Source organism: Dendrobates tinctorius, unplaced genomic scaffold, assembly GCF_039654945.1.
Source record: "Dendrobates tinctorius isolate UK_male_01 unplaced genomic scaffold, ASM3965494v1 ptg000160l, whole genome shotgun sequence".
NCBI classification, from domain to species: domain Eukaryota; kingdom Metazoa; phylum Chordata; class Amphibia; order Anura; family Dendrobatidae; genus Dendrobates; species Dendrobates tinctorius.
The window spans coordinates 18,672,257-18,960,614 of record NW_027361827.1 but is presented as its reverse complement, the minus strand read 5'-3'; the positions used below and the strand labels follow the sequence as shown (position 1 = coordinate 18,960,614).

The 288,358-nt window shown below is 45.6% G+C and overlaps 1 protein-coding gene and 1 long non-coding RNA gene across 2 annotated transcripts; one reads left to right on the top strand and one right to left on the bottom strand.

Moving 5' to 3' along the window:
- The first annotated feature begins 141,604 nt into the window (after window positions 1-141,604).
- Window positions 141,605-286,696, top strand: HSDL2 (hydroxysteroid dehydrogenase like 2). The gene is made up of 12 exons (XM_073549694.1): window positions 141,605-141,933; window positions 142,118-142,180; window positions 157,890-158,053; window positions 174,814-174,912; window positions 178,439-178,553; window positions 220,375-220,478; window positions 222,832-222,930; window positions 229,279-229,473; window positions 242,842-242,901; window positions 243,698-243,841; window positions 280,420-280,548; window positions 286,281-286,696. The coding sequence occupies exons 2-12, from the start codon at window positions 142,164-142,166 to the stop codon at window positions 286,391-286,393; spliced, it is 1,239 nt and encodes a 412-aa protein (XP_073405795.1). The 5' UTR covers window positions 141,605-141,933; window positions 142,118-142,163; the 3' UTR covers window positions 286,394-286,696.
- Window positions 222,941-227,668, bottom strand: LOC141052460 (uncharacterized). Its single transcript, XR_012220815.1, has 2 exons — window positions 225,218-227,668; window positions 222,941-224,244 (listed from the first exon to the last, which is right to left on the bottom strand). It is a non-coding gene; the product is annotated as an uncharacterized lncRNA (long non-coding RNA).
- Window positions 286,697-288,358: the final 1,662 nt, after the last annotated feature.

Here is a 288,358-nt window from a genome sequence, read left to right as displayed (position 1 = left end):
ACTTAACAGAGTTTGCAAACAAGGGTAATCTCTTCGCCGGTGTGCGGCCCATCTGACGAGCCATGGACGTGACGTTTCCTTTCCCCAAAAAAATCCTCCACGTGGATGTAGTATAGATGAAAAGATTTTTCTAAGGCGCTTATAACAATAAAAACCGTTAAAACACAATGCGTTTCAGCTCTATTTACCTTTGTCGGGTGTCTAATAAAGTGAGTGTTTTGGACACTATTTCTATTCTATCCCATTAATAGTGGTTTAGTGGGTTCGGCTACACTGGCTAGGGAACCAATCACTGTAAGAGTTGCCGTTTCACAAATTTAAATGCATACACTGTTATCTTTATCATTACAAACTATGTATATACATTATTATTATTATTATTATTATTATTATTATTATGCATTTATATAGCGCCATTTATTCCATGGCGCTTTACATGTGAAAAGGGGAAATATAGACAAGTGTAATATATACAAGAGTAATAAACAAGTGTAAGACAAGTTTCTACAGGGATGGGTGAGGATACAGTAGGAGGGGATAGGGCAGGTCGTGCGGTGGTTCAGTAGACTGAGGATCATTGCAGGCTGTAGGCTTGTCGGAACAGGTGGGTCTTCAAGTTCTTCTTGAAGGTTTCCGTTGATGGTGAGAGTCTGATGTGTTGCTGTAGGGAGTTCCAGAGTATCGGGGAAGCACAGGAGAAGTCTTGTATGCGGTTGTGGGAAGAAGAGATAAGGGGGGAGTAGAGAAGGTGATCTTGGGATGATCGAAGGTTGCGTGCGGGTAGGTACCTAGAGACCATGTCACAGATGTATGGAGGAGACAGGTTGTGGATGGCTTTGTATGTCATGGTTAGGGTTTTGAATTGGATCCTCTGGGCATTAGGAAGCCAGTGAAGGGCCTGGGGAGGCTGGGGAATAGCGGGGAGACAGGTGGATTAGTCGGGCAGCAGAGTGTAGGATGGACTGGAGCTGTGCTAGAGTGCTAGAGGGGAGGCCAGAGAGTAGGAGGTTGCAGTAGTCGAGGCGGGAGATGATAAGAGCGTGCACTAGTGTTTTGTGGTTTCGTGGTGGAGGAATGAGCGGATCCGGGAAATATTTTTGAGTTTGAAGCGGCAGGAGGAGGCGAGGGCTTGGATATGTGGTTTGAAAGAGAGCGCAGAGTCGAGGATCACCCCAAGGCACCGGGCATGCGGGACTGGGGAAAGAGAGCAGCCATTGACATTGATGGATAGGTCTGGTGGAGCGGTAGAGTGAGATGGGGGAAAGATGATGAATTCTGTTTTGCCCATGTTCAGTTTGAGAAAGCGAGCAGAGAAGAAGGCTGAGATAGCAGACAGACATTGTGGGATGTCAGTCAGTAAGGAGGCGAGGTCGGGTCCAGATAGGTAGATCTGAGTGTCATTGGCATAGAGGTGATACTGCAAACCTTGGGATTCTATGAGCTGTCCCAAGCCAAAGGTATAGATGGAGAATAGTAGGGGTCCTAGGACAGAGCCTTGGGGAACACCGACAGACAGGGGGCGAGATGAGGAGGTGGTGTGTGAGAGGGAGACAGTGAATGTACGGTCCGTTGGGTATGATGAGATCCAGGATAGGGCCAAGTCTGTGATGCCAAGAGATGAGAGAATCTGTAGCAGGAGGGAATGGTCTACGGTGTCGAAGGCAGAGGACAGGTCCAGGAGAAGGAGGACAGAGTAGTGTCGCTTGCTCTTGGCGGTTAGTAAGTCGTTAGTGACTTTAGTTAGGGCAGTTTCAGTTGAGTGATAAAAAAAAATATATATATATATATATATATATATCTTTCTACTCCCCTTGACACAAATAGTAGATTAATGTATCTATGAGATCCAAAATGTATACAGTATATTGTCTCAATTTTGTTATAATAAATGGACATAGGGGAGAAAAGAAAAAGTTCATATTTGTTTTTCTGAGTTAGGTGTCCACAAGCTGAAGTACATGTATGCTCACACATGAATCGACGGTAAAATGGATATAGAAATTCACTTATTCCCCCTGTGCTTTAAACTGTTTGAAATACTTACCTCTCCCTGTTTCTATGCAGCTCCAGTCTCCACGACTCTCTGATGTCTCAGGGCAGAGGGCGCAATGACGTCCGTAAAGCGCGCCCTCTGCTGAACACTTCAGAGAGTCGTAAGACACTGAGGACAGAGGCATATCCGGGGGGACAGCCGGGGCATGTGCCCTGGGCGCAGCCGTCAGGGGGCGCAGTCGGGGCGCCTAATGCGACGGTACACACTGTCTCCCCCAATAGCTGCATTCTGCAGCCCCCTGGCCGGGGAGTCGGCGGTTCTCTGTGTCGGCTGTTAAGCTGACAGCTGGTGCAGAGAAGCTGCGCGCGCCTGCTCCCGGGGAGCAATTGTACTGGCATCTATACAGACGCCAGTACAATTGAAGCTCTGACTGCCGGGTCAGAGCGACGTCAACAGCATGATCAGCTGATGTCACTCGCCGGCACCCAGGACACTGGTGGTAAGTGTGCTCCACTCTCTCTGGACCCGAAGAACCACCGAAGGGGGGGCACTTTGTGTGTGAGGGGAATTGGCGTGGGGATGGAGGGGTTATTTAATGGATGGGGCACTTTATGTGTGTGGGGGATTTAGAGTGGGGTGGGGGGTTATTTAATGTGTGAGGGGAATTGGAGTGGGGATGGGGGGTTACTTAATGGATGGGGCACTTTATGTGTGTGGGGGATTTAGAGTGGGGTGGGGGGTTATTTAATGTATGAGGGGAATTGACGTGGGGATGGGGGGTTACTTAATGGATGGGGCACTTTATGTGTGTGGGGGATTTAGAGTGGGGTGGGGGGTTATTTAATGTATGAGGGGAATTGACGTGGGGATGGGGGTTATTTAATGTATGAGGGGATTTAGAGTGGGGATGGGGGGTACTTAATGTGTGGGGGGAATAGGCATGGGGATGGGGGTTCTTAATATGTGGGGAGATTTGGAGTGGGGATATGGGGATTTAATGTGTGGGGGGATTTAATGTGTGAGGGGATTTGGAGTGGGGATGCGGGGATTTAATGTGTTTATGGGGGATTTGGAGTGTGGGATGGGGAGATTTAATGTGTGTGGGGAGATTTGAGGACACAAAATGAAGAGTATGTATGAGGAAACAGTGTGAGGGGGATGGGTGCAGACAGTATGAGGAGCGAACGGGTAAATGTATGTGGACACAGTATGAGTAGCGATGGGAAAAATGTATGTGGACACAGTATGGGGAGTGAGGGTGATGGGATGTGTGCAAACAGTAAGGGGAGTCGGGTATGTGTGAGAAGACAGTATAGAGAGTGAGGGGGTAAATATATGAGGAGATGTATGGTGATACTGACTACAGTGCCTTGCGAAAGTATTCGGCCCCCTGGAACTTTTCAACCTTTTCCCACATATCATGCTTCAAACATAAAGATACCCAATGTAAATTTTTTGTGAAGAATCAACAACAAGTGGAAGACAATTGTCAAGTTGAACGAAATGTATTGGTTATTTTAAATTTTTTGGAAAATCAAAAACTGAAAAGTGGGGAGTACAATATTATTCGGCCCCTTTAACTTAATACTTTGTTGCACCACCTTTTGCAGGTGGCAAGGGAGATCAGGTTGTCAAAGGTAGTTAGTAGGTCTCGACCGGCTAGCTCATCCTTAATACCTCTGGAAAGCCCCTTTCAGAATGTTGCCAACAAAGCTTCATTATTACATCCAAATTCGGACGCCAAAGTGCAAAAGTGTACCAAATATTGCCCCACAAAAGAATTGGACTGACATAAATGGAAAAGAGCGGACACTTTGCGAAGTGCTTCTGTCACGTGCCCCATCCTGTGTGACACGGCCAGCAGGCCGGTAACTGATACAACAGGACATGGCACGTGTAATTGTCAAGTGTGACGCGGCCCGCAGGCCGGTAACTAATACAACAAGACAAAGGGGATAGGGGAAACCTGGGTAACAATAACAATGATGGCCCTGCGATAGGGAACGGGGAAGTGGAGACCTCCTGCACTCCCCTGAGTCAGTGTCAATACACTCCTAACGTTCCTTAGGCCGGTTCAACACCGGGCGCCGATCAGGAACCTAAAAACCCTGAGTCGCCCTGCAACAAAACCCTCACTAGGGAAATGGTCGGTGTGGAAACTAATCCCACCACTGCACTAAACACACATAAGGAAAAGTGACAAAACAGGGGAACACCACTTAGCTTTGCTCTGTTTGCTCCCAGTAACAGAGCCCACCACCTGCGTGCATCTTTTCCTCCGACCAGATCCAACACCATAGTGCAGCCATGGAGCAAACAGAGTCCACCACCTGCGTGCAGCTGTCCAGAAACAGAGTCCAGCAAATGAGTCCAGCTTTTCTGCCAAAGAGTCCAACATTTTGAGTCCAGCATTCCAGCAACCGAGTCCAGTATCCTGAGTGCAGCTCTACACCATAGCCGCCACTCCACCAAGTAATGCCAGCCCTACTTGCAGACAACACAGCTGACACTCCACCAAGCCATGCCAGCCCTCCTTGCAGACACCATAGCTGCTACTCCAGGTCTCTCACTGAGCTGCCCGTGACTCTCCTTCAGCTCCATTCTTCACCCAGGCTTGCTTGCCAATGAGGAACTATCACCAACAGTGATTGACACACCTGACACTCTTTTTAAGAGCAACCACACCTGTTACATAATCACGTGCACAAGCTAAGGTAACCAGAGTGCAATGACCCTAATGGCCACCGGGGGGAAAACTACAACTGAAACCACCACAGTGCAATGACCCTAATGGCCACCAGGGGCAAAACCACCTTTGGCACACAGCCAAAGGAAAAAAATAGGCTACTTTGTGCATTTAATCTGTCAGATCCAACCTGTATCATGACAGCTTCCAAGAATGCCGTCAATTTGGAGATGATCGGATGCTCTCTCTCTCATAATGGATTCAACCATACCAGGGCCTCGCCTCCAAGGTGCAATATAAGGAACGTCGCTTTTGCGCGATCCAACGGGAAGTGGTGTGAAAGAAGTTCAAAATGTAGCCGACACTGATTAATGAACCCGAGGCAGAGTTTCGGATTGCCGTAGAAACAAAGCGTAGCTGCAGGTCCGGGACCTGGATCTCAAAATAATCAAACTGTCTAGGAAGTCTCTGGAGAAGACAAGGCTGCATCAACATGCCAAAATGCTGGAACTCTGGAGGGTTGTTTAAGGCCTCCTACTTAGTGGTGAAAGACTGCAACTGTATGGACAGCTCTTCCTGTGCCTCTTTCTGTCAGCAAAGCTCCTGGTACATGGTCCGAACGGGCATGATCCGGGGTCCAGTGGGAACCATGGCCTGAGCAAACTGTCACGGCCGTGGTTTGTGGAACCACTGGACGACGGACCGTGGAGAGTCTGCCGGAGCGTGACAAAGCGAACACCTGACTGTTTACTAAAGCCTCTGATGGTGAGGTTAGACTTGGCTCCCGATGAACGTCAGGTGCCACTCCAAGCCAGACCAAAGGATGTGCAGCAGCTGGACCCAGAGGACAGACTGGAGGGAGCAGCTGGCAGAGTTTGTATTAGAATGCAGCAACCAGAATTTGCATCAGAGTGCAGCAGACAGAGTTCGCACCAGAGTGCAGCAGAGTTTGTATCAGAGTGCAGCAGGCAGTGTTTGTATAAGAGTGAAGAAGGCAGTATTTGTATCATGGTGCAGCAGGCAGGATTTGTATCAGAGTGCAGCAGGCAGGATCTGCATCAAAGTGCAGCAGGCAGGATCTGCATCAGAGTGCAGCAGGCAGGATTTGTATCAGAGTGCAGCAGGGAGTGTTTGTATGAGAATGCAGCAGGCAGGATTTGTACCAGAGTGCAGCAGGCAGGATTTGCACCAGAGTGCAGCAGGCAGGATCTGCACCAGAATGCAGCAGGCAGGATCTGCACCAGAATGCAGCAGGCAGGATCTGCACCAGAGTGCAGCAGGCAGGATCTGCACCAGTGTACAGCAGGCAGGAGTTGCACCAGAGTTTAGCTGGCAGGAGTTGCACCAAAGTGCAGCAAAGACAGGTATGTGACCTTGCAAAACATAGACTGCAAAGAGGAAGGTTGATCAGCCAGCAGAGTGGGGAGGAAGCAATATATACATAATGTCCCAGAGTCAACATTGATGGGGAAGAAGTAGCAAGTGCATGCTCTGACCCTTTAAGAGGGGGGAGTGCATGTGCACGTGCCCTAAAGACAAGGCTAGAGGACCGGCTGGAAGCATACAGAGCATGGGGAAGGGAAGAACTGTCCGCAGCACGGGTGAGTGAAGTGACACGCCGGAGACCCTGCTTGTCACAGCAGGGATCCGGTGTGGTGCTAACAATGGGGTCCAATCTGTATGGAGCAGTAGATGATGCTCATTCTATATGGAGCCTTATATGGGGCCCATTATTCTGTATAGAGCATTATATGAGGCCCATTAATACTGTATGGAGCACTATGTGGTGCCCATAATAATGCATGGAGCTCTATGTGGTGCCCATAATACTGCATGGAGCACTATGTGGTGCCCATAATACTGCATGGAGCATTATGTGGTGCCGATAATACTTTATGGAGCACTATATGGTGCCCATATTACTGTATGGAGCACTTTGTGGTGCCCATAATACTGTATGGAGCACTATGTGGTGCCCATAATACTGTATGGAGCACTTTGTGGTACCCATAATACTGTGTGGAGCATTATGTGGTGCCCATATTACTATTTGGAGAACTATGGGATGCCCATAATACTGTATGGAGTACTATGTGGTGCCCATAATACTGTATGTAGCACTATGTGCAGCCCATAATACTGTATGGAGCATTATGTGGTACCTATAATAATGTATGAAGCACTATGCTGTACCTATAATACTGTATGGAGCACTATGTAGTACCTGTAATACTGTATGGAGCACTTTGTGATGCCCATAAGACTGTATGGAGCACTTTGTGGTACCCATAATACTGTATGGTGCACTATGTGGTGCCCATAATAGTGTGTGGAGCATAATGTGGTGCCCATAATACTATTTGGAGGACTATGGGGTGCCCATAATACTGTATGGAGCACTATGTGGTGCCCATAATACTGTATGGAGCACTATGTGGTACCTATAATACTGTATGGAGCACTTTGTGGTACCCATAATAGTGTATGGTGCACTATGTGGTGCCCATAATAATACTGTGTGGAGCACTATGTGGTGCCCATAATACTATTTGGAGGACTATGTGGTGCCCATAATACTGAATGGAGCATTATGTGATGCCCATAGTACTGTATGGAGCACTATGTGGCGCCCATAATACTGTATGGAGCACTATGTGATGCCCATAATACTGAATGGAGCACTATCTGGTGCCCATAATACTGAATGGAGCACTATGTGGTGCCCATAATATTGCATGGAGCATTATGTGGTGCCCATAATACTGTATGGAGCACTATGTGGTACCTATAATACTGTATGGATCACTATGTGGTACCTATAATACTGTATGGAGCACTTAGTGGTACCCATAATACTGTATGGTGCACTATGTGGTGCCCATAAAAATACTCTGTCGAGCACTATGTGGTGCCCAAAATACTATTTGGAGGACTATGGGGTGCCCATAATACTGTATGGAGCACTATGTGGTACCTATAATACTGTATGGATCACTATGTGGTGCCAATAATACTGTATGAAACACTATGTGGTGCCCATAATACTGTATGGAGCACTATATGGTGCCCATAATACTGTATAGAGCACTATGTGGTGCCCATAATACTGTATAGAGCACTATGTGGTGCCCATAATACTGTATAGAGCACTATGCAGTGCCCATAATACTGTATAGAGCACTATGCAGTGCCCATAATACTGTATAGAGCACTATGCAGTGCCCATAATACTGTATAGAGCACTATGCACTATGTGGTGCCCATAATACTGCATAGAGCACTATGTGGTGCCCATAATACTGTATAGAGCACTATGTGGTGCCCATAATACTGTTTGGAGCACTATGTGGTGCCCATAATACTGTATGGAGCACTATATGGTGCCCATAATACTGTATAGAGGACTATACAGGAGGAAATTTAATTTTGTGGATGATACACTGCTGAGGACAGTTTCAACTGGTACCCTACATTTATCAATTTCCCACGCAGCAATGGCATAAAGTGAGACTAGGGACTTTTTTTTTTTTAAGTGGCGGAGGAATACAGTGCGGAAGGATACCTACCTTCCGTCATTGGATTCCTGCAGCCCGTAGAGAACGGCAGCAACAGCTGATGCTGCAGTTCTCTACCCAAGATCGTCGTGGGACACACTCGTGGACTGCTTCGGATCGTGGGTGAGTATTTTTGTGGTTTGTTATGTTAATATTTATTCCGTAAAAGACAATGGCTTCGGGGAACAATGTGACAAGTATTGGTAAGTATGTTACTCTATGTTATATGTACTGTATGTCTATGTATGTATTGTATGAATGTATTGTATGTAGTATATATGTGGTATGTATGTAGTATGTATGTAGTATGTATGTAGTATGTATGTAGCATGCAGTATGTATGTAGCATGTATGTAGCATGTATGTAGTATGTATGTAGTATATATGTAGTATGTATGTAGCATGTAGTATGTATGTAGCATGCATGTAGTATATATGTAGTATGTATGTAGCATGTAGTATGTATGTAGCATGCATGTAGTATATATGTAGTATGTATGTAGCATGTAGTATGTATGTAGCATGCATGTAGTATATATGTAGTATGTATGTAGCATGTAGTATGTATGTAGCATGCATGTAGTATGTATGTAGTATGTATGTATGTAGTATGTATGTAGCATGCATGTAGTATATATGTAGTATGTATGTAGCATGTAGTATGTATGTAGCATGCATGTAGTATATATGTAGTATGTATGTAGCATGCATGTAGTATGTATGTAGTATGTATGTAGCATGCATGTAGTATATATGTAGTATGTATGTAGTATGTAGTATGTATGTAGCATGCATGTAGTATGTATGTAGTATGTATGTAGTATTTTTTTTTTTTTAACATTTAACACATTAGCCGGATGATGGGACTACTACTGTCCCATCATTGGCTAATGTGTCAATCACTGTCATGGTAGCAGGCATCGCCAGATGGGACTTATAGTCCCATCGGACGATGCTTGCACAGACCCCCGGACATCAGCACAGCCCCCCGGCAGGCCGGCACAGCCCCCCGGCAGGCCGGTACAGACCCCCACAGGGTGCACAGACCACCGGCAGGCCGGCACAGCCCCCCGGCAGGCCGGTACAGACCCCCACAGGGTGCACAGACCACCGGCAGGCCGGCACAGCCCCCCGGCAGGCCGGTACAGACCCCGGGCAGTCCACACAGCCCCCCGGCAGGCCGGCAGAGACCCCCGGAAGGCCCGAAATGACGGCGCATCATGATGCGCACACACCGCGCATCATGATGACGTCAGGCTGTCAATCAACTTTGAACTTCCGATTCCGATGCCGACTTCCGATATTGAAAAAATATCGGAAGTCGGTATCGGAATTCCGATACAGCAAGTATCGGCCGATACCCGATACTTGCGGTATCGGAATGCTCAACACTAATCATGAATTGTTGTGCGTGTTAAAAGGGCCCACTGAGACTCTTTCACCCAAGGCCTACGAAAACCTGTAGCCATCCCTTTTTGGTCTGTCTGTGCATGTGTGTGTGTGAATGTATGTGATTATGCATGTGTGTGTGTATGTAAGTGTTTATGAATGTGTGTGTGTGTATGTATGTGTGTATGTGTGTATGTATATGTGTGTGTTTATGCATGTGTATGTATGTATGTACATGTGTACAGTATGTGTGTAACTGTGTATATGAGTGTATGTGTGTGTGTGCGTGAGTGTGTGAACATACTTGTGTTTTGTTCATGGTACTGTAATTGTAAAGAATAGGATAATCAGCCAGGCTCTTTAAAGGATTATTCACCAAATAATCAAGCAATCTCTGATCCATAGGATCCAACCACTGCCACCCTCCTCCCCCACGGAGATTCTGAGAACAGGGCTCTGCAGATTCCTCATTGATGGAGCAGAGTTGTACATACTTGGCCTCTGCTCTATTCATTATCTATAGAGCTGCTGAGCGCTGCGCTCAGCTGTTTCCATCAGCTCCATAGACAATGAGTAGAGCAGAAGGCAAGCATGTGCCCCTCCAATCCATTCATGACTCAGCTGCAGAGTCCTGTTCTCAGGATTGCTGGGGCTCCCATTGGTCAGTCCCCCAAAAGTCAGTATGCTATCCCTTTCCATGGGGATTGGGGATAACTTGATTTATATGGAGAATAATCCTTTGTCAGATACCAGATAGTATAGATATCAGACATATAAATTAATATAATATATATATATGGTGTATACGTCCAAAGAGAAAGGTCGCACTCAACGAGCTGATGACATAATAACAGATTTATTGGCACATGAATAACATGCCGGCCGGGAAAGTGATATCGGGAGTGGAGAAAGAGCTGACACTGACCTATCACTAGGTTGGTTTTGTTTTTTGTAATATACTATTAATTTATGTCGTCTTTGTAGCCCTCTATTGCAATAGGACTACTTTTATATATTTTTGTGAAATAAAAATATTCTTTTTATTGGTATTCAAGAGAGCTTATATCTGATATTCCCCTCGTTTCTGAGATTATCTGTATCGTTTTTTTCAAAACCTCCCTTGTTCTAGGTGCTGTCAGTTATATTTCTCTACATATATTTACTCTATTGTATCAAAAAAAAAAAACATTTTTAAAAACGGCCTTGGGTTTTCTTTATGGTGGTTCACCTGAGTATACCCATATATTAGCAAATGCTTTAGGTGTTCGAGCTGTAATACAGAGCTGCGAAACACTGACTCTACTTGGAAAAATCTCCCCTTTTTTTACTACCCAATGTACCATAGTTAGGCATAATTACCCTTTGGAAGCTCTTGATATTTTGGTTATTTGCACAAGATATGATCACAATTACTTTTTCTTAGACCTTCTGCAGTAGAATTATGTGTTTTTAGTAAAATTAGCAGAAATATTTTTTTTTACTTATTTTTAGTATACTTCCCTTTAAATTTTACACAAAAGAACTAAAACATTTATATAATCACTGCCCTATGCAAAATAACCTAACAGATAATAACCTAATACTCCATTATAGTCAATGGTGACTAAGCCCCGCCCCTTCCCAACACTTTCAGCAGTGATAGAACACCTGCCTATATCTGCTGATATCACAGTATTCTCTTGACATCACATTAAGTGTGATGTCACCTGCATAGTGACATCACAATCCACAAGAGTTCCATGAATCACTGACTGCAGCCATTGAGCTTCAGTTGTGGTTGATTTGGACTACGATATACTTGTGGATTGCGCTTTTTGATAATCTTACATATATTTTTTGGATAATTGCCCAGTTGTTGCCTGACACAACATGGGATTCAGAGAAAAAAGAAAAAAGATAAAACGTCTGGCAAGGACACAGACAGCACCAGATGGACAAGACATGGCAAATAACCAGGAACGTCCACCAAAGGTTATAAAGAAGAACCCCAAGAAATTTGGGCAGGTTGGTGAAATATTACCTGACAATGAGGGACCTGACAATAATTCCTTCTTAAGATCTGTAAAGAACAAATGTGGCAGGATTGTGATATGCATCAGAAATGGAGCTGATAACATACTGAAGAAAATGAGTACAAGAGAGAGGAAAAGCGTGACTGTGGGTCCGACCAGGATCACTAACATGAGAGGCAATGACAGTGTAGCCGAAGAGGAAGGAACTGGGAAAAAGAGGAAACAACAGCAAGATCCAGCCGCCATCCAAGATGACATCTCAGGGGAATGTAGCGGCCCCAGGAGCAAACAAATTAAGACCACTGTCCCTCTCACCAGGGATAAGTTTACCTTCCACAGTATACTTGGAAAAGGGAGTTATGGAAAGGTTATGCTGGCTACAGATAAGATACATAAAGAAAGGGTGGCCCTGAAAATCATACAGAAGGAAAGTCTAATCTCTGACCCTGAAAGCCTCGTAGAACACCATGTCCTGAGGATTTCCCACAGCAGCAGATTCCTTACTCATTGCCATGCAGCATTCCATACTGAGCACCATGCCTATTTTGTCACCGAGCTGGCCAGTGGAGGGGATCTGTATAACTATATATATAGCACCATTCCCCTGAAGGAGCCTGTAACATTTATTGCAGCGGAAATCATTTGTGGCCTACAATTCCTGCACACCAATGGCATCATTCACCGCGACCTGAAGCCAAATAACATCCTGCTGACTGGCGACGGACACACGAAAATTACAGATTTTGGATTATCTCTATATGAGTATGATGAGAGATTTAATGGCAGAAATTTTGGTGGAACACCTGGTTATGGCGCCCCAGAAATGATCATGGGAGACTTTTATGATGCAGGTGTAGACTGGTTCGCCTTCGGAGTTATATTATACAACATGATTCTCCAGGACTCACCATTTCCAGGAGGCACCACGGCAGAGATTGAGAGTAATGTACTGTACTCTGACCCATCATATGAAGCCATCACTGACCACGATGCTGTAGACATTATGTCCAGACTCCTCTGCAGAGACCAATCTGTCCGGCTAGGGGTAAATGGGAACATTCAAAAACACCCCTTCTTTTCAAATCTAAACTGGTCAGACCTAAAAACAGGAAACGCACCATCTCCAGTAAGAATAAGAAAGAACATGGATGTCAGCCTGAGAAAGTGGATCCGAGCTCCGTGCAGTGAACACCTGAACGAGCCAATTCCTGCTGAAGAACAGGGGATATTTACTGGCTTTCCATTTGTGTCTCCAGCATGGAGCACAACTTACCATTAAGTGGTGAAATAGCAAAATACATCATACCATCTAATCCTCCTGTTCAATTTAAAGAGGACCTGTCGCCTTTACACATACTATGGTATATTAGAGTAAGGAGACTATTGGAATAAATAAGCATGAAATAAATTACTTTTGAATGAATAATGACTCATTATGTGAATTATGTTATGAGAAAATCAGTTTATGGGAGCCGAGAGAGAAAGCGAGATATATACACACACACAGATATATACACACACATATACACACACATACTGTATATAGACTGAAACAGTAATCAGAAAACACAATATATGTGATATGGCCAAGAGAATATTGTTATTAAGCTCTCCCAAACTATAATCAAAATCTTAATAAATAGGTGGAGTACTCCAAATATGATCTACAACAACAAAAAGAATAACAACAAACCACACAAAAAAAATATACACATAATATTTATAAAACAAATCACCATAAAATCAGATTAGACATAATATGTATAGAGATTATATATGAAAATGCAGGAGACATGAAGGTAGGCAAGGAATAGCTTCGGTGTCAAAATTATAACTTGAGAAAGCTGGGTTAGTGAGTGTCACAAGTACATGCATTAAGTGAAGCCCTAAGCAGCTATATGACAAAATATACCTATTTGTAAGTGTCATCACAAGTCATAATACACATCCAGCTGCTTACTCATTATAGGTCCTGACCACTTCAGCCACCCTTGCGGCCCCTATACACACTCATACACATATACTATATAAACACACACAAACATACACATACATATATGGAGCACCCGCCATGGCCGTGGGGTACTCGGTATGGGCCGTTCCTTAAAGGGACAGTGACCCGGTCCGTGGCCTTGGGCGTCCAATAGAAGGGGAATATTTACAAGGGATGAAAAATAAAAGAGTTTTTGTATAAAGTGTTCGTGACGCCACCTGTGGTATCCAGTCAAAGGCGACCAGCGCTGCAGTGCAGATCCTCTGGGACAGATAGTGTGATGCAGCAGAGATGGAATAGCCCTCCACAGGCAGAGCTGAGTCCCAGGGCAGATGAGAGATGTTGAGAGATGGTGATGTAGTGTGAAGCAAGAGATGTAGCAGTGCTGAGTAGGTGACGCAAGAAGAAGGCAGAAGACACAGCTGAATGCAGTTCCAAAGCTTTACTCACAGTTCTCAAAAGCCGGCGATGCCCAGTTGGTGCTGCGTCCTCCAGGTCAAGGATCCAGCCAACCTCCAGGCAGATAGAGAACACATTTCCAGAACTCCCTGTCAATATATGCCTTCCCTGGCCATCTCACTGTACTGATTTCCACTCCTTTTCTTCCCAGCATCTCACAGTCAGTGTCCCAGGCCAGCAGCTTCGGATGCTGGCGGATAACATGCCCACTACATTTCCTTCATCCTTTCTGGCTGCCTTTCCGGAGAAGATAACTGTGCTTGTTGGATGTGGCCCCTAAAGTTGCCACAGCTGTCGGCTTGCTAGCTGAGCCTTGTTGTACATTCCACTAGGCTAAGGGGCCGAGACCCTTCTGCCACCTGGATTTCTCCCACCTGACGTCTGTCAGTGTGGAACGAGCCCCACGGGTAGCACTTGCTCATCCCGTGCCTCTGGAAATCCGTTTCCCCTTCAGGCAGCTTCCTTTAGTCCTTCTGTCCATACTAGTACTTCTTCCAGGAGCCCCTGTTAACAGGGAGCTTCTGCACACGTCCCCTCACTTCCTCCCCTAAGGGGAGACTGTCCTAACTTCCCTCTTTTCTCCTGCTCTGAACCCAAGCTCCACCCACCTTCTAACACTTTTTCCTAGCCTGCAGGAATAAAGGAGAACCTGCAGCTATAGTGTGTGGTGGATGCAGTGTTGTGTAAGAGCTAGGTTAGGTGTCTCCATCTTACCTGCAAGGTGGGATACCACACCTCTGGTTGAGGTGCAGTACCTCTGTGGCGACTGGACCTTCAGGCGTGCCACATATACATACACACACACATATATACACACACACACATATTTATATACACACAGGGGCGGACATATTGCTGGTGCAGCCACTGCAGCTGCATCGGGGCCAGAATGTGCAGGGGGACTCTTGCATAGTGGCTAATACTGCGGGCAATCTGGCATGTTTCTCGGATCCCGAGTCTCCGGAAGGCCCGTGGTCAGATTGCTCTCATGTGTATTGGGCAGGGAGCGATCCTTTGATCCATTGCCTATAGACATGAGCGACGTTGCCTTTTTGCAGGTCGAGTCGGATTATCGTGAAAAGTCGAAGGCCGACTGAAACACGAAACCCAATGCAAGTCAATGAGGAAGAAAAGTCGGCAGTGAGTGGAGGACAGGAAACACACCTACAGTGCCTATTTTAATGCCAAAAACATCAATTCTTGTTACTTAAGCTTGTCAACCTTAATTTACTTTATAATAATAGTTAGGCATTGAAAACTGGGGTTTATTTGGCTAAAGTTGTGGGGGGGGGTAGGGCTGGCTCCAGATTTTCGTGGGCCCAGGGCAGAAGAGTGTTAATGGGCTCCTTTAACACATGCCACAATTCATGATCCTCTCATATGGCAGAGAAATAGCGGTATAGTACAATGAAAAATACTTCACTTCTTACATCACATGACTGATATCCATTTTAAAATCTCCAATAGCTCCAAAAATGGACAGTATATTACTCCATACAGTATTATGGCCACCGCATAGTGCGCTATACAGAGTAATGAGGCCCATATATTTCTCCATACAGAATCATTGGTCGATACAGTATATGATGAGCTCCACATAATGCTACAGTATATGTTGGTCCCCATTGATGAAGCTCCACTGTCTTATGGGCACAAATAATGCTCCATATATAATGGGCCCGATTTCTAATGCTCCAGTGTATAATGGGCCCTGTAAATGCTGCTCCAGTGTCTGATGTCCACCTTTGGAATGCTCCAGTGTATGGTGGGCCCCATTTATTTTTCTCCAGAGTATAGTGCTCCCCAAAAATTTGCACCCAACCTTTAAAACAATTAAATAAGTCTCCTCGCTAGGGAATCCCTGTACTAGTCTGGACTCCTCATCGTCCACATCTTCCATCTCTCTGCACTTAGACTGTTTAGGCAGAGGGCGTACAGACGTGATGTCATCACGCTCTCTGACCAGAATGTCACTGTTAGGAAACGCGGAAGACGTCACAGCGGTGGAGCAGGGAGAGGTAAGTATTTCAGCTTTGCATGTGCTGTGATCCTGAGCAAGCAGGGGGGGCCCACTCGTTGGCGACGGCACTGGCACAGGGCCCCTCATAGTACGGCGGTGTGTCTGACGGCGGGCACTATGCGTACTATGAGGGGCCCTATGCCAGTGCCGTCGCCCATGAGTGTGCCCACCCACCTGCTCAAGGAACCTGCACTTTCATCTGCACCTTCCTCTTTGTCACCGTGTAAGGTGGTATAGTATGTGGGAAGGGGAACCTGAGTTTCATTTGGGTCAGATTCTGGCTGTGTAGAGTGCGAGGGGAATGTAGTGGTCTGGGTCAATGTACCAGCAGAATCATCTAGCAGTGGCTGGGCATCAGTGCACTTGTGGCGCCCCCAGGAGTACGGTCGCCACAGTGCCATTACTTTCCTCCTAGGGAGTGTGATGTCATGCTTGCGAGCAACGAAGGATCTCTCTAGCAGTTAAACCAACACACAACACAGTTCCCACTCCAGACCAGCAGGGAGAGCTCTGAACCTGACTGCTGAGGAGCTGCTCTCTGTGGTCGGGAGGAGGGAAGTTAGGGCAGTCTGTGAAGGGAAGGGGAAGTGTATGGACGTGAGTAGGAGAGATGGAGGATGTGCAGAGTTAAGGCTCACTCCTAGCTGGAGCGCATGGTCCGGATTCCGGTCTCCGAGATTGTAGGAACACTGACAGTCTTGCAGCAGAAACCGGAGGAAGTAGCAGCTGTAAATGCTCTGTTCCCAACTAAGGCTCGGAGGCCCCAGCAGCGACTTGTGTGAGCCAGAAGGAAAAGGCTACGGCTGCCTGCCATACGAGAAAGTTTCAAAAGAAAGTCAACAGGGGGAACTTCAGTGAACTCAGTACTGCGAGTATCTCAGATAAGCGCTAGAACGGAGGCCACACTACCTATCTGCAGAGAGAGAATTCCTAATTTGCTTCCAGGCTGACCAACTCCTTCTCCATCTGTACTCTGGGTCCTGGACGGCACTTACCAAGTACAGGTAAAGGAGCTGCACGACTGTGTCTGTCATCTTTCTCCTGCGCCTGGCACACGGCTCAGCTACATCCTGCACTGCACACCATCTACCAACTCTTTCATCTGCCCTGCGACTACGACCCTACCTGTGCAGGGCTTCTACATCTTAGCTGCACCACAACATCTGTCCCAGAAAAGCGACACTGCAGCGCTGGTCAATCTGATCAGAAACCACAGGTGGTGTCACGTATTATTCACCAATAAACGTTATTCACCCCTTTGCATGGACGCCCAGGCCCACGGACCGGGTCACCACCACCGTGACAAGTCCCTCTGAGACACCGGCCCAGTACCGATTAACCCCACTGCCCTGGCTGACCACCCGCAGTCCATGTAAGATTCATCTTGGACTGGGGAATTCACGATTTGACTTGATAACCCAGGCATGGTTTGTGAGAAAGAGCTACATGGACTAATGTGAAGTGTGGCCTGCTGCATCATTCACTTTTGGTGGGGGTAAAGGACACAAGGAAAGGGGTTCTTCCTGACCAGGAGCCAGCACTTGACGACTCAGTACTTGCATTTTATGAAACTTCAGAAGAGGAGGGCATATTGCTGGAGTCTGTTTCAGCAATGTAAGCCAAAACCAGTTCCTGATGCTCCGACTTTAAAAGCGGTTAACCTACTCCCAGAAAAGGTAGCCTTCCAGGCGTTCCGGAGTCAGACCATGACGCAGGCTCAACACCTCCTGCCTTAGCTGCTATTGTGCTTTTGCCACTACCAGCAGATGCACCACCACCATCAGTATCAGCTGGCCCCCCCACGTCCGCGGCCTCTTCCACCATACTTCCAAATTTTGGAGATAAATATACCCAAAATAACATCAGATATATTGTACTGTATCAGAAGCATACAGCTCTATACAGTCAAAGGATAATTGTCAATCTCCCTACATATTTCATGAGTCACACAGAGACGCTCACAGGCTCAGTATGGATAAGACAAGAATATAAAAAGTAGAAAAAGGGTACAGTATCATCAGATACCAGGTATATATAGTACTAGCTGAAGAGCCCGGCGCTGCCCGGGCATAGTAACTAACTGTGGTTAGTTATAGCAAATTATAATTATCCTCCATCCCATAGTCACGTGCCCATATACCCATCATACATATCCTCCATCCCATAGTCCTGTGCCCATATACCCATCATACATATTCTCCATCCCATAGTCCCATGCCCGTAAACCCATCATACATATCTGCCATCCCATAGTCCCGTGCCCATATACCCGTCATACATATCCTCCATCCCACAGTCCAGTGCCCATATACCCATCACACATCCTCCACCCCATAGTCCCATGCCCATATACCCATCATACATATCCTCCATCCCATAGTCCCGTGCCCATATACCCATCATACATATCCGCCATCCCATAGTCCCGTGCCCATATACCCGTCATACATATCCTCCATCCCACAGTCCAGTGCCCACATACCCATCACACATCCTCCACCCCATAGTCCCATGCCCATATACATATCCGCCATCCCATAGTCCCGTGCCCATATACCCATGACACATCCTCCATCCCATAGGCCCGTGCCCATATACCCATCATACATATCCTCCATCCCAAAGTCCCATGCCCATATACCCATCATACATATCCTCCATCCCATAGTCCTGTGCCCATATACCCATCATACATATCCACCATCCCATAGTCGAGTGCCCATATACCCATCACACGTCCATCATCTCATAGTCCCATGCCCATATACCCATTATACATATCCTCCATCCCATAGTCTCGTGCCCATATACCCATCATACATATCCGCCATCCCATAGTCCCATGCCCATATACCAATCATACATATCCTCCATCCCATAGTCCAGTGCCCATATACCCATCACACATCCTCCATCCCATAGTTCCGTGCCCATATACATATCCGCCATCCCATAGCCCCGTGCCCATATACTCATCACACATCCTCCATCCCATAGGCCCGTGCCCATATACCCATCATACATATCCTCCATCCCATAGTCCCATGCCCATATACCCATCACACATCCTCCATCCCATAGTCCCGTGCCATATACATATCCGCCATCCCATAGGCCCGTGCCCATTTAACCATCACAAATCCTCCTTCCCATAGGCCCGTGCCCATATACCCATCATACATATCCTCCATCCCATAGTCGAGTGCCCATATACCCATCACACATCCTTCATCTCATAGTCCCATGCCCATATACCCATCATACATATCCTCCATCCCGAAGTCCCGTGCCCATATACCCATCATACATATCCGCCATCCCATAGTCCCGTGCCCATATACCCATCATACATATCCTCGATCCCATAGTCCACTGCCCATATACCCATCACACATCCTCCATCCCATAGTCCCGTGCCATATACATATCCGCCATCCCATAGGCCCGTGCCCATATACCCATCACAAATCCTCCTTCCCATAGGCCCGTGCCCATATACCCATCATACATATCCTCCATCCCATAGTCCCATGCCCACATACCCATCATACATATCCTCCATCCCATAGTCCCGTGCCCATATACCCATCATACATATCCGCCATCCCATAGTCCAGTGCCCATATACCCATCACACATCCTCCATCCCATAGTCAACCATTATGACATCATAATGAGCGGCAGGGCTTGCAATCTATGATGACATCAGCGTCGCCATGGCTACCATTATGACATCATAATGAGGGGTGGGGCTTGATACGCACACACTGTTTCCCGATTATGCAAATAGGGGCATTATGATATCATAATGAGGGGCGGGGCTTGACACGCACACACTTTTTCCCCAGTATGTAGATAGGGGCAAAATTGTTTGGTAAATTGGAACGTGCGGGGTTAAAATTTCACCTCACAACATAGCTTAGGACGCTCTCGGGGTCCAGACGTGCGACTGTGCCAAATTTTGTGGCTGTAGCTGCGACGGTGCGGATGCCTATCCCGGACATGCACACATACACACATACATACACGCATGCATACATACATACACACTTTGAGCTTTATATATTAGATAGTTTAAACATTCTAAATCTCCGTATATACTGTATTTCAGGAGGCAGACACAGACGCTCTCAGGCTCAGTATGGATTACAACACAATATAAAAAGCTGTAAAGCGGTAATGGATCTGAAGCGTACAGCTGTACACAGTGTAGGGGTCATTGTAAATCTCAGTATTTATTTCCACAGTCAGAAACAGACTCTCACTTGGTCAGTTTGGATTAGACCAGAATATAAAAAGCAGTAAATGGGTAATGTATCACAAACGTAGAGCTGTATATAGTGTTGGGGTCATTTTTAAATCTACATATAAATTGCAGGAGCAACCCACAGACTCTCACATGCTCAGGATGGATCACACCACAATATAAAAAGAAGATCCGCAAGAAATAATCACACATGTGGGCCAATGTTCTAGGTGTCAATGATACACTTAGAGTGGTGGGTGGAGGAGGACTTCATGTCAGAAAGGGTACAGTATCACCAGATACCAGGTATATATAGCATAGTTTAAACATTTAAAATGTATGTCTATATATCAGGAGTAGTGTTGAGCCACCCTGCTAGTGTTCGAGTTCGGTTCGGTTCGTCGAACAGAAGGCAAGTTCGTCGAATGTTAGTCGAACGTTCGACGAACACCGTCGAACCCCATTGAAAACAATGGCAGGCAAACACAAACACGTACAAACACATAGAAAACAATTACAAAACACCTTAAAAGGTGTCCCAAAGCAGACAAAATGCTCAGAAGACAAAAATAACATATGGAAAAGGTCAACTACTTACAGAAAAGAGGTGGAGGAGTAAAAGGAGGAGGAGGAGACACAGATATAGGCATGTCATGCCCTTATAAAGTCAAGAAAGGCTGGAATAAAAATCTAAAATAAAAAAAATCTAAAATTCTAAAATCGAAGACGATCATATACTGTCGGACTTCCCACCATAAATTATGCCAACTGCCGATCGATCTGCGTTATTCCCATGACCCTCCGAACAGCGTCCATGAAGGCAAGGTGTTTGGTTTCCGGGGGCAGTATGATTGCAAAGCTGAACCTTAAAGGAATGTCCAGAAGGGCACCACCAGGAGTGGAGCCTGCAGCTTAATTGGACTCCACATGGGCAACCTCAACCATGCCAGCCACGGAAAAGATGGACAGATTGCAAGCTTTGTCGATTCTGTGGTTGGTGGTGCATGGCCATTTTTAGCTGTGCTAGCGATTTGTCAGCTTTATTCCGTTAACGAACGAGACTCCGGCATGCCTCTGCGGTCCGCGTCCAGCTTACTAGAAGGACACGCGAGGCTCTGGCACGCAAGATTGAGCAATAACAGGTCTGTCATGCCCTTACATGTCCGGGGCTGCATGCGCGCTACACTGAAAGGACCAGCGTGTGTCACTTACAGGTGCGGATAACACGCTGAACCCCGTTAGTGATGGGGATCTGGGATTCCAATTCTTCCCCGCGAACGAGGATTTCCCAGTAAGTGCAGGTGAACCGGAATTCCGGAATTAGGCCTAACCGGCATTCCAGAAAGGATGTGAAAAAATTAAGTGTCCAAACCACAGGTGCCGTAACTTGCTTAACAGCTGGGCTCCTCTGCTGAGTAGCACGCAGTTCTCACATAAACAGGCGGCATAGCTTGGTTCATGGGTGGACAACTCTGCTGAGTAGCAGACAGTGCTTACATAAACAGGTGGCATAGCTAGGTTCACGGGTGGGCTCCTCTGCTGAACAGTAGACACAGGTACTAGGCCCAAAGTATTCACTGGGCTAAATGGAGTTAAAAAATGGTTCTTACATAAACAGGCGGCACAGCTTGGTTCACGGGTGGGCTCCTCTGCTGAGTAGCAGACACAGTTACTAGGCCAAAAGGATTTTCTGTACAAGATGCGGTAAAAAATTATTAGAAGCACACACGGTGTAGCTCCTTGACAGGTGTACTACACCGCTGGCTACCAGACACCGCTACTATGCCATGAAACTGTCTATTAACTTTGAAAACCATTATTAATGTGAAAATAAAGTTACACTTTTGGTGAACGAACCGTTCTCGAACTGAACCTCGAACAGCTGAATTTTAAGCAAAATGTTCGAGTTCTACGAATGGCTCGAACACCGTCCAAAACAGCTTGAATTTGAACTTGGCGAACAGGTCGACTTGAACACTGCTCATCTCTAATCAGGAGGCAGACTCAGACGGTCTCAGGCCCAGTATGGATTCGACAAGATTGTAGAAAGTTGAGAAAGGGTACAGTATCACCGGATACCAGGTATATATGTAGCATAGTTTTCACATTAAAAATCTATGTCTATATATCAGGAGGCAGACTCAGACGTTCTCAGGCCCAGTATGGATTCGACAAGATTGTAGAAAGTTGAGAAAGGGTACAGTAACCCCGGATACCAGGTATATATGTAGCATAGTTTACACATTAAAAATCTATGTCTATATATCAGGAGGCAGACTCAGACGGTCTCAGGCCCAGTATGGTTTCGACAAGATTGTAGAAAGTTGAGAAAGGGTACAGTATCACCGGATAACAGGTATATATGTAGCACGGGTGCATGCGCCAGGTGGTGACCCCGGCCCTGGGGGGGAGGCAGCCCAGTTAGGGAGGTTGAAAAAATGGCATGGACATTCAGCAGCTGCAAATGGAGGAATTGGAGAAGTTCGAGGAAAAGGAGGACAAAGGCGAGCCATTTTTCTGGCAACCTATGTGTCAGCAGGGGAAGGTGGGACAAAATCCTTTGAAACCCATGCATGGTGTTACGGTGGCGGAACACGCTTAAAAAAAATATAAATAAATGTGTTCGCCGCCCGGGGTCCACCGTGCGGCAGATGGAAAAAACGCAGCTAGAAGACACAGAGCACTGTGGCGGTAATGTGCACGGGGTTCTATATCACCCAGGTTCAATCAAGCAGTCTCTGTTAAGTGCACAGAGCTGCTCCAGGAAAAACTAGAAAAGTAACGCTGAGCCTGTTAGCAACACAGGGACTCAGCGGCACACATGCGGTAGGCAAAAACCGGAGTAGTTAGGATGACACTACGTCCGACACCTACCGTGGTAACAGGTGTGCTGGCATCGCAACTGCGGACGCAGAAATAAGCTGCAACTGCAGCGCGGCATGAACAGAGCCGCAAACAAGGCGCTGCAAAAACGCTGAAGCAATGCAGGACGCTTAGCTGCTGCAAAAAGTATGGCTGGAGCGCGCTGGCGCTAGCGCTGCTACTGGCGGCTGCCCAATCACTCACACAAACGTAATATCAGAGGAAAGGGGTTTCATAATAAGTCATCCACCAGTCCAAGCATCCATCACCATACATACAGCAGCAGTATGAAAATACTAGCGCATGGCATAGCGGCCATGCGCACTTTTTATAGCGTACGGGACCTGCCGGAAATCTCCAGAGCCCTGAGCATAACCAATCAAATCAGGAGCAGGACCTGAGCACCTGACTCCTGAACTCCAATGAGAGCTAGTCCCATGAGCATGCTCAGAAGCTGGGACAAAGGACTTAGCCTCTGGAGACAAATATGTGAATCTGGATTCCCGCATAGGCATTATAGAACCCAGATTCCTAACATTACCCCCCCTCCTAGGTCCCCCTCCTCCCTGAACCCTCCGGTCCACCAACCTGTGCCCGACAGAGGTACAGGTCTCAGACTCGTCAAAAGGCGAGCCTGATGTCCCGGTAGGTGAAACCGAAAAGCGGGACACACGGACGGTATCAGGAGAGGCCAGATCGCCAGGTCTCAGGAGGGATACCCGGGAGACAATGGGAGTTTTAGGAGATGTCCGCCGTGTAGCGACGGGTGTAGCCACACTCCGTTCGGGAAGACTATCCCGAGCACATAGGGTGCATGCCCGAATAAATTTCTTTACGTCCCGAGCCCTGTGGGGCCACCAATACGATCCGGCCAGAGACTTCGTGGTCTGCATATATCCACGGTGGCCGACCGCATTGGGCGCGTGTGCCCACGCGAGAATTTTAGGCCGCTGGCGAGGGGGAACAAAAGTCTCGCCTACCAACTCACAGTCAGACCATTGCGGGGGGCTGTCCTCCTGGGAAACAGCGTGTAGGTGGTGGCAATCGCATATGGACCCGTGAGCCGGAGATGTCTCTGAAATGGCGCGAGACACTTCCATGGGCTCGGGAGGTAGAACCTCTGGCTCGGGCAGCTCCAGAGGCTCAAAAAGGTCGGGAGCCGGGGTACCTCTCCGCTTGGAGTGAGCTCGCTCCATACCGCGCTCCGAAAAACGGAGATCGATACGGGAGGAGATAGAAATTAGCTCCTCCAGAGAGGTAGGGATCTCTCTAGTGGAAAGAGCATCCTTAACATGCCCCGCTAATCCTCTCCAAAAAACAGGGATCAGTGCCTTGTCGGACCACTCCAACTCGGTAGCGCCAGTGTCCGAAAACGAACGGCGTACTGGCTAACCGAGAGAGACCCCTGAGACAAGGCAAGCAACTGTAGAGAGGTGTCATGGGTGACCCGGGGACCGAGAAAAACTTGCCTGATGGCTGTCAGCAAGTGGGCAGCGGTCCGAATCTCGGGATCACCCCGCTCCCATAAAGGCGTAGCCCATTCCAGCGCCTTGCCCGACAGTAGGGATATAATAAAGGCCACCTTGGCCCGTTCTGTAGGGAATTGCACAGCCAGCAGCTCCAGGTGAATCGAGCACTGGCTGATAAACCCCCTGCAGGAGGCGCCATCCCCAGAATATTTATCGGGCAACGGGAGGCGGGTAACTGTTGGCGCAAGGGTGGACATGGACATCCGCCCAACCGCATCAGTAAGTGCCTTTACAGCAGCATCCGTGGCCTGCAAAGCTGCGAGAGCTCTCTCAAGGGTGGTCAAGCGTGTCTCGAGCTGTCGCACACACTGGAGGAGTTGCTGCTGTTCTGTCACCTCTAGCCAGACCCTGGCGCTAGTATTATGTTACGGCGGCGGAACACGCTTAAAAAAATATAAATAAACGTGTTCGCCGCCCGGGGTCCACCGTGCGGCAGATGGAAAAACCGCAGCTAGAAGACACAGAGCACTGTGGCGGTAATGTGCATGGGGTTCTATATCACCCAGGTGCAATCAAGCAGTCTCTGTTAAGTGCACAGAGCTGCTCCAGGAAAAAATAGAAAAGTAACGCTGAGCCTGTTAGCAACACAGGGACTCAGCGGCACACATGCGGTAGGCAAAAACCGGAGTAGTTAGGATGACACTACGTCCGACACCTACCGTGGTAACAGGTGTGCTGGCGTCGCAACTGCGGATGCAGAAATAAGCTGCAACTGCAGCGCGGCATGAACAGAGCCGCAAACAAGGCGCTGCAAAAACGCTGAAGCAATGCAGGACGCTTAGCTGCTGCAAAAAGTATGGCTGGAGCGCGCTGGCGCTAGCGCTGCTACTGGCGGCTGCCCAATCACTCACACAAATGTAATATCAGAGGAAAGGGGTTTCATAATAAGTCATCCACCAGTCCAAGCATCCATCACCATACATACAGCAGCAGTATGAAAATACTAGCGCATGGCATAGCGGCCATGCGCACTTTTTATAGCGTACGGGACCTGCCAGAAATCTCCAGAGCCCTGAGCATAACCAATCAAATCAGGAGCAGGACCTGAGCACCTGACTCCTGAACTCCAATGAGAGCTAGTCCCGTGAGCATGCTCAGAAGCTGGGACAAAGGACTTAGCCTCTGGAGACAAATATGTGAATCTGGATTCCCGCATAGGCATTATAGAACCCAGATTCCTAACACATGGTTCATTTTAATGAAGGTTAGATCATCAACATTTTGAGTCGACAGACGGGTCCTTTTTTGTCAGGATTGATCCAGCAGCACTGAAGACTCTTTCGGATAGCACACTAGCAGCAGGGCAAGTGAGCTCCTGTAAGGCATATTGTGCCAATTCAGGCAAGGTGTCCAGTTTACAGGCCCAATAGTCAAAGGGGAATGACCTGTGAGGGAGAACATCGATATGGGAGGAGAAGTAGTTTGTAACCATCGTTGACAACTGCTGTCTCCTGTCACTTTCAATCGATGCAGTATTACCAGTCGTGTGAGCGGTACTTGAAAAATCAGCCCACAACATGGTCATGAAACCCCTGTGTCCAACGCCACTTCGGCTGTGTGCACCACGAACACCTCTTCCATGTTGCCCCCTACGGCTCGTGGAAGAACCATCACCACCGCTGTGTGCTGGGAATGCCTCAAACAAACAGTTTACTAGAGTTGCTTGTTTGTTAGCCAATATTAGCTCTAGGTTCTCCTGTGGCATGATGTTTTGGAATATGCCTTTATAGCGTGGATCCAAGATGCTGGCCAACCAGTAGTCATCATCGTTCATCATTTTGGCAATGCGGGGGTCCTTTTTAGGATCTGCAAGGCATAATCACACATGTGGGCCAATGTTCCAGGTGTCGATGATGCACTGCGAGTGCTGGGTGGAAGAGCACTTTCTGGCAAATCAACATCCTTCCAGTCACGCACAAACCCTGTACATGACCTTGCCACGCCAACATTTTCTCTTTCCCCTGAGAAGCATCCTCCTCCCCTAATCATCCCCATCATCCTCCTCCTCCTCTTCTTCCTCCACCTCGTCCAGGAGAGTTCCCTGAGCAGACAATGGCTGACTGTCATCAAGACTTCCCTCCTCCTCTTCCTCCTCGGCTGCAGACACCTGCTCCTTAATGTGCGTCAAAATTTGCATGAGCAGACGAATAAGTGGGATGCTCATGCTTATGATGGCGTTGTCTGCGCTTACCAGCCGTGTGCATTCGTCAAAACACTGAAGGACTTTACAGAGGTCTTTCAGCTTCGACCACTGCACACCAGACAGCTCCATGTCTGCCCTCAAAGTGCCTGCCCGTGTATCCTCCCACAAATGCATTACAGGCTGCCTCTGTTCGCACAGCCTCTGAACCATGTGCAGGGTGGAGTTCCACGTTGTTGCAACGTCGATAATTAGGCGGTGCTTGGGAAGGTGGAGCAATCGCTGCAGCTTCTGCATACGACTGGAGTGTACGGGCGACCGGCGGCTGTGCGAGCTCAGTATTCGCACCTTATGGAGCAGGGCTGTTAACTCCGGATAATTATTGAGGAAGCACTGCATCACCAGGTTCAAGGTGTGAGCCAGGCAAGGTATGTGTCTGAGTTTTGAAAGGGCTATGGCTGCCACAAAATTACGGCCGTTATCACTAACTACCTTGCCTGCCTCAAGATGTAGACTGCCCAGCCATGACTCAGTTTGTTGCTGCAAGTAGTTGGCCAGTACCTCCGCAGTGTGTCTGTTGTCGCCCAAACACATCATCTTCATCACAGCCTGCTGATGTTTAACAGTAGCTGTTCGATAGTGGGACACCTCGTGTGCAACACTGGCAGCTGCGGATGGAGTGCTCGTGCGACTGCGCTCTGTGGACGGGCTTTCGCTTATGGAGGAGGAGGAGGGTCGAACGCCTACAGCCAACTGTTTCCTATACCGTGGGCTAGGTAGCACTGTCCCACCGTTGCTGTCCCCTGTGGACCCTGCATCCACCACATTAACCCAATGCGCAGTGATGAACACGTAACGGTCCTGGCCATGCCTACTGGACCATGCATCTGTTGTGAGGTGCACCTTTCCACTCACTGATTGCTTGAGTGCATGGACAATGCGGTCTTTCACATGCAGGTGGAGGCCTGGGATTGCTTTTCGAGAAAAGAAGAGCCGACTGGGTAGGTCATATCTTGGTACTGCGTAGGCCATGAGCTCGCGGAAAGCTTCGCTTTCAACCAACCGGTAGGGCATCATCTCTAACGAGATTAGTTTAGCAATATGGGCGTTCAAACACTGTGTACGCGGATGAAAGGATGAGTACTTTCTTGTCCTACTGAGAGTCTCTGGAAGGGTGAGCTGGACTTGAGAGCTGTATATGGTGGAACTAGCGGTGGACATGGCGGACTGAGAGAGGGTTGGTGATGGTGTTGGTGGTCTTGCTGATGGCCTAGATTCAGTCTTTCGTAGCAATAACATTGTGATTCCCTGACTGCTTTGGCCTTGTGACGACACCTCAACATTTGCTGCTGGTGGTGTGCTAACCGGTGGGCTTACAGTGGGGGAAGCGATGTAGCGTTGCTGACTACCTTCATTCCTAGCAGGTGCACATGTGGTACGTGAGGTTTGGTAGTCCGTCCACGCTTGCAAGTGCATGGTGGTTAAATGTCTAAGCATGCAACTGGTATTCAAATTTCTCAGATTTTTCCCACGGCTAAAGGTCTTTGCGCACTTCTTACAGATAACCTTTGCCTGATCATTAGGATTTTGTTCAAAAAAGTGCCACACTGCACTCTTCCTACTATGGAAGACATTTTGAGGCCTTGCACGCCGTGCTAATTTGACCGTCTGGTCAAGCTGTCCTGCAACTCTTTGGGTATTTATAAACCGTTTTTGGACTGCTCCGGGCCTGCCAGATAACCGCTGTTGCGATGTCGATGCCTGCTGCGGATCCTCCTCCTCCTCTTCTGAGCTATTGGCAGCGGCACCCTCTTCCCCCAATGGATGCCAATCTGGGTCAACAACTGGGCCATCCATCACCTCCTCTTCAATTTCATGTGCACCTTCCTCTGTGTCACCATGTAAGGTGGTATAGAATGCAGGAAGGGGCACCAGAGTTTCATCAGGGTCAGATTCTGGCTCAGTACACTGCGAGGACAATGTAGTGCTCTGAGTGAAAGTACCAGCAGGAAAATCTAGCAGTGGCTGTGCATCAATGCACTCCATGTCCGATTCATGTTGCACTGGGGAATTCATGATTTGACTTGATAACCCAGGCATGGTACAGTTGTGGTCAAAAGTATTGACACCCCTGCAATTCAGTCAGATAATACTCAGTTTCTTCCTGAAAATGATTGCAAACACAAATTCTTTGGTATTATTATCTTCATTTAATCTAATATATAAAGCTCAAAGTGTGTATGTATGTGTGTATATGTGTGTGTGTGTGTGTGTGTGTGTGTGTGTGTGTATGTATGTTTGTATGTCCGGGATTGGCATCCGCACCGTCGCAGCTACAGCCACAAAATTTGGCACAGTCAAACGTCTGGACCCCGAGAGCGTCCTAAGCTACGTTGTGAGGCGAAATTTTAACCCCGCGCGTTCCAATTCACCAAACAATTTTGCCCCTATCTATATACTGGGGGAAAAAGTGTGTGTGCGTCAAGCCCCGCCCCTCATTATGATGTCATAATGCCCCTATTTGCATACTGGGGAAGCAGTGTGTGCGTATCAAGCCCCGCCCCTCATTATGATGTCACAATGGTTGCCATGGCGACGCTGATGTCATCATAGGTTGCAAGCCCTGCCGCCGCTCATTATGATGTCATAATGGTTGACTATGGGATGGAGGATGTGTGATGGGTATATGGGCACTGGACTATGGGATGGAGGATATGTATGACGGGTATTTGGCCACGGGACTATGAGATGGTGTATATGTATGATGGGTATATGGGCACGGGACTATGGGATGGAAGATATGTATGATGGGTATATGGGCACGGGACTATGGGATGGAGGATATGTATGATGGGTATATGGGCATGGGACTATGAGATGAAGGATGTGTGATGGGTATATGGGCACTCGACTATGGGATGACGAATATGTATGATGGGTATATGGGCATTGGACTATGGGATGTAGAATATGTATGATGGGTATATTGGCACTTGACTATGGGATGGAGGATATGTTTGACGGGTATATGGGCACGGGACTATGGGATGGCAGATATGTATATGGGCACGGGACTATGGGATGGAGGATGTGTTATGGGTATATGGACACTGGACTATGGGATGGAGGATATGTATGACGGGTATATGGGCATGGGACTATGAGATGGAGAATATGTATGATGGGTATATGGGCATGGGACTATGTGATGGAGAATATGTATGATGGGTATATGGGGATTGGACTATGGGATGGAGAATATGTATGATGGGTATATGGGCATGGGACTATGGGATGGAGGATGTGTGATGGGTATATGAGCACTCGACTATGGGATGGAGGATATGTATGATGGGTATATGGGCACGGGCCTATGGGATCGTGGATATGTATGATGGGTATATGGGCACGGGACTATGGGATGGAGGATAATTATAATTTGCTATAACTAACCACAGTTAGTTACTATGCCCGGGCAGCGCCAGGCTCTTCAGCTAGTCTAATATATAAAGCTCAATGTGTGTGTGTGTATATGTATGTATGTATGTATGTATGTATGTATGTGTACCCGGGATTGGCATCCGCACCGTCGCAGCCACAGCCACAAAATTTGGCACAGTCACACGTCTGGACCCCGAGAGTGTCCTAGGCTATGTTGTGAGGCGAAATTTTAACCCTGTGTGTTCCAATTCACCAAACAATTTTGCCCCTATCTACATAAAGGGGAAAAAGTGTGTGTGAATCAAGCCCTGCCCCTCATTATGATGTCATAATGGTTGCCATGGCGACGTTGATGTCATCATAGGTTGCAAGCCCCGCCGCTCATTATGATGTCATAATGGTTGACTATGGGATGGAGGATGTGTGATGGGTATATGGGCACTGGACTATTGGATGGAGGATATGTATGACGGGTATATGGGCACGGGACTATGGGATGGAGGATGTGTGATGGGTATATGGGAACTGGTCTATGGATGGAGGATATGTATGATGGGTATATGGGCACGGGACTATGGGATGGAGGATGTGTGATGGGTATATGGGCACTGGACTATGGATGGAGGATATGTATGACGGGTATATGGGCACGGGACTATGGGTTGGCGGATATGTATGATGGGTATATGGGCACGGGACTATGGGATGGAGGATGTGTGATGGTATATGGGCACTGGACTATGGATGGAGGATATGTATGACGGGTATATGGGCACGGGACTATGGGATGGAGGATGTGTGATGGGTATATGGGCACTGGACTATGGATGGAGGATATGTATGATGGGTATATGGGCACGGGACTATGGGATGGAGGATGTGTGATGGGTATATGGGCACTGGACTATGGATGGAGGATATGTATGACGGGTATATGGGCACGGGACTATGGGTTGGCGGATATGTATGATGGGTATATGGGCACGGGACTATGGGATGGAGGATATGTATGATGGGTATATGGGCATGGGTCTATGAGATGAAGGATATGTGATGGGTATATGGGCACTCGACTATGGGATGGCGAATATGTATGATGGGATATGGGCATGGGACTATGGGATGGAGGATGTGTGATGGGTATATGGGCATGGGACTATCAGATGAAGGATATGTGATGGGTATATGGGCACTCGACTATGGGATGGCGAATATGTATGATGGGTATATGGGTATGGGACTATGGGATGGAGGATGTGTGATGGGTATATGGGCATGGGACTATGGGATGGAGGATGTGTGATGGGTATATGGGCACTCGACTATGGGATGGAGGATATGTATGATGGGTATATGGGCACGGGCCTATGGGATCGTGGATATGTATGATGGGTATATGGGCACGGGACTATGGGATGGGGGATAATTATAATTTGCTATAACTAACCACAGTTAGTTACTATGCCCGGGCAGCGCCGGGCTCTTCAGCTAGTTATATTCTATAATTCTATATAGTCTTCTATACAGTTTTATGGGCAACACATAATGTTCCATACAGTATAATGGCCCCATATATTGCTCCATACAGTACAATGGACCCCACATATTCCTCCATATGGTACAATGAGCCCATATAATGCTCCATACACTATTATGGGCCCCATACATTACTGCATACAGTTTTATGGGCCCCATATAATGGTCCATACAGTACAATAGGCCCTCATACTGTATATTACTTCAAACAGTATAATGGGCCCCATATATTACTTTATACAGTATAATGGGCCCCATATATTACTTCATACAGTACAATGGGCCCCACATAATATTTCTCCCTGTCCCCACTGCTCTAGTCTCCTCAGTGTATTCTGATCCTCTGCACTGCTTGGCACAGACGATTCGCTGTAGTGATGTCATTGCACCATCTGCACTAAGACGTCACAGAGCTCAGACACAGAGGGGGAATGATGAGAGAGGGAGCATCAGCAGATGGCTCCCTCACTCATCATTGTTTTCAACTGTTTCGGCGCTGGCAGCGGAGCCCCTACTTATGAGCTCCATAGCATGCCAAGTCCCCGACGGCACTTGCCCGCTTTTGCCGGGTGGTGATGTCAGCCTTGATATGTGTCATAATTGAGCACCACTCAATATTAAGTAGTGGGTGAAATGCTTTTAGGACACACACCCTTAAATCAAAGGCATTTATAAAAAGAAAATAATCAGCACACCGATTAAAATGATTAAAAAAGAGAAAAGTGGAGAACTCTTTATTAGCCCATGGGGTAATATTTCAATTCCATAGCAGAGAAATGATCTGTTATAGATCCAAAACTTTGTCACATGGGCTAATAAAGAGTCCACCACTTTGCACAATTCATCGGAGCGCTTTTTATTTTCATAGATACACACTAGGGTGACCGAATCTCATATGGGGGGGAAAAAATGTCAGAATCTTGTTCGTCTGGACCCCACAAAACGATTCCCCTTTCCAGATATTGAGAGAGCCAAAATTTGAGCTCGATCAAACGACGTTAACCTGTGCCGCTCGTCGCTCAAAGTTTGAAAAAATCCAAATTGAGGTATTTTAAGATTTAGGTATTTTGCATAGTCTGTTAGACTATAAAGAATGTGACAACAACATTGCAGAAATAGCCCTGACCAAATTTTCGAACCATTTGTGGTATTTGAATGCAGAGTTGGTGGGATTATCGTTTTTTGATCCCACCATTACAGACAATGAAAAGTTGTTAATGGCTAATAAATTGCTCAGTAGCACAGATGAACCATCAGAGCACGCTAACCTACATGAGTTGATAATTTTACATAGTTATCTAATCTATTCTAGAGCTTTTGTTAAAGTAGTTTTTGAAACGTCAGAATATAATGCTCGGCATTTGCTTACAACTTGCAGGACATATTGCTTTTGTTCTTCATCTTTTATCAGAAGGTCGTTAAAGTCGGTTACTTCCTACCTCTTTTAATTTTTCTTTCCTAACTTTTGGATTTACAACCCTAGCGTGCTCTGATGGTTCATCTGTGCTACTGAGCAATTTATTAGACATTAACAACTTTTCATTGTCTGTAATGGTGGGATCAAAAAACGATAATCCCACCAACTCTGCATTCAAATACCACAAATGGTTCGAAAATTTGGTCAGGGCTATTTCTGCAATGTTGTTGTCACATTCTTTATAGTCTAACAGACTATGCAAAATACCTAAATCTTAAAATACCTCAATTTGGATTTTTTCAAACTTTGAGCGACGAGCGGCACGGGTTAACGTCGTTTGATCGAGCTCAAATTTTGGCTATCTCAATATCTGGAAAGGGGAATCGTTTTGTGGGGTCCAGACGGACAAAATTCCGACATCGATTTTTTGCGGTCACCCTAATACACACACTTAGAGCAGATACTTATATTTACACCATGTATACAGGACAGGAGGAGTATACACAATGTATACAGCTCCACAATATATACTGTGGTAAGGAATATAGAGTGGAGCTGTGTATATACTGCATAGTGTAAAGATGGGCTAGTGTATATAGTGTGGATTCCACACTATATACACAGCAACATACTATATGAACAGCTCTACACTATATACACACAACTCTACATTATAATTGACAGTATTTTACTATATTATGTTACATACTGCTGAATATATATCACATTGAGACTACTGTATATACATATGTATATACGGGTGCTGGGGCTGATGTATATATGGGTGCTGGGGCTGATGTATATACAGGTGCTGGGGCTGGTGTATATACGGGTGCTGGGGCTGATGTACATACGGGTGCTGGGGCTGGTGTATATACGGGTGCTGGGGCTGATGTATATATAGGTGCTGGTGTATATACGGGTGCTAGGGCTGATGTATATACAGGTGCTGGGACTGATATATATATGGTGTGGGGGGCTGATGTATTTACAGGTGCTGGGGCTGGTGTATATATAGGTGCTGACTAGAGGCTGATCAGTGATGTATATACATACAGCCCATATATACATCAGCCTCAAGTCAGCACCAGTATATACATCACCCCTGCCAGCACCTGTATATACATCATCCCTAGCACCTGTGTATTATACAGGTGCTGGTGTAGATACTGGTGCTGAAGTTTATGTATATACTGTTGCTGAGGCTTACGTATAGATAGGTGCTGACTCGAGGCTGATGTATATACAGTGTATATACATCAGCCATTTTGGTCAGAGAAAACAGAGAGAGAGAGATAGAACAGAGAGAGAGAGAAAGAAATAACAGAGAGAGAAAGAAAGAGGGGACATAAAAAAAGAACAGAGAGAGAGAAAAAAAAAGAAAGAGGGAAAAGAAAGAACATAGAGAGAAAGAAAAAAAAGAACAGAGAGAGAGAAAGAAGGAGAAAGAAAGAACAGAGAGAGGGAGAACAGCGAGAGCGAGAAAGAAAGTGGGAAAGAAAGAACAGGGAGAAAGAAAGAACAGAGAGAGAAAGAAAGAAAGATTAGAGAGAGAAAGAAAGATTAGCGAGAGAAAGAAAGAATAGAGAGAAAGAAAGAATGAAAGAAAGAAAGAGGGGAAAGAAAGAAAGAACAGAGAGAAAGAAAGAGGAGAAAGAAATAAAGAAAGAACAGAGAGAAAGAGTGGACAAAGAAAGAAAAAACAGAGAGAAAGAAAGATGGTAAGGAAAGAAAGAACAGAGAGAGAAAGAGAGGAAAGAAAAAGAGAGAGAAAGAAAGAATAGAGAGAAAGAAAGAGGGGAAAGAAAGAGAACAGAGAAAGAAAGAACAGAGAGAAATAAAGAAAGATTAGAGAGAAAGAAATAACAGAGAGAGAGAAAGGAAGAGGGGAACGAAAGAAAGAACAGAGAGAGAAAGAAAAAAATAAAGATTAGAGAGAGAAAGAAGGAAAGAACAGAGAGAGAAAGAAACAGAGAGTGAAAGAAATATTCTTGTCACGTCGGCGGTGGTAGCCGCCGCCATCCCTGTGGCGGCAGGGCCCGCCGCCTGTACTCACCGGCACTCGCCACTCCGCACGGTGGAGACGCCTGATTATCGTGTGTCTTTCCGTGCGGTATCCTGGCCTAGTGTTTAGGGGTTTCCCCTTCTCACTCTCTCTTCATCCTGTACTCCGCTTCCAGTGCCCAGTCCTGTACTCCATGTCTCCGTCCTGTACTCCGCTCTCAGTGCCCAGTCCTGTACTCCGTGTCTCCGTCCTGTACTCTGCTCCCAGTGCCCAGTCCTGTACTCCATGTCTCCGTCCTGTACTCCGCTCTCAGTGCCCAGTCCTGTACTCCGTTTCTCCGTCCTGTACTCCGCTCCCAGTGCCCAGTCCTGTACTCCGTGTCTCCGTCCTGTACTCCGCTCTCAGTGCCCAGTCCTGTACTCCGTGTCTCCGTCCTGCACTCCGTTCTGTACTGCCTTCTCCGTTCTGTACTCCGTTCTCAGTCCTGTACCCCTCACTCAGTCCTTTTAGCCGCCCCTCTTGGTTCTAGCAGTCGCGGCATCTGTCTTCCGAGAGTCTGCCCCTAACGGCCCCTGTATAGGGGTCGGCACCATCTGGCATGCTCACCCCCGGGAGCTCCAGTGACGATATCCAGAGGGTCCACTCTCGGACGTAACCTTCCTGGCCGTCACAGTATAATCAGGCCATGGACCCTGCTAGCGCCTCGGCGGCCACCCAGAAAGAATTGCTCTTTTTGGGTGAGAATCAAACCAGAATAATGTCCTTTATGAAATCCATGGACACCCGCCTTTCCGCCTTACAATCTGCTGATCCGGGGAACGCTCCGTTGCTAGCGGGACTCCAGCAGGAGCTCGCGCTGCAGCGTGACGCCCAGTCCCATATTCTGAGCTACATGGCGTCTGTGTACGACCGACTCCAGTCCCTACTGGCCTCTGCTGCCGCTTCAGCTCCACCTCGGGACCCCCTTTCCCATCCGCCACCACGTCTGGGGAAACCTCCCAGGTTTAGTGGCGACCCCAAGTTGTGTCGGGGTTTTTTAAACCAGTGCCGGTTGCACTTTGAGCTCCTGCCTCAGCAATACCCCTCTGATCGAGCTAAGGTAGCTTTCATTGTGTCTCATCTTGAAGGAGAGCCTTGGCGTGGGTAAATCCTCTGTGGGAGAGGGATGACCCGGTGGTATCAAGCATTCAAAACTTCCTAGATACTTTTGGCAGGGTAATTGATGAGCCTGGCCGTGTGGCCTCCACCACTGAGGCCCTGTCACGGTCACGTGTGTCTGGACGCAGATGTTTCCGCAAGGCGAACCCATAACACACGTGACCCTGGATACAGCGCCTCCAGTGGGGCGAATTTAAATAATAATACGTGCAGATGGATACACCGCCTCCACCTGGCGAATTTAGGTATTACACGTTAATATTAATTCTGGAAACCCCGCCTCCAGTACGGCGAATTTAAATAATAAGGGGGACCTGGGAAACATTAACAATGGTGGGCCCTGCAATAGGGAATGGGGACATGGAGACCACCTGCACTCCCCTGAGCAGCGTCCCTGCACTCCTCACATTCCCTATACAGGCTCCGCACCCGAACCTTAAACCCTTGCTCGCCCTGACCCTAAACCCTCGCTAGGGAATTGGTCGGTGCGGAGACTAATCCCACCACTGCACTAACAACACACATGAGGGAAAGAGACAATACAGGGGAACACCACTTAGCTTTATGCTCTGTGCTTATGCTCCTGCAACAGAGCCCTCCACCTGCGTGCGTCTTCTCCACCTGGATCCATCACCATAACAGGATCCTTCACCATAGTGCAGCCTTGGAGCAGAGTCCACCACCAGTTGCTGCTGCTTAGTAACAGAGTCCCAAGGATGAGTTCAGCTTCTGACACGAAGTCAAGCATGCTTGAGTCCAGCTCAGCAGCCAAGTCCCACATGGTGAGTGCCACTCTCCATAGTCGCCACTCCACCAGTCCATGCAGACACTTCCCGCTGACACCATCACTGCGACCCCACCACGCCATGCCAGCCCTTCGTCCAGACACCATAGCTGACACACGTCCCCCCCTGGCTAAGCTGCGCAGGACTCCTCCTCAGCTCCATCCTTCCACCAGGCTCTCACCAACTCAGAATATAGGGAATGAATGAATATCACCCGGAGTGATTATACACCCTGAGACTCATTTATAGAGCCCCACACCTGATTAATAATTATGTGCACATTAAACCTAAAGTGCAATACCACTAACCACCACCGGGGACAGTCAAGTCACTTGGCACTTGCCAAAGTAAAAAAAGTTCACCCTGTGCAATTTAAAACTGTCAGATCAAATTCAGATCATGACAGTACCCCCTCCTTAATGAGGGGCCTCTGGACCCTCAAGACCACTCCTCATTAGGGAAACACCTACAGCGGGGACGCCCAGATCCTGAGTTCACCCCACCACTACCTGACACTTCAGGTTTATGACAAACACACCGCTGGTATTGGCAATACAGTTCATTTTGGAGGCACCACTCATCTCCACAGCGCCGACCTGGGGAACGAGTTTATGTATGTGTTTGTTCGTTATGAGCTGATCAGGCTCCACAACACTTCCACAAGATGTTTTATGGTGGCCACCCATACATGCTCGTTCACACACAGGTCCGGACCTGATCGTTTATTGCACACATTCGTTTGTCATACAGTGGGGAAAATAAGTATTTAGTCAGTCAGCAATAGTGCAAGTTCCACCACTTAAAAAGATGAGAGGCGTCTGTAATTTACATCATAGGTAGACCTCAACTATGGGAGACAAACTGAGAAAAAAAAATCCAGAAAATCACATTGTCTGTTTTTTTTTCATTTTATTTGCATATTATGGTGGAAAATAAGTATTTGGTCAGAAACAAGCAATCAAGATTTCTGGCTCTCACAGACCTGTAACTTCTTCTTTAAGAGTCTCCTCTTTCCTCCACTCATTACCTGTAGTAATGGCAACTGTTTAAACTTGTTATCAGTATAAAAAGACACCTGTGCACACCCTCAAACAGTCTGACTCCAAACTCCACTATGGTGAAGACCAAAGAGCTGTCAAAGGACACCAGAAACAAAATTGTAGCCCTGCACCAGGCTGGGAAGGCTGAATCTGCAATAGCCAACCAGCTTGGAGTGAAGAAATCAACTGTGGGAGCAATAATTAGAAAATGGAAGACATACAAGACCACTGATAATCTCCCTTGATCTGGTGCTCCACGCAAAATCCCACCCCGTGGGGTCAGAATGATCACAAGAACGGTGAGCAAAAATCCCAGAACCACGCGGGGGGACCTAGTGAATGAACTGCAGAGAGCTGGGACCAATGTAACAAGGCCTACCATAAGTAACACACTACGCCACCATGGACTCAGATCCTGCAGAGCCAGACGTGTCCCACTGCTTAAGCCTGTACATATCCGGGCCCGTCTGAAGTTTGCTAGAGAGCATTTGGATGATCCAGAGGAGTTTTGGGAGAATGTCCTATGGTCTGATGAAACCAAACTGGAACTGTTTGGTAGAAACACAACCTGTCGTGTTTGGAGGAAAAAGAATACTGAGTTGCATCCATCAAACACCATACCTACTGTAAAGCATGGTGGTGGAAACATCATGCTTTGGGGCTGTTTCTCTGCAAAGGGGCCAGGACGACTGATCCGGGTACATGAAAGAATGAATGGGGCCATGTATCGTGAGATTTTGAGTGCAAACCTCCTTCCATCAGCAAGGGCATTGAAGATGAAACGTGGCTGGGTCTTTCAACATAACAATGATCCAAAGCACACCGCCAGGGCAACGAAGGAGTGGCTTCGTAAGAAGCATTTCAAGGTCCTGGAGTGGCCTAGCCAGTCTCCAGATCTCAACCCTATAGAAAACCTTTGGAGGGAGTTGAAAGTCCGTGTTGCCAAGCGAAAAGCCAAAAACACCACTGCTCTAGAGGAGATCTGCATGGAGGAATGGGCCAACATACCAACAACAGTGTGTGGCAACCTTGTGAAGACTTACAGAAAACGTTTGACCTCTGTCATTGCCAACAAAGGATATATCACAAAGTATTGAGATGAAATTTTGTTTCTGACCAAATACTTATTTTCCACCATAATATGCAAATAAAATGAAAAAAAAAACAGACAATGTGATTTTCTGGATTTTTTTTTCTCAGTTTGTCTCCCATAGTTGAGGTCTACCTATGATGTAAATTACAGACGCCTCTCATCTTTTTAAGTGGTGGAACTTGCACTATTGCTGACTGACTAAATACTTTTTTTCCCCACTGTATATTTGGTGAACTCATTCTGGACACGACAACAGAGGCGTCCCCCTGTGTCACCACACTCACACCCCCGCTATTCACCACGGGACACCACCCTCCAACCCTCTTTACCATGAGATCTACGCCTCCCAGGGTTGGTTAATGGCGAGGGTTGAGATTTGTCCCTACTCCCCCGCAGCGCACCTGCTGCACATACCTGGAGGAGAAGGGGACAGGAATATGGATGAAATATACACTCGCTGGTCGCCTTCCTCCAAGCGACCAGAAGGGGGCGGCCTCTTCGGTGGTATAGAAGATTTGGCGTGAGCCCCGCGGACTATCACCAGTCTGCTCACTACAGGGACGTACCCCTTCACCTCGGGGAACCCCAGACAGCACCATGGGGATCACCAACTCCACCCACCTGTCTGGTTACGTCCGCCTGTATGAACAAGTCCCGCTCCCCAGCAGCGACTCTAGGGGGCTTTTACCAAAGCCGCAGGGACATGGAGGAAAAATACACTAGCTGGTCGCCTTCCTCCACACGACCAGGAGGGTCGGCTTCTTCGGCGGTACTGAAGATTTGGCGTGAGCCCCGCGGACTATACACCAGTCTGCTCACTACAGGGATGTACCCCTTCACCTTGGGGAACCCCAGACAGCACCATGGGGATCACCAACTCCACCCACCTGTCTGGTTACGTCCGCCTGTATGAACAAGTCCCGCTCCTCAGCAGCGGCTCAAGGGGCTTTTGCCAGACCCGCAATTTGCCAAAGCCGCCATTTTAATTTCCTGGGTGCCTGAGCAGAGGCCCCAGACCCTGATAACTGCTGCTGCAGCGGCTCTAACACACCTTGCCGCTCCCCACTCACCTCAGTGAGGCCCGGCAGCAATTACTCACAGGTTTCCACATGGCCAAAGCTCACCAGAAAAAAAACTGTGTGGCTGGTGATAATGTCACGGTCACGTGTGTCTGGACGCAGATGTTTCCGCAAGGCGAACCCATAACACACGTGACCCTGGATACAGCGCCTCCAGTGGGGCGAATTTAAATAATAATACGTGCAGATGGATACACCGCCTCCACCTGGCGAATTTAGGTATTACACGTTAATATTAATTCTGGAAACCCGCCTCCAGTACGGCGAATTTAAATAATAAGGGGGACCTGGGAAACATTAACAATGGTGGGCCCTGCAATAGGGAATGGGGACATGGAGACCACCTGCACTCCCCTGAGCCGGTGCCCCTGCACTCCTCACATTCCCTATACAGGCTCCGCACCTGTCTCCGCACGCGAACCTTAAACCCTTGCTCGCCCTGACCCTAAACCCTCGCTAGGGAATTGGTCAGTGCGGAGACTAATCCCACCACTGCACTAACAACACACATGAGGGAAAGAGACAATACAGGGGAACACCACTTAGCTTTATGCTCTGTGCTTATGCTCCTGCAACAGAGCCCTCCACCTGCGTGCGTCTTCTCCTCCACCTGGATCCATCACCATAACGGGATCCTTCACCATAGTGCAGCCTTGGAGCAGAGTCCACCACCAGTTGCTGCTGCTTAGTAACAGAGTCCCAAGGATGAGTTCAGCTTCTGACACGAAGTCAAGCATGCTTGAGTCCAGCTCAGCAGCCAAGTCCCACATGGTGAGTGCCACTCTCCATAGTCGCCACTCCACCAGTCCATACAGACACTTCCCGCTGACACCATCACTGCGACCCCACCACGCCATGCCAGCCCTTCGTCCAGACACCATAGCTGACACACGTCCCCCCTGGCTAAGCTGCGCAGGACTCCTCCTCAGCTCCATCCTTCCACCAGGCTCTCACCAACTCAGAATATAGGGAATGAATGAATGAATCTCACCCGCAGTGATTACACACCCTGAGACTCATTTATAGAGCCCCACACCTGATTAATAATTATGTGCACATTAAACCTAAAGTGCAATACCACTAACCACCACCGGGGACAGTCAAGTCACTTGGCACTTGCCAAAGTAAAAAAAGTTCACCCTGTGCAATTTAAAACTGTCAGATCAAATTCAGATCATGACAGGCCCTTTTCAATCTTCGCCAAGGTTCTCTCACCATAGGACAGTATGCCATCCGCTTCCGGACACTGTCCTCTGAACTGGGGTGGAATAATGAGGCTTTGGTTGGGGCCTTTTGGAGGGGACTCTCCGGTAAAATAAAAGATGAGCTTGCCGGCCGAGACACTCCTACCACTCTGGAAGATCTTATTTCCCTAGCTACCGGTATAGATTTACGGTTTCAGGAACGCACCCGGGAGTCAGTTAGGGAGAAGAGATCTTTTAGGTTATACCAAGCGCCCATTCCCCGCTCCCCGGCCTCTTCTAGTAATTCCACTCCCGAGCCCATGCAAGTGGACCGAGTAAAGTTGTCCGAGCAAGAACGCAGGGAGAGAAGGACGCAGGGCCTATGCCTTTATTGTGGTGGGGCCAACCATTTTGTGCGTACTTGCCCAATGCGGCCGGGAAACGCCTCCGCCTAGGCCAGGTAAGAGAGGCCTTCCTAGGTGACACCGATTCCTCTCTGCCACTTACCATTTCGGCTTTAATTGTTTTAGGTCGGGAGCGCAGATCTGTGGAGGTGTATGTGGACTCGGGTGCGGCTGGTAACTTCATCCGGCTCAAAGAAGTGGACCAGTTTCGGATTCCGGTTGTTACGCTAGAGAATCCACGCACCATCGCCTCCGTGGATGGCAAACCACTACCTGAACCCATCACCATGGTCACTGTCGAGGTGGAGATACAAGTTGGAGCTCTTCACCGAGAAAAAAAATCGCCTTTTATGTTTTGCCCAGTTTGTACCACGCCGTGCTCCTCAGCTTACCTTGGCTTCGTCTACATGAACCCGTTCTAGACTGGCGTTCCGGGGAGATCCTCCGCTGGGGACACTTCTGTCATGAACATTGTCTGTTGTCGGTATCTCGCCCAAGTCCGCAGCAAGCTCCCACCGATCTTCCTGGGCTTCCTATGGCTTACCACTTGTACGCCGACGTCTTCAGCAAGAAGGAGGCTGAGACACTGCCGCCGCATCGTTCCTACGATTGCCCAATTGAGCTGATTCCAGGAGCGAATCCTCCCAGGGGAAGAACTTATCCTCTGTCTCAGGCAGAGACCGCGGCCATGTCCGACTATATCCAGGAAAACTTGGCTCGGGGTTTTATTCGGAAGTCATCCTCCCCTGCGGGAGCAGGGTTCTTTTTTGTCCGGAAGAAAGATGGATCCCTTCGGCCATGTATTGATTACCGAGGCCTGAACAGTATCACAGTCAAAAATAGGTATCCCCTTCCGCTGATCCCAGAACTCTTTGACCGCTTGAGAGGGGTCCGGATCTTTACCAAATTGGATCTGCGGGGAGCCTATAACTTGATCCGAATCCGTGCCAGGGATGAATGGAAGACGGCCTTCAATACTCAAGACGGCCATTACGAGTATTTGGTTATGCCTTTTGGTCTCTGTAATGCCCCGGCAGTTTTTCAGGAGTTCGTTAATGAGATCTTTCGAGTCTACTCTACACATGTGTCGTCGTATATCTAGATGACATACTCATCTTTTCACCTGACTTATCCACTCACAGAAGGTGTGTCCGGCTGGTTCTGCAACGTCTACGGGAGAACAGACTCTACGCTAAACTAGAAAAATGTCTGTTCGAGCAAACCTCATTGCCCTTCCTGGGGTATATCATCATGGACTCCGGAGTGAAGATGGACCCCGAAAAATTGTCTGCTGTGCTCAAATGGCCACGTCCGGTTGGAGTAAAAGCCATCCAACGTTTCCTGGGTTTCGTGAACTATTACAGACAGTTCATTCCCTTCTTCTCCTCAGTGACCAAGCCCATCTCTGCTTTGACCCGGAAAGGGACCAAACCAAATGTCTGGACTCCAGAGGCTGAAGAGGCCTTTCTTGCCTTGAAACGGTCCTTTGCTACCGCTCCGATTTTACACCGGCCGTTAGTCAATAGGCCCTTCATCCTAGAGGTGGATGCCTCCTCTACTGGTGCGGGAGCGGTCCTTTCTCAGCGGACAACTTATGGTCAAGTGGTGCCTTGTGGGTATTTCTCTAAATCATTCCCTCCCGCAGAATGCAACTATTCAATTTGAGACCGGGAATTACTAGCCATTAAGATGGCTTTGGAGGAGTGGCGGTATCTTCTGGAGGGGGCGTCCCGTCCATTCATAATCTTCACGGACCACAAGAATTTGGCATATCTTCAGTCTGCGCAAAGGCTCAACTCCAGGCAAGCCAGGTGGTCGCTATATTTCTCCTGGTTTGACTTCAAACTTCATTTTCGACCTGGCGACAGAAACATCAAGGCAGATGCTCTATCTAGGTCCCTACAGTCACCTGAGGCTGAGGAGGTTTCTTCTCACATCATTGAGCCAGCCAAAGTTATCACCGTGGCGCCCATGACGCTCTCCCCCATTCCGCCAGGCAAGACCTTCGTCCCACAGAATAAGAGGTCGGAAGTCCTAGACTGGGGGCATTCCTCCAAGATTGCGGGTCACGACGGGGTCAAGAAGACCTTCAGCCTTTTTTCGCACTACTATTCGTGGCTTTCCCTTCGCCAAGACATGACAGATTTTGTAGCCTCCTGCACGACTTGTGCTCTGAACAAAGTACCAAGAAGTCTGCCGTCCGGTCTGCTCCACCCTCTGCCTCCTCCTGAGGTCCCTTGGCGACAGATTGGAATGGATTTCATTACCGATCTACCACGCTCTTCCGGGTGTACTACCATCTTAGTAGTGGTTGATCGCTTCTCCAAAATGGCCCATTTCATCCCGCTGCCCGGATTACCTACGGCATCTGAGCTGGCCAAGGTCTTCATTCATACACCAGATCTTTAGGCTTCACGGACTCCCTCAACAAATTGTCTCCGATCGAGGGGTCCAATTCACCTCCCGTTTTTGGAGGGCACTCAGCAAGCTCATGGGTATATCTCTTGACTTCTCCTCTGCTTATCATCCTCAGTCCAATGGCCAAGTGGAACGGATCAATCAGGTATTAGCAGCCTACCTGCGTCACTTCTCTAACGCCCATCAAGACAACTGGGTGTCCCTTCTTCCGCTGGCAGAGTTCGCCCACAACAACCATCCTAATGAGTCCACCACTAAAACGTTGTTCTTCGTGGTTTCCGGCCTGGTGTTCCACTACCTCTCTCTACGCCTTCTGGTGTTCCCGCAGCAGATGTCCTCGCTACCGAATTTTCTCAAGTCTGGAAGGAGACCAGAGAGGCACTTGAAAGATCCAGTATCCAGATTAAGAGACATGCAGACAAAAGAGGCAGGGATCTTCCACCATACCAACCTGGCGACAAAGTTTGGCTGTCAACTAAGCATATCCACTTCTTACAAACTGGGTCTGCGGTACATCGGCCCGTTCGAGGTTCTGGGACGCATTAACAACGTGGCTTATAAATTGAGGCTGCCGGCTTCGCTCCGGGTCCCTAACGCCTTCCATGTCTCGCTCCTTAAACCTGTTGTTCTGAATCGGCATCGCCCTGTCCCACCTCCTTCTCCTCAGCCAGTAGGGGCCGATAACGTCTTTGAGGTAAAAGAAATTCTTGCCGTGAAAAAAGTTTGGGGGCATACCCTCTTCCTCATTGATTGGAAGGGTTTTGGTCCCGAGGAGAGGTCCTGGGAACCTAAGGAGAATTTTAATGCTCCTCTTCTTTTAAGGAGGTTTTTGTCCAACCTCAGGAGAGGAAGACGTAAAGGGGGGGTACTGTCACGCCGGCGGTGGTAGCCGCCGCCGTCCCTACAGCAGCGGGGCCCGCCGCCGCCTGTACTCACCGGCGCTCGCCACGCCACACAGTGGCTGCATCCTCCTTGTTCTCGTCATTCCGGCGCGTGCCTGTCTCATGCGGGCGCCTTAGGCCACGGGCGCGCGCTCTGCAGGTCTCTTAACCCTGCAGCGCCCGCCCAGAAGCCTGAGCGCTCCAATCAGCCAGCAGCATGGGGTATATCAGGCGTCTCCAGCATGGTGGAGACGCCTGTTTATCGTGTGTCTTTCCGTGCGGTATCCTGGCCTAGTGTTTAGGGGTTTCCCCTTCTCACTCTCTCTTCATCCTGTACTCCGCTCCCAGTGCCCAGTCCTGTACTCCGTGTCTCCGTCCTGTACTCCGCTCCCAGTGCCCAGTCCTGTACTCCGTGTCTCCGTCCTGTACTCTGCTCTCAGTGCCCAGTCCTGTACTCCGTGTCTCCGTCCTGCACTCCGTTCTGTACTGCCTTCTCCGTTCTGTACTCCATTCTCAGTCCTGTACCCCTCACTCAGTCCTTTGAGCCGCCCCTCTTGGTTATAGCAGTCGTGGCATATGTCTTCCAAGGGTCTGCCCCTAATGGCCCCTGTATAGGGGTCGGCACCACCTGGCACGCTCACCCCCGGGAGCTCCAGTGCCGCGATCCAGAGGGTCCACTCTCGGACGTAACCTTCCTGGCCGTCACAATTCTATAAAGATACTATAGCAGCCCGGCACCCATTGTAGTGCCCACCTGAGCCTCCCGGTGCAGGACATATCATGATCCGCTCATATGGCCGGCATCCCCGATTCCAAGGCAATCCCGCTGTCCGCGCTGTCAGAGGAGGACACGGTGATCTGAAGCATTCCCTGAAGTGCCTCCATGGTTCCGTCACAATCTCCTCCCGAAATTACCTCATTTCCGGTCAGCTTCTAGCAAGTCACTTCCGGTAGAACATCACGTGTGAGTTTTAAAGTGCTCCGCGGGGCTCCGTCGTGTACTCCTGTGTCAGCGGGAAAAGTAAGCTCCCAGCTGGGGCAGTCTCTCTCTCTCAAAATCGGGACTGTTCCACTGGATATGGGACGGTTGGGAGGTATGAATGCTCCCCACCATACACCTCGTACATGCATGGCTCCGCACGCCTCATACACACACGGTTCAGCTTTGTATGCCTCGTACACACACGGCTCTGCTCCGTACACCTCGTGCACACATGGCTCCGCTCCGTAAAACTCGTACACATGCAACTCTGCTCCGTACACTTTGTACACACGTGGCCATGTTCTGTACACCTTGTACACATATGGCTCCACTCCGTAAACCTTGTACACATGCGGCTTTGCTCCATACACCTCGCACACACGCGGCTTCATTCTGTACACATGCGGATCTGCTCTGCTCCGTAAACACAAGGCTCAGATTCGTACACTTTGTACACACTGGACTCCGTTCCATACACCTCGTACACACAAGGCTCTGCTCCGCTCCGTAGACCTTGTACACACCTCCGCTCCGTACACCTCATACACACACGGCTCCGCTCCGTACACCCACGGCTCCGCTCCGTACACCCCGTACACACACGGCTCTGCTCCATACACCCCGTACACACCCGGCTCTGCTCCACTCCGTACACCTCGTACACATCCAGCACGGCTCCGTACACCTCATACACACACGGCTCCGCTCCGTACACCCCGTAAACACCTGGCTCTGCTCCACTGCGTACATCTCGCACACACACGGCTCCGCTCCGTAGACCTTGTACACACCTCCGGCTCCATTCCGTACACCTCGTACACACACACGGCTCCGCTCCGTAGACCTTGTACATACCTCCGCTCCGTACACCTTCGGCTCCGCTCCGTACACCTCGTACCCACCACAGAGGAAAAAACAGTGCAAACAAGTCCAGTGTGTATATGGGTAAAAGATAAATCTTTATTAAATACCAGGTGTAGTAAAATTATGGACTAAAAAGTGACACTTACAGAAATAGGCAGTGTACTGGTGAACAACACACCTCAGCATAGTTTATATAATATAGTAAGTGCATCCCTGGCAGGGTAAATAGTAGCATACATGAATAGTGCGGTGGAGTGGAAGGCACATAAACATAGTGAAGGGAAAAATCCCTGGCTCAACCACATTAGATTTAGAACCACAAAAAATTGGTGAACGCAAGCAAAACACATACCAGGGAGAAAGGGTAATGCTCAGCATACACAGCCAGCCCCGACGAGCGTTTCGAATATAATTCCTTCCTCAGGGGGCGTGTGTTAATGCCATTGTCTTAACTATTTATAGAGGATCTAATAGGAAATGTCCATAGACCCGCCAGGTGTCCTGCAACCCTCCCCCCAACCCAACAACGCAATCGCCGCTGGCGCTGGCAGACCATGGGGCCCCGTGAGGTCAGACGTCAGACGGTGGGCGGAAGGGAGGAGGAGAGAAGTTGCGTCATCCGGCGCATGCGCAGAATAAAGAATAACAGCGGCGGCCATCTTGAATAATGGAAAGATTAGAGGGCATATCTCAGACAAAAATAGAACATCAATAACAGCGCCAAATAGCGCAAAATAGTATAAGGGTATATAAAGGCATATAGAGAGATATAATTCTAACAAGGCACCAAAAGGGCTAATTTATAATTTCTAAATAGCTATAAGGGCCACATCATCCAGCGCATGCGCATACGTTATAATGGTGGCGGCAGAGATCTTAGAGAACAAAAGGGCAGATTTATAACTATTAAAAAGACATAAGGGTCACATCATCTAGCACATGCGCATACGTTATAGTAACAGCGGCAAACATCTTAAAGAGTGAAGCATTCAATAGCATATTTCTGTAAACTAGATGACTGTACCAAATAAGGCGGGATATTTCAGTAAACTAGATGACTGTACCAAATAAGGCGGGATATTAGACAATAAATATATAAAAGGGGGGAAGATAGAAAACATGATACCCATACAGGCCATCAGAAACAGGGGGTACATAAGACCAATGACAAGTTGGTACTCAAAAAGCGGTTAGACATAATTAGTTGTATATATGTATCAATACAAAATAGTGACCATGACACAACATGAGCCACATAAATACAAACATATAAATATATGTATATTTAGAAAAATTACAGATGTATCAGGAGGCACAAAACTGTATATATCACAGAAAATACATAGAGCTCCAACTCATTCTTCAGCATATTAGTAGACATCGGAAAAAGCAGTGGAAACAGTTCATGACCTCAGAATAGGTACCATGGCATCCCCCCGGGAGTAGGACAGACAGCAGCAAGAAGATCATATGAACACGTGGTCACTGAAAATTAAAACCAATGTTATGAACACACAAAAACCAAAGCGTCACTAATAGTGTTGAGCTTTCCGATACCGCAAGTATCGGCCGATATTTGCCGTATCGGAATTCCGATACCGAGTACCGATACTTTTTTCGTATCGGATACCGGAATCGGAAGTCCAAAATGCAATGAGCCACTTTTGTGGCTCTGATTGGCTGCCGAAATGACGTCATCATGATGCGCTGTCTGTGCGCATCATGATGCGCCGTCAGTTCGGGCCTTCGGGGGGGCTGTGCCGATTGTCCGGGGGTCTGTGCCGGCCTGCCGGTGGTCTGTGCAGGCTCCGGGGGTCTGTGCCGGCCTGCCGGGGGGCTGTGCCGGCCTGCCGGTGGTCTGTGCAGGCTCCGGGGGTCTGTGCCGGCCTGCCGGGGGGGCTGTGCCGGCCTGCCGGTGGTCTGTGCAGGCTCCGGGGGGCTGTGCCGGCCTGCCGGGGGGCTGTGCTGGCCTGCCGGTGGTCTGTGCAGGCTCCGGTGGTCTGTGCCGGCCTGCCGGGGGGCTGTGCCGGCCTGCTGGTGGTCTGTGCAGGCTCCGGGGGGCTGTGCCGGCCTGCCGGTGGTCTGTGCAGGCTCCGGGGGTCTGTGCAGGCATCGTCCGATGGGACTACAAGTCCCATCGGGCGATGCCTGCTACCATGACAGTGATTGACACATTAGCCAATGATGGGACAGTAGTAGTCCCATCATCCGGCTAATGTGTTGAATGTAAAAAAAAAAAAAAAAAAAAAAAAAAATTTACATGCTACATACATGCTACATACATACAACATGCATACTACATATATACTACATGTAACATACATACTACATGCAACATGCATACTACATACATGCTACATACTACATGCATGCTACATACATGCTACATACTACATACATGCTACATACATACTACATACATAATACATATATACTACATGCATGCAACATACATACAACATATATACTACATGCATGCAACATGCATACTACATATATACTATATATACTACATGTAACATACATACTACATATATACTACATGCTACATACATGCAACATACACACTACATGCTACATACATGCAACATACATACTACATACATGCTACATACATACTACATACATGCTACATACATACACACTACATGCAACTTACATACTACATACATGCTACATACTACATACATGCTACATACCACATGCATGCAACATGCATACTACATATATACTGCATATATACTACATGCATGCAACATACATATATACTACATACAATACATACATATAGACATACAGTACATATAACATAGAGTACATACTCACCGTCACTTGTCACTTTGATCCCCGAAGCCATTGTCCCCTTGAGGAATAAATATAAAAATAAAAAAACACCAATATACTTACCCCGATCCGCAGAAGTCCATGAGGGTCCCACGTCCATCTTGCGTGGAGAACAGCAGCATCAGCTGATGCTACCGTTCTCTACCAGCTCCAGGAATACAATGACGGAAGGTAGGTATCCTTCCGCACTGTATTCCTCCACCACTTTAAAAAAAATTCCCACGCAGCAATGGCATAAAGTGAGACTAGGGACTTTTTTTTTTTTTTAAAGTGGTGGAGGAATACAGTGCGGAAGGATACCTACCTTCCGTCATTGTATTCCTGGAGCTGGTAGAGAACGGTAGCATCAGCTGATGCTGCTGTTCTCCACGCAAGATGGACGTGGGACCCTCGTGGACTTCTGCGGATCGGGGTAAGTATATTGGTGTTTTTTTATTTTGATATTTATTCCTCAAGGGGACAATGGCTTCGGGGATCAAAGTGACAAGTGACGGTGAGTATGTACTCTATGTTATATGTACTGTATGTCTATATGTATGTATTGTATGTAGTATATATGTATGTTGCATGCATGTAGTATATATGCAGTATATATGTAGTATGCATGTTGCATGCATGTGGTATATATGTAGTATGTATGTAGCATGTATGTAGCATGTATGTAGTATGTATGTTGCATGTATGTAGCATGTAGTGTGTATGTATGTAGCATGTATGTAGTATGTATGTTGCATGTATGTAGCATGTAGTGTGTATGTTGCATGTATGTAGCATGTAGTATATATGTAGTATGTATGTTACATGTAGTATATATAGTATATATGTAGTATGCATGTTGCATGCATGTAGTATATATGTTGCATGCATGTATTATGTATGTAGTATGTATGTAGCATGTATGTAGTATGTATGTTGCATGTATGTAGCATGTAGTATATATGTAGTATGTATGTTACATGTAGTATACATAGTATATATGTAGTATGCATGTTGCATGCATGTAGTATATATGTTGTATGTATGTTGCATGCATGTAGTATATATGTATTATGTATGTAGTATGTATGTTGCATGTATGTTGCATGTATGTAGCATGTAGTATATATGTAGTAAGTATGTTACATGTAGTATATATGTAGTATGCATGTTGCATGCATGTAGTATATATGTTGTATGTATGTTGCATGCATGTAGTATATATGTATTATGTATGTAGTATGTATGTAGTATGTAGCATGTATGTAGCATGCATGTAGTATGTAGCATGTATGTAGTATGCATGTTGCATGTAGTATATATGTAGTATGTATGTTACATGTAGTATATATGTAGTATGCATGTTGTATGTATGAAGCATGTAATTTTTTTTTTTTTTTTTTACATTCAACACATTAGCCGGATGATGGGACTACTACTGTCCCATCATTGGCTAATGTGTCAATCACTGTCATGGTAGCAGGCATCGCCCGATGGGACTTGTAGTCCCATCGGACGATGCCTGCACAGACCCCCGGAGCCTGCACAGCCCACCGGCAGGCCGGCACAGCCCAGCGGCAGGCCGGCACAGACCACCGGAGCCTGCACAGCTCCCCGGCAGGCCGGCACAGCTCCCCGGCAGGCCGGCACAGACCCCCGGAGCCTGCACAGACCACCGGCAGGCCGGCACAGCCCCCCGGCAGGCCGGCACAGACCACCGGAGCCTGCACAGACCACCGGCAGGCCTGCACAGACCACCGGAGCCTGCACAGACCACCGGCAGGCCTGCACAGACCACCGGCAGGCCTGCACAGACCACCGGAGCCTGCACAGACCCCCCGGCAGGCCGGCACACCCCCCCCGGCAGGCCGGCACAGCCCCCCGAAAGGCCCGTACAGACCCCAGAGAGGCTGTACAAGGCAAAAATAGGGTTTTTCTTATTCCGATACCGGAAGTCCCATAGACTTGAATGTGACTTCCGGTATCGGAATCGGCGATACCCGATATTTTTTTTAGATCGGCCGATACCATCCGATACGATACTTTTAAGTATCGGACGGTATCGCTCAACACTAGTCATAGTCACTAATAAAACAGCAAAAGGTGACTATAGAAATGGGGCAAATGATAAACATTCATTTAAGCCATGCGGGTGGACTGTTTTTAATCGCCAAATCCACCTTGATTCTAGTTGACCAAGTCTCTTGGATAGACCCCCACCCCTAATATCTATTCTCAGGGCATCAACACCCCTAACTTTCAAAAGGAAAGCATCACATGCATGATGCTCCTTGAAATGTCTTGGGATGGTCCTAAGGGTGGAGGAGTCCTCGTGTGTACGTGCTGCCTGAATCCCCAACACGTGCTCTCTTACCCGAACTTTAAGTTGGCGTGTGGTTAAACCAACATAAATCAAGCCGCAAGGGCATGTGGCGTGATAGATAACGTATCTTGTGGTACAAGTAATACGTTGCCGAATAGTATAAGTTTTACTGCCACTAGAGTCACAGAAAGAGTCACTACGCACAATGTTGGGGCAGGCCACGCAACGGCCACACGGGACACAACCACCCCTAGGAATGGGGACATCCAGGAATGTAGATGGCTGGCGAGAAGAATAATGACTGGAGACTAAATGATCTTTTAAATTGTTGGCACGCCGAAAGGACATGAAGGGCCTCTCCGTTATAAAACTACCGATAATCGGATCTATCTGGAGAATAGGCCATGCCTTTTGTAGAGCCATACGTACAGCTTTTGACCTAGAACTAAATGTGGTAACAAATCTAACAATCTGATTTGTATTAGCCGGCCTAGCTGGGTTAGATCAATACAAAAGATCTTGACGATAGGCATATCTGGCCCTATTAAAGGCCCTCTTAATGGACCTTCGGCTATAGCCTCGTACTAATAAACGTTGGCGAAGCAAATCAGCCTGTCAAAAGAAATCACTATCAGTTGAACAAATCCGGTGAAGCCGTAAAAATTGTCCTACTGGAACAGCTCGAATAATATGATATGGATGACTCGAGGTCGCATGAAGCAACGAATTGGTGGCGGTTGTCTTCCTGTAAATGTCAGTCTGCAGGACCCCAGCACGGTCCCTCCTGATAGTAACATCAAGGAAATCCAAAGAATGAGCACTATGTGTAAAGGTTTAATGAATATTACGGTCACTGTCATGCAGAAGAATGAGTTGGAGCTCTATGTATTTTCTGTGATATATACAGTTTTGTGCCTCCTGATACATCTGTAGTTTTTCTAAATATACATATATTTATATGTTTGTATTTATGTGGCTCATGTTGTGTCATGGTCACTATTTTGTATTGATACATATATACAACTAATTATGTCTAACCGTTTTTTGAGTACCAACTTGTCATTGGTCTTATGTACCCCCTGTTTCTGATGGCCTGTATGGGTATCATGTTTTCTATTTTCTCCCCTTTTATATGTTTATTGTCTAATATCCCGCCTTATTTGGTACAGTCATCTAGTTTACAGAAATATCCCGCCTTATTTGGTACAGTCATCTAGTTTACAGAAATATGCTATTGAATGCCTCACTCTTTAAGATGTTTGCCGCTATTATTATAACGTATGCGCATGCGCTAGATGATGTGGCCCTTATGTCTTTTTAATAGTTATAAATCTGCCCTTTTGTTCTCTAAGATCTCTGCCGCCACCATTATAACGTATGCACATGCGCTGGATGATGTGGCCCTTATAGCTATTTAGAAATTATAAATTAGCCTTTTTGGTGTCTTGTTAGAATTATATCTCTCTATATGCCTATATATACTCTTATTATACTATTTTGCGCTGTTATTGATGTTCTATTTTTGTCTGAGATATGCCCTCTCATCTTTCCATTATCCAAGATGGCCGCTACTGTTATTCTTTATTCTGCGCATGCGCCGGATGACGCAACTTCTCTCCTCCTCACTTCCGCCCACCGTCTGACCTCACGGGGCCTCGTGGTGTGGCAGCGCCAGCGGCGGTTGCGTTGTTGGGTTGGGGGGGAGGGTTGCAGGACACCTGGCGGGTCAATGGACATTTCCTATTAGATCCTCTATAAATAGTTCAGACAATGGCATTAACACACGCCCCCTGAGGAAGGAATTATATTCGAAACGCTCGTCGGGGCTGGCTGTGTATGCTGAGCATTACCCTTTCTCCCTGGTATGTGTTTTGCTTGCGTTCACCAATTTTTTGTGGTTCTAAATCTAATGTGGTTGAGCCAGGGATTTTTCCCTTCACTATGCTTATGTGCCTTCCACTCCACCGCACTATTCATGTATGCTACTATTTACCCTGCCAGGGATGGACTTACTATATTATATAAACTATGCTGAGGTGTGTTGTTCACCAGTACACTGCCTATTTCTGTAAGTGTCACTTTTTAGTCCATAATTTTACTACACCTGGTATTTAATAAAGATTTATCTTTTACCCAAATACCCGCTGGACTTGTTTGCACTGTCTTTTCCTCTATGTGGTTTATTATCTACTAGATTATGGCCCGATGCTATCGCATCGGGAGGATGCGATAGCATAACACCTCTTGCCATGTTAACCCTCAACACACACACTCCTCTCACCTTTCACCATCTCCACTCACTCTTTCACTCCACATACGACCCCTTCTCTCACTCCGTCTCTCATACTCACGCCGTCATCACCGCTGCTCCACGATCCCTGACATCTTCCGCCGGCGCCATCCTAGATCCAGACGTTGTCCATGCCGGCGACATGTTCTTGCGGCGACGCCATCTTGAGTATCGTGAAATCCCGCGATACTCAAGATGGCGTCGCCGGAAGAACATGTCACCGCCGTGAACGACGTCGGGATCCAAAATGGCGTCGGCGAAATCTCGCGAGTTTTCGCCGACGCCATTTTGGATCCCGACGTCGTCCTCGCCGGCGACATGTTCTTGCGGCGACGCCATCTTGAGTATCGCGGGATTTCGGCGATCCAAAATAGCGTCGCCGCAGGAACATGTCGCCGGCGTGGATGCCGTCGGGATCCAAAATGGCGTCGGCGAAATCTCGCGAGATTTCGCCGACGCCATTTTGGATTCCGACGTCCTCCACGCCGGCGACATGTTCTTGCGGCGACGCCATCTTGACTATCGCGGGATTTCGCCGATCCAAAATGGCGTCGCCGCAAGAACATGTCGCCGGCGTGGAGGACGTCTGGATCCAGGATGACGCCGGCGGAAGAAGATGTCGGGGATCGTGGATCAGCGGCGATGACGGCGTGAGTATGAGAGACGGAGTGAGAGAAAGGGTCGTATGTGGAGTGAAAGAGTGAGTGGACGTGAGTGGAGATGGTGAAAGGTGAGAGGAGTGTGTGTGTTGAGGAGGAGTGGTGTGTTGAGGGTTAACATGGAAAGAGGTGTGCGGTGACGTCACCGGTTACAACTGGACGGAAGTTGTTACAACCGGAAGCTGCTTAGGGCATTTATTATTATAGATGTATGCAGTGTGTCCTACATTGTCCTATGATGAGCTGGAACTTCTATTTTTCTCACTGGCACTCTGAGATTAATTATGTGGTTTGTTAATCTATCCAGCTCTTATTGCTGCCATCTATTCTTACCTCGTACACCCGGCTCTGCTCCACTCCGTACACCTCGTACACATCCGGCTCCGTTCTGTACACCTCTTGCACCTCCGGCTCCGCTCCATACACCTCGTACACACATGGCTCCGCTCCGTACACCCCATACACACCCGGCTCTGGTCCACTCCGTACATCTCGTACACACACGGCTCCGCTCCGTACACCTCGTACACACAGGGCTCCGCTCCGTACTCGTCGTACACACAGGGCTCCGCTCCGTACACCTCGTACACACAGGGCTCCGCTCCTTACACCTCGTACACACACGGCTCCGCTCTGTACACTTCGTACACACACGGCTCCGCTCCGTCCACCTGGTACACACGTGGCTCTGTACACCTCGTACACACACGGCTCCGCTCTGTACATCTCGTACACACATGGCTCCGCTCCGTACAACTCGTACACATGGCTCCGCTCCGTACACCTCGTACACATGCGGCTCCGCTCTGTACACGTCGTACACACACGGCTCCGCTCCGTACACCTCGTACACACACGGTTCCGCTCCTTACACCTCGTACACATGCGCCCAGTGGCGGATCTTAATAGGGGCGGATGGGGCGGTCGCCCCGGGCCCAAGGTTTTTTGGGGGCCCAGCCTGTTAGTGAGAGGCAGGGCCGCCATCAGGGCATTACTGCCCTTACTGCTGTATGGGGCCCGGTGAACAGCAGTACAGAAGGGGGCCCCGCTCCTGTGCTCCTAGCCATCGGGCCCCAAGTGCTGTGCGCTGCGGCCGAAGCGTTGAAGGACCTGTGGTGACGTCATCGTCATGTGATCAGGGGGCGGAGCTAATCACAGGCCTTTACCATTGATCAGCTCTCCCCCCTGATCACATGACGATGACATCACCACAGGTCCTTCAGCTTAGATCACACTGCAGCTGTATCTTCGCCACAGGAGCGCGGCCAGGTAAGAAGAAAGTTGTTTTATTTAATTATTTAAAGCGGACAATATGTTTCCCCGGCAGATTGGAGACATGGGTGAGGCAAGATGGAGATGGGCAGGATTGGAAACATTGGGGTCAGGATGGAGACGGAGCAGGATGGAGATAGGGCAGGATGGAGAATGGGGCAGGATTGGAGACAGGCAGGATGGAGATGGAGGCAGGATTGGAGACGGGGGCAGGATTGGAGACGGGGGCAGGATTGGAGATGTGGGCAGGATTGGAGATGGGGGACAGGATGGAGATGGAGGCAGGTTGGAGACAGGGGCAGGATTGGAGATGGGGGCAGGATGGAGACGGGGGCAGGATTGGAGAAGGGGGCAGGATGGAGACGGGGCAGGATGGAGATGGGGGCAGGATTGGAGACGGGGGCAGGATTGGAGACGGGGGCAGGATTGGAGACGGGGCAGGATTGGAGATGGGGGCAGGATGGAGATGGAGGCAGGTTGGAGACGGGGGCAGGATTGGAGACGGGGGCAGGATGGAGATGGAGGCAGGTTGGAGACGGGGGCAGGATTGGAGACGGGGGCAGGATTGGGGACGGGGGCAGGATGGAGATGTGGGCAGGATGGAGATGGAGGCAGGATTGGAGACGGGGCAGGATTGGGGACGGCAGGATGGAGACGGGGGCAGGATGGAGACGGAGGCAGGATTGGAGACGGGGCAGCATTGGGGACGGGGGCAGGATTGGAGACGGGGGCAGGATTGTCCACAGGTAAAAGTGTGGCCCCCACATGTCAGTGTGAGTGGGGCCCCGGAGGACAAGCTTCGCTCTGGTGCCACAAACTGTGCTGAACCTGCTGCCAGCTTTGTAGTAGTGCCAGGAGCGGGCGATGCCCTGGGCAGTGCCAGTGCAGAGTGGGGGGCACAGAGGAGCATTGTGATGTGGTGCTGCTCGCCCCCTGTCCTGTGGAACCCTCTGCCCCTATAGGACCCCCTGTCTCCTGCCCCATGGGGCCACCTGCCCTTGTGATACCCCTGTCCCCTGTCCTGTGGGACCCCCTGTCCCTCTGATTCCCCTGCTCCCTGTCCTGTGGCACCCTCTTCCCCTGTGATGCCCCTGTTCCCTGTCCTGTGGGACCCCCTGCTCCTGTGATGCCCCTGCTCCCTGTCCTGTGGGGCCACATGCCCCTGTCATGTATCTTACCAGGAACTGATCTCCCAGGAGCACAATGGTCTCTGTATCTGGAGGAGATCCCCAGATCTACAGTATAGATCCATGCACATCGCTCATCCCCAGTACAAGTTGTGATGGCTTCTGGTGTGATGGGTTGATGGGCCAGCTGTATTCTCCATGTGGTTAGCAGATCTCGTCTGTGGCCACTGACTGTGACACTGCTCACAGAGTTCCAGGCTTCAGTCATTGATTTGTCTGCTGGGGGAGTGAAATGCCTCTTTGGTGTGGGGATTCCCTCTCCCATTGTCTTCTCCCTGCGATATTAATGACCTGGTGATGCAGCAGCCGCCTGGCAGAAGCTCGGCATTTTTCGGATTAGATGTCCATTTCTTCTGTGGCTATTGTTTGCCCGCGGCTTGTCCTCATTATGTAAGCCATCTCTGGGCACTGACCTCCATGACCCAGTCACATGACCCCATCACATGACCCCGTTACATGATTGGGGGGCCCACAGAGTCTGAACAGCCCGGGGCCCTGGCTACCCTTAATCCACCCCTGCATGCGCCTCTTTACACCTTGTACACACGCGCCTCTGCTCCATACACCTCGCACACACGGCTCCGCTCCGTACACCTCGTACACACACGGCTCTGCTACATCCACACTGTAAACCCCTCCTGACCACACACAAACTTCTCTCATCCAGCACCATGACAACCAGCACAGCAGACTCCTGCAGACACTAAGAGGCAAGGATGTGCGCACAGGACCTGTGATGAGGTCACAGGAGGGGAGGAGTCAGGGGTCACATGATCAGAGGTATGCAGAGAGGATCATGTGACCCCCTGACTCCTCCCCTCCTGTGACCTCATCACAGGTCCTGTTCGCAGAGAAGAGAGCAACCAAGCGACGCTGTGAGTGGCTGTGGAGGGGAGGGAGGTCTCTGTAGAGCGAGGATGGGGTGCGTGGGGGGGCGTGACGGCTTATCTCCCTGCAATGCAAAAATTCCGGAAGGGTTGGGAGCTATAACTGCAGTGCCCGCAGAGGGCCGGCGGCATGAAGAACAGCCAGGCCAGGCCAGTGGCCGCTTTAGCTGGCAAGAGACCAGATGAGCGGGAGCTGCCAGCCCATGGCCCACATGACAGCGGCCCAGCGGATAATGCCCAGTTGGGCACATTATCAATCCGGGCCTGACTGCAACCCAGTCGTGAGTGAGGCAGACATGTACATGCTTGGCCTTTTCTCTATTCATTGCCAATGGCCATTTCAGGAAGTACCAAGTACAGTCCTATAGACAATTATGAGCAGTGGTTGTCCTATAGACAATTATGAGCAGTGGTTGATCATACGCCCTTCTTTGCATTGACATCAGAAAATGAAATGGTGTACGTAATCCATTTGGCTCATTTTCCAGCTTTTTTCAGCTCAAATATTCTATTAACCTCTTCATGACCCAGGCTATTTTGACCTTAATGACCTGGCCATTTTTTTGCAATTCTGACCAGCGTCCCTTTCTGAGTTAATAACTCATGAACGCTTCAACAGATCCAAGCGATTCTGAGAATGTTTTTTCGTGACATATTGGCCTTCGTGTTAGTGGTAAATTTAGGTCGATAATTTTTGCGTTTATTTGTGAAAAAAATGGAAATTTGGCGAAAATTTTGCAATTTTCAAATTTTGAATTTTTATTCTGTTAAACCAGAGAAGTATGTGACACAAAATAGTTACTAAATAACATTTCCCACATGTCTACTTTACATCAGCACAATTTTGGAAACATTTTTTTTTGCTAGGAAGTTATAAGGGTTAAAAGTTGACCAGCGATATCTCATTTTTACAACAAAATTTACAAAACCATTTTTTTTTAGGGACCACCTCACATTTGAAGTCACTTTGAGGGATCAATATGACAGAAAATACCCAACAGTGACACCATTCTAAAAACTGCACCCCTCAAGCTACTCAAAACTATTCAAGAAGGTTATTAACCCTTCAGGTGCTTCACAGGAACTAAAGCAACGTGGAAGGAAAAAATGGACATATTAAATTTTCCAACAAAAATTTTCTTTTAGCATCAATTTTTTCATTTTCACGTGGGTAACAGGATAAAATGGATCCTAAAATTTGTTGGGCAATTTCTCCTGAGTACAACGATACCTCATATGTGGTCATAAACCACTGTTTGGGCACACGGCAGGGATCAGAAGGGAAGGAGCGCCATTTGACTTTTTGAATGGAAAATATGCTGGAATATTTAGCGGTTGCCATGTCGTGTCTGGAGAGCCCCCATTTTGAAAACTAGACCCTCCAAGGAACTTATCTAGATGCATAATGAGCAATTTAAACCCCCAGGTGCTTCACAAATTGATCTGTAAAAAAAAAAAAAAAAAAGTACTTTTTTTCACAAAAATTTTCTTTTAACCTCAGTTTTTTTTGATTTTCACATGGGTAACAGGATAAAATGGATCCTAAACTTTGTTGGTCAATTTCTCCTGAGTGCACTGATACCTCATATGTGGTCATAAACCACTGTTTGTGCACACGGCAGGGCTCAGAAGGGAAGGAGAACCATTTGACTTTTTGAATGGAAAATATGCTGGAATATTTAGCGGTTGCCATGTCGTTTTTGGAGAGCCCCTGTGTGCCTAAACATTGGAGCTCCCCCACAAATGACCCCATTTTGGAAACTAGATCCTCCATGAAACTTATCTAGATGCATAATGAGCAAATTGAACCCCCAGGTGCTTCACAAATTGATCAGTAAAAAAAAAGTACTTTTTTTTCACAAAAATGTTCTTTTAACCTCAGTTTTTTGATTTTCACATGGGCAACAGGATAAAATGGATCTTAAAATTTGTTGGGCAATTTCTCCTGAGTACACCGATACCTCATATGTGGTCATAAACCACTGTTTGGGCACACGGCAGGGCCCAGAAGGGACGGAGCGCCATTTGACTTTTTGAATGGAAAATTAGCTCCAATCGTTAGCGGACACCATGTCGTGTTTGGAGAGCCCGTGTGCCTAAACTTTGGAGCTCCCCCACAAATGACCCCAATTTGGAAACTAGACCCCCTAAGGAGCTTATCTAGATGTGTGGTGAGCACTCTGAACCCCCAAGTGCTTCACAGAAGTTTATATGTGGGGGGGCAACCACTGTTTGAGCACACGTTGGGGCTCGGAAAGGAAGTAGTGACATTTTGAAATGTCAACTTGATGGAATGGTCTGCGGGCGTCATGTTACGTTTGCAGAGCCCCTGATGTACCTAAACAGTGGAAACCCCCCACAAATGACCCCATTTTGGAAACTAGACCACCCAAGGAACTAATCTAGATGTGTGGTGAGCACGTTGAAACCCCAAGTGCTTCACAGAAGTGTATAGCGCAGAACCGTGAAAATAAAAAATATTTTTTTCCCTCAAAAAATGATTTTTAGTCCACTATTTTTTATTTTCACAAGGGTAACAGGATAAATTGGACCCCAAAAGTTGTTGTTCAGTTTGTCCTGAGTACGCTGGTACCCCATATGTGGGGGGGGGTGATCACTGTTTGGGCACACGTTGGGGCTCGGAAGGAAGTTGTGATGTTATGAAATGTCGACTTTATGGAATGGTCTGTGGGCGTCATGTTACGTTTGCAGAGCCCCTGATGTACCTAAACAGTGGAAACCCCCCACAAGTGACCCCATTTTGGAAACTAGACCACCCAAGGAACTAATCTAGATGTGTGGTGAGCACGTTGAACCCCCCAAGTGCTTCACAGAAGTTTATAACGCAGAGCTGTGAAAATAAAAAATAATTTTTTCTCCACAAAAATTATTTTTTTAGCCCCCAATTTTTAATTTTCCCAAGGGAAACAGGAGAAATTAGACCCCCAAAGTTGTTGTGCAATTTTTCCTGAGTGCACTGACACCCCGTATGTGGGGGTAAACCACTGTTTGGCACACGTCGGGGCTCGTAATGGAGGCAGCACTGTTCGACTTTTTGAACGCAAAATTGGCTGGAATAAATGGTGGCGCCATGTCATGTTTGGAGACCCCCTGATGTGCCTAAACAGTGGAAACCCCTCAATTCTAACTCCAATCCTAACCCCAACACACCCCTAACCCTAATCGCAACCCTAATCATAACCCTAACCACAACACACCCCTAACCCTAATCCCAACCCTAATCATAACCCCAACACACCCCTAACCGTAATCCCAACTGTAACCCTAATCACAAACCTAACCCTAATCCCAACCCCAACCCACCCCTAAACCTAATCTTAACCCTAGCCCTAACCCTTGCCCTATTTCTAACCCTAATTGAAAAATAAAAATATTTTATTATTTGTCCCTATGGGGGGTGATAAGGGGGGGCGGTGATTTACTTTTTTTTTATTTTGATCACTGTGAGAGTTTATCACAGTGATCAAAATAAAAAAAAATGAATCTGCCACCGGGAGATTCCAAGATGGCGGAACCCATGGACCGGGATGGCGGGACACCGGGACGGCCATGGGGGGGTTAGTGAGTATCATGGGGGGGATCGGAAGGTGGGGGAGCGGAGGGAAGGGGGATGGGGCAGATTGTGACAGCGGCGGCCGATCGGCGCCGTCAGTCGGCGGGGGGGGTTAACTTAGTGTCTCCAGCCATGTCCGATGCTATTTCAGCATCGGCCATGGCTGGATTGTAGTAGTTCATCAAATTTCATTGATGAAATATGACTATCGCTCTGATTGGCTGTTTCACTTTCAACAGCCAATCAGAGCAATCATAGCCATGGGGGGGCTAAGCCACCCACCCTGTGGTGAAGCACAAAGGGTCCCGTCACTGCGGGTCTGGTGACCTTTCCGTGACCCCGGTCACCCGACCCACAGGGGGGCTTTGAAGTCATGACACAGCATATGCGTCATGGGTCAGATTGGCACCGACTTTCATGACGCATATGCTGTGTCACAGGTCGGGAAGTCACCGAGTGCCATAAAATAATGGGTTGGCCAGCATTTGTTTTTTTTAACCCCTTAACGACCGCCTATACGCCTTTTAACGGCGGTAATTAAGGGTACTTAAACCACAGCGCCATTAATTCACGGCGCTGTGGAGTAAGTAAATAGCACCCCCCAGTGTCGGATTTTTTCCGGGGTCTCGGCTGCCGAGGTAGCCGAGACCCCAGAGAACATGAATCGGGTCGGTTTTTACCGACCCCGCTTTTGCGATCGTCGTTATTAACCCTATAATGGCGATCGCAAAAAAAGGCACGATTTTGCATTTAATTTCTCTTTCCTCTGATGTGATCGCACATCAGAGAAGAGAGAAATAGGGTCCCCGATTGCCACCCTGTACCTTCCGGTGGTCCTGGATTCCCTCCCAGTGGTCCTTTGTCCCGATGACGTCCTCCGGTGGGCGCCGCCATCTTGGATCCAGAAGAAAATGGCGGGCGCATGCGCAGTGCGCCCGCCGCGAATCTGCCGGCTGGCAGATTCATTTTGATCACTATGATAAACCATCATAGTGATCAAAAGAAAAAAATAGTAAATAACCCCCAGTTTATCACCCCCTTAGTTAGGCAAATATAATGAAATAAAGAAAAAATTTTTTTTCATTTTTCCATTAGGGGTAGGGTTAGGGTTAGGGCTAGGGTTAGGGTTGGAATTAGGGTTAGGGCTAGGGTTAGGGCAAGATTTAGGGTTAGGGTTGGAATTAGGGCTAGGGTTAGGGTTAGAATTAGGATTAGAGTTAGAATTAGGATTAGGGATTAGGGCTGGGATTAGGGTTAGGGGTGTGTTGGGATTAGGGTTGGAGCAAGAATTGAAAGAATTGAGGGGTTTCCACTATTTACCAACTTTGGGGGTCTAATTTCTCCTGTTACCCTTGGGAAAATAAAAAATTGGGGGCTAAAAAAAAATCACTTGTGGAAAGCAAAAAGACTTTTATTTTCACGGCTCTGTGTTATAAACTTCTGTGAAGCACTAGGGGGTTCAAAGTGCTCGCCACACATCTAGATAAGCTCCTTGGAGGGGCCAAGTTCCCAAACTGGGGTCACTTGTGGGGGTTTATACTGTTTAGGCACATCAGGGGTTCTGCAAATGCAACATGACGCCCGCAGACCATTCCATCAAAGGCTGCACTCCAAAATGGCGCTCCTTCTCTTCTGAGCTCTCCCATGCGCCCAAACAGTGGTTTCCCCCCACAAATGGGGTATCAGCGTACTCAGGACAAATTGGACAACAACTCTTGTGGTCCAATTTCTCCTGTTACCCTTAGGAAAATAAAAAATAACGGGCTAAAAAATCATTTTTGAGGAAAAAAAATGATTTTTAATTTTCACGGCTCTGCGTCTATAAACTTCTGTGAAGGACTTGGGGGATCAAAGTGCTCACCACATATCTAGATAAACTCTTTCAGGGGTCTAGTTTCCAAAATGGGGTCACTTGTGGGGGGTTTATACTGTTTAGGCACATCAGTGGCTCTGCAAACGCAACATGATGCTCGCAGACCATTCCATCAAAATCTGTATTCCAAAATGGCGCTCCTTCCCTTCCGAGGTCTCCCATGCGCACAAACAGTGGTTCCCCCGCACATATGAGGTATCATCGTACTCAGGACAACTTGCAAAACAACTTTTGTGGTCCAATTTCTCCTGTTACCCTTGAGAAAATAAAACATAGCGGGCTAAATTATCATTTTTGAGGGGAAAAAAAGTGATTATTTTATTTTCACTGCTCTGCGTTATAATCTTCTGTGAAGCACTTGGGGGATCAAAGTGCTCACCTCACATCTAGATAAGTTCCATAAGGGGTCTAGTTTCCAAAATAGTGTCACTTGTGGGGTTTTTTCACTGTTTAGGCACACCAGGGGCTCTCCAAAAGCGACATGGCGTCCAATCTCAATTCCAGCCAATTCTGCATTGAAAAAGTCAAACGGTACTCCTTCCCTTCTGAGCTCTGCCGTGTGCCCAAACAGTTGTTTACCCCCATATATGGGGTATCAGCGTACTCAGGACAAATCGCACAACAACTGTGGTGGTATGATTTCTCCTGTTACCCTTGTAAAAATAGAAATTGGGGGGTGAAAAGATCATTTTTGTGGGAAATAAATTATTTTTTTATTTTCACGGCTCTACGTTATAAAATTCTGTGAAGCACTTGAAGGTTCAAAGTGCTCACCACACATCTAGAAAAGTTCCTTAATGGGTCTAGTTTCCAAAATGGGGTCACTTGTTGGGGGTTTCCACTGTTTAGGAACATCAGGGGCTCTCCGAACGCAATACGGCATCCAATCTCAATTACAGCCAATTCTGCATTGAAAAAGTCAAACGGCGCTCCCTCCCTTGTGAGCTCTGCCGTGCGCTAAAAAAGTGGTTTACCCCCACATTTTGGGTATCAGCGTATTCAGGAGAAATTGCACAACACATTTTGTGGTTCATTTTCTCTTTTAACACTTCTGAAAATAAAAAAAATTAGTTCTGAAGTAAATTTTTTGCAAAAAAAGTTAAATGTTAATTTTTTCCTTCCACATTGCTTTAGTTCCTGTGAAGCACGTAAAGGGTTAATAAACTACTTGAATGGGGTTTTTAGCACCTTGAGGGGTCTAGTTTTTAGAATGGTGTCACTTTTGGGTATTTTCTGTCATGTACGCCCCTCAAAATGACTTTAAATATGATGTGGTCCCTAAAAAAAAATGGTTTTGTAAATTTTGTTGTGAAAATGAGAAATCGCTGGTCAACTTTTAACCCTTATAACTTCCTAACGAAAAAAAAATTTGTTACCAAAATTGTGCTGATGTAAAGTAGACATGTGGGAAATGTTATTTATTAAGAAATTTGTGTGATACATCTCTCTGATTTAAGGGCATAAAAATTTAAAGTTTTAAAATTGCAAAATTTAAAAAATTTTCGCCATATTTCCATTTTTTTCATAATTAAACACAAGACATATCAAAGAAATTTTACCACTAACATGAAGTACAATATGTCACGAAAAAACACTCTCAGAATCAGTGGGATCCGTTAAAGCGTTCCAGAGTTATAACCTCATAAGGTGACAGTGGTCAGAATTGTAAAAATTGGCCTGGTCATTAAGCTGCAAACTGGCTCTGTCACTAAGGGGTTAATTAAATAGGACTGTTCTCTTAAAATTATACTATTAAAAACCTATTCATTATGGTATGGCCAATACATGTCAGGGCCCATCTAAAGTTTGCTAGAGAGCATTTGGATTATCTAGAAGAGTAATGGGAGAGTGTCATATGGTCTGATGAAATCAAAGTAGAACTGTTTGGTAGAAACAAAACTCTTCTTGTTTGGAGGAGACAGATTGCTGAGTTGCATCTAAAGAAACCATACCTACTGTGAAGCATGGGGGTGGTAGTATCATGCTTTGGGCTGTTTCTCTGCAAATGGACCAGGACAGCTGATCGGTGTACATGAAAGAATGAATGGGGCCATGTATCATGAGATTTTGAGTGCAAACCTCCTTCCATTAGCAAGGGCATTGAAAATGAAACAGAAATGGGTCTTTCAGGATGATAATGATCCCAAGCACACCACCAGGGCAACGAAAGGAGTGGCTTCGTAAGAAGCATATGAAGGTTCTGCAGTGGCCTAGCAAGTCTCCAGATCTCAACCCCATAGAAAATCTTTGGAGGGATTTGAAAATCTGTGTTTCCCAGTGACAGGACTAAAACATCACTGCTCTAGAGGAGATCTGCATGGAGGAATGGTGTTAGGAGTGGCGGAAGGCAGTAAATAAAAAATATAAATAAAGTGCGTTCGCCACTCGGGGTCCACCATGCAGTAGCTGTAAAAACCGCTGCTAGGTGAAGGCAGAGCAATCAGGCGGTAGTGTGTACAGGGTTAGATATCACCCAGGTACACTTAAAGGGAAGGTGCCATCCCAAAAAAAATTTTTCAGCAATTGAAAAAATGTAAAGAATTAATGTTTACATTTTCTTAAAAAATATTATCATTTGTTTTTAATTTTGCAAAATATGAAAAATAATTTTAAAAAGTTTGGCATTTCCACTTGTTAACACTAGGGGGAGCAGCTACTGAAATCTGGCACAAAAACCTATGACATCTAGGAACACAGTGAGCCGCCATTTTGATGGGGCCTGCAAAGTTACTGACTGTCTTTGCATGTAAAGTCTGGATCAGAACAGGCCATCAATCAGCAGAAATGTTTCCTGGATTTCTGTGGAGCAGACAAGCAGACGGTCCATCCATGTGTATAAAACACAGCACTCTATGTACAATCCCTGGCACCGAACAGGGCGCCCCCCATAGACCAGCACACTGCTCTCCTGAAATACTCTGTGCTGCTGTCACTCTGCTCCTTCCACCATATATCAGGCCCCTGTCGCCTCGCTTTCACACATCGCCAGGACAGGATCTGTGGAGAGGAATGGGGTCTTCGGTCACTGAGGATGGCAGGCAGGAAGGATTCTGGGAGCAGGGTGATAGCAGCACAGAGTATTTCAGGAGAGCAGTGTGCTGGTCTATGGGGGGCACAGAGGGAGATATATGGGGGAGGAGCAGGGTGACAGCAGCACAGAGTATTTCAGGAGAGCAGTGCGCTGGTCTATGGGGGGCACAGAGGGAGATATATAGGGGAGGAGCAGGGTGACAGCAGCACAGAGTATTTCAGGAGAGCAGTGTGCTGGTCTATGGGGGGCACACAGAGAGATATATGGTAGAGGGAGCAGAGTGACAGCAGCACACAGTATTTCAGGAGAGCAGTGCGCTGGTCTATGGGGGGCACAGAGGGAGATACTGTATATGGTGGAGGGAGCAGGGTGACAGCAGCACAGATCCTTTGGTCGAAGTTGCTGGAAAATCTCCTAAGTATTGTGCCTACAAGATTTTCCGGAATACAAGTTCCCTGCACCGCCCAGGATTAATTGCATTCCTCCAGACTTCGCATTTGCTACGGTTTGGTGAGCTGACAAAATTTTTTTTCCTTTGTGTACTTGCCGGTTTATGTCTTGCTCCTATAAACCAGTAGCTGAATTTGATCTATAATAATAATTTTCTCTGGAGTGAATAGTTCATTTTCTAAAGATAAAGACTATTTATACAATATGGCTGAAGGTGAAGTGTCCTTTAAAGACTCAGAATTTTTTTCTATAAAAAATGTGGATAGACTTAACAAGGCCGCTGCTGTTTTTTCTAGAACAAATAGAGTGGATTTGATAGATCATGATAATATTGAAAAATCTATATCAGAATTGGAAAAACAAATGATCATTAGATTAAAAACGTGGTGGGATCTGACCACTTTGCAAAATTATATAGGTCATGAAATGATCCCTAGAGGTTTAAGATTGAATAAACGCTCCACAGTTCTATTTGATGTCTCATTTTCTGACAAGTGGAATAACATTCTGTCAGATTGTTCCATAAAATTAATGTCCCTTATTATCCAGTATGAGGAAGAAAAAGTTTCCATTTTGGATAAAAAAATATCAAAGATATTGAAACCGAATTAATACAATTTGAGAAAACGGATTATTATATCAAATCTAAAAAGAAGATCTTTGATAATCTGAATATGCTGGAAGGGGACATTGTAAAAAGGAAACAAGAAAAATTTAAAAGAGACATTAGAGATTATGATGAAAATGTGGTCTACAGTTGGAAAACATTCAATAGAAATAATACCCCGAACAGTAGTTTTCGAAAGCGGTATAAATTGCAAAGACATGTGAGTTTTTCGTCTACTGATAATACAGATGGGTGTACTGATCAGTCTGATGTAGACATAGAAGAACAGGCAGCGACTACTAGTTCTATCCTGACAAAAAACTTGGATTCACAGAACAAAGGATTGTCATCAAGAAAAAACGGAGGCGGGCAGGGCGAAAATATCGTAAGACGAAATTACTACACCAGGCACTACCAAAAGAGGAACAAACAGTTCTAAACCTGTCAGCTACAATTTTATCAGATGCACAGGTGGAAGTTCTGGAGAAAGGATTGGGTTTTGTCCCAAATAAACAGTTTAATCTTTTTGACACAATTCTGGACATGAATAAATTTATCAGAGGTTTAACAATAAAGAAACATTTTTTTGACGAACAAGACTCTATTCATACTGTCCAAGATGAGATTCCACCTGTGAATGAATATTCAGAAAAATCTTTTTCAGACCAGATTATTTTAAAAAATTTGTATGAAATGTCAGAAGAAAAAAATTTTTTGGACATAAATGACCATCTGTTTGGAAACAGGGTTCCCAATCCTACTTATTACCCAGTGCAGTCACGTAGCACAGTGATGGAGGAATTTCAAATAGTGGTGGAAAGTGAACTTACCAAATTGGCATTGGAAAATAAAAATCAGAACAATAAAAAAACTTAACAAAAAACCAAAAAAATGCATTGGAGGAATTGAAGAAAAATTCTAACATTGTTATAAAAAATTCAGATAAATGTGGATCTACTACTATACTGGACACTGGTCTTTATGAACAAGAAGTGAATAAGTTGCTTCAAGACAGTGTTGTGTACAAGCCGTTAATAAAAGATCCTACAGAGGAGATAAGAGTTCTTTTAATGAAAATTTTGGAAGAAGGACATTTCATGGGTTTTCTTACTAGTCAGCAATTGGAATTTATGAATCCACCTTTCCCCAAAATTCCTCTTTTTCATGCCTTGCCCAAGGTTCATAAGGGGGTATTTCCCCCACCTATGCGGCCTATTGTATCTGGAATAGGGTCATTATTGGAGAATTTGGGGGATTGGTTGGATGCACGACTTCAACCTCTAGTATTGAGATCACCCAGCTATATCAAGGACAGCAAACATGTGTTACGTGTAATGAAGAACATTAAGTGGAATAGTAATTATACATGGGTTACTGCAGATATTGCTACATTGTATTCATCTATACCTCATCATCTAGCTATTCGTGCACTTCAGGATCAGTTGCTTAAATATACTAAATACAGTGTGGAATTGCAGCAATTTATTTTATCTGTAACTGAATTTTTGTTAAAAAAACAACTATTTTATGTTTAAAAGGAAAAGCAATTTGTTCCTTCAATTACAAGGATGTGCGATGGGGGCGAAATTTTCCCCATCGCTTGCAAATATATTTGTTAGTTGGTGGGAGGAAGAAAAAATTTATGGTCAGGAAAATATTTTTATGGATCATATAGAATTTTTTGGAAGATTTATTGATGATCTGATAATAATATGGAAGGGTGATCCAGATAATATAAAAGAATTCATAAAATTCCTTAATACTAATAATCATAATCTAAAATTTACATATCATATGAATAAGGAACGAATTGCTTTTCTTGATATGATGTTGATTGGAAATGAAGCAGATTCTAGGGTTGAAGTATGTTTATATAGAAAACCGCAATCAGGTAATTCTTTGCTGCATGCTAGCAGCAACCATCCCAAACACGTCATTAATAATCTCCCAGTAGGTGAATTTGTGCGTGCCAAGAGGTGCTGCACAACAGATTCATTTTACAGACAGGAATGTGAAGTAATTGACGAACGATTAAAGACTAGAGGTTATCGCAAGCATCAAATTAATAGGGGTAAAATTGTAGCAGAAAGGAAAACAAGAGATGATTATTTGGAAATAAAATCAAAATTTAGTAATTTTCAGGAGAAACCAGTTTTTATTACTAAATATAGTGATCAATTTAATCAAATAACGGAAATCATTAAATCAAATCTACCTATTTTACGGGTGGATCCAACTTTGAGAACTATATTGGATAAAGGCTGCAATTTTATTCCTAAAAAAGGAACTACAATTGCAAATATTTTGTCCCCCAGTGATCACACTTTGCGTTTTTCATCAGAAAATAATTCAAGCTGGTTATCTGTCTCTGGTAGCTATCGTTGTGGAATAAGATCATGCGGTTTATGTAAATACATGTATTATACGTCTACATTTAAATCCACAGTTACAAAAAATGAATATGTCATAAATATGTTTGCCAACTGTAGTTCCACATATGTTATTTATTTAATAACATGTGAAACATGCTGTATTCAATATGTGGGCAACACCACACGTCCTCTTCGCAAAAGGATTTCTGAACATCTTTATGATTCATGTAATAAAACTACAAGGAGTCCCTCGGGAGCCTCTCAGCATTTTATTTCTGTACATGGAGGAGATGTCAGTACTTGTAGGGTTAATATAATAGAAACTGTCCCAAACCCCAAGAGGGGAGGTGATAGAAAAAAGGAATTGCAGCGTAAAGAAGCAATGTGGATTTTTAAGTTAAAAACACGATATCCCGCAGGCATGAATTTAAAATCTGATCTTTTTTATATATATGATTAAGATGTGGTGATTTCCTCCATGTTCAGATACTATGCTTTTTTTTTTTTGGTGGAGAAAATCCTCCCTTCCTGCTATTGTGGACCTCCGCCCATTTTATTTTCCTCCCACTTTACTTCAGCCAGCAAGTGTATATAGGTATATGCTTATTTGTAAGATGTTAAGCTATGAGTAAGGACCCTCTAGTCCGAAACGCGTAAGCGTCTGCCACATTGGTGAACCATATGTTTTTTATGCATCTATTTTGTTTTTAATCATTTTTTTGGAATAAAGTCTTTTGATTTTAACCATCCTTTGGTCGAAGTTGCTGGAACATCTCCTAAGTATTGTGCCTACAAGATTTTCCGGAATCCAAGTTCCCTGCACCGCCCAGGATTGATTGCATTCCTCCAGACTTCGCATTTGCTACGGTTTGGTGAGCTGACAAAAATGTTTTTCCTTTGTGACAGCAGTACAGAGTATTTCAGGAGAGCAGTGTGCTGGTCTATGGGGGGCACAGAGGGAGATATACGGTGGAGGAGCAGGGTGACAGCAGCACAGAGTATTTCAGGAGAGCAGTGTGCTGGTCTATGGGGGTCACAGAGGGAGATATATGGGGGAGGAGCAGGGTGACAGCACCACAGAAATCCAGGAAACAATTCTGCTGATTGATGGCCTGTTCTGATCCAGACTTTGCAGGCAAAGACCACATTCCCCTCCTCAGATCCTGTCCTGGCGATGTGTGAAAGCGAGGCGACAGGCGCAGTCCGGGGTGACGCTGGGAAGCAGGCTGGGGGGAAATGTAGCCATACAGTAACGATAAAAATGAGACTCCTCTCTTCAGCTGCCTCACCAGCCCTCCCCTGACTGCACCTATTACCCCTGACCAGTGTGCAGGTGCTCAGCCAGAACCACCCTAGAATGCTTTTAGCAGATAATACTGCCATAGTGTCCTCACATAATACCGCCATATACTTCACACATAATGCCACCATATAGTTCATACCATTATGTAGATCACACATAAAACCAGCAGGGTGACAGAAGCACAGAGTATTTCAGGAGAGCAGTATCACACGGGATAGGATTAGATACACGGCTCAGCAGACAGTATCACACAGGAGAGGATTAGATACACAGCTCTGCAGACAGTATCACATGGGATAGGATTAGATACACGGCTCAGCAGACAGTATCACACAAGAGAGGATTAGATACACAGCTCTGCAGTCAGTATCACACAGGGGAGGATTAGATACCCGGCTCAGCAGTCAGTATCACATGAGAGGATTAGATACACGGCTCAGCAGGCAGTATCACACAGGATAGGATTAGACACACGGCTCAGCAGTCAGCATCACACAGGAGAGGATTAGATACACGGCTCAGCAGTCAGTATCACACAGGAGAGGATTAGATACACGGCTCGGCAGGCAGCATCACACAGGAGAGGATTAGATACACGGCTCAGCAGGCAGTATCACACAAGACAGTATTACAGATATGCCCACACTGGTGAAACTTCCAGCCCCCCCCCCAATTATACACTAGACTATGGGCTGTATATGTCACTGTCCTCCTCAGACAGCCATAAAAGCGCTCATAAAAAGGAAGGTGTCAGATTACCGGAGATCACTGGGGCTGTGAGTGAGGAGGCGGAGACAGAGCAGAAGGACAGGGGAGCTGGAAGCACAGTGCAGAAAGTGGAGCTGAGCAGATAGCACTGGGCTACAGTAAAATGGCGCCCACCCACACCTACAGCAGTGAATGGTGCAGCCCACAGGGGCGTGCCCAGTTCTCTGCTAATGAGGCTGCAATGTGGGGTCAGGAACCGACCGCAGTCTCCTATGTCCAGGGACGGCCATATTTGCAGACTGTATGAGTCCTCCACAGATCAGCAAATCAAGATGGCAGCGCCCAGTGGCTACATTAAAACATTATTACAAACAAACCATAAATCCTGGTTAGTGCAACATTTGCTGAAACAACATGTTTTGTTACTTACTCTTTTTTTGCAAATTATATAAAATTGCGGCACCTTCCCTTTAAGCAATCTCTGTTGAATTCACAGAGCTGCTATAACAAATGATAACAGTAACTACGCTGAGCCTGTTAGATACACAGGGACCCAGCGGCACACAAGCGGTCAGTGGTCACCGGAGTAGTTATAAATAACGGCACTACCTCCATCTGGACCTACCGTAACTAATTAGTGTGAACAACGTTGCAAACGCACACTAAAGCCACTACAGCAGCGCGGCGTAGAGAATGCCGCAGGATAACACCGCAGAAAATGCAAGCGCGATGTAGACGCTATTAGGTGTGCTTGTGGAGCAAAGGCGCGCTGGCGCTAATACTGGCTATAACTCATTCCCTCACACAATCGTAATATCATAGGGATGGGGTTTCAAGTGAGTCATTCACCAGATCATGCAGCCATCAACAAACACACACAGCAAGTATGACTATACTAGCGCATGGCGGAACAGCCATGCGCCCTTTTTATAGCAAACGGGACCTTCCGGAAGTCTCCAGAACTCCGAGCAGAACCAATGGAATTAGGAGCAGGACCTGAGCACCTGACTCCCGAACACCAATGAGAGCTCGTTTCACGAACATGCTCAGAAGACGGAGAGAAGGACTTAGCCTCCGGAGAGAGTTGCTGCAAGTCAACCTGCTCTGCAATATCTTCTGCAGTAGACAATGAGCAGGAGACTGCAGAATGTGAGGGTCTAGATTCCTGCATAGTGAGGGCAGAAATCTGACTCCTAACAAATGGGTCAACATACTAACAACAGTGTGTCTACTTACAGAAAATGTTTGACCTCTGTCATTGCCAACAAAGGAAATATAACAAAATTTTGAGGTGAACTTTTGTTCATGACCAAATACTTATTTTCCACCATAATTTCCACCAAAATAAATCTTGCCAAATCAGACAAGGTGATTTTCTGGATTTGTTTTCTCATTTTGACTCTCATAGTTGCGGTCTACCTGTGATGTCAATTACAGGCCTCTCTCATCTTTTTAAGGCTGGGTTCACATAATGTTCAGGCGATGCGTTTAACTCATCCGTTACATAGCGGCATTAACGCTATGTAACGGATGCGTTAACGCACCCATGCACTCCTATAGACGAGTGCATTGCTAACGCATGTCATAAGCAACAGGCGTTAGCAATGTGCTGTCATTCTGTGACGGACCCTCGGACGCGGTCTGCAGCGTCCGAGGGTCCGTCACTGCTGGCGCAATCTGCGATCGCGTTATGGGGGTAGCGTTAATGCAGTCCGTCAGTGCTATGCGTTGAATGGACTGCATTAACGCTATGTGAACCTTGCCTTAGTGGGAGAGCTTGCAAAATTGGTGGCTGACTTAATACTTTTTTCCCCATTAATATATATGTATATCGCGAATATATAAAGCTCAAGTGTGTGTATGTATGTATGTATGTAAGTCCGGGATTGGCATCCGCACCGCCGCAGCTACAGCCACAAAATTTTGCACAGTCACATGTCTGGACCCCGAGAGCGTCATAGGCTATGTTGTGAGGTGAAATTGTAACCCTGCGCATTCCAATTCACCTAACAATTTTGCCCCTATCTACATAATGGGGAAAAAGTGAAAGGAAAAGTGTTGGAGGCAAATTGACAGCTGCCAGATGTGAACAAGGGGGACTGAAAGAATGAGAGCAATGGCGCCAAAGAGTATATACCGTACAGTTGCTAAGGTGGGGCCCTGACATGGGATACTCGCCACACACGGGGGATATGAACACACACACACAAAATGCGTCACACACTACCACGTGCTTCAACACACATACCACCCACAGCACACATTTCACCACACATACACCAACCTCACCACATAAAAGTCGAAACACAAAAGTCACCACTCAAAACTCGCCACGCTGTCCCAGAGTTGTTTAAAAGATGAAAAATGAGCTGTGATTGGTTGCTATCAGCAACAGTTTTCTTTGTAGACAGTTGTGGTAACTGAGGCCTATTATTCTTATCATTTCTATGGTGTTATCATCCTTCTGTAAAGCTGGAAATAACACAATTTATTACCGTGGCAACACAGCCCACCTTCTGACACAGACTGCAGGGGGAGCCCAGTATCACACAGGATAGGATTAGATACACGGCTCAGCAGTCAGTATCACACAGGATAAGATTAGATATACAGCTCAGCAGTCAGTATCACACAGGAGAGGATTAGACACATGGCTCAGCAGGCAGTATCACACAGGATAGGATTAGATGCACAGCTCAGCAGTCAGTATCACACAGGATAGGATTAGATACACAGCTCAGCAGTCAGTATCACACAGGAGAGGATTAGATACACGGCTCAGCAGTCAGTATCACACAGGATAGGATTAGATACACAGCTCAGCAGTCAGTATCACACAGGAGAGGATTAGATACATGGCTCAGCAGGCAGTATCACACAGGATAGGATTAGATGCACAGCTCAGCAGTCAGTATCACACAGGATAGGATTAGATACACGGTTCAGCAGACTATCACACAGGATAGGATTAGATACACAAATCAGCAGTCAGTATCACACAGGATAGGATTAGATACACAGCTCAGCAGTCAGTATCACACAGGATAGGAACAGATACACGGCTCAGCAGGCAGTATCACACAGGATAAGATTGGATACACAGCTCAGCAGTCAGTATCACACAGGAAAGGATTAGATACATAGCTCAGCAGCCAGTATCACACAGGAGAGGATTAGACACACAGCTCAGCAGTCAGTATCACACAGGATAGGGATAGATACACAGCTGAGCAGACTGTATCACACAGGATAGGATTAGATACACTGCTCAGCAGTCAGTATCACACAGGAGAGGAATAGATACACGGCTCAGCAGACAGTATCACACAGGATAGGATTAGATACGGAGCTCAGCACACAGTATCACACAGAATAGTATTAGATACACGGTTCAGCACACAGTATCACACAGAATAGGATTAGATACATGTCTCAGCAGTCAGTATCACACAGGATAGGATTAGATACACAGTTTTTATGTGCAATATAATCATTATAACTTGTTATCACTAACCACAGTTGGTTATTATGCCCAGGCAACGCCGGGCTCTTCAGCTAGTATATATATATATAATTTTTTTTTTAATCATTCCACTTTTTCCCCCAATAAAAATTGATTATTTTTCATCTTTTTTTTTAAATAGACATATTTGTTGCAGCTGTGTTTGTAAAACTTAGCTCTATCAAGTTATTAACCTGAAAGAAGAGCTCAATTTTGGCTTTACTAGCAGTGAGCGTCATGTTGCCTCCATCCTTAAAATTTCTAAGACGGCAGTCCATTGCAACAAGGTCAAGCAGCAGACATTGGGGACAACAAATCTACAGATCGACAGAGGGCGAGAACAACTCTTCACTGACAGGGATGACCGTGATCTTATTCAAATGTCCTTCAGGAACCAAAGGATGACATCAAGTGACCTGCAAAAGGAATGGCAAATGGCAGCTGGGGTGAAGTGCAAGGCAAGAACAGTTTGTAACAGTCTCCTAGAGGCAGGACTCAAGTCATGTAAAGTTAGAAAAAAAGCCTTTCATCAATGAGAAGCAAAGGAGAGCCAGGCTGAAGTTTGCCAAAGACCATAAGGATTGGACCGTAGAGGACTGGAGTAAGGTAATCTTTTCTGATGAGTCTAATTTTCAGCTTTGCCCAACACTTGGTTGTCTAATGGTTAGATGGAGACCTGGAGAGGCGTACAAGCCACAGTGTCTTGCATCCACTGTGAAATTTGGTGGAGGATCGGTGATGATCTGGTGATGCTTCAGCAAGGCTTGAATTGGGCAGGTTAATCTTTGCGAAGGACGTATGAATCAAGCCACATACAAGGTTATCCTGGAAAAACAGTTGATTCCTTCTGGTTAGGCAATGTTCCCCAGCTCTGAGGACTGTTTTTTTCCAGCAGGACAATGCGCCATGCCTCACAGATAGGTCAATCAAGGTGTGGATGAAGGACCACCACATCAAATCCCTGTCATGGCCAGTCCGATCTCCAGACCTGAACCCCATTGAAAACCTCTGGAATATAATCAAGAGGAAGATGGATAGTCACAAGCCATCAAACAAAGAACAGCTTAAATGTTTGTACCAGGAGTGGCATAAGGTCACCCAATAGCAATGTGAAAGACTGGTGGAAAGCATGCCAAGACGCATGAAAGCGGTGATTAAAAATCATGGTTATTCCACAAAATATTGATTTCTGAACTCTTCCTGAGTTAAAACATTAGTATTGTTGTTTCTAAATGATTATGAACTTGTTTTCTTATTTGAAGTCTGCAAGCACTGCTTTTTTTTTGTTATTTTGACCATTTCTCATTTTCTGAAAATAAATGTAAAATTTAGTGTTTGGAAATTCTAAGACATGTTGTCAGTGTCAGAGAAGATGTTGTCAGAGAAGTACGCCTGCGCAGAAGTGCGATGTCGGGAGCAAGGAAGCAAGCAGGAGGGTGGTGGCGCAAGATGAGGCACCGGACCCGGACCTGCGACACCCATCAGACCGAACTGCACCGGACCACCCCCTGGGTGAGTATAATAAAACCTATTTTTCTTATCTTTCAAGTTGGATCGGGGGCTTATCTACAGCTTTATAGAATGCTTTAGATAAACCCTGAAAGGGGGTGGCTGCATCTTATAGCGGCCAAAACAGGTGACAAGTTCCCTTTAATACAGTATGCTGCTCTATGTGTAACTTGTATCCAGCAGATAAGAGATCAATCAATTCTGCAGAGCAAGGATATGCTCACTTACAGCTTCATAGCCTTGCCGTCCTGAGGACAGAGGGTGAGGCCACAGCTAAAATACAGATGTGGCAAACCTTAGAAAGCAACAGACAAATCTTTGGCACAGTCAGGCACTTCCCAGAGGAAATTAAAAAAACACATTTCTCTCTATGAAAGCTATATTTATAGACCGTGTACAGACCTTCTAGTAATGGATGTTTATAGTCATAAAATATTCAACTGTAATTGATTTTTGCGATTGTCTGCATGGGTTAATGGATATTCTACAACTAATTGTAGCAATGTTACATTCTGAAAAAATGGAACTGAAATAAACAGATTAATTTATTGAAAACTATTAGGCTACGTGTACACGATCAGGAACTGGCAGCGCTTTGGACAGCTGTAATCCACGAGATCAAAGCAACACACAGAAAACGCAAGATGACAAAAGTCTGAGTGATATAACTGTTTAAATACAACAATAATTTATAGTAATAATGGACAGTTAGTAATAGTAGCAAGATAAACCAAACACTAAACCAGACACTACTATGAGTCAGTTAACAATGGAAGTCCTTCACTATGCAATACTAAAGCTCTCTGCCCCAGGGTGGTTACCCCATGGATGCTCTTGCTCTCTTCCCAGAATTCTAGCCCTAGCTGGGGTCACCGGGTTTTTTCCACTAGGCCACAAGTCTCTCTGACGTAGATATTACGCGTGTTGAACCTCCCGCACCCCAAAGAGTCCCGACCCAACCTGTCGTCCTAACCCCGACACCGTATGTCCAGGCTGGAAGCGACCGTCTTTTCATTTGTGGGCCCTCAACGCGATCGAAGTCGTGCCTCCTGTGACATCACCTCTTCTAAGTCTGGCCTCCAGGTCAGCTCAAGCATGGTCTGACTTTCAACAGGCAGTGTCCAGCACTCAGGTGGCGTATGCTTCCCACTGAGGCCTATAACGCCAGCCTCTACGGCATTCCGGGTTTGCGCCTTCTCCTCTCCTGCTCTTGCCATGCAAGGTCTTTATATCCCAGGGCTCCATCCCATGAGTCAACTGAGTGAGTCAGTACATGAAGCTGCTGCCCTCAAACCCCTCCGGTACAAGTTGACTCCAACTGACTGTGCCAGGACAGTAGATGGCGGTCCTTTTCTCACTATGGGAGCATCCCGCAAGGGTTCCTCAAGGGTATCACCACTTTATCTTACTCAGCATGCACCATACAGTCGATTGCGCAGATACCAGATACGTTGGGGGGGGTTAATATCCATTTTTAAAGTGGGGGGAAAACGTGATTCTAAATTTTGTTTTTTTATTTTTTTTAATTTTGTATCCTTATTTAGTCCCTTTAGGGAACTTGACCCTGCAATAGTCTGATCCCTTGCCCTGTATTGCAGTATATAGCTAAAATCACAGCAGTAGTAGTACCAACATGGTAGCCATGACAGCTTACCAGGGCAACTCATTGGCACATAAAGATTGTGCTACAGAGAAAGGGCAATGGGAACAGTGGGGTATACCCGAAACTGTGTGGCTTAAATGCCTCTGTCAGAGATTATCAGCGGCATTTAAAAGGGGTTAACAATAGATACTGGCTGTATTATACTGCTGAGTATTGGATGGGCTCAGATCCAGAGTCCGTTCCATACCTGCAGTTTACCTGCGTCATACATATGTGGTGGATTTTGGTATGGCGTTAGAGAGGTTGTCCAGAATGACTGTAGACGGATGAATCGTGAGAGCACGCAGTACGCACTCTGTCATGATTCACTGGTATTCACGGTGAAAGCAGGAGGTCGCATGGCCTCAATTATGCAACATGCTCATTACATTCGTTTGACTTTTTCAATAGAAATGAACTGAGAGAAGCCACATGAGACTAGTCAGCACGTGATCGCAAGTATGCAAAACGAATACATGAGGGAACGTGGCCTCCCGATTGTACCTGGGAATAGCGACATGTATTTCTCATGTTCTCAGGATGTCACAACAGTCATAAAAGAGGACTGGTCGGCTCTCGACATACCTCGTTTAGTAAATACAGTGGCATGTGAAAATTTGGGCACCCCTGGTCAAAATGACTGCTATTGTGAAAAGTTGAATATAAAGTGATCTCTAAAAGGCCTAACATCAAAGATGAAACATTTCCTTGGTATTTTAGGCACAAAAAATATATAGTCATTTTTTACATTTTTAAAATTACGAAAAGGAAAATGGGCCGATGCAAAAGTTTGGGCACCCTGCATGGTTAGTACCTAGTAGCAACCCTTTGTGCAATTATCACAGCTGGTAGATGCTTTTTGTAGCAATTCAACAGTCTTCCAATTCTTGTTTGAGGAATTTTCATCAATTCTTCCTTGGAAAATTCTTCCAATTCTGTGAGATTCCTTGGTTGACTTGTATGCACTGTTATTTTGAGGTCTAGCCACTGATTTTCAAAGTTCTTCAGATCAGGGGTGTGTGACACTCATTGTAAAACCTTCAGCTTGCGCCTTTTGAGGTAGTCTATTGTGGATTTTGATGTGTGTTAAGAATCATTATCCCTTAGTAGAAGCCATCCTCTTTTCAACTTCAGCTTTTTTTTTATAGATAGTGTTATGTTTGCATCAGAAATTTGTTCAAATTTAATTGAATCCATTATTCCCTCTACCCATGAAATGTTCCCTGTTCCATTGGCTGCAACACAACCCCAAAGCATTATAGATGTTCTTTTCCTGAAATTGTGTGCCTTTTTTCTCCACACATACCTCATCGCTCCCCAGGCCTTGTTTTCAAAATGCATCAGGCTTCTTTAGATGTTCTTTTGAATATTTCTGACGCTGAATTTTATGGTGAGGATACAGGAGAGGTTTTCTTCTGATGACTTTTCCATGAATGCCATATTTGTCCTCTCTAGCAATACTACGAGCAGCTTGCACAGATTTTGCTTGGTCTTCCAGATATCATGTTGACCTCCACTGTTCATGTTAACTGCCATTTCTTAATTACATTTCGAACTAAGGAAAGGGCAACTTGAAAAACTTTTGCTAACTTCTAGACTTCTCCTGCTTTGTGGGCCTCCACCATTTTCATTTTCAGAGTGCTCGGCAGCTGCTTAAAAGATGCTCGTTTTGACACAAGTTTAGGGGAGGCTGGGTTTTTATAAAGCTGGGAAATTGGCATCACCTGGCCTTTCCAAATGATGATAGTGAATAAACCATAGCCCTAATAAGCTAATTAAGATCTGAATCCTTGGTCAAAATTATCTGAGCACACAAATCTCCAACGATGTCCAGCCTATTTTCCTTTTTGTAATTTTTAAAATTTAAAAGATTAAGAATTTTTTTTTTTCCTAAAATGCAAAAGAAATGTGTCATCTTTTACTTTAGGCCTTTTAGAGATCATGTCATCTTCAACTTGCTTAATTGTTCACAATGAAAGTAATTTTGACCAGGGGTGCCCAAACTTTTACATTTTTACATACCACTGTGGCTGTATTGTATATTAAATAACAAGCTTGGTTCATCTATTCTTGCAATTCTGTCCTAAACTGATTCTCAGTTATTCCACCTGAATATTTATGAATAAAATTGACAATTGGGTGCTATCATTCCCACAGGTTGACGGGTGGGCTTTATACTTTATACAGTCTGACACTGGCAGCATTGAATGGATAGTTTCAAATTATGTAGGGCCTAACTGGTGTCAGTCAGTTGTCATTTTATAGCAGAGGAGCACAACACTGAATTCTAAGGAAACAACTGATATTTTATTTTATGAAAACAAAACAAGAAAAGTATGTACTAAAAGAGAAAAGTCTAAAAAGCACACAAAGCTTCGTTAACCGCTTCTCGACTGCCCACTGTACATAAATTTCGGTGCTTGCTGGGCTTTGTGCAGCGTCAACGTTTATCAGCAGTCGGCGCTCAGGACCCCCAGGGTCTTGCAAGCCCTGTAACTCTGGGGCAGGGCGATATCTCTGACTGGTAACATAATCGGGACCTGATTGGATCAGGTCCCAATGATGTTAACCCTTTGCTATCTCCTAGATGCCGCAATCTTGGCATCTAAAAAATAGCAGAGGGAGACCACTGCTTTACTCATCTCTCCGACTCCCCACGTGAAGAAATCTGATTAAATCATGGGGGGATCCAAGCGTTGTCATGGCAGTCGGAAGTCATGGGATGACCTCCAGGTCTGCCAGCTATGGTGGCTTGTTAGGATACCGTTACACTTAGCGATGCACCAGCGATCCTGACAACGATATGGATCGCTGGTGCATCGCTAAGTGGTCGCTAGTGAGCTGCCACACAGGCAGATGTCACCAGCGACATAGCAGCGGTCGGGGGTCGCTACTTACCTGTCAGACGCGGCGATCCTGTCGTCCTCCCGCCCGCGTCCACGCCTCGCTCGTCGCCACAGCAGGAAGCGCCCGACGAGAAATGATCCAGGACGATCTCGCGCGACCAACAATGAGCAGCGGGGGAGCCGGTCGGAGGTAAGTAACACATGTAGCGATATCGCTAGCAATATTGCTGCAACGTCACAAAATCGGTGACTTTACAGCGATATTGTTAGCGATATCGCAGTGTGTAACGGGGGCTTTCGACTCAGCCAGCAGCTGAGTCTAATAGGCGATCTGACAGTATAAAACTTTCAAGTCTCTTATAATGCAATACATGTTGTGATGAACGGGAAGGATCCACACCATGCCACCCCGACTGACATCAATATCACTGGTCACAAAAGATTGGCACTTCCAAGCTAATGTTAACAGGTGCATACTAGGAGCAGCCATCTCAATAAGCAAAAAAGTTGCACTCTGTAGTGCTAAACATGTCAATATGAAATATATGAAATATGAGTAGCAATATACTTCTGGATACTAGGAAAAAAATGACACATTTAGCACATAATTTGGCCAATTCATTCATGCCCAGCAGCCAACGACAAAGCGGTCTCAAATCTGCTGGGTCCTAACGTGTCTAGTGTGAATACCTCCCTAAGGCTGAAGTCTGAATAACTGGGTAGATGTGAATTCCTCTCTTCAAAGTCAATATTGTGTCAGTGGGATCACGTGGTAAGGCCTCCCCACTTGTACTAATGTGATGTTCCGCACGCTCTGAGGACACGTAAGGTCAGCTTGGCACAGTTTTACACAGACACCCCCCTGTCCACACGGGCCCAGGGAGGGACGGCGGAATGCACTAAAGATTAAATAATGGAAAGTGTGTTCGCGGCCAGGGGTCCACCGTGCAGAGGTGTTAAACTGCTGCTATATAATGGCAGATGCACAATATGGCGGTATATCGCACACGGGTTGAACGTCACCCGGTGTGCACTGAGCGTACTCTGTTAGCTTCACAGAGGCACTTAAAGCATAAACATAAATGCTGAGCCTGTTGGACTCACAGGTCTCAGAGAAATGCACGCACGTATATGGTCACAGGAGCTGGGCCCAAGGCAGAGGGTCAGAGTCCGTCTAGACCTACCGTGCGTGCGGCGTCGCAACCGCGGACGCCAAGAGGACCTGCAGACTGCAGCATGGTGACAGACACTGCCGCTATTCGACAATGCCCGGTAGCAGGTGCACTGTCGGACGCTAGCACTGTGGAGGATGCTTATTGTGGCCTGTAGCTTGCCACTGGCTGGCGCTGACTCTAAACCTAAGTCCCTATCCACACATGTAATATCAGAGGGAGGGGATCTTAATGAGTCATTCACAGGTTCATACATCCATCATCATTCACACAGTTAGCAACTAGAGTCTATACTAGCGCATGGCCGAGCGGCCATGCGAACCTTTTATAGCCGGGACCTTCCGGAAGCTTCCAGATCCCTGAGATGGACCAATCAGATCACAAGAAGGACCTGGGAGTGTGACTCCCGATCTCCAATGGGAGATCGTCTCGTGAGCTTGCCCAGTAGAGCGACAGAGGGACTTAGCCTCTGGAGCGATTTGCTGCTGAGCAGCCTGCATTGCTATTGCTGACCCAAAGGTGGCAGCAACAGCCAGACCCACAGAGCATGTCTGGGCAGAGCGTCTGGAACGATGGGGCTGCTGAGCACTCTCTTCTGCGGTCGATAGAGAATGGGAGACCGCAGAATTTAAGGCTATGGATTCCTGTTGTGCCGCTGCAGGAACCCAACGCCTAATATTACCCCTCTTCCTAGGGCCCCCTCCCCCCTGAGCCTTCCAATCCACCAAATACAGTTTTTTGCCACATACTACCCTGTGTCCCACAGAGGCATAAACCTCAGACTCGTCTGATGTCCCGGCAGATGACTCGGAAAACCGGGACATTTGGACAAGTTTGAGAAGGGACACGTGGAAGGCGTCAGAGATGGCCAAGTCACCAGGAGCAAAAGTTGGAGCGGGGCGCCGATGTGTGTTGGCGGGCACCTTCATTCTCTCCTTAGAGGCTTGAGTGGCATGCGGGGCGTGACCCAAACTGTCGCGAACCTCCATTGCCCGATCTGCCACCGGCAAGGCATACAGTAACCCAGCCGACCTCTGCTTAGAGGACCTGCTCCGAGTGCAAGAGGTGCATGCCAGAATGTATTTTTTAGTGTCCCGAGCCCTGTGCAGCCACCAATAAGACCTTGCCAGGAGTTCTGTGGTCCACTTGTAGCCAAAGTGACCACCCACCTTGGGAGCGTGTGCCCATGCGAGAACCTTGGACCGCAGGTGAGGCGGGACAAAGGTCTTGCCCGGCGGCACTGACTCGAGGGCAAGCGGAGCCACGGTCTTCAGATTCCCAGTAGGGGACGCAGAAAGATCCGCAGGCACCTCCGCAGAGGCTACATGGACACTGCCCCCCATGCACCTTCCCACACAGTCCTTGCTCCATCCCAGTATTCTCCCTGAGGACCACTTTATATGAGGGGAATGGTGACGGAGCCAGGGAACCCCGAGGAGTACCTGATTGATGCCCTCTGGAATAATGAGCAGGGACGTCTCCTGGTGAGATGATGGAACTGAGAGCCTAAGGAGTGCTGTTTGGTGGGTAATCTGGGATCATAAGGTCGACCCGTTGACCACCCTGATGGGCACTGGGTGAGGAAGTGGCACCAACGGAATAGCGTGCTGTTGGGAGAAGGACGAGGACATAAAGTTCCCTTCTACCCCGGAGTCCACCGTGACCTGTACCTCCCAGGAGGAAGCACCGCGATCTAACATCCCTCGGAATGCGGGTTTGGGGGAGAAGGTCTCCATAGTGAAAAGACTCCTACCGATTACCACTGGAGGCGATTGCTTTTTCGACTGCTGCGGACACCTGTTAGCCAGGTGACCAGACTGTCGACACTGGTAACAGCGTGTGGAGCTTTGTGCCGAACGCGTCTTGAGACCGGTGCGGGACACCTCCATGGGCTCTGGAGGTAAAATCTCTGGCTCAGGTGGTTCAAGAGGTTCAAAAAGATTGGAAGCCAAGCTAACCTTCCTTCTGGATTGAGCATGCTCCAGCCCGCGCTGTGAAAAACGGAGATCGATGCGGGTGGAAATGGCGATCAGCTCTTCCAGACTTACGGGAACCTCCCTGGTAGATAGAGCATCCTTAACATGCTCCGCCAAACCTCTCCAGAACACAGGGATGAGGGTTTTATCAGGCCACTCTAGCTCGGACGGCAGTGTCCGGAAACGGACGGTGTACTAACTGACCGACAGGGATCCCTGTGTTAATGCAAGTAACTAGAGAGAGGTGTCGTGAGTGACCCGGGGCCCTAAAATGACCTGCATTAGTCACTTTAGAAACTGAGCAGTGCTCAGAACCACGGGGTCACCATGCTCCCACAGTGGCGTGGCCCATTCTAACGCCCTGCCCGACAGGAGGGAAACGATAAACCCCACCTTCCGTCCTTCTATGACGGAATCACTGATTGGGTGGATCAAGGAAATGCTGTAGATATAGTATATCTTGACTTCAGCAAAGCATTTGACAAAGTCTCTCATACAATCCTTATTGAAAAAATGACTAAGTATGGAATGGACAAGGCAACTGTTAGGTGGATTCATAACTGGCTTAGTGATCGGACCCAAAGAGTGGTCGTAAATGGCTGCACATCCAGTTGGAAGAATGTCTTAAGTGGGGTACCACAGGGCTCTGTCCTGGGTCCTGTATCGTTCATCATCTTTATCAACGATTTAGATGAAGGAATTGAGGGTAAACTGATTAAATTTGCTGATGACACAAAGTTGGGAGGGATAGCTAATACTAGAGAAGAGAGAGAGAGGATTCAAAAAGATATAAATAAACTGGAGAAGTGGGCAGCAACTAACAGAATGGTTTTTAACAGGGAGAAATGCAAAGTACTACATCTGGGCAATAAAAATGAAAAAAGCATATACAGAATGGGAGGAATAGGGCTAAGCAACAGTACATGTGAAAAAGACTTGGGTATACTAATAGATCACAGACTGAATATGAGTCAACAGTGTGATGCAGCAGCAAAAAAGGCAAATGCAATTCTAGGATGTATTAACAGAAGCATACAGTCTAGATCACGTGAAGTCATTATTTCCCTCTACTCCTCTTTGGTCAGACCTCATCTGGAATATTGTGTCCAGTTTTGGGCACCACATTTTAAAAAAGACATCAACAAACTGGAGCAAGTTCAGAAAAGAGCGACCAGAATGGTGACTGGTCTGCAAACCCTGTCTTATGAGGAAAGGTTGCAGGATTTGGGAATGTTTAGTTTGCAAAAGAGAAGACTGAGAGGAGACTTATTAGCTGTCTACAAATATCTAAAGGGCTGTCACATTGTAGAAGGATCAACTTTATTCTCATTTGCACAAGGAAAGACTAGAAGCAAATGGATGAAACTGAATGGGAGGAGACACAGATTAGATATTGGAAAAACTTTTTGACAGTTAGAGTGATCAATGAGTGGAACAAGCTGCCACGAGAAGTGGTGAGTTCTCCTTCAATGGAAGTCTTCAAACAGAGGCTGGACAGACATCTGACTGGGATGATTTAGCGAATCCTGCTTTGAGCAGGGGGTTGGACCAGATGGCCCAGGAGGTCCCTTCCAACTCTACGATTCTATGACTATGATTCACCTTAGCCCATTCTATAGGGAATCACGCGGCCAGTAACTCGAGTTGGATAGAGCACTGGCTCACGAAACCTCTGCAGGAGGCGCTGTCACCAGAAAATTTATCGGGCAACGGGAGGCGGGATAATGTCGGTGCAGGCGTGGACGTGGACACACGTGAGACAGCCTCTGCGACTGCCTGGGCAACAGCCTCAGTAAACTTTGCAGCTGAGGTGGAACTCTCGAGGGTCGCCAACCTGCCCTCCAGCTGCCAAATGTACTGCAATAGCTGCTGCTGGTCCGCCATTACTAGCCAGACCCTGGCACTAGTATAATGTTAGGGACAGCGGAACACACTAAATATTAAATAATGGAAAGTGTGTTCGCTGCCCGGGGTCCACCATGCAGAGGTGTTAAACTGCTGCTATATAATGGCAGATGCACAATATGGCTGTATATCGCACACGGGTTGAACGTCACCCGGCGTGCACTGAGCATACTCTGTTAGCTTCACAGAGGCACTTAAAGCATAAACATAAATGCTGAGCCTGTTGGACTCACAAGTCTCAGAGAAATGCACACACGGTATATGATCACAGGAGCCGGGCCCAAGGCAGAGGGTCAGAGTCCGTCTAGACCTACCGTGCATGCAGCGTCGCAACCGCGGACGCCAAGAGGAGCTGCTGACTGCAGCGCGGCGACAGACACTGCCGTTATACGACAATGTCCGGTAGCAGGCGCACTGTCGGATGCTAGCACTGTGGAGGATGCTTATAGTGGCCTGTAGCTTGCCACTGGCTGGCGCTGACTCTAACCCTAAGTCCCTATCCACACATAATATCAGAGGGAGGGGATCTTAATGAGTCATTCACAGGTGCATGCATCCATCATTATTCACACAGTTAGCAACTAGAGTCTATACTAGTGCATGGCCGAGCAGCCATGCAAACCTTTTATAGCCGGGACCTTCCAGAAGCTTGAAGATCCCTGAGATGGACCAATGAGATCACGAGAAGGACATGGGCATGTGAATCCCGATCTCCAATGGGAGATCGTCTCTTGAGCATGCCCAGTAGAGCGACGGAGGGACTTAGCCTCTGGAGCGATTTGCTGCTGAGCAGCCTGCATTGCTATTGCTGACCCAAAGGTGGCAGCAACAGCCAGACCCACAGAGCAGGTCTGGGCAGAGCGTCTGGAAGGACAGGGCTGCTGAGCAATCTCCTCTGCGGTCGATAGAGAATGGGAGACCGCAGAATGTGAGGCTTTGGATTTCTGCTGTGCCGCTGCAGGAACCCGTCACTTAACACACGGGGAGTGAGAGAAGATGGGCCATGCAGTTACTGACGTGGCACCACACTCGCCAACACTGATGAACTGAGAGGCCATTTCACTTGCACAACAGCGAGACAGAACCTTATCAGCCCGGTAGGACTGCCACCAGTTCCTCGTTCGACAAATGCCTGGTCCGTTAACAGGGTTATATCGGGCCAGAAACCAGCCCCAGTAGCGTGTGAAATTAGGCTGAGAAACGGACTTGTGGAACGAGATAAGAGAACAATCCAAGGTTAAATTATATATTTAATCGTTTTAAGGACGCACTAGACAATACTATACACACTGATCATACATATATAATGGTCAGATATGCAAAGACAAAAGGTATAAGCAGAATATATAGTCACTTACCAGCTAGATGAAAGGCCTGGCTTGCGGGGGAGGGGCTGCCACATGGGAGGCTTGTGGTCTCCTTTGTATGTGACTTCTCCTCACAAGATGTGTCCTCGCAACCTCCCAGAGAAAAAGTAATAGGATATGCTTGACACAAGCATTTAACCCTCTGGGTCACGCCCCTCCTGCCCTCTGGGCTGAAACTAAATCCCCTCCCCTGGAGGTTTGGAGATAAATCTCCCAAAACCTGCGAAAGATCATAACTCTTTTCTGGGTGGTCCTAGAGCAGAGGTTCTGGTGCCTTCGGATCCGGCTAGGCCCCTGCTACTATAACACAATTTTGCTGCCTAGCTACTACTGGTTGTTCTATGTATCTCGCATCCCGTGCATGTTCTGTGGATTTCGGAAATATACACAATGCACACCTAGGACGTATAGTATTTCCATAACTCCTTTATGAAATCCTAGCTGGCTGAACAAAGGACCCAAGCCACATGGTTTGGAGCCACAGGGGGTCTTCCTGTAGAAGGTTGCATACCCGCTAGCTAGTGGGGGTGTGAATCTTTTGCTTGAAGCTGGCCAGGTGTCATGTTACCACTGCACATGTTGAAAGGGTTTTTATAATCAGATGCCAAATAGGATAAAGATGATTGACATGGAATTATATCTCCAATATTCTTCACACATATGTATTGTAATGCATGAGACCAATGATCAGAAAAATAAAAATTGAAGTCCCACACAGGGACTAAGTAAAAAAGGAAAAAAAAAAGTTTTAAAACTATTAAAAATCAATCACAATATAAAAAAAAGAAAAAATATGAAACCAATAAATATGCACAGTTGAAACCAGAAGTTTATACACATTATATAAAAATACACATATGCCTGTTTTTCTCAATATCTGACATGAACTCAGATAAACCTTTCCCGTTTTAGGTCAACTAGGATTTCCATAATTATTAACATTTGCCAAATGCCAGAATAATGAGAGAGAGAGAAAATGTGTTAAGACATTTTTATTACTAACTGCAAAGTCAAAAGTGTTAGGAACGGCGGAACGCACTAAATAAAAATAATAATAAAGTGCGTTCGCCGCTCGGGGTCCACCGTGCAGTAGGTGATATAACCGTTGCTAAGTGGTGGCAGGAGCAATATGGCGGAAATGCACACAGGGTTAAACTTCACCCAGGTGCGCAGCGCAATCTCAGTTAACTCACAGAGATGCCAAAAAGTACAAACACAAATGACTGAGTCTGTTGTTGTCACAGTACTCAGTAAAAAACACACAGTATACGGTCACAGGAGTAGCCCAAGACGGCGGCACTACGTCTGTCTAGACCTACCGCGTGCGCGGCGTTGCAACTGTGAACGCAAAGGAGGCTGCTACTGCAGCACGGCGTGGACACTGCCGCTAAACGACAAAGGCAAGGCGCAAGCGCAATGTCGGACACTAGCAGATGTGGATATTGCAGCAGAGGAGCGCTGGCGCTGATTCTAACTCAGTCCCTATCCACATGCGTAATATCAGAGAGAAGGGGTTTCAAATGAGTCAGTCACCAGAATCATGCATCCGTCCTCATACACACAGCAGCAAGTAAGTCTATACTAGCGAATGGCGGAACAGCCATGCGTGCCTTTTATAGCAGCCGGGACCTTCTGCACGCTTCCAGATCTCTGAGATGGACCAATGAGAACTGGAGCAGGACCTGAGCACATGACTCCCGATCTCCAATGGGAGATCGTCCCATGAGCATGCCCAGTAAGAGGACAGAAGGACTTAGCCTCAGGAGAGATTTGCTGCAAGGTAATCTCCTCTGCAATGGAAAAATAGGAGGAGAGTGCAGAATGTGAGGATCTGGATCCCTGCTGAGTAAACGCAGAAATCCGACTCCTAACACAAAAGTTTACATACACTAAGATTGCTATGCCTTTAAACAATTCTGGACTGTCCATATGATGAAGACAGGTGTTTGGAAGCTTCGGAAAGGTTTTTTGGCAACATCTGAGTTAATTAGAGACACACCTGTGGATGTATTTTAATGCACACCTGAAACACACTGCTTATTTGTGTAGCATCATGGGAAAGTCTAAAGAAATCAGCCAAGATATCAGGAAGAGAATTGTGGACTGGCACGAGTCTGGCTCATCCTTGGGTACCAATTATCCAATTTCAAGATACCTGAAGGTGCCTCGTTCATCTGTGCAATCAATTTTTGCAAGTACAAACAAGATGGGAATGTCCAACCATCATACCGCTGAAGGAGACAGGTTCTGCGTCCCAGAGATGAACGTGCTTTGGTCTGACATGTGCTTATCAACCCAAGGACAAAAGCCCTTTTGAAGATAATGGCGGAAGCTCGTAAGATTTTGTCACTATCCACAGTGAAACAAGTACTGTATCAACATGGGCTGAAAGGCCACTCTGCCAGGAAGAAGCCATTACTCCAAAAGAAACAAAAAAAGCCGGATTAATGTTTGCAAATGCACAAAGGAACAAAGACCTTAATTTTTGGAGACATGCCCTGTGGTCTGATGACACTAAAATTGAACTTTTTGGGCATAATGCTCATTGTTACTTTTGGAGGAAAAGGGAAATGTTTGGAAGCCTAAGAACACCATCCCAACTGTGAAACACGGGGGTGGCAGCATCATGTTGTGGGGTTGTTTTGCTACAGGAGGGACAGGTGCACTTCACAAAATAAATGACATCATGAGAAGAGATTATGTGGCAATACTGAAGCAACATCTCAACACGTCAGCCAGGAAGTTAAAGCTTGGGTGGAAATGGGTCTTCCAAATGGACAATGACCCTAAGCATACTGCCAAAATGGTAACAAAGTGGCTTAAGTCAATGATTTGGAATGGCCATCACAAAACCCTGATTCTCAAACCTATTTAAAATTCATGGGCAAGGCTGAAAAGGCAGATGCGAGCAAGGCGACCTACACCACTTTTGTCAGGAGGAATGGCCCCAAATTCCCACCAACTATTGTGATAAATTTGTGGAAAGATATCCCAAACGTTTAACCCAAGTCATTCAGTTTAAGGGCAATGGTACCAATCACTAATGAAATGTATGTAAACTTTTGACTTTGCAGTAAGTAATAAAAATGCCTTAAAACATTTTCTAGCGTTATTCTAGCATTTGACAAATATTAATAACTAGCTGAAGAGCCCGGCGCTGCCTGGGCATAGTAACTAACTACGGTTAGTTATAACAAATTATAATGATTATATCCATATATATAAAGCTGAGTGTAGAGCCCCGCCCACTCCACATTGCCACATTCACTTTAATATCCCACATCATCCCGTCAGCCAGAGATAGCGGACTACTACCCCTAATATCCCACATTGTCCTGTCAGCCAGAGCCACTGGACTACTAATATCCCACATCATCCCATCACAGCCACCGGACTACTACCCCTAATATCCCACATTATTACGTCAGCCATAGCCACTGGACTACTACCCCTAATATCCCACATCATCCTGTCAGTCAGAGCCACCGGACTACTCCCCCCAATATCCCACTTCATCCCATCAGCCAGAGCCATCAGACTACTACCCCTAATATCCCACATCATCCCGTCAGTCTGGGGTCAGAACCAGAGCGCTGAGTGGAATGGCCCTAACTTCCATACCGGGGATCCCTTTAACCCCTTTTTTTTTTATTTTACCAAGGGTAACAGGAGAAATTGGACTGCAAAAGTTATTGTGCAATTTGTCCTGAGTACGCTGATACCTGATATGTGGGGGGGATCCACTGTTTCGGTGCATGGCAGAGCTCAGAAGGGAAGGAGCACCGTTTGACTTTTTCAATGCAAAATTGGCTGGAATTCAGATCGGACGCCATGTCTCGTTTGCAGAGCCCCTGATGTACCTAAACAGTGGAAACCCCCCCACAAGTAACCCCATTATGGAAACTAGACCCCCCAATGAAATAATCTAGATATGTGGTGAGAACTTTGAACCCACAAGGGCTTCACAGAAGTTTATAACGTACAGCCGTACAATTAAAAAATCATTTTTTCCACAAAAATGATCTTTTCACACTCTATTTTTATTTTTCCAAGGATATCAGGACACCAAAAGTTATTGTGCAATTTGTCCTGAGTACGCTGATACTCCATATGTGGGGGTAAACCACTATTTGGGCGCATGGCAGAGCTCGGAAGGGAAGCAGCGCCATTTGACTTTTTTGGCTGGAATTGGGATTGGATGCTATGCCGCTTTTCGAAAACCCCTGATGTGCCTAAACAGTGGAAACCCCCCACAAATGGCACCATTTTGGAAACTAGACCCCCCAAGGAACTTATCTAGATGTGTGGTGAGCACTTTGAACCCCCAAGGGCTTCACAGAAGTTTATAATGCCCGGGCGTGAAAATAAAAAAATCATATTTTTTCCACAAACATGATCTAGTAGTCCCCAATTCTTTTATTTTCCCAAGGGTAACAAGAGAAATTGGACCCCAAAAGTTGTTGTCCAATTTGTCTTGAGTACACTGATACCCCATATGTGGGAGAAAACTACTGTATGGGGACACATCGGGACACGGAAGGGAAGTAGTGACGTTTTGGAATGCAGACTTTGATGGAATGGTCTGCGGGTGTCATGTCGCGTTTGGAAAGCCTCTGATGTGCCTAAACTGTTGAAAATCCCCACAAGTGACCCCATTTTGGAAACTAGACCCCCCATGGAACTTATCTAGATGTGTGGTGAGCACTTTGAACCCCCCAAGTGCTTCACAGAAGTTTATAACGCCCGGGCGTGAAAATAAATAAATCGTATTTTTTTCCACAAAAATGATATTTTTGCCCCCAATTTTTTATTTTCCTAAGGGTAACAGGAGAAATTGGACCCCAAAAGTTGTATTGCAATTTGTCCTGAGTAGGCTGATACCCCATATATGCGGGTAAAACACTGTTTGGGCACATGACAGAGCTTGGAAGGGAAGGAGCACCATTTGACTTTTTCAACGCAGAATTGGCTGGAATTGAGATCAGACGCCATGTTGCGTTTGGAGACCACCTGATGTGCCCAAACAGTGGAAGCCCCCCAATTCTAACTTCAACCCTAACCCAAACACACCCCTAACCCTAATCTCAGCCCTAACCCTAGCCCTAATGGGAAAATGGAAATAAATACATTTTTTTAATTTTATTATTTTTCCCTAACGGGGTGATAACGGGGGGTTTGATTTGCTATTTATGGCGGTTTTTATGTTTAGCAGCTGTCATACGCTAAAAGGTGCTTTTTATTGTGAAAATAGTTTTTCCATCACCACATTTTGAGAGCTATAATTTTTCCGTATTTTGACCCACTGAGTCATGTGAGGTCTTATTTTTTGCGGGACCAGTTGACGTTTTTACCATTTTCGGGCACGTGACATTTTTTGATCGCTTTTTATTCCGATTTTTTGGACGCAGAATGAACAAAAACCAGCATTTCAAGAATTTCTTTTGGGAGGTGCGTTTACACTGTTACGCGTGTGGTAAAATTGATAAGGCGGTTTTATTCTTCGGGTCAGTACGGTTACAGCGATACCTCATTTATGTCTTATTGTAGGTTTTGGCGCTTTTATGCAATGAAAACAATTTTATATAAAAAATAATTATTTTTGCATTGCTTTATTCTGCGAGCTATAACTTTTTACTTTTTTCGCTGATGATGCTGTATGGCGGCTCATTTTTTGCAGGACAAGATGACGTTTTCAGAAGTACCATGGTTATTTATATCCATCTTTTTGATTGCGCATTATTGCACTTTTTGCTCGGCGGCATGATGATAAAGCTTTATTTTTTGCTTCGTTTTTTATTTTTATTTTTTAAGGGGTTCAGAAACCTGGGGTGAGAATCAGATTGCTGAGGGATTTACCCTAACTTCCATACCAGAGATTCCTTTAAGAGAGGCCTGGGGTCAGTACAAAAAGCGCAGAGTGGATTTTCCCTCACTTCCAAACCGGGGTTCCCTTTAAGAGGAGCCTGGAGTCAGAACCAGAGCGCTGAGTGGAATTGCCCTAACTTCCATACCGGGGATCCCTTTAAGAGAGCCTGAGATAAGAATCAGAGTGCTGAGTGGATTTGCCCTGACTTGCATACCAATGATCCTTTTAATAGAATCCGGGGTCAGATTCAGAGCGCTAAAGGATTTGCCCTAACTTCCATACAGGAGATCCCTTTAAGAGAGCCTGGGGTCAGTCCCAGAGCATTTGAAGGCAAATGCCCTCACTTCCATACCGGGGATCCCTTTAAGAGAGCCTGGGGTCAGAACCAGAACGCTGAGTGGAAATGCCCTAACTTCCATACCAGGGATCCCTTTAAGAGAGTCCTGGGGTTATAACCAAAGCACTGGATGGATTTGCCCTGACTTCCATACCAATGATCCCTTTAAGAGGGAAGATGTGCCTATGGGATGGAGGATGTGTGATGGGTATATGGGCACGGGAGGGGGTGATTCATTTCTGTCATGTGCTCTCTGCTCCTTTCTGGGGGGCAGACAATGGCTGGGAGCTTATGTTCCAGGGGCTGCTAGATTTCTCCCACCCAGTCAGTGTCTGTTGAGGTGTTTTCTGGAGTGGGAAAACTGTTGCTCATAACAACCAATCACAGCTCAGCTTCTTTTAAACAGCTCTGGTAAAATTAAAGATGCTTAGTGATTGGTTGCAAGGAAAACTGCTGCTCATAGCAAACAATCACAGCTCAGCTTCTTTTAAACAGCTCTGGTGAAATGAAAGATGCTTCGTGATTGGTTGGTGATATACACACACACACACATTCAATTTTATATACAGGTATAGAGATTATGGTAATCCTAATTGACCTAAAATGGGAAAAGTTTATTCTGATTTCATTTCAGATATTGAGAAAAACATGCATGTGTATTTTTATATAGTGTATGTAAACTTCTGGTTTCAACCGTATATTTACAAAGAAACAAAAAAAGTACACATATTTGATATCACCGCGTCCGGAATGGCCTGACCTATAGAACTGTCACACTAGTTATCTCCTTCAGTGCACACTGTATAAAAAAAAAAGCTTCTTTTTTAGTGTGTGACAGCAGACAAACATAAAACCCAATAAAATTCTGGTATCACTGTAATCGCACCAACCTGAAGAATATAGTCGCCTAATCACTTATACCGCTGTTGATTTGTTCATTCTGCCTCACAAAGATCGCAGTAAGGCTCAGCGCACATTTATCTTGCGCTCTGCGCTGAGCACTTACACCAGGTATTCCTTGTATATCTCTGAAATACATGAATCAGTCGGAACCCCCAGTGGAAGATTCCCTAGAATGAGCCAGATGGAGGCACTGTGGATGCTGTGTGACCTGTGATCCAGCAGTTTCTGTCTTTTTAGGCGTGCATAAAAGCACAGTCCACCACAGTTTTACCCACCTCTGAAAAGAAGGACAATGCTGAACAGAGGCCAGATGGAGTCCAGAGTAACTCTGCTGCCTCATTATAGTCAATGGATCCCTCGGGGGTTTCATTTGAACCATGTCACTCAGAGATTTAGATGCAAACCCCAAAGCAAGTGCTCAGCGCTGACTGCCGGATAAATGTGATCCAAATTTTAAGTAAAATGTTCCCAATAAAAGCTTCAACTCAATCGACAAAAAAAGTCCCTACTCAGGTTCATCGGTTAACAGAAATATAGGGGCTTCCACGATACTGGTAGTACAAAGGCCCTGGAAAAGCACTCTGACTCCCCCCAAAAAGAAATCCAATGAAATCTGCGCTCCCAAATCCAAATGCCACCCTCCCTTCTGAGCACCACAGTGTGCCTAAACCACATTTGGCATTTCTGTAGCGATGAGAGTTCGCCTAATTTACGGGTGCATGTCTCCAGAAGCATGAGCTGGGTAAAATGTACTGGTCACTGCAACGTACTTGTCACTGCAACAGCAGTTTGCAATTTTCACTCAGCAACATCCACTGCTACCTGTTTCTGAAAAACATCCATGAACTCAAAATCGTCACTACACTTGTAGATAAATTCCAAGAGGAGTGTAATTTCTAAAATGGGTTCACTTGAGATTCTGCTCTTCTGACATTTAAGGGCTCTGTATATGGAGTCTGGAAAATATTCTACAATAAATTGTTCTCCAAGAGTCAAATAGAGCTCTGTCACTCCCGAGTCTCGCTGTGTGGCTAAGCAGTACTGTACAGTCACATATGGGGTATTGCCTTGTTCAGCAGAAATTTTGTGACACATTTTGGCACCATTTTTACGCCTTTCCCAGTGTGAAAATTTAAAACCTGGGACTAAAAAATGTTTTTGTTGTAAAAATGTAGTTACCGTATAAGCCAAGATTTTAAACCTATTTTTTGGGGCTGAAAGTCCACCTCTCGGCTTATACACGAGTCATATACACCAGGGGGTTGGCGGGGGTGTCAGATCATACTTACCCCCACGGTGTGTTTCTGCAGCCCCCCTTCTCTCACGGTTTCAGGCGCCTTCCTGTTAGGAGTTGGGTTCCTGAAGCGGCTCAACAGGAATCCAGAGCCTCACATTCTGCAGTCTCCCATTATCTATCGACCGCAGAGAAGATTGCTCAGCAGTCCCAGCTTCCCAGACACTCTGCCCAGTCCTGCTCTGTGGGTCCGGCAGTTGCTGCCACCTTTGGGTCAGCAATAGCAATGCAGGCTGCTCAGCAGCAAATCGCTCCAGAGGCTAAGTCCCTCCATCGCTCTTCTGGGCATGCTCACGAGACGATTTCCCATTGGAGATCGGGAGTCACATGCCCAGGTCCTTCTCGTTATCTGATTGGTCCATCTCAGGCATCTGGAAGCTTCCAGAAGGTCCCGGCTATAAAAGGTTCACATGGCCGCTCGGCCATGCGCTAGTATAGCCTCTAGTTGCTTACTGTGTGAATGATGATGGATGCATGAATCTGCAAATGACTCATTAAGATCCCCTCCCTCTGATATTACGAGGGTGTATAGGGACTTAGGTTTAGAGTCCGCGCCAGCCAGTGGCAAGCTACTAGCCACATTAGCATCCTCCACAGTGCTAGCATCCGACAGTGCGCCTATTACCGGGCATTGTCGAATAGCGGCAGTTTCTGTCACTGTGCTGCAGTCTGCAGCTCCTCTTGGCGTCCGCAGTTGCGACGCCGCACGCACAGTAGGTCTAGACGGACTGACCCTCTGCCTAGGGCTCAGCTCCTGTGACCATATACCGTGCGTGCACTCCTCTGAGACCTGTGACATTAACAGGCTCAGCCTTTTGTGTTTAACACTTAGGTGTCTCTGTGAATAAACAGAGATCGCTCAGCGCACCCCGGGTGACGTTTAACCCGCGTGCGTTATATCGCCTTATTACACGTCCGCCATTATCTAGCAGCAGTGTTTACACCTTCTGCTCGGTGAAACCCGGGCGGCGAACGCACTTTACGTTGGCAGGTTGGCTACTCTCGAGAGTGCCACTTCAGCTGCGAGGTTTACTGAGGCTGCTGCTCAGGCAGTCGTAGAGGCTGTCTCACGTGTGTCCACGTCCACCATTATCTAGCAGCAGTGTTTACACCTTCTGCACGATGGACCCCGGGCGGTGAACGCACTTTATGTTATTTAATATTTAGTGCGTTCCGCCATCCCTAACACTTCCTTCAGTGGTCACGTGGTACCGCTCATTAAAGTCATGAATATGCACATATTCATGACTTTAATAAGCGGTACCATGTGACCGCTGAAGGAAGGAATAGCTGCCGGAGAGAAGCAGAGCGGCTGCAGAGACCGCGCCAGTAAAGGGTAAGTATATGCAATATTCACCTGTCCCCGGTCCACCGCTGTGCACCGCTCTGTCTGCCGGGTCCTCGGTCAGTGACGTTCAGGCAGCAGAGGGCACGATGACATAGTGCGCATCGTGCCCTCTGCTCCCTAAACGTCACTGACAGAGGACCCGGCAGACAGAGCGGTGCGCAGAGGTGGGCCAGGGACAGGTAAATATCTCAGGTGCCGGGGCCCTGAGCCAGCGGTGACTCCGGCACCTGTCCCCCATAGCGAGCCAGTGTCCCTGCCTGCTCAGGACACCGGCACCTGACCCCCAGCAACGAGAGGTATGTCATTTTTTCTTTATTTGCAGCAGCGGCAGCATATGGGGCCTATTCTATGGAGCATCTTATGGGGCAGCATATGGGGCATAATCTATGGAGCATCTTATGGGGCAGCATATGGGGTCTATTCTATGGAGCATCTTATGGGGCAGCATATTATTATTATTATTATGCAATTATATAACGTCATTTATTCCATGGCGCTTTACATGTCAAAAGGGGAATTATAGACAAGTGTAATATATACAAGAATAATAAACAAGTGTAAGACAAGGGACGCACAAGTACATAAGGAGAGGGGACCCTGCCCGCAAGGGCTCACAGTCTACAGGGATGGGTGAGGATACAGTAGGAGGGAGTAGAGCAGGTCGTGCGGTGGTTCAGTAGACCGAGGATCATTGCAGGCTGTAGGCTTGCCGGAACAGGTGGGTCTTCAGGTTCTTCTTGAAGGTTTCCATTGATGGTCAGAGTCTGATGGGATGCGGCAGGGAGTTCCAGAGTATGGGGGTAACACGGGAGAAGTCTTGTATGCGGTTGTGGGAAGAAGAGATAAGGGGGGAGTAGAGAAGGAGATCTTGAGATGATTGAAGGTTGCGTGCGGGTAGGTACCTAGAGACCATGTCACAGATGTCTAGCATATGGGGCATAATCTATGGAGCACCTTATGGGGCAGCATATGGGGGCATAATCTATGGAGCATCTTATCGGGCAGCATATGGGGCCTATTCTATGGAGCATCTTATGGGGCAGCATATGGGGCATAATCTATGGAGCATCTTATGGGGCAGCATATGGGGTCTATCTATGGAGCATCTTATGAGGCAGCATATGGGGGCATAATCTATGGAGCATCTTATCAGGCAGCATGTGGGGTATAATCTATGGAGCATCATATGGGGCATAATCTATGGAGAATCTTATGGGGCATAATCTATGGAGCATCTTATGGGGGCATAATCTATGGAACATCTTAAGGGGCCATATCCTTTATGGACCAGCATATGGGCATAATCTATGGAGCATCTTATGGGGCCATAACCTTTATGGAGCAGCATATGGGGCATAATCTATGGAACATCTTATGGGGCCATAACCTATATGGAGCAGCATATGGGGCATATTCTATGGAGCACTAGCAGAAGAGCCCGGCGCTGCCCAGGCATAGTAACTAACTATGGCTAGTTATAACAAATTATAATGATTATATCTATATATATAAAGCTGAGTGTATAGCCCCGCCCACTCCGCATAGCCACTTTCACTATAATATCCCACATCATCCCATCAGCCAGAGCTACCAGACTACTACCCCTAACATCCCACATCATCCCGTCAAAGCCAGTAAAAGTAGAATAGTGAAATTGCACAGAAACATGGTTCACTAAGATCCCAGGTTTTCTACTGATCAGGCTGATATTCTCACTTATCTGCCACCATAAATATCACAGTCATGCTTTTCACCAATGGACAGGCACAAACCTTATACATTAGTACAGTAGAGAAACCGTCACACACATTTTCATGCACCGTCAACTTGTAATTTGTCTGGCTGAGTTGCTCATGGATCTACAGCATCTGTATGCAGTATAGTATCATATTTAATGGGTTCCTATGGGAAAAGCATTACGTGTTATATGGGTATATTCAGGTGAATTATGGGGAAAGTAGCACTTTAAAAAAACTCACAGCATCAGAGCACAGTAACACATCAATAATGCATAAAAGTGTCTGAGAAAATATTAAATCCACATGACATTTAATATGTGCACTTTCCTACATTCATGTGCGTCACTTAATGATACCACACGGGAGGGGGGGATTCATTTCGGTCATGTACTCACTGCTCCTTTCTGGGGGGCAGACAATGGCTGGGAGCTTATGTTCCTGGGGATGCTAGCTTTCTGCCATCATGTCAGTGTCTGCTGTGGTGTTGTCAAGTGGGAAAACTTGCTCATAGCAACCAATTACAGCTCAGCTACTTTTAACCAGCTCTGGTGAAATGAGAGATGCTTAGTGATTGGTTGCAAGGAAAACTGTTGATCATAGCAACCAATCACAGCTGAGCTTCATTTGAACAGCTCTGGTGAAATGAAAGATGCTTCGTGATTGGTTGGTGATACACACATACATACATTCATTTTTATATATAGAGATCTTATAGGGCCATTATTAACCTTTGTGCAGCATTATATGGGCTGTATTTTGTATGGAGCATCTTATGGGGCCATCATGAACTGTATGAAGCATTATATGGGACTCCACAATTGTTTTAAATACCATTTTCACTATACATTAAAAAATGACCTGGCAATACGAGTCTCCTGGTCAGAATGGTGACAGACATTAAAAAAAAGAAAAAGAAAAACTAAAAACAACAACAACTATGTATGTTTGGTTTTATTTAAGTGTTGGGGGAAAAAGAATTGGTATTTTGCTGAAAAATTTGCTTACGTCACCATATCCGAGATGTTTTCAATTTTTATTCGATTGAGCTGTGTGAGTTTGCTTTTTGCTCCCTGAGTTGAAATTTTTATGAATACCATTTTGTGATAGATACGATATTTTTATCACCTATTATATTTTTTGCAGTGCTGCTGCGGACAAAAAAAGACGCAATTCTGTTGTTTTGTTTTTTCTCATTACGCCATTTATTGGTTGGGTTAATTAATTTTATATTTTTATAAAATCGGACTTTTACTGATGCAGCGATACCACGTGTATTTTTTATTACTCTATTTTTAATGGGTCAAAAGGGCGGGTTAATGTGAACTTTTTATTTTTCACTGTACTTTTTAGTCCCCTCAGGGGACTGAAAACTGCGACCATTTTGATCTCTTGTACTATGCACAGCAATACTACAGTACTGCTGTGTATAGTGAAAATTAGTGTTACCTATAATTAATTAGTAGCCAGAAGTTGGCATTCGCAAAAGTACCGTCATGACATGCACAGTAGTCTTCAGTAGAACCCCAGCCATCATGGCAATTCATCGGCACCCCACGATCACATCACATGGGTGCATGTAACATGTTGATAAGGAGTTAAAATGAGAAAGTTTGGTTAAGTGCAGCTTCTGGATACTGCAGTGTCCAGAAGGTTTGCCATCTATTCTGGTAGGTTTAGTAAGTATGAGTTAAAGGGGTATTCCAATCCAAGGAAGTTAATATCTATTCACTGGATTGGTGATATGTTAAGGAAATGGTTGTTGGGGCCCCAAAGTTGTGTCCCTTCTCTTCCCCTGATTTTTCCAGCAAAATTAGTTCTCCTCTCTGGCTCCAATCAGCTGTGTAGGGCACAGAAGACAGCCAAGCACCACGCTTCTCTATCTTTGTCAGGGACACAGATTTTAATGGAGGGGGTGGAGCACATGTACGACCATTAGATTCTGCAACCAAGAGATAACTAGGGCCCAGTCTGCAAATCAGAGGGAGTTCCAGCAATGGCATATCTCTGTAAAATGTTCATAATTATGCATCTCATTGTAAATTCCTTCCCGATAAGACTAGTATATGTATGGCGCTGCTTACTGCAAACAGTCGTATGTATACGTCCTGACGATCATGCGGGCTCACAGCGACATCAATTGGCATCACAGAGGGAGGGATCTCCCTCTCTGCTCCCATCGGCACAAAATGATGCTTTAGCATCATACCGCTGAACAAAAAGTGCTGCAAAACACAATCGGAAAGATAAATGTACATAAAAATGGTATCTTTGAAAATGTCATCTTGTCCCGCAAAAAAAACAAGCCGCCATATTGCTCCATCAGCAGAAAAATAACAAAAGTTATGGCTCTCAGAATAAAGAGATGCAAAACTAATCATTTTTTCTTTAACAGCTTTTATTGTGTGAAAGCACCGAAACATAAAAACTATATAACTGTGGTATCGCTGTAATTGTACTGACCTGAAGAATAAAGCTGCCTTATCAATTTTACCACACGCAGAACAGCATAAAAAAAACAAAAAAAACTAATTGCTGGTTTTTATCCATTCTGTCTCTAAAGATCGGAAAAGAAAGCGATTAAAAATTATCGTCTGCCGGAAGATGGTACCAATAAAAACATCAACTCATTTTGCAAAACACAAGCCATCACATGACTGTCACCCGAAATATGGAAAAATTATAGCTATCAAAATATGGGGATGCGTTTTTACAATAAGCGTCTTTTAGTGTGTGATAGCAGCCAAACAAAAAAACCCATAAATTTGGTATTGCTGCAACTGCACCAGCCCGAAGAATAGAGTTGTCTAATCACTTATACTGCTCGAGAAGCAATAAAAAAATAAATAAAATCAATTCTTCACCCGATGTTGATTTTTTTCATTCTGCCACACAAAGATGGCAGTAAGGCTCGGCTTACATTACATTTATCCTGCACTTTGCTCTGAGCACTTACACCAGTATAAATCTTCTGAAATAGCTGATTCAGATGGAACCCCGGCAGAAGATTTCCTATAATGAGGCAGATGGTAACACTGTGGATGCTGTTATGAATGAGTCACCGAGGAGGAAAAGACAAAAAGCAAGCTAAGCCCAGAAAACCGGAGAGGTTGGTAACTAGCGGATTGCAGATCCCTGATCCTATACACACAACTAGCAGTAGCCATGGAGCGTGCCTACGGTGGTCCTAGATGCCTCGTCACTGCCAGAGAACTAAATAAGCCTAAAGAAAGAAAGGGAAAATTTAAACTGCCCCAGAGCAGACCCCAAAGCAATAGACAGCCCCCAACATGTATTGTCGGTGAAAAAAGATGAAAACACAAACACAGATAGAAAGATAGGCTGAGCAAACGATGGGGCCCTCACTAACTAGAAAGGACAGGAAAGAAAAGCTGCTGTCTGCAATCACGCAAAAACCCTGCCAAAAAAATGTCCAACACGTCTGATAGAAAAAGGCCCTGAAGTCGCTAGACTTCAATTCCCTATATCAGCACTCAGGTATATTTTGAAGACAGAGCAAAAGAGATCAACTGATCAGTGACAAAATGGGGATTCAGCCCAGTCCCAGCCAGGGCTGGCTGAACATGAAAACTCATATGAACAATAGCAGAGAAAACTTAGCTTTAAGAAGGCAGGAACCAAACTGGAAACCAGAAGCCACAGTCAGGAGAAATCACCAGCAAGAAACTAGGGAGTCGGCTGCCTTAAATCCAATCAGAAATTCCTGATGTCCAATCACAGTCCTCTTCCTCAGGTGGCCGGTCTCTGCCATTTAGATCAGCTTCATTACCTCCCTTCACCAACAGAGGGAGTCCAGATAGAGAACTCACTACTCCTCTGTTAGCACAGCCAGCTCCATAACCCTCACCAGAAGCCAGAGGCAAACCCGAAAATGAGCTCACAACAGGATGCCTTCTGATATATGGTCTGGCAGTGTCTGTCTTTCTAGTGCACTCTCTCGGGGGGGGGTGTTAGTAGCCCCACCTCGAGCCACCTCAAGGAGCCTTTCCCAAGCCGGATCGATCCTCAAGACGGGTTCATTCTGCTCCCTTCCTTCTGGGATCATATCCAATGCATACCAGCGATCTTGCCCCTCCGTTTTGAGGTACGTGACCCTGGTTCCAGCCATCAGCTCTTGCAGCCTTCGAGGCAAGTGTTCCGTCTCCACTGCCCAATGGTTGAACGAGATGTGATGATGAGTCCCAAACTCTTCAATGGACCTCGTTCTCCGCTGACGGTCATAAGTAATGACCACCCCTCGAGATGCGAACTCTCAGTACCTAGTGGCTAGCGGGTCCAATAACACTTCTCCAGACTTAGTTTCTGGCTCACCACCCTGTCATGTGAAGAGTAGTCCCAGACCAAAGTAGCAGTTTCCAGTGTTTCAAGCCTCACTTTCAGAATTAAAGCCTGAGAGCTACACATGATTTATGTGATCTCTCATTGGCTATTGGTGCTAGTGAACCCCTATTGGATGGTGTACATCTTAAAAGGAGTTGCTCCGGGTGAGGTCCTCCAAGTCATTCCAGAAACTTCATTCTAGACAGCACACTGGTGAGGTGACTAGGGTAGAGGTACTGTAGTGAGGTACTCACCGAAGTAACTCCAATCTAAACAGGTCTGTACTGCGGTGATGAGTGTGGAGTCCTCGCGTACTGTGGTGACGGTCGTGCAGTCCTCACGGTACTGCGGTGACAAGCGTGGAGTCCTCAGGAGAAACTCCAATATAGAATCATATTCAAAGAAGAAAATTCGGCACTCACCACGTTGAAGTTCATTTTTGACAGCCCCCTGAAGAAGCCCATGCGAAATGTGCACTGGGGCTGCCATTATCTGCACACCTAAACACACAAGGCTACTATGGGTGAGACATCTCCTTTTTGACTACTTTATGCTATAACCTTTTTAGGATATGCTTCCACAGGCTTTATCATTATTTAATCACGAGCTGGAGGCCCGATGCTATTGCATTGGGAGGGCTTTGCAGCGTTGAGAATCTCTCCCCCCATGTGCTCACCCACCTATCCACTCTCTCTTTCCCAATGTGCTGACTTCTCCCGCCTGTGCTCTCTTCTTTGACCTGTCTACCCTAAGTGCTATCCCCCTTGTTTGCTGTCTCTCTCCTTCCTGTTCTATTTTCTCCCCTCATGTTCGGTCCCATTTGAGCTGTCTCCCCCCTGTGCTCTGTCTTTCTCACCCCTGTTTCTGACCATGTAAAGAGCATACCACAGCTCCTGGGCAGGGGAGGAAGCAAAAGACAATACAGACATTACAGCAGAAGATCGCAGAGGATACATTTTGTGAGGCAAAATATTTTTTAAAAACACTAAATACCTCACAAAATGAATCCACTTGTTGAAGAAAAATCAGGGGTGCGAGTACCATGGTGAAGACTGCTGGGAGCTGTTGCCAGTCCGAAGGGGAATGTGGCAAACTGTAAATGAAGAGACCCCCCCCCCCAAAAAAAAAAAAAATGCTGGTATGACTTGGTAATGGGTATGTGACGGTATATGCTGCATATGACTTCAGAAAAGAGGCATTCTAGTTCCAATGATGTGACCACAGACTGCAGGAATTCCATATGAAATCTTCCTACAAGCACAAATCTTTTGAGGCTCTTGTCAAGGATGGGTCAGACCAAGCTGTTCTAGCAAAATGTGAATATGTTGTAGTATCAAAGAAAACATTTTACATCTCGAATGGAAAAATGACTCCTTGCAGCTGAAGGTTAAGAATGAGTCAGATGGTGAGAGCATGAGGTTGAACCTTTGGATGGGACAAAGGAAAGAACCTTGTTAAAGGCAGGCAGATAAATTTGATTTATAGCCCTGGGATACCAGGCTCAGGGAGATGCTGTTGTCCACGTCAGCCATCCAGATCTCTCTGAAGTAGGAAAGATGTGCCCGAACATGAAAAAGTGACACAAATGGGTTGGGGATGGTGAAGAAGAGACCTTCACGTGGTGGAAAATCTGGAAATTTAGGGCTTTGTGGCCTTGAAATGGGTTTATTCTTGAATGAGGGCTGTCGGAAGTTGGAGAATAGAGAGGTACTGTAAATTCTGTATGGGCTCACTCATTTGCGAGAAAAACAGACGAGTGCAATCCGAGAAAAGAATCAGATTGCACTCTGACCAATGTTACTCAATGGGTTACATCTCATCTGCGATTTTTTTCTCAACTGAAATCGGACCGAGAAAAAAAATTGCAGCATTTTGCGTATCTCGGATGAGACTCGACAATGCAAGTCAATGGATGCGAGAAAAAAACTTTCAGCACACACACCATGCGTATGGCATCCGTTTTTTATGGATTGAAGCTAGAGAATTTTGCCCAAAAGACAGAAATAATCCCATGACAGGAAGTGACATACAGGGAAGTGTTGGCAGGCGCCCATAAACCACCTGTCAGGAATCAGTGCATTTGACAGTCGCACCTCCACGGGGTGTTTTGCTTATGATTTTTGGCATGTCTAGTTCAATTAATATGGCGATGCTATTGGTTTTCGTCCAGGAGCGGTCTGAACTTTGGGATCCTCGTGACTCCAACTATCAAATTCTTCTTGTCAAGGACGCCTCCTGGACCTATATTTCTCGCCAATTATTTCCCAATTATGCTGAGAGCACCCCAGATGTCCAAATGGGGATGAGTAAGTAAATTTCTTTTTATATAGTGGGCTTCACAGTACTATATTTTCATGTCTACATGGAAATGTTTTTTTTGGCAGTGAATGATGTAACCCGGAGATGGCAGAGCTGCCGGGATTAATACAGGAGGGAGCGCCAGCAAAGTGGTTTTGGGGCCAGCAAAAAAAGGCCCTACCTGTATATGAGTCGGTTAAACTTTTTAGCCCCAGTCATGAACTTATGACTGTATTTGTTTTTACGCCACATTGCTAATGTTTTTAAACATATTTGTAGTAACGTTACAAAAATGTTTTTACAAAACAAATTATTTATATATAGAACAGATTCCAACATACGGGAAACTGACAGCCTCTGAGGCAGAGGCAGGGCCATTCCAACCTGAGGAACAATGCCCATGTGAGAAAGATGTCACTGGACCATCAGAGGAGGAAGGTCGAGAACCACCAAACCCTCAAGAGGATGCAGCACACCAAGAAAAGCAGGCCAGGAGCAGCAGTCCTACATTTCCCCTAGATACCTCACCCCACGCATCATTACCACGGCGAATGTGCAGAAGGAGGGATGACCAAAATATAGTGACAAGGAGGAAATTGGATAGCCGCGTCATGGATTACATTGGTTGCACCATTTCTGATGATGGAGAGGAGGCATTTGGTCGCATCTTGGCCCAACATCTTCGCAAAATACCCATAGATTTAAGGCTAAACACCAAAACATCTATACTGCACCTCATACATACTGCCACCCCCCAAAAAAATCCTAACTATCTTTTTGAATTAATAGAGACACCAACAACTGACTCACTGCCCCCATGAATCCAGCTCAGGGTCTGCGCATGGCCCTGCAACTAGGGAGTCACACGAACCACCTACTGACTCTGGCTATCCATCTTCCTCTGTAATTTCAACACAACCATGGCAACGGCATAGCAGTGTGGCAGGTCCATATGTACAGGAGCATGGCACCATAGGCCAACCACCTCCTTTACTGGGGAGTTACAACCCCACATTCAGCAATAATCCCCCCCCCAAACATACTCAGCCAGCATGGCCCACATACCAAACCCATTATAGTCAGCAAGGCCAATATGGGTCACAGTACAGGCAATCACATTTAGTTGGGCAGGGTGAAGGCTGGCATCATGGTCCTCCACACCAGACTTCGAATATTGGACAACACAGCCAAAGATATTACCGCCAACATACACAAGAACCTGCTTGGTATTATCAGGGACCAGTGGATTATGTGCCCATTCACCAACAACCAATGCCAACACAACACAACCCCCCCAGCAGCCATAAATAAAAATACAACACATCAGCAAAGTGCTCTTCCCGAAAACCCCTACAATCCCCTTTCATCAACATCACATCATTCTTTTGTGGATTTGTTGTTTGTTATTGTTATAATATGTAAATTGTTGCCAACGCTGGCTATTACAACCCCTGGCAAAAATTATGGAATCACCGGCCTTGGAGGATGTTCATTCAGTTGTTTAATTTTGTAGAAAAAAGCAGATCACAGACATGGCACAAAACTAAAGTAATTTCAAATGGCAACTTCCTGGCTTTAAGAAACACTAAAAAAAATCAACAACAAAAAATGTGGTAGTCAGTAATGGTTACTTTTTTAAACCAAGCATAGGGAAAAAATTATGGAATCACTAAATTCTGAGGAAAAAATTATGGAATCACCCTGTAAATTTTCATTCCCAGAACTAACACCTGCATCAGGTTAGATCTGTTCATTAGTCTGCATCTAAAAAGGAGTTAACACACCTTGGAGAGCTGTTGCACCAAGTGGACTGACATGAATCATAGCTCCAACATGAGAGATGTCAATTGAAACAAAGGAGAGGATTATCAAACTCTTAAAAGAGGGTAAATCATCACGCAATGTTGCAAAAGATGTTGGTTGTTCACAGTCAGCTGTGTCTAAAATCTGTACAAAATACAAACATGGGTAGACTAAAGAAGACATCAAAGCGTCAAGACCGGAAACTTAAAGCAATATGTCTCCAAAACCGGAAATGCACAACAAAACAATTGAGGAACGCATGGGAGGAAACTGGAGTCAACGTCTGTGACCGAACTGTAAGAAACCGCCTAAAGGAAATGGGATTTACATACAGAAAAGCTAAATGAAAGCCATCATTAACACCTACACAAAAAAAAAACAAGGTTACAATTGGCTAAGGAAAAGCAATCGTGGACTGTGGATGACTGGATGAAAGTCATATTCAGTGATGAATCGCGAATCTGCATTGGGCAAGGTGATGATGCTGAAACTTTTGTTTGGTGCCATTCCAATGAGATTTATAAAGATGACGGCCTGAAGAGAACATGCAAATTTCAACAGTCATTGACGATATGAGGCTGCATGTCAGGTAAAGGCACTGGGGAGATAACTGTCATTACATCTTCAATAAATGCACAAGTTTATGTTGATATTTTGGACACTTTTCTTATCCATCAATTGAAAGGATGTTTGGGGAGGATGAAATCATTTTTCAAGATGATAATGCATCCTGCCATAGAGCAAAAATTGTGAAAACATTCCTTGAAAGAAGACACATAAGGGCAATGTCATGGCCTGCAAATAGTCAGGATCTCAATCCAATTAAAAATCTTTGGTGGAAGTTGAAGAGAATGGTCCATGACAAGGCTCCAACCTGCAAAGCTGATTTGGCAACAGCAATCAGAGAAAGTTGGAGCCAGATGGATGAAGAGTGCTGTTTGACACCCATTAAGTCCATGCCTCAGAGACTGCAAGCTATTAAAAAAGAGGTGGTGCAACAAAATACTAGTGATGTGTTGGAGTGTTTTTTTGTTGGTTTGTTTTTCATGATTCCATAATTCTTTCCTCAGAATTGAGTGATTCCATAATTTTTTCCCTATGCTTGGTTTAATAAAAGTAACCATTACTGACTACCACATTTTTTGTTCTTGATTGGTTTTAGTGTTTCTTAAAGCCAGATAGTTGCCATTTGAATTGTCTTTAGTTTTGTGCCATGTCTGTGATCTGCTTTTTTTCTACAAAATTAAACAACTGAATGAACATCCTCCGAGGACGGTGATTCCATAATTTTTGCCAGAGGTTGTAGTTAAGGCAAAATGAAGCCATTTTAAGTTTGGTTTATTTCACAAAATAAAAGCAAATCTTGTTTTCAAAGCAAAATGTGTTTATTATTAAACAAAAACATGTAGCCATTGTGATAAGCCAAAATAATGAACACAATGTGATTGTAATCTGCATTATCACAAAAAAAATTTAACTAAACATCATAGCTCCATATTTTCCTGCCAGGGTATGGCTCCCTCAGGTGTAAGAAAATAATCCGTCAGCACGTCACGTACTCTGAGGCCTGAAAGTTCTCTGCCTCTGGGCAAAGCCTGGCCAATTTTGAGCAGGATTGTTAGCCAATCCTCCCTCGGCATTCTCACACACACGCAACTCATGGATACATGTAAAATTGTGTAATATTACACACGCCTTAATTACAACGTCCACATTTTGCTCATTTAACTGGAGGGCACTAAACAATACCTTCCATTTTGCGGTCAAAATGCTAAAGGCACATTCAACCAGACGCCGTGCCCTCAGTCTGTAATTAGAAACCCTCCGTCTGTCAAGACCCCGCTGAGGATAAGGCCTCATAACATAGCGCATGAGTTGAAAAGCCTCATCAGCCACTATGACATAAGAAATTGGTGGACCACCTGAAGCAGGAAGACTTCTTGGGGGTGGGACACCCATTTGATTGTTCTTAAGCTGCCGACCCATTATGGAAGAATTGATGCGAGAATCTCTAGTTCTTCCATAGGCAGCAATATCTACAATTATAAAATTGTATTGGCTGTCAACTAATGCCAACAAGACAAATGGGAGAAAAAACCCTTGTAATTGTAGTATTGGCACCCTGAGTTCCGCGGCTTCTTGACCCGGATGTGCTTCCCATCTAAAGCACCCAGACAATTTGGGAACTGACAGCTCCGGTACATCCCATTTGCGATGCATTCCCAGTGTTCGGAGGTTAGCTCCGGCATGCCTTCTCCTTAAGGCGATCCCAGATTTGCGTACAGGTGTGCTTCACAATATTCGAGGTGGTTGTGTGTCCAAGGAGAAATTCTAAATGGAGGGCAGCATAAGACTCTCCTGTTGCAAAAAAACTAAAATGTAAATTCAGTTACAAATTAAGGGAAGGTTAATATATAAGGGTATGTTTCCACGGTCCGAAATTGCAGCGCTTTGAACGTAGCACATACCCCGCTCCATTCAAAGTGCTCCCGGCTTTCGTACGCACGGTGATTCCGCATGTGTTCATTGTACCGTGCGGAATCACTATGTCCTATACATTGGAGGGTGCTATTTATCTTGCAGAGAATGTGCGTCTCCGCAAGATAGACATGTTGCGGTCTAGAAAGAGGTACTGCATGTGTGTATACGCAGGTAAGCTGCAGGCTTCCCTGCATGCATAGTGGAGATGGAATTTCATACAATCCCATCCACTATGCTGTAACTTCTGTCTGATACGGATTGGACGCTGCGGCTGTGCGCAGCGTCCAAAACGCAGCAATTACTGACCGTGGAAACATTTGTCGAGGAATGGCAGATATTCGACTTGAAATAAAATATTCAATCACAAAGTGTTTTAAGTAAACAATACTAACCAGAGTTCATGCTGTAAGTGCTGACACCGCTACCCCACACTCCAACGCGTGTTTCACATGTTGCTTGTCAGTTCACTCCCTGACGAAGCAACGTGTGAAACGTGCGTTGGAGTGTGGGGTAGCGGTGCCAGCACTTACAGCATGAACTCTGATTAGTATTGTTTACTTTTTGTAGCCTTATGGCCAAATCACTTATGAAATTTGCACTATGCACTTTGTGTTTCTTTTACAGACCATGTTTCTTCACTAAAAAAAATTTTTATGACCATATTTCTGACATGGATCTTTGCAATAGCAAAAAAGCAGATTCAAAATGATTGATTAGCATATATGCACTGCATTTTATATTGATCTAAGTCAATTTTTGTTCTGCTCCCCTGCATCTTTGTTACCTTATCTTTTGGGATTTTAACCCCTTGACCTGCTCCCTTTTTTGGTTTAGTATATGTCAGGCTTTTAATCATGTCTTTGTAAATTTTGAACGTTTTTCACGTTGGTGTCTGTATACAGTAAAATAAATAGAAACATATTTACTGTTTTTGCAAAATATTTTTTCCTTTTCAAGTAGTTTTTTGGTACTAGATTCTGTGGCGTCTACTTGAATATGTAAATATATATATAAAAAAATACAGGGATACATATATTTGTTTAGGGTATGAATTTCTCATTTTTTGATTAAGAGCAACAGCCCCTTTCCTGTGAAAAACCCCACAATATGCAAAAGCCTGTGCGAATCTTATCACCCCCCCTTCCCACCAACATGTGGCACCATGCAAGTAACAGCAGCCCCTTCCCTGTGCAACCTTTTCTCCTCCACTCAGCTCCTCGGTTCTCTTAACATCTCCTCCACACAGCTCCATTGTGTAGCTCCTCAATCCTCTCAGCGTCTCCTCCACACAGCTCCATTATGCAGCTCCTCGGTGTCTCCTCCACACAGCTCCATAATGTAGCTTCTCAGCACGAGGCTGAAGTTGGTTTCTTATTCGTCCAGTTTCTTATTCGGGGCTGAAGATGGTTTCTTATTCGTCAGTTTCTTATTCGGCAATTTTTTCGTTTCTTGTTTTTATGGGTTTAACAACAAAAAATAAGCAACACAATAAAAAAAAAACAATGCACTGAGGTGCCCTGATGTGAATACACTCAAAATCAGCGTCAAAAATTATAAAACTGGCACAAAAATGGGCATTAAAGTGGGCACCAAAGGGCATTAATGAAAGGGTTAAATGACTTTGGGCCACTGAAATCACACTAAGAACACACAGAAAGTGATGCTCCGCATCAAACCCAACTCCCTCCAGCCTGGCCTAAATGGGTTATTGGCACCAGAACTGTCATCAAAGTGGGCACACAGCCAATTTTCACAGGTTTGAATAAGTAACTGATGTTTTTAAGGGGTTAAATGACTTTGGGTCACTGATGTCACACTATGAATACTCAGATAGTGATCCCTTGCATCAAACCCAGGTCACTCCAGCCTGGCCCAAATGGGTTCTGGGCATCAGAATTGGCATCAAAGTGGGCACACAGACAATGTTCACAGATTTGAATAAGTAACTGATGTTTTTAAGGGGTTAAATGACTTTGGGCCACTGATGTCACACTAAGAACACACAGACAGTGATGCCCTGCATCAAACCCAGGTCCCTCCAGCCTGGCCCAAATGGGTTCTGGGCATCAGAATTGGCATCAAAGTGGGCACACAGACAATTTTCACAGATTTGAATAAGTAACTGATGTTTTTAAAGGGTTAAATGACTTTGGGCCACTGATGTCACACTAAGAACACACAGATAGTGATGCCCTGCATCAAACCAAGGTCCCTCCAGCCTGGCCCAAATGGGTTCTGGGCATCAGAATTGGCATCAAAGTGGGCACACAGACAATTTTCACAGATTTGAATAAGTAACTGATGTTTTTAAGGGGTTAAATGACTTTGGGCCACTCATGTCACACTAAGAATACACAAATAGTGATGCCCCGCATCAAACCCAGGTTCCTTCAGCCTGGCCCAAATGGGTGATTAGCACCAGAACTGGCATCAAAGTGGGCACACAGTCGATTTTCACAGGTTTGAATAAGTAAGGCTGGTTTCACATTAGCGCTTTTTAAGCGCACGCACGGCCGGGGGTAGCTCCGCCCCTGAGCCGGCTCTCTGCCCGGCGTGCCCGCCCCTTGCTTGTAGCGCCGCCTCCTAGCGCACAGCGGCGCCTGCGATCGGCGCACCCTATCTTTAGCATAGGGTGCGCAGATCGTGCGCAGGCCATGCGCTAGTTGCGCTTTGACCTGCGCTGCGCACTTTTGACGGTGCGCCGTGCGCGCCAAAATCCGAAAAGTTTGATTTTGGCGCGCACGGCGCACCGTCAAAAGTGCGCAGCGCAGGTCAAAGCGCAACTAGCGCACGGCCTGCGCACGATCTGCGCACCCTATGCTAAAGATAGGGTGCGCCGATCGCAGGCGCCGCTGTGCGCTAGGAGGCGGCGCTACAAGCAAGGGGCGGGCACGCCGGGCAGAGAGCCGGCTCGGGGGCGGAGCTACCCCCGGCCGTGCGTGCGCTTAAAAAGCGCTAATGTGAAACCAGCCTAACTGATGTTTTTAAGGGGTTAAATGACTTTGGGCCACTGATGTCACACTATGAACACACAGATAATGATGCCCCGCATAAAACCTAGGTCCCTCCAGCCTGGCCCAAAAGGATTCTGGGCATCAGAATTGGCATCAAAGTGGGCACACAACCAATTTTCACAGATTTGAATAAGTAACTGATGTTTTTAAGGGGTTAAATGACTTTGGGCCACTGATGTGACACTAAGAACACACAGATAGTGATGCCCTGCATCAAACCAAGGTCCCTCCAGCCTGGCCCAAATGGATTCTGGGCATCAGAATTGACATCAAAGTGGGTACACAGACAATTTTCACAGATTTGAATAAGTAACTGATGTTTTTAAGGGGTTAAATGACTTTGGGCCACTGATGTCACACTATGAACACACAGATAATGATGCCCCGCATAAAACCTAGGTCCCTCCAGCCTGGCCCAAAAGGATTCTGGGCATCAGAATTGGCATCAAAGTGGGCACACAACAAATTTTCACAGATTTGAATAAGTAACTGATGTTTTTAAGGGGTTAAATGACTTTGGGCCACTGATTTCACACTAAGAACACACAGATAGTGATGCCCTGGATCAAACCAAGGTCCCTCCAGCCTGGCCCAAATGGGTTCTGGGCATCAGAATTGGCATCAAAGTGGGCACACAGACAATGTTCACAGATTTGAATACGTAACTGATATTTTTAAGGGGTTAAATGACTTTGGGCCACTGAGGTCACACTATAAATACACAGATAGTGATGCCCCGCATCAAACCCAGGTCCCTGCAACCTGGCCCAAATGGGTTATTGGTACCAGAACTGGCATCAAACTGGGCACACATTTGATTTTAACAGGTTTGAATAAGTAACTGATGTTTTTAAGGGGTTAAATGACTTTGGACCACTCATGTCACACTAAGAATACACAAATAGTGATGCCCTGCATCAAACCCAGGTTCCTCCAGCCTGGCCCAAATGGGTGATTAGCACCAGAACTGGCATCAAAGTGGGCACACAGTCGATTTTCACAGGTTTGAATAAGTGATGTTTTTAAGGTGTTAAATGACTTTGGGCCACTCATGTCACACTAAAAATATACAGATAGTGATGCCCCGCATCAAACCCAACTCAAGCCTAGCCCAAATGGGTTATTGGCACCAGAACTGGCATCAAAGTGTGCACACATTCGATTTTAACAGGTTTGAATAAGTAACTGATGTTTTAAGGGGTTAAATGACTTTGGGCCACTAATATCACACTAAGAATACACAGATAGTGATGCCCCGCATCAAACCCATGTCCCTCCTGCCTGGCCCAAATGGGTTATTGGCACCAGAACTGGCATCAAATTGGGCACAGTCGATTTTAACAGGTTTGAATAAGTAACTGATGTTTTAAGGGGTTAAATGACTTTGGGCCAGTCATGTCACACTAAGAATACACAAATAGTGATGCCCCGCATCAAACCAAGGTTCCTCCAGCCTGGCCCAAATGGGTGATTAGCACCAGAACTGGCATCAAAGTGGGCACACAGTCGATTTTCACAGGTTTGAATAAATAACTGATGTTTTTAAAGGGTTAAATGACCTTGGGCCACTGATCTCACACCATTACATACACAGTAAGGCTGGAGACACACTAGCGATTTAAAAATCGATCCAATTTTGATGCAGGAGAGTTGGATAAGTGTAATGCAATTGTCATGTGTTTTTTATGCGAGTATAAACCGATTTTTCACACCTAGCATCCGATTTACATCCCAATGTAGTGCGATTGCTATCAGACTGCAATGCGATTTTAACATGAGATTTTAGGTAGAGAAATAGAAAAGGAAAAGAAAAAGCACAACTGCTAAAAAAAAGTGCACAATGCACCAATTAAAGTGACGACTGAAATAAGTAATTTTTCTTGATACAAAAGAGTTATACACAATAAAAACAAGATAAAATCACAAAACTATGGCATCCATGGTACCTAAAATGCATATCAATACAAAAATGTCACGTATAAGTACATATAATGTGAGCATATAATCCAGCGACACTGTGGCAGTATACTGACGAAGCCGTACAGGTTGCGGCGATACGCGTGGGGTAATGGTCCTGGGTATGGCATCCGTGTATCTTTATCTCCATTGCGACTATTGATTGTCTTGGTGGCAGTTTTAGATATTGTTTTGCCTTACTACGTGTCCTGGCACCACTGACATGTGGAGCTAACCTCTCTTTCCCATTCTCCTTGCTATCTGGGCTTATTAGGGTCCTAGCATGAAAACTATATAACATGGATTTTTGTTTGTGGTTGCTTTATTATGGGCTGGACTTGGTTTAGGGTTATTTAGTCCTCATGAGCCTGCGAATAGGGAGGTATACTGCTATAGTGTCGCTGGATTATATGCTCACATTATATTTTTGTATTGATATGCATTTTAGGTACCATGGATGCCATAGTTTTGTGATTTTATCATGTTTTTAGTGTGTATAACTCTTTTGTATCAAGAAAAATTACTTATTTCAGTCGTCACTTTCATTGGTGCAGTGTGCGCTTTTTTTTAGCAGTGGTGCTTTCTCTTTTCCTTTTCTATTGTCATTATTCCACTGCAGCGGCACCTGGCCATATCACTGATGTTGCTATCATGCACAGCTGAGTGCGCCCACAATTGTATCTTGTATTTTATGTAGAGAAATGTCCTAAATCATTAAAACAAAATATTCTTCAAAACATATCATTATATATACACTCACTGGCCACTTTATTAGGTACACCATGCTAGTAAGGGGTTGGACCCCCTTTTGCCTTCAGAACTGCCTCAATTCTTCGTGGCAGAGATTCAACAAGGTGCTGGAAGCATTCCTCAGAGATTTTGGACCATATTGACATGATGGCATCACACAGTTGGCGCAGATTTGTCGGCTGCACATCCCTGATGCGAATCTCCCGTTCCACCACATCCCAAAGATGCTCTATTGGATTGAGATCTGGTGACTGAGGAGGCCATTTGAGTACAGTGAACTCATTGTCATGTTCAAGAAACCAATCTGAGATGATTCGAGCTTTATGACATGGCGCATTATCCTGCTGAAAGTAGCCATCAGATGCCTGTTCTTAGCTGAGAGGAGAGGTACCCAGTGTGGTCTTCTGCTGCTGTAGCCCATCTGCCTCAAAGTTCGACGCAAGGTGCGTTCAGAGATGCTCTTCTGCCTACCTTGGTTGTAACGGGTGGCAATTTGAGTCACTGTTGCCTTTCTATCAGCTCGAACCAGTCTGCCCATTCTCCTCTGACCTCTGGCATCAACAAGGCATTTCCGGCCACAGAACTGCCGCTCACTGGATTTTTTTTCTTTTTCGGACCATTCTCTGTAAACCCTAGAGATGGTTGTGCGTGAAAATCCCAGTAGATCAGCAGTTTCTGAAATACTCAGACCAGCCCTTCTGGCACCAACAATCATGCCACGTTCAAAGGCACTCAAATCACCTTTCTTCCCCATACTGATGCTCGGTTTGAACTGCAGGAGATTGTCTTGACCATGTCTACATGCCTAAATGCACTGAGTTGCCGCCATGTGATTGGCTGATTAGAAATTAAGTCTTAACACACAGTTGGACAGGTGTACCTAATAAAGTGGCCAGTGAGTGTATATTCTAGGTAGATAGATTAAAAGCCGGCAAATGATCTGCCGCGTACATTTTAATCACAGAGTGACACGTTAGCTTACAAAAGAGTAGAGATATACACATAGAATACGTGTGTGTGTGTGTGTGTATATACAGTTGTGGCCAAAAGTATTGACACCCCTCCAATTCTGTCAGATAATACCCAGCTTCTTCCTGAAAATGATTGCAAACCAAAATTCTTTGGTATTATTATCTTCATTTAATTTGTCTTAAATGAAAAAACACAAAAGAGAATGAAGCAAAAAGCAAAACATTGATCATTTCACACAAAACTCCAAAAATGGGCCAGACAAAAGTATTGACACCCTCAGCCTAATACTTGGTTGCACAACCTTTAGCCATAATAACTGCGACCAACCACTTCCGGTAACCATCAATGAGTTTCTTACAATGCTCTGCTGGAATTTTAGACCATTCTTCTTTGGCAAACTGCTCCAGGTCCCTGATATTTGAAGGGTGCCTTCTCCAAACTGCCATTTTTAGATCTCTCCACAGGTGTTCTATGGGATTCAGGTCTGGACTCATTGCTGGCCACCTTAGAAGTCTCCAGTGCTTTCTCTCAAACCATTTTCTAGTGCTTTTTGAAGTGTGTTTTGGGTCATTGTCCTGCTGGAAGACCCATGACCTCTGAGGGAGACCCAGCTTTCTCACACTGGGCCCTACATTATGCTGCTAAATTTGTTGGTAGTCTTCAGACTTCATAATGCCATGCACATGGTCAAGCAGTCCAGTGCCAGAGGCAGCAAAGCAACCCCAAAACACCAGGGAACCTCCACCATGTTTGACTGTAGGGACCGTGTTCTTTTCTTTGAATGCCTCTTTTTTTCTCCTGTAAACTCTATGTTGATGCCTTTGCCCAAAAAGCTCTACTTTTGTCTCAACTGACCAGAGAACATTCTTCCAAAACGTTTTAGGCTTTTTCAGGTAAGTTTTGGCAAACTCCAGCCTGGCTTTTTTATGTCTTGGGGTAAGAAGTGGGGTCTTCCTGGGTCTCCTACCATACAGTCCCTTTTCATTCAGACGCCGACGGATAGTACGGGTTGACGCTGTTGTACCCTCGGACTGCAGGGCAGCTTGAACTTGTTTGGATGTTAGACGAGGTTCTTTATCCAACATCCGCACAATCTTGCATTGAAATCTCTTGTCAATTTTTCTTTTCCGTCCACATCTAGGGAGGTTAGCCACAGTGCCATGGGCTTTAAACTTCTTGATGACACTGCACACGGTAGACACAGGAACATTCAGGTCTTTGGAGGTGGACTTGTAGCCTTGAGATTGCTCATACTTCCTCACAATTTGGTTTCTCAAGTCCTGAGACAGGTCTTTGGTCTTCTTTCTTTTCTCCATGCTCAATGTGGTACACACAAGGACACAGGACAGAGGTTGAGTCAACTTTAATCCATGTCAACTGGCTGCAAGTGTGATTTAGTTATTACCAACACCTGTTAGGTGCCACAGGTGAGTTACAGGTGCTGTTAATTACACAAATTAGAGAAGCATCACATGATTTTTTGAACAGTGCCAATACTTTTGTCCACCCTCTTTTTTATGTTTGGTGTGGAATTATATCCAGTTTGGCTTTAGGACAATTCTTTTTGCGTTTTTTCATTTAAGACAAATTAAATGAAGATAATAATACCAAAGAATTTGTGTTTGCAATCATTTTCAGGAAGAAACTGAGTATTATCTGACAGAATTGCAGGGGTGTAAATACTTTTGGCCACAGCTGTATATATATATATATACACATATAGTACAGACCAAAAGTTTGGACACACCTTCTCATTCAAAGAGTTTTCTTTATTTTCATGACTATGAAAATTGTAGATTCACTCTGAAGGCATCAAAGCTATGAATTAGCACATGTGGAATTATATAATTAACAAAAAAGTGTGAAGCAACTGAAAATATGTCTTATATTCTAGGTTCTTCAAAGTAGCCACCTTTTGCTTTGATTACTGCTTTGCACACTCTTGGCATTCTCTTGATGAGCTTCAAGCATGAGCATTGCCGCGCGCGCTGAGCGCCCTTTACATACCTCACCGGGAGGAGCGTCGCTTCTCTTGTTCTGGAGACCAGGGCAGGAGTGCGCGTGAGAATCGCACATGCGCATAGCGCTATCCGGCGCCATTTTACTGAAGACACATTTGCAGTGTGTCTTCAGCAATATGGCACCAGACAGCGTGGTATGGGAATGCGCATACTCTGGTGCCACACTCCTCCACTGGCCTCAGACAGAACGGGACAGCGCTGGAACACAGGAAAGAAGGGTGAGTATAAATTTGTTTTTTTGTATGTGTGCAGTTTAATAGGGGTGAGGGGGACCATGTATACCAGGATTGAGGGGTGTGAGGACCTTTCATACCAGGAAAGGAGGGTGAGAGGACCATGAATACCAGGATTGAGGGGACCATGCATACCAAGATAGGGGGGTGAGGGGTACCATGTATACCAGGATGAGGAATGGGGTGCAGTGCATACCAGAATTGGGGGGGTGAGGGAACCATACATACCAGAATAGGGATGAGAGGGCCATGCATACCATTATAGGGATGACGGGGCTATGCCAGGGGCGCTCAGCCAATGAGCGGTGCTGCGCAGCTTTGGCGGGGGATTTGAATCCCGCGCCGCTCAAAGCCACGCGGCACCGCTCATTGGCTGAGCTGCCGCCGGCTGAGCCCATGAGCAGTGCGGGATTCAAATCCCCTGCCCCGCCGGCTAAGCCAATGAGCGGTTCCGCGCAGGATTTGAATCCCCCGCCACTATGGATACACAGATGTTCATTTCACCGCACTCCCGATGCAATAGCATTGGGCCTATTTCTAGTATATATATATATATATATATTAGTGACACACACATATATATCTATATATATCTTTATTAGTGATGAGCGAACATGCTCGCCACTGTCACGTGTGTCTGGACGCAGATGTTACCGCAAGGCGAACCCATAACACACGTGACCCTGGATACAGCGCCTCCAGTGGGGCAAATTTAAATAATAAAACGTGCAGATGGATACACCGCCTCCACCTGGCGAATTTAGGTATTACACGTTAATATAAATTCTGGAAACCCCGCCTCCAGTACGGCGAATTAAATAATAAGGGGGACCTGGGAAACATTAACAATGGTGGGCCCTGCAATAGGGAATGGGGACATGGAGACCACCTGCACTCCCCTGAGCCAGTGTCCCTGCACTCCTCACATTCCCTATACAGGCTCCGCACCTGTCGCCGCACACGAACCTTAAACCCTTGCTCGCCCTGACCCTACACCCTCACTAGGGAATTGGTCGGTGCGGAGACTAATCCCACCACTGCACTAACAACACACATGAGGGAAAGAGACAATACAGGGGGACACCACTTAGCTTTATGCTCTGTGCTTATGCTCCTGCAACAGAGCCCTCCACCTGCGTGCGTCTTCTCCTCCACCTGGATCCATCACCATAACAGGATCCTTCACCATAGTGCAGCCTTGGAGCAGAGTCCACCACCAGTTGCTGCTGCTTAGTAACAGAGTCCCAAGGATGAGTTCAGCTTCTGACACGAAGTCAAGCATGCTTGAGTCCAGCTCAGCAGCCAAGTCCCACATGGTGAGTGCCACTCTCCATAGTCGCCACTCCACCAGTCCATGCAGACACTTCCTGCTGACACCATCACTGCGACCCCACCACGCCATGCCAGCCCTTCGTCCAGACACCATAGCTGACACACGTCCCCCCTGGCTAAGCTGCGCAGGACTCCTCCTCAGCTCCATCCTTCCACCAGGCTCTCACCAACTCAGAATATAGGGAATGAATGAATCTCACCCGCAGTGATTACACACCCTGAGACTCATTTATAAAGCCCCACACCTGAACCATAATTACAGAGAACTTTAAACTGAAAACCTAAGGTGCGATACCACTAACCACCACCGGGGACAGTCAAGTCACCTTGGAACTTGCCAAAGTAAAAAAAGTTCACCCTGTGCAATTTAAAACTGTCAGATCAAATTCAGATCATGACAGTACCCCCTCCTTAATGAGGGGCCTCTGGACCCTCAAGACCACTCCTCATTAGGGAAACACCTACAGCGGGGACGCCCAGATCCTGAGTTCACCCCACCACTACCTGACACTTCAGGTTTATGACAAACACACCGCTGGTATTGGAAATACAGTTCATTTTGGAGGCACCACTCATCTCCACAGCGTCGACCTGGGGAACGAGTTTATGTATGTATGTTTGTTATGAGCTGATCAGGCTCCACAACACACTTCCACAAGATGTTTTTTGGTGGCACCCATACACGCTCGTTCACACACAGGTCCGGACCTGAACGTTTATTGCACACATTCGTTTGTCATATTTTGGTGAACTCATTCTGGACTCGACAGCAGAGGCGTCCCCCTGCATCACCACACTCACACCCCCGCAATTCACCAAGGGGTCACCACCCTCCAACCCTCTCACCATGAGGTCTGCACCTCCCAGGGTTGGTTAATGGCGAGGGTTGAGATTTGTCCCTACTCCCCCCCAGCACACCTGCTGCTCACACCAGGAGGAGAAGGGACCGGATATGGAGGAACATACACTCGCTGGTCACCTCCACACGACCAGGAGGGGGCGGCCTCTTCAATGGTATGGAAGATTTGGCGTGAGCCCCGCGGACTATACACCAGTCTGCTCATCACAGGGATGTACCCCTTCACCTCGGGGAATGCCAGGCAGCTCCGTGGGGTACCATTCCTCCCACCTGCCTGGGTACGCCCACGTGCATGAGCAAGTCCCGCTCCCCAGCAGCGACTCCAGGGGCTTTTAGCCAGATCACAACCGCAGGAATATGGAGGAAAAATACACTCGCTGGTCGCCTCCACACGACCAGGAGGGGCGGCTTCTTCGGTGGTATTGAAGATTTGGCGTGAGCCCCGCGGACTATACACCAGTCTGCTCACTACAGGGACATACCCCTTCACCTCGGGGAACCCCAGACAGCACCATGGGGATCACCAACTCCACCCACCTGTCTGGTTACGTCCACCTGTATGAACAAGTCCTGCTCCCCAGCAGCGACTCAAGGGGCTTTTGCCAGACCCGCAATTTGCCAAAGCCGCCATTTTGATTTCCTGGTTACCTGAGCAGAGGCCCCAGACCGTGATGACTGCTGCTGCAGCGGCTCTAAACACCTTGCCGCTCCCCACTCACCTCAGTGAGGCCCGGCAGCAATTACTCAGCGGTCTCCACATGGCCAAAGCTCACCTGAGAAAAAAAAAAAACGTAGGGCTGGTGATAATGTCACGGTCACGTGTGTCTGGACGCAGATGTTACCGCAAGGCGAACCCATAACACACGTGACCCTGGATACAGCGCCTCCAGTGGGGCGAATTTAAATAATAAAACGTGCAGATGGATACACCGCCTCCACCTGGCGAATTTAGGTATTACACGTTAATATAAATTCTGGAAACCCCGCCTCCAGTACGGCGAATTAAATAATAAGGGGGACCTGGGAAACATTAACAATGGTGGGCCCTGCAATAGGGAATGGGGACATGGAGACCACCTGCACTCCCCTGAGCCAGTGTCCCTGCACTCCTCACATTCCCTATACAGGCTCCGCACCTGTCGCCGCACGCGAACCTTAAACCCTTGCTCGCCCTGACCCTAAACCCTCGCTAGGGAATTGGTCGGTGCGGAGACTAATCCCACCACTGCACTAACAACACACACGAGGGAAAGAGACAATACAGGGGGACACCACTTAGCTTTATGCTCTGTGCTTATGCTCCTGCAACAGAGCCCTCCACCTGCGTGCGTCTTCTCCTCCACCTGGATCCATCACCATAACAGGATCCTTCACCATAGTGCAGCCTTGGAGCAGAGTCCACCACCAGTTGCTGCTGCTTAGTAACAGAGTCCCAAGGATGAGTTCAGCTTCTGACACGAAGTCAAGCATGCTTGAGTCCAGCTCAGCAGCCAAGTCCCACATGGTGAGTGCCACTCTCCATAGTCGCCACTCCACCAGTCCATGCAGACACTTCCTGCTGACACCATCACTGCGACCCCACCACGCCATGCCAGCCCTTCGTCCAGACACCATAGCTGACACACGTCCCCCCTGGCTAAGCTGCGCAGGACTCCTCCTCAGCTCCATCCTTCCACCAGGCTCTCACCAACTCAGAATATAGGGAATGAATGAATGAATCTCACCCGCAGTGATTACACACCCTGAGACTCATTTATAGAGCCCCACACCTGAACCATAATTACAGAGAACTTTAAGCTGAAAACCTAAGGTGCGATACCACTAACCACCACCGGGGACAGTCAAGTCACCTTGGAACTTGCCAAAGTAAAAAAAGTTCACCCTGTGCAATTTAAAACTGTCAGATCAAATTCAGATCATGACAGCCACTACTCATTACTCACCCGAGTATAACGGTACTCGGTGTACTTGGAGAGCACCGAGCATTTCCGGGATTACTCGGCAGGAACTCGGGTCTCCACCCAACTTTTTTGGAGGACTTTAGAGACCCAATCATGATGCAGGGATGTCTGCCAGGCAATGAAACGCCGCATCCATCTTTGTTGTGTTCGTGCAGTAATTGGCTGGCCACACAGCATCATCAGGGGTATAAGAGACCGGACGCTGCCCTGCTTGGCGCATTCAGCTTCGGATTTAGAAAGTGTAGGGAGAGCTGCTGCCGAGATAGGGTCAGATTTGGGGATTTATTAGTCAGTGTGGGTTCTACCATCGTAAACTACTCAAATCCAGCTAAACCAAAAGTCCTTCTAAGGACTAATTCAAGAGTATATAGGTTCCAGTGGTTAGGTAGGCAGGGTAGTGTACGTTGCTCTATACACATCAGTGCAAGTCGCTCTATACACATCAGTGCAAGGCTTGCAGGCACTGTATGTGTGTATATAGAGCATTGCATACATTCCCTTTCTGTGTTCTGGTGCTGCTACCTGTAGGATATATTGACCGTATATACTTAGCCCCAGGTGTAATTGGCTTTGAAAAAATTTTTGGCCAGAGTTAATAGAGCTTTTTTTATTGCAAAGCAATCCAGAGCCCTTTTTTCTCCATTTGCTTTTTGACAGTGCATAATTCAGCCTTATCCTTTTCCTAGCACAGCGTGAAAATCCTGCACTTTTAAAGGGGCCCCAAAAATCCTCTTTGAGTGCGCAGAGAAATATTTAATTTTTATGTGGTACGATTGAGTAGATTTTTTTTGAGTGTCTTACACAATTTCTTGACACTATTTTGCTGAACCCCCTCCCCCAAAAAGGCCACATATTTTACAGTGCGGTATATCTGTGACACACCTCATCTGTCCGTCTGCTAAAAATTTTGGTCTTTTTAGCCCTAAATTCAATTTCTTTTTGCTGTCTGTCACTGTACTTATATACAGCACTATTTAGCCAAAAAAAAACAAAACAGGCCACACATTTGTCGGTGTGGTATCTCCGTACTAGCTCATATCTGTGAATGAGTAGGGAGAAGACATAGTACTGTGGATGCCGGAAAGTGTAAGACTAAACGGCCATAAATTGTGATCAATAATATATATTATATATCATGATCCACATAAAAGGACAATCCAATAAAGAGGACACTGCACATTCAATAGAAGCTACCCAAGAAGAAAAAGCAGTCAAAAATCCATAAAACATAATTTTTATTAAATAATGTAAAATATTATATAAGGACATACAGTGTGTGGTGGGGGAAACAGAAATAAAGAGCATAATGGTCAACAACAGAGACCAGCCACACTGCAAGCATCGCTCCAAGAATAAACGTATTATAATAAACAAAATAGCAAAAGTCAGACAGGGAAAAGAATGGCACATATTGTTATGGCAAGGAGTGTATTAAAACATCACCATATAGCCAAAGGATGGTATCCTATTCCATGGCACACTACCCTGCCCATGAAAAACTCATGACATCCATAACTGATGCTATGTAAAGCATCAGAAACAAGAGCAAAAGTAACTAGTTATACCTGGAAGCAGTGGTGGCAGTGGGGTCGGTCCAGTCCCCGACGCGCGTTTCGGAGCCAAAAGACTCCTTCCTCAGGGGGCGTTAGGGAAGGTACGGCCACCCAGGTTTAAATAGCGCGCGCCTAACCAGAGACCGTCTGTGCGCACAAGGGGCCCGCCCCGCGCCGACCGGATCCATGCCATGACGTCACCGGAAACACGCGGGCCCACGTGATCCAGCGCGTCAGGCAGAGAGCCAGGGCGGATGCGCGACGGACATCGCGCATGCGCACAGGCAGCGTCAGGCAGGAGCCGCCATGTGTAAAGAGGGCAAAGCGAATGGGAGGACAAAAATGTGTAAGGGAAGGGAAAAAGTAATTATGCATACATGGATACATCATGCCACCGATATGCTGCATAGTACCAGTGCATAAAGGGGTATATCAGCAAGGCCCATGGCATAGAAAATAAGATTAAAGCAATAGGTCACATGACAATAGAGACACGCACAGGATGCATACATATACACACAGAGAGATAATCAAAGGATGTAAAATCTCACCAGCATGGAACATATCATTAAAAAGCGCAGAATTGCCTAAATCGCTATGTGTATAGATGCAACCCAAAAAGTGCATGCGAAATAAAGTGACCTTATATTGCAAATGCTCATGGACAAATACCCCATGGATGTATGCACAAATATACACAATGCATAAACAGTCGCATATGTGATGTGTGCAAAAAATGCACGCATATGAGAGACACACAATATAGGAATATGCTGAATACACGTGAAAGACGAATAACCATATATGTGCAAATAGGATATATATAATATAATAATACAAACAATGAATAGAGAAATGACAAAATGCAAAATACGAAAAAAAATTTGAAAAAATTATATATGCGGAAAATAATAATACACACAAAATATACACAAAATTACATACAATATACACACAAAAGCATATAGAAGATAATGCACATGAAAGATAAATATGCAAAAGATGAATAAAAACCCAGCCCATCGAGTTAAACTAAATAGTTGAACCCATGTAATGTGGGTATAGACACATCAGAGATCCCAGAGTCTTCATCATAAATGAATCCATCAGACAACTCCCATGGTTCACAGGGACCTCAAAACCTTCCTAGTTCCAAAGGAAATATATCATTCAGAACACTGAAAAATAAATGAAACATAAAAAACGTAGGTAAAAACACAAGACCAAAGAGCTCAGAAATGGAATAAGTTGGATGAATTACAAGTATGGGGCATATGAAATGTTTTCATTTAGACCGCGTGGATGGATGGTGCCTAGTGTCCAGATCCATCTAGTTTCGGACCTAGCCAGCCTATTGGATAATTTACCACCCCTTATATTGATGTTAAGGGCATCAATGCCCCTTATTCGTAGGAGTGTGGAATTGCAACGGTGAAATTCCTTGAAATGCCTGGGTAACGTCTTCAGGCTTGAATCGTCGGTGCAATTGGCAGCCGCCAAAATGCCCGGAGATGCCCGGTGTGGTATCTCCGTACTAGCTCATATCTGTGCATGCTCAGAGTTGAGCCAGTTTAGGCCACTTTTCCTTTTTTGTCCTGTGTGTCACTGTACTTATATACAGCACTATTTAGCCAAAAATACAGGCCACACATTTGTCGGTGTGGTATCTCCCTAACAGGCCTCATTTATCAGTGGCAAAAATTTGGCCATTTTAGGCCTACATATTGTATTTTTTTTGCAGTCTGTTAACGTACTTATTGGCACAAATCTGAAAAGGCAAAACACATTTTTACCTACAGTCCAGGTAGGTAAAAGTGTAGTTTTCCAGCACACGTATCACATACAAGTTGCCTTCCAAATCAATCATTTGTAGTGAACGTGTATGATATTCTAGTCTATTTACAATGGGCAAGGCGTGTGGTAAGGGACGGGGAAGTGGATGTGATGGTGCAGGACAAGGCCGAGGCCGTGGGCAAGCTGAAATTGGGCCACCAAAAACACCCACATCTTCTTGCTGGACTTTAGTGTCCGAAGTCCTAGGGGACTGCGGCAAGACAGCACTATTGAAGCCCGAGCAGTGTGAAAAGGTTGTTGGTTGGATAGCGGATAATACTTCAAGTTACTTATCCACCACCACCAGCACCCTGTCTTCCACATGGTCAAGTCACTGTAGCCATGAACCAGGACAGCATATTCCTTACCATGAACCTCCGTCTTCCCACCATGCTGAGTGCCCTGAGACAACTGATCCCACACTCAGACACTCAGAAGAGATGTTCAGTTTTCCATTTGGACATTCGTGCCTCTCGCCTGGTCCACTTGAAGCGGGGCAAGATGATATTCCATGTAGCGATGCACAAATATTTGAGCAGCCACGGTCACAAGAGGTGGACCATGATGAGACATAATTGCTGGAAAGTCAGGAGGAGGACCAGTGTGGGGAAGTGGAAGATGAGTTGGTGGATGATATAGTAACAGATCCAATCTGGCAGGAGGACATGCAGAGCAAGGACAGCAGCACACAGGGGGAGGTAGGCGTCGCACCACTTCAGGCAGGAAGAAGCAGTGTGATGGCTGCAGACAGAAGGCGTGCAACCGTTCCCCGTAACACCAACATGACGTAAGTTGCCAGTCCAACTGTTAGGTCTTCCCTAATCTGGCTATTTTTAAAGACTCTGCCGATAACCCCAAACAGGCCATTTGCAACACCTGTCATGCCAGCATCAGCAGGGGTAGCAAAACTACCAGCCTTACCGCCACCAGCATGATCAGACACATGGCAGCAAAGCACCCATCTTTGTGGGCCCAACCCCATGCTGCAGGAACAGTGTCTGCTGGTGACACCACAGCTTCTTCCACTGTTCTGCATGCAAGCCAATCCCCTGTCCATGGTGCATGCGAAGATGCCTCCTGCCCTGCACCTGCCATTGCCCACAGTCAAATAGCCCCATCATCAAACACGTCCACGTCCTTGTCCCAGTGCAGCCTTCAGTTGTCCATACCCCAGTCATTGGAACGTAAGCATAAATACGCCGCCAATGCCCCACAGGCCACAGTACTCAATTCTCATATTTCTTGTCTGCTTGCGCTTGAAATGTTGCCTTTTAGGCTCGTGGAGATGGAAGCTTTCCGCAACCTGATGGCGGCGGCCGTCCCAAGATACTCGGTCCCCAGCCGCCACTATTTCTCCCGCTTTGCCGTCCTGGCATTACACAAACGTGTCCCACAACATTACCCGTGCCCTCAACAATGCAGTTACTGGAAAAGTACACCTAACCACGGACACGTGGACAAGTGCTTGTAGCCAGGGACGGTACATATCACTGACGGCACACTGGGTTAACATAGTGGAAGCCGGGACCCAGTCAGACCTTGAGATGGAACACGTCCTCCCAACGCCAAGGATTGCGGGCCCTACATCATTCAGGGTTGCCCCCACTGTGTACAGCTCCTGCACCTCCTCCTCCTCTTCAGCCTCCATCTCCGATATGAGCACATCAGTCACAAGCTGAAAGCACTGCAGCACTTCCAAAGCCAAGCGGCATCAGGCTTTTCTGAAGCTAATTTGCTTAGGTGACAAACCGCACAATGCTGAAGAGTTGGTGACAGCTCTGAAAGAGCAGGCAGATGTGTGGCTGACACCGCTGAATCTCCAGCCAGGCATGGTTGAGTGTGACAATGGCAGGAACCTGGTGGCGGCTCTGAGGTGAGGCGAACTGACACACGTACCATGCCTAGCCCATGTGCTTAACCTCGTTCTTCAACGTTTTCTAAAAAGATACCCGGACCTGCTGGTGAAAGTACGCCACCTGAGTGCCCATTTTAGAAAGTCAGCTACAGCTTCAGCCGCCCTTGCCGTGCTTCAGTAGCAATTGTAGATTCCGGATCACGGACTGGTGTTGTGAGTTCATTTTCCCCTTCACTACTGAGGCCCGAGGAACTCCCTCTTCTGGTGAAGAAAGGTAGTGAGCCTGATTGTCAAACACCTGGGGCTGATGATGATGACTGGCTGAGTGGAGTTAATGACTGGATATAAGGCTGCCGACGCCCTTCTGGCCTGCGGGTGATTTCTCTGTGGACTTCTAGGAAACCAGTCTGATTCCTGCTCATCTAAAGCTAAGATTTCTGCTTTGCCTTTTTGCATTAGTGTTTTGTTTTCCTTGCTTTTCTGGATTCTGCCATTCCCTGCTGGGGTGAGCTGAATCTCCTTTTGCCTGTTGCTCTGTCTTCAGAATATTCCTGAGTACTGACATAGCTTTTTTGAAGCCTAGCGTCTTCAGGGCCTTTTTTACTGTCAGTTTGTTGGCTCTTATTTTCATAGGGTTTTTCACGGATTGCAGACAGCAGCCTTCCTGTCCTTTCCTATCTAAGCTAGCGTGGGCCCCATCTTTGCTCAGTCTATCTTTCTGTCTGTGTTTTGTTCTTTCTTCTTGCTTCACCATCATTATATGTGGGGGGCTGCCTTTTGCTTTGGGGTCTGCTCTGGGGCAGTTTAGATTTCCCTTTCTGTCTTTAGGCTATGTAGTCCTCCGGCTGTGATCGAGGGGCCTAGGGCATCGTAGGAGCCCCCCACGGCTACTGCTAGTTGTGTTGATAGGTTCAGGGGTCTGCAATCCGATAGCTGCCAACATCTCTGGTTTTCTGGACTTAGCTAGCATTTCTATTTTTGCCTCCTACGGTAACTCAATCATAACAGACTGGTGTGTGATGTAACAGTCATTACTGGCTAGTGACACTTTTATACCCACGCAACAAGAAGAACTTTCAATCTCTTGTTCCAGAGGCAGACAGGTGTACCAAAATGGTGCAGTACCAAAGGGCCATTGTTGCTGAATTATTTAAAAAATTCCCATCTCAAAATGCTGGCAGCAGAGATAACAGTTCGTTGGCCAACCAAGGAGGACAGGCTAGAGAGACACAACTCCAATCCAGCAGAGGCAGGGGAACACTGGGAAAGTTCTGGGACAGTTTTCTAAGACCCTTCCATTGCCCTGGCACTGAGGCTTGAGTAATCTCACAAGGAATGCAATGTTTTCTAAGATGCTGAGGGAGTACCTTGCTGACCATACCTACATCCTCCGTGATTCCTCTGTGCCTTTTAATTATTGGATATCCAAGCTGGACACGTGGCATGAACTGGATCTCTATGCCTTGGAGGTCCTGGCCTGCCCTGCCGCTAGCGTTTTGTCAGAGAGGGTTTTTAACGGCCACTGGAGGAATTATCACAGATAAGCGCATTCGCCTTTCAGAGGAAAATGCAGACAGGTTGCTGACTCTTATAAAAATGAACAAGGGATGGATTGGGCCTGACTCCTCGACACCACCAAATGATGACAGCGAAATACCTCTTCCCACCCACACATGGGTATACGCTTCCTTAGTTTGGCTATTTGGTGTCCTCCTCCTCATCCTCACTGTCCACTACCACTCGAACACCAGGGTGAATGTGTTCCGGCATGCTCCAGCCACTCTATTTTTAGGCAATGGTGTTATGATACCTGTCACCAAAATACAAAAAATATGTACACTCCACAGAGGAAATGTTTGACAGACCATACACTAAGCGTATGGGCATTCCAAGTCTATGAGACCCATTCATAGAAATCGGACCTATTTTTTAATCAGGCATTCCTCCAAGTCTCATCATTCTCCGCCACTAGATCAAAAGGTTTTACGTGTATGGTGTAGCTACAGCCAGTGTCGAATTCCAAACAAGGGTGTGTGGTTTTGCTGGACACAAAATACTTTTTATGGAAAAGGTTGAGGTGTACCCCACAGGGGAAATGTTTGCCAGCCTATACACTTAGTGTATGGGCATTACAAGTCTAGGAGACAAGCTCCTTTTTAATGGGACATTTTTGGTTAAGAGGCCCTCCTCCATGTTTCTTCCAAGGGAGATTGGGGTTATTGGGGTGTAGGATGGGAGTACAAAATGAATGTGAAGTGGATTTTCCTGTGCCCATCCAGTACCTTGGTTCAAAGGCATATTAGGGTGCATATGACTTGGTAGCAGAGCAAGCCTTGCAGACAATGCATAAGAAAAGAGTTTGGGATTACGAAATGAATAATGTGAAGTGGATTTTCAGTGGACATCCAGTACGTGGCTTGAAAATCTAATTTGGGGTGCAAGTAACTTTGGGGCAAGCCAGGCCTTGCATTCAATGCAACATTTTTTCTGGAAGCCCTCCTGAACCTCTTGTGAAAGGGGTATTGGGGTGCATCGTAATTCTTGGCAGCCCATCCACTCACTGCATAGGCAATAACAGTTTAGGAGACCCACTGTTTAATAATGGCCCTTTAAGAAGATTAATGCCGTCTGATGCCCCAGTTAAAATAGACTCTGTGACTTTGAGTCCCTCATTCATAAATGAAAAGATGTGTCTGCTTATGTGTCACACACCACATGGCCAGCTAGGGTTGGTAAATGTTAGAATGACATTTCCCAGTGAATGCATTTGTATTGGTTGAAAGCAATGTTAAAGTTGAAAAACGCTGCGTCTGAACACAGCCCAAGTGGGGGAGGAACATTATGGTCTGGGGTTAATTATTTTGCCTTATATGTAAGTCATTAACCTGGAAAGGATGTACCTTCACATATTTCACAGCAAAATCCGTTTTGGTATGTTTTTTGGTGCATCGGTAAAAATGGCATGAAACTCTGACAACATTGTTTAAAGCCGTGACCTAGGAGTCAGAAATGCTTGCAGGGGCAGTTGCCATAATGTTCCCATGTCATTTGAGCAGTGTTTCCACCATTTTCAGACCTTTTTTTTTTACCTTAAAAGGACCCCCTGGGAGGGATCGTGGTAAAAATGCTCGGGTCTCCCATAGACTTACATTGGGCTCGCTGTTCTGTCCGAGTACCTGAGTATTCCAATTTGCTCGACCCGAGCAACGAGCACCCGAGCATTTTAGTGCTCACCCATCACTAATCTTTATATTGCAGAGAGAGATACATAGAAGAATAGCCGGTAATTCATTTGTCGGCTTCTGTAAAATCACTGGAGCCGACAGGATAGAAGACATTGTTTACATACACTAAATAGATGCAGAATAGTTAGATATATAGATGTCAGTGACCAATACAATTAGTATAGTGTGTGTGCAAATTAGGGGACATGTATATAATTAATAAAAGATTCTTTTTTGGGGAAAAAATGGCGTGGGCTCCGATGCAATTTTCCAATCCAGAGAGGGAAAGTCAGCGACTGGGGGCCAATGTTTATAGCCTAGGAAGGGGTTAATACCTATGGATCTACCCAGGCTATGAATATTAGCCCGGAGCTGTATACAGTGTGTCCGTAAAGTCATGGTGCACTTTTGGCGCCCTTTCTCTGGCCCAATCATATCAGACCTGTTCATGAGGAGAGATAACTAGAACCAATCAAACAAAACAAACTCATTTAAGCTGTCTCTGAGCCCTGAGTCAAATTAACTCCTGATAAACGGAACTCTGATTAATACACTCCCAGATCTGTGACATCATGCAAACATAAGCTGTCGTTTGGATGTGTGTAGGGCAGCAAATGTCGCCCATATCGAATTGCACTGAATAGGCATGAAACTGGGAGAGTCTTTCTTTTATTTGGAGCAGACTTCACATTTCTATTGTTTTTTGTTGCTTTCCAGTGACTGGTAGAGTTGAGCGATACCGTCCGATACTTCAAAGTATCGTATCGGATGGTATCGGCCGATCTTTAAAAAAAGTATCGGTATCGCCGATTCCGATACCGGAAGTCCCATTCAAGTCTATGGGACTTCCGGTATCGGAATAAGAAAAACCCTTTCCTGCCCTTGTACAGCCTCTCTGGGGTCTGTACGGGCCTTTCGGGGGGCTGTGCCGGCCTGCCAGGGGGTCTGTGCAGGCTCCGGTGGTCTGTGCCGGCCTGCCGGGGGGCTGTGCCGGCCTGCCGGTGGTCTGTGCAGGCTCCGGTGGGCTGTGCCGGCCTGCCGGGGGGCTGTGCCGGCCTGCCGGGGGGCTGTGCCGGCCTGCCGGGGGGCTGTGCCGGCCTGCCGGGGGGCTGTGCAGGCATCGTCCGATGGGACTACAAGTCCCATCGGGCGATGCCTGCTACCATGACAGTGATTGACACATTAGCCAATGATGGGACAGTAGTAGTCCCATCATCCGGCTAATGTGTTAAATGTAAAAAAAAAAAAAAAAAAAAATTACATGCTACATACATACAACATGCATGCTACATACATGCTACATTCATACTACATACATGCTACATTCATACTACATAAATACTACATGCAACATACATACTACATACATACTACATATATACTACATACATACTACATATATACTACATGCATGCTACATACATACTGCATGCTACATACATACCACATATATACTACATACATACTACATGCATGCTACATACATACTACATACATACTACATACATACTACATACATACTGCATGCTACATACATACTACATACATACCACATATATACTACATACATACTACATACATACTACATACATACTACATACATACTACATACATGCTACATTCATACTACATACATGCTACATACATACTACATACATACTACATGCTACATACATACCACATATATACTACATACATACAATACATTCATACAATACATACATAGACATACAGTACATATAACATAGAGTAACATACTTACCAATACTTGTCACATTGTTCCCCGAAGCCATTGTCTTTTCCGGAATAAATATTAACATAACAAACCACAAAAATACTCACCCACGATCCGAAGCAGTCCACGAGTGTGTCCCACGACGATCTTGGGTAGAGAACTGCAGCATCAGCTGTTGCTGCCGTTCTCTACGGGCTGCAGGAATCCAATGACGGAAGGTAGGTATCCTTCCGCACTGTATTCCTCCGCCACTTAAAAAAAAAAAGTCCCTAGTCTCACTTTATGCCATTGCTGTGTGGGAATTTCCCACGCAGCAATGGCATAAAGTGAGACTAGGGACTTTTTTTTTTAAGTGGCGGAGGAATACAGTGCGGAAGGATACCTACCTTCCGTCATTGGATTCCTGCAGCCCGTAGAGAACGGCAGCATCATCTGATGCTGCAGTTCTCTGCCCAAGATCGTCGTGGGACACACTCGTGGACTGCTTCGGATCGTGGGTGAGTATTTTTGTGGTTTGTTATGTTAATATTTATTCCGGAAAAGACAATGGCTTCGGGGAACAATGTGACAAGTATTGGTAAGTATGTTACTCTATGTTATATGTACTGTATGTCTATGTATGTATTGTATGAATGTATTGTATGTATGTGGTATGTATGTAGCATGCATGTAGCATGCAGTATGTATGTAGCATGCATGTAGTATATATGTAGTATGTATGTAGTATGTATGTAGCATGTAGTATGTATGTAGTATGTATGTAGTATATATGTGGTATGTATGTAGCATGTAGTATGTATGTAGCATGCATGTAGTATATATGTAGTATGTATGTAGTATATATGTAGTATGTATGTTGCATGTAGTATTTATGTAGTATGAATGTAGCATGTATGTAGTATGTAGTATCAATGTAGCATGCATGTAGTATGTATGTAGTATGTATGTAGCATGTATGTAGCATGTATGTAGTATGTATGTAGTATGTATGTAGCATGCAGTATGTATGTAGCATGTATGTAGCATGTATGTAGTATATATGTAGTATATATGTAGTATGTATGTAGCATGTAGTATGTATGTAGCATGTATGTAGTATATATGTAGTATGTATGTAGCATGTAGTATGTATGTAGCATGTAGTATGTATGTAGCATGCATGTAGTATGTAGTATGTATGTAGCATGTATGTAGCATGTAGCATGCATGTAGTATGTATGTAGTATGTATGTAGCATGTATGTAGTATATATGTAGTATGTATGTAGCATGTAGTATGTATGTAGTATGTATGTAGCATGCAGTATGTATGTAGCATGTATGTAGTATGTATGTAGTATATATGTAGTATGTATGTAGCATGTAGTATGTATGTAGTATTTTTTTTTTTTTTTTTAACATTTAACACATTAGCCGGATGATGGGACTACTACTGTCCCATCATTGGCTAATGTGTCAATCACTGTCATGGTAGCAGGCATCGCCCGATGGGACTTGTAGTCCCATCGGACGATGCTTGCACAGACCCCCGGACATCAGCACAGCCCCCCGGCAGGCCGGCACAGCCCCCCGGAGCCTGCACAGCCCCCCGGCAGGCCGGCACAGCCCCCCGGCAGGCCGGCACAGCCCACCGGAGCCTGCACAGACCACCGGCAGGCCGGCACAGACCACCGGCAGGCCGGCACAGCCCCCCGGCAGGCCGGCACAGCCCACCGGAGCCTGCACAGACCACCGGCAGGCCGGCACAGCCCCCCGGCAGGCCGGTACAGACCCCCACAGGGTGCACAGACCACCGGCAGGCCGGCACAGCCCCCCGGCAGGCCGGTACAGACCCCGGGCAGTCCACACAGCCCCCCGGCAGGCCGGCAGAGACCCCCGGAAGGCCCGAAATGACGGCGCATCATGATGCGCACACACCGCGCATCATGATGACGTCAGTCTGTCAATCAGCTCTGAACTTCCGATTCCGATGCCGAATTCCGATATTGAAAAAATATCGGAAGTCGGTATCGGAATTCCGATACAGCAAGTATCGGCCGATACCCGATACTTGCGGTATCGGAATGCTCAACACTAGTGACTGGTCAAAAGTGCACCCTGACTTTAGGGACACACTGTATTTAGCGTTTACTGGCTATTAAAATAGGGGGGCCTCCCAAAAAAATGATGTGGGCTCCTGTAATGTAAAATGTTTGTAAGGTAGAACTTTCTAGAATCTCCCATTGCTACACACTGAGGAGACGAGCCTGTCATGTAGCTGCAACCCCCCCTCCTTATCAGCTCTGTGCTTGCTGGTAACATGAAACCGTCCATTTCCTCTCGCAGCCTTCACCGCTTGCAAGGGAAAGCATTGCTTTGTTCTGAAACCATGAAGCTTTAATACAGGTATAGGAAATATTAAAAGAAGCCTTGCGCGCACTTCGCTTGTGACAGAGATATGAAACTCACATTTCTGCAAAGGGTACGAAGCCAGCTTTCTAAACCCCTAAGTTTCACGATTCTCGGACTTCCAGAAATTGAGATATGGATTGCTCCCAAATGGAGTGTCCTATCTAGTGCATTCTTGATGTTTTCTTGTTGGGTTCGTTACACTGGGAAACATGATACCCTTGTGAGTTCATACGAGCTTCCCCCATTAAGATATCGTTATCATAACTTTTTAGTTAAGTTATAACTGAGAGAGAAGGGAGGTTGGACCTCACCAGACCGCCCATTTCGTGAGGTCACAGACCCTAGGCTATAGGTATTCCCTACCAAATTCCAGTCAGTTCAGCTGGAGTCCTCCTGCCAGAGAGACGTGCCGATGAGTGGGGACGTTTGGTTAAGCGCCCCTCCCCCAGCCACATGGACTGCCTAATACCAACTATGCACATGTGTTACTTTCTGTTCTTTCATCCACTTTGTTTTCTATTTGTATTTGTACATATGTAATGTCTCAACTTTATAGCAACTTTTATCTATGTAATCACTGCCCGCATTCTTTTGGGAATAAATGCTAAAATCTATTAGCTCTGTCTCCATGCTCAAGGAAACTATGCGCCTGTTTTAGATAATTACGCTACTGTTTGGGTTGGCTTCGAACCCCTCCATTAAGTCTATAACTTAAGTGGAGAAACCAGGAGCTGGTGGCAGCGTGTTGTGCGCGGCTGGCGAGGCTAGCTGGCAGTACAGAAGGGTCTTATATTGCTGAATGAGTGGTTGAGGCCACAGCATTGATAATTCCCTTACTGCCATAGTCTAGTTGCCCGCGCACAACAAGCAGCCCGTCCGGCGACTAATTATCCTAGGTGCAGTTCCCTGACTGACCTGAGGGTAAAGGGGGTGCCGGAGAGCTGCGAGTTCCAAAGTGGAACTGAGAAAGTGGGATATACATAAATCCCCGCAGTTCTTGGAAGGTTGTTAGCGGTGGAGGGGCATCCAAAATTCCCCACTGTGGTAAATTGTCAGAGCAAGATTAGCTTGCTGTATTTGTCACATGGTGCCAGTGATGGGATAACTAAGATAAGCCCCCACTGTGCCTGTGATAGCCGTGTGCCGTGTCCCTCCGTCCGCTGATACACCCGTGTCAGTGGTGGGATCGTGACATATTGGTGGGACAGGGTCCGCTGTCCGTCGCAATTTGGTGGCAGTGGTCCACCGTTCCTCACAGCTCCCCTTATAATTAATAGCCAGAAAAGGCTATGCAGACAGCTGTGGGATGATATTCATAGCCTAGGAAGGGGCCATCGATATTGAGACCCCCCTAGCCACAAACACCAGCTCACAGCCCCCCCAGAAATGGCGCATCTGTAAGATGAGCCAATTCCGGCACTTAGCCTCTCTTTTCACTGCCCTGTAGTGGTGGCATATGGGGTAATTGTTTGGGGGTTGATGTAACCTTTGTATTGTAAGTGTTATGAGCGGTGGAATGCACTAAATAAAATTATAAATAAAGTGCGTTCACTGCACGGGGTCCACCGTGCGGTAGTTGGTAAAACCACTGCTAGATGGTTGCAGAGCTATCAGGCGGGGAAGTGCACAGGGTTTGGACGAGACCCAGATGCAGAAAGCAAGCTCTGTTGAACACACAGAGCTGCAAGCACAAAGACATATAAAGTAATGCTGGAGCGAGCTCAGTTTTACTCACAGACCTGCAAACACAAAGACAAGCTCTGTTGCACTCCCAGAGCTGCAAGCATACACAACTCTGTTTCACTCACAGAGCTGCAAGCACATACAAACTCTGTTTCACCCACAGAGCTGCAAGCATACATACATGTGTAATAACGCTGAGTCTGTTTTTAGACTCACAGAGTCTCAGCGAAAGTGTCACGGTATTTACAGTCACAGAAGTAGCCTTCGGCAGCAGGACTACTCCCTCTAGACCTACCGTTTGTTAAGACACGAGACATCGCAACTGCGGACGCGGGTATAGGCTGCAACTGCAGCGCAGCGAGGGCCGCAGGCAAGACACTGCAAACTGCTGGCGCTATGCAGACGCTAAGCTGCTGAAAAGGTATAGCTGGAGCGCGCTGGCGCTAGCGCTGCTACTGGCGGCTGCCCAATCACTCACACAATCGTAATATCAGAGGGAAGGGGTTTCATAATAAGTCATCCACCAGTCCAAGCATCCATACCAAACACACAGCAGCAAGTATGGGAATACTAGCGCATGGCGGAACGGCCATGCACACTTTTTATAGCGTACGGGACCTGCCGGAAATCTCCAGAGCCCTGAGCTGAACCAATGGAATCAGGAGCAGGACCTGAGCACCTGACTCCTGAACTCCAATGGGAGCTCATTCCACGAGCATGCTCAGAAGCTGGCTGAAAGGACTTAGCCTCTGGAGACAAATGTGAGGATCTGAATCTCTGCATATGTATGGCAGGACACAGATTCCTAACAGTAAGGTCACATCAAGACTGGTTTACTAATGGAGAGGTGTCAATAAGACACTTATCCATTACTAATCCTATAGTCATTACAGGTTCAATAAAGACACAGCCAGAATAAAGTCTTTTATTATTATTTATTTATATAGCACCATTGATTCCATGGTGCTGTACATGAGAAGGGGTTACATACAAATGAAATGAAATAATGACATAAAGAAATAAAACACGACACCGTTTTTCATCTTTATTATCCAGCTAATCCATGTGACGCCCTCGTTCTCCTGTAATAAATAAAAAAAACAAAAAAACAATATACCATACCTGTCCGTCGTTCTGTCCCATGCAATAATCCATATCAGGAAAATACAGATTGCAACCAGGAGCGGTGCCAAGACGTGACCGCCCCGGCTGCAAACTACTGGTGAATGAATGAGATGATGCTAGCGCAGCTTGAGAAACTAGCGGTGACATGACTGAGTCGGCCCTCCCTGCCGGCATGACCTGCGATGAACTCTGCAGTGTGGGAAAATAAACTAGCATTCGGCTCTTTGTCCACTTTGATGCCAGTTCTAATACCCAGAACCCATTTGGGCCAGGCTGGAGGGAGTTGGGTTTGATGCGGGGCATCACTGTGTATTCTTAGTGTGACATCAGTGGCGCAAAGTCGTTTAACCCCTTAAAAACATGTTATTTATTCAAATTTGTGAAAATTGACTGTGTGCCCACTTTGATGCCAGTTCTGGTGCCAATAACCCATTTGGGCCAGGCTGGAGGGACCTGGATTTGATGCGGGGCATCACTGTCTGTGTATTCATAGTATGATATCAGTGGCGCAAAGTCGTTTAACCCCTTAAAAACATCAGATACTTATTCAAACCTGTTAAAATTGAATGCGTGCCCACTTTGATGCCAGTTCTGGTGCCAATAACCCATTTGGGCCAGGCTGGAGGGACTTGGGTTTGATGCAGTGGATCACTATCTGTGTATTCTTAGTGTGACATCAGTGGCCCAAAGTCATTGAACCCATTAAAATCATCACTTATTCAAACCTGTGAAAATTGACTGTATGCCCACTTTGATGCCAGTTCTGGTGCCAATAACCCAATTGGGCAAGGCTGGAGGGGCCTAGTTTTGATGCAGGGGATCACTATCTGTGTATTCTTAGTGTGACATCAGTGGCCCAAAGTCATTTAATCCCTTAAAAACATCAGTTACTTATTCAAATCTGTGAAAATTGGCTGTTTGCCCACAATGATGCCAGTTCTGGTGCCAATAACCTATTCGGGCCAGGCTGTAAGAACCTGGGTTTGATGCGGGGCATCACTATCTGTGTATTTATAGTGTGACATCAGTGGCCCAAAGTCATTTAACCCCTTAAAAACATCAGTTACTTATTCAAATCTGTGAAAATTGACTGTGCCCACTTTGATGCCAGTTCTGGTGCTAATAACCCAATTGGGCCAGGCTGGAGGGACCTGGGTTTGATGTGGGGCATCACTATCTGTGTATTCATAGTGTGACATGAGTGGCCCAAAGTCATTTAACCGATTAAAAACATCACTTATTTAAACCTGTGAAAATTGTGTGCCCACTTTGAAGCCAGTTCTGGTGCCAATAAACCATTTGGGCCAGGCTGGAGGGACCTGGGTTTGATGTGGTGCATCATTATCTGTGTGTTCTTAGCGTGATTTCAGTGGCCCAAAGTCATTTAACCCTTTCATTAATGCCCTTTAGTGCCCACTTTGATGCCCATTTTTGCGCCAGGTTTATAATTTTTTACGCTGATTTTAAGTGTATTCACATCAGGGCACCTCAGTGCATTGTTTTTTATTATTGTGTTGCTTTTTTTGTTGCTGAATCTGTAAAAACAGGAGAAAAAATTGCCGAATAAGAAACTGGACGAATAAGAAACCAACTTCAGCCTCGTGGTCTCAGTCCTCTCAGCGTCTCCTCCACACAGCTCCATTGTGCAGCTCCTCAGTCCTCTAACCATCTCCAACACACAGCTCCACTGTGCAGCATCTATGTCCGTCCTCAGCGTCTTCTTCACACAGCTGCATTGCGCAGCTCCTCAGTCCTCTCAGGGTCACCTCCACACAGCTTCATAGTGCAGCCCCTCAGCGTCTCCTCCACACAGCTTCATAGTGCAGCCCCTCAGCGTCTCCTCCACACAGCTCCATAGTGCAGCCCCTCAGCGTCTCCTCCACACAGCTCCATATTGTAGCCCCTCAGCGTCTCCTCCACACAGCTTCATAGTGCAGCCCCTCAGCGTCTCCTCCACACAGCTTCATAGTGCAGCCCCTCAGCGTCTCCTCCACACAGCTCCATAGTGCAGCCCCTCAGCGTCTCCTCCACACAGCTCCATATTGTAGCCCCTCAGTCCTCGCAGCATCTCCTCCACACAGCTCCATAGTGCAGCCCCTCAGCGTCTCCTCCACACAGCTTCATAGTGCAGCCCCTCAGCGTCTCCTCCACACAGCTTCATAGTGCAGCCCCTCAGCGTCTCCTCCACACAGCTCCATATTGTAGCCCCTCAGTCCTCGCAGCATCTCCTCCACACAGCTCCATAGTGCAGCCCCTCAGCGTCTCCTCCACACAGCTCCATATTGTAGCCCCTCAGTCCTCGCAGCATCTCCTCCACACAGCTCCATAGTGCAGCCCCTCAGCGTCTCCTCCACACAGCTCCATAGCGCGTCTTCTCCACAAAGCGCCACAGCACTGCTTCTCCTTCCTCTCAGCGTCGCAGCCACAGCACAACGCTGCTTCCTGGTTTCGTGTCTGCACTGGAAGAGGCCACGCCCCTTCCGGTGACGTCATCCCTCACAGGAACACCTGCATTCTAGACAAGTTGTCTCCTAAACTAGGTGACCGGTCACAGAGAGTGCACAGCCCTCTGAGCCCAGCGGAAGGTAACGTTGTGTGACAGCGAGCTGCCGAGCCTGTGTGTAATATCCCGGCAGCAACCGCCGCTAGCACTCTCCGGGTGGTTACTGTTGCCACACGGGGGCGCTGACCTTTATTACATAACGTGCCTGGTGAACTTGGGTATGTGGGGTAAAGGGTATAGTCTAACTGCTGCCTTCCTGTACACAGTCTCCAGCAAGAAGTCACTGCGAAGGCTGACAGGGCCGGGTACACCATGCTGCCGAACACTGGGTAAGTGGGCACCATGTGGGATCACTTTCTGCACTCTGTGGGGATTTCTCAGATCTCTGCATGCTGTCAGTGCATGGCACCTTCTGGTTTAGTCACAGACCTGGCTCAATATGTTGTGTGCAGGATGCCAGCCATGTGGGCGCCACAAGAAATATTGTTACCCCACTAATCCAGTGACCCCCACACGTGCGTCGCTGTGCGCTCCCCCCCACACGTGCGTCGCTGTGCGCTCCCCCCCACGCGTGCGTCGCTGTGCGCTTCCCCCCCCACGCGTGCGTCGCTGTGCGCTTCCCCCCCCACGCGTGCGACGCTGTGCGCTTCCCCCCCCACGCGTGCGACGCTGTGCGCTTCCCCCCCCACGCGTGCGACGCTGTGCGCTTCCCCCTCCACGCGTGCGACGCTGTGCGCTTCCCCCCCCACGCGTGCGACGCTGTGCGCTTCCCCCCCCACGCGTGCGACGCTGTGCGCTTCCCCCCCCACGCGTGCGACGCTGTGCGCTTCCCCCCCCACGCGTGCGACGCTGTGCGCTTCCCCCCCCACGCGTGCGACGCTGTGCGCTTCCCCCCCCACGCGTGCGACGCTGTGCGCTTCCCCCCCCACGCGTGCGACGCTGTGCGCTTCCCCCCCCACGCGTGCGACGCTGTGCGCTCCCCCCCACGCGTGCGACGCTGTGCGCTTCCCCCCCCACGCGTGCGTCGCTGTGCGCCCCCCGCTACCAGCCTTTGCATGACCTAGACAGTGATGAGGCTATGCTAGGGTCAGTCGTCACGTCATTAAGGATTTATGCATGGATTGCTAAACTGAAATCCGTAGCGTTTCTGCATCTAAAATCTGTGCATCTTTTGTCCACGTATTCATGAATTTTTGTTGCGAAAATACACCAGGAAGTGCAACAAAGCAATGCCAGTCCAGCAGCATAAACTATGAATTTAGGGTCCATTCATTGAAATGAATAGGTAAAATTCAGAACAAAACAGTTTCCACAACAGAAATTGACATTTATTATGCATTTTCTTATATAGTACCATCATCACTGTCCCCATTGGGGCTCACAGTCTACATCCCACATCATTATGTCTTTGGACAGTAGGAGGAAACAGGAGACCCCAGAGGAAACCCACGCAAGCACAGGGAGAACATACAGACTCCTCCTTGCTGATGTTGTCCCTGATGAGATTTGATCCCAGGACCCCAGCACTGCAAAGAATCAGTGCTAACCACTGAGCCACCGTGCTGAAGTTTATGCAGATTCCATACTAGAAAGCAACAAAAAACACAGCATGTGCATGAGATTAAAGGGTTCTCCTGTGGAAAGTTCTCTATCCACTGCAGGGGCAGACACTGACTGCTTGTGGCCCCTGTCCACAAATTATCTGCCCCCCCTCTGGCATGCTGTTTATGAAGACAATCTGGCCATGGGACCCCTGGAGCCTTAAGGCCCCGTCACACTAAGCGACCTACCAGCGATCCCGACACCGATATCAAGGTGTCAGGATCACTAGTAAGTCGCTATGTGATCGCTGGTGAGCTGTCACACAGACAGCTTCACCAGCGATCAGCACAGCGATGCCGAGCGCCCGGCATCGCTGGCCATCCCTGTAAAAAATAGAATCAAAATAAAAAATATAGTTATTCTCACCTTCCGACGTCCCGCGCAGCATTCCCGCCTCTCTCCACGCTCCGGTCCCAGTGATCCTTTGCAAGAATGACCGCGAGATGTCACAGTCTCGAGGGATAACAAAGTCTTGCGGTCATTCGTGCAAAGGATCACTGGGACCGGAGCGTGGAGAGAGGCGGGATGGCTGAACGGGACGTCGGAAGGTGAGAACTATATATATTTTTTTTTTTTTACACCTGATCGCAGGTCTCCCGCCTGTCACACACAGCGATGCGTGCTGGCCAGCGGGAGACCAGCGACCAAAGAAAAATCCAGAGGTTTCTTCCAGCGATCAGCGATACCGGCAGGGGGGCCGCTCGCTGATCGCTGTCACACACAGCGATCCCGCTGGTGAGATCGCTGTTACGTCACAAAAGTTGTGACTCAGCAGCGATCTCGCTACCGAGATCGCTTAGGGAGACGGGGCCTTTAGGCTCTGAGCAACAGGCCAGATTCTCCTCAATGGGTTTTCATTGGCTGTAAGCCATAATCATTAACAGAAATAAACATTTGAAATAGATCACACTGTCTGTAATGATGCTATATGAGTCTCACTTTTTGTATTGAAGAACTGAAACTTTTTGATTATATTCTAATTTTGGGAGAAGTACTTGTATGTCCTAGGATATAAAACCAAAGGGTGGTTTATGCGACGCATTTCAAAGTACAAATGACTTCTTCATCAGAAAAGACCACCATTTAGTTTTATCTCCTGGTATATATGTCTCATTAACTGTCAGCAAGCTCAGAAATCATCCACAAACCTTTCCGTCCCCCCTTTGATATCTTATAGTCACCTGCTGACCTGTGGATCCGCTGCAGCTGATTTTTCATCTTACATGCTTTCCAAATATCTCCAATAGGTGATTACACCGCCTGTTATATTTCTTGGATAAGACCCTATTTTGCTCTGATCTCTCCTACAGCTCTATGACTATCTATACAGAAAAATACATTATGAATCTGTCTCTGCCACACACGTATGTAATGACCTTGACCAGTTGTATAACTTAAAAGCAGTCACTGCACATAGGTTCACTACTCTGCATTGCTACCAAAACCAAACCGGATGACAAATTAGGGAAAAATTCAGCAAAAAGTATTAAAGGGTTTGTCCACTACTAGTACAGCCCTTGTGAATCCCTACCTTTCCCCCTCATAATATAACACTTAGTTCTCACACAATCGATGATTCTTGCAAGAGAATCGAATCGATTATGGCAATGACGTCACATCACTGTACTGTGATCCGATTCTCTCGCGTTCATGCTGCTGTAGGCACTTTAAATAGTCATGCTCCCTATTATTGAGTCAGACTAAGGGTCCCGTTTCACTTAGCGAAGCCCCAGCGATCCCGACAACGATATGACCTGTAGTGATCCCTGGTGCGTCGCTAAATGATCGCTAGTGAGCTGCTAAACATGCAGATCTCTTCAGCGACTCAGCAACGATCCAGCGATCAAACAGCGATGCGCGCTGGCCGGCGGGACGCTAACAACGAAAAAATGGCCCAGGACATTCCTGCAGATCAGCAATATCTGGGGGGGGGGGGGGGGGGGTCGCTGCTGCGTGTCACAAGTAGCAAGATCACGGCGAGATCGCTGTTGCGTCACAAAATCGGTGCCACATTAACGATCTCGCTATGTGAGACGAGGCCTTAAGACTATGTTTACACGTCCAGTAATGATCTTTTAGAACGGATTCAGTTGCAATCCGTTGGCAAAAAAGTTGACACAACGGTTTAGGACGTTCAAAACCAAACAAAGCAAAACTGATCCATTATTTTTAATATTTATGGTATTTTTCAGATTCTAAGTTGCACTCCCCCCCCCCCCCCCCCCCCCCCCAAATTTGGGAGAAAAATGGGGGTGCGTCTTATAGTCCAAATGTAGCTTCCTGGGGGGGGGGGGGGAGGGGCGGCAGGAGAGTGGGGGTCACAGGAGGCAAGGTCACTGCTGCAGGAAGCTGGTGGCAGGAGTGGGCCGATGCTGGGGAGAGGGGGTGTCCCAGTGGTGTGAGGGTAGAACCATTGCTCTCCAGGCAGTGGCTTCAGGAAAGTGGCTGCCGATGTTGGCGCATGTATAGATTTAGATCTTGGCTCAGTTATGAGCCAAGATCTGTCTGCGCATGCGCCACCTCCAGTGGCCATTTTCCTGAAGCCCACCGCCTGGAGATCAGTGTGCAGAGCAGGGACTCCTTTCCTGCCTCACACCGCCAACATTTACCTGAAGACCACCGCTGGCGGACCCCCTCATCCCAGCAAAGGGCCTGCTGTATCACTCCACTCCTGCTGCCGGCAACCCTGCCTCCTGTAACCCGCACCACAACCCCCACCCCAGTAAGGTAAAGTCGGACTATAAGATGGATCCCAACTTTCACACTAAAATTTTTCTTTTCCTATTTTCCTCCTCTAAATTTGAGGTTCATCTTATGGCCAGGTGCGTTTTGTAGTCCGAAAAAAAAAAATGCTATTTCTATGGAAAACGGATCCAATAAATAGCCATCCATTTTCTTCCATTTGTAACAGATCCAGTAAGCAAAAAAACAGATCCTTTACAAATGACGAAAATGGACGACTACTTAACGGATCTATTTTCCAGAGTTTGATGTTAAAAAAAAAAATGGATCCACCAGAAATCAGTATTTTAAAAATGGAGTAAAAAGTTAATTTACTATTTACTCTTTAAAGTGCATTGAAACTACTGAGAATCTGTTTCTGATCTACACAGGCTGTCAATCACCCGATGCAAAAGTAAAATGTTCATTCGTCAGTTGCAATGATTTTTAAGCTTACTTAAATATTATCAGTCCCGACAGCATTTTCCTGTATAAACGAGACGTGCTACTGAGAACAATGCTGCTGAGAATGCCATTCTAAGCACACAAAACAATCATGTTAAAATTGCTATGTGCACTTGGTCTGTGTAAAAAGACTATTAAATGACTGCCGATCGGCTTCATATGACGGGCTAGCTGTTGTTTAATTCTGCAAAGCAAGTAATTCTATACGGTGAGTGCAGGAGTTTAGCCCGTCCCTTTCCCGGCAGATGATGGCTGTGTTAGACAACCATCATCTGCCTCTAAGGGTATGTGCACACAATGTAATTTTGACATCGGCCTATCTGCCGGGCTTTGAAAGAGGGAAATGATTCTATAAAAATGTTGTCAATGTTTTCCCTGAATGATTTTTTTTAATGTCTTTTTGTTTTTTAGCTTGTCATGTATAAAACACTTAGTGGCTTCTAGGTGGAGCCCACTTGAAGAGTGGTCAGGTCACTTTGCTTTTGGAAACCTGAACTTGCACAGCATGTCAATTTTACATTGTGGTGGAAGTGTCCATTCTCTCTCATTTCTTTTGCACTTTTTAGGCTGAGCGCAGACGTACTTTTTGGCCCTGCAGATTTTTCCGTGCAAAATAGAAGAAAACCGCAGGTCAAATGACTTGCGTTTTTCCTGCGGATTTCTTCCATTTTTCGTGCGGTTTTTGTGCGGTTTTCCACTGCGGTATTCCCCCTGCGGATTTGGTGACAGGGGAGATGGAAAAACCGCACAAAACAAGTAACATGCTGCAGATTTTGTACCACAGGAAAACCGCGCGGAAAAATCCGCAGCGTCTGCACAGCGGTTTTTTTTTTACATTGATTTTAAGGCTACTGTACATCACAATGCGGATATGCAACGTTTCTGTGCAGTAAAATCCGCTGCAAATCTGCATCGTGTGCACATGGCCTTAAAGTGTGTTACAGAGCACACCCGCCTGAAAAAGATGTTGTGTACACATACCCTAAGGGTATGTTCCATAGTCAGTAACCGTCAGCGGTTTGGACACAACGCACCTCTGCGCTGCCGGCTTTTAAATGCAGGTGATTCCGTACGTGTTCATTGAATTGTGCGGAATCACCGTGTCCTATACATTACACTGGTGATATTTATCTTGTGGAGACTCACGTCTCCGCAAGATAAATAGACTTGCTGCGATCTGGAAAGATGCCGCATGTGCATCTCTGCAGGCAAGCCGGAGGCGTCCGTGCATGCATAGCGGAGATGGGATTTCATGAAATCCCATCCACTATGCTGTAACATCTGACCACTGCGGGTTGGACGATGCGGATGTACGCAGCGTTTACTGACCGTGGTAACATACCCTAACACTGCAGTATAGCCGAGCTCCAAGTACAGACGCTCTATTCTTCATGGCCAATCATTTATATACACATTCCCACCTGATTTTTTTCCCTCTATCCCACCCTCCCTTCTTTGATTGACAGCTCTGGCCCCTCATGAGGCCAGAGAAAGGTGGAAACCAAGCAGATGGGTAGGTCTATTTAAATTGTTCACCCCGCCATGGAACATCAAGTGCCTGCACATGGTTTCAGAAGTCATTCTGTGCTTAGAGTCCCTTTGACTTGCTAAATGCTGCTGTCAATCTCTGACAGCAGCATTTGTAGCACAAAGTCCGGATGCGCTGTTCTAGTCGCTCTTCTCTCACCTGCAATGAGATTGTGGTGTGCTCATGGGTTGGCATGGCAGCCAGATCCAAGTATGATTGTCCCCCTTTGATGACCATCTTGCAGGTGGAGTTCATAGCAGACCACATTGCATTCTATATATTACCACATATATAGCACTAGCTGAAGAGCCCTGCGTTGCCCTGGCATAGTAACTAACTACGGTTAGTTATAACAAATTATAATGAATATATATATTAAGCTGAGTGTAGACCCCCGCCCACTCCACATAGCCACATTCACTATAGTATCCCACATCATCCCACCAGCCAGAGCCGCCGGACTACTACCCCTAATATCCCACATCATCCCGTCAGCCAGAGCCACCGGACTACTACCACTAATATCCCACATTATCCCGTCAGAGCCACCGGACTACTACCCCTAATATCCTACATCAACCCGTCAGGCAGAGCAAACGGACAACTACCACTAAATCCCACATCCTCCCGTCACAGCCGTCGAACTACTACCCCTAATATCCCACATCATTCCGTCAGAGCCACCGGACTACTACCCCTAATATCCCACATCATCCTGTCAGCCAGAGCCACCGACTGCTACCCCTAATATCCCACATCGTCCCGTGAGCCAGAGCCACCAGACTACTACCCCTAATATCCCACATCATCCCATCAGCCTTGGGTGAGAACCAGAGCGCTGAGTGGAACGGTCCTAACTTCCATACTGGGGATCCCTTTAAGAGAGGCCTGCCGTCAGAACCAGAGCACTGAGTGGATTTCTCCTGACTTCCATACCAGTGATCCCTTTAATAGAAGCCTGGGGTCAGAATCAGAGCGCTGAGGGATTTGCTCTAACTTCCATACCGGAGATCCCTTTAAGAAAGGCCTGGGGTCAGTACCAAAGTGCAGAGTGGATTGGCCCTCACTTCCGTACCGAGGATCCCTTTAAGAGGGGCCTGGGTGTTATGATTGGGTCACCGAGGAGGAGAGCAAGCCCAAGCTAAGCCACAGAAAACAAGAGAGGTTGGTAACTAAGTGGATTGCAGACCCCTGATCCTATCCACACAAGTAGCAGTAGCCGTGGAGCGTGCCTACGATGATCCTAGACGCCTCGGCACAGTCGGAGAGCTAACTAAGCCTAAAGCAAGAAAGGGGAAATCTAAATGCCCCAGAGCAGACCCCAAAGGAATAGATAGCCCCCAAACATATATTGTTGGTGAGACAAGATGAAAACACAAACGCAGGTAGGAAAATAGACTGAGCAAATCATGGGGCCCACACTGACTAGACAGGAAAGGAAAGACTCTGTCTGCAATCATGCAAAAAACCCTGCAAAAAGGTCCAACACGTCTGATGCAAAAATACTGAAGTCACACGACTTCGCCCACTATATCAGCACTCTGGTATATTCTGAAAGCAGAGCAAAAAGAGGCCAATCTAATAAGGGACAAAAACAAACTGGCACAAGCAGTAACATATGGATGGTGATTCAGCACAGCCCCAGCCTGAGCTGGCTGACCCACACAAAACCGAAATAGACAAAACCGAAATAGACAAAACCAGATCAAATGTGAACAGAATAGCAAAAGAACACTTAGCTGAGCATGCAGGGACTGAGCTGGAAACGAAGACCTCAGGAGGCAGGAAAAAATCACCAGCAGGGATAGAGGGAGTCGGCTGTCTTAAATCCAGTCTGAAACCCCAGCTCTCCAATTGTCATCCTCATTATCAGGTGGCAAGCCTCTGTTAATCAGATCAGCTCCATTACCTCCAGTAACGACCAGAGGGAGCCCAGAAAGAGAACTCGCAACCCCTCCGTCAACCTGACCAGCTCCACCACCTTCAGCAGTAACCAGAGGTAGGCCAGAAAGCGAATTCACAACACCTGGGGTCAGAACCAGAGCGCTTAGTGGAATTGTCCTAACTTCTATACCAATGATCCCTTTAAGAGACCCTGGGGTCAGAACCACAGCGCTAAGTGGAACGGTCCTAACTTCCATACCGGGGATCCCTTTAAGAGAGGCCTGGGGTCAGTACCAAAGCACAGAGTGGATTTGCCCTCACTTCCGTACCGGGGATCCCTTTATGAGAGGCCTGGGGTCAGAGCCAGAGCGCTTAATGGAATTGCCCTAACTTCCATACCAATGATCCCTTTAAGAGACCCTGGGGTCAGACCCACAGCTCTGAGTGGAACGGTCCTAACTTCCATACTTGGGATCCCTTTAAGAGAGGCCTGGGGTCAAAACCAAAGCGCTGGATGGATTTGCCCTGACTTCCATACTGGAGATCCCTTTTAGAGGGAAGATGTGCCTATGGGATGGAGGATGTGTGATGGGTATATGGGCATGGGAGAGGGTGATTCATTTCTGTCATGTGCTCTCTGCTCCTTTCTGGGAGGCAGACAATGGCTGGGAGCTTATGTTGCCGGTGATGCTAGATTTCTTCCACCTGGTCACTGTCTGCTGAGGTGTTGTCGAGTGAGAAAACTGTTGCTCATAGCAAACAATCACAGCTCGGCTTCTTTTAATCATCTCTGGTGAAATGAAAGATGCTTAGTGATTGGTTGCAAGGAAAACTGTTGCTCATAGCAACCAATCACAGCTCAGCTTCTTTTAGGGTCTGTGCACACAGTGCGGATTTTACTGCGGATCAGCAACGGATTTGCCGCTGCGGATCTGCAGCAGAACTGCAGGTGATGTACAGTACCATTATAGCCTATGTAAAAAAAAAAAAAAAAAACGCTGTGCACATGCTGCGGATTTTGTGCGGAAAAAAAAAGCAGCATGTCGCTTCTTTTGTGCGGTTTTGCTGCAGTTTTCCACCTGCTCCATTCTACAAATCTGCAGGTGGAAAACCACAGTGGAAAACCGCACAAAAACAGCAGTGAAACTGCACAAAAATTCACTAAATCCGTAGGAAAAATGCAGGTCATTTGACCTGCGGATTTAGTAAAATCCATGCGGAAAAATCCGCGGGAGGATCCGCACCGTGTGCACATAGCCTTAAACTGCTCTGGTGAAATGAAAGATGCTTCGTGATTGGTTGGTGATACACACACACACACACACACACACACACACACACACACATTCAGTTTTATATGTATAGATAAGCAATCAGACAGTCTGGTTTAAGACCTGTATGGGAACAAAAATAAAGTCTAAAGAAAAATGTTTTAAGTTGTTGTTCAAATCGACTCCTGTATGCACATTCAAGAAAATGTCATTAAAAAAAATTGCAACAGTTGATTAAAATGTAAATTATTAATTTTTCCAATTTTTTTTTTTAAGCAACATTTTTTAGTGGTATAAAATATATTTTAAAAAAAAATTAACTGTTTTAATATTTTTCTACTTAAAACACTAGGGAAACAGCTGCTGGCATTTGCCATGAAAACCTAGTATACAGCTACCTCACATTACGACTGCAGTTAATGTGGGCTGAATCATCACTCCTCTCCTGTCCTTCTGGGTATTTGCAACAGGATAAGAAAGGGTGAAGTTTAGGATCATAGTGTGGAGCCATAACTAGTGACTGCAAAGTGATACTGAGATATGGATGGTCACAAGGACGGCCAGCAGCATCGATGATGCTGTTAAGGTACTGTCACACTAAGCGATATCACTAGCAATATCACTATAACTTGTGACGTTATAGCGATATTGCTAGCGACATCGCTGTGTCTGATACTTACCTACGACCCGCTGGTTATCGCTGATCGCACGAGAACGTCCAGGACTGTTTCTCGTCGTCAGCTTCCTGCTGGGCTTCCTGTGGAGAGACGAGCAAGGACGCGGGCGGGAGGATGCAGGATCGCCTCGTCTGACAGGTAAGTAGCGACCCCCGACCCCTGCTTTGTTGCTGGTGAGATCTGCCTGTGTGGCAGCTCACTAGCGACCACTTAGCGATGCACCAGCGATCCTGACCGCGTCATATCGCTGGTCGGGATTGCTCGTACATCGCTAAGTGTGACAGTACCTTTAGTTGGTTCAGCTCACTGTATCATAAACTGGGGTTAGATAAATCGATTATATCAGAAGCAGGGATTAGTTAAGCAAACTTTATCAAGCACAGTGATTAGATACGTGGACTGTATTATGTGCTGGGATTGGATACGCAAACTGTATTGCCCTCGGATTGCATATGCAGACTGTCACACAGGATCGGACTACATACAGGGTTCAGCGGAGTGTATGACATAATGGGATTAGATACATGGTGTGTATCACACAGGATGAGATGAGGCACATGACTCAGCGGGCCGTATGATTAAATGCATGTCTCTGCTCAGCCATTGTAAAGCCTCATTCAGATGTCTAATGCAAGGATGTCTGAATGAGGCTTTACTGCTGCATCTGCAAAGCGCATTAGACTTCTGTTTCACTTTGAAGATGCAGCGGTAAAGCCTCATTCAGACGTCCTTGCATTACAGACATCTGAATAAGGCACTACACTGACTGGGTAGAGGTGAGCCGGTGATCAAAGTACAGCAGCGTGATGATTCCATTGCTATGCTCAGAACACTGTGGAGATAGCAGTGGTGAGCACAGGTTGGCGGGCATAGGCCGGCAGACTGACCTTGTACTATACTAGTCACAGACTACCACGCTGATCTCACCACTGGAAGAGCAGCTCTGCGGTGACAATATCTTGGTAGCCTGGGATTAGTAGTACAATACCAGGATGCCAACCTGTGTTCACCGCCGGAGCTCCTGTCACTGACGCAACCCGACCTGTTCTTGCTGTTTTTACCCCTTTTGCTGCTTACTCTAAAAGGAACCTGTCATCATGAAATACCGTCCAATCTGCAGGCATCATGATATAGAGCAGAATGAGCTGAGCAGATTGATTATATAGTTTTCTGAGTAAAAAAATCAGTGTCAGCCTCATCAATTGGATTAGTCTCCACTGCCAGACCGCGGCCAGGTCACTCTTTTCTTCACATCGGCTGAGTGAAATTATCAGATTGTAGCACGTATTATCAATTTTTATACATCTTCTTTATGTCCTTTTCCCTTCTTTTCCGTTTTTTGTGGTTTTTGGGCTATAATAGTATTGTGCAGTTTTTAACTGCTATGATTCAGGTTTTTCTGACCACATGATTGGATTGGCAGATTCAGCTGGTTAGATTTGGTTTAACTGTTATACCTTATCTCTTTCCAGCAATACAATAGCCCGCTTTTTACTAGGCTTTATAATAGGGGACATCTGTGCAATTTTATATTGTTATTTTTGTACTTAATAAATGTTATATTTTAATAGGGTTTTTTTTCAGTTAGTCGGTTATAGGTAACCTTTATTCACATTATACTTGTAAGTTGGCATCGTGATATAGAGCAGAACGAGCTGAGCAGATTGATTATATAATTTTCTGAGTTAAAAAAATCAGTTTAACTTGTGGTTTAATCATTTAATCTTTTGCTCTATCTTTATGCACAGTTATACAAAGAAATCTGTCAGTCACTGATTGGATTGCCCACTGGACAGAAAATCCCAGAAAGTTCAGAGGAAAAGGATTAAGGCCGGGGTCCCACTAGCGAATCACACCCAATGCAAGATGCTAATGACCCTCGGCTCCAGCTCTGCTGCAAGTGTGATCCGAGTGTCAGTGCTCTGTGCTCCGATCCTCTAGCATGACAGCTGCGGAGGAGATGGAGAAAGTAATTTCTCCATCTCCTCTGCTGCCAGCATTCGTCGGGTCTGCACTGCATTCAGGTGATATCTAGGGGCAATGCGATGTTTCACGTGCACCCATCTAATATATAAAGCTCGGTGTGGGTGTGTATGTTTGTATGTATGTGTATATGTCCGTGATTGGCATCTGCACCGTCGCAGCTACAGCCACAAAATTTTGCACAGTCACACGTCTGGACCCCGAGAGCGTCATAGGCTATGTTGTGAGGCGAAATTTTAACCATGCGCGTTCCAATTCACCAAACAATTTTGCCCCTATCTACATAATGGGGAAAAAGTGAAAGGAAAAGTGTTGGAGGCAAATCGACAGCTGCCAGATGTGAACAAGGGGGACTGAAAGAATGAGAGCGATGGCGCCAAAGAGTATATACTGTACAGTTGCTAAGGTGGGGCCCTGACATGGGATACTCGCCACACACGGGGATATGAACACACACAAAATGCGCCACACACTACCACGTGCATCAACACATATACCACCCTCAGCACACATTTCACCAGACATACACCAACCTCGCCACATAAAATTCAAAACACAAAAGTCGCCACTCAAAACTCGCCACGCTGTCCCAGAGCTGTTTAAAAGATGAAAAATGAGCTGTGATTGGTTGCTATCAGCAACAGTTTTCTTTGTAGACAGTTGTGGTAACTGAGGCCTATTATTCTTATCATTTCTATGGTGTTATCGTCCTTCTGTAAAGCTGGAAATAACACAATTTATTACCGTGCCAACACAGACCACCCTCTGACACAGACTGCAGGGGGAGCCCAGTATCACACAGGATAGGATTAGATACACGGCTCAGCAGTCAGTATCACACAGAAGAGGATTAGACACATGGCTCAGCAGGCAGTATCACACAGGATAGGATTAGATACACAGCTCAGCAGTCAGTATCACACAGGATAGGATTAGATACACTGCTCAGCAGTCAGTATCACACAGGATAGGATTAGGTACACGGCTCAGCAGTCTGTAACACACGATAGGATTAGATACACAGCTCAGCAGAAAGTATCACACAGGATAGGGTTAGATACACAGCTCGGAAACAGGATGTGCCAAAGGAGAGGACATTTTCATTCCAAGAATTCCACTCATTCCATCTGATTTGTTTTTTGATTTTAAACGCCTCCAGTTTCCAGTTTCAACTGCTGTCTGCAATGTCCATTAACAATGCTCAGGGACAGTCCTTGAAAGTAGTAGGGATCGATTTGCAATCTCCATGCTTTTCTCATGGTCAACTTTACGTGATCTATTCAAGAGTTGGAACTGCCAAAAATCTGTTCATCTTTGCACCGAAAGGAAAAACCAAACATGTTGTTTATCAAAAGGCTCTTGAATGAGTTGAAAATAAAATACCATCAATACTTGGGTAATCGTTTAGTTAATTTGTGTTGCAAATCTGTAGTGTTGAATATATGATGTGAAATGTTTTTATGTGCAATATAATCATTATAATTTGTTATAACTAACCACAGTTGGTTACTATGCCCAGGCAACGCTGGGCTCTTCAGCTAGTAGACTTATATGGGTGCGTGTGATCTGAATTTGGCATTTATGGTATTTATTTTTTCCCTATCCAATTGGACCAGGAAAAAAAAAACACCATTGAGAACAGAAACATAGGAATAAATTGGTACAAATGCATTCATGCGATTTTAATTGCAAGTGGAAGCGAGCCCTAAAACACAAGTTACACTGAACTTTTACTCAGAAAACTGTAGATCAGACTACTCGGCGCCCCCTGCTCTATAACATTGTGCTTGCAGATTGGATTGAATTTTCAGAATGACCGATTCCCTTTAAATGCGAAACTCTTTTTTTTCTTTTTAACAACTAACTTTGAGAATCATATTGGCAAATTATTTTTAATGCTGAATGAACAACATAAAAACAAAAACATTCCAGAATTGCTTATATTTGTTGGGGGGGAGTGGTTGCTCCCTTTCATAGCACTTATATTTTTTTTTCTCCCATGTTTGAGTACATCACAGTAGAATGGATGGTGGAAATCAAAAGTTCAAATCTTCCCACTGAAAACAAAACCTCATGCCTATAGTGGTTGAAAAATAAAGTTATGACCCTTGGAAGAAGAGGAATAAAACAAAAGCGCAAAAACTAGAATTTTCCCTGTCCTTAACCCATTCACAAACTTTGAGGTATATTTGCATCAGAGTTCGTGAGCTCACATCTTTCCCCGCACATGTTGACCGATGTAATCACTCATCATGTACCTTCAACAGCGGTGCCCAGCACGTGGCTGTTAACTAGTTAAATCCCATTGTCAATCACTGAGAGTGGCATTTAAAAGGCGCTATTTTGAAGTGCGTCATTCATCCTGCCCATCAGTGCCCCTCTCACATGATCACGGGACACCAATGAGTTATGACAACCGTGGGTCTGCTGAGGACCCCCTTGCCTGTCATAATGTTCCTCCTTCGAACGTCAGCACGTAGCCGGTGTTCATAAGAGATTGTGACCCCTGCTATACATGGAAGGCTGAAACCCTGCTATGTATAGCACAAGTGATTGGACAACCGCAGCTTCAAGTCTCCTAAGGAGACCATTACATTCAGTAAAAAAAAAAAAAAAAGTTTTAAAAAATAAACACAATTTCAAATCAACCCCCTTTTGCCTTGTGAAAAATAAAACAATTAAATATTTGTATTGCAACGTTCATAAAAGTCAGATTTATCAAAATATAAAGTAAATTAGTCTTACTGCTATTGGACGGGATAGTACCTACAATGGCAGTACCCCCGCTTTGATGTGAGCTCCGACGGTGATTAGTAAGTTGTAGGACCTTTTGACACGTGTCTGATCACGTGATGTTCACACCCACCAAAGAGAGGGACGTGATTGCGACTGCTAGACAGCCTGATTACATGGGTGGAATGCCTGTTTGTTAGGGAATTCCCACATGTATTCAGCCTGTCTACAAGTCGCAAATCATGCAGCTGAGACGCCGAAAATCTCTGAGCACGCCAAAATACTCGGACACCACCCGAGCAGCGAGTATACTCGCTCATCACTAGTCACTATGTATACTGTCACCCCCATACTCAGCCCTCCATACTGTGCCCTCACACTATCCCTCACTCTGTATTTTGCCCCCCCCCCCCCCCCATACTGTGCCCTCACACTATCCCTCCGTCTACAGTAAAAGTTCCCTGAATCTTTGGCTCTATTGATTTTGTATTTGGTCTGTTATTTTTTTTTCGGCTGGTTCTGCCTCCCGCAACTTGCTGCTTCAGGTATTCAGTGGCAAATACAACCCTGTGCACGGAAAGGAATCCTCCATATTACTACTGCAAAGCAATAGCTCACTGGAGGAGACAACGGAGTTACGTCCTGTGTACTGTCATCTGTGGATAGGTAAGATTGCAGCTGTTGGTAGAAAGTTCGAGTACAGGACCTCTGAGAACGCTGTGACGCGTTTGTCGGACCCTGTAGCCAATCTGGACGATGGAGTTTTAGAACCGAATTAGAGCAATTCTTCTGCAAGCTGCACTGAATGTCTATGACTTCAAAGACTGATTCCGCCAAAGTAGGAGGAAATATAGTAGATGTTCCTGGATTCTCTGAGCATGTATCTGATTGCTCCCTTTAGTATCAGAAATACACTCGGACAATTGTGCCTCTGGCCATGATATTGGTTGGCTGGACATGCTATGACTAATATTTTTGAGTTGTATATGTGGGATATATTCACAATGCTTTTATAAACATGGGGAAACATTCAGGGTGGTTTCCTAGTCAAATATATAGCAATAAAACTGTATTATAATGTATAGTACCTAATGATTACCATCATGAACATCTGCCAAGGTTAAACCAAAGAGATATCGAACCAACTTGTTGACTATCTTGTATCTGATTACAGGAGACTTGCAGGATGTACTCTGTTTATCACTGGTGCCAGTCGTGGTATTGGAAAAGCCATAGCTTTAAAAGCTGCCAAAGATGGTGCCAACGTGGTGATAGCCGCAAAATCTGCAGATCCGCACCCTAAGCTCCCTGGAACAATCTATACAGCTGCTAAGGAAAGTATGTCTCAAAGTGTCTTATCTGTTGAATAAATACTGGAATTACATTTCCTTTTATAGATGAGATTTTAAAGGGAACCTCAAAGTAGGATTTATACATTCATGAAATCAGGCCTCTTGTGGCTTTTGCTTGTATATAGTCCAGAATGGTGAGATCTGGTGAGGTCTGATATGTTTTCCTGGGCCCTTATAGCACGTCTTAACTGTAGATGTTTGTAAATCTGAGTTTTGTCATCTGTTTTAGGTGATCAGACGTACAGAAGTGTCTATCTAACTGATAAATATTTCAGCTCTTGTTTCCTCCATTCTCCGAACCCTTCCAGATGACCAAGCTCCCTCAAGCATAGGTTATTATTCCATAAGATGTGTCCTACCCAATTTATTGTTTTTTTAGCAACCCCAATGTTTTGGACAATTTTTAATGTTCTAGCACCTCATCTATTAATTAGCTGGCCTATTCCAAGATGCATGCACATAATGCAAAGGGGCCAGCTTATATTACGCCCATAGATGTGCCATTGCAAAACAGAAGCCACGGAGACACCATCACATGTTTCTCAACGCAAGCAATGACCAGCCAGGTCTTTCCCCGGGAAGGAACAACCACGGGAAGGGCAGTATCCAATGAAGGAAACCACCTATGCCAAAACATGGTATCCATCCACAGACAGCTGTTTCGGGGTATTGCCCCTCATCAGTGTGGAGTAGGAAACTGGCTGGTAGGAGCAATGCCTAGTAAAAGACCAGCCAGTTTCCTACTCCACACTGATGAGGGTGGTTTCCTTCCCGTGGTTGTTCCTTCCCGGGGAAAGACCTGGCTGGTCATTGCTTGCGTTGAGAAACATGTGATGGTGTCTCCGTGGCTTCTGTTTTGCATGTTTTGCATATTTCCCATAAGGGATGGGGGCAGTGCTCTAGAATCACTGCGTTGAGAAACACGTGATGGTGTCTCCGCAATGTTGGATGTTGATCTCCATGAGTTCATTCATCCTCATTTTCATAGATGTGCCATTGACGTCCCTGCAATGACCTCTCCTCCTCCCTGCAGCCTAAATCCTGTGCAGGCGCAGTGACGGCCCTGACTGCGTGCAGGCACAGTGACGGCCCTGACTGCGTGCAGGCACAGTGACGGCCCTGACTGCGTGCAGGCACAGTGACGGCCCTGACTGCGTGCAGGCACAGTGACAGCCCTGACTGCGTGCAGGCACAGTGACAGAAAAAGTAGAAGATACTGACAGCAGAAAGTAGTAAAATATTAAAAAAAAAAAGTATAAAAATATATGAATAATCAAATTCTCACATTATATTTTATCATCTACCTGGTGCACAGTGAAAAAGTGGCAACTACTTAATATATAGAGAAAAACCTCAATACCAAGAGCATAGAGTAGATAGAGAATTCCAGACATGAAATTTGTGTAATAACAAAGTTTAAGGTTTAACAAATAGGTGTGAATGGCATAATGGAATTAAAAGTTCAAAAGATTTTTAAAATAAACAAATGTGCGCATATACAGGATCAATAAAGGAAGTTAAACCGAAACGCACGTCGGGGTGTCCTGTGTGCGCTCAGGATCTTAAACCCAGGCCCGGTGGGCCAGCAGCTCTGAACTACAAAATGGGCCGCTGGCCCTTTAAAACTTCTGACTAGGCTCTGTGTGCGCTCAAGCTTTGTTGGTGCACACGCTGATAAGGGCCGCAGCGGCCTGCCTCTGTGTGTGAGTGCGGCCCTCTTCAGTGTGGGCAAGCAGGAGTGTGCACGCACACAGGGCCCAGGTCAGAAATTTGAAAGGGCCGCCTGGGAGCGCACAGGACGCCTCTCTGCTCTCCTCCAGGGGCGTCGCTATGAAAGCTCTGGGGCTGTTGTCCTCCTGTGCAGCTCACTCTGAGGGAGAGCCAGCGCAGCAATCAAGATGAAATCAGCATAGGTGGCTGCTCCCAGGGAGAGATAAGCTCCTGTCAGCAGGTGACAGCTCCCCCTGCTCTCATCTGCTAGTAGACCGGTAGAGAGGAGAGACTGGGGCATGTGCAGGGACAGAGCTGCTGTGAGCAGGAGAAGCTGAAGAGCTGCACATGGACACCAGCCTCCCCTGCACCACAGAGGAGAGTGTGTGTGGCTGTGTGTATGTGTGTGGCTGTGTGTATGTGTGTGGCTGTGTGTATGTGTGTGGCTGTGTGTATGTGTGTGGCTGTGTGTATGTGTGTGGCTGTGTGTATGTGTGTGGCTGTGTATGTGTGTGGCTGTGTGTATGTGTGTGGCTGTGTGTATGTGTGTGGCTGTGTGTATGTGTGTGGCTGTGTGTATGTGTGTGGCTGTGTGTATGTGTGTGGCTGTGTGCATGTGTGAGGCTGTGTGCATGTGTGTGGCTGTGTGCATGTGTGTGGCTGTGTGCATGTGTGTGGCTGTGTGCATGTGTGTGGCTGTGTGCATGTGTGTGGCTGTGTGCATGTGTGTGGCTGTGTGTGGCTGTGTGCATGTGTGTGGCTGTGTGCATGTGTGTGGCTGTGTGCATGTGTGTGGCTGTGTGCATGTGTGTGGCTGTGTGCATGTGTGAGGCTGTATGTGTATGTGAGGCTCTGTGTGTGTGAGCTGTGATACGTGTGTGAGCTACTTGTGTGTGTGTGAGCTGTTATTGTGTGTGTGAGTTGTGATACAGCGTGTGTGTGAGCTGTGTGTGTGTGAGCTACTTGTGTGAGCTGTGTGATACGTGTGTGTAAGTTACTTGTGTGTGAGCTGTGTGATACGTGTGTGTGAGCGTGAGCTACTTCTGTGTGTGTGAGCTGTGATACAGCGTGTGTGAGCTGTGTGTGTGTGAGCTGTGTGATACGTGTGTGTAAGTTACTTGTGTGTGTGAGCTGTGGGATACGTGTGTGTGAGTGTGAGCTACTTGTGTGTGTGAGCTGTGATACAGCGTGTGTGATACGTGTGAGCTGTGTGAGTGTGAGCTACTGTACTTGTGTGAGCTGTGTGATACGTCTGTGTGGGAGCTAAAGCAAAAGTTGGCTCAACCTGCCAGTGTTTTACGATTTGGGTGAGGACATTCATTGTATGTGGGCTGGTGAATTTTTTTTTGTGCCAGGTCTGCTTTTTGGTCTGTCCGGCCCTGCCTAAACCCTTAAAGGGAATCTGTCACCCTTTTTTTTGGCCTTTCAGCTGCCGGCATAGACATCGGGGGCTTATCTACAGCATTCTGTAAGAATATACTCACCGAGTTATATTATACTCACCGAGGTGGGCGGTAAGGTCCGATGGGTGTCGCCGTCCCGTGCGGCGCCTCCCTTCTTCATGCGATGACGTCCTCTTCTCAGAATGCTGTAGATAAGCCTCCGATGTCTATGCCGGCAGCTAATAGGCCAAAAAAAGGGTGACAGATTCACTTTAAGGTATTTTGTCCTATTTTTAATATAACCTCTGGCATATCTTTATCTGCACCTCATAATTATCTGGTTCATGTTTATTCACATGATCCTATCATCTGAAGTCATTGTGCCTTGTTAATAATATACCCTTTGGTGTACTTTGTTATTTGCACTTTGCACTTCTATTTTCTTTTGTTGATTGCAGCTTTGCACATTTTGTTAAATTTTAAGCTTTGCACTACTTTGCACTTTAATTTTTTTAATTTTTTTTTTATGGTTCCACCTATCCACTGTCATTATTGCTATTAGAGGTTTTATATATGGACTTTTATTACCTTTGTGGGTTACTATATATATCTTATTAGTACTACTGATTTATATGGTAATTTTTATTCATCCTGTATATGCGCACATTTGTTTCTTTTAAAAATCTTTTGAACTTTTAATTCCATTATGCCATTCAAACCTATTTGTTAAACCTTAATTTGTTATTACACAAATTTTATGTCTGAAATTCTCTATCTACTCTATGCTCTTGGTATTGGGGTTTTTCTCAGGCACAGTTAACTGCCTAGTTGTCATACAACATGCCACAAAAGTCTGACAGGCTGAGTGCTTTCCTGAGCAAAAGTCTGAGCAAGCCTCTTCGACTAGTCCAGCTAATTATATGATGTGGTATTACAAAATTTAAAAGTCTGGTTTTACGATTGTGCTGGGAAATTTGCCTCAACTTTGGTGTTATTAGAAATTGGTATTAAATTTGTGAGACAATGCATGTATAATGTGCAGAACGGTGCCAATGAACCACTCTGCTCTGCTGCCTTTTAATAACGATTGAATTTGAACCGTGGGAGATTACATGTGAAAACTTGTAATATATTTTAGCTTTTTATTCCAGCTGTGGTTATTTGTATGTGGCAGTGCTAAAAGCTGCTGATGTATTGTCCCTTTCATTAGGCAAATATTAATTACATTTTCTACAGTGGCTTGTGAAAGTATTCACCCCCTTGGCATTATTCATGTTTCACTACCTCAGAACATGGAATTTTACTGTTTTTTGAGGGTTTGCATCAGTTCATGAAAAGGACATGTCTACAACTGTGAACATTTGGCTTTCTTTTTATTGTGAAGCAAACAACAAATAGGACAAAATAACTGACAACTTTAGTGTGCATAACTATTCATACCCCCTTAAAGTGCGTACTTTATAGAGCCTCCTTTTGCAGCAATTATGGCTGCAAGTCGCTTTGGATAAATCTGTATGAGCTTTTCACATGGTGCCCATGGGACTTTTGCCCATTTCTCAAGGTCATGGGGGATTCCCTGTTGAGAGGAACAGAGGCCGCTATCTGCAGACCGGATATAACTTCAAGAGAAATGTGCTGTCTTCCAGGTGCAAAAATTAAAGATGTGTCTGACAGGATATCAGGACTCTTCAGACCTACAGATGACTACCCATTCCTGCTACTACATGTGGGGACAAATGACACCGCAAGAAACGACCTGGAAACCATCTGCAGAGACTTTGAAGACTTAGGCAAGAAAGTGAAAGAACTGGGAGCGCAGGTGGTCTTCTCTTCCATCCTCCCAGTGGATGGCCATGGAACAAGGAGGTGGAATAAGATTCTGCAGGTGAACAACTGGCTACGTCGATGGTGCCGTCAGCAACGATTTGGATTTCTGGATCACGGAGTGAACTACTTATACGATGGACTACTTGCTAGAGATGGGGTGCACCTTACGAAGACTGGAAAGCAGGTATTTGGAAGTCGCCTTGCTACACTTGTAAGGAGAGCTTTAAACTAGAACAACATGGGAAGGGAAGCAAAAGACCAGAAAAAGCCATACACCTGACAAATGCTATTGAGAACTCTGCTATTAGAAGTGGAAAGGAAGAACAAAGACGAAAGAATCTAATTAATAAAAATATTGGGGAAAGAGAAACCAATCACAAACTAAAATGTTTCTATACTAATGCACAAAGCATGGGCAACAAACAAGGAGAATTGGAACTACTAACACAGGAAAAGAAATATGATGTCATTGGAATCACTGAAACTTGGTGGGACAATACACATGATTGGAATACAAGACTAGAAGGATACAACTTATTTGCAAGAAACAGACTTGATAAACGAGGAGGGGGTGTCGCATTGTATGTTAGAAATGCGTATATCTGCACAGAGATTGAAGCTTCAGAGACTGGGAGTTCTGTGGAAACTGTTTGGGTAAGAATACAAGGACAGAACAATGGAAAGGACACCATTGTAGGCATTTACTACAGGCCGCCTGTGCAAGCTGAAGATATGGATGAACTCTTTATGCATCAAATGGCCAAGTTCTCCAAAAAATATGACATAGTTGTCATGGGAGATTTCAACTATCCAGACATTTGTTGGGAATCTCTCTCAGGCAAAACTAACAGGTCAAGGAAATTCTTATCCTCTCTTGCTGACAACTTTATCTTCCAAAAGGTAAAGGAGAAAACAAGGGGAACTGCTACCTTGGATCTAATCCTTATAAACAGGGAGGAAATGGTTGAGGAGGTAAAAGTGGCTGGGACCCTAGGAGGTAGCGACCATGCTATTTTAGAATTTTGGATAACTAGAGGCGGAAGACCTGTGAAGACTCAGACGTCAAGGTTAGATTTCAGAAAGGCAGATTTTAAGGGATTCAGAAAGAGAATTGGAGGGATCCAATGGCTGGATATCCTTAAAGACAAAAATGTCCAGGAAGGATGGGAAATCTTGAAAAATGAAATTCTCAAAGCACAGTTGTTAACAATTCCGAAAAGAGGGAAGAATAGGAAGCATTTAAGGAAACCAGGATGGATGAACACAGAACTTAAGCACATGCTAAAAAGGAAGAAAAAAATGTTTATAAAATGGAAAGAGGGAGGCATATCTAAAGAAGAATATAATGCTGTCTGCAGAACCTGCAGGGCACAAATCAGATTAGCTAAAGCTGAAAATGAATTGAGGCTTGCAAGAGATGTCAAAAGCAATAATAAAGGATTTTGGGGATATGTCAAAAGTAAAAGAAAAGTCAAAGATGCTATAGGATTTTTACAGGATGAAAATGATGAAATGGTAAGACAGGATGTTGAGAAGGCTGAACTTTTAAATTCCTATTTTGCATCTGTTTTCTCTCAGAAAGGAAATGTAACATCAACTGTTATTCACTGTCCTATTAAGGGAATAGAAGAATCCAAGATATCTATAAACAGAAAGATAGTGAGGAAACACTTAGCTAACCTAAATGAATTCAAGTCTCCAGGTCCAGATGAATTACACCCCAGAGTACTGAAGGAGATAGCAGAAGAAATTTTTGAACCCCTCTCCATAATCTTTGAAAATTCTTGGAGAACAGGAGAAGTGCCAGAAGACTGGAGAAGAGCAAATGTTGTTCCTATTTTCAAAAAGGGGAAGAAGGTGGACCCAGGCAACTATAGGCCGGTGAGTCTGACTTCTATACCAGGAAAGATCTTTGAACAAATTATTAAACAACATGTATGTCAATACCTGGATAAGAATGAAGTGATTAAACAGAGTCAGCATGGGTTTGTAACTAATAAGTCATGTCAGACTAATTTAATTTCCTTCTATGACGGTATTACTGATTGGGTGGATCAAGGAAATGCTGTAGATATAGTATATCTTGACTTCAGCAAAGCATTTGACAAAGTCTCTCATACAATCCTTATTGAAAAAATGACTAAGTATGGAATGGACAAGGCAACTGTTAGGTGGATTCATAACTGGCTTAGTGATCGGACCCAAAGAGTGGTCGTAAATGGCTGCACATCCAGTTGGAAGAATGTCTCAAGTGGGGTACCACAGGGCTCTGTCCTGGGCCCTGTATTGTTCAACATCTTTATCAACGATTTAGATGAAGGAATTGAGGGTAAACTGATTAAATTTGCTGATGACACAAAGCTAGGAGGGATAGCTAATACTAGAGAAGAGAGAGAGAGGATTCATAAAGATTTAAATAAACTGGAGAAGTGGGCAGCAACTAACAGAATGGTTTTTAACAGGGAGAAATGCAAAGTACTACATCTGGGCAATAAAAATGAAAAAAGCATATATAGAATGGGAGGAATAGGGCTAAGTGACAGCACATGTGAAAAAGACTTGGGTATACTAATAGATCACAGACTGAATATGAGTCAACAGTGTGATGCAGCAGCAAAAAAGGCAAATGCAATTCTAGGATGTATTAACAGAAGCATACAGTCTAGATCACGTGAAGTAATTATTTCCCTCTACTCCTCTTTGGTCAGACCTCATCTGGAATATTGTGTCCAATTTTGGGCACCACATTTTAAAAAAGACATCAACAAACTGGAGCAAGTTCAGAAAAGAGCGACCAGAATGGTGACCGGTCTGCAAACCCTGTCTTATGAGGAAAGGTTGCAGGATTTGGGAATGTTTAGTTTGCAAAAGAGAAGACTGAGAGGAGACTTAATAGCTGTCTACAAATATCTAAAGGGCTGTCACATTGTAGAAGGATCAACTTTATTCTCATTTGCACAAGGAAAGACTAGAAGCAATGGGATGAAGCTGAATGGGAGGAGACACAGATTAGATATTAGAAAAAACTTTTTGACAGTTAGAGTGATCAATGAGTGGAACAGGCTGCCACGAGAAGTGGTGAGTTCTCCTTCAATGGAAGTCTTCAAACAGAGGCTGGACAGACATCTAACTGGGATGATTTAGCGAATCCTGCTTTGAGCAGGGGGTTGGACCAGATGGCCCAGGAGGTCCCTTCCAACTCTACCATTCTATGATTCTATGATTCTAAGGCAAACTGCTCGTGCTCCTTTAACTTGGTTTCCTCTGGTGAACAGCCATCTTCCAGTCTGACCACAGATTCTCAATTGGATTAAGGTCTGGGCTTTGAATAGGCCACTCCAAAACATTTACACGTTTCCCCTTAAACCACCTGAGTGTTGCTTTAGCAGTTTGCTTTGGGTCATTGTCTTGTTGGAAGGTGAACCTCCGTCCCAGTCTCAAATCACTAACAAGACTGAAACATGCTATGCTCAGGAATATCCCTGTATTTTGCAACATCCATCTTCCTCTCAGCTCAGACCATTTTCCCTGTCTCTGCTGCTGAAAAACATCCCCACAGCATGAAGCTGCCATCACCATGTTTCACTATGGGGATGGTATTTTTGGGTTGATGAGCTGTGTTGGTTTGATGTCAGACATAGTGTTTACCTTGGTGGCCAAATTGTTCAATTTTGGTCTCACCTGACCACTGCACCTTCTTCCATACATTTGGGGAGTCTACCATATGTCTTTTGGCAAACTCAAAATGAGCCTTACAATTTTTGTAAGTTAAGGCTTTTTTTATACCCACATTTCCACAAAGAGTGTATGGTTTATTGTGGTCATAAGGACAGATACTCCAGTCTCTGCTTGGGAAATCTGCAGCTACTTCAGGGTTATCTTTGGTCTCTGTGCTGCTTCTTTGATCAATGTCCTCCTTACCCGGGCTTAGAATTTTGGTTGGCGGCCCTCTCTTGGCACGTTTGTTGTGGTATCATCTTCTTTCCGTTTGATAATGGATTTGATGGTTCTCTGGGGGATCATCAGAGATTGGGGTATTTTTTATAACCCAACCATGACTTGTACTTCTCCACAACTTTGTCCCTGACTTATTTGGAGATCTCCTTGGTCTTCATGGTGTTTGGCTAGTGGTGCCTCTTAATAGTGTTGCAGTCTCTGTGGCCTTTCAGAAAAGGTGTGTATATAAATGTCAGACCATGTGACTCTTAGATTTCACATATGTGGACTTCCTTTCTTCCTTTCACTAAGCATGTAACTTATGAAGGTAATTACTTGCACCAGAAAATTTTAAGGGCTTCATCTCAAAAGGGGTAAATATATATGCACATGACAATTCTTCTTTATTTGAGGCATAAATTACATTTGTGGATATATTTTTCTTATTTCATCAACTTTGACTATTTAGTCCTGATGCATCACGCACTAATCTGATTGCAAAAATACTTAAACACAGGTTTTAATGTAACAAAATAGATAATATTATAAAATAAATAATTGAGAAGTATGAAACATTGAAAAGATTCTCCTCTGTGGACAACCCATCCCTATGATCCGAGGCAGAGTGGTGTCCCACAATCAAAAAGGACTGATTGCATATTTTGCCACCCGTCACCATCACTTTATAAAAGCTTATTCCTGGATTAGAAAAAGGTAGTTTTATGTTCCTTGCACATATTTTTATGTCAGAAAAATCAAATTATAAATCTGGCACGCGGTATAAAAATTTGCCTGGACTAGCTTAGTGTTGTGTTGATTTACCCAGACTAGTCCTACGTTGGATCTTATAATCACATTCTGGAGGAACGCAATTAACATCCACCATGCAAACAATGTCATTTTTGTGCTCCGCGGCTATCCTACATGATCAAAATGTTTGACCTTCCTGGCCATGCGTAATGAAGCCAGGTGTACACTCCCCAGCTTCATCGGTACACTGTTCATGCCCAGCGAGGCAAGCTGCAAAGTGAGATTGGCGTCACTTATACCTTCCTAGTCATACGCAGTGTGCAGTTGAAGCTGGAGAGCTTACGCTTGACTTACTTGTGCATGGCTAGGAAGGCCGCACATAATGCTAGTGTTGCTGAGTCCTGATGGTGACTTCACCTGTGTGGTAGTTGTTAACCCTTTCATCGCTCCTGTTTTCACCTTCTTGAGCGGGTCAAATTTTATATTTCTGACCAGTGTAATTTTATGTGGTAATAACTCTGGAATTCTTCCAACTGATCCCACTGATTCTGAGATTTGTTTTTACATGACACATTATACTTTGTTAGTGGTAAATTTAGGTTGATATTTTTCGTGTTTATTTGTGAAAATAGCGGAATTTTGGTGAACATTTCGTAAATTTTTATGCCCTTGAACCAGATGGTTACATCACACAAAATAGTTAATAAATAAGGCTAGTTTCACATTAGCGCTTTTGAGCGCAGCGACGGCCTGCGCACGGCCGCCGCTAAGCCCCGCCCCTGCCGCGCCTCCGCCGGTAGCTCCGCCTACCAGCGCGTGACGCTGCATGCGTCCTGCGTCCCCTATCTTTATCACTGGGGGCACAGGCCGTGCACAGTATGCGTTTGGCGTCACATGCGCCTTTTTGACGGTGCGCCGAGCGCAACCAAACTGCAGCAGGTTGCGTTTGGCGCAGGTCGGTGCACCATCAAAAGGACGCATGCGCCGCCAAACGCATACTGTGCACGGCCTGCGCCCCCAGTGATAAAGAGAGGGGACGCATGCAGCGTCATGCGCCGGTAGGCGGAACTACCGGCGGAGGAGCGGCAGGGGTGGGGCTTAGCGGCGGCCATGCGCAGGCCGTCGCTGCGCTCAAAAGCGCTAATGTGAAACTAGCCTTACATTTGCCACATTTCTAATTTACATCAGCATCATTTTTTAAACATATAATTTGTTTTTGTTAGGAAGGTTAAAAATTGATCAGCAATTTCTTGTTTTTCTAGCAAAATTTACAAAAGCTAATTTTTTAGGGACCACATCACATTTGAAGTGATGGGCCTATCCAAAAGTGACACCATTTTAAAAACTGCACACCTCAAAGTGCTTGAAACCACTTTCAGGAAGTTTATTAACTCTTCACGTGTTTCACAGAAATTAATGCAATTTTGAAGGAAAAAATGAAAATTTTTACTTTTCATTCACAAAAAAAGTTGATTTAGCCCCAAATTTGGTGTTTTCACTGGAGAAAATGGACCATACAATTTGTTGTGCAATTTCTCCAGAGTACATCGATACCCTGTATATAATGGAAAAGCTACTGTTTGGGTGCATGGCAGGGCTCGGAAAGGAAGGAGCGCAAAATTGTCTGAAATAGATAGCAGGCAGTATTTTGCGTTTGCAGAGCACCTGATGTGCCTAAACAGTGGTAATGCCCCTGCAAGTGACACCATTTTGGGAACTACACCCTCAAGGAATTTATTTAGAGGTTGAAGGGCACCTTGAACCCACAGGTGCTTCACAGAAATTTTATAATTTTGAGCCGTGAAAATGAAACAGTACATCTTTAGTACAAACATTTACTTTTTGCCACATATTTTATATTTTCACAAGGGTTACAGGAGAAAATGGACCATACTATTTGTTCCGCAATTTTTCCTGAGTACACTGATACCCCTTATGTAATGGAAAACTACTGTTTGGGTGCACATAAGGACTTGGAAGGGCAGAAGCGTCATTTGAACTTTGAAGCACCATTTTGGCTGGAATAGATTGTGGACGCTATTTTACATTTGAAGATCCCCTGACAAGCCAAAACAGCAAAAAAAAACATGAGTAACCCCATTTTGGAAACTATACCTCTTGAGGAATTCTTCTAGGGGAGTAGTAAGCATTTTAAACCTCATGCGATTCAGAGAATTATATAATATTGGGATGAGGAAATGGAAAATACCCATTTTTTTCCGCTAAAATGATGCATTGGCCCCACGTTTTTACTTTTTGGAAGGGATAATAGGAGAAAATGAATGTTACCATTTTTAAGCAATTTCTCCTGAGTACGCCAATACCTCATATGTAGGGGAAAACAACTTTTGAGGCACATTGCAAAGCTCAGAAGGGAAGAGGCACCATATTGTAGTGCAGATCTTGCTGGAATGGTTTGAGGGTGCCATGTCACATTGGCAGAGCCCCTGAGGTGCCAGAACATCAGAAACCCCCTATAAGTAACCCCATTTTACAAACTGCACCTCCCCAATGAATTCGTCTAGGGGTGCAGTGAGCATGTTAACACAACATGTGCATCACAGAATTTTATACCTTTGGACAGTGAAGAAAGAATAATTATTGTACATTTTTACCACTAAAATGTTTTAGCTCCAAGTTTTTCATTTGCATAAGGGCTAATAGAAAAAAATGGACCTCTCAGTTTGTTGTGCCATTTCTCCTGAGTGCCAATACCCTACATATAATCAAGAACTACATTTCAAGCACAGTGGAAAAATCAGAAAGGAAGTAGTGCCTTATTATAGTGCAGATTTTGTTATTTGCAAGTGCCATGTCACGCCTATGAGGTGCCAGAACAGAAGAACCCCCCCATAAGTGACCTGATTTTCAAAGTACACATATCAATGAATTCATCTAAGAGTGCAGTGATCATAGTGACACCACGGGTGTGTCACAGAATTTTATACCATTGGACATTGAATAAAAAATAATTATGTTTATACCACACAAATTTTGTTTTAGCCCCAGATTTTACATTTTCACATGGGAAAATGGGTAAAAATGGCACCAAAAGTTGTCACCCTATTTCTGCTGAACATGGCAATACCCCATATTTGTCTGTACTGTACTGCTTAGCCACAAGCCTCTTCGGAGGCCGGAGCACTTTTTGACTCTCGGAGAGCAAATTATAGTAAAATAGTTTGCAGACTTCATATACAGAGTGCCTAAAGGTACTGTCACACTTAGCGATGTACCAGCGATCCCGACCAGCGATATGACGCGGTCAGGATCGCTGGGACATCGCTAAGTAGTCGCTAGTGAGCTGCCACATAGGCAGATCTCACCAGCGACATCGCTGGGGAAGGGGGTCGCTACTTACCTGTCAGACTAGGCGATCCTGTGTCCTCCCGCCCGGCTCCACGTGTCGCTCGTCTTCACAGCAGGAAGCGCCACAGGAAGCTGACGACGAGAAACGGTCCTGAACGTTCTCGCGCGATCAGCGATAACCAGCAGGGGAGCGGGTTGTAGGTAAGTATCACACACAGCGATATCGCTAGCAATATCGCTATAACGTCACTAGTTATAGCGATATTGCTAGCGATATCTCTTAGTGTGACATGCCCTTAAGAGCAGAATCTCCTTCTCAAATGACCACATTTTAGAGATTATACCCCTCTGGGAATTAATCCACAGTAGTGACCATATTGACTCCATGGGTGTTTTCCATGCAGCCGTGGATGTTGCTGAGTGAAAATTGCAAATCTGCCATTGTAGTGCCCAGCTTGTGCTTCTGGTACGTGGTCCCTATAATTTAAGCGGGCTCTCATAGTTACAGAAATTCCAAACAGGCGGATGCTAAATTTGGTTTAGGCACACACTGGGGCTCAGAATGGATGGGGGGACATTAGGATTTGGGATTTTGCTTTTCCATAGTCTGTGCTACCAGTAACATGGAAATCCCCTATATTTCCATTGCCCGACATGAGTGGGGACTTGCTTTTTTGTGGATTGAGTTGACGCTTTTATTGGGAACATTTTACATAACATTTATCCTATGCTCTACTCTGAGCACTTACATTGAGGTTTACAACTAAATCTCTGAATGACATGATTCAGATGAAACCCCGAGGGATCCATTCACAATAACGAGATGGCAGAGTTACTTTGGAGTCCGTCTAGCCTCTGTACAGCAGTGTCCTTTTCAGACATACACAAAAACTGTGGGCGACTGCTCTTTTATGCAAAAGACTGATACCACCGGATCATAGGCCAGACTGCATCCACAATGCCTCCATCTGCCTCATTATAGGTTATCTTCCATCGGGGGTTCATTCTGAATTGCGTATTCCATAGATTTATGGAAACCCTGATGTAGAGCGCAGGATAAATGTGAGCTGTGCTTGCTGCTATTTTTAAAAAAAAAAAAAAAAGTTTTTGAGAGCTATAATTTTTCTACATTTCAACCAACAGTGTCATGTGAGGACTTGATTTATTTTGCGGGACGAGTTGACTTTTTTATTGGTACCATTTTTGGGCACTTGACATTTTTTGATCGCTTTGTATTCCAATTTTATGGGAGGCAGAACGAACAAAGACCAGCAATTTAGGAGTTGTTTGTTTTTTTTAATGCCGTTTTCCGTATGGTAAAAGTGATGACTGCTTTATTCTTTGGTTCAATACAATTACGGAGATTCCACATTTATATACAGTGCTGTGTAAATTAATTGGGACAAAGCATTTTTTTAAGTAAAATCCTAAGTTGGTTACCAGTCAGTGATTCAAACCAGTTTTAACTGCTTTGAACAGGTGTGAGTGCCTGTTCAAAGCAGTTAAAACTGGTTTCAATCACTGACTGGTAACCAACTTAGGATTTTACTTAAAAAAAAAATGCTTTGTCCCAATTAATTTGCACAGCACTGTAAATTGTTACGTTTTGATGCTTTCAAACCAAACAAACTCTTTTTACAAAAAATAATTGTTTTTGCATTGTTATATTCTGACAGCTATAGCTTTTTTAATTCTTTGCTGACAGAGCTGTATAGTGGCTTGTTTCTTGCGTGACAAGATGACGTTTTCAGCTATACCATTTTTATTCACATTCATCATTTTGTTTGTGTTTTAGTACTTTTTCTTCAGTGTTATGATGAAAAAGTGTAGTCTTTTTGCCTTTTTATGGTGTTCATTGAAGGGGTTATCTAGTCTAACCATTTAGTAGTTTGGGCCGTTACAGTCACAACAATACCAAGTATGTTTTTTGTTTGTTTTTTTTACACGTATGTATTTATTGGTATAGTACTTATTTCTTATTTTCTGATGACTTTTTAATATTTTTAATTCTCTTTTCTTTTTTACCTAGTCGCTTTATGGGACTTTAACTTTGCAATGACAGAAACCTCTTTGACCATGCTCTGGGCATGGTCTAAAGGCCCCGTCACACACCGCGATCTCGCTAGCGAGATTGCTGATTTTGTGACGCCACAGCGATCTCACCAGCGAGATCGCTGTGTGTGACGGGGATCAGCGACCGGGCCCCCTGCCGGGTATCGCTGATCGTGCACTATCGTGCACGGACGTTTTTTGATTGTTGCTCTCCCGCTGGCTAGCACACATCGCTGCGTGTGGCAGTGGGAGCCAACAATCAGCGACGCTCCCAGCGCTCTAAGCAGGCGCTGGGAGCTGGTCTCTAAGGTAAATATCGGGTTACTAAGCGGCGCGCGTCACTTAGTTATCCGATGTGTACCTTAGAAACCTGCGTGCTCGCAGCTCCCGGCGCGAGCACGCAGGATTCTAAGGTACACATAGGGTAACGAAGTGACACGTGCCGCTTAGTAACCCGATATTTACCTTAGAAACCAGTGTCCTCGCTGGTGCTGATTGCTGGTGAAGCTGCCTGTTTGGCAGCTCACCAGCGATCATGTAGCGATGTACCAGCCATCCTGACAAGGTTGCATCGTTGTCGGGATCGCTGGTGCATCGTTTAGTGTAACGGGGCCTTAACAAGGCCACTTTGCCTGGCAGACCCAGAGGTCATCATGATGACCTCTGGTTGCCATGGCAAATATGGGGCTCTCGCAATGACGCCGATCGGACGTGAGCCTCTTCCTTCTCTCAGTCATCTAAATGTTGTGATCGATATCGATCCCTGCATTTAGGGGGTTAAATGGTCCTGGCAGTGACAGCCGGGTTTCAGCTATTACTTACGCCCGAGCTCCTGGCGACGATCATGCGGGCACAGCGCTTGTGCCCGCACGATCACAATGACACAAGTTTACGTCATAGGTCGTAAACTCTTTCCCATCCATTACATAAACTTACGTCAAAAGTCGTGAACGGGTTAATTATGCCCCCTAGGCGTGATTTCTAGATCTGAGGCAGGACACTTCTGCGGGAAATCAGCGCCCAACTTGGCTAATTTGCATATTGCTATTTGATTTTCATGCTTTAGATGTAAGTGTATGGCACATAAATGACCTTTTTTACAAGTCCGTAAAAGGCGTACAGTACTGTGCAAAGGTTTTAGTCAGATGTTGGAAAAAATGCTGGAAAGTTAAAATGATTTCTAAAGTAGTTTATTAATTGCCAAAATGCAAAATGAATGAAATAAAGAGAAATCTACAGTAATTCAGTATTTGGTGTGACTGCCCTCTGCCTTCACAGCATCAAAACATAAAGGTACACTTGCACACAGTTTGAAGAAACTCAGCAGGGAGGATGTTATAAAAACATCATGGAGAACTAACCACAAATCTGTGGATGTAGGCTTGTGCAAATCCTTCCGTCTCTTCATGTAATCCCAGACACTCAGTGATGCTTGTTCAGTGCTTTGTGGGGGCCATATCATCACTTCCATGACTCCTTGTTCTTCTTTATACTGCAGATAGTTCCTAATGACATTAGCCGTATGATTCAGGTTTTTTGACCTGCTGCAAAATACATTTGGAGCCAATCTGAGACCTCCATGATGGTATTGCATGATGAATAAGTGTACTGATGTAGCCTCTGCTCAGTAGATGGCATAATGTTACTTTGGAGTGAAAATCTTCAACTTCTCCAACAACACTGATACACTCCACCTATTCTCTACAACATTTTCTGTCTGGTATGTCTTGGGAGTGTAAAATAGTATAACTTGACAACTCCATGTATTTTCTCTGTACAGTTGAAGCTGCAGGTGGAACGGCTTTGCCATGCGTTGTCGATGTGAGAGATGAAAATCAGATCAACGAGGCTGTGGAAAAGGCAGTGAAAACATTTGGAGGTATTCCATCTCGTTTATCAGTATGCAGTCTTGCTTACTATGTCAAAACAAATTGCCATTTCTTACATCTTGGTCACACATGTAACACCAACCTGAATATCTATATCAACAAGCAGACCTATGTAGTAATAACAGCAATATGCTTGGAGACACAACAGTAATACCCCAATAATGTAAATCTTTTATTCTTTCTCATAACAGTAATATTATGGATTATTGCTGATCTCTAAAACTTGGTAAATTTCAGAAAATCCGGCATAAAGTGCCAATCAGCCTTTGAAAGCTCTGTTTTGTATAGGCCTAATGCTATGTAACAGTGCCATTATGTTTGACATGATTAAACCGTAACTTAACTCTGAATATGATTTTTCAGACTTGGCAAGCACATGGAGGGGTTGTGACCGACAAGTCTGTAGTCGCTCTGTGTTACTGCAGACGTATGAATCCCCCCAGCGCATGCAATGTGGGCTGCGGGGATTCGCCGGGTTAGATTGTTGGGTCAAATTTTGATCAGAAGGTCATGCCCAACAATGACACCCTCTTCATAACCCCAAGTTATTTTACATTTAACAGTGACTGAATTGCTCCCAAAATTACTCATCAGAAAACAATTGGCAAAACCTCATTGTTGGTAGGTCAATATTCTTGAGTTTAAAAGCATAGTTATTTCCATAGGTCTGCCTTCAAATGGCCTGTGTTTGGTTGCTGTAAAGATTATTACTGATATCTTATAGTTGAGAATTAAGTCATGTTTTCAAATGACGGACTTGTTAGTGAAGATTCTTGTATTTCGGCCACAAACTAATCTGCCAAGAGGACCTGTGAATCATTCACTTGTTTCCCGCTTCACGGGATTATTGCAGGTTTGATGGTGAAATCTACCAACAATCTAATCGAGCATGTCAGGCCTCCCTGCTAGAGGGGACATTTTTAAGGACAAATACTGAAGTGGGAATACCCCTTTGAAGATCCAGTGTCTAGCTGAATTCTTTAACTTTTTTGTTTGGTGTGTTTTTTTTCTTCATACCAGGATTTTACATTAAAGAGCAATTCCAATCTTCATAAACGGATATTGATTAAAATTTGCAGTCATTCTTGATATGAATACTTTTTTTTTTTTTTTTTGCACAGCTCGTAGTCTACTGGACCGATCATCACTGCTGTCTACCATGTAAAAACTGCTCTGACACTGCCTATGATGAGGAGTTATCTGTGCATTCAACCGAGCCTGGCTACCTTCAAAACAATGCTTACAAACTCAAATGAGCATCTGAGCACTGCACATGTCCTTCTGTTTAGCAGTGGTAGTCGGTCTCCACGGCAAGCTGTAAACAAAAGAAATTTGTTAGTATATCAAGAACAGCTGAAAATTTTAATAAACAGTGAATTGCTAAATTTGCTAGTATTTACAAGCACTAATTGCCCTTACCATTTGTAAAGATAGGTTCCCTTTAAAGGGTTTTTCCTGTCGGCAAGATTGTGTACAGTAACCTATAGACAGTGTCAGGTCGGCATCGTTATACTGATTAAAATGATACCTTGGTTGATGAAATCCGTCTTGTGGTTGTTGTTTAATCTTTATTTTCAATTTTGTGTTAATGATATGCTCGTGCTCCGGGGCGGCCTGTGGGGGGCTTCATGTGGTGCTCTGATTAGGTATTTGTCCGTATGGCTTCTGACAGGTCACTGATCCTTCACTGACTAGCCCCCTATTTTACATAATGAATACGTACTCTAGCCTTTTTGCTAGAGGAAAAAATTTCTTGCCACCGGCTCCATTTTGAGTGAATTTTTTTTTCTGAATACATGTGTATCACCAAATAAAATAATTGCATGGATATTATAGATGCGATCATGCTACAACGCAGGGGCCTGCCAGCTGAATGTGAATTTTTTTTTTTTCCAAAACATATTATATTCAGTATTTAAACTAGGGGGTGGGTCACTGAGGGATCAGTGACCTGTCATAAGCCATCAGTATGAATATCTAAGCAAAGCACCACATGAAGAATCCCCCCACACACACACAGGCCGCCCCGGGGCACGAGCATATCATTTTAACTGAAGACTACACATAAAGATTAGGTTCTTAATGACTACCTATACGCCTTTTAACGACGGTAATTAAGGGTTCTTATGCCTCAGCACCGCTTTTTAACTTTTTAAGTGTATAGCGCCCCCCCCAGCGCGGAAATTCTCAAGGGTCTCGGCTATCGGGAGTAGCTGAGACCCCAGGGAAAATGATTTGGGTCGGTTTGTACTGACTCCAGTGTTGTGGTCGCCGTTATTAACAGAATAACGTTGACCGCAAAAAAAAAAAAATGTACGATTTCCTATTTCATTTCTCCTCTGATGTGAGCGCACATCAGAGGAGAGAAAAATTGGGTTCCTCGATTTTGCCCCCGGTACCTCCGGTGTCCTTGCTTCCCCCGGTGAAGTACCCCTGCCGCCAGTGTCTTCTTTCGGGAAGAAAATGGCGGGTGCATGCGCAGTGCGCCCACCGAGATCTGCCGGCTGGCACCCGACAATGATAGGAAATGTTCCTATTGGTTCATAAAATAAAAGCAAACCCCCTTTTATCACTCCCTTAGTTAGGTAAAAATAATAAAATAAAAAATGTATTTATTTCCATTAGGGTTAGAGTTGGGCTAAAGTTAGGGTTGGGGCTAGGGTTAGGGTTGTGGTTAGGATTATGGTTGGGATTAGGGTTGTGGTTGGGATTAGGGTTAGGGGGGTGTGTTGGGGTTAAGGTTGGAGTTAGAATTGGGGGGGTTTCCACTGCGACATGGTACCACCATTGATTCCAGACAATTTTGCGTTCAAAAAGTGAAACAGTGCTCCCTCCCTTTTGAGCCCTGCCATGCGCCCAAACAGTGGCTTTCCCCTAAAAAAAAAAATGCTTTTGTAAATTTTGTTGGAAAAATGAGAAATCGTTGGTCAACTTTTAACCCTTATAACATCCTAACAAAAAAAAAATTGCTTCCAGAATTGTGCTGATGTAAAGTTGACATGTGGGAAATGTTATTTATTAACTGTTTTGTGTGATACCACTCTTTGATTTAAGGGTACAAAAATTAAAAGTTTTAATATTGCAAAATTTTCAAAATTTTCCTCAAATGTCCGTTTTTCATAAATAAACGCAAGTTATATCGAATAAATTTTACCCTTAACATGAAGTACAATATGTCACGAAAAAACATTCTCAGACTCAGTGGGATACGTTGAAGCATTCTAGAGCTATAAGCTCAAAAAGTGACAGTGGTCAGAATTGAAAAAATTGGCCTGGTCATTAAATACCAAATTGGCTCTGTCACTAAGGGGTAAAACAACAACCACAAGACAGATTTCATCAACCAAGGTATCAGTGTAATCAGTATAATGGCACCGACCTCACACTGTCTGTAGGTTACTGTGCACAATTCTACTTACGGGTTCTCTTTAACTACCACCTGCAGTTCCTTATATATTTCATTCAAGGATAACAAATGTGTGCTTATGCTAGTTTTTTATTTATTTACTTAAATAGGTATAGACATCTTGGTGAACAATGCTAGCGCCATCAGCCTGACCAACACTGTGGATACTCCAATGAAAAAAGTTGATCTCATGATGGGCATCAATACCAGAGGAACATATCTGACGTATGTAGCACTTCAAAAACTTTCACATCAAAACGTATGACAAGTGATCGTAACTACTGATGATGCAACCAAGCAGCAGTAATAGGTTCCTATATTATCTGTCAACAACCATATGTGTGGGAGATATCTCCATCTCACAAAATATTAACCCCTTAACGACCAGAGGTATTTTTGGTTTTGCATTTTCATTTTTTGCTCCCAGAGCCATAACTTTTTTTCCTTTTTTGGTCAAAATGGCCATGTGAGGGCTTGTTTTTTGCAGGACGAGTTGTACTTTTGAACGACATCATTGGTTTTACTTTGTCATGTACTTGAAAGTGGGGAAAAAATTCCAAGTACATTGAAATTGCAAAAAAAGTGCAATCCCACAGTTGTTTTTTTGTTTAGCACTTTTACTAGGTTCAGTAAATGCTAAAACTGACCTGTCAATATGATTCTCCAGGTCATTACGAGTTCATAGACATCAAACGTGTAGGTTCTTTTTTATTTAAGTGGTGAAAAAAAATTCCAAACTTTGTTAGAAAATGGCACACAGTCTATTTTTTTTTTATACCCTTAGCGTCTCAATTTTTCGTTATCTCTGGTTGGGTGAGAGCCTATTTTTTGCATGCCGAGCTGACATTCTTAAGGGTACCATTTTGGTGCACATACAATCTTTTGATCGCCCATTATTGCATTTTAATGCAATGTCGCGGCGACCAAAAAAAGTAATTCTGGCATTTTGATTCTTTTTTTTTCTCGATACACCGTTTAATGATCAGGTTTCTTTTTTTTATGGATAGATTGGGCGATTCTGAACGTGGCGATACCAAATATGTGTATGTTTGATTTTTTTTTTTATTGTTTTATTTGGGGCGAAAGGTGGGTGATTTGAACTTTTTATATTTTTTTAAATTTCTCTTTATATTTTTAAAAAACGTTTTTTTTTTTCACTTTTGGCATGCTTCAGTAGGCTCCATGGGAGATTAGACACTGTCATAACCCGATTGCCTCTGCTACATACAGGCGATGATCAGATCACCTCTGTGTAGCAGATTTTCTCACTTGCCCGATGGTCGGCGCTCATAGCAATCCGGCACTGACAACCATAGAGGTCTCCAGGAGACCTCTGGTTGTCATGCCAACCCATCGGTAACCTGCAATCACGTGACAGGGGTCACCGATGGGCAGATTTCCGGCACGATTGCCGGAAGCGCATGTTAAATGCCGCTGTCAGCGCTTGACAGCATCATTTAATAGGTTAATAGCCACGGGTGGATCGCGATTCTACCTGCGGCTGTTCAGGGCACATGCGGCTGTTCCGGCTGTTCCGGGAAGGAGTCTGACAATGGTGCAAAATTACTCCCGATATTGGAAAGGGGTTAACTGAAAATGGTTATTTACTTTATACAACTTTCTCATTTCTAGTAAATGGTGAAAAATTGAAAATATGTTAATTTGTTTCGAGTGAATGTTAAGATGCGAGAGAGAATACATATCTAGGCCTTGTCTCCATTGTAGGCAGGACTCCATGAACACATAAGCAGCACAAATCTCTTATGTATCATTCTGGAGTCCAGGCATATAAGCAGTAGGAGCATTGCCTAGATTGAAGACAATAGTCACTTCTCAGCTAGAACCCAGCTCGGAAAGTACAGCTGTGACTGTACTGTAGACCAAAGTGCTGTCATTCACCAGCTGCAAAATAAATAAATATGCAGGTACTGGGTGGTAGCGCTTGGACTTTCATGTCCTACATCATCATGAGACGCCTTGCCAAATCGCTGGTTATTTTCATAAGTCTCACACGTCACTTGTACCGAACCAATCATATACCTTGATTGGCAAAACTTGTTTTTTATGTCTACAAGTATGAAGAAGAGACTTGTAAGGCTCAAATAGATTTCAGCACGTATCTTAACACAAACGTGTCACCAGGTTTGGTCGATATGCGATATGGCCACCACTTTTCAGGGCTGTTATACAGTATTCTATAATGCTGTATATCTGCCCCACTCCGACCTGTAAGATAAGAAAAAGACCTTTTTTTCCTCTTCGCCACGACAGCACCCACTGAGAGAGGGGATCCGCCCCCGGAACAGGAAACCTACAGAGAGATAAATGGGGCGGTCCCCCTCGCTCCCTCAGTTTGGCTTCCTGTTCCTGGAAAGGAACCCACAGAAGAGGATACCTGGTCTGGTAGCCGCCTGCGTGCATAATATGAGCAGCAGGGGCCCCAGGACTGGAAGCAGCGTCGGGCGGAGAGGCGAATTTCCCCCCCCCCCCCCAGAGCTGGTAATGCAGGTGAGGCCGGGGGTAAGAAAAGTGCCAAGGCTCACTAAGGGGACGGTGCATATACCCCCCCCCCCCCAAGGAAGGGGCGAGAAGCGCATTACATATCCCATGAGATATCCGGGATGGCGGTGGGCCCGGGACAAAGCAGAAGAGCCTGAGGGCCCAGCAAGTGGGGAGCGCATTGCAAGTACCAGGAGGTATCAGGGATGGAGGGGTCACTGTCCGGCGGCCGCTGCATAACCGCTTCCTGCGGCGCTCCCAGGCAAAGGCGACCCGGAAGTGGTAGGACAACTTCCGGGGTCAACACAGGAGGCGGCGATCGCGGGGAAACGCATGCGCAGATGAGAAGGGGGAAAAAAAAAAAAAATGGTGGAGCATCGGGAAAAAAAAAAAAAAACCTATAAAAAGAAGCCACGAGCATAGCGCCAATGCGCAGTCATGTCATCCATAGATGACCCAGCTTCGCTCCCGTTAAATCAGCCAGTGGAATCCCCACATGGCAGCAGACAAAGCGGTACTACAAGGAGAAGTAGTAGCACCAGAAGAAGTGGCAGCTCCAGGAAGGAATCTAGTGGACCTTCCAGACAAGATGAGCCCTTGGAGAAAAAACGTAAAGAGAAAAAACCGTCCCACGCCTCGCCTAAGCCTGAGTCGCGGACCCCGCAGCCGGTAGTTACTGACGAAACTCACGGGTGAGTGTTTTTAGGCTGGTTTCACATTAGCGCTTTTTAAGCGCACGCACGGCCGGGGGTAGCTCCGCCCCCGAGCCGGCTCTCTGCCCGGCGTGCCCGCCCCTTGCTTGTAGCGCCGCCTCCTAGCGCACAGCTGCGCCTGCGATCGGCGCACCCTATCTTTAGCATAGGGTGCGCAGATCGTGCGCAGGCCGTGCGCTAGTTGCGCTTTGACCTGCGCTGCGCACTTTTGACGGTGCGCCGTGCGCGCCAAAATGCGAAAAGTTTGATTTTGGCGCGCACGGCGCACCGTCAAAAGTGCGCAGCGCAGGTCAAAGCGCAACTAGCGCACGGCCTGCGCACGATCTGCGCACCCTATGCTAAAGATAGGGTGCGCCGATCGCAGGCGCCGCTGTGCGCTAGGAGGCGGCTCTACAAGCAAGGGGCGGGCACGCCGGGCAGAGAGCCGGCTTGGGGGCGGAGCTACCCCCGGCCGTGCGTGCGCATAAAAAGCGCTAATGTGAAACCAGCCTAAGTCAGAATAAATGACTGATGTTCGCTTGTTTCTGGTCCGCACCCCCCCTTTTTTTAGGCCAAAAGAACGGAGAAGGCGAAAAATAGAGAGTGTGCCTTATGTTCTCAGCCCCTCCCAGACGGCCACCCTAAAAGATTATGCCAGTCGTGTGTTGAGGAGGCCTTACAGGAGGAATCCTCGCGGAAGAAGGAGGATATTTGAGCGATAATTAGAGAAGAGCTACGGGCCTTAGGCAGCTCCAGGAGTCTGGGAGGTCACTCCTCCGTGAGAGAAATAGGTTCACCAAGAGGGGGAGCTTCGCCGGCGTCAAACTCATCGGCAGAAACCGGGGATCTAGACTCTGATAGATCCCAGGAATACCCTTCCTCAGAGGATGAGGAGCAGACGTGTTTCCCTACAGACAGCGTCAGCAACTTGGTTAAGTTGGTCCGGAATACCATGGGGCTACCAGAGAGTAGGGACCCCAAGACTCCGCAAGACATAATGTTTGCAGGCATTTCCCGTAAAAAGGTCCGAGCATTCCCAGTGGTCCCAGCTATAAAGGAGCTAGTAAAAAGGGAGTGGGAGAAACAGGGGCAGAGAACCTTCTTCCCCTTAATGTCAAAGCGTAAATATCCTTTTGACGACGAGGAATTGACGGCTTGGTCGAGAGCCCCCAAGGTGGATGCGGCAGTGGCCTCTACCTCTCGTAGATCCTCCCTGCCGGTAGAGGATTCAGGAATGTTGGCTGACTCATTAGATCGTAAGACCGATACACTCCTTAAACGATCCTGGGAAGCATGTACGGCAGCTTTTAAGCCCGCAATAGCAGCCGCGAGCACGGCAAGGTCAATGTTGGTGTGGCTGAATGACCTAGAGGACAATATTAAGAATGGAGTGGCCAGGAGTAAACTCCTGTCCTCTATGCCCCTCATTAAGGGAGCAGCTGCCTTCCTCTCCGATTCCTCAGCGGACTCTCTCCGTTTATCCGCTAGAGCAGCAGGACTAACCAATGCAGGCCGGCGGGCCTTATGGTTGAAGGGGTGGAAACGAGACACACAAACAAAAACTAGACTGTGTGCTATACCCTGCCAGGGTAAGTACTTATTTGGTACGGAACTGGACGAGGTCTTAACAAAAGCGGGGGAGAGAAAGAAAGGTTTTCCTAACCCGTATATTCCCTTTAATAGGAGGGCCTACAGAAAACCGCCGTTTGGCAAAAAGGAAGACTTTAAACCCCAGGATCGCTGGGGAAATAAGGACCCCAAACAAAGGGGCAATCTATTCGGAAAACATCCCTTCAGAGGAGACAGGTTCCGCTAATGCCAGTACACCGGTAGGTGGCAGACTACTGAAATTCAGCCACCAATGGGGGAAGGTAACATCAAACCCATGGGCCATTGATATCGTCTCATCGGGCCTAAAACTAGAATTCGTTCGGCATCCACCGAACCTCTTCCTATTGACTTCCATGAAATCCCAGATACAGCAGGAAGCACTAGAGATGGAGATTGCAGTACTGCTAACTAAACAGGTCCTGATAGAGGTCCCAGGGGACGAAAGAGGAATGGGCTTTTATTCTCCTCTATTTTTAATCCCAAAACCAGATGGCTCTTTCAGGACTATAATAAATTTAAAGAAGCTTAATACCTTCTTGAGGCTGAGGCCGTTTAAGATGGAGTCAATAAATTCTGCAATAAAACTTTTGTTTCCCAGGTGGTATATGGCAGTCTTGGATCTAAAGGATGCCTATTACCATCTCCCCATATTCCGAGAGCACCAGAAGTTCCTGCGGGTAGCGGTCTGGTTCAAGGGTCGGATTCAGCATTTCCAGTGTGCGGCAATGCCATTCGGCCTATCCATGGCTCCTCGGGTATTTACCAAATTGATGCTGGAGGTGATGTCATATGTAAGACTGAATGACACCCTAGTGATCCCTTACTTGGACGACCTACTAGTAGTGGGGAATTCTGTTTCTCAGTGTGAAACAAGAATGGCTCAGATTATCTCATCCTTACAAACACTGGGCTGGCTAATTAACTGGGAGAAGTCCAGGCTAGAACCAGTGACCTGTCAGAGGTTCCTAGGCCTGCAAGTAGACTCCGTAAGCCAAAAATGCTTTCTACCAGACGCTATAGCGGTGGCTATAATCAATAAGATACAAGATACTATAGGAAGACCCGTAATATCATTGAGACAGGGTATGTCCTTGGTGGGATCCCTGATATCGTGCATCCCGGCGGTGCAATGGGCTCAATTCCACTCCAGAAAGCTACAATGTGCTATTCTGCAGGAAACAGACTGCAGGGACGGTTGGAAGGGAAGATGTCCCTATCGCCGGAAGTGGTTAATTCCCTAGAGTGGTGGTTGAATCCTACCAATTTGTCAAAGGGAGTGCAATGGTGGGTAACTCCCTCCAAGGTGCTCACCACGGATGCTAGCCCCTTAGGTTTGGGGGCCCACCTGGAGGAGCACATGATACAAGGCCGGTGGCGTAAACATGAAATAGAAACCTCCTCTAATGTAACGGAGCTAAAAGCAATTTACTATGCGATGTCTCAATTTCTCCCGCAGTTAAGAGGAACCCACGTGAGGGTCCAGACAGACAATACCACCGCAGTGGCCTATATAAACCGACAAGGAGGTACGCGATCGGGACCGTTGATGTCTATCACGGAAAAGATCCTAGAGGTGGCCGAGGTACATCTTCACTCCTTGTCAGCACTCCACATAAGAGGAGTGGACAACTCTCAAGCAGACTATCTCAGTCGACGGGGCCTATATCAGGGCGAGTGGGTCCTCAGCAGGCACGTCTTCGAGACGATAGCGTCAGAATGGGGCAGACCAGAGATAGACCTGTTCGCGACCAGAGCCAACAGACGTGTAAAAAGGTTTGCTTCGCTCTACAGGTCAGACAACCCAGACATTCTAGATGCCCTCCAAGCACCCTGGACATTCCAGCTAGCCTATGCCTTCCCTCCAATGGTTCTGCTGCCAACAGTAGTCAGGAAAATAAGACAAGAGAGGGCGAGGGTCATCTTGATAGCCCCGTTTTGTCCCAAGAGGCCGTGGTTTTCCTGGCTGAGAGCCATGTCAATAACCGACCCGTGGATCCTGCCGCTGCACCAGGATCTTCTCTCGCAGGGACCCTGCTACCATCCACAGGTCAAAGCACTACACCTAGCGGCCTGGAATTTGAAAGGGAACTATTAAAGCAGAAAGGCTTTTCGAAAAACCTAATTAATACCCTGCTACAAAGTAGAAAAGAATCTACAACAAAGATATACGCCAAGGTGTGGAGGAAATTCCTGACCTTTCACCCAGCAGCGCTAGCCGGTGAACCACCCATTACGGCCATCTTAGAGTTTCTTCAAAGAGGCAGAGAATTGGGCCTCTCAGTAAATACTCTTAAAGTCCATATATCGGCCTTAGGAGCCCTATTTAACTATAACGTGGCAGCAAATAGATGGGTGACCCGTTTTGTTTCAGCCTGTCAACGATCAGAACCGGTGCATATTCCTCGGCTTCCGGCATGGGACCTTACTCTGGTCTTGGATGCCTTTACTCAGGCCCCGTTTGAACCCATAGATTCAGCATCAGTGAAGTGCCTCTCATTGAAAACTGCTACACTAGTGGCTTTAGTATCAGCTAGAAGAGTAGGTGATCTTCATGCTCTATCAATAGACCCTCCGTTCTTGTCAATAACACGAGACAGACTGATTTTGAAGACAGATCCGTCCTACCTTCCCAAACGGGTAACTAAATTCCATAGGTCTCAGGAGATATGCCTACCTTCCTTCTACGAAAACCCGTCAAACCAGGACGAGGTGAAATATCACACCTTAGATGTGAGGAGAGCTGTACTAGCCTACCTTGATAGGACCAGTCCCTGGAGGCAGAGTAGGTCTCTTTTTGTCTCCTTCCAGGGCAACAGAAAGGGGTCTGGAGTTACAACAGGCACATTATCCAGGTGGATCAGAGATGCGATCACAATGGCATATTTGGCTAAAGGAGAAGAACCTCCGCTGGGGATTAAGGCGCACTCTACTAGAGCCATATCATCCTCCTGGGCCGAGAGGGCAAACGTCCCAATTGAACAAATATGTAAGGCGGCAACCTGGTCTTCTCCATCTACCTTTTATAGTCACTATAGACTAGATTTATCCTCTACCGAGGATTTATCTTTCGGTAGATCAGTCCTTAACACGGTGTGCCCTCCCAAGTGATTATCTCTGGAAATCTCTCAGTGGGTGCTGTCGTGGCGAAGAGGAAAAACCAGATTACTTACCGGTAATACTCTTTTGTAGAGTCCACGACAGCACCCGCTCACTTCCCTCCCGTAAAACTTTTTTCACATGGGTCTCCTTGGTGGCGGAGATTGTAATTAAGATTTTATACGTGGTTAAACTTAGCAAACTTAAACGATGTAGGCATAAGATAGATGAATCGCCAAAACAAATTGACTAAAACATGTATGGCCTTGTAGTACCGCTTTGTCTGCTGCCATGTGGGGATTCCACTGGCTGATTTAACGGGAGCGAAGCTGGGTCATCTATGGATGATATGACTGCGCATTGGCGCTATGCTCGTGGCTTCTTTTTATAGGTTTTTTTTTTTTTTTTTCCCGATGCTCCACCATTTTTTTTTTTTTTTTTCCCCTTCTCATTTGCGCATGCGCGGGCGTTTCCCCGCGATCACCGCCTCCTGTGTTGACCCCGGAAGTTGTCCTACCACTTCCGGGTCGCCTTTGCCTGGGAGCGCCGCAGGAAGCGGTTATGCAGCGGCCGCCGGACAGTGACCCCTCCATCCCTGATACCTCCTGGTACTTGCAATGCGCTCCCCACTTGCTGGGCCCTCAGGCTCTTCTGCTTTGTCCCGGGCCCACCGCCATCCCGGATATCTCATGGGATATGTAATGCGCTTCTCGCCCCTTCCTGGGGGGGGGGGTTTTATGCACCGTCCCCTTAGTGAGCCTTGGCACTTTTCTTACCCCCGGCCTCACCTGCATTACCAGCTCTGGGGGGGGGGGGGAATTCGCCTCTCCGCCCGACGCTGCTTCCAGTCCTGGGGCCCCTGCTGCTCATATTATGCACGCAGGCGGCTACCAGACCAGGTATCCTCTTCTGTGGGTTCCTTTCCAGGAACAGGAAGCCAAACTGAGGGAGCGAGGGGGACCGCCCCATTTATCTCTCTGTAGGTTTCCTGTTACTGGGGCGGATCCCCTCTCTCAGTGGGTGCTGTCGTGGACTCTACAAAAGAGTATTACCGGTAAGTAATCCGGTTATTATACTCTCCTCCGGGACGGTACAGTCTGAGGGGTTTCACTGGTCTTCGTCCAGTGCCTTCCTTCTTCTTGCGATGCCATCCTCCTTCTTTCTTCATGTGGATGGCATGTCCCTGCATCATCCACACAATCGCCCCGGCATTGCGCTCCTGCACATGGGGGGATTTCTTTTCCCTGTTCAGGGCAAAGCAAAGTACTGCAGCAGCTTATGGACAATCTCCACACATCTTTAGCTCCTATCTCCTCCCCCTCCTGTCCAGACTTAGCATTGTCACACTTCAATAATACACTGAAGAATGCCCTAGATGAAGCAGCACCTTCTACACGCAGAAAAGACCCGATAAAGACAACGGCAGCCCTGGCACACAATGCAAACACGCTTTCTTCAGCACTACTCAAGGTGTGCAGAGCGGCAGTGGAGAAAATATCTCTTAGCAGAAGACTTCATCCACTATAAGTTCATGCTCAAAACCTGTAACTCTGCCCCTTCATCTGGCCAAACAATCTTGCTTCACCACCCTCATCACCTCACTATCCAACAACCCAAAACGACTTTTTTAAACCTTAACCTCCCTCCTGAAACCTAAAGTACAGGCCCCTATCGCCAACCTCAGCGGTGAGGATCTGGCCACTTATTTCCTAGAAAAAATCAACCACATCCATCAGGATATCTCAGCCCAATCTCCTCATTGCCTGGATCCCCTTCCCTGCCGCACCTCAAGCTCACTAGACATTTTTGAGCCTGTTTCAGAAGAAGTTGTTTCCAAGCTCCTCGCTTCTGCTCGGCCTACAACCTGCAACAGTGACCTCGTTCCTTCACATCTCCTGCAGTCTCTCTCACCAGTGGTCACCACTCACCTGACTAAAATATTTAACCTCTCTCTTTCTTCAGGTATATTTCCCTCCTTATTTAAACATGCCATCATAACCCCTTTACTTAAAAAGCCATCCCTGGACCAGAACTGCACTGCTAACTACAGACCTGTCTCTAACCTTTCCTTCATCTCTAAACTCCTGGAACGCTTGGTCCACTCCCGTCTAATCCGCTATCTCTCGGATAACTCTCTTCTCGACCCCTTACAATCTGGTTTCCACTATTTACACTCCACTGAAACTGCCCTCACTAAAGTCTCTAATGATCTAATAACAGCTAAATCAAAAGGTCATTGCTCCCTGCTGATTCTCCTGGATCTCTCTGCCACATTTGACACTGTGGATCACCAGCTCCTCCTCACTATGCTCCGCTCTATGGGCCTCAAGGACACAGCCCTCTCCTGGTTCTCCTCCTACCTCTCTGACCGCTCGTTCACTGTATCTTTTGCCGGCTCCTCTTCCTCTCCTCGTCCCCTTACTATCGGGGTCACGCAGGGCTCAGTCCTAGGCCCCCTGCTCTTCTCTCTATACACTGCCCCTATTGGAAAACAATCAGCAGATTTGGGTTCCAGTATCATCTCTATGCTGATGACACCCAATTATACACGTCTTCACCTGATATCACCCCTACCCTAATTCAAAATACCAAGGATTGTCTGTCTGCTGTCTAACATCATGTCCTCCCTCTATCTGAAACTAAATCTCTCCAAAAGGGAACTTCTTTTGTTTCTCCCATCTACTAACCTCACTCTACCTAACATCGAAATAACCCTGGAGGGTTCAACCATAACTTCCTAGCAGCATGCCCGCTGTCTTGGGGTCATATTCGACGCTGAACTTTCCTTTACTCCCTATATCCGATCACTCACTCGCTCTTGTCACCTGCATTTTAAAAACATCTCCAAAATCTGACCTTTTCTCACCTTTGGAACTGCGAAGACTCTTACTGTCGCTCTTATTCATTCTCGTCTGGACTACTGCAACTCTTCTGATCGGTCTTCCTCTTACCAAACTTTCTCCTCCCTCTCCAATCCATCTTGAATGCGGCAGCCAGGGTCATATTTCTGTCCAGCTGCTTCACCGATGCCTCCATCTTGTGCCAGTCATTACACTGGCTACCTATTCGCTACAGGGTCCAGTATAAAGTCATCTCTCTCACCCATATAGCTCTCCACAGTTCTGCGCCGCCTTATTCCTCCTCTCTCATTTCTGTCTATCTCCCTACACGTGCCCTCCGTTCTACAAATGACCTAAGACTAACATCCCCCGTAATCCGAACCTCGCACCTCCATCTCCAAGACTTCTCTCGTGCTGCGCTAGCTCTCTGGAATGCACTTCCCCAGATGATCAGACTGATACCTAGCCCCGACCTATTCAAGCACGCTTTGAAAACCCATCCTACCATATCAACTACTAAGTAAACTAACTTTGCCCTGTTCCCTCCTTCCAAATATTATTCTGAATCTGCCCCCTACTATTCATCTGACTCCACACCCTCCATGCACACGATAACTGCACTTGATACTTGACTATTGCACTTAAACACACAGGCTGATGACCGGATCATGCAGCTTTATATGAAAATCCCTATTTATTATAATTGCCAGACCTGAAATAACAAGCACTTTTCACCTACTGTGTCCCCCCCCCCCCATTTCCTTGTAGATTGTAAGCTTGCGAGCAGGGACCTCACTCCTAATGTCACTGTTTAAATTGTCTAAATTTGTATTGACTTTATTGTCTGTACGTGTCCCCGCTTAATTTGTAAAATGCTGCGGAATATGTTGGCGCTCTTTAAATAAAAATTATGATTATTATTATTACTGCAGTGCGCAGGCGCCGGGAAAGGCCAGAGAGGCCCAGCGCCTGTGCACTTCAGGACTTTGCTCTGCCATCAACAGGGCAGAGAAGTAAGCCTGTGCAGGAGCGCGATAACGAGGAGTCTGTGTGGATGACGCAGGGAAGCGTTATCCACATGAAGCAAGCAGCAGGACGGCATCGCAAGAAGATGGGAGGCGCCGGACCAATACCAGCGACACCCTTCGGACCGGACTGCCCCACAGATGAGTATAAGTTATTTTTCTTCTCTTACAGGACGAATTGGGGGCTTATCTAAAGCATTATAGAATGCTGTATATCAGCCATGAAAGGCAGTGGCCAGAACTCATATCGGCCAAACCTGGTGACAGGTTCCCTTTTAACACCCCATAAACTGATGTTGAGATGAGATTGACACAATACTTGCTTGTCAAAGCTAACACCTTCTGTCTTATTCCTACAACCTGACTCCAAGGAGGGCATGCCCACATTGCGAATTCCTGATATAAGTTGTAGCCCAAATCTGAGCATGGACAGAAGTTGTCCTGATTGCAGTAAGCATGCCATGTCTGATTTTGTCTCATTTCATTGAAACATTTTGTCCTCGCCTGTTTTCTCCTATTCCCAAAATGCTGCAGCTTGAGAAATGAGATATTTGTATTGTAGCATTGTGTAAGGAGGTTTCTGTCCAGGAAATTCCTTTAAAGTAAATCTCGAGCACATCAAATTTATTAAATGTATTCTGCTTTGGTTCAGGGCAAATTACAGCCCAATGCTAATGTCTAACAAACTAAATTTTCATTCCACCAACTTTTTTCGATTGTGGCTACTCCTTCTATTTTGAATAACAGTTCTGGCTTTCTGTCTAAAGATAAAGCTCCTGGACTGTCTCTGTGCAGGAGTGAGAGTAGACATCACTCTCTCCTCGCTGCTGACATCTCTCCGGTGTATATCTTAGAAAACTAAAAACAAATCTTTACTGCTCTACAAGCCTACAGTGCCTTGCGAAAGTATTCGGCCCCCTGGAACTTTTCAACCTTTTCCCACATATCATACTTCAAACATAAAGATACCAAATGTAAATTTTTGGTGAAGAATCAACAACAAGTGGGACACAATTGTGAAGTTGAACGAAATTTATTGGTTACTTTAAATTTTTGTGGAAATACAAAAACTGAAAAGTGCAATATTATTCGGCCCCTATAACTTAATATGTTGTTGTGCCACCTTTTGCTGCGATTACAGCTGCAAGTCGCTTGGGGTATGTCACTATCAGTTTTGTACATAGACTGAAATTCTTGCCCATTCTTCATTGGCAAACAGCTCGAGCTCAGTGAGGTTGGATGGAGATCGTTTGTGAACAGCAGTTTTCAGCTCTTTCCACAGATTCTCGATTGGATTCAGGTCTGGACTTTGACTTGGCCATTCTGGATACGTTTATTTGTGAACCATCCAGTTGTAGATTTTGCTTTATGTTTGGGATCATTGTCTTGTTGGAAGACAAATCTCCGTCCCAGTCTCAGGTCTTTTGCAGACTCCAACAGGTTTTCTTCAAGAATGGTCCTGTATTTGGCTCAATCCATCTTCCCATCAACTTTAACCAACTTCCCTGTCCCTGCTGAAGAAAAGCAGGCCCAAACCATGATGCAGCCACCACCATGTTTGACAGTGGGGATGGTGTGTTCAGGGTGATCAGCTGTGTTGCCTTTACAGCAAACATATTGTTTGGCATTGTTGCCAAAAAAGTTCGATTTTGGTTTAATCTGACCAGAGCACCTTCTTCCACATGTTTGGTGGACGGCCGGGTCTTGGTAGATTTGCAGAGGTATGATACTCCTTCCATTTCAATATGATCACTTGCACAGTGCTCCTTGGGATGTTTAAAGTTTTGAAAATCATTTTGTATCCAAATCCAGCTTTAAACTTCTCCACAACAGTATCATGGACCTGCCTGTTGTGTTCCTTGGTCTTCATGATGCTCTCTGTGCTTCAAACAGAACCCTGAGACTATCACAGAGCAGGTGCATTTATACGGAGACTTGATTACACACAGGTGGATTATATTTATCATCATTAGTCATTTAGGACAACATTGGATCATTCAGATATCCACAATGAACTTCTGGAGTAAGTTTGCTGCACTGAAAGTAAAGGGGTCGAATAATATTGCACGCCCCACTTTTCAGTTTTTGTATTTCCAAAAACATATAAAATAACCAATAAATTTCTTTCAACTTCACAATTGTGTCCCACTTGTTGATTCTTCACCAAAAATTTACATTTGGTATCTTTATGTTTGAAGCATGATATGTGGGAAAAGGTTGAAAAGTTCCAGGGGGCTGAATACTTTCGCAAGGCACTGTATGTGGTTAGTTTGAAGTGTAAATTTGGGGTGACTGAGTCCCTTTAACCAGTTAAATGAAAAAGGTGCCATTTTAACAGTGTTTGTTTTTTTCTGTTCTTGTCTGTCAAAATTGTGTTAATGCATGCTATATGTTGTGAATATGCATCATGTTTTACTATCTAAGACGGCTACAGGGCTTTCACACCATCCTCTTTTTAACTAAACTATGCAGGAAAAAAATCCAGTTAATTAACCCCAAAACCTTCTGCGTCTGCGGAACAATACATCTTTTGAAGGTGTTAAATACAGTTCACAGACAAGCAATGTTCTTATGGAAGAAAAAGCCTTTTTAAATGCATTTTACCATCTCATTTCGGTGTCTTTGTGCGAGGAGCGTCATTAGAAAACACAATGCAGAGCGCTTTGACACATTTATTAAAATGATAATGCACTGAAGTGTCTTTACACTGTTTCATATGTGGCTGCTTTTGCCAGCTGGAGGAACAAGGCAATATAAATAATCATAATAACCATAGTGCTTTGTGCACAGAATTTTAAAATTGGCCTAGATCAAATGTATTGGAGTGCTGCCATTTAATGAAATGGATGTGAACAACTCTCCAGTGCGAAGTGTATTTAGCACTATTTAGTATCACAATCAATATCTGGATAAAAGAAAAGTGTATACAAAACACCCTTTAAATAGCATGAACAAAAAAAAAATGCATTCCTTTTTAGATGAGCTAGTTAATAATATATATATACACGTATACACACACACACACACAGGTCGGACAAAATAATGGAAACACCTAACGTTTTGGCATCATAATCTTCGAACATGTTATAAACATGCAAACCGTTACATATGGTAATGTTTTGTAGTTGATGATTTGTGCTATGTGATGTGTATGTAAATTAACTGTTTGTTTTGCAGAATTGTAAGAACATTGATGAGAACCTGATACCAATGGCAGACCTCTCGGATTTTCAAAGAGGCCAAATTGTTGGTGCTCGTATGGCAGGCGCTAGTGTAACAGAAAGTGGCCGAATGCTTGGCGTGTCTAGTGGTACTGTCTCCAAAGTAATGACTGCGTTTGAAAGAGAAGGAAAAACGTCCGCAGCAAAGCACAGGTCCGGCCGAAAGTTGAAGTTGACTGAGAGAGACCGTCGGACCCTAAAGCGAATTGTGAGAGAGGATCGCAAGACCACGGCTCCAAAAATCACTGCTCAGCTCAATGAACACCTACAGAACCCAGTTTCCATGAAAACTGTTCGTCGGGAGCTGCACAAATCTGGATTCCACGGAAGAGCTGCAATTCAAAAACCGCTGCTCTCAATGACAAATGTTTCCAAGCGTTTGGAGTGGTGTATAAACCTCCAGAATAGGTCCCTCGAGCAGTGGAAACATGTGATATTCTCAGATGAATCATCGTGTACCTTATTTCCGACCTCCGGCCGAGTGTACGTTTGGAGACAGCCTAAAGAAGCATTCCATCCAGACTGCCTTCTCCCAACCATAAAACATGGCAGAGGTTCTGTGATGATCTGGGGTGCTATTTCGTGGAGATCCGCCGGGCCAATGATATCCCTTCATGGAAGAATTAACAGCCGCGATTATTTAGGCATTTTAGGGGGACCAAGTGCATCCCATGGTTCAAGCACTGTTCCCGGAGGGGAACGCCATCTTTCAGGATTATATTGCACCAATTCATACAGCTAGAATCGTTAAAGCATGGCACGAGGAACATTGTAATGAAGTTGAGCATCTCATCTAGCCCCCACAATCCCCAGACCTCAACATTATTGAGCATTTATGGTCGATTTTAGAGATTCAAGTTACACGTCGATTTCCGCCGCCATCGTCGCTCAAAGCACTGGAGGGTGTTTTAACTGAAGAATGGGCTACAATTCCTTTGTGCAATCATATAATCCCTTTAAAAATATGAAACTTTAATAAATTGAGGTAACTCTATTAAGTAACAAACTCTATACAATAATAACCTTAAGATAGCCCTACACTAGCCTGCTATCCCTTCCTGACAGTGGAGGTTGGCACCCTAAAAGATATGATTTGGCGCCCCCACTCCGCGGCGGCTGTCCCAGACTCGCCCTAAATGACCCTTATAAACTACAGGTGGGAAAACAATAAGCAAATAAAAGAGATGAAAGATAGTGCTTAATACAATACACAGGCTATTAATGTACAATATATAAAAGACAGGCTATTACATGTAAACATAGAGAAACCTCTTGTATTACCAATAGATAGCTGCAAGTCTTGTCTTTTTGGGTATTAATAGACCACAGAAAATATAGATTCCATAAGCTACCAGTAGATAGTACTTAGTACTTACTGGGGGCGCCAAATCGTATCTTTTAGGGTGCCAACCTCCACTGTCAGGAAGGGATAGCAGGCTAGTGTAGGGCTATCGTAGGTTATTATTGTATAGAGTTTGTTAATTGTGTTATTGCACTAGGGGGGTGTTTTTTACCTCAATTTATTAAAGTTTCATATTTTTAAAAGGATTATATGATTTGCACTTTTGATATTTCTTCCCTGGTCCTGTGGACACTTTTTTTTGATTCTACAATTCCTTTTGGAAACAATTCACACCTTGTATGAATCCATACCTTGGAGAATTGAGGCTGTAATCCCCGCAAAAGGTGGACCTACACCATATTAAACTAACTTTTGTTGATGTTTCCATTATTTTGTCCAACCCCTGTACCTGTGGTGATCGCATCCCTTCATCTCAAGGGCTGCTTTCCATTACAAATCTGAGAATGGCCAGGAGCCACTGGGTCACATGTTCGCTATATTATTTATTGTAGCAAATTACATGAGCTAATATACAGTTCTGAATAGTAATGCTTTAGAAACATAAATAAAGATTATGGTTTGTCAACACCAGGCTATGGCAAATAATAAAAATAGCCTAAAGGTATATTACCCATTCAGAATATCAAGATTATCCATTTAGATGGTCTTGATGTCCTGTAAAGTAATATAACCTAAGCAGATTGTGGTTATAAAACAAGTATTCTCATGGGAAGTATACAATCCACTAACTTTACGCATGGGGATCATAGATGCCAAACACACATGGACAATGTGGAAATAAATTAAACAGAATTATTTCTTCATATCCAGTTTGAAGCTTTATCACAAAACTTCCTTTATGGCTTGAAACTATAAAAATGCAACATTCATATACTTATCACAATATGTCAATAAATATTGTTAGCTGAAACAAATAATCCATTCATGGATCATGCCATAAAAGTAACACCCACATACAGTGGGTACGGAAAGTATTCAGACCCCTTTAAATTTTTCACTCTTTGTTTCATTGCAGCCATTTGGTAAATTCAAAAAAAGTTACCGTAATCAGCTGATTCGGAAAGGTTGTCATCTAAAGCAGCAGCCCGGAGAACGCTGTGGCTCAAATGTTGGCCAGGAGACTTACAGACTAAGATGAAGCTATGCTCCATCCCCTGTGAAGGGAAATTCCTATTCGGAGAGACGCTGGATGACATCCTCCAGAAAGCAGGGGATAAAAAGAAGGGATTCCCAAACTTGGGTCCTACAGGCTTTAAAAGTCCTTTCGTAACAAAAAGTTTTTCAAAGGAGACCCCCGAGGGAACAGAAATGGGACGACAGAAGAAGGGACAGGGGGTTCTTCTTCGGTAACTTGTCCCGAGACAAAAAACCCTCCAAGTGACTGTTTTCCCAGGGTGGGAGGGAGGCTAAGCTTCTTTCTCCCAGCCTGGAGGAAAATATCGAACAACCCCTGGTTATTAAATCTGATAGGGTCAGGGCTAAGGATAGACTTCCTCTCTCTCCCACCTCAAAAATATGTGATGACTCCACTAAGATCGTCAATAAAAGAACAAAAAGCTCTCGAAAAAGAGGTCCTAAGCTTGTTAAGCAAAAGAGTCCTCCAGGAGGTTCCCCTGCAGGAAAGAGACACAGGGTTCTACTCTCCTCTTTTTCTAGTGACCTAACCGGACGGTACCTTCCGGACAATTATAAACCTAAAGAGGCTGAACGATTATGTCAAAAACCAAAAATTCAAAATGGAGTCGATCAAGTCAAACACCAAAATTCTCTTCCCACATTGCTTCATGACAGTATTAGACCTCAGCGATGCGTACTATCACGTCCCCATCCACAAAGACTCCCGAAAATACCTCAGACTAGCGGTCTCCATAGGAGGCGAAATAAGGGAGTTAAACTTTTGCTGGGAGACCCTCTGATGCTCTGTAACCAACTGGGGGCGGAGGAGAGGTGCCGCCTTTTTATCTGTAGGTTCCTGTCCTTGATGGGCGGACCCCCTCTCTCCGTGGTGCTGTCATGGGTTCCGAGAAACACCGTTATCGGTGAGTAACTAAGCTATTTTTACGTACTTCTGGTTTTTTTACATTTTAAAACACTCATAAAATTGCCATACATTTGAAGAGTTACTTAACTATCGTTTTTAAACAAAATTATTTTATCCGGAATGGAAAGTTACGAAATTTTGAAAATCACTTTTATTATGGAATTTATCTTCCTTTTGTAAAGAAATTGCATGCAACTGGCTTCTAATCCCTGTGCTTTTCCCCAGTCTATATGCTTGCCTTCAGCTGCTTTGATATTAGAACATACTCATTTGGAGTACAGCTGCTGGCTGTGAAAGGGTTGGTATCTGTGTACTCCTCTGAGCAAACTGCTAATCAGAATACCCTTCTGCGGCAGGCTTGAAAGACCCTTACAGCCAGCTATGTAGTATACAGTAATGGGAGCGTTGGTTTTACCTGCACAAGCACTATGTTCTCATTATTCCGCCCCACCCCATCACCCATGATAAATACAGCTGGTGATAGTATTGAAAACGTTGCCAATTTTCTAAGTAAATGTATTGCTAAAGGTGTTATTGACATGAAATTCCCACCAGATGTCGGTAGCAACCCATCTAATCCACACAGGCAAAGAAATCAAACCATAGCTGTCCATAAATTAAGTTATGTGTAATAATGAGAAATGACACAGGGAAAAAGTATTGAACACGCTTACTGAAATTTAATTACTATGGTACTTCATACAAAAGCATTTGTTGATAATGTCCGCTTCAAGATGCCTCCTGTATGGAGAAACTAGTTGCATGCCTTGCTCGGGTGTAATTTTGTATCATTCTTCCACACAAACACTCTTCAAATCCTTAAGGTTTCACTCCTTCCTTTCTGAGCCCTGCCGTGCGCCCAAACATTAGTTTCCTACTATATGGCCGGGATCACACATGCGAGAAACCCGGCCGAGTCTCGCATGTTAATACCCGGCACTGCCGCCGGCACTCAGGAGCTGAGCCTGCGACTGCATGTATTGCTATGCGGCCGCACACTCTGATCCGAGTGCCGGATATTAACATGCGAGACTCGGCCGTGTTTCTCGCATGTGTTATCCCAGCCTATATGGGATATCTGTGTACTCATGAGAAATTGTACAACAAATTTTGGGGTCCATTTTTTTCTTGTACCCTTGTGAAAATAGAAAAAAATTGGGGCCAAATCAACATTTTTGTGGGAAAAAATTAGATTTTTTTTTTTTTTATTTTCATGGCTCAACATTATAAACTTCTGTGGAGCACCTTGGGGTGCAAGGCGCTCACCATACATCTAGATAATTTCCTTGAGGGGTCTATTTTCCGAAATGGGATCACTTATGGGGGGTTTCCACTGTATAGGCACATTGGGGGCTCTCCAAACACGACACGGTGTCCGCTCACGGTGTTCCTTCCCTTCCGATCCCTGCCTTGCCCCAAAACAGTAATTCCCCCCCAACATATGCTATATCGGCGTACTTGGTAGACTAATTTTGGGGTTGGTTTTCTTCTGTTACCCTTGTGAAAATAAAAAAAAATTGAGACAAAATTAACATTTTTGTGAAAAAAAAGGTAAATGTTTATTTTTTCCTTCCACATTGCTTTTATGAAGCACCCAAAGGATTAATAAACTTCTTGATTGTTGTTTTGAGCACGTGTAGAGTAGAATCCCACAACCCTCTTGCGGTGAAGGATCAAGATCTCTATTTGCATTAACTCAGTGCTGTCGTGTACTTTACAAAACTGTTACCAAATAGTAACCGCTCTAATGATGCTACTGTTTGGCACCAACTAAATAAAGCGAGCAGCAGCACCCTTATACTGTGAGAGCAGCCACTCATGATTGTGGTATATGCATGCCAGGATCTCACAACCAGGAAATTTGGGTCCGACTACGGTTGGAGACCAGGGCCAGATTGCCATCTGGCTATTCTGGCAAATGCCAGTAGGGCCTGTGTGGTCATGGGCTGCCTTGTCTGCTACGTTGTTAACAGAATTGTTGTTCTCAAGACACGCATACTGGTAAGAGTTGTGACAGAGCACAAAGTCTCTGACTCTGTCACCTACCCCAGCAGGTCAGTGGTATCATTAAAAATAGTGGTCTAGTAGAAAATCTTCCTTTCCTCCATCCAGGGTAATATCAGTAATGTATTCCATCTGGTTCATGGGGACGGGGACAACATGGGCCTGTGTGATCTCAAATGCCAGGGCTGGGTTCCAGCCCCAGTCCGTACCTGTTGGAGACCCTCCATTGGGGGACGTTACGGTTTCTTCTGACCGCTTTTATCAACAGGTAATATTATGAGGAAATAAGAAAAATTCACCAGTCTGAGGCTGACAACTGTTCTGCCAAGTATAAAGGGCTGTCCCAGAGTGGAGATAGGGTACTATCTAACCCTTTTCTGACATGGCCAATGTCAATTTTTTCATTTTTGATTTTACCTCCCTTTCTTCCATGAGCTGTAACTTATTTTTTTTCTGTCCACGTGGACGTTTGAGGGCTGTTTTTTTGCTGGTCGATTTATACTTTTGAATGACATTTTACCACACTGGAAAACAGGAACAAAAATTCGAAGTTCGGTAAAATTGTGAAGGAAAAAAAATTGTTTTTGTAGCACACACTGAGTGGTGCATATGACTTGGCAATATTATTTTCCTTACCAGTATGATTTCAGCAATACCAAACTTGTCCATTGTTTTTTTATTTTAGGGATGAAAAAATCAGAAATTTGAAGACTCTTTCATTATTTTAGTTGAGCTGTGAGAGGGCTTATTTTTTTGTAAGGTAAAACAACGCAATTATGGCTTTTTTTTTGTTTGCTTACGGTGTTTACCGATCAGGTGATTTTATTTATATTTTGATATCTCTGACTTTTCTGGATGTGACGATACCATACATATGCATTTTTGTTATTAGCTTTATTTTTAAAGGGGGAAAATGAAGACGTGATAGTGTGGCGCCGATGCTTGCTCTAGGAAAGTAGCATTTGACCCCTTCATCGTCAAGTCTGTTTTCACCTTCATGATCAGGCCAAATTTTACAATTTTGACCAGTGTTACTGATGGACCAAGGTCTTTTTTCAACCTATGTAATCATATGAGGTAATCATCACATTTGAGGTGACTTTGGGGAGCCTATATGATAGAAAATACCTAAAAGTGACACCATCTTAAAAACTGCACCTCTCACATTCAAGAAGTTTATTTAACCCTTCACAGGAATGCTTCCAATGTGTAAGAAAAAAAATAAGATTTAACTTTTTTTCACCAAAATTTTACTTTAGACCCAATTTAGTTTTTATTTTCACAAGGCAAATGGACCCCAGAATTTGTTGTGCAATTTCTCCTGAGCACGCTGATACCCCATATATGGGGTAAAACTATTGTTTGGGTGTAGGGCTCGGAAGGGAAGGAGCACCATTTTATTTTTTTAACACAAAATTTACTGGAATCATTAGCGGTTGCCATGTCTTGTAGACACCTCAAGAAATGTATCTAGATGTGTGATGAGCACCTTGAAATATAAAATCACATCTTTCTCACAAAAATGTTATTTTAGCCCCATTTTTTGTTGATTTTCACAAAGGTAACAGCAGAAAATTGAACCCAAAAATTTGCTGTGTAATGTCTCCTGAATACTCAGATACCCCATAAATGGTGAGAAACTACCTACAAAGTGGAAACCCCCCCACAGGTGACCCCATTTTGGAAACTAGACCCCTCAATGAATGTATCTAGATGTGATATGAGCACCTTGAACCCAAAAGTTCTTCACAGAATTTTACAATGTTGATCTGTAAAAATGAAAAACAAATTTTCCCACAAAAATATTTTCAGACCCAATTTTTTTTTCATTTTCACAAAACTAGCAGGAGAAAACTGACCCCAAAATTTGTTATGCAATTTCTCCTGAGTACACCAATACCCCTTTAGTGGTAGAAAACTACTTTTGAGGCACAGTGCAAAGCTCAAAAGGGATGAAGCACCATTTTGGAGTACGGTAGTTCAGAATTTGCTGGAATGGTTTGAGGGTGCAGTGTCATATTGGCCGAGCCCCTGAGGTCCAAGAACAGCAGAAACCTACCATTTGCTCATTTTACAAACTAACCCCCCCCCCCCCCACAATGAAGTTAGCTAGGGGTGCAGTGATCATATTGACACGTGTGCCTTATTGAATGTATACCATGGGGCGGTGAAGAAAGAATAATTACATTTTTACCACTAAAATGTTTTGGCCCAAAATTTTTTAATTTTTGTAAGGGCTAGTAGGTAAAAATGGACCTCCGTTTGTTGTAAAAAAAAACAAAAACTTTTTCCTGGGTGCGCCAATACACTACATGTAATGGGGAAATACATTTCAGGCAAAGTGCAAAGCTCAAAAAGGAAGGCGGGCCATATAAGGCTAAGTTCACACTGGGCATTTTTGCTGCATTTTTTATGCTAATTTTCAGCTGCTTTTCACAGTACCAGCAAAGCCTATGGGATCGCAGAAATCTCATGCACACACATTGTTTTCTTTATCGCCTTATTGGGGGACACAGAACACCATGGGTGTATGCTGCTCCTGCTAGGAGGCTGACACTATGCAAAAACAGAAAATTAGCTCCTCCCCAGCAGTATACACCCACCGACAGGCACCAAGCACCTCAGTTTGTGCTTAGTGTCTGTAGGAGGCGGACCGGGATCTCCCCAGGGTTTAGTTTGAACTTTTTAATCTTTTCTTCTTTTATCTTTTAGGTTTTTCCGTTAGGAAACAGGGTATACTTATCACCCTGATTTCCTATATCATGCGGCTGAGCGAGCAGTGTGGTGTCATCCACATCGCAACTCTCAGTACCGCAGGCAGGACTTTTCCCTATCACCTTCCGGCGATAAGGGTTGTGGACAGGTGACTGGTCCTTGCCGAATCCCCCTCCTCACCCCTCTCTCGGGACAGGGCTGAGAGGAAGACGGCGATCGCAGGTGGTTCAAGCCGTCTTCTGCAGGATGCGGGTACAGAGGACTCCTTCCCCTCCCAGCGGCCTGCCGTTTTCCCGTGGGCCCCTGTGGTCATCCTCTTCAGGGACGTCAGGTAAGTGCCTGTACGTTCCCTCCGGCCCCCGCATAAGCTCCAGTGCATGGGAGAAGTTGGACCTTGGGATTACAGGTCCACTGTTTTTGAATCTCCCGCCCTTTCTGCCTGCCGTGCGCTCACACAATGGAATGCGGACACTATCCCTTCCCCTCTTCTAGTCAGGGAGACGCTGTGGATCCCCTTCACTCACCGCAGCAGCGTCGCAAGCAGGGGACCGCTTCATATTGATTCCTGAGCGCGGTATGTCGGGGTAGGCAAGGGGTTGCAGCGCCGGCGCGGGCGCCGTCACTTTCACTTTCCCTCAGCCAAGGGAATTTCTCTGCTCCCTCCTCCGTTCCTGAGCGCGCTCTTTCAGCGCGCCTTTTCTAGCCCATCACAGGGCTTCTTTCTCTTTGGACTGCCAGCCTCCCCTCTCGGTCAGGCCCCTCCGTCGCTGATAGCCAATCACGGCGCAGCCGCTAAGCTCCGCCCCCCCTTCTTCCAGCACAAGGTTTTCCTGGTTTTTCACTCCTTCCTGCGCTGCTTGGGGGACACTTCGGCTTTTCTTCTGCTGCTCACAGAATCTCGGTAGGCTCGGCTCTGGCACAGAGATTAGCTCTCCTCGGCAGTTTTTCCCTAATTTCTGCGGCCATTCAGTGCAGTTCACTTATGCCCAACCCTTCAGGGGATCTCTGCTTCAGGCCCACCGCTACCTATTACGCCTGTGCGCGATGTAAAAAGAAGTGGGCATTGGGTCAGTCGTCCCCATTCTGCCCCCCTGCAGTCCTTCCAATATGTCAGCATCTCAGGAACGCACAGAATCCCGGGTGGAGGGCGCTCTTCCCTCCTTTCTCCCTCCGGAGTGGACCGTTACAATGTCACAGTCTGTTTCTGACTTGACAAAAGTATCACAGTCGCTGGTCCAGGTCTTAGAACGATTACCTCAGCTATCCTCAGCCACCTCTGCCCCGACCACCTCTCGGGGTGAGTCTTCCGCACCTGACCGCGACCTTCAGAGAGATAGACAGGGAAGGACTTCTTGGAAGCGGGCTCTGTCCACTTCGTCTTCGAGCTCGCAGGGCCCTTCCGCTCCCAGGCCTCCTTCTCCTTCCTCGGAGGACAGCCTTCTGTCAGGCGATGATTCTCATTCGGAAGCTAGCTCAGAGGGGAACAGCGTTTCTAAAACGCGGGACATGGTCGATAGTCTTCTTGCAGCTATCTTCCAAACACTAAAGCTTAAACAGGATGAGGCTCCAGCTCAGGAAAGCTCGGTTCTCCTTAGACGAACCAGACCTCCGTCTCGAACATTTCCCAATCACAACGATTTCGATACTACCTTATCCAAACACTGGGAGCGCCCTGAGCAACGTTTCTCAGGCCGCAAGTACTTGGACGTTCTGTACCCCTTTGACGCAGAACTGCTCTCTAAGTGGTCCAAGGCTCCAGAGGTAGATCCTCCAGTATCCCGGATAGCCTCTAAAACGGTGCTCTCCCTGCCCGACAGGGCATCGCTCAAAGATCCTACTGACAGGCAGATTGAATCTCTGGCTAAATCTATCTTTGAGGCATCAGGCGCCTCTCTCTGCCCTATTTTCGCATCCGCCTGGGTGGCGAAGGTCATTTCCGCTTGGGCAAAAATTATTCGCAGAGGCATCTTAGCGTCAGCTCCTCAAGACGAGTTGGCAGATCTTGCAGATCAGATTAACCAGGCGGGGAAATACCTTTTGGCCGCCTCCTTGGACGCAGCCGGCTGCGTAGCAAGGGCTAACAGCAACATAGTAGCTGTACGCCGAGTCCTTTGGCTAAAGTCATGGAATGCGGACACTACTTCGAAAAAGTCGCTTACCAATCTGCCGTTCCATGGCTCTAGGCTCTTTGGAGCAAAGCTGGATCAGATAATTTCCGATGCCACTGGAGGTAAAAGTACTTCGCTTCCCCAGTCTCGACCAAAACGTCCCTTCAACAGAAGGGGCTTTCGACCATTCAGGCCCTTTCGTCCCTTCCCTGCCACGGAGAGTCACTCAACAGGATTGGCCGCCTGCCACCAGGGAGCGGGATCAGAGGAAACCTTCCTACAAGCCCGCTCCTCGCTGGAGATCTAGAGGACAATATTCCAGATCTGCAGGAGCCAATTCCGGCAGATTTTCATCTAAGTGACGGGTCACCCCCACCTGGAATTTCTTCCAGGGTGGGCGGCAGACTTTCCTTTTTCGCGGATGCTTGGCTGTCCGTTGTAGACGACGCTTGGGTCAGAGAACTCGTCGCATCCGGTTACAAAATCGAATTTGCTTCACTCCCGAACAGACGGTTTTTCCGGTCTCGACCTCCGCGACAGCGGGCCCAGGTTCCGGGTTTTCTGCAGGCCATTTCCTCCCTCCTTTCAGCCAGAGTCATTGTTCCCGTTCCCTCAGACGAACGGTTTTCCGGGTTCTACTCCAATCTCTTTGTAGTCCCGAAAAAAGATGGCTCTCTTCGTCCTATTCTGGACCTCAAATTGCTCAATCGCCACGTGAAGATTCTTCGTTTCAGGATGGAGTCTCTTCGGTCGGCGATTGCTTCCATGGAGCCCAGGGAATTTCTCTGCTCGGTGGACATTCGGGATGCCTATCTGCACATTCCAATATGTGTGCAACATCAGAAGTATCTTCGATTTGCGTTTCAGGGAGACCACTTTCAGTTCACAGCTCTCCCTTTCGGCCTGGCTTCAGCGCCCCGGGTTTTCACGAAGGTGATGGCGACCGTCATGGCCATCCTTCGCTCCAGAGGGATCCTCATCATCCCTTATCTTGACGATCTTTTGATCAAGGGTTCGTCTCGCCGGGACTGTCTCCGGAGCCTTCAGATAACCCTGGACACTCTCAGCCGCCTAGGTTGGCTGGTCAACAAGGAGAAGTCCATTCTGATCCCCACCCAGCGTCTGACCTTTCTGGGTATGGAATTCGACACGGAGCTAGCCCGTGTTTTTCTTCCAAAGGACAAATTTACAACTCTGGCCAAGGGCATCAGAACTCTCAAGAGGCCTGCTCCCATTCCCATTCGGTTCTGCATGAAGGTCCTGGGGAAGATGGTGGCCTCCATGGAAGCAGTGCCCTTTGCGCAGTTTCACCTTCGCCCCCTTCAGCTATTTCTGCTTTCAGCCTGGGACAAGACCACGAGGTCCTTGGACCGTCCTATTCGGCTTCCTCTCGGAGTGAGGCAGTCTCTCACTTGGTGGCTACGGCCAGCGTCAGTTCTCCAAGGGAGGTCTTTCCTTCCGCCTCAGTGGCGAATCATCACCACCGATGCGAGCCTTCTACGATGGGGAGCCGTGTTCCATCAGAAAGCGGCCCAAGGCCGCTGGCAGCCACAGGAGTCTCTCCTTCCAATCAATCTTTTGGAGATCAGGGCAATTTTCCTGGCCCTTCTTCACTGGCAGCCCCTCCTCTCCGGCAAGCCGGTCCGTATTCAGTCGGACAACGCCACGGCCGTGGCGTACATAAACCATCAGGGGGGCACGCGCAGCAAACAAGTAATGTCAGAAGTGGCCAAGATACTACGCTGGGCAGAACGTTACGTTCCGACAATCTCCGCCGTCCATATTCCAGGGGTGGAAAATTGGGCAGCCGACTTTCTGAGTCGCCAGGGCCTAGCGTCCGGCGAATGGTCCCTGCACCCCGCTGTTTTCTCTCAGATATGCGACCGTTGGGGCACCCCGGATGTCGATCTCATGGCATCTCGGATGAACCACAAGGTGCCGCAGTTCGTAGCCAGGTCCAGGGACCCTCTAGCTGTCGCATGCGACGCACTGGTGACTCCGTGGTCCCAGTTTCAACTTCCGTATCTGTTCCCGCCTCTGGCATTGATCCCTCGGGTGGTCAAAAAGATAAAATCGGAAGGCGTACCAGTGATTCTAGTCGCTCCAGATTGGCCAAGACGGCCTTGGTACGCGGAACTGGTCAACATGCTCGCGGACGTTCCCTGGAGGCTTCCGGACCGTCCAGACATTCTCTTGCAAGGCCCCCTTTACCACGAGAATTCTCAGTCTCTGAATTTGACGGCATGGCCGTTGAGACCGCAATTCTGAAGGAATCAGGTCTGTCCAGTCAGGTTATTCAAACTATGATCAGAGCCAGGAAACCAGCCTCTTCCCGCATTTACTATAGGTACTGGAAGGCTTTTTTCCGTTGGTGCGATGATAAGAGTCTTCCCGATGTCTTTTTCTATCCCGTCTATCCTGGGGTTTCTTCAGGCTGGGTTAGACGCGGGTCTGTCCCTCAGTACGCTCAAGGGCCAGGTTTCCGCTCTCTCTATCCTCTTCCAAAGAGCTAGCTTCTCTACCACAGGTCAAGACCTTTCTACAAGGGGTTTCCCACTTGGCTCCTCCTCATCGTTCGCCAATAGACCCGTGGGATCTCAACCTCGTCCTTAGCGCGCTCCAGAAGGCGCCGTTCGAGCCTCTCCAGGACATTCCTTTGTCCCTTCTCTCTTGGAAGGTCACCTTTTTGATCGCCATTTCATCCATCAGAAGAATTTCTGAATTGGCGGCCTTGTCATGTCGTTCTCCTTACCTCATTCTTCATCAGGACAAGGCCGTCCTCAGGCCCGTTCCTTCCTTTCTTCCAAAGGTGGTTTCCGCTTTCCATATCAATGAGGATATCGTCCTTCCTTCTTTTTGTCCAGCTCCATCTCATCCTCTTGAGAAGTCTCTCCACAAACTGGACGTAGTTAGAGCCCTGCGTGTCTATCTTGCCAGGACCTCTTCCTTTCGTCTGTCCGATTCCTTGGTGATCATCTCTGAAGGTCGCCAGAAGGGCCTTCCGGCTTCCAAATCCACGATCGCTCTCTGGATTCGTTCTACCATTCTGGAAGCGTATCGTCTTCAGGAAAAGCGGCCCCCTCCGGGAGTAAGAGCTCACTCCACCCGGGCTGTGGCGGCTTCGTGGGCTGCTCGTCACCAGGCCTCGGCCATGCAAATTTGCAAGGCTGCAACCTGGTCATCTTTGCACACCTTCACGAGGTTCTACAGGGTTCATACCCAGGCTTCGTCTGATGCTGTGGTTGGAAGGTTCTGCAGGCGGCGGTGGCGCACCGGCCTACCTGATCCTTTCGGTTACCTTCGTTCCTTTTTGCTGTTCCCACCCTTGGGACTGCTTTGGGACGTCCCATGGTGTTCTGTGTCCCCCAATAAGGCGATAAAGAAAGATGGATTTTTGGTTCTTACCGTAAAATCTCTTTCTTGGAGCCTTCATTGGGGGACACAGCACCCTCCCTGTTTAAGTTGTACTGTGTTGGGTCTTAGAGTCCCTTGTTGGGTTGGTACATATGTTTCGAGTTTTTCTCGTTGCTTCTCCTACTGCTTTTTCACCAACTGAGGTGCTTGGTGCCTGTCGGTGGGTGTATACTGCCGGGGAGGAGCTAATTTTCTGTTTTTGCATAGTGTCAGCCTCCTAGCAGCATACACCCATGGTGTTCTGTGTCCCCCAATGAAGGCTCCAAGAAAGAGATTTTACGGTAAGAACCAAAAATCCATCTTTTTCTGTCATCAGTATTTTGTGCTTTGCATGGTTTTTTGGACATGGACCATGTCACTACTTTCAGTGTTTTTTCAGCTTTTTTCACCTATTGAATGTAGAAAAAAATGCACCAAAACCTAAGTTTTGGCCATAGCTTCTTTCCTGCCAAGCACTCCGGTTTTGCTGCAGGAAAAAAATGTAGCAAAAATGCCCAGTGTGAAATTAGCCTTGTAGTGTAGATTTCACTATTATGGTTTGTTGGTGCCATAATCTACTGGGAGAGCCCCTAAAGTTGCCATAACAGCAGAATTCCCCATAAATGACCCCATTCTATAAGTTATGCCGCTCAACTAATTCATCTAGGAGTGCAGTGATCATAGATACTACAGGTGTGTCCCAGAATTTTATACCATTGGACGATGAAGAAAAAATAATTACATTTTTAGCACCAAAATTTTGTTTAAGCCCCAGATTTTACATTTTAACACATGAAGTGGGAAAAATGGCATCAAAATTTGACCCACAATTTCTGCTGAAAGTGGAAATACCCCATTTGTGGCTGTACATTACTGCCTAGCCACATAGCGAGACTCTGGAGTGACTGAGCGCTATTTGCCTCCAACAGCGCAGATTTTCTTAGAATAGTTTGTGGACTCTCCATATACAGAGCCCCTAAGTGCTAGAAGTGCAGAATCCCCCCTCAAGTGACCCCCATTTTGGAAATTATACACCTTTGGGAATTTATCTACAGGTGTAGTGACTATTTTGACTCCATGGGTGTTTTCCAGAAACAAACAGCAGTGGATGTTGCTGAATGAAAATTGCAAACTGAACTGCAGTAGTAGTGACCAGTACGTTGTAGTGACCAGTACATTATGCCCAGCTCATGCTTCTGGAGTCATGCAGCCATAAATTAGGCGGGCTCTCATTGCTACAGAAATGTCAAACATGTGGTCGCGAAATGTGATTTAGGCACTCTGGGGCTCAGAAAGGAGGGGGCATTTTTTATATGGGAGCGCAGAATTTGTTGGATTTCTTTTGGAGGGCGAGGAGCCATGGCGCTTTTCCAGAGCCTTTGTATTACCATGAACCTGGAAGCCTCCCCAGTGAGTGCCTGGTGTCCGCTGTCAGAATCACTGAACGTCCGGCAGCGATCGCACATGCATCGTGTGCGCTAAAGCGGGTATACGTATCCATACGTTATTTTTTGTACATAATTTGGTCTAAACAATGAAATTAGAATTAAATACCGTGTATACTCGAGTATAAGCCAAGTTTTTCAGCCCATTTTTTTTTAGACTGAATGTACCCCTCTCGGCTTATACTCGAGTCATTGTCCCGGGGGTCGGCAGGGGAGGGGGAGCACGGCTGTCAGATCATACTCACCCCCTCTTGGCGCGGTCTCTGCAGTCCCTGATTTTTTTCTCACTTCTCATCCGTATGCAATTTTTTTTTTTTTTATTCTGCACCGAATAATCATTTACAGGACCATTTACAATTTCCCATTTCACAGAATTACAATGTATCCTTAAAAATTGGATGCTTTACTGATGGTCCTTATGGCGTGTGAGGTTTTTTTTTTTCTCTCACTCTGAATACAGAGTAAAAGTGCAGCATGCTGAGTTTTTTTTTTTTTTTTTTTAACAGACACATTGTCAGTGGAAAAAATTTGCCATCTGCACTGCCTTATTGAAAATCATGGGTCCATGTGCTACTCTATAAAAATGCACTCATCCCAGTTAAGGCCCCGTCACACTAAACGATATCGCTAACAATATCGCTAAAGCGTCACTGATTTTGTGACGCAGCAGCGATATTGCTATGTGTGATACTTACCTCCGACCGGCTCCCTCGCTGGTTATCGCTGATCGCGCGAGAACGTCCTGGGCCGTTTCTCGTCGGCCGCTTCCTGCTGGCGCCGACGAGCGACGCGTGGAAGCGGGCGGGAGGACGTCTTCATCGCCGCATCTGACAAGTAAGTAACGTCATTGTTACCCTCTACTCCTCTTTGGTCAGAAATCATCTGGAATATTGTGTCCAGTTTTGGGCGCCACATTTTAAATAAGACATCAACAAACTGGAACAAGTTCAGAAAAGAGCGACCAGAATGGTGACCGGTCTGCAAACCCTGTCTTATGAGGAAAGGTTGCAGGATTTGGGAATGTTTAGTTTGCAAAAGAGAAGACTGAGAGGAGACTTAATAGCTGTCTACAAATATCTAAAGGGCTGTCACATTGTAGAAGGATCATCTTTATTCTCATTTGCACAAGGAAAGACTAGAAGCAATGGGATGAAACTGAATGGGAGGAGACACAGATTAGATATTAGAAAAAACTTTTTGACAGTGTGATCAATGAGTGGAACAGGCTGCCACGAGAAGTAGTGAGTTCTCCTTCAATGGAAGTCTTCAAACAGAGGCTGGACAGACATCTGACTGGGATGATTTAGCGAATCCTGCTTTGAGCAGGGGGTTGGACCAGATGGCCCAGGAGGTCCCTTCCAACTCTACGATTCAATGATTCTATGACCGCTTCTGCGTCCCTACATTGCTAGTGAGATCTGCCTGTTTGGCAGCTCACTAGTGACCACTTAGCGATGCACCAGCGATCCTGACCGGGTCATATCATTGTCGGGATCGCTGGTGCATCGCTTAGTGTGACAGGGCCTTTAGAACGCTCATTTGAGCGAGCCCTTAGGCTATGTGCCCACGTTGCAGAAATGCTGCAGAATTGTCAGTGATTGACAGATTGGTCACCCTTGTCAAGCATAGTGCTTGACAAGTGTGACCAGCCTTTTTACTATTGATGCTGCCTATGCAGCATCAATAGTAAAAGATAGAATGTTAAAAATAATAATAATGAAAAAAAAAAAAGATATACTTACCCTCTGTCGGCCCCCGGAGTCCTTCCCGCCCTCATTGGGATGCATTGCGCGAATCACCTCTGATGACGTCGCGGTCTCGCGACATGGGTAAAGTGAGCGTTTCAATGCAATCCTATGGCGGCGGAATCGCCGCAATTCCTAAGAAATAATATACATGATGCGGATTTTACCGCTATGCGATTCCGCAGCGGTAAAACTGCGAAAACCCATAGGATTGCATGCGTTTTTTAAGCGGTTTTTAAGCGTTTCCACAGCGGAAACGCTTAAAAACCGCAACCTGGGCACACAGCCTTAATGTTACTGAATTGGGTGCAGATTGTTTTATTTTTAATTATAAGATTTATGAATTTATTGGCTAGGCTTGGTTTGGAACGCAATTTGCTTTTATGGAGTTGATTAGCATTAGTTATTTGATGTTTTGTTTAACTCTTTATGGTCACTGTGTTGTGAATTCTATGCAGAACCGCTCTAGCTTTCAGCAGATAACTATAATTAATTCAGATCTTTATAAAAGAGCAGTGTCCTTTTACCTTGTGCATTCATGATCTATTTGTTCAATGATGACATGACTGTGATACCATATTATGGTACTTGTACATATCTAAATGAGATTCAATTACTTCTGAAAGATGTCAGATTGTAATAGTTTTTTTAATTTACCCTGTATAGTTTAACAAAGAATGCTTGTTTGTTCTTGTTATGCATACACTGTATTAGAAACAATAGAATGCGTTTTGTAAAAGGGTTTGTTCAATGAGAATGTATTCATTTGAATCAATCTCTTTATTGTGCAGTTTGTTTAACTGATGTTAGAAATTCCGTCTTATAAATACCATGTTTTTTCGGACTATAAAACCCACTGGACCATAAGAGGCATCCCAAATTTTCAGGAGTCAAGTATGGGGAAAAAAATGCATCAAATGGTGGTCCATCTTATAGTCTGAATTCAACTTACCGGTGGGTTGGCAGCGGTGGGGAGGGATCACAGGAGGTGTTGGGAGAAGCGACGCTGCGAGGTGATGCTGCGAGTCCCATCCCAAGCTAGTAGAAGGGGGTGTTCGGCAGTGCGAGGGCTCCGTTGATAATTTTTGAAAACCCCTCGCACTTACATGGTTTCAACTTAAACATAAGTTGCCATCACTTATGGAGAAATGGCGAGAGCCAAAAAATTAGCTCTAATACTGATTCCTATAACAGTGGGTTGTGATTAAAGAAACGTTAAAACAAAGAGGATATAATCAGGAGAAAACATTTGAAAACTTGAGGGAAAAGATTTTTTTTATATAATAAACACAATGAAAATGAAAATGCCAATCCGATTGATTGTATTACGTTTACTACATCATTATACCAACTAATTTAATTATATCAGAAATATAGTTTGTAAATCAAGATAAAACTTTAAATCAGATCCTAAAAGGACGGTGCGGTTTTGTTTGTTATTTTTACGAACTTTGAATTTTTTTTCTCCACCACTTAACATGTATAGGTTCTTTTCTTATTTATCTGCAAACTCGTAATGACCTGGAGAATCATAATGATAGGTCAGTTTTAACATTTAGTAAACTTGTTAAAAAAAAAAATAGAAATTGTGTAATTGCACTTTTTTTACAATTTCACTGCACTTGAATTTTTTTTTCCCCTTTTTCCACTACGCTATATGGTAAAATCAATGGTGTTCAAAAGTACAACTCATCCCAAGAAAAAGAGCCCTCACATGGCCATATTGACTGAAAAATAAAAAAAAAGTTGTGGCTCTTTGAAGAAGGGGAGCGAAAAATGGAAAATCCCAAGGTTGTGAAGGGGTTCATTTGTTCCAATCTTCCAAACTTTTGTGAAGCAGCTAAGGCTTCTTTCACACATCCGTTTTGCGCCGTCAGGCGAGATCCGGCTTTTTTTTTTGTAAAACCGGATCCAGCGAAATGCAATGCCGGATCCGGTTTTTCCCCATTGACTTGCATTAGCGCCGGATCACGTCGGATGGCATTGCGGTTTGTCCGTTTTTTTGCCGGATCCGGCTACTTGTCTCATTCCGGCGTCTGGAAAAAACGGCTACTGTAACGTTTTTTGTCACCGGCAAAAAAGCCGGAAGCGCCGGAACCGACGCTTACGGCTTTTTGCCGCAATGAAAGTCTATGGGCGCCGGAATGCGCCGGATCCAGAAAAAGACGGATCCAGCCACCGGATCCGTTTTTTTAAGTCTGTACATGCTCAGATCCAATTGGTCAGCCCCCAGGAAACAGATATAACCTGCTAGACGGATCCGGCAGAAAAACGGATCCGTTTCCACAGTTCTACAAAATTTACGCCTGCTCCGTTTTGTCTAAAAATAGCCGGATCCTGCCGGACGGCAAAAAACTGATGTGTGAAATTAGCCTTAGAGTCCAAAAAGGTCCACCCCTAGATCAACTCATTGAAGTGTCTTAAATTCCAAAATGGTGTCCTTTTGTTTCTGCTGGTTTGGCACTTTGGGGAGTACACAAATGGGTCCCTATATCCAAAATCAATTGCAGCCAAAGTTGTTTTGCAGAAGTCAAATATCGCACTTTTCCTTCTGTTCTGTGTGCACAAACCGTGGATATAACCACACAAGGGGTATCTGCACATTCAGTAGAAATTACTTATTACATTTTCTTGGTGCGTTTTCTCTCAGTACAAGTTGTGAGAATGAAAAATTTTGAAAATTTGAGATAAAAGCAACATTTTAGTTGAAAGAATGTAATTTTTCATTCCATTTACCGTACATTATTTCCTATAAAGCAACTGAAGGGTTAACAAGTTTCCTAAATGTGGTTTGCCATACTTTGAGGGGTGCAATTTTTTAAATGGTATCTCTAGATTTTCTGACATACAGGTCCCTCAAGGCTACTTCAAAACATAACCCTTTCCCGACCAGTGACAGTGTATGCGTCCCCTCCGCTCCCCCCAGCTTCCGATCGCCCCCCCCCCCCCCGGTACCTGCCGAGTGCTGCTGTCGCTTCCGGTGTCCCGCGGTCCCGGATCATGGGCGCCGCCATCTTGAAAAATGGCAGGCGCATGCGCAGTGCGCCCGCCGCTGCAGATTCCATTCATTCATTTTCATCACTGTGATAAACTCTCACAGTGAACAAAATGAAATAAAAAGTAAATAAACCACCCCTCTCGCCCTCATAGGTAGGCACAAATAATAAAATAAAGAAAATATTTTTATTTTTCCGTTAGGGCTAGGGTTAGAATTAGGGTTGGAATTAGGGTTAGGCTTGTGGTTAGGGTTATGGTTATAGTTGGGATTACGGTTAAGGGTGTGTTGGAGTTAGGGTTGTGGTTAGGGGTGTGTTGAGGTTAGGGTTGGAGTTAGAATTGAGGGGTTTCCACTGTTTAGGCACATCAGGGGGTCTCCAAAAGTGACCTGGTGCCACCATTGATTCCAGCCAATTTTGCATTCAAAAAGTCAAACTGTGTTCCCTCCCTTCCAAGCCCCGCCGTGTGCCCAAACAGTGGTTTACCCCAACATATGGGGTATCAGCGTACTCATGACAAATTGCACAACAACTTTGGGGGTCTAACTTCTCCTGTTACCCTTGGGAAAATAAAAAATTGGGGGCTAAAAAAATGTTGTTGAAAAAAAATGATTTTTTTATTTTCACTGCTCTGCGTTATAAACTTCTGTAAAGCACTTGGGGGTTCAAAGGGCTCACCAGACATCTAGATAAGTTCCTTGGGGGGGTCTAGTTTCCAACATGGGGTCACTTTTGGGGGGTTTCTACTGTTTAGGCACATCAAGGGCTCTGCAAACGTAACGACGACCGCAGACCATTCCATCAAAGTCTGCATTTCAAAATGTCACTACTTCCATTTCAAGCCCTGACGTGTGCAAATTTTGGCTCATTTTGGCTCATCTTTCATTGTTTTTAAGAAATCTCTATATGAAAGAGGCCAGGAGCCATCTGGTGAGCTGCATTTCTTGCTACATGTTCACAGACTTACCAGTGGAAAAGCCAAACTTCACATGCCACAAATGCAAGCTTGTGTCCCTGTTGGAGGAAAAGTTGCAAAATCTCGAAGAGAGGTAAGCTACGTTGAAGATCATTAAGGAAGGTGAAGAGTTCTTAGACTGAGCAGAATTATCTCTTCATGTTACAGAAAGAGAAGAAATTCGAAGTGCACCTGAAGAAACAGAGGAATGGAGACGTGACCCAGAGAAGCAGGAGGATCAGGAGGCAGTCAGCACCCATACTTCTCAGGAACCAGTACCAGGCTCTCACGCAGGAAAACGATTAAGAAATACATCAGGATAAGACTTTGCCCACAAACAGCAACCTTGTACGCCTTCAGAGTCCTCCTGCATGGAGAAAGAAAAATGTTGTTAAGAAGAAAAGGAGAGTGGTGGTCATGGGGGATTCCCTGCTGAGAGGAACAGAGGCCACTATCTGCAGACCGGATATAAGTTCAAGAGAAATGTGCTGTCTTCCAGGTGCAAAAATTAAAGATGTGTCTGACAGGATATCAGGACTCTTCAGACCTACAGATGACTACCCATTCCTACTACTACATGTGGGGACAAATGACACCGCAAGAAACGACCTGGAAACCATCTGCAGAGATTTTGAAGACTTAGGCAAGAAAGTGAAAGAACTGGGAGCGCAGGTGGTCTTCTCTTCCATCCTCCCAGTGGATGGCCATGGAACAAGGAGGTGGAATAAGATTCTGCAGGTGAACAACTGGCTACGTCGATGGTGCCGTCAGCAACGATTTGGATTTATGGATCACGGAGTGAATTGCCTTTACGATGGACTACTTGCTAGAGATGGGGTGCACCTTATGAAGACTGGAAAGCAAGTATCTTGAAGTCGCCTTGCTACACTTGTAAGGAGAGCTTTAAACTAGAACAACATGGGAAGGGAAGCAAAAGACCAGAAAAAACCATACACCTGACAAATGCTATTGAGAACTCTGCTATTCGAAGTGGAAAGGAAGAACAAAGACAAAAGAATCTAATTAATAAAAATATTGGAGAAGGAGAAACCAATCACAAACTAAAATGTTTCTATACTAATGCACAAAGCATGGGCAACAAACAAGGAGAATTGGAACTACTAACACAGAAAAAGAAATATGATGTCATTGGAATCACTGAAACTTGGTGGGACAATACACATGATTGTAATACAAGACTAGAAGGATACAACTTATTTGCAAGAAACAGACTTGATAAACGAGGAGGAGGTGTCGCATTGTATGTTAGAAACGCGTATATCTGCACAGAGATTGAAGCTTCAGAGACTGGGAGTTCTGTGGAAACTGGGTAAGAATACAAGGACAGAACAATGGAAAGGACACCATTGTAGGCATTTACTACAGGCCGCCTGTGCAAGCTGAAGATATGGATGAACTCTTTATGCATCAAATGGCCAAGTTCTCCAAAAAATGATATAGTTGTCATGGGAGATTTCAACTATCCAGACATTTGTTGGGAATCTCTCTCAGGCAAAACTAACAGGTCAAGGAAATTCTTATCCTCTCTTGCTGACAACTTTATCTTCCAAAAGGTAAGGGAGAAAACAAGGGGAACTGCTACCTTGGATCTAATCCTTATAAACAGGGAGGAAATGGTTGAGGAGGTAAAAGTGCCTGGGACCCTAGGAGGTAGCGACCATGCTATTTTAGAATTTTTGGATAACTAGAGGAGGAAGACCTGTGAAGACTCAGACGTCAAGGTTAGATTTCAGAAAGGCAGGTTTTAAGGGATTCAGAAAGAGAATTGGAGGGATCCAATGGCTGGATATCCTTAAAGACAAAAATGTCCAGGAAGGATGAGAAATCTTGAAAAATGAAATTCTCAAAGCACAATTGTTAACAATTCCAAAAAGAGGGAAGAATAGGAAGCATTTAAGGAAGCCAGGATGGATGAACACAGAACTTAAGCACATGCTAAAAAGGAAGAAAAAAATGTTTATAAAATGGGAAGAGGGAGGCATATCTAAAAAAGAATATAATGCTGTCTGCAGAACCTGCAGGGCACAAATCAGATTATCTAAAGCTGACAATGAATTGAGGCTTGCAAGAGATGTCAAAAGCAATAATAAAGGATTTTGGGGATATGTCAAAAGTAAAAGAAAAGTCAAAGATGCTATAGGATTTTTACAGGATGAAAATGATGAAATGGTAAGACAGGATGTTGAGAAGGCCGAACTTTTAAATTCCTATTTTGCATCTGTTGTCTCTCAGAAAGGAAATGTAACATCAACTGTTCTTCACTGTCCTATTAAGGGAATAGAAGAATCCAAGATATCTATAAACAGAAAGATAGTGAGGAAACACTTAGCTAACCTAAATGAATTCAAGTCTCCAGGTCCAGATGAATTACACCCCAGAGTACTGAAGGAGATAGCAGAAGAAATTTTTGAACCCCTCTCCATAATCTTTGAAAATTCTTGGAGAACAGGAGAAGTTCCAGAAGACTGGAGAAGAGCAAATGTTGTTCCTATCTTCAAAAAGGGGAAGAAGGTGGACCCAGGCAACTATTTCCGGGTGAGTCTGACTTCTATACCAGGAAAGATCTTTGAACAAATTATTAAACAACATGTATGTCAGTACCTGGATAAGAATGAAGTGATTAAACAGAGTCAGCATGGGTTTGTAACTAATAAGTCATGTCAGACTAATTTAATTTCCTTCTATGACAGAATCACTGATTGGGTGGATCAAGGAAATGCTGTAGATATAGTATATCTTGACTTCAGCAAAGCATTTGACAAAGTATCTCATACAATCCTTATTGAAAAAATGACTAAGTATGGAATGGACAAGGCAACTGTTAGGTGGATTCATAACTGGCTTAGTGATCGGACCCAAAGAGTGGTCGTAAATGGCTGCACATCCAGTTGGAAGAATGTCTCAAGTGGGGTACCACAGGGCTCTGTCCTGGGCCCTGTATTGTTCAACAACTTTATCAACGATTTAGATGAAGGAATTGAGGGTAAACTGATTAAATTTGCTGATGACACAAAGCTAGGAGGGATAGCTAATACTAGAGAAGAGAGAGAGAGGATTCAAAAAGATATAAATAAACTGGAGAAGTGGGCAGCAACTAACAGAATGGTTTTTAACAGGGAAAAATGCAAAGTACTACATCTGGGCAATAAAAATGAAAAAGCATATACAGAATGGGAGGAATAGGCCTAAGCAACAGCACATGTGAAAAAGCCTTGGGTATACTAATAGATCACAGACTGAATATGAGTCAACAGTGTGATGCAGCAGCAAAAAAAGGCAAATGCAATTCTACGATGTATTAACAGAAGCATACAGCCTAGATCACGTGAAGTCATTATTTCCCTCTAAACCTCTTTGGTCAGACCTCATCTGGAATATTGTGTCCAGTTTTGGGCACCTCATTTTAAAAAAGACATCAACAAACTGGAGCAAGTTCAGAAAAGAGCAACCAGAATGGTGACCGGTCTGCAAACCCTGTCTTATGAGGAAAGGTTGCAGGATTTGGGATTGTTTAGTTTGCGAAAGAGAGACTGAGAGGAGACTTAATAGCTGTCTACAAATATCTAAAGGGCTGTCACATTGTAGAAGAATCAACTTTATTCTCATTTGCGCAAGGAAAGACTAGAAGCAATGGGATGAAACTGAATGGCAGGAGACACAGATTAGATATTAGAAAAAACTTTTTGACAGTGTGATCAATGAGTGGAACAGGCTGCCACGAGAAGTGGTGAGTTCTCCTTCAATGGAAGTCTTCAAACAGAGGCTGGACAGACATCTGACTGGGATGATTTAGCGAATCCTGCTTTGAGCAGGGGGTTGGACCAGATGGCCCAGGAGGTCCCTTCCAACTCTACGATTCTATGATTCAATGGCCCCTCCCCACATATGGGGTACCAACGTACTCAGGACAAATTGGACAACAACTTTTGGGGTCAAATTTCTCCTCTTACCCTTGTGAAAATAAAAAATTGCAAGCTAAAAAATCATTTTTTGAAGATAAAATAATGATTTTTTATTTTCACAGCTTTGCGTTATAAACGTCTATGAAGCACTTAGGGGTTCAAAGTGCACACCACACATCTAGATAAGTTCCTTGGGGGGTCTAGTTTCCAAAATGGGGTCACTTGTGGGGGGTTTCCACAGTTTAGTCACATCAGGGGCTCTGCAAAGACAACATGACGCCCGCAGACCATTCCATCAGGTCGGCATTTCAAAACCTCACTACTTCCCTTCCAATCCCCAACGTGTGCCCAAACAGTGGTCTTCCCCCACATATGGGGTACCAGCATACTCAGGATAAACTGGACAACAACTTTTGGGGTCCAATTTATCCTGTTACCCTTGTGGAAAAAAAAAATTGCGGGCTAAATAAAAATCATTTTTTGGAGGAAAAAAATGATTGTTTATTTTCACGGCTCTGCGTTATAAACTTCTGTGAAGCACTTGGGGGTTCAAGGTGCTCACCACACATCTAGATAAGTTCCTTGGGGGGTCTGGTTTCCAAAATGGGGTCACTTGTGGGGGGTTTCCACAGTTTAGGTACATCAGGGGCTCTGCAAATGTAACATGACGCCCGCAGACCATTCCATCAAAGTCAGCATATCAAAATGTCACTGCTTCCCTTCTGAGCCCTGCCGTGTGCCCAAACAGTGGTTCCCCCCACATATCGGGTACCAGCATACTCAGGACAAACTGGACAACAACTTTTGGGGTCCAATTTTTCCTGGTACTCTTGTGAAAATAAAAAATTGCGGACTAAATAATAATTTTTTGAGGGAAAAAAAATATTTTCACGGCTCTGCGTTATAAAATTCTGTGAAGCACCTGGGGGTTCAAAGTGCTCCCTATGCATCTAGATAAGTTCCTTACGGGGTCATTTGTGGGGGAACTCCAAAGTTTAGGCACACAGGGGCTCTCCAAACACGACATGGTGTCAGCTAACGATTGGAGCTAATTTTCCTTTCAAAAAGTCAAATGGCGCTCCTTCCCTTCTGAGCCCTGTCTTACGACTAAACAGTGGTTCCCCCCCACATATGGGGTACCAGCGTACTCAGGACAAACTGGACAATAACTTTTGTGGTCCAATTGCTCATGTTAGCCATGTGAAAATAAAAATAGCGTGCTAAGAAATCATTTGAGGAAAAAAAATGATTTTTTTTTATTTTCACTGCTCTGCGTTATAAACTTTTGTGAAGCACTTGGAGGTTCAAAGTGCTCACTACACATCTAGATAAGTTCCTTAAGGGGTCTAGTTTCCAAAATAGGGTCACTTGTGGGGGTTTTCACTGTTTAGGCACACAGGGGCTCTCCAAACGTGACATGGTGTCCGATAAGGATTGGAGCTAATTTTCCATTCAAAAAGTCAAATGGCGCTCCTTCCCTTCCAGGCCCTGCCGTGCGCCCAAACAGTGGTTTATGACCACATAAGAGGTATCGGTGTACTCAGGAGAAATTGCCCCACAAATTTTAGGATCCATTTTATCCTGTTGCCCATGTGAAAATGAAAAAACTGAGGCTAAAAGAAAATTTTTGTGAAAGAAAAAGGTACTTTTTTTTTACGGATCAATTTGTCAAGCACCTGGGGGTTCAAAGTGATCACTATGCATCTAGATAAGTTCCTTGGGGGGTCTAGTTTCCAAAATGGGGTCATATGTGGGGGAGCTCCAATGTTTAGGCGCACAGGGACTCTCCAAACGCGACATGGCAACCGCTAAATATTCCAGCATATTTTCCATTCAAAAAGTCAAATGGTGCTCCTTCCCTTCCGAGCCCTGCCGTGCGCCCAACAGTGGTTTATAACCACATATGAGGTATCGGTGTACTCAGGAGAAATTGCCCAACACATTTTAGGATCCATTTTATCCTGTTGCCCATGTGAAAATGAAAAAATTGATAATAAAAGAAAATTTTTGTTGGAAAAATTAAAATGTCCATTTTTTCCTTCCACGTTGCTTTAGTTCCTGTGAAGCACCTGAAGGGTTAATAATCTTCTTGAATGTAGTTTTGAGTAGCTTGAGGGGTGCAGTTTTTAGAATGGTGTCACTTTTTGGTATTTTCTGCCACATAGACCCCACAAAGTGACTTCAAATGTGATGTGGTCCCTAAAAAAATGGTTTTGTAAATTTTGTTGTAAAAATGAGAAATCGCTGGTCAACTTTTAACACCTATAACTTCCTAACAAAATTGTGCTGATGTAAAGTTGACATGCACTACTGCAACAAGTCCTTTATCTCTGTGTATTGCCTATCAATATGTGTATACTTATTTGTTTTTCAGATCAAAAGTCTGCATCCCTTACTTAAAGAAAAGCAAAGTAGCACATATCCTCAATTTAAGCCCTCCACTCAACCTGAACCCGGCCTGGTTCAAAAATCACTGTGGTAAGTCAGAGACACTTTCACTCAGCCTAAAGATTTGTTATTCCTGCATTGCTTTCCGTGATTGATGATACATAATAATATTATCATTTTGTCAAATTCTAAAATGAAGTTGTTACCGAAAAAGACATTTTCTACATTACTTTAGCAAATGTGAGGATTTTCCTTCATATTAGGTCGAATTTGCACATCCATGTTATACGGCTGCAATTCCCATCCCGATTGTGGGTCTCCTAATTTTTATCAAACAGCCTCAAGTATGCACATAAGGCTGTTGGTTCAGGAGACACGTGGTCAGGCCCTGAATTGCATCCTGAGCTTGTACTGTATAATGTTGCCGTGTGAATTCAGCCTCAGTTTCTTGTACTTTCTTATGTTCCTTTTGGTTCCTCTGAGAGGAACTCACTGTGGATGGGAGGAGTTGATGCTGTATGACATCTTAATATTAAGTGGAAATCAATGACCCTAGTTTGCGGGTCGCTGATACATGGAGTATAAGGAGAACTCGTACTTTGCCGACAGCAAACCTCAATCCTGGGGAATTAATTGATGAATAAATCCTAATAAACAGAACATGAGCAAAGCGCACATAGGGAGTAAATGAATTTATGTCCGGCCAGCAGCTTTCACTTTACTTCACATCATATTATTTATTAGCAATATAATGCGATTTGCCAGTGTGTTAGGCAGCCAAGGTAGAGCAGACAGCTGCTTGTAAATGTGCCTGAGTGGGAGACTGCAGCAAATAATAGGCTAACCCAAGTCTCTCATTACATATACAGAGGTACCAGAGACAGTAAGTCCCCAGCCATTCTGGCTACACACCTACAGGATAGGCATTTAACCTGATTTAAATAGCCTCTGTGGATTCCCCAGTGACTCCTTTACTTATGTATGTGCTTACTCTCCACACCTTGGATAAAGCAATACTATGATTAAGACCCTGGAAAGGGTTGAAACGTCATTTCTTTTAGTCCATTATTATTTTTTGTGCCTTTTTGCTGTCATTCATGTTTCTGTAATAAATTGAGCACTTTTTCACAATGCCTTTCCAGAGTGTGCGGTGAATTTTGAATTATTCTGACTGTAGGGCCTTTACGATCCATTAAAACCAGCACCTCTCAACTATAGACAGAGTGCACGCTAATCCTACTATTTATCTTTGTTGTTTAATGTCCGACATTTTAGCTGTTAAGATGGGCTAAAGATTTTATCTCTAATTTGCAGTGAATATTTTAGGGTTATACTTTAATTTTACTTATAATAAGTTTAGATTTTTTTTTTAAACTTTGGTTGCCTATTACTTTTTGGAAAACCTAATAAAATAATAAGTCCTCTTTATCGAATAAAAGGAATGCATTATCTGAAAATGACTCATTGTTTAAATCTTGCTTGTGCGTTAAATTTTCTTTGCAGTATTGTGTTTTGTTTTGTTTTTTTACATCACGATCTAGCAAAATAAATAAACTGGGAATCTTGCAATTCTCTCAATGGGACTATTTTAGACCTACTTCCTGTTTTTTCAGAAGTCTTATCAGAGGCAGGATTTCAATGATCGGTAACACCTTTATACACATGTTATATACACCAATCACAATAGGTGATGTCCCAGCTGACCCTGCTCCCCCCTCCCTTCACAATGACCTCTGCACACGCTGATTAGATGCTTCAATGCAAACAATAGGGTCAGACTATTTTTACACTTGCTTTACTCCATATATGAGGCAACTTTTGCAATGATCATCTTTTTGATACTGGTGATTTAATAGTCTGTACTTAAGCTTTCTGATATACTGTATAGTGGGGAGATTTACCCATGTATGCTCTCAAATAGCTTACTTGCAAAAACATGCAGCCATTAATTCACTTTGAAATTGACATTGGTCACAGTGTGAGTTCATACACTTTAAGGAGTTGGCCCCCAAACAATATACTCACTCATAAACAGTATAGGTGATAATGTATGATCACTAGGGGTTCTAATCATGAGAGTAAGGATCCTGTGTCCCATTTTTGAATGCAGTGTGGCCACACCTATGCACTACTGTCCAACTCATTGTCTATAGCAGGGTTTCCCAACTCCAGTCCTCAAGGCACACCAACAGATCATGTTTTCAGGATTTCCTTAGTATTGCTCAGGTGATAATTGCTTCACCTGTGCAATACAAAGGAAATCCTGAAAACATGATCTGTTGGTATACCTTGAGGACTGGAGTTGGGAAACCCTGGTCTATAGGACTGCCGGTATAAGTCACTAGAGAAACCTGATCAATATAGCTGAAATCCAATCTTGAATGTATGCTGAAAACAATACTTAATATGCTCTATATGTGAACATGTGGTTTCTGTGTTTCAGCATATACTATAGCAAAGTATGGAATGTCCTTGTGTGTTCTTGGAATGTCTGAAGAATTTAAGGGAGAAATTGCCGTCAATGCTTTGTGGCCAAAAACAGGTGAGATGTATTATAATAATAATAATTTTTATTTCTATAGCGCCAACATATTCTGCAGCACTTTACATTTCAGAGAGGATTTGTACAGACGATAGACATTACAGCATAACAATAATCACATACAGTAGATTATAACAAATACCAAGAGGAAAGAGGGCCCTGCTCGCAAGCTTACAGTCTATGAGGAAAGAGGTAGACACGAAAGGTGGGTGGTAACAATTGCCCTGATTGTTTGGAGCAGCCATAATGTTAAGTGTGTAACAGTACAGACACAGAGGGCTGATAGATGCATGTAGGAACATGATACGGGGAACCTGGTTATGGTAAAACTTTTGGCTGTGCCACACAGGGATAGATTAGGTTAATGTGTTGAGGCGGTAGGCCAGTCTGAATAAATGCGTTTTCAGGGCATGTTTACAATTGTGGGGATTGGGGACTAATCGTATTGACCTGGGAAGTGCATTCCAAAGAATTAGCGCAGCACGTGTATAGTCTTGGAGACGGGAGTGGGAGGTTCTGATTATTGAGGATGCTAACCTCAGGTCATCAGCAGAATGGAGGGTGCGGGTAGGGTGGTATACTGAGACGAGGGAGGAGATGTAGGGTGGTGCTGAGCCATGGAGGGCTTTGTGGGTGTGGGTAATAACTTTGTACTGGATTCTGGAGTGGATGGGTAGCCAGTGTAATGATTGGCACAAGGTAGAGGCATCGGTGTAACGATTGGTGAGGAATATGATCCTGGCTGCAGCATTCAAGACAGATTGGAGAGGGGAGAGTTTGGTAAGAGGGAGACCGATTAGAAGAGAGTTACAATAGTGGAGACGAGAATGAATAAGAGAAAACAGTAAGAGTTTTTGTGGAGTCAAAAGTAAGAAAAGGTCGAATTCTAGAAATGTTTTTGAGTTGCAGATAACAAGAGCGAGCCAGTGATCAGATGTGGAGGGCAAAAGGTATTATCCTACGGTTTAAGGGTAGGGCCAGACGGTGCATTGGCAGTGTGACCGAAGCTCTACCCACTGCGATCATGAATTGCTCGCCAACTATGTTTTATAGTCATGTGGCTATTGGGCTGCCACGACTTGGCGGAGCCTTGGCTGTTTTGAAGCAACACCCTGTTCACACCGTCTGGCAGCGCCCTATTATGCTTTGTTGCCTTTATCATTGAACCATAAATGTATGGTTTCTGTACGAATTCTCTTCAGCTTCTGTGTTGGGAATGAACAGTGCTTCATGTGATGAAGATCCATCTTGCTATTATTACCCAGATTTAAATGTCATAATATGAAGGCAGCGTCCCAGTATGTCCATCAAATTCTGCATTTAGAGAGAACAGTCTGTTATGTAACAGTTCTTTCTGTCATGTACAAAACTGAAGTATAATACAGTGTGAAATTTAAAGCGATTAGGATGCATTGAGTCTTTAAAGGATAAATATAGGCATTCCATTGTTCTAGAGACACCTCCATCTAACATATGTTCCTGTAAGAACATTTAGGCTGAACATGATGCAGATTTCTCTTAATGGTTGGCCATCACTAGATACAGTTTGTGTAAATATGTATACATTTGATAACATTTTAGAAGCCTAAGGTTATTATGGTAATAGTGGTTATACTAGATTATATTGCTGTAGCCTCTCAGAAACTAGAGGCCACATAGGTGTTAAATCATATAACAGATTGATTTATCTATGGACTTCTGTTTAATGTACAGAATGCAATTACCCTCCTTTTTTTGTCTTTAGGATAAGGTCTTGTTTTTGTTTTTTGTTTTTTTTTAATTAAAATTCATTCCTTTCAATATTTGACCAAAATATAAAAGTGCCTTAAAAAGCTGGTCCATGATTGGACATTTAGCCTGTGATCAAACTTTATACTGCTGTACATTTTATGTGCATTGGTTATTAGTTAATATTGACTTGCTAAAACTGAAAACCATTTAAGCAGTATTCAGCTGTAATAGTCAGAGGACGCTATACATCCAAGTCCTTTAGAGGGTGCCTTTTTGAAGAAGCTATGCCGTGTTGCTAACAGATTAGCTCTCCATGTGATATTTCTATGGAAAGGGTAGCATTACAATACAAGCATTACATCCAGTAGATAATTCATAACACTTGGTGTTTTGCCTTTTACCTTTAGGCTGCGTGCCCACGATCAGAACTACAACAGTTCTGGACACATCGTATTTTCGCTGCGTCCAAAACGCAGCAATGTAGAGTGCAAGCACAGTGGCTGGGATTAATAGAAATCCCATGCCCACTGTGCTTTTTTACGCTGCATAAATTCACCTTCGGTGCGGGTTTCCGAGCCACAGCACGTCCATTTCTCTTGCGGGAACGCTCAGTCTTCTATGCGGAATTTCCCCACAGACTTTGCATTAGATGCAAAAAATCTGCAATAAAAAAAGGACATGCATTGTAAAGCACATTACACAGCACAAACGCACTCAAAAAATGCATCTGTATTATAAATAAATAATTTAAAAAAGAAACAAAGTGAGGTCCCCCATATCTTTGATAACCATCCCAGGTAAAGCAGACAGCTGCGAGCTTATCAGGCTGGGGGGGTCCATGATTATTTCTCCCTTCCCAGTCTAAAAATACAAGCCTGAATCTGCCCCTGAGTTGGCACATCAAATTAGATACTCCAATTCTGGCACTATGCCCAGCTTTTCCTGATTCTCCTATTGCGGTGGGGTTGATGTCAGTTTTAAAATGGACTGACGACACCCTTGTGAATAAACTCAAAACAAACAAAAAAACACAAAAACCATGAAGACACACAATTAAAAATACTCGTAGGTATTACCTGCCTTCCAATTCAGTATAGGCCTCTTGAAAATGATGGATAGAATATTTTCCAAACCAACCACAATGTGTTAATATGAAACACTTGTGTTGTGGCCAAATAGTTGGGTTCGAACCATCAAACAACTACCAACGATGGACTTTAAAAGGTTATTCTCATTGTGCCAAATAGAACAATAGTACCCTTAGAAAAATAAATAAATGTACGTTGCATGCATAAATGGTTCCTGCATAGATGCCACTCTTAACAATTAAGCATATGTTTGCATGCATAAATGAATCCTACATAGGTGCTATTAAATATGATAGACATTCCATAAAAATGAGGCCAAGGTACAAAAATGCAGCTTATAGCAAAGGCAGGAAATGAAGGAAATTTATAACAAGGTCACACTGAAAGAACCATGCTACCTCACCAAGGCGGCGAGCATTCTAAGTGACCATGAAAAGTTTAACAACAACAATGACGCATTGTCACATGCTATTCAGGCTTTTGTATTGTCAGATCTCACCCAATATGAAGGGATCCTTTCCTTCCAGTGACCTTTATCATTACCGTGGACCCATATTGATCGGTACCAGGTGCTGCCTGCCTTTAAGAGCTGCATCTCCCGACGCATTTCGTTATGATACACTCATCAGGGGAGTATTAGCAAACAATTCGGCTGCCTTACTGTAGTCCCCCGCTCTTGTGGTTCATATAGTTTTGAATGAAGACTGCGTCCTATGTAAACCACGCCCCCGGCGTGTAATGCGCTTTCAGTGGGACGGCACTATATCTGACATCATATCCAGGCAAACTCTGGAGCGCTCCTGTTGCCATAGCAATATCTGAAGCCAAAGAAAAAAACTCCACACTAAAAACCGTTATGTTGCAAAGCTCATTATCATTGCGCCGTCTATTTTAGTTAACCTTTCATGGTTAGGAGTCACTAATATCGGCTGATTAGACTCCAAAAAATACATAGCATATTAAACTGTAGATAAAGAATGACAGTTTATATGACCGCAAAAACCCCAAATACAGACTTACTAAATGTTGGGGAAAAAAACCACGATCCCAGAGCGACAGGATTCAAAATGCCTCACCACCCCGTATAGCACCAAACCATGTGAACAGTACCCAAGGAATGTAATGTGTAGTGATTTATCCAGATTGACTTGATCGCTGGTGCATCACTAGGTGTGACGGTACCCTAAGAAAACAATGATCTGCAGGTTTTTTAGTCTATATATTAGAATAATTAATTGAAAGGCGGTGTTAAAAAACAGTAGCAGTGTGGAGTTCAATTAGTGAGGTCAATCATTCTGTGAAGAACCCAGTGTGAGTCGGGTGGCCCTTATTTAGGGGTGAAGTCAGGACATGATGTATATGCATGTCTCCTTGACTGCCGGAGACATTGTTCTGAAGAACAACATACTTTGATAAAAAAGTTGATTGGAGAGGGTAAAACTTATAAAGAAATGCAGACAATGATCGGCTGTTCAGATAAAATTATCTCCAATTGTTTAAAATGGAAAGCCAATGCAGAGAGACGTGAAAGACAACAGAAGACTACCATTCGAATGGATGGAAGAATAGCCAGGATGGCAATGACTCAGCCAATGATCAGCTCCAGGATGATCAAAGACAGTCTCAAGTTACCTGTGAGTACTGTGACAGTTAGATGATGCTTGTGTGAAGCTAGTATCTTAGCAAGAAATTTCCACGAAGTCCCACTGTTTAGATAAAGACATGTACTGAAGAGGATACAATTTGCCAAAGAACACATCAACTGGCCTACATAGAAATGGAGAAACATTTTGTGGACTGCTGAAAGTAACATTGTTCTTTTTGGGTTCAAGACCTGCAGACAGTTCCTCAGATGACCCCTAAACTCTGCATTCAAGCCACAGTACACTCTGCAGACAGTGAAGAATGGTGGTGGTCATCATGATATGGGCGTGTATCTCTTACTATGGTTCTAGACCTATTTACCACATACCAGGGATCATGGACCTGTTTCCATATATTAAAATACTTTGGAGGTCATGTTGCCTTACGCTGAAGAGGATATGCCCTTGAAATGTGTGTTTCAACAAGACAATGAGCCTAAACACACACGGAAACGAGTAAAATCTTAGTTCCAGTCCAACAACATTGAGATTATGGCGTGGTCAGCCCAATCCCCGGACCTTAATCCGATAGAACCCTTGTGGGTTGACATGAAAAATTTTGTTTCTGAGGCAAACCAACAAATGCCAGAAAATTGTGGGATGTATTCCAAGCATCATGGGCTGGAATGACAGTTGACAAGTGCCAGAAGTTGGTTGACTCTACGTAGATGAGACGCAGTTCTAAAAAACGGTGGGTAACAACTAAATATTAGGTTAGTGATTCACAGGAATGCTAAAGCAACAAAAAAAAGTACGTATTGTGAGTTTGTAAAGACAAATGCAGACACTGCTATTTTTTTTTTTAGAACAGAGCAATGTTCATTTTTTATTTTCTGTAAAGTACCGTATATACTCGAGTATAAGCCGAGGCACCTAATTTTGCCACGGAAAACTGGGTAAGCTTATTGACTCGAGTATAAGCCGGGTATGCGTTGTCCCCTTATCCCTGTCCTGGTATGTGTGGCTCCCCTGTCCTCCCCCTTGTATACATGGCTCAGCGTCCTACCCCCGTCCTCCCCCCTTATATACATGGCTCGGCGTCCTCACCGTCCTCCCCCTTGTATACATGGCTCAGCATCCTCCCCGTCCTCCTCCTTGTATACATGGCTCAGCATCCTCCCTGTCCACGCCCATCTTCCCCCTTGTATACATGGGTCAGCATCCTCCCTGTCCTCCTCCCCGTCCTCCCCCTTGTATACATGGCTCGGCATCCTCCCCCTTGTATACATGGCTCGGTGTCCTCCCTCCTTCCTCCCCCTTGTATACATGGCACGGCTCGGCTCCCCCCTTCCCCCCATCCTACTCACCCCCTCCTGGCGAGGCCTCTGCACTTCCCAGCCTCTCAGTTGTTGCAGTGAGGCAGCTCATTAAAGTAATGAATATGCGCTCCAGGCCTATGGGAGTGGAGACGTGTGCATATTCATTACTTTAATGAGTGGTACCACGTGACCGCTGAACACAGGAAGAAGCTGCCTCACCGGAACAAAAGAGATGCAGTGAGGATGTGCAGTGACCACGCCAGGAAGGAGGGGGTGAGTGTGATTTGACAGCCGTTGGCTCCTGCCCCTCCCCAGCTAACTTTCTGAGACAATGACTCGTGTATAAACCGAGAAGGGCATTTTCAGCACAAAAAAATGTGCTGAAAATCTCGGCTTCTACACGAGTATATACGGAAGTTAATAAATGTATACATTTCTCTTCATATTTTGAATTGGAAAACCGTGTGCAATATTCCCAATGCATGGAAATATAAACTTGTAGAAAGATTTTGTGATTAACTCATGTTTTTGAACGCACTGCTATTATTTTGAACACTACTGTATATGCACACATATGATTTGTAAGTTTAGAACATTAGCCTAATGAGCTGTTTTTATGCTCCACAGCTATACATACAGCTGCCATGGATATGCTGGGAGGATCTGGGGTGGAAAAGCAGTGTAGGACCACTGACATCATAGCTGATGCTGCATACTCCATTTTGACCAAGCCAAAGGATTATACAGGAAATTTTGTAATTGATGAGGAATTACTAAAGGCTGAGGGGATCAAGGATTTTGATGCCTATGCAGTATCTCCAGGTATGGACTTTTACGCACCTACATAATTTGATTATTATCCTAATCAAAGTGAGTTGGTTTTTGACCACTCTTATCTTAATAACAAGCTTCAACAACAATATGATGAACTGGTTGTGCAAGAAAAAAAAAACAAAAAAAAAGAATTATATAACTATGTATTAGAGAATTGAAATGATTAATATTGTGATGTAATCGTTATCCAGATAAAAATGGCTTGCGTTCTATTAACAATGAAAACCGTACTTGCCTTACCAATCCCGTGACACTCTTGTTCCGACACTGTGATGCCCCCATGGGTCTCTTCTTGCTCTGACAAGGACGTCTTTGCACGGACATGTGAGCATTTTAGATGGTTATGGACTACAGCAGCGCCATCTGGAAGGTAGTCCTGTCATTGATGTAACTAGTGATTGGCTGCTGTAGCCATGTTTCTGCAATAGTATATTGGTGCTAGTGCGATAAGTGATATAAAGGGGTTGTGCCATGGCTGATAAAAGCTCCTGAAAGCGTATAAATCTTCACAGAAAAATGTAGAGAACATGATTAAAAAAAAAACACCCTTTTATCTGATTTCTTCTCTTTTATCTCATCACATTGTACTAAACAGGAGGGATTAACAAAAGACCCATGTGACAGCAGCTGCTTCTTTTTCATTGGTTCAACTGCCGCATGACTGCATCTACAGTTTCCTTCCCCAATGCGGTGTTGAAATAGTCCCGTATTACATTCCAGCTTCACAGGAATCGCAGTTGCTTTTGTTATAATAGTACATGTTCTCATTATCCCCACTCACAAAATACTCTAAAAGCCCCGTGCACATATTGAGTATTTGGTGAGTTTTTTTATCTCTAGTGTTTGTAAGCCAAAACCAGGAGTGGGTGATAAATACAGAAGTGGTGATGAGTTTCTATTATACTTTTCCTCTGATTGTTCCTCTCCTGGCATTGGCTTACAGATACTGATGTGAAAAATTCGCCAAATACTGAGAGTGTGACCGTGGCTTGTCTCTCACCATGTGCTTACATACATATATATCTATATATACATGTACTATCTATTGACATTGGTACATTTATGGTGTCATTTTTTTTTTAAGACACTGTGTCTGTGAATTCACATATACAGTGGCTTCAATAAAATAGCACCGGAAATCGCGGTATGCAGACGCACTGACTCCAGCGCCATATTATTGAAATAATGTACTACAATGTCAACATAGAAGTGCTCACGCCCCGGCCATAGGAATAACGGCGATGAGTGGTGTGTGCACATGCACATATCTCGATTTCCGGCGCCATTTTATTGAAGACACTGTATATGCAAATTCTCAGACAGTGTCTTTAACCCCTTAACAACTGACGATACGCCTTTTAACGGCAGCAGTTAAGGGTACTTAAACCACAGCGCCATTAATTAAGCGCTGAGGAAAAAGTGTATAGCGCCCCCCAGAGTGGGAATTTCTCTGGGGTCTCCGTTGCCGAGTACCTATAGAACATGATTCGGGTCAGTTTTTACCAACTCCAGTGTTGCGATCACTGTTATTAACGGTATAACAGCCACAGCAAAAAAAAGTCTGATTTCCCATTTAATTTCTCTCTCCTCTGATGTGATCGCGCATCAGAGGAGAGAGAAATAGGGTCCTCTATATCTCCCCGGTGCCTCTCGGTGTCCCTGGGCCCTCCTGCTTCCCCTCACAGCCGACAGCGTCTTCTTCCGGGAAGAAAATGGCATATGCACGTGCAGTGCGCCCGCTGAGAACTGCCAGCTGGCACCCGGCAACAATAGATTTTTCCTATTGGTTCATTTTGGTCACTGTGATAGACCCTATCACAGTGATCAAAATAAAAACAAAAAAATTGTAAATCAAACCCTCCTTTATCACCCCCCTAGTTAGGGGGAAAAAAATAAAATAAAAAAAAGTATTATTTCCATTTTCTCATTGGGGTTAGAGTTGGGTTAGGGTTGGGATTAGGGTTTGGGATTAGGGTTAGAGGTGTGCTTTGAAAAAGTCAAAAGGTTCTCCTTCCCTTCCGAGCTCTGTCGTGCACCCAAAACAGTGGTTTACCCCCACATATGGGGTATCGGCATACTCAGGACAAATTGCACAACAACTTGGGGGTCTAATTTCTCCTGTTACCCTTGAGAAAATAAAAATTTGGGGGCGAAAGATCATTTTTGTGGAAAAAAATATTTTTTATTTTCACGGCTCTACGTTATAAACTTCTGTGAAGCACTTGGGGGTTCAAAGTGCTCACTACACATCTACATAAGTTCCTTGAGGGGGGGTGTAGTTTCCAAAATGGGGTCACTTGTGGGGGAGTTTCTACTGTTTAGGCACATCAGGGTCTCTGCAAATATGAGGTTATTCTGCAGGTTAAAAGCGTTATGATGCTGTCCGGCGCCTGCACGCAGCCGAATGAAGCGAGGAGAAGATGACCTTTATTCTAACTTACAGCATTCAGTCATTGCTCTGGGTTTACAAAGCGGCCACTGTAACCGCACCCCCACCCCCTACGCACACTGCTTTTATATTGGGGCTCAGCTGTCAGTCAGGACAATGACTGATCCTGCGCTGCCCTCAAACCCATGACTGAAGCCGATTGCTGGCTGGATGAATGAAGTTAATTTTCTTCCCGCTACATGCGGCTACGTGCAAGCACCGGGTAGCATACTAACGCTATTAACCTGGCGATTAATAGCATTATTGCTGGTGACAGGTTCCCTTTAACATAGCACAAAAATGTACCAATAAAAATGCTCGCCACTCGGGCATAGAACGTTCAGTAACTTATTTCTAAACACTGTATTTCGGTGATTACTTTGTATCTCCATTCATACTGCACCCACACACACAAACTTGCCCCCTTCAGCAAGAAAATAGCCAAACAAACCACACATCCACAATTTCATCACAAAATACAGTTTAAACATTAATTTTCATAAACCTGCAGTAAGGAAAAATGACCTGCAGGTGGCACCACAGTACCCCAAAGCAAACTACCACAAAGCTGCTTATAGACATCACAAACAAATCCAAACATTTGCCTTGGGGGCTTTCCCCATTTGAAAGGTAAACTTGCTCCCTTCAGCAAGAAAACAGCCAAACAAACCACACATTCACGATTTTATCACTAAATACAGTTTAAACATTCATTTTCATAAACCTGCAGAAAGACACAATGACCTGCAGGTGGCACCTCAACCGGAAGACATTTTTTGGCCTCTACTTATCAAACCAGTTTATTGTATTACCAATCTACACCTGTCTGTGTTCGTCATTTCATGAAATACAATTACATTTGACCAGCTTGCTTTTTCTAAAATTGCCTGCGCCCCCGACGACCAATGTGCCAAAATTTTGCACGGGCCAAGCTAGTACACTTCCCCTCCATCACCAGGGGGCATCACTGAGACATAGATGACCGGGGGCAGGCTTACTGTAACCCACCCTACATGTGGTGGCATAATGAGTGACACTAGGCAGGTGAGGTCCATATATGACCAGGGAGCCAGGCCTGTGGCCATTCACCCAGCACAGCTCTCCTACAGGCCATAGATCTGCCTTTTGCAGTTCATGACTACACCTCTTCCATCTGTAGGCAGCGCAGTGAATGACAGCTATTCCATTGTCAACAGATGGAGATGACAGCATGAAAGTGCACACAGCATCTCCATTCCTGGGCATCCTAATTATAGGCCCCCACCTGAATGCCAGACCCTGGACAGTCAGCAGTAGATGAATGTGATGTCCTAACTTGGCCTCTTCCTTCTCTTCCTCCTGCTGGTTCATCACTGCCATGATCGTGTTCCTCTCCTCCTGGGTCCAATGTCTGAGAGCGGGCAACGGGTGATGCACTTTGGGTGGTTGGGGTCCTCTGGGTCCCATAGAAGGAGACATGGTGTGGGTACAGAGGGCGGAAGGAGCAGCCAACTTGATCCTTCAGCGCCTGTGAAGCTTCTGCTACAGAGCTGCTGACATCAGACAGGGTGGTCCCCTCCTCTCCAATAAAATGGTGCTGTAGTGCGATATGTTCATGCGCTGACTCCGGCGCCACACAGCTTAGGCACCAAGGCTTCAAACAGAAGGACACATCTCTGGTTATTTTATAGATTATGATCTGTTAAGGTTCAAATTTTTCAGGAAAAATTGATTCATATCGAAGTTATTCAATGCAAATTGAATATTCCCTGTTATGCTCTTGGTCTCTCCAGTTATGTGCATATTCTTTGGTCTGTTTTACTCTGGCAGGGAAAAGTCCTGTGACATAACTGTGCACTAGGGTGACCGCAAAAAATCGATGTCGGAATTTTGTCCGTCTGGACCCCACAAAACGATTCCCCTTTCCAGATATTGAGAGAGCCAAAATTTGAGCTCGATCAAACGACGTTAACCCGTGCCGCTCGTCGCTCAAAGTTTGAAAAAATCCAAATTGAGGTATTTTAAGATTTAGGTATTTTGCATAGTCTGTTAGACTATAAAGAATGTGACAACAACATTGCAGAAATAGCCCTGACCAAATTTTCGAACCATTTGTGGTATTTGAATGCAGAGTTGGTGGGATTATCGTTTTTTGATCCCACCATTACAGACAATGAAAAGTTGTTAATGGCTAATAAATTGCTCAGTAGCACAGATGAACCATCAGAGCACGCTATGGTTGTAAATCCAAAAGTTAGGAAAGAAAAATTAAAAGAGGTAGGAAGTAACCGACTTTAACGACCTTCTGACAAAAGATGAAGAACAAAAGCAATATGTCCTGCAAGTTGTAAGCAAATGCCGAGCATTATATTCTGACGTTTCAAAAACTACTTTAACAAAAGCTCTAGAATAGATTAGATAACTATGTAAAATTATCAACTCATGTAGGTTAGCGTGCTCTGATGGTTCATCTGTGCTACTGAGCAATTTATTAGCCATTAACAACTTTTCATTGTCTGTAATGGTGGGATCAAAAAACGATAATCCCACCAACTCTGCATTCAAATACCACAAATGGTTCGAAAATTTGGTCAGGGCTATTTCTGCAATGTTGTTGTCACATTCTTTATAGTCTAGCAGACTATGCAAAATACCTAAATCTTAAAATACCTCAATTTGGATTTTTTTAAACTTTGAGCGACGAGCGGCACGGGTTAACGTCGTTTGATCGAGCTCAAATTTTGGCTCTCTCAATATCTGGAAAGGGGAATCTTTTTGTGGGGTCCAGACGAACAAGATTCTGACATTTTTTCCCCCCCATATGAGATCCGGTCACCCTACTGTGCACTATATCTTCAATGCGCATGTCATGACAAGGCGCCTAGTCAGCATCTCTGGGGGCATGTTGTAACATCACAGTTTTGTCAGAGGCTTTCTCCCCACCAGACGTCAACAGCACTGAGTGAAGCAAGGAGAGCCGGCTTCAGGTTTTCGTGGGGCATGGACGAAAGAGTCCCAGTGGGCCCCTTTAACAAATACGATGATTCATAATGCACAGATACGTCAGAGAAATATAGGTTTATAACACAGGGCTCAACCTGACCCTCATCCTTCAGATATGCAGTCATGCGCACGGAACGCAGACATGAGTTCAATACAGCCGCATCTCCCCAACCCTTTCGCTGTTTCGCATTATGCTTCTTCCAGGACACACCCCGGAAGGGGTTGGGGAGGTGCGGCTGCATTGAACTTATACTCGGACTCCACTGCCCTTTTAGCCATTCTGATGATGTACCTACGTTTATGGATTTATCTGCAAGGACTTCTGTGTGCTATTGGTATCTTTGTTATCACAGCTGTCGTTAACCATTGGCAGTCCCATTGTAGGTAACGGCAGGTTCGCAGGATGCAGTGACGAGTCGCGAGACTGGTTGAACTTTGAAAAGCAAACTTTTTTATAATTTGAAGCCGCTAGGGCTATACTAAGCAACCAAAAAGGGGTAACAACAGTTGTCCTCGCAAGGACTCAGTACAACCAAACACTACTTGAAAAGAACATGACTAACTCGGCCGAGGCCGGTTACTATGGGGCCACGGTATGGCCGTCTACGGGTCCTTATACTCTATAATGTCACTTATCTGTCCTGACGTCCCTCGGCGGCTCTGTGAAAGCTGCGTTGCTGATGAATCTGCTCTGGCGTCTTTGATAAGGCCGCTCTGGCGTCTTTGATAAGGCTGCTGTGGCGTCTTTGGTGAGGCTGCCTTGGCGTCGCAGCCGCTGGGCCCAGCTGCTGAAGATTTGGAGTATTCTTCGGGCGTTCCAGCGCCCAGGAGGAGTTGGGGCACAACAGGCCCTGATGGAGTCCTGAGATGAAGTAACCCCCTGTTGTAACAGCGGGGTTGCGCTTGTTAGCGAGTTCAATGGGACTCCTGTCCCCAAGCAGGGTTGTGTCGCAGTGCTCAAGAGTGGCGGTTTACTGGCCACGCGCACAGCCTGAGGCTGTGTGCAGAGTGTCTGTTGATGAGGAACAGGCCCCAACTGCCGACTGCAGCGGGGTGAAGGTGGCTGTGAGCGGTGATAGACAGGCCGCAACCGCGGGCTGAAGTGAAACGGCAGCGTCCGGGGGTGGCAGCGGGCAGGCCGCAACCGCGGGCTGAAGGGGGATGGCAGCAGCCGGGTGAGGGAGCGGACAGGCCGCGGAGGGCTTGAGCTCAGCGGTAACGGCCGAGGATGACCGGAGGCAGATCGTAACCCGGGATTAGGGTGAAGAGGCAGTCCCCTGTCGGTAAGCTCGGTGCCTCTTTCTTGAGGGCCACTGCGTATCTACCCTCTGCTGCTGGTCTCTTCTCTCAACTGTCAATGTCCTTCCCGTTCTCTCACGCCCCCTCCATCTCCTGCTCCGTGTCTGACGTATCACCAACTGACTCCTCTGTCCCTTTTATACTCGCCCTTGTTGTACTGTCACTCTCAACAGTCCACTCTCCTCCTCTGTTCCCCGGGTACTGTTTCCTTAGGAACTCAGATGGCGGTCCCCTTGGTTCCGGCCCGGACACTCTGTGGGGGTCCTCCTCCCTACACCATGACTACTTAGCACGGTGCCCTTTTTTCATTATATACTTGCACTGCCTGTGGTTATGCATTTTGCCAAATATTTATGTTATATATACACTCACTGGCCACTTTATTAGGTACACCTGTCCAACTGTGTGTTAAGACTTAATTTCTAATCAGCCAATCACATGGCGGCAACTCAGTGCATTTAGGCATGTAGACATGGTCAAGACAATCTCCTGCAGTTCAAACCGAGCATCAGTATGGGGAAGAAAGGTGATTTGAGTGCCTTTGAACGTGGCATGATTGTTGGTGCCAGAAGGGCTGGTCTGAGTATTTCAGAAACTGCTGATCTACTGGGATTTTCACGCACAACCATCTCTAGGGTTTACAGAGAATGGTCCGAAAAAGAAAAAAAATCCAGTGAGCGGCAGTTCTGTGGCCGGAAATGCCTTGTTGATGCCAGAGGTCAGAGGAGAATGGGCAGACTGGTTCGAGCTGATAGAAAGGCAACAGTGACTCAAATTGCCCCCCGTTACAACCAAGGTAGGCAGAAGAGCATCTCTGAACGCACAGTACGTCGAACTTTGAGGCAGATGGGCTACAGCAGCAGAAGACCACACTGGGTACCACTCCTCTCAGCTAAGAACAGGAAACTGAGGCTACAATTTGCACAAGCTCATCGAAATTGGCCAGTAGAAGATTGGAAAAACGTTGCCTGGTCTGATGAGTCTCGATTTCTGCTGCGACATTCGGATGGTAGGGTCAGAATTTGGCGTAAACAACATGAAAGCATGGATCCATCCTGCCTTGTATCAACGGTTCAGGCTGGTGGTGGTGGTGTCATGGTGTGGGGAATTTTTTCTTGGCACTCTTTGGGCCCCTTGGTACCAATTGAGCATCGTTGCAACGCCACAGCCTACCTGAGTATTGTTGCTGACCATGTCCATCCCTTTATGACCACAATGTACCCAACATCTGATGGCTACTTTCAGCAGGATAATGCGCCATGTCATAAAGCTCGAATCATCTCAGATTGGTTTCTTGAACATGACAATGAGTTCACTGTACTCAAATGGCCTCCTCAGTCACCAGATCTCAATCCAATAGAGCATCTTTGGGATGTGGTGGAACGGGAGATTCGCATCAGGGATGTGCAGCCGACAAATCTGCGCCAACTGTGTGATGCCATCATGTCAATATGGTCCAAAATCTCTGAGGAATGCTTCCAGCACCTTGTTGAATCTCTGCCACGAAGAATTGAGGCAGTTCTGAAGGCAAAAGGTGGTCCAACCCGTTACTAGCATGGTGTACCTAATAAAGTGGCCAGTGAGTGTGTGTGTGTATATATATATATATATATATATATATTATCACTCTCCTATATTACAACTGAATATTCCTTATAGCAGCACCTAGCACTTTATCCTCTGGCTACAGGTAACATTCCTATTTCAATATTACATCCTTCATAGCTAATCTATATAGGATTTTTCGTTTGGAATATTTTTTGGAGTCTGTGCTTATTTGCACCTGCCCCCTAGGAGTTTTTTCCACATCCTGTCATTTTGTTGTTTCTACTGGTTTTAACTTGTTGTATATACATGTTAATAAAATGCCTTGTTTTTTTCTTTGTTGACTATAATCTTTGTATTGCTGGCAGTTTGATATAACTAGATTAAGGCCCGATGCTATCGCATCGAGAGGATAGTGACACACCTCTTGCCATGTTAACCCTCAATACACACACACCTCCTCAACACACACTCCTCTCACCTTTCACCATCTCCACTCACATCCACTCACTCTTTCACTCCACATACGACCCTTTCTCTCACTCCGTCTCTCATACTCACACTGTCATCGTCGCTGCTCCATGATCCCCGACATCTTCTTCCGCCGGCGCCATCCTGGATCCCGACGTTGTCCACGCCGGCGACATGTTCTTGCGGCCATGCCATCTTGAGTATTCTGAAATCCTGCGAGTGGACATTAGTGGAGATAGTGAAAGGTGAGAGGAGTGTATGTTGAGGAGTGGTGTGTTGAGGGTTAACATGGCAAGAGGTGTGCTGTGACGTCACCAGTTACAACTGGACGGAAGTTGTTACAACCCGGAAGCTGCTTAGCGCATTTATTATAGTAGATTAAGGCCCGATGCTATCGCATCGAGAGGATAGTGACACACCTCTTGCCATGTTAACCCTCAATACACACACACCTCCTCAACACACCACACCGCCTCAACACACACTCCTCTCACCTTTCACCATCTCCACTCACGTCCATTCACTCTTTCACTCCACATACGACCCTTTCTCTCACTCCGTCTCTCATACTCACACCGTCATCGTCGCTGCTCCACGATCCCCGACATCTTCTTCCGCCGGCGCCATCCTGGATCCCGACATTGTCCACGCCGGCGACATGTTCTTGCGGCCATGCCATCTTGAGTATTCTGAAATCCTGCGAGTGGACATTAGTGGCTCACCATTGTCATTTTGAAACACGACTGCTACTTCACTGACAGTGGGATTATTGTAGCGTCGAGGGTCTTGAGTACGATCTTGTTTAATAGCCATAGTGATGTTTGGCATGACCGTTCCGTTTTGTAGAGATTTAATTTTTTCTTGTTCTTCCACATCACGTAACATTTGGTAAGCTTCCACAAAAGGATTAATAGTTTGGATTTGAAGGGCAATAATGTTCATCAATGTAGGATGACATTTTTGATTTTCTTTACATCGTAAGCGTTGTTCGTTTGCGGTAGTGGTATCGAGAATGTAAAGTTGGGCAAATGCGCGTTGCTGGTCATCTGAGGGATGTAGTGTTTCAGTTCTATGATAGATCTGGCCATGTATGCGGAAACAGTATGGGCCATATCCAGGAGGTGGTGAAATATTTGCACCCATGGAGGCAAAAGCAAAGGAACTGTTAATACTTTGAATATTATCCATGAAATTTTTGCTAAATTCACTTTACCCTTTCAGCAAACGTGTAAAGACATCAGGATATTGTAGTATGGGTACATGGACTTTACCCTTCTGACAGCAGAGCGTAAAGTTGTTATCAGAAGGTATCTCTGCTACAAAATGCAAAGCTTCGCAATGCTCACATACATGGGTCATGTCACCACAGCTGTGTTCGGTAATACTATTTTCATCATTAGTGAAAATGTGAGGTTGTAGTAGAAGTGCATGTCCAACCGATGGGGTGCGCCTAGTTTTGAGACCAACGTATATTTGTCTTGGTTGCACTTTCTGCGGGCTAACTGCAGCTTGTATGTGAAGAAACTGTGCGTTGGTATTGACTAATGGTGGTATTGATAGGGAAGAAACAGATTGCTGATTAGTTATGTCAGTGAACGGCATATAGGATGAAGTGTGGTAGTAACGTGTTCCACATGCTGATGTGGAAGCATCCTGTTGTGAGTCTACTAATAATGATGAGGAAGAAGCCGTCTGTTGTTGGCGGTGATGGCGTGTAGAGGCTTCTTCAGCCAATGTAATAGATTTAGAGTTAGGGGATTCGTGTGTGAGACGACGGCGTTTATAAGCCTTAATCTTGTCAAGTCGATGCTGTTTTTCCTCAGGAGTCTCATTAGCACGGCGTTGTTTTTGTCGTAGTGCTAAAGCTGCTTTCCTTTCACTGGCATTGGCATACTGTGCATCGGTATTGAATGGTGGTATTGATAGGGCAGAAACAGATTGCTGATTAGTTATGTCAGTGAATGGCATATGGGATGAAGTGTAGCAGTAAATTGTTCCACATGCTGATGTGGAAGCATCCTGTTGTGAGTCTAATAATAATGATGAGGAAGAGGCCGTCTGTTGTCGGCGGTGACGGCGTGCAGAGGCTTCTTCAGCCAATCTTATGGATTTAGAGTTAGGGGATTCGTGTGTGAGGCGACGGCGTTTATAAGCCTTAATCTTCTCAAGGCGATGGTGTTTTTCCTCAGGAGTCTCATTAGCACGGCGTTGTTTTTGTCGTAGTGCTAAAGCTGCTTTCCTTTCACTGGCATTGGCATACTTTTTGTTATGACTCATGTTGGCACAGGTAAAGGAGTCTATTTGGCAGTTATCTGGCAGTGAAGAAGGCGTCCTGGAGTATTGTAGAGTAAACAGATACTAATTGACCCTGTAATTGCCCAGCAGTAGTTATGAAGTGGTAGTGGCAAATTGGCCCTGTAGTTAGACACCGGCAGAGGAGCAAGGCAGCAGTAGTTATGGCGGTAGAGGCAAATTGGCCCTGTAATTAGACACCGGCAGAGGAGCAGTGCAGCAGTAGTTATGGCGGTAGAGGCAAATTGGCCCTGTAATTAGACACCGGCAGAGGAGCAAGGCAGCAGTAGTTATGGCGGTAGAGGCAAATTGGCCCTGTAATTAGACACCGGCAGAGGAGCAATGCAGTAGTTATGGCGGTAGAGGCAAATTAGCCCTGTAATTAGACACCGGCAGAGGAGCAAGGCAGCAGTAGTTATGGCGGTTGAGGCAAATTGGCCCTGTAATTAGACACCGGCAGAGGAGCAAGGCAGCAGTAGTTATGGCGGTAGAGGCAAATTGGCCTTGTAATTAGACACCGGCAGTAAACAGGCAGATGACCAAAGCAGCAGTAGTTATGGCGATAGAGGCAAATTGGCCCTGTAATTAGACACTGGCAGAGGACAAAGGCAGCAGTAGTTATGGCGGTAAAGGCAAATTGGTCCTGTAATTAGACACCGGCAGAGGAGCAAGGCAGCAGTAGTTATGGCGGTATAGGCATATTAGCCCTGTAATTAGACACCGGCAGAGTAGCAAGGCAGCAGTAGTTATGGTGGTACAGGCAAATTGGTCCAGTAATTAGACACCGGCAGTAAACAGGCATAGGACCAAGGCAGCAGTAGTTATGGTGGTACAGGCAATGCCAAGCGTCCGCACAGCAAGTCGGCGTGAGGTAAATGATGCAATTTCACGAATGCAAGATGGCGTCGGCACGTCGTTAACAACACCTCTTGCCATGTTAACCCTCAACACACCACACCGCCTCAACACACACTCCTCTCACCTTTCACCTCCACTCATGTCCACTCACTCTTTCACTCCACATACGTTCCTTTCTCTCACTCCGTTTCTCATACTCACACCGTCATCATCGCTGCCCCGACATCTTCCTCCGCCGCCGCGATCCAGGATCCAGATGTTCTCCAGGCCGCCGACATGTTCTTGCGGGACGCCATCTTGGATTTCGTGAAATCCTGCGATATTCAAGATAGCGTCGCCGCAACAACATGTCGCTGGCGTGGACGACATCGGGATCCAAAAAGATGGCGTCGGCGAAATCTCGCGAGATTACGCCGACGCCATTTTGGATCCCGATGTCGCCCACGCCAGCGACATATTCTTGCGAGACGCCATCTTGGATGTCGTGAAGTCCCGTGATATTCAAGATGGCGTCGCCGCAACAACATGTCGCTGGCATGGGCGACATCGGGATCCAAAATGGCGTTGGCGTAATCTCGTGAGATTTCGCTGACGCCATCTTTTTGGATCCCGATGTCGTCCACGCCAGCGACATATTGTTGCGGCGACGCCATCTTGAATCTCGCGGGATTTCACGACATCCAAGATGGCGTCCCGCAAGAACATGTCGGCGGCCTGGAGAACGTCTGGATCCTGGATCGCGGCGGCGGAGGAAGATGTCGGGGCAGCGACGATGACGGTGTGAATATGAGAAACGGAGTGAGAGAAAGGAACGTATGTGGAGTGAAAGAGTGAGTGGACATGAGTGGAGGTGAAAGGTGAGAGGAGTGTGTGTTGAGGCGGTGTGGTGTGTTGAGGGTTAACATGTGCGTGTGTGTGTGGTGACGTCACCGGTTACAACTGGACGGAAGTTGTTACAACCGGAAGCTGGTTAGGGCATTTATTATTATAGATGAGGGATTCAGAGGATAAAGCAGAGGTGTGCCGTAGAAGCTCCAGCCCTGGTGATCAGCTGGGACCCTTTGTGCGTAGTCACCTCCGAAGCTCCAGCTTCCTGTGCAGCAGACTCGATAACAGCCAGGCAGAAAATATTAAGCCTGCTCAGGCGGATGGATCCAAGTTTACTGGACGGGTGAAGCAGCAGCTTGCTTCATAGTGAGAGGGGTTTTGCGCATGCTCAGCCTGTAGGAGACAGGACAGACATAGCGGCCGGCAATATTACCACTAGGGGGAGCTAAGCCATAGCTTTTGAGTAGAGAATACAGTAGTTCTTTTAATACATTTAAACTGAAAAAGTTTTTATTTCTCGTATATATGAAGAATTAAATACCTATTATATGGTGGCACAACCCCTTTAATCAAGATTCACATATGAAAAGCCAGTTTTGATTAAATCTAAGATAGCATGTGATATGAGAGATATCTTTTTTTTTTTCCTGTAGGACATCCCTTACTTCCAGATTTCTTTTTAGATGAGGTCACCAGCAACATGGACATGGCCGGTATGTGCCCACAATTTTTAACCTTATTGAGAGGGTTCTGTAAGAGTTTGCTTTTGGATGCGTTCCCACCAGTGCTTCCTTCCGATGAACTGGATTGGCATGCACTAAATGGATTCAGTGCAGTTTCCATATGACCATTACCACGTTTGGAGCAAAAGAACAATCCTCTTATTAAAAGCAGATGCCCCCCAAAAAATCTACAAGTAAATGTTAATCTATTTATTGATAATACTGTACATTAATTAACAAGAGAGAATTATAGGGAGAGAAATGGGAAGTGCAGGATTCTGAGTGTAGTAGTTAGTTTCCATAGTGTGAATCCACTCACCTTTTAGGTGTCTTGAGATACTGCGTATAGATGCAATCCATGGATCACTCCATTCCTCTTTCCATTCAGTTTTCTGCAGAGATCTGGGAACTAATGAGAGCACTGCAGTGCTTTCATAGGCAATAACACTTTGTAAATTATTTTCGCAGCAATATTTCCTCCTGAAGGATGATGATGGAACTCAATATTCTGATTCAAGGATGATTTTTATTTCAAACTACAACACAACCATTTCGACTTTTAGAGTCTTCCTCAGGTATAAGGTATAATGTCTTGCATGACATTATACCTGAGGAAGACTCTAAAGTCAAAACGGTTGTGTTGTAGTTTGAAATAAAAATCATCCTTGAATCAGAATATTGAGTTCCATCACCATCCTTCAGGAGGGCATATTGCTGGAAAAATATTTACAAACTGTACATTAATTGATACTAATCTATGTGTTTTTTTTCTTTTCAAATACTGAAGGTGGTTCTGCAGCTTTTAAGGAGGGGAAATCAATGGCTTCAAGTCCCAAAGGTGCCGTAGAGGAGACTTTTGGCATTATTGGAAAATCTATCAATGAGGAGACTGTGAAGTCTGTTCAAGGAGTTTACCAATTTGTACTTGCAGGTAGGAGTTGTTACTTATATGGAAACTGTTATACACATGTAACCAAAACAGAACGCAATGCTAATATGGGAACGGGTGCTAAATGAGTAAGCAAACCGTAACATGGCAAGAAGATCTAATCACTATTAGGACACAAAAATCATAAATAAAATCAATTAAAGACCAGTGGTATGTGTGGCAATAACCGTGATAGCCAAGAATATATATGATACAAATACAACACAATATACAAATATAAATAGAGCCCTAAGTAAGTACAAAAAATGTGTAGGAATCGAACTCTAACATCCGATCAAATCTATCCAAATAAATCACAGATGAAGCCCAGGCCGAAAGCACCATTGATATGCCCAATAGGCAACACAGCGGTGAAGCAGTAATATAATAGCTATAATCGTAATATCACCAACTATTTATACATATATTCAGATGTAATCGATAAAAGTACATCTATAGTGACTTGCTAAAGTTTTCACCCCCTTGGCTTTTCTCCTGTTTTGTTACATTAAAGCCTGTCTTTAAATATTTTTGTAATCCAATTTGTTTGTGATGCATCAGCACTAAATAGTCTAAGGGTATGTTCCCACGCTCAGTAAACGTTGCGGATTGGATGCTGCGTACATCGGCAGTGTCAAACCCGCAGCGTCCAGATGTTACAGAATAGTGGATGGGATTTCAAGAAATCCTATGCCCACTATGCGTGCATGGATGCTTCTGGCTTCCCTGCAGGGAGACACACGCGACGCGTCTTTCCAGACCGCAGCATGTCAATTTATGTAGCGGAGACGCTTTGCCTTCGCTGTGTAAATTACCCATTTACTATCATTAGATGCGGTAAAACCGCATCATCTTCTTAGTCACATGCGTATTAAGTGTGGGAACGCAGCTTACTATGCAAGTATACTAATTTAAATAATGTACAGTTAGGTCCATATATATTTGGACAGAGACAACATTTTTCTAATTTTGGTTCTATACATTACCACAATGAATTTTAAACAAAACAATTCAGATGCAGTTGAAGTTCAGACTTTCAGCTTTCATTTGAGGGTATCCACATTAAAATTGGTTGAAGGGTTTAGGAGTTTTTGCTCCTTAACATGTCCCACTTTGTTTTTAAAGGGACCAATAGTAATTGGACAATTGACTCCAAGGCTATTTCATGGACAGGTGTGGGCAATCTTTTCGTTATGTCATTCTCAATTAAGCAGATAAAAGGCCTGGAGTTGATTTGAGGTGTGGTGCTTGCATTTGGAAGGTTTTGCTGTGAAGGAAACATGCGGTCAAAGGAGCTTTTCATGCAGGTGAAACAAGCCATCCTTAAGCTGCAAAAACAGAAAAAAAAATCCGAGAAATTGCTACAACATTAGGAGTGGTAAAATCTACAATTTGGTACATCCTGAGAAAGAAAGCACTGGTGAACTCATCAATGCAAAAAGACCTGGGCGCCCACGGAAGACAACAGTGGTGGATGATCGCAGAATAGTCTCTAAGGTGCAGAGAAACCCCTTCACAACAGCCAACCAAGTGAACCACACTCTCCAGGAGGTAGGCGTATCAATATTCAAATCTACCATACAGAGAAGACTGCATGAAAGTAAATACAGAGGGTTCTCTGCACGGTGCAAGCCACTCATAAGCATCAAGAATCAAAAGACTAGACTGGACTTTGCTAAAAAAAACATCTAAAAAAGCCAGCACAGTTCTGGAAGAACATTCTTTGGACAGATGAAACCAAGATCAACCTCTACCAGAATGATGGAAAGAGAAAAGTATGGCAAAGGCGTGGTACAGCTCATGATCCAAAGCATATCACATCATCTGTAAAACACGGCGGAGGCAGTGTGACGGCTTGGGCTGCCAGTGGCACTGGGTCACTAGTGTTTATTGATGATGTGACACAGGACAAAAGCAGCCGAATGAATTTTGAGGTATTCAGAGCCATACTGTGTGCTCAGATCCAGACAAATGCAGCCAAACTGATTGGTCGTCGTTTCATACTACACATGGACAGTGACCCAAAACATAAAGCCAAAGCAACCCAGGAGTTTATTAAAGCAAAGAAGTGGAATATTCTTGAATGGCCAAGTGAGTGACCTGATCTCAACCCAATTGAGCATGCATTTCACTTGTTAAAGACTAAACTTCAGACAGAAAGGCCCACAAACAAACAGCAACTGAAAACCACCGCAGTGAAGGCCTGGCAGAGCATCAAAAAGGAGGAAACACAGCGTCTGGTGATGTCCATGAGTGCAAGACTTCAGGCAGTCATTGCCAACAAAGGGTTTTTACCCAAGTACTAGAAATGAACATTTTATTTACAATTATTTAATCTGTCCAATTACTTTTTGTCCCTTTAAAAACAGGGTGGCACATGTTAAGGAGCTGAAACTCCTAAACCCTTCATCCAATTTTAATGTGGATACCCTCAAATGAAAGCTGAAAGTTTGAATTTCAACTGCATCTGAATAGTTTTTTTAAAATTCATTGTGGTAATGTCTAGAACCAAAATTAGAAAAATGTTGTCTCTGTCCACATATATATGGAACTAACTGTACCTTGTTTCAGTCAGAAGTATATGTACACTGCATTTCTCACAATGAGGAGAGCTGATTGCGAGAACTGTCATGCACGTGACCGACGGGGTTATCTCCGGTCACTAGCCAAGTTCTCACGATCAGCTGACCGCGAGAACTGCAGTGCACTTTACCGCCGGGGACCGAGTTATCTCCGGTGATCATCTTCAAGCTCCGCTGTGTGTGGATGTCAGGCTGAATGGTGGCATTGTAAGGAGGTCAAGGGCTTCGCCCTGCAAATATTGAGGTTGTTGTATATTTTGTGTGCAGTATGTATGTCGTGTGCACGATATTAGGTTATAGTTAGTTGTAGTATTAGAAAAGGGCCACTAGATGGGGGTACTGAGCTCAACTAGTGAAAAGACTGTTAGAAGGGTTAACTTAGAGGAGTGGCTAGACAGGAGAAAAGAAGATAGTTTTCCCTCCACGAGTTAGTTGATCCGAGGCTAGCTATACTGGACAGAAGTGAAGAACAGCGGATGCCTACAGCAGTAGCCAGTACGTAGTGGTACTGGAGGTCCTGCAGTTAGAGACTGGGAACTGTAGGACTAGGGAGACGGAAGAAGGGGTCTCAGTGGTCAAGTCGGCTAGCAAGGAAGAGCTGAAGTGATAATCCAAGCCAGTCTGTTGAATCCAGCCCGTGTCTGGAGTAGTGCAAGCCAGGGAGGTCCATGGGTGAGGCCCCTGTGTAAGTAGCAGCTGGAGTACGGGAGCTTTGTGGAGAGTCTAGTGAGCTGCGAACCTAGGACACGAACAGGAGCAACAGTGCCGTAAAGGGGTGAGCTGTAACTGATAAGTCAGGTACCTTCGTGGGCTGAAGTCGGGCTCTGTAAGAAGGGAAGTGTTCCATGTTCACCATGCTCCGTGTGACGTGTCAGCTTGTCTGTGTGGTTCATACGTGTGAAGTGAAGGAAGAAGTGATGTACTGCTGTAGATGAAGGTGTATTGCTGTTACTGAGTAGAGAGTCCTGTAGCCATTATGGATATGCTGTGCCCTGAAGAGAATAAAGCTGAGTTGTTTCCAGCCTCTGTCTGCAGTCAATTGGGTCCCCAAAGTGCACAGCATACGGGTGATGAAACAGCCTCCAGCACAGTGAGTACTGGAACGACCGCAGAAGCTACCCCCGGCGGCCATGGTATTACAGCATAATGCCACCATTTAGCCAAAGGTATCCAGATGTAGCAGAGCTGGACTCGTCGTGGGACAGTATGTGTATCTTCTCGGTGGACAGGTAAGGATATTGTTGCTTTTTTATTTTAATTCTCTTCCAGGAGACAAGGGCGTCAGTTGAATAGGCGATGGAGTAAGTATGGTTTAATTAAGATCTATTAAACGAGTCTGTCATTATTTGAATTAAAGGACTTTATTCTGGCTGTGTCTTTACCATGTAACTGTAGAATTAGTAATGGATAGGTGTCTTATAGACGCCTCCATTACTAAGTTGTGGGCTTAATGTCACCTGACAATACAAAGGTGACATCAACCCCACAAATATTACCCCACTTGCCACCACTACAGGGCAAGTGGGAAGAGGCGGGTAAAGATCCACAACTGGCACATCTCGCCAGCCTGAGAATACCAGGCCGCAGCTGTCTGCTTTTTCCTTGGCTGGTTAACAAAGATAGGGTGACCCCACGCTATTTTTTCTTGGAGGGGATCCCACTATTTTTGCTAAGAATACCAGGCCGCAGCAGTCTGCTTACCTTGGATGATCAGGCTGGTAAGGTTCATGGATATTGGATCCTTACCAGCCCCAGTAGTCTGCTTTACTCTGGCTGGTTAACAAATATAGGGGGACCCTACACTATTTTTTCTTTTTAAATTTATTAAAAAGGAGGGGCCCTGTCCCTGTGCTTTCCTCCACTTCCTATGTCATGTATGGCCAGCTGTGTCACAAGATTCACCATTATTTAAATTCGTTCACATTTGTAGTAAGCTGCGTTCCCGCCCTTAATACCCATGTGACTAGTAAGATAATGCATTTTTACTGCATCTAGTGAAAGTGTATGGGTAATTTACATAAATACTTAAATTGACATGCAGCGTCATATGGTAAATGTAACGATGACTATCTCTATATATAAAAATGAATGTGTGTGTATCACCAACCAATCACGAAGCATCTTTCATTTCACCAGAGCTGTTCAAAAGAAGCTGAGCTGTGATTGGTTGCTATGACCAACAGTTTTCCCACTTGACAACACCTCAGCAGACACTGACATGGTGGGAGAAATATAGCATCCCTGGGAACATAAGCTCTCAGTCATAGTCTGCCCCCCAAAAAGGAGCAGAGAGCACATGACAGAAATGAATCACCCCTTCCGTGCCCATATACACATCACACATCCTCCATCCTATAGGCACATCTTCCCTCTTAAAGGGATCATTGGTGTGGAAGTCAGAGCAAATCCATCCAGCGCTCTGGTACTGACCCCAGGGTCTCTTAAAGGGATCTCCGGTATAGAAGTCAGGGCAAATTCATCCAGCACTTTAATTCTGACCCCAGGCCTCTCTTAAAGGGATCCCCAGTATGGAAGTCAGGGCAATTGCCATCAAATTCTCTGGTACTGACCCCAGGCTCTCTTAATGGGATCCCCGGTATGGAAGTTAGGGCAGATCCATTCAGCGCTCTGGTTCTGACCCAAGTACCCTCTTAAAGGGATCCTCGGTACGGAAGTGAGGGAAAATTCACTCTGTGCTTTGGTACTGACCCCAGGCCTCTCTTAAAGGGATCTCCGGTATGGAAGTTAGGGTAAATCCCTCATCGCTCTGATTCTCACCTCAGGCTTCTATTAAAGGAATCATTGGTATGGAAGTCAGGGCAAATCCACTCAGCGCTCTGGTTCTGATGCCAGGCCTCTCTTTAAGGGATCACCAGTATGGAAGTTAGGACCGTTCCACTCCGCGCTCTGGTTCTGACTCCAGGCTGATGGAATGATGTGGGATATTAGGAGTAGTAGTCCAGTGGCTCTGGCTGACGGGATGATGTGGGATATTAGTGGTAGTAGTCCTGTGGCTCTGGCTGACAGGATAATGTGGGATATTAGTGGTAGTTGTCCAGCGGCTCTGGCTGATGGGATTATGTGGGATATTATAGTGAATGTGGCTATGCGGAGTGGGCGGGGCTCTACACTCAGCTTTATATACTGTATATAGATGTAATCATTATAATTTGTTATAACTAACCGTAGTTAGTTACTATGCTCGGGCAGTGCCGGGCTCTTCAGCTAGTAAACAATATGCGCAGGTGTAGGATAACGGCAGAAGCGCCGTTATATGCATGAATTCTTTGTAAATGCATTCAAAGGAGGTTATTGAAAATAGGTGATGTAGGGCAATGAAATACACAATTCATGATTGCAAGGTGAAATTTGCATAAACCTTCCACACATTTATTGGAAATTTGTATGACAAACTATCATTACATAAGCAAAAGTACATAGTAAATAACTACATTTGTTGCATTTCAAGTTGAATGCTTTCTCTTGGCCTGCAATTTGTGGTGTAGCTATGGAGCGTCTTTGTCCAACAGAAGTCTGCTAATATTGCCGGGCTCCATTTCCCTTCATACCTTTTCTCAATGGCAGCAATGTCCTGATGGAATCTCTCACCATGTTCATCGCTGCTGACTCCACAGTTCTCTTGGAAGAAGTTGTTGTGGGAATGAAGAAAATGAATCTTCAGAGACATGTATACCCCATGCTCACACGAGCACCTCATCCATCAGTTCTTTGTAATTGGAATCACACTTGATCACTGTGATGGGGTCTACCACAGTGATAAAAAGGAACCAATAGGAGTAATCAACCTTTTTTTTTTCCCAGGGGATGTCGGAGGTATCAGAGGGACTCGGGGGGGGGCATAATTTCTCTCTCCTATGACATGTAAAAAAAAAGGCAGAGAGAGAAATCATTGTAACAGTGGGCACACTCTTTTTTGTGATCAGGGATCTAGACCCTGGAGATTTTCTGACTAAGTAGGCTTAGTGGCCGCCAATTTAAATGCTTATCGGCTGTCGTTAAGGGGTTAAATTGCAATAGTTTTTCTTTAGATCATGTCTACGGCATTAACTACATGTTATATGGTGGCACAACGCCTTTAACTCTTAACACCACAAAAATTGGTATGGTTATGTGCCGAGATACTTTTCTGCTCCAGGATATCTTTGTCCATTGTGATAGTTCTTTACGAAGGGCTATCTGTGTGCAAGTGCAGTATTGTTACATTATGTATGTACATGTATCCGCAGCAGATTTTTCCGCAGGGATTTGCTCCGGTTTTAAATCCGCAGCATGTCAATTCTTTCTGCGGATTCCGCAGCGGTTTGCCACCTGTTCCATTGTCCCAGTGTCAAACTGCAGGGGAAAACCGCTGTCAAATCCGCAGGAAAACCGCAGGTCACTTTACCTGCGGCTTTACCTGCAAATAAGCGGTGTGTGCACTCACCCTAACTGTGACCAGGATGGCTAAAGAGTAAATCTTGGAATAATACTAATGCACACAATATTTTATTTCAATTACGGATCTGTAGAAGCAATATTTAGAGTGTAGCACTCGTTTGAAGTTCGGACACACAATGGGGGCTTTTATTAAGCCTTCAGCTGCTGTAACAATTCATCCGCAAAATGCAATTGCTGCACAGGTCGCAGTGGAATAATAGGGGAGACTCTGTCCGTATCTCAAAAAGATTTAGATGCCATGGTGTCTATTGCCACAGGGATCTATGGGATTGAATTGCTGGGATAAAAGCTAGCTCCAATCCATGCCATTTCAGCAGTGTCGTGTTAAGTCGGAGTTCATGAAGTACATCAAAACCTCAAAGTGTGGTTAGTTACAGTACATTAAAAAAATAATGGGTCTCATTTATCAAAACTGTATAATAGCAAAACTAGCCTGGCTGCTTCACGCAGCTTTTCTTTTTCTAGAACATTTTATGAAATTGAAGCTGAGCTCTCATTGGTTGCCGTGAGCCCCAAAGGCCAGTTTTATGATTAGGCTAATGTGTATGCCAATGGCAGAGATGATCAGAAAGATTTTATTTCCATGCTAAGGTGAAAATTGCCTGTTCACAAGAAATTTTATTTGACTTCCTTGTCACACAATGTTTTGCACCAGTTAAAATATACAGCTCTGACAAAAACTAAGAGACCACTGCAAAATGGTCAATTTGTCTGATTTTTCTCTTTATAGGTGTGTGTGTGTGTATGTGTATGTGTGTATATATATATATATATATATATATATATCTATTATATTTTTTTTTTTTTATTGAAAATACTATAATACAACATTATCACAAATGGACAACACAGGTCACAGTAACATAAATGTGTAATTATGCAACCATTGTAGTATAAACAAAGAGCTCCGGTCTTAACCCTCTCCCACCCAGGGCCCTCCCCCAGCCGTTACCACTCTAGAGCACGGGGGGAATGCATGTATGTTTAGGAGGAGGAGCGCCACCTCGGGAGACGGCTGGACGATCTGTCCCACTACAAGTGAAATAAGTCTAAAGGCGTGATCCCACAAAGAAGTTATAAGTGGATAATCCCAAAATATATGATATAAGGACCCCACCTGATTACAGTTTCGCCAACATAGGTGTGAGGTGTTGGGAAACATGGAATGGAGCTTCACGGGAGTAAAATACCAGCGGAGTATCAGCTTCAAGTGTGATTCAAAGTGGGATGCACATCTAAATGTCCGTCCTGCCAATTTAATTACTCTTAACCAGTCCTTGTCAGGTATGGCTTTACCGAGGTATTTTTCCCAAGATAGAAAGGGTATAGACTTTACAAATCTGCTCTTATGTCCCAAGAAATCATAAAGGGGTCTCAAGCCCATATCTAGGGTTGAGGAAGATGAGAGGGTCCTAATAATATCACTATTAACCCTATATTATTATTATTATGCATTTATATAGCGCCATTTATTCCATGGCGCTTTACATGTGAAAAGGGGAAATATAGACAAGTACAATAAACATGTGTAAGACACGGGACACACAAGTACATAAGGAGAGGGGACCCTGCCCACGAGGGCTCACAGTCTATATGGGAAGTTTAGATATTTCTGTAAAATGTATTGTACCCGGAGATATGAGAAATGGTCTTTAAAGGTCAAGCCAAACCTGTTTTTCAACTGGGCAAAAGGTAAAAGAGTGCAATCTTCAACTATATCGCTTAATACCGTGATCCCGCCTATCTTCCAATGGTACAGGTCAAGGTCCTCTGATAACATCTCCAGAAGTTCTAAAGGTGCCTCGAGAGGCAATGCAGGGTGGAGGAGTGGAGTGGAGGAGTGAACCTGAAGCCAATTAGACAGGGAGTGCGTAGTCAGTGGAAGGAGGGCCCTGTTATGAATGGGTCTTTGAGGAGAAAAAAGCAAAACAAGCTAAGCCACAGAAAACCAGAGTGGTTGGTAACTATGCAGATTGCAGATCCCTGATTTTACCACACAACTAGCAGTAGCCGTGGAGCGTGCCTACGATGAACCTAGACGCCTCGTCACGGCCGGAGGACTACATAAGCCTAAAGCAAGAAAAGGGAAAGCTAACTGCCCCAGAGCAGACCCCAGAGGAATAGATAGCCCCCACACATGTATTGACGGTGAAAAAAGATGAAGCAGGCACAAACCAGGCAGGAAAATAGGCTGAACAAATGATGGGGCCCAAACTAACTAGACAGGAAAGGAAAGGGAATACACTGTCTGCAACCTGCCAAAAACCCTACAAAAATATGTCCAACAATTCTGATAGCAAAATTAACCCTGAAGTCACTAGACTTCTCCCACTATATCAGCACTCTGAAATATTCTGAGACAGAGCAAAAAGAGACCGAACTAGTAAGGGACCAAAAGCCAATTGGCAAAATACTGATAAATAAGAATGGAAATTCAGCTCAACCCCCAGCCGGGGCTGGGAGACCACACAAAAAACTGAATAGACCAACAAAATGAAGTGTGAACATTAGCAGAAAAACTTAGCTTTAGATGACTGGAACAGAGCTGAAAACCAAGAGCTGACAAGCCAGAAGGAATCACCAGCAACTGAATAGGGCGTCGGCTGTCTTAAATCCAATCTGAGAATCCTGAGATCCAATCGTCATTCTCAGGTGGCAGATCTCCACCGATCAAACCAGCCGCACCACCTCCCATCACCACCAGAGGGAGTCCAGAAGGGGAACTCACAACTGGTGAACCCGAGAATGAACTCACAACAGTACCCCCCCTTGAGGAGGGGTCACCGAACCCTCATCCACGCCACCAGGCTGATCAGGATGGGCCCGGTGAAAAGCACGACCAAATCTATTGGCATGAATATCGGAGGCAGAGACCCAAGAATTATCCTCCTGACCATAACCCTTCCATTTGACCAAATACTGGAGTCTCCGTCTAACCAAACGAGAATCCAGTATTTTCTCTACCTCATATTCCACATTGCCTTCGACCAACACAGGGTCAGGTGGTGCTGCCATAGGAACCACTGGCTCAACAAACCTCTTCAACAGAGATTTGTGAAATACGTTATGGATCTTGAACGTAACTGGAAGAGCCAATCAAAACGAAATAGGATTAAGAATTTCCAAAATCTTGGCTTAAATTTTGGAGATGCAACCCTCATAGGAATATTCTTAGACTACAACCAAACCATATCACCCATTATAAACTGGGGACCTATGGTCCTATGCCGGTTGGAAAATCGCCGGGCCTTTTCCTGAGAGAGTGACAACTTATCCACCACTTGGTCCCATATCTGCTGCATTCTCTCAACCACAGTGTCCACACCTGGGCAGGACGAAGATTCCACTTGCCCTGAAGAGAATCGAGGATGAAACCCAAAATTTCAGAAAAAGGGTGACATCAAAGTGGCAGAACTAGCTCTATTGTTCAGTGCGAATTCGGCCAAGGGCAAGAATGAGACCCCATCATCCTGATCAGCAGATATAAAACATCTCAAATAAGACTCCAAGGTCTGGTTTGTTCTCAGTCTGTCCATTGGTCCGGGGATGAAACCCGGAGGAGAAGGATAACTGAATTCCCAGATTGGAACAAAAATGGTAATTAGACCTACCGGTAATTGTGTTTCCAGGAATCCATCCTGACAGCACATTGGAGGAGGACGTCCTTCTCATCCGTAGTGGGACAAGAAACCACTAAAGTTTAAAAAGATCCTCCCTTTCCCATCCCTCAGTGATTTCACAAAGTAACACCTCTGAATGGATGCAAACAGATTTTATTTAAACCAACATTCTTCATACACATGTTACATCACAGTTGTATGGAAAGTATTATCGGGAGGGATCAAACAGTGCTGTCAGGATGGATTCCTGGAAACACAATTACCGGTAGGTCTAATTACCGTTTTCCAGGTCACCACCTGACAGCACATTGGAGTAGTACCAAAGTATATTGGTCCTAGGGCGGGACTACTGCATGGAGCACTTTTCTCCCAAATGCCAGCTGTGTGGATGCTATGTCTAGTTTATAGTGTTTGGAGAAAGTACTAAGACTAGTCCAAGATGCCGCCCTGCAGATCTGCTCTGCCAAGGCACCCCCCCTTTCTGCCCATGATGCGGCCATGGCCCTGGTTGAGTGGGCTCTATGGTTCCTCGGGGGATTTTGCCCCTGTGTTTTGTAGGCTATGCTAATAGTGGATCTACTCCACCTTGCTATTGTTGATTTTGATGCCTTTTTCCCTTTATTAGGGCCTCTAAACTGGACAAAAAGATTACTGTCCTGTCTCCAGGGTCTGGATGCATCCAGGTACCTGAGCACAGTTTCTTTTACGTCCAAGCTATGGTAGTTTTTTCCCTGCTATTTTTGGGAGACTGGAAAAAGGAAGGAAGACGACTTTGGGTAGGAAGGCCGGGTCGAGTCTTAACACTAACCGGTCACTAAACACCTGTAAGTATGGATCCTGGGTTGATAAGGCCTGCAGTTCTCCTAAACTCTTGGCTGAGGTGACCGCCACTAAGAAGGCTGTTTTAAGAGAGAGATTACGAATACTTATCTCTGCCCCTATCTGATATGGCTGCTTGCAAAGCGTATTGAGGACTAGGTTAAGATCCCATGGTGGTATGCTGTTCCTAATTAGGGGTTTAAGCCTTTGCACCGCTCTCGAGAACCGGGCTACCCATGGGTGAGATGATAGGGCTGTGTCATAGAACACGCTCAAGGCTGCCATCTGTACTCTCAGAGTACTGGGTCTAAGGCCTTTCCTTAACCCTTCCTGCAAGAAGTCAAGTATTTTCGGGATGTCGGGCTGGTCAGTTCCGACTGTCTTCTCCCCACAAAAGCTGCAGAATTTTTTCCAGATTTTATTATATAGTGCCGCGGTCACGGGTTTTCTACTTTCTTGTAGGGTAGAAATGACTTCGTCCGATAGACCCCTTGCCCTTAGGACCTGCCGCTCAGGATCCAGGCTGACAACTGGAAGGCTTCCGGTTTTTGATGCAGAACCGGACCCTGACGGTGGAGGTCTTTCCTTCTTGGTAGGGAAATGGGTTCCTCGCCCGCTAGCTTCCTGAGTAGGGGAAACCAACTTCTTCTTGGCCAGTAGGGAACTATCAATATAACTCTGGCTCTGTCCTCGCAGATCTTTCTGAGGACCCGTGGAATGAGTGCTAGGGGCGGGAAGGCATTCAAAAGTCCCCTGCTCCAAGATTGTGATAGGGCATCTATTCCTGCCGGATTTCCCAGGGGGTTCAGGGAGTAGAGGGTCTTGAGTTTTGCATTCTCTTTGTCCGCGAACAGGTCTACCGTTGGTTGTCCCCAACGATCGCACAGGCTGCTGAACACTTTGTCGTTGAGCTCCCAGTCCGTTGCAGTTACCCTCCTCCTGCTGAGGAAGTCTGCGATCTGGTTCCGAGAGCCCTCCAGATGTACGGCTGAGATTGAGAGGACTTCTCTCTCTGCCCATCTGAAAATCTGATCTGCTAAGGCCTGAAGTGTGGGATGTCTTGGTCCGCCTTGATGACGGAGAAAGGCCACTGTTGTGGTGTTGTCTGACAAGACTTTGACGTGTTTGTTCTTCACGTGGGACCTGGCGACGAGCAGCACTTTCCAGACCGCATGTAATTCTCTGACGTTGGAGGATCTTTTGCTGTCCTCTGGACTCCATCGCCCCTGGTAATACTTTCCTGCGACGTGTCCGCCCCAGCCAAATAGACTTGCGTCCGTCGTCACTACAACCTTCGGGGACTGAACCCATGAGACACCCCTTTTTAGGTTTCTCGGAATGGTCCACCATAGTAGCGATCTTCTGGCCCGGAGGGTTAACCGTATTTTGCTGTCCAGAGAAGTCTGCCTTCTGTCCCAGGACGCTAGAACTGTGTGTTGTAGGTCACGGGAGTGGAACTGACTCCATCTGACACAGGAAATGCCAGAAATCATCAGCCCCAGGATCCTCATTGCATCTCTGACCAATACCCGATTTTTTTTGAAAACTGACGAATCTTCTTCGGCATTGAAGTCTGTTTCTCGGCTGGTAGATACGACATCCTTCTTTCTGAGTCTAACATGACCCCCAAGAATTTTACTCTGGGCTTGAGTATGAGATCTGATTTTGCCCAATTTATTATCCATCCTAAACTCTGCAGCGTGGAGATTGAGGATTGACAGTCGATCCCGAGCTGGGTTGCCGAATCGGCTATAATTAGGAAGTCGTCTAAATATGGGACCACCGTGATATTTCGGGCCCTTAGGTAGGCCACTACCTCTATTATTACTTTTGTAAAGACACATGGGGGAAGCTGAACTGAGGCGTGAACTGGTCACTAAAAATCTGTTCGGGGGCAGGGAGTTGAATTCTATTTTGTACCCCTCTGAGATGACCTGTAATACCCAGGGGCTGGAGGTGACTTTCTGCCACTCTCCCGAGAATTTGAGTAGTCGCCCCCCTACACTGGTGGCGTCATTTCTTCTGGGAGCTGGACCCTGGGCCGGAAAAGATGTTATCTCTATTCCTATTTCTACCTTCGCCTCCTTTGGGGTAGCTCCATCTACCCGATTTACCTTTCCCCCTGTAGTCCGCTCTCTGGTTGTAACGGGGCCTACGAAAGGGCTGGTATCTTTTACGTTTCTCCTCAGGCAACCCCTTTTTTTTCATCCGACGCTTTCTCTAAAATGTCGTCGAGCATGGGCCCGAAGACCCTGCCCCCCGAGAAAGGAATTAAGCAGTTTATTTTTTGACTGCATGTCACCTGTCCAACTCTTAAGCCATATAGCCCTTCTGGCTGTGTTGGACAGGGACTGGCTTCTGGCCGAGAACCTAACTGAGGCGTCGGCCAAGAACCCCGTAGCCAATTTAAGTAAGGGGAGTGACTTTAGGATGGTTTCCCTCGGGGTTCTATCTGACAGATGCTCTTCTAGGTTATCTATCCACAGATGCATGGAGCGTGCTACCGATGTCGCGGCTATATTTGTCTTTATGACCGCTGCTGAGCTTTCCCAGGCTCTTTTTAAGAGCCCGTCTGCCTTCCGATCTAGGGGTTCCTTCAAACTTGAGGAATCCTCGAACGGAATTGCCGTCTTCTTTGATACTTTAGCTATGGGAATGTCAATTTTGGGGATCTCTTCCCAGACTTTAACCTCCTCAGGGTCGAACGGCAGATGCGACCTAAAGTCCCTGGGAATAGTTAACCTCTGCCTCCTCCCACTCCTCCAGTATCATTGCCCATATGTGGGTGTTTACTGGGAAGACCATTGAAGTCTGGGAGCGTAATCCCCCGAACATTTCGTCCTGTATTGAGAGGGAAGGAGGGGGTTCCTCAATCTGCATAGTCTGCCGCACCGCTCCCAATAGTTTGTCTGTATCCCCAGATGAAAACAGGTATTTTCTCCCCCTTTCTGGGTGTTCTCTAATCTCCTCTTCCTCTGCGTCTGAGTCGGACAGAATGCCTTCAGATGACGTATCAGACTCCCTCTGTCTTTTCCTGGATGGCTGGGAGTTCGCATGCGGGGTCTGGGAAGTGGCTAGGCCGGATACCGAGGCTTGCACTTCCCTAATTATCGCCCTCATATTAGACATAAAAGTAGCCTGCTCTTCCCCCATTATACGCCTTGCACATGCGTCACAGAGGGTCTTCTGCCACGTGTCCTTTAGCTTCTTAGAGCAAACCGGACACTACTTATCCTTCGGTTTAGGCTCCTTTTTCTCAGAGGTAGAGGTTCCCCCCTAGAACATATAAAATACGGGTTCTGTGGGGTCTATCCTTACGGGGCCCTGCAGTGACCTCTTCAGAGGTTACTCACGTGACCCTGGCACTCTGCTCCTGCCTCCGTCTTCGCCTGGTCCTCCATGTTCCTGGTGGTGATGGAAACCACTGCTGACTGCTGTGGAGACAGACCTGTAAGCGGTGACGGGCGCCCCCTGCCACCTGCCCTGTGGAGCAGAGCTGCATACCGACTCTGTTGCCGCTGCCAATCCAGCCTCCGGACGCCTGCCCTTCTCCTGATGGGCCTATGCCGCCGCGTTGTGCTTGGTACCAGGCGGTCGCTGCCTGAGGTGTCCTGACGGCGACGCGGCCAGAAGTAATGCGTCCGGCCGGAAGTGACGCGCGCACCGGAAGTGACGCGCCCCCGGTCTCTGGCGCGTGCTTTGGCCTGCGCGTCCTCCTCCGATGGGGCTGCCGACCGCGGGGCGCCCCCGGACTCTGATGTGCGCCTGCTACTGCGCGCTTCTGCCCTCCGGACACAACGGCTCCACCCGGCGGTAATCTCCTGTAGGAGGACCGCTTGCGGGCTCTGAAACCCCAGCGGCGGTTCTGCTGTAGTGGCGTCCAGAGTCGAGAGCCCCCGTCAGGGGGAAGCGACCCGGCGTCCGGGAGCAGCGCTACATCGGAGAAGCTGAGGGACCCTCCATCGGGTGTCAGCCGCAGATCTCATCAGGTAGGAAGGGTGAGGCTGGGCCCCCGATCCTGACCATCTGCATGGAACGGCCGGATCTTCTCTCGTCGTTCCCATCCGCAGTGGGACAGGAAAAACACTGAGGGATGGGAAAGGGAGGATCCTTTTAAACTCTCGTGGTTTCCTGTCCCACTACGGATGAGAAGGACGTCCTCCTCCAATGTGCTGTCAGGTGGTGACCTGGAAAGGCTTTCCAGAATCTGGAAACAAACTGGACTCCTCTGTCGGACACAATGTTCTCAGGAATCCCATGTAACCGAACCACCTGTTGTAAAAACAAGGGCACCAACTCAGCAGAAGATGGCAACTTTGGGAGTAGTACAAGATGGACCATCTTCGAAAATCTATCACAAATCACCCAGATAAGTCATTCTCTGAGAGACAGGAAGATCAGAAATAAAATCCATTGAGATATGGGTCCATGGCCTCTTGGGCACCGGCAAGGGCATCAGCAACACACTAGAACGAGAACAGGGTTTAGACCGAGAACAAGTCCCACAGGACTGTACAAAATTCCTCACGTCAAGAGATAAGGCAGGCCACCAAAAGGACCGACTCGTCAAATCTCTGGTACCAAAAATACCTGGATTACTAGCCAATGCGGAGCAATGAATTTCAGACATCACTCTTTCTCCACTGGTCAGGAACATACAATTTTCCCATAGGGCAACGCTCAGGTTTATCCTCCTGAAATTCCTCCAGGGCGCATCTCAAAATGGCAGAAAGAACTACCCCCTCACCTAGGATGGTATCAGGCTCGGTCACACTAAGATAAGAGAATCGGCAAAGAAACTCCTAGAAAGGGCGTCTGCCTTAACATTCTTAATGCCCGGAAGAAAAGAGACCACAAAATTAAAACGTGTGAAAAACAAGGCCCATCTAGCCTGTCTAGGATTCAAGCATTTGGCCGACTCCAGATAAATCAAATTCTTGTGATCAGTGAGGACCACAACTTTCATAAAGGACTGGAAGACAGAAGGGGCATTAGTGAGCCCAAAAGGCATCACCAGGTACTCAAAATGTCCCTCCGGAGTATTAAACGCCGTCTTCCATTCATCCCCATGCTTGATGCGAATTAAGATTATACGCCCCCCTGAGGTCAAGCTTAGTAAACCAGCAGGCACTCTTAACTCTGGAGAATAAATCAGACCTCAGAGGTAACGGGTACTGATATTTAACCGTCATCTTGTTAAGGGAACGATAATCGATACACGGTCTTAATGAACCATCTTTCTTGACCACAAAAAAAACAGCACCTAAAGGTGACGAGGATGGTGTAATATGACCCTTCTCCAATGACTCCTTAATATAGGATCGCATAGCATCATGTTCGGGTACTGACAAGTTGAAAAGCCGACCCTTGGGAAATTTACACCCAGGCATCAACTCAATTGCACAGTCATAACTCCTATGAGGAGGCAAAGACGCAGACTTGCTCTCACTAAATACATCAGAAAAATCGGCTAGATAATCAGGAATATCATGAGACTGAGGAGAGGTGGAGAAAACAGGAGCTTCCCTAAGAACACACTGACAACCCCAACTCAACACAGACCCAGATTTCCAATCCAAAACTGGATTATGAGTTTGCAACCAAGGAAAACTCAGAACAATAGTATCATGTAAATTATGCAGCACCAAAAATTTACAATTTTCTTGGTGGTCTGGGGCAACCCGCATTGTCACCTGGGTCCAAAACTGAGGTTTATTCTCCACCAAAGGAGTAGCATCAATACCCCTCAAAGGAATAGGTGTCCGCAGAGGCGTAATGGAAAAACCACAACGTTTAGCAAAGTCCAAATCCATCAGATTCAACGCTGCTCCTGAATCCACAAAAGCCTTCGTGGAAAACGTGGATAAGGCGCAGATCAGAGTAATTGCCAAAAGAAACTTAGGTTGTATACTGCCCACAGCAAATGTGTGTGCAAAACGTTTCTCTCGTTTTGGGCAGACAGAAATATGAGACGTCTCCACAGAAAAAACACAGCTTATTACGCCTTCTAAACTCCTGAGGGACCCTCCATCGGGTGTCAGCCGCAGATCTCATCAGGTAGGAAGGGTGAGGCTGGGCCCCCGATCCTGACCATCTGCATGGTTGCGCCCTAGACAAAACTCTATCACATTGCATAGGTTCAGACATTTGTCCAAAAGGTGGCAACTCCTCTCGTGTAGTTTTGCGTTCACGTAAACGCCGATCACTTTGAATGGCTAATGACATAGAATCGTCAAGACCAGAGGGAACAGGAAATCCAACCATAGTATCTTTTACGGTTTCTGACAAACCCTTCCGAAAGAGAGCTGCCAATGCACTATCATTCCAGGTAGTAAGGACTGCCCACTTTCGGAATTTTTGACAGTACAACTCTGCAGAATCCTGACCCTGGTTTAATGCCAATAGGGCTTTCTCAGCTTGATCAATAGTATTCGGTTCATCATACAACAACCCCAAGGCTTGAAAAAATGCATCCACATTAGTCAGAATAGGATCTTCAGGTGTCAAAGAAAACGCCCAATCCTGGGGATCGCCGCGCAGCAAAGAGATGACAATTTTAACCTGCTGCGCAGAGCTCCCCGATGAATTAGGCTTCAAAGCAAGAAATAATTTACAATTATTCTTAAAATTCAAAAATTTAGACCGATCCCCAAAAAACATCAGGAGTAGGGATCCTTGGTTCAGCAGCATGTGAATGGGCGAGATTGGCGGAAATTCGCCGCACTTCAGCAGTGAGCTGCTCCACACGATCAGACAATTGCTTAATCTCCATTAAGAAAAAAAAATTCTCAAATGGCCCCAAAGAAAAAGAGGAAAAAATATACATATAAAAAAAAAAAATTCTGACTTTTTTTTTTTTTTTTTTTACAATTTTTTCCTGCTTTTGAGTACCCTAGAATCTGCGGTATGGCTGGTGATTCTGTTAGGAATGGGTCACCGAGGAGAAAAAAGCAAAACAAGCTAAGCCACAGAAAACCAGAGTGGTTGGTAACTATGCAGATTGCAAATCCCTGATCTTACTACACAACTAGAAGTAGCCGTGGAGCGTGCCTACAATGAACCTAGACTCCTCTTCACGGCCGGAGGACTACATAAGCCTAAAGCAAGAAAAGGGAAAACTAACTGCCCCAGAGCAGACCCCAAAGGAATAGATAGCCCCCACACATGTATTGACGGTGAAACAAGATGAAGGCACAAACACAGGCAGGAAAATAGGCTGAGCAGATGATGGGGCCCAAACTAACTAGACAGGAAAGGGAAGACACTGTCTGCAACCTGCAAAAAACCCTACAAAAATAATGTCCAACACTTCTGATAGCAAAATTAACCCTGAAGTCACTAGACTTCTCCCACTATATCAGCACTCTGAAATATTCTGAGACAGAGCAAAAAGAGACCGAACTAGTAAGGGACAAAAAGCCAACTGGCAAAATACTGATAAAGAAGAGTGGAAATTCAGCTCAGCCCCCAGCCGGGGCTGGGAGACCACACAAAAAACTGAATAGACCAACAAAATCAAGTGTGAACTTTAGCAAAAAAACTTAGCTTTAGATGACTGGAACAGAGCTGAAAACCAAGAGCTGACAAGCCAGAAGGAATCACCAGCAACTGAATAGGGTGTCGGCTGTCTTAAATCCAATCTGAGAATCCTGAGATCCAATCCTCATCCTCATTCTCAGGTGGCAGATCTCCACCGATTAAACCAGCCGCACCACCTCCCGTCACCACCAGAGGGAGTCCAGAAGGGGAACTCACAACTGGTGAACCCGAGAATGAACTCACAACAGGGCCCCCAGGTTCTGTGGGTCAACCAGAGCTGCCCATAGCACCGCCCTGAGATCGTTTGAGGGTGCAAAATGTGCCTCTATTTGGGACCACCTACTTGGGGGGTCGCGATTCCACCAGTTCTTCAACCGGCTGAGTTGAGTTGCTATCTTGCTATATAGTAATCGTTCACATTAGGGAGTCCCACCCCCTCTCCCACTGGCTTTGCGCATTGCAACAAATGTCTCGACAACCGAGGCTGCTTTCCTCCCCAGATGAAGGCATTCAGAAGCTTATCAGAACGTTGAAAAAACACCTTCAGAGGTGATATCGGCATCGTGCAAAATAAATATAACATTTTGGGCAGTAATAACATCTTAAACAGTGCAATACGACCCACCCAGGCGACTTCAAATTTCTGGAGTCTGCTCATCTCATTCTCAATATCTGCTAGTAGGGGGAGGTAATTGGCTTTGTACAAATTAGTGGAGGATGATGTTACCAACGTTCCCAGGTATGAAATTTGCTCCATCTGCCAGTCCATCCTCATAATGGCCTTAAGGCGTTTCAGCTGCGGTAATGGTATGTTAAGGGGTAGAATTTGAGATTTATTCTCATTAATTTTGTAGTAAGATAGGAGGCCAAATTTTTCAATAGTCTCTAGAGCTGCCGTCAAAGACTCCAGGGGGCGTGCTAACGTCAGTATCACATCATCAGCATACAACGTGATGCAATGAGATTGTTTCCCCACCTCTATGCCCCAGATATCTGTACTTTGTCTGATTGCTTGGGCAAGTGGTTCTAAAGCTAAAATGAACACTAGGGAGGAGAGAGGACATCCCTGCCTAGTGCCATTTGTAATGGGGAATGTCTCTGACATGGTATCATTCACAAAAACCTTGGCCGACGGAGCAGAATACAGAGCTTTAATAGCAGTCAGCACCCGACCCCCAAACCACATACGCTCCAGAACCGAGAAGACAAACGACCATCTCACTCGGTCGAATGCCTTCTTGGCGTCTAAGGCCACTACCACCGCTGGTGTTCCCCTTCTATTTATTACATCTATCAAATCAATTACTTTCCTGGTGTTGTCAGCTGCAGTCCACCCTTGCACAAAACCAGCCTGGTCTGGGTTAATAAGGGAAGGAATGATAGGTGCCAATCTCAGAGCAATACACTTAGCATAAATTTTGACATCAGTGTTTAACAGTGAAATGGGGCGGAAGTTTTGGGGCACCTCCAGTGGCTTTCCCTGTTTTGGGAGTGTGATCACAGTAGCTGTCAGCATTTCTTTTGGGAAGCTCCCTTCATTTGCTGCTAATTGTAGGGTTTTGCATAATTGTGGAACTAAGGTCTCCTGTCAAGCTTTATAGTACAAGTTTGTAAGACCGTCCGGGCCTGGGGCCTTCGCCTCTGGGAGAGAGTTAATCACTTTGGTCAATTCAGTCTCCGTCAAAGGTGCGTTTAAGATTTCTAACTGGTCTGGTGCAAGAGTTGGGAGATTAATGCTTGACAAAAACAGATTTGTATCAGGGGCTGTTGGGCCATGGATGTCTGCTCTTGGATCTAAGTTTTACAAAGAAGCATAGTAATCCTTAAATTTATTGGCAATTTCCCGAGGAGTGTATATCTTAGAATCGGGAGTTAAGTTCCTCAAAAAGGGGATCTTAAGGTACTTTCACACTAAGAGATATCGATAGCAATATCGCTATAACATGTGACGTTATAGCGATATTGCTAGCGATATTGCTGTGTCTGATACTTACCTACAACCCGCTCCCCCGCTGATTATCGCTGATCACGCGAGAACGTCCTGGACTGTTTCTCGTCGTCAGCTTCCTGCGGCGCTTCCTGTGGAGAGACGAGCGTGGAGCCGGGCGGGAGGACGCAGGATCGCCTAGTGTGACAGGTAAGTAGCGACCCCTGCGATGTCGCTGGTGAGATCTGCCTGTGTGGCAGCTCACTAGCGACCACTTAGCGATGCACCAACGATCCTGACCGCGTCATATCGCTGGTCGGGATCGCTGGTGCATCGCTAAGTGTGACAGTACCTTTAGTTTTAGAAGTTTTAATTTTCACTCTGGATGCTAGCAGTTTACCCGCTTTATTATTTTGGGAGTAGTAATAGGCTTTGGTGATCATAAGATTTTTTTTCATAATTGTGTAAGAGTAATTCCCGCAATTCCAGTCGGAGATCACGTAGTTTACACATTTGGGCAGAGGATGGGGCTTTTTTATTCATGTATTCCAGTGAACTGATCGATGCTGTAAGGTCTGATAAGTGGTTTTCTCTTTTCTTTTTAAGAATATGGCCTATTTTAATAAAGTGGCCCCTGATAAACGCTTTATGGGCAATCCATACATGGAAGTAATTAGTGACCGAGTCCGCATTGAGCTCAAAGTATTCTTTAATAGCTACTTTTGTTTGTGCCACTAAATAGGGGGTTTTTAGAATAAAGGGGTTCATCTTCCACGGGGAGTAAGGGGGGCACTCAGATTCTTCCCGAATAGACCTCTTTATGGGGGCGTGATCCAACCAAGAAGTTATACCTATTTCTGATGAGTTGACAATATTAAGGAGAGACCTGCTAACCAAGAATAGGTCTATCCGGGAGTATGAGTGATGTACCTGTGAAAAGTAGGTATAGTCCTTCTCACATGCATGGAGAACCCTCCATATGTCATATAGGTCCTCCCGAAAGGCTAAGGGGGGGAGAACAGGCGGCCCCCTGGAGGTTGGGGTGGAAGAGTCCAGAGAATTATCAAAAACACAATTAAAATCCCCACATATAATTACGGGGCCCTGTTTAACCTTATTGATGTCATGTCGGACACTGTTCGCTCCAGGGTGTCCGGCAGACAGCGGTAATACCCCATCCTACCACTTGGTTCTCAGGGGCGCTGGTTGGTCTTCTGATCCGGCTTGGATTGGGTTAACCAGGTTGTCATTCTGGCTGAGGGCTTAACCACGCCCTCTGTCTTTAAATTGTCCTGCGTGACTATGGGCGTCGCCGACTATAGCTCTTGCCTTGTGCTAACGATACCGGTCTGGAGTGGTGGTCTAAGGCAGTGGTCCCCAACCTTTTTTGCACCAGGGACCGGTTTCAAGCAAGACCATTCTTCCATGGCCCGGCAGGGCGGGGATGGAGGTGTGGCAGGGGCGGGGCTTTGGTCATAAGGGGGCGGGGCTATGGACACGGTTGTAGTGTAGCAGTGCATACTTATAATTAAATAACATTTATAATGTGACTCAACTCACCATAGGTTTTGAATAAGTGCTCCATCACCCCCTTCTTCCCATCATTGCCTTCACCCCATCACTCCCTTCTCCCCATCATTGCCTTCACCCCATCACTGCCATCTCTCCATCATTGCCTTCACCCCATCACTCCCTTCTCCCCATCATTGCCTTCACCCCATCACTTCCTTCTCCCCATCATTGCCTTCACCCCATCACTCCCTTCTCCCCATCATTGCCTTCACCCCATCACTCCCTTCTCTCCATCATTGCCTTCACCCCATCACTGCTGTCTCCCCATCATTGCCTTCACCCCATCACTCCCTTCTCTCCATCATTGCCTTCACCCCATCACTCCCTTCTCCCCATCATTGCCTTCACCCCATCACTCCCTTCTCTCCATCATTGCCTTCACCCCATCACTGCTGTCTCCCCATCATTGCCTTCACCCCATCACTGCTGTCTCCCCATCATTGCCTTCACCCCATCACTCCCCTCTCCCCATCACTGCCTTCACCCCATCACTGCCTTCTCTCCATCACTGCCTTCACCCCATCACTGCTGTCTCCCCATCATTGCCTTCACCCCATCACTCCCCTCTCCCCATCATTGCCTTCACCCCATCACTCCCTTCTCCCCATCATTGCCTTCACCCCATCACTCCGTTCTCCCCATCATTGCCTTCACCCCATCACTCCCTTCTCCCCATCATTGCCTTCACCCCATCACTCCCTTCTCCCCATCATTGCCTTCACCCCATCACTGCCATCTCTCCATCATTGCCTTCACCCCATCATTGCCTTCACCCCATCACTCCCCTCTCCCCATCATTGCCTTCACCCCATCACTGCTGTCTCTCCATCATTGCCTTCACCCCATCACTCCCTTCTCCCCATCGTTGCCTTCACCCCATCACTCCCCTCTCCCCATCATTGCCTGCACCCCATCACTGCCGTCTCTCCATCACTCCCCTCATGGCCTTCTCCTCATGTCCCCATCTCCTCCAGGGCCAGGCTACACAAACACAGACCAACACACACACAGACACACACACACACAGACATACATACACACACAGACAGACATACATACACACAGACACCACCTCTCTCCTCTCACCTGCCCGCCGCCCGCGCTTCCTCGCTCTGACACAGCAGCGGCCGCGCGCTCCTCTCTGTGTCAGTCAGACAGGAAGCGCGGGCGGCGGGCAGGAAGCTGGACGGGTCCTTACAGCTCCGCTCCTGCTATTCCCTCTTGCAGGCAGCGGAGCTGCTTGGATCGCTCCCTGGCCGCCGCTAAGAACTGCTGCGCGCCGCCCCAGCCCCCGCTACGCCACTGATCGCCCCTGGCTCCCCTTGTGTCCGCGGACCGGCAAGGGCACTGCAGCAGCCCGGTGCTGGGCCGCGGACCGGCGGTTGGGGACACCTGGTCTAAGGACCATACGGTTTCTGGTGTAGTATATTCCGTTGCTGCCATTTTGCCTCCCTGTGTTGTATTTTTTGGTTGCCCTTGCACATTATTGTATTCTCCTGTGTGTACGCGGTGTGGTGCGTTTCCTTTATCCCTGTCCATACTTATTTGTGGGGTCTGGTGTTTGGTCTCCTCACTGGGTGGAGGGTGGTGGGTTCAGCTTAGGGCTGGACAGGAGACAAGGACAGGGTGGAGGCCCAGGCAGGCACACCTTCAGTGTAAACCCTGGGTTGAGGGACAGACAGGGTCTCCCCTAGTCTGAGGGACACCGCAGGGGCCCCGGGGTTTCAGCCTAAAGTTACCTAGGCTTCCCATGACAATTGATTTTAGTTAATTTTTTTGATAAATCTAGTCTGCGCTTGGTTTGGAGCATAAATGACGGCTATAGTATATAAAACATTATTTATGATGCCCACTTGTATGAGGTATCGACCTGCAGGGTCAAGTTCTAGATAAGTCGAGGAGAAAGCAACAGACCCCTTGATAGCTAACATCACCTCTTTTTTTCGAGAAATTAGATTGGACCACATATGGAAAGAGCCGATGAGACAGTCTGTGGGAGTCTTTCTCCAATAAGTGTGTCTCCTGGGCAAAAAACACCTCACATTTAGCTGCGACCGCCTCTTTCCACATATAAGATCTTTTATGAGGGCTGTTTAGGCCTCTATCATTAAGTGAGCATATTGTAATAACCATATTGTAAACATACAGATGCTAGTATGACTAATGGGTTGCCCATTACACCTGTCAGAATTCCCTGCAAAGTGGGAAAATGCTGGACCCGAATAAACCACAGGTATGCAAAAGGATAGAAAAAAACAAAAAGCAAACACAATGCAAACTAATAAAATCAGAAGTAAAGTCATGAAACAGACCGAGGACTGCACTTCGGTCCACAAAACGTGGGAGTAGGAAATCTGCGGGGGGGTACATCACTGTCCGCAGCAACCAGTCAGGATGCCACCCTTGTTAAAAGATAGTAAAATATAGATAATGATTATATCTTCAGCGCCTGTTTCTTTTTGGGAGGACTTTCTGCCATGTCTCCTCTGCCCTTACAGGCGGCTCTCTTTGTTTTCTGAGGTTGTTCCTGCACTTGGTACGAAGCAAATCTCTTCCTCTTTCATATGAAGAGACAGTATGCCTCGATCCTTTGTTGTTAATGAGCAATTTCTTGGGGTACCCCCACCTGTACGCCACCTGAGATTCTCTGAGGGCTGCAGTGATGGGATTCATTAGTCTGCGGAAGCGCAGTGTCTCTGCCGAGAGATCAGCATAAATTTTGATTTGGTGGAAAGGTGAAGGTAGAGATCCTTTCTTTCTAGAATAAGACAGAAGTTCCTCTTTAATATGATAACAATTAATGCGTTTAACAATATCCCTCGGAACAGTGTCTGGCAAGTGGCTTGGGCGAGATACTCTGTGCGCTCGATCAATAATTAGTTCATATGGTGAACAGGAGGGGACCACCGCTTGGATTAAATCTTGTACATAACCCCTCAGCTCAGAGGGTGTGGTGGTTTCTGGTACACCCTGTAATTTCAGGTTGTTCCTGCGGTTACGATCCTCCAAGTCCACAAGTTTATTATATATGGCTTCTATGTCTTCTGCCATGTCAATAAGGTTGTTATGGGAAGATGCAAATTCTCCCATTTTGTCCTCCACATGAGACACTCTATCCTCCACCTCCTGAATGTGAGATGTAACAGGTTTTAACATTAAAGAAAAGTCCTTTAGCATTGCAGTGTTAAAAGCCATCAGCATATCTTTAATTAAAGTTCCTGAAGCAGGGAGATCTGTTGTAGGAAGTTGCTGTAATACTGCAAGAGATTTACAATTGTCCCCTCCAGAATCCCCTTTCTCTGCAACATCTCTCTTGTTATTCTGGGAGTGCAGGGGAGGTGTGCATTGCTGCATATCTATCCGCCGGCCTGCTGGAACTACATTTCCCTCGTGTCCCTCCGCAAGTGGGGAAAATCTAGATCCTGGTGATGGACCCGCACCCCGGAGATAAGGTGAAGTGGGTGTTGCCTCATCCTGCACCGCAGCGGTGGTCTTTGCTGGGCTCAGGGGCAGTGGAGAGGGGGACTCTCCCGAGGAGCAGGAGACTCTGCTTACTGAGGGGCCATCTTGCCTGGTATCCCTGTTGAAGAAAATCTCCAATTTGCTTTGGTTTTTGAGATTTCTCTTACCCCTTGTCATCTTGCCAGTGATCATTGAGGATTCGGGCAGCCGGGTGGGTTGATTAATATGCAGGAAAGGTGCTGAAATTGTCGCTTTGCAGGGTCTCAGGGAAGGAGCATTCAGCTCATGCAACTGGCATCCTAAGCATCCAGGCCACGCCCCCCTATAGGTATATTTTTGAGTGAAATGTAAATTGCTCTTTTATTCTATAAACTAATGACAACATGTCTCTGAATTTCCAAGCACTAAATTTTGTATTTATTTTCAGAAAATGAGAAATGGTCAAAATATAAAAAAAAATGCAGTGCTTGAAGACCTCAAATAATGCTATGAAAACAAGTTCATAATCATTTAGAAACAACAATACTAATGTTTTAACTCAGGAAGAGTTCAGAAATCAATATTCTGTGGAATAACCATGATTTTCCCTTCACCCATGACAGCACACCTGAGAGAGGGATCTGCCCCGCGAGGACAGGAACCTACTGAGATATAGGGGGCGGCACCTCTCCCCCGCTTCAGTTGGGTTCCTGTCCTGGAAGGAATCCCACTGTCGGCGGTGCCTGTCATGTGCGAAAAAAAAAAGGACCCAGGCCCGTCCCGGCGCGGGAAGAACAGGTGCCTTACCTGTAGCGCCGGGGAGGCACAGTCCCCGGGGTCCTCCGAGGCTCCGGGTTTGTGTGGGCACAGGTGGGATCCCGGTGGCTCCTGGAAGCCCCCACCGCACCGCCCTCCCGTCGCGCGCGCCCACATCTCGATCCCCGAGGTGTCTGGCAGGGGAGAGACGCGGGCGTTTTCCGGCCGCTGACGTCAGCGGCGCAGAGGATTGTGGGTGCGCCGGCTGACGTCAGCAGAAGGCGACTTTGTCATGACGCCGGCCGGCTTTCTGAAACGGTCGGCCGGTGGTCGCTGGGGGGAGGGGAGCAGACACCCACCAGGACGAGGCCACATTTAAACGAGGAGCAGCGGCAGGGCAGGCGGTGCAAGAATGGAGTCAGAGCAGGAGAGGTCCTTGTCTCTGCCTACCTCACAGCCCTCCGGCCGCAAACATGGAAGCCGCTCGAGCAGCAGCCACCCCAGCCGCAGGTCGGGAGATTCCTCAAGGTCCAGAGAGCACAGGTCACATGCTCCGACGCAGCCTCCTAGTCCGGTACCCTTGATTACGGGTGGTGAGTGATCTTCGTGAATGCTAGCATTTATGTTAATAGGGTTTCTCTGTTGTATGTTTGACCCCGTAGGAAAGGCCCAAAAAAGCGGGAAGTAAGAAGAATAATAGGGACTGTGCTATATGTAAAACGGCCCTAGCAAGAGACTGGCAGAAAGACCTCTGCGCCAGTTGCATTCAGCGGACCATGGCGGAGGAAGCGCCTAGTTTCGCGGCTAATCTGATATCGGCCCTTAGGTCAGAAATGGAGGGTTCAATTAAGACCCTATTGAAAAAAGGGAGGAAAGGTAGAAATAATCCCCCTAGTTCTCCCTCAAATTCCTCTTCGGCGTCGTCTCAAACAGAACAGGCGTCCACCTCAGACAGTGACACAGGGGGTAAGCCATGTTTCCCGGTAGAAGACACAGATGCTCTCCTGAAGGCCATTAGAACAACGATGGGCCTACAGGAAGAGGAAGTGGCTAAAACCCTAGAGGACGTTATGTTTGGGGGGCTCCAAGAGAGAAAAAAAAAACGGACCTTTCCAGTGAACGAAAAGATCCAAGCGCTTATTGAGAGAGAGTGGAGTAAACCCGAAAAATCAGGGGCTCTTCCCTCCACCTCTAAGAGACGATACCCCTTTGAGCACAAGGATGCGGAAATATGGGACAAGGTCCCAAAAATAGACGCAGCGGTATCCAGGTCTTCTAAAAAATCGGCCTTGCCCCTGGAAGATTCAGGGGTTCTTAGGGACCCGCTAGACAAGAAAGCGGATTCATATTTGAGGCATGCATGGGAAGCGACAGCGGGAGGATTAAAGCCGGCGATAGCAGGCACCTGCACGGCACGCTCCCTGATGATCTGGCTGCAGCAGTTAGAAGAGAAGCTAGCATCAGAGGTCCCAAGAGAGAAGATATTGGCAGATATGTATCTCTTGCATGGGGCAGCAGCTTTTTTGGCAGATACCTCAGCGGATTCTGAGGTTGACGGCTAGGGCGGCAGGATTATCAAATGCTGCCAGATGTGCACTATGGCTTAAAGGCTGTCCAGGTGACTTGCAGTCTAAAGCGAAACTTTTCTCCCTCCCCTGTGATGGTCGGTTATTATTCGGGAAGAACTTAGACGATATCCTGGAAAAGGCAAGCGATAGGAAAAAAGGCTTCCCCAGGTTCCCGACAGAGCAGAGAAGACAGCCCTTTCGGAGGGGTGGAAGATTCAATAGGGGGCGTCCTCCGGCCGACAGAAGAAGATGGGAGGGTAAAAGGAAAAAAGAGTCGGGATTTATGTTTGGTGGGGGTACCTCCACCTCAAAAAAAATCACCACAATGACACCAGTATTCCAGTAGGGGGGAGATTGGCACTCTTTTCCCAGGCCTGGGAAAAGATCTCCTCCAATACCTGGATCCTAGGCGTCTTAAGAGAAGGCCTGAGAGTCCCCTTTGTTCGCCAGCCAAAAGCCGTGTTTGTCGTTACCCCTATCAGAAAGGCGACCGAAGAACAGTTGGCCTTGAAAGCGGAGATCCTGAACCTGATAGACAAGCAGGTCTTTTACGAAGTCCTAGACACACAGAAAGGAAGGGGGTTCTATTCACCCCTTTTTCTCATAAAGAAACCGGACCAATCGTTCAGGACGATTATAAACCTCAGAGGACTCAATCGGTGGATAAGGAATCAGACCTTCAAGATGGAGTCGGTGACTACGGCCATAAAGCTGCTACATCAAGATTGTTTTATGACCGTAGTCGATCTGAAGGATGCATACAGTTGTGGTCAAAAGTATTGACACCCCTGCAATTCTGTCAGATAATACTCAGTTTCTTCCTGAAAATGATTGCAAACACATTCTTTGGTATTATTATCTTCATTTAATTTGTCTTAAATGAAATAACACAAAAGAGAATGAAGCAAAAAGCAAAACATTGATCGTTTCACACAAAACTCCAAAAATGGGCCAGACAAAACACCCTCAGCCTAATACTTGGTTGCACAACCTTTAGCTAAAATAACTGCGACCAACCACTTCCGGTAACCATCAATGAGTTTATTACAATGCTCTGCTGGAATTTTAGACCATTCTTCTTTGGCAAGCTGCTCCAGGTCCCTGATATTTGAAGGGTGCCTTCTCCAAACTGCCATTTTTAGATCTCTCCACAGGTGTTCTATGGGATTCAGGTCTGGACTCATTGCTGGCCACCTTAGAAGTCTCCAGTGCTTTCTCTCAAACCATTTTCTAGTGCTTTTTGAAGTGTGTTTTGGGTCATTGCCCTGCTGGAAGACCCATGACCTCTGAGTGAGACCCAGCTTTCTCACACTGGGTCCTACATTATGCTGCAAAATTTGTTGGTAGTCTTCAGACTTCATAATGCCATGCACACGGTCAAGCAGTCCAGTGCCATAGGCAGCAAAGCAACCCCAAAACATCAGGGAACCTCCGCCATGTTTGACTGTAGGGACCGTGTTCTTTTCCTTGAATGCCTCTTTTTTCTCTCCTGTAAACTCTATGTTGATGCCTTTGCCCAAAAAGCTCTACTTTTGTCTCATCTGACCAGAGAACATTCTTCCAAAACGTTTTAGGCTTTTTCAGGTAAGTTTTGGCAAACTCCAGCCTGGCTTTTTTGTGTCTCAGGGTAAGAAGTGGGGTCTTCCTGGGTCTCCTGCCATACAGTCCCTTTTCATTCAGACGCCGACTGATAGTACGGGTTGACACTGTTGTACCCTCGGACTGCAGGGCAGCTTAAACTTGTTTGGATGTTAGTCGAGGTTCTTTATTCAACATCCGCACAATCTTGCGTTGAAATCTCTTGTCAATTTTTCTTTTCCGTCCACATCTAGGGAGGTTAGCCACAGTTTCATGGGCTTTAAACTTCTTGATGACACTGCGCACGGTAGACACAGGAACATTCAGGTCTTTGGAGATGGACTTGTAGCCTTGAGATTACTCATGTTTCCTCACAATTTGGTTTCTCAAGTCCTCAGACAGTTCTTTGGTCTTATGTCTTTTCTCCATGCTCAATGTGGTACACACAAGGACAAAGGACAGAGGTTGAGTCAACTTTAATCCATGTCAACTGGCTGCAAGTGTGATTTAGTTATTGCCAACACCTGTTAGGTGCCACAGGTAAGTTACAGGTGCTGTTAATTACACAAATTAGAGAAGCATCACATGATTTTTCGAACAGTGCCAATACTTTTGTCCACCCTCTTTTTTATGTTTGGGGTGGAATTATATCCAATTTGGCTTTAGGACAATTCTTTTTGTGTTTTTTTTCATTTATGACAAATTAAATGAAGATAATAATACCAAAGAATTTGTGTTTGCAATCATTTTCAGGAAGAAACTGAGTATTATCTGACAGAATTGCACGGGTGTCAATACTTTTGGCCACAACTGTATTATCACATCCCTATCCATCCAGATTACCAGAAATACTTGAGGGTAGCGCTTTATATCAAAGGGGTACTGAGGCATTTCCAATTCAGAGCTCTTCCGTTTGGCATATATATAGCCCCGAGGGTTTTCACCAAGGTCATAGCGGAGGTAACAGCCATCCTCCGGATTCACGATACGGTCATAATACCCTACCTGGACGATTTCCTCATAGTGGGCAGCTGAAAGGACCACTGTACGGCACAGTTGAGCCGGGTGACCGACACCTTACAAGAATTAGGGTGGATAATAAATTTCAAAAATTCAAAACTACAACCCCTAAAGCAGGGGTGGGGAAAGTCCGGCCCGCGGGCCGTATACGGCCCGCCATATCATCTGATCCGGCCCGCAGCCACTCTAGAGCCGCGATCCGGTATCTTGTTGCAGGAGCCAGAGGAGGACCCGAGCTCTGCTTCCTAGCCCCGCCCGCCGGATACCGCACACTAATACGTGCACGCACTGACGGGCACTGAGCACACCCCGCCGGACCCCAGCGCCCCCGCGCACGGATACCAGCTAATGATGGGTATCTGGAGCTGGAGGAGTCACCGCGCGCCGCTACCCAGTGTGAGCTGCGCTGGACTGTATGCGGCCTGCCTATTGGGGACCTGTGCTGCCTAATGAGGACATTTGCCTGCCTATTGCGGACCTGTGCTGCCTAATGGGGACCTGTGCTGCCTAATGGTGACATTTACCTGCCTAATGGGGACCTGTGCTGCCTAATGGTGACATTTACCTGCCTATTGGGGACCTGTGCTGCCTAATGGTGACATTTGCCTGTCTATTGAGGACCTGTGCTGCCTAATGGGGACATTTGCCTGTCTATTGGGGACCTGTGCTGCCTAATGGGGACCTGTGCTGCCTAATGGGGACATTTGCCTGTCTATTGGAACCTGTGCTGCCTAATGGGGACATTTGCCTGTCTATTGGGGACCTGTGCTGCCTAATGGGGACCTGTGCTGCCTAATGGGGACATTTGCCTGTCTATTGGGAACCTGTGCTGCCTAATGGGGACATTTGCCTGCTTAATGGGGACCTGTGCTGCCTAATGGGGACCTGTGCTGCCTAATGGGGACCTGTGCTGCCTAATGGGGACCTGTGCTGCCTATTGGGGACCTGTGCTGCCTAATGAGGACATTTGCCTGCCTATTGCGGACCTGTGCTGCCTAATGGGGACCTGTGCTGCCTATTGGTGACATTTACCTGCCTAATGGGGACCTGTGCTGCCTAATGGTGACATTTACCTGCCTATTGGGGACCTGTGCTGCCTAATGGTGACATTTGCCTGTCTATTGAGCACCTGTGCTGCCTAATGGGGACCTGTGCTGCCTAATGGTGACATTTGCCTGTCTATTGAGGACCTGTGCTGCCTAATGGGGACATTTGCCTGTCTATTGGGGACCTGTACTGCTTAATGGGGACCTGTGCTGCCTAATGGGGACATTTGCCTGCCTAATGGGGACCTGTGCTGCCTAATGGGGACCTGTGCTGCCTAATGGGGACCTGTGCTGTATAATGGGGGCATTTGCCTGCCTATTGCGGACCTGTGCTGCCTAATGGGGACATTTGCCTGCCTATTGGGGACCTGTGCTGCCTATTGGGGACATTTTCCTGCCTATTGGGGACTAAATATAGTTGGCTAATGTTTAAGTTGTTAATGAGTGATGAGCGAGTATACTCGTTGCTCAGGTGTCCTCTGAGTATTTTGGCGCGCTCGGAGATTTAGTTTTTGTCGCCTCAGCTGCATGATTTATGGCTGCTGGACAGACTGAATACATGTGAGGAATGCCTGTTTGTTAAGGAATCCCCACATGTATTCAGGCTGTTCAACAGCTGCAAATCATGCAGCTGAGGTGACAAAAACTAAATCTCCGAGCACGCCAAAATGCTCAGAGGACACCTGAGCATGCTCGGGAAAACCCGAGCAACGAGTATACTCGCTCATCATTATTAATAATTTTATGCGGCCCCCGAACGCTATTATAAAATTCCAAATGGCCCTCGGCAGAAAAAAGGTTCCCCACCCCTGCCCTAAAGCAACAAACCTTCTTGGGATTTATCCTGGACTCAGAGCAGCAGGCATGTCTGCTTCCAGATAACAAAATAGAGAAGGTGCAGAACATGGCTTTGGATGCCCAAAACCAACCTCAGATGACGTTGAGGAAGGCAATGTCTCTGCTAGGTACCCTGACGTCCTGTTTTCCGGCGGTCAGGTGGGCTCAATTTCACACCCGTCAACTCCAGTGGGAGATACTATCAGCACAAAGATCGCTAAGAGGACGTTTAGAAGGAAGGCTGGAGCTTTCCTTAGAGACCAGAGACTCTCTCAACTGGTGGCTGGACAGTACAAACTTGGCCTCAGGAATACCTTGGGACAAACAGATGACAGACGTGATTCTAACAGACGCAAGCTCCTCGGGGTGGGGGGCACACCTAAGGGGTCACGTAGGCCAGGGTTCCTGGACGCCTCAAGAAATGGGGGCATCCTCCAACCTGAGAGAACTGTGGGCAGTGAACAAAGCCCCAAGCCACTTTATGCCCCTACTCAGGGGTCGCAATGTCCGCATCATGTCGGACAGCAAAGTAACGGTGGCGTACATCAACCACCAAGGGGGGACAAGATCACAATCCCTAATGAAAGCAGCACACGACATCCTTGGCAGAGCGGAGCAACACCTACACTCCTTAACAGCCTTACACATAAAAGGGGCAGAAAACATAGAGGCCGATTTCCTGAGCCGCAATACTCTGAGGCAAGGAGAATGGGCTCTAAATCGGTCCGTTTTTCAAAAAATAACGCAGCTTTGGGGAAAACCAGTGATGGACCAGTTTGCTGACAAGCACAACAGGCAAACAGAAAGGTTTTGCTCACTAAACCCGAGGGAAAATCCATGGGCAGTGGACTCATTGCACATTCAGTGGAACTTCAGGCTAGCCTATGCGTTCCCCCCCCCCAGTGGCTCTGATCCCAACAGTTGTCAAGAAGATCAGGAGCGATCAAGCCAGAGTGATTCTAATAGCCCATTTTGGCCAAAAAGCCCCTGGTTTTCTCTTCTGCGGAGAATGTCCCTCTCCGATAAATGGGTTCTGCCAGAAATCCCGGACCTACTAGCTCAAGGCCCAATATTCCACGCTCAAGTCAAAGGATTCCATCTGACGGCGTAGAATTTGAAAGGTCGCTTTTAAGGGATAGAGGTTTCTCTCCCGGGTTGGTGGCCACCCTGCTTAAGAGTAGGAAACCGGTGACGACTAATATCTACGGCAGAACATGGAATAAATTCCTACAGTTCCTAGGTAAGCCGTTAGAACAAGAACAATCGGGGTTGCAGCTGCGGTTAGCGGTAAATACGCTTAAAGTTCAGGTGTCTGCACTAGGGGCGCTCTATAACTGCAACTTGGCAGCAAATAGATGGATAGCCAGATTCATCATATCCTGTCATAGGGCTAGACCTGTTCCAATACCCAGAATAGCGCCCTGGGATTTAAACCTAGTACTAGAGGCCCTTACAAAGGAACCATATGAGCCGTTACATCAGCTCCCCATAACATTTCTGACCCTAAAAACGATCATTTTAGTGGCCCTTACATCGGCCCGTAGAATAAGCGACTTGCAGGCTCTCTCAGTGGATCCACCCTATGCACAGGTTTTTCAGGACAGGGTAGTACTAAGAACAGACCCCGCTTATCTGCCTAAGGTAGCATCAGATTTCCATCGGGATCAGGAGATTATCCTCCCATCCTTCTGCGACAATCTAAAAAATTCAGGAGAGGAAAAATTCCATAGTTTGGACGTCAAGAGAGCCCTGCTATAGAATACATATCTGTCACTAGCCAGTGGAGGAGGTCCCAGTCCCTATTCGTAGCTTTTCAGGGTGCCAGGAAAGGCTATGGGGTTTCAAAAGGGACTATTGCTAGATGGATTAGGGAAGCCATTAGTGTAGCCTACTCAGCTAGTGGTGTTCCGATTCCTGATGGCATTAAGGCTCATTCCACCAGAGCCGTGGCGACCTCCTGGGCTGAAAAGGCTGAGGTATCGATTGAACAGATTTGTAAGGCCGTTACCTGGGCCTCACCTTCAACCTTCTTTAAGCACTATAGATTAAATCTATCCTCCTTTGCTGACTTAACCTTTGGTAGAAGGGTGCTGCAAGGGTGTTTCTTAGTCTCCAAAAATCTCTCAGGTGTGCTGTCATGGGTGAAGGGAAAACCACCATGGTTACTTACTGGTAGCCGGTTTTTCCGGAACCCATGACAGCACCCGTATATTCCCCCCCCCTTTTTCACCGTATGGGTGTGCACGTTTAGTAGGGTGCTTTTGTGTGATGTGGTGTTGGATTAACATGAACTAACCGGGAAGTCCTCTCAATGCTCTGTAACCCAACTGAAGCGGGAGAGAGGTGCCGCCCCTTATATCTCAGTAGGGTCCTGGCGGGGTGGATCCCTCTCTTAGGTGTGCTGTCATGGGTTCCGGAAAAACCGACTACCGGTAAGTAACCAGGGTGGTTTTTAATCACAGCTTTCATGTGTCTTGGCATGCTTTCTACCAGTCTTTCACACTGCTTTTGGGTGACCTTATGCCACTCCTGGTACAAACATTTAAGCAGTTCTTCTTTGTTTGATGGTTTGTGACTATCCATCTTCCTCTTGATTACATTCCAGAGGTTTTCAGTGGGTTTCAGGTCTGGAGATTGAGCTGGCCATGACAGGATTTGATGTAGTGGTCCATCATCCACACATTGATTGACCTAGCTGTGTGGCATGGTGCATTGTCCTGTTGGAAAAACCAGTCCTCAGAGTTGGGGAACATTGCCTGATAAGAAGGAATCAACTGTTTTTCCAGGATATCCTTGTATGCAGCTTGATTCATATGTCCTTCGCAAAGATTAACCTGTTCAATTCCAGCCTTGCTGAAGCATCCCCAGATCCTCACCGATCCTCCACCAAATTTCACAGTGGGAGCAAGACAATGTGGCTTGTACGCATCTCCAGGGCCGTCTAACCATTAGACGACCAGGACTCCTTGATGAAAGGCTTTATTCTACCTTTACATGACTTGAGCCCTGCCTCTAGGAGCCTGTTATGAACTGTTCTTGCCGTGCACTTCACCCCAGCTGCCATTTGCCATTCCTTTTGTAGGTTACCTGACGTCATCCTGCGGTTGCTGAGTGACATTCAAATAAGATGACTGTCATCCTGGTCAGTGGCGAGTCGTTTTCGCCCTCTGCCGGTCTGTAGCTTTGTTGTCCCCAATATCTGCTGCTTGACCTTGTTGTAATGGACTGCAGTCTTAGAAATTTTAAGGATGGAGGCATCATGACGCTCACTGTATCCCTCTGCTAGTAAAGCCAGAATTGAGCCCTTCTTTTCCTCACTCAAGACTTTTTTTTTCAACTCCTTTGGCATGGTTAAAAGTTATTTTTTCATTCCTATTACTTTTGGGATGTTACTAGCACTTGTTTTGCCATCCAGCTTGTCCTATTGCAAGAGGATTTTGAACACTACAGCAGGGTTTTTTATATTTTCCTTCGTTAAATAAGATTTGGTTCAGGTGATCACCTAATCAGAAGCACATTAAGTAGAATGAGGTGTACTCTGGTTGGAATTCAACTGACACTGGAATGGAATAGCTGTCAGACATGTAGAGAAGCTGATTTTTATAACTGTGCAGTGGTCTCTTAATTTTTGCCAGAGCTGTATATTATGGAGCAGTAAGTTTTGGAATCAAACCTGCCTAATATTTCAATAGAAGATCTGAGTATAAATGCAAAATATCCAAGTAGTAATCTTAGGGCTTGCCAATTCTACTCATAGGAGACAGATTAATCTGCCAACAGTCATGTAATGATAACTATTGTTTTGCTGCTTTATTTAGGTTCTGAAGAAGGCACATGGTATATGGACCTTAAAAATGACAATGGTGGAGTTGGAAAAGGTGAACCACCGATCAAAGCAGATGTGGTGATGAGTATGGACAGTGAAGACTTTGTGAAGATGTTTACAGGTTAGTTCATAGTATTCATTATAAGATATGGGCATTGGATATTGTCTGTAGACAGCTTCAGCTCTCTTATTGACATTTATTCTTTCATGCTTCAAGAGCATTCAGAATTAATTTATGGTGAGGATTTCCTAATTAAAAGGTTTGTGCGGTGTGAGGCAGTGAGGGAAATCATACGAGTCATTCTGTGTCCCCCATGATGTGCATAGAAACATAATGAACTCGCTAGAGAGTGTTGTAATTACAGCCACAGTTGCGATTTCAATGCAAAATAAAAGTGAGTGTGGACTGGGTCAAGCTATTTAAACAAGTCATAATTAGGAAATCCTGACATATTTTTTTGAGAGATTTGCAGAAAGGTAGTGGGACAGATCTCCCTCTCCAGTCTGGGTCTTGAAAGTGGCCCATGAGTTCCCATAATTTCAGGTAAGGGTGGGGTGTGTCATTGTTAGTTTGCAAAGATCAGAGCAGGAGGTTCTGTATATGCCTGTCTATGCCTGTCTATGTGAGAGTAAGCAAAGCCATTGCCGCATCCATGTGGTAAACGGTGGTGCAGTCGCCCATGGCAACGGACTGATACGGACATTTCGGCTGACAGTTAGGCTTTATTTTCGTAAGTTGGCAAATAAAGACATTTAAGTTTACCTTTCTTGGGTCACTGCCTCATTACCGCACGGACGTGAAAGCCGCTGCCTTACAATAGACAAAATAAGACTTTGGCCAGGAGACAGGATATGTAAAAAAAAAAAAAAATAAATAACAAACTTAATTTTACTCGCCTACTGTCACCTACTTGGATCCAGCGCAGGCCTCTCCGTGGTCTGAGTAGAGACAGGAATTGGTAATGTCACCCACTTCACCTGAATACTGCTCCCTCTGGCTTCAGCAGTCACATAGTAACATAGATAGCAAGGCCGAAAAAAGACATTTGTCCATCCAGTTCAGCCTATATTCCGTCAGAGTAAATTCCCAGATCTACATCCTTCTAAAGAACCTAATAACTGTAAGATACAATATTATTATGCTCCAGGAAGACATCCAGGCCTTTCTTGAACCCCTCGACTGAGTTCGCCATCACCACCTCCTCAGGCAAGGAATTCAAGATTCTCACTGCTCTAACAGTAAGGCTATGTGTACACGTTCGGAAATGCTGCGGAAATTTCCGCAACATTTCCGCAACTTCCGCCGTGGTTAAAACGCATGCGGAATTTGCATGCGTTTTCCCGCTAAACACAAGTCTTTTGCAAGCGTATTTAGCTTGCAGAATGCTTGCGCTTTCCAAGCAATTTGAAGTATCGCTTGGAAAGGTGATTGACGGGTTGGTCACACTTGTCAAGCATAGTGCTTGACAAGTGTCACCAACTTTTTACTATTGATTCTGCCTATGCAGCATCAATAGTAAAAGATAGGATGTTAAAAATAATAAAAAAAATGTAAAAAATGGTTATTCTCACCTTCCGACGGCCCCCGGCCCTCAGCGACGCTCCCGGCATCTTCCTGTCCCAGTGATGCTTTGCGCGAAGGACCTTTGTGACGTCATGCTTGCGAGCCCTAACAGTAAAGAATCCTCTTCTATGTTGGTGGAAAAACCTTCTCTCCTCCAGACACAGAGAATGCCCCCTTTTGACCGTCACCTTCCTTGGTATAAACAGATCCTTGGAGAAATATTTGTATTGTCCCCTTATATAATTGTACATGGTTATTAGATCACCCCTCAGTCATCTCTTTTTCTAGACTAAGTATTCCTAATTTTGCTAATCTCTCTGGGTATTGTAGTTCCCCCATACCCTTTATTAATTTTGTTGCCCTCCTTTCTACTCCCTCTAGTTCCATTATATCCTTCCTGAGCACCGGTGCTCAAAACTGTACACAGTACACCAGGTGCGGTCTAACCAGGGATTTCTTCAGAGGCAGTATAATGCTCTCATCATGTGTATCCAGACCTCTTTTAATGCACCCCATGATCCTGTTTGCCTTGGCAGCCGCTGCCTGGTACTGGCTGCTCCATATAAGTTTATCATTAACTAGGATCCCCAAGTCCTTCTCCATGTCAGATTTACCCAGTGGTTTCCCTTCAGTGTGTGATGGTGATATTGATTCCTTCTTCCCATGTGTATAACCTTACATTTATTAATGTTAAACCCCATCTGCCACCTTTCGGCCCAAGTTTTCAACTTATCCAGATCCATCTGTAGCTGAATACTAAGTTCTATTGTATTGACTGCTTTACGTAGTTTTGTATCATCTGCAAATATCGATAATTTACTGTGTAGACCTTCTATCAGATTGTTAAGAAATGTGTGGAAGAAAATAGATCCCAACACTGACCCCTGCGGTACCTCACTGGTCACAGCGACCCAGTTAGAGAATATACAGTTTATAACCACCCTCTGCTTTCTTTCACTAAGCCATATACATACCCATTTACACACATTTTCCCCCTGACCCAGCCTTCTCATATCGAACGCTTTGAAAAAGTCAAGATATACCACGTCCAATGACTCAACTTGGTCCAGTCTATAGCTTACCTCCTCATAAAAGCTGATTAGATTGGTTTGACAGGAGTGATTCCTCATAACCCATGCTGATATGGAGTTAAGCAGTTATTCTCATTGAGATAATCCAGAATAACATCTCTCAGAAAACCCTTCAAATATTTTACCAACAATAGAGGTTAGACTTACTGGCCTATAATTTCCAGGTTCATTTTTAGAGCCCTTTTTGAATATTGGTACCACATTTGCTATGCTCCAGTCCCGTGGAACAGACCCAGTCGCTATAGAGTCCCTAAATATAAGAACTAATGGTTTGTCTATTACATTACTTAGTTCTTAGTATTCGTGGGTGTATGCCATCCGGAGATTTATCTATTTTAATCTTATTTAGCTGGTTTCGCACCTCTTCTTGGGTTAGATTGGTGTCCTTTAATATAGGGTTTTCTTTGTCTCTCAGCATTTCCCCTAGTATTTTATTTTCCACCGTGAATACCGTGGAGAAGAAGGTGTTTATTTAATATATTAACTTTTTCCTCGTCATCTACAACCATTCTTTCCTTACAATTTTTGAAGGGGCCTACACTTTCACTTTTGATTGTTTTACTATTGATGTAGTTGAAAAATAGTTTGGGATTAGTTTTACTCTCCTTAGCAATGTGCTTCTCTGTTTCCTTTTTGTCAGCTTTAATTAGTTTTTTTAGATAAAGTACTGTATTTTTCTCCCTATAGTTTTTTTAGAGCTTCAACGGTGCCAACCTGCTTTATTAGTTTAAATGCTTTCTTTTTACTGTTAATTGTCCCTCTTACGTCTTTGTTTAGCCACATTGGGTTTTTCCTAATTCTTGTCCTTTTACTCCCCCAAGGTATAAACCGCTTACAGTGCCTATTTAGGATGTTCTTAAACATTTCCCATTTATTATCTGTATTCTTATTTCTGAGGACATTGTCCCAGTCAACCAGACTAAGGGCATCTCTAAGCTGGTCAAACTTTGCCTTCCTAAAGTTCAGTGTTTTTGTGACTCCCTGACAAGTCTCTCTAGCGAAAGTCAATTGAAACTGTTCAATATTGTAATCGATATTTCCTAGATGTCCGACGACCTGCAGATTTGTTATCAGTTGACTTTGTAGTGTGTTAACATAAAACATCCTATGACACATTGAATAATACACCTAACCGCTACAGCCCATTACAGGCTGTAGCAGTCTGGTGACTGGTGGAACAGTAATGTCATTGTTTCTTGTCTCTGTGGAGACTGTGGCACAGTCTGTGGTGGATCCAGATGGGTTTTAGAAAGTCAGTATGACAGTTTATTTTTTAGGTATCCTATTCCCTGGGCAAAATTTTAATTTGCCTGGACAACCAATTAAAGCTATAACACCATGAAAGAGAACAGTGACCTAAATGAACTTTTGCTAATTTGCTCCAATTATCACATGCAACCTCATTGATACATCATTAATATTGAATGGGTCATCAGAAAATGATCCACTGCTTATGTAAACTTTTTACTTTCCAAAATATTTAAGAATATTTGGTGATTTCCTGAAATCATGCAGCTTTTACTGTAGCAACTAAACCCCATAAAAGGCTTATATTTCCAATTCAGTAAAGATTACTTTCAGTACTCCTCTCAATATCATCACAGGCTGGTTACCCTGAAAGGTGACACCTACATATACAACAGGTAAGTTTACAATACTGTAGGTGAAAGGCACATCCCATATCCTTCCCCCTCCCTGCCCACTGACCTCTGCACAGTTCACAAAGCATGTTTATATTCACTCTCATAGCCATGTGGCTGTTGTAAAGCATATCTCTATAAGTGAACCTGTCATGTAAAAGAATACTGTTAGCCTGCCGATTTTGGATTAATCTGCAGGTTAATAGTGTTCTAAAGCCATGCAGCTGCCATATTGAAAACCCGGCTACTGGGAGCTTCAGATACTGCACAGTATGTAGCACTAGGGTTGATTGAATAGCTTCGGATAATTGCTTATCCGAATAGCTATAGCACTTCCCAAATAGTTGCCTCGGTAACCTGGAGGGCTCCCGATGATCAGCTGTTCGGCGCTGCAGCTGCATGTGTACCAGCTGTTTCACTGTCACAACACATGTATGGCGAGCCCAACAAACAGGCTCTCCATGCATGTTTTGTGACTGTCACACAGCCGAGACTCATACAGCTGCGGCGCCGAACAGCTGATCATCGGGAGCGCTCCTGGTATCCAGGTTACAGATTCAGCTATTCGGTAAGCGATATAGCTATCCGAATAAGCATTTATCCGAAGCGATTCAATCAACCCTACGTAGCACTGACTTGACAGCTGGCTCAGCAGTGCAGAGCCAGCTGTCAGTTAGTGAGTTAGTGGCTAGAACCGCCCTTCAGCACTCAAAGCGTGGACAAAAGCGGAGCTGCTGTGACTGAAATCTGGAGGCTTTTCCTCCAGGCAACCAGGCTTTCAGTACAGAGGTCACACGGCTTTAGAATACTATTATCCTACATATTAACCCCATAGCTGCAGGTTTGTGTTTTGTTTTGTTTTTTTAACATAACCGGTTCCCTTTAATTCTGTTAACAGCAAGTCTCTGAATGAACAGTCTCCTCATTTATGTACTGTATATCACTATTTGCTGCAATACATGTAAAAAAATGCCAATAATAGGAAAATACAGGAGCTGCATATTGTGTGATTTCTTCATTTTGAGGAGCAAACCACCAGTTTTCATACTCATTCATTCTTGTCTCTTAAATTACCTTTATCTTACAAGTGTACAATGTACAAATTAAAAAATATTTAGAATTGAGAGTCCTCAGTGGCTGATACCTTTTAATGGCTAACTGAAAAGATGGTAACACATTGCAAGCTTTCGAGACTACTAGGATCTCTTCATCAGGCTAGACTAATACAAAGTAGTATTCTCTGAGTAGTCTCGAAAGCTTGCAGTGTGTTATCTTTTCAGTTAGCCGTTAAAAGGTATCAACCACTGAGGACTCTTAATTCTAAATATTCTTCTATCTACTGGTTAACACGGTACAAAGATATATATCTTTCCTGTATCAATGTACAAATGATAACTAACAGGATTTCTACTAGTTATTAGTACAGTATTATCTCATAAATGTGATATCATCAACATTCTCATTGTTAGTATATTCTATATAAACATTGGTGGAAGTAGTAGCCTGTATTTGTGTACACTACTATTTTAATATATATTTTGGATTTTTCATTACGCAGGAAAGCTGAAACCTACAATGGCATTTATGTCTGGAATGCTGAAGATTAAAGGAAACATGGGACTGGCAATGAAACTAGAGGCACTCATGGGCCAGATGAACTCAAAGTTATGATTTTACTGCTGAAGTTTAGAAATAGAATGACATTACCTGATCACAGGCTGTAGCTCTCTAGCCGGACAGCCTGGGTAATGGATAACGCAGAAAGCTCTCAGCTGCCAGATACAAAGTTAACTAAAACAGATATTTGTACATCACCTTCTTCTATTAAGTTTTACAGAGCTGGCATAAATAACGAGAACACATTTGTTGACTTTCTAGCCTAGTAGTGAATTCTACAAACTGATCAACTGATTGTATTACACAAAATATTGCAAACCAATTATAACTAATAAAAACATAGATTTGCAAATCTGATTGTGTTGCCTTTTTAGCCGTCTCTAAGTATCACCATGATCTGTCAGGTAACATTTCTGGGTAAATGCATAATCCCTGGCATCGTAACTCTTGGACATCCTAGATAATCTAGTTAGACTCGAACAAATGCCTTTGATTAACCTGTTCAGGGTTCCCATTATTCTGCAAGGTAATATCCATCAATCAGTTACCTACAAAGTGCAAAATAGTTGCATATTTTGTGTGTACCTAGAACAGTACATTCTACACAAACTGAAAACAAAAAATTAAAAATACTTAACAAATACAAGTGCTTCTCACTAAATTAGAATATAATCAGAAAGTTAATTTATTTCAGTTCTTCAATACAAAAAGTGAAACTCATATATTATATAGAGTCATTACAAGCAGAGTGATCTATTTCAAGTGTTTATTTCTGTTACTGTTGATGATTATGGCTTACAGCCTGTCACGATCCATTTTTGGATTTGTGGCAGCTCTGGTTCCACTCAGTTTAAAACTTTTTCCCTTTTGGACTATTGGGGTTAATGTTAGTTTTTTCCCGCTGGCAATCTGGTGTTACTGCAGTGCTGCTGGGTCAGCTGATGTGGGTGGTGACCACTCCCACCAGCCTGTAAAAGGTCACCTGATGCATCAGCTGACTGTTGGTGATACAGATCCTTTCTGGAGACCAGCCAAGCAAGAACAGTTCTCTGATGTCAGCCACATCTGACGTTTGGAGTCCAGTTGCTGTTATTATCTGCGGTGTGGAGCTTAGCAGCGGTGTACATAAGCCAAGTCTGGTGTTTTTGTTACCTTATTCCTTTGGAGTCTGTCACTTCCCCGTGTTTATTATCTGAAGAGGTGAGGCTAGTGCTCCTTACCTGCCAGTGCCCTAGCCAGGGCAGAGTTAGGTGACAAATAGAGACAAGGTATCCTGACGGCGGCGGGAGGAAGGGCCCTCATAGGGCGTTAGATGAGTGCAGGGACAGGCTCAGGTGGTGACCATCCCTCATTCCCTATCATTAGGGCCTTCCTCTCACCTTTACCATCCCGTTGTATGTGAGTTGTCCCTTTAGTTGACCGACCACCCGTTGGGTCGAGTCACTCCATGACATTATCACCAGTGGCGTAGCAAATGTTTGTGGCGCCCGGGGCGGTCGAAAAATTTGCCGCCCCTTTGGTCATTGATAATCCGGAAGCATCCGAAGAGCTCACACTACACTCAAAGATCTAATTTTTAGTCTGCTACTAACTCTGCTGTTATTATTTCTAGACTTTCATCTTCTTGCAGTTCTCTATATATATGTATGTATTAGCTTGATGATGCTGGATGAAGACCTAATGGCTTTTTTAATAATAATTTTTAATAATGTGACAGACCTTACATATTGGATTATATAGAGCCCTTTTTTTTATTACATACCATCCTGTCTTGTTGGCTGTATAATGCAATGAGGGCTGATGGAGCATGGGAAAGCTTCCTTTCTAATGGAGGAGCTGATGGACTGGTAGTTTGGTCACCGGCTCCTCGATCAGCAGTCATTTTATATCTAAAAAGAGAGGGGACTATGTAATAAGAGGGCACTGTAAATAACAAAATTAACAAGAATACACTATGTAAGAGACAGCACTATACATAACAGCAGAGGAAGCTATATAATAAGGGACGGCATCATATAT

Bases quoted from the DNA above. Each gene is read 5' to 3' on its own strand.
- HSDL2 (XM_073549694.1), top strand. The intron at 174,913-178,438 runs GTATTCCATCTC...TTACTTAAATAG, and splicing joins GGCAGTGAAAACATTTGGAG to GTATAGACATCTTGGTGAAC. The intron at 178,554-220,374 runs GTATGTAGCACT...TTTGTTTTTCAG, and splicing joins ACCAGAGGAACATATCTGAC to ATCAAAAGTCTGCATCCCTT.